Here is a 288,358-nt window from a genome sequence, read left to right as displayed (position 1 = left end):
ACACTTTTAAAGCTTTGGAGTCCCTGAGTTTTAGTTATCCTTAAGAAACAAGAGTGTAGCTATATGGGATTGGCAATAATTTGATGTCATGAGTGATGTTTATAGGCTTGTGGGTTTTTGGGGGGGGAGGTGGTGTGGTTGGTTTTAGGTACTGATCTATTAGCACTGCTCTGAGGGTCTGAAGCAGCTGGTTCTCCCATCTTATATAACAGACTTCAGGAAGAGAGTCTGTGCTCATAAATGTATGGCAGAGGTCAAGGGACACAGTGTTGTATCCCACTGAGCAAAAGCCTAAGTAAATCTTAAGACACACAGCATTTTGTTGACACCCAAACTCAAACACAGGAAAGAGTTAGGGGATGGTACTGTAGCTATATGATGAGCAACTGAGACTGTATGAAAGCTGAGGCTAGCAAGGCAAATCAACAGCAGAAGTCTGGATTTCGATAGATCCAACAGCAGGGTTTTGCACACAATTTTTCTGTGACACTTTGGTGAATTATCCATCATTTCCTATTTTTCTGTTCATTCAGAGTGTATAGATGCAGGAGTCAATGCTTTGTGCCCAGTGTGGAAAGCTGCTGGCATAAGGCCAGTTCAGTGAAACACCATAAAACTACCAGCAGCAATAATTTAGTATTTAATCTTAAATTTTGTTCTTGTTCTGGCTTAGCAGATACAGTTGCCTTGAGAAACATTTTGGTCGATAGCAGAGATCTCTCTTCCAGATTTAGAGAGGCAATCAGATTGTGCTTCTCATTTTAATCCTCAACAGACCTTCAGCCTTTCTCTTTCATCATCTGTGTTCAGTGCATGTATTAGGATCATAAAATCACACAGTGATAGAATTGTTTTAGTTGGAATAGATCTTCAAGATCATCAAGTCCAACCATTGACCCAACACTGCCAAGTCACCACTGAACTGTGTTCCTAAGCACCACATCTACCCAGCTTTTAAATGTGATGCTTTTGAATACAGATAACACTGTTTGGGCAGTGTTTGGGTAGTGATGTGTGTTTTTGTCTTTCGTGTGACACCTGTTAAACACAATTGCCGCAGATATTTCAACACAGTCCCAAAAAATTAGTTCAGTTGTGAACTCTGAGTTCCAAGAGCTAGTGGGGAACAACGGGGAAGAATGAATGTGAGGAACTGGACTGAAATTGTGCCAGGAGAGGTTTAGATTGGGTGTTAGGAAAAAAATTATTTCTTGCAGGTGTGGTCAGGCATTGGAATAGGCTGCCCAGGGAGGAGGTAGAGTCACCTTCCCTGGAGGCGTTCACGAAATGTTTGGCCATGGCACTTTGGGCCATGGTTTAATGGCCATTGTGGTGTTAGGTTGATGGTTGGACTATTCCAACTGAAACAATTCTATGAATCTATGGTATTGGAAGGGTTCAAAATGTGTGAAAGGTAATTAAAAAGGATTTTAGTTCTTTATTTGGTCTAAGATACCATTTCAACATTTAGCAGGTTCATTTAGTGTGGATCTGTGGTACTGCTGCAGCACCTTTGCAGATCCCTTGGTCTGTCTTTGGTGCTTTTCACTTTCATTTCTACCATGCCACAACAGTCTTCACCTAATGGATAACAGGCTCTAAGATTTAGGTTTGCATGTGTTCAAATGGAGATAAACTCCTTTCACTCCTCATGCAAATCAACATTATGGCAGGGAAGATGTCATTCTGTGGCTGTCAGAACTCTGTATTCTGTATAGTACTGATATAGTAATTCTTTTGCTGTCTTGTTTCAAGTATAGTATGACACATAAAAACCCCAGGATGGAGATCTGTGAATCTCCATCCCACACATGTCACACATGCACAGATGACAGGATTCACAACCTCTGATGGCAGAATTAATTTTATTAACCTTCTCTGCAGAGGAAGTAGAAAATATGCAGGTGGTGAATAAATAGTATGCAGAGATAATAGAATTACTCAGCCTCATTAAATGGCTACACATTGTGCTATTTAGCAATGTGCTCAATAGCCAGGTGTCTTGAAGAGCAGGTACAATAGATTATTAACTGTGGGGGGAATGCACACATAAAGACATAAATGTTAAGGGGATTCAATGCATTCTGCTCAGCACCATATGCATAGAGACATAAAACAGTTATTATTACAACATTATCTCAGCTTGTCTAACACAGCTATCCCCGTCCTTTCACTCAGTTCTTTTTTTCTCTGCTTCCCTCTTTTCTTTTTCTTTTCACAGGCTCTAAATCTAAAGGAACATAACAAAATCTTTCCATTTGAAATCTCACACCTCTCCACCTTCCTGAAGAAAGGAAGGCATGTTATCAACAATACACATTAATCAGTTATAAATGAAAGTAATAATAATCTGCCATGATCTTCTGCCTATTATCATAAGTAGCATGAAATGATAATTTAATAGTATGCAGTACTTCGCTTCATCAATAAAAGTATCCAAGCAGCAAAGCACAAACACTAACAAGTGTGCAGCACAGTCAATTCTCATTGCATCCCTAGGACCCTATTCATTTTTCATCAGCTGTAATGCCAGCTTGCCAAGTCACAGAAGGGAGGAACAGAAGTTACTACTTCAGCCTTACTAACATTGTAAGAGGGTAGAGGGCTGCCACTCCCTTAGTACTCCCTGCCTGGAAAGCTGTAATGACCCCATAGTGTCACCAGCAGGGACCCTGCTATCATCTGCTGCTGCTACTGTTGTGCTGTTCTCCAGTTTTATACAGCTGCTGAGAGAAGCCAGCTCTTCCTTTTCTCATCATCTCATTTCACCTTGGAAATGAATATTGTCTCCTGTTTGGCTCTTGAAATGGAAAGTATGGCAGCTGCATGGAGGTGCCATAGTCAGGGGCTGGCTGTCACACAAGCTCTGCTTTATTGGGATCTCATTTAAAATAGAATCATAGAATCTTTTTGGTTTTGAAACCCTCCAGGGATGGGGACTCCACCACTGCCCTGGGCAGCCTGTTCTAGGGCTTGACAACCCTTTCCTTACCTAAACCTTCCTTTGGGCAATTTGAGGCCATTTCCTCTTGTTCTTTCCCTTAAGAGAACAGACCAACCCCAACCTCATTACAACTTCTTTTTCAGGGAGTTGTAGAGTGTGAGGTGGTCTCCTATTTCCTCCAGGCTAAGCCACCCCAGTTCTCTCAGCTGCTCCTCACAACACTTGTGCTCTAGTCCCTTCACCAGCTTTGTCGCCTTTCTTTAGGCACAAAGACACATTTGCAGCTTGGCTATCCCTTTGTCAGGTATCATCACGACTCCCACTTACACAGGCCTTCATCCTTATGTAGACTGGTTCACCAGGTGAAAACTTTCATCCCAAAGAAGCTGATTGGAAATTCTCTATCAAAATGTAGTTTCCATAAGATATATATGTTTGCCATGGTAAAAGATCTCTTTTGCCAGACATAGTTCTTTTTCCCTCAAAGGAAGGATTTTTATTTCTTCGAGTTTAGGTGGAACTTCCTGTGCTCCAATTTGTGCACCATTGAAAAGAGTCTGGCCCCATCCTCTTGACCTCCACCCTTTAGATACTGATGAGCATTGAGGACATCCCCTTGGTCTGCTCTTCTCTAGGCTAAACAATCCACACGATCTGGCAGCTTTCTTAAGCTGTCAGTGGAAGTTTTATAATGCTACCTTGAAAAACATCCTGTCATGTTTGGCTAGACAACAGTTTTCAGTAGAGATGATCCCTCTGTGACTTTCTGGGTTACTTAGACTACTTTGATTTTCTGCTTCTTCCCTGGTTTTCCTGGAGCACCATCAGGGGATGACAGTGATAAATGCAGTGTCTGCTTCTTTTGTGACATTAATACCATTAAAAGTAAGTTCTCATGAGCAGCTCATTGCTTTCTCCAGGGAGCCAAGTAAGTTGTGCCACGAAATGGATTCTCTCAGCTTGTGGAACCACAATTTTTTCAGTCTGTGCAGAAAGTAGAACCAATAGAAAAAGAAATCAGCAACAAAATAAAAATTTCAGAGAAATATTGGGGGCAAATAAAAAAAAAAAACAACAGAACAGTTCTATAAATAAGTGGAGGAAATAAATGGAGGGGAGTGCTCTGCATGGTAGTGCTTTTTTGCCACTCCCAGTTATCCTTCTTGCACCAAAAAATAAAGATAAAAATATCCAAAGCATGAAGATTTGCCAAGTTTGTGTCGATGGTAAAAGTAGGATCAGTGATAAGGTCACAGCTTCTGCCCTGCCCTATTCTAGTTGACAGAGCAGCAATAGAAAAAAAACCAGCCACCTCTGTTCTAGCCTAATGGGAAGAGTGATGGTGTTAAAAATCTGAGCCCAAGTATAAGAAGAAAAATAGCTTATAGCTGCTAGTTTCATAAAATAAAGTCTGCTCTTCGTTATTTCTTTCATCGGTCTTGCTTTTGACAGAGCTCCTGTCAATAAAACACTGTGAGCACTGAACAAAAGATGTTTCTTGAAGAATGCTGGCCAAAGTTTTTGGTTTTTTTTTTTTTTTTTAAGGAAAATATTATATCTCCAAAGAATAAAAGAAACAGTTTAAATAGTACAATGGCAGGCTAGCAAAGACTGTAAGGCTCATCATTCCCAAACAACTCTGTCCTGTTGCTTTTTAGCTTTGATGCCACATTTCTGCTTCTTCATTACAAAGACTCTGTTCTATCACATGTGGATGTGCTGAATAGTAGGGTAGTATAAAGATGTTCAAAATGTTTTTCACCAAGGGCTAGTGCTGCCTTTCATTTTTAAATCTTGTGCTGAAAGCTAGTTGCAGACCACCTGGCTAGCCCAAGCCATCAGCACCTTTTCTAAGGAGCATTGTCTCCAAAGGAGTTCAATCTACTTTGCTGTGTACCTCTTCTTGCATTTACACAGGTGTGTCTGGGGACCTGGTTTTCAGCTCCTTATGTAGAGATGCTCAAATATTTAAATCCATAAATTCACTGCTGCAAAGCTGTTCTCCTACCATGAGAAGCACAGAAAAGCTTTTCACACCAGCACATAAGTTTTTGGTGTTTTTTTTTTCATATCACAGTCAGGAATAGATTGTGGTTCAACCATGTGACAACAGCTTAAAACAACTCTAACCACCTGTAGCATTTCCTCTGTGTATGTAAAATGGGTCTGAACTGGAAATCCTATTCAATTTGGATTAACTGAGTTGTTATGGATTCACACTTCAAGCACAGCTAGCTTTTCATTTGCTGCCTTGCATAAGGGTGGCAGGTTAGCCACCAGCTGACCACTTGGAACGTGGTAACATGCGCAAAATCTTTCCAAGAGTTAAATACTTTGAAAAGCTGCCTCTGCTGACCACTGGCTACCTCAGCTAGAGTGGATCAAGCATGTTAATTAGCTCTAAAGCTGGAGTGAATATACTTCTATATTGCATTTCAATCACTCTGACTTCTGCAGAAAGTGCCTTGAGTCTCACACCAGCACTTGCACAGTGTTATAAGGGGTATAGACACAATGTAAGGTCTTTAACTTCTAGAACAAGAAGCCCTTGGGTTGAGCAGAGTGTGTATAGTCAGCAATCAGTCAGAATCAGTTCACTTGGAACTACAGTTGTCAAATATGTGCTCCATTCAATACAATTCCCAAATCCTTATTTACATTAAAAATAAACAATAGAAGGAAAGAAGGAAGGACAGACATAAAAAGAAAGAAGTAATTACCTGGAAGTGCTTATTCACACATATTCCTAAATATTTTGGCTTTTAAAATTTTCCTGCAACTTCACAGATAAAAGAAACAAAAATAATCTGCATCTACTTCTGCAGCAGTCAGTTTTGAAGCAGTGACTTTGATGGTATATTTCAGTGATTCTCTGACTCTTTGAACTATCTTGTGCTCACCATCACACTTTGCATTCAAAACTCTACAAAGGTGTCATTGTTCTGCAACCCACTGAAGGCCATTTTGGCTACAGAACACAGTTTGGGAACTGCTGGTTTATTCTCCTGGAAATAACTTTGTTGTACTAATGTTGTCTGCTGGGATATGGAACTGATGGCTTTGTTAATGGATGTTGCCAGATGTTTAGCCGCTGTATTTTCTTACATTCCAGTTTGGAGGTAATTGCCTACAAGATAGTTCAGTTTTACAAGATTGCTGCCAACCCTCAAGGAAGAGATGGTGTGGCAATAGATGCTCTGCTGACTGCAGCTCAAGACCAGGTTTTTAATGACTGGAGCACCTGGACTCTTGGAGCACTAGCCCAACATAACAGCTCATTTCCAGGTCTTTCCTCTTCAGTTCAATATAAGCTTCTCCTCAAAAATTAAATTTCCAGCTAAATCCATGTTCTGTTCTAGAAAATAATTTTCTGGAGACAAATAACAGAGCAATTCCTGAGCGAGAATTGGGAAACATGTTTTTGGTTAGCAAATTTTGCACTTGGGAACCCAGGTTTTGGTTAAGAGTAGAAGAAAACGAACTCTCTTATTTATTGCCTGACTGGTCAAAATGAAATGTAGAGATAGTTGCACCTTTGATGTGTAACTTTTGTATTTATTCCATGTCTTAAAAGGATCCAAACTAAAGGCCTCCACATTAATTTCTTTCATCTTCATTATTTATTTTTGTAAGCTGCTGAAGCCGTGCTTTATTTATTGCAAGTCACCCATACATAATTCTCTGTAGTTTAGAAAACTGCATCTAACATTTTCACCCCAACTTTATAAATTGCATTGATTTATTTCTGTCTCTGAGGCCTACAACCATTTATTACAACAACAAAACATCCTCCAATTCTGGTGATCAAGGAACAAAGTCTACTCGTTTACTGTGTAGTGAGAATTGACAGATGGCCAAACGGGGTGATAGATTTGATTTTAATGTGTCTTAAGAGAGTAAATGAACCAAAGGCAATCTTCATCTCATGTGAAAAGTTGGATTTTTGTGTGGCTTTTCTGCAACAGTGAGGTGCAATTCTCACAGCACTTCATTGATTTTCCAATCAACCATGACCACTCAGATGGCAAAAAAACAGGGTCAAAGAATTTTTATAAAGGATTTATTTTTATTTTTCTTTTTACTGTTTGTCTAGAACTGCACAAACAAACCTGAGTGTATAGGACATAAAATACTCCTCAGTCGTTTGTGCTTATTTTTCTTCCTGAAAGAACTTTACAGGTTTTGCAGGTTATGCATTTTTAATTTTGCATCACATTAAGTGGTTTTGTCAAGAGAATCATTTACATCATAAAGATAATGAGGATAAAATCTCCTCACATCTCCCCACCTGTTATTTTAGCATATATCATTGATAACAAAGCACTTGCTTTGTTATTTCTTGCTTTAAACTAGGACTAGGGATAGATTCCCTGTTTCAGGACATGAAATAACACATGGAGCAATGCAATGAAGCCAAAACGCTGCAGGTCACAGTAGTTTTCCCATGCAATATATTTGTAGGTCCTCACACATCACCAGAAACACAAAAAGTAATTGTACAGTGTGTGTAAAAATGTTAGTGTGTGTTAGACCTCAGTGTGCTGGTGACAAATCTCTAAGGCAGCCTTGGAGCTTATCCTAGGGGTGCATAAACACTTCCAAGCACAGGCAGGAATATCTCAGTGGATGTTACAGCAATTTAGGATGTCAGTATTTAGTAGAAGTGAAAATATTTACAAACTGCTGCTGAACTCGTGGGTCTTTGTGTAAGATGGTTGCAGGTTCAGTGGCATGTGGATGCTGTGCTGTAAGAGGCAATACTTATCAGTTAGATGATGTATCACATCCTCTTGAAGAGGATAGTGCCACCCCAAATGGTGAACCATGAGCAGGTGGGCATGTGCCTGCCCTAAACTCTGCCTGAAAACTGAAAACTTCTCTCTTTTCTGTTTTGGACCCAGAGCATTTCAAAGTGTCTGTGTATCATCTGTCAAGGATCAGGGCTGGGCTGGCCACTAGATGAGTGACAGAGCCTGTCTGTGAACCCTTTTGTTTTCCCAGAGGGAAGAGAAAGGGAATAAAGGAGAGAGACTGATGGGTTGTAAGAGAAAACTGAAACAACCTTAGTGAAAATAATAACATTTAAAAACAAATACAAACAGATACAAATGTATACACGTAACCCATGAAACGTCAATATTTTTGCTATGTCTGCTTAGCTGTGTCAGATTCATCTCCCACTTTAAAGACTCTGCTGCAATCACAGTTTGTTCTCATTTGGGATTGGAGGAGGAATGATCTAGCATGATGGAGGAAATGCTTCATTCTGCCCAACTTGTATCCAAAATCATGACACTTATCTCTGAGGACTCTTATTTTACTCTTATTGACATAAAACTGTGCAGCCGGTTTCCAGTTAAGGTCCACAAGGTTCTTTTTTCTGTCCTCCTTGAAAAATTTCTGAGAAGCTACTCATTCTTCAGGCACTGCCATGGTGATGACAACAGACTGTTTTGTTCTGTGCTCTGCTGTAGAGTTACCTGCTCCTGCCTTTCAATTTGTCTTGGAGCAAGGTTTTGTGACTCGTTTGGCACAATTCATGTCTTGTTTGGAACGATGCACACTAATGCCATGACATTCAGACTAAACAAATGGCAATAATTTTCAGCCTCACTAGTTATTTGGATATATCCAATTATTTGCATGGGCAAATGTGTCTGTGTGTATGTGTAATAGTGACTAATAATCCCTATCCTGTTATTGACCCATCAAATATACCCTGATTGAACTCGGTGGGAAATGCTCATGCAGAATAGTTGTGGAATCAGACTAAGCATATAATTAAAAGAAGATAATCTGCAAAAATTGGGAATTTGAATAGAGAAAAATATATTTTCTGGAATATCTAGGCTGCTGACAGGAAGAGGAATGATGGTTCCAGCTTCTTGACATTGAAAACTCTCCTATGTGCCCAGCCTCTTCAGTTCTGTGTTGTTGTCTGTTGCTGCTCAGTGCCCTGAGTCATATCAAAATAATTTTCAGGCCATATTCTAAGCAATACTGTTCCTCCTAAGAACATATTTCATGTTGCAATGCATTTGGATCCCAGATAAACTTTTCCCAAATACCATTTTGGAGACGTTGACATGGTTGCTGTTGATGTTTATTTACTCAACAATAATCTTTGCAAATCCTTAACAAGCTGGATGTTGCCAGTGTGTAATTTCTCATTTGTTAGTTAATCATCCTGATAAAACGCCTAGCCCGGAGAAGCTCCAATAAATCAGTTATTAGCCATAGCAAACAGTGCCTTAGAAGGAAACATCCTGATAATAAATGGAAAATAACACCATGCTGATAAACTGTGAACAACAAAACTGTTACTGTTTTGTAAAAAGGGAAAGGAAAAAAGAAAAGAAGCAGCCTCGTGGATCTGTGATGCTTGAGTGTTGCATTTGGTGATCTTCCTGGTACAAGTTTCAAGAGAGAAGAGCCTATAAAGGGGAAACCAACCCAGTCTTACAAAATCATTTTAGGCTGGTGGGATGCCTCCATCCCTCCCTTGGTGGATTACAGCCTATAGAGTCATATAAAAGGGTTTGATTTTGCCCAACCCACATCCTCACTAACTCTGTCTCTCTTCAAAGACAAAAAGCTGTTGAAGAGTTTGCTGCTGTGGAAGCTGGAGGAATTTGATGAGCTTTGCATAGAAAAGAGAAAATTCAAGAGATGGGGATCACAGACCTTAAACAACAATGAGATAATGTTATGAACAAAGGAAACAGATTACTCAAGTAACGAGCCAAAGGACTGGCAGTAGGGAGGAAAACTATTGAATAGGAATTGAGAAAATGCTCTGATGCTAAAGTCAGGAATGGGACACATACGCTGAAGGTTTGCAGCCCTGCTTGGGTATCTTTAGTGGCCTGACAATAATGAGACAGTCCTGCAAAAGGCAGAGAAGGCATCAAAGCCATGTATATGCAAAAGGTCTTTTCTTATATGCCTCTTTAAGCTGATGATAATAATTCCTTGATATTTTACAGAAAAAGGAACAGAAAACAGTAGTGGAAATTCTACTTCCTCCTCCTTTGTAAAGTGGCAGTTACCAAAGCTTTTCAGCACAAGCCAGTTTAAATGAAGGCTACCCACCCAAAAAATTCCCTGGGATGAATAAACTGATGAGAGGACCACATTAAAATACTGGACTTATTATTCTACTTTGCATGAGCAGGTGATGTTATACATTGCTTAAACTGCAAGGGTTTGAAAAAAGCGAATTCACTGTAGGCTTAAGTCATAAAGTAACTTCATCTGCACTTCTTTCATTCACAATATCAACTTTGCTGGGATCCATAAATACACCAAGAAGGAAAGAAAATATGTTTAGTAGCTAAATCAAATTAAAAAAACTTCTGAAAAATATAGGGATGCATCAGGAAGAGAGAAGCTTTTCCATAATCTCTCCCACAAACCCCAAAGATATCATGCAGGATGCATAAATTTGTGAGGACAGTTTTAAATTTGCATGTTATTTACTCAGCATAACCACTCCTTTGGAATCGTTAAGATTCCTCTCATATGTAAGCATTTACATCATTGAAAAAATGTGTATTATTTACCCAACAGACCATAAAGGCTCCATGCAGAGCAGTTACAGAGATCCAGAACATAATAATGTCTTGGATAAATCTAGTTGGGAGTCATCAGAGTGCATTAGATGATTAAAGGATTATGTACATGTGCATATTGGTTTGTTTTTTAAACACTAATAGGGGAACCATTTTCCTTGCCCTTCAGAGCTACCTCAAAACAACAGAACAGACTTAGTCCTATATTATCCCACCTGCATGTAGTGAGGGGGAAACGTTCTTCATTTACACTGCAGATTTATGCCCTGAAAATTAAAGATCATTGAACAGTTTGGGCTGGAAAGGACCTTAAAGATCATCTAGTTCCAACCCCCTGCCATGGGCAGGGACACCTCCCATTCGCCCAGGTTGCTCAAGGCCTTATCCAACCTGGCCTTGAACACTTCCATGGAGGGACCATTTTCAGTTACAGAGACAAAAAGGCTCTAGTACCCCTACTCTTCTGGCTCTTGTTATCGCTCACTAGCCCTAAGCAGGAATTTCTGCACAGTGTGCAGTGACTGTTGAAGACCTGATGATTCACTAGGTACTGTTCCAAGCTTTCACAACATGCAGGGCTACCTGTGCCTGAGTCACTTGGGGGTTAAAAGTTCCTGCAGATGACTGTTAAGAAAGCTGAATTAATGTATTTCAGTGATTAAATATTCAGAACAAGCTACTCTGAAAATTACAAGAATTAGGAACTGGCTGCAAAAGGTTGGTAAATAATATACAGTTAAATGTCAGAAAATTGCAGTTGACTCATGTTTTATCCAAAAGGAAATACGAAATAAAATTGCAAAACCCAAGTCCAAATATGCAAATAAACCATCAAGATTAATTTCCTCAGTTCTGATTAAAGTCACTGAGGTACAAAAAAGCTCATCAATAACTGCACCCAATGCAAGTTATCTTAAATGCAGAAAATTACTAAATGCATTGTAGTCCCACAAAGTGACATCTTCCACCCATTTCTCACATACTGAATTCTTATGATGACTGCACATTGGCTTTGGGATTTAAATACCTTCTCTTCTTAAGTCAGGAGGTTCAAACAACCTTTTTCTTCAATATTCTGTTAGTCATTATCTCAAAAAGTTGCTTGCCTGCAAAAAACAAATGCTGGCAACACACAGAAGTGAGAAGAGTTTCCCTCTTTCACAATAAAGAAGAACAGTTCAGAGCATCTTTGTTAACACAGAGCTCAGATATGAACGCCTTGTTCAGTAATCTCAGTCACAGCACATGCAGGTCAACACTGAAAATAATATAGTGGTCTATGTCCACTGGTGGAAAGAGCTGGGGAGGGACTTTTTACAAGGGATTGTAGTGGCAGGAAAAGGGGCAATGGCTTTGAGCTGGAAAAGGAGAGATTTAGACTGGAGATTAGGAAGAAATTCTTTACAATGAGGGTGGTGAGACACTGGAACAAGTTGCCGAAGGAGCTTGTGGATACTCCCTCCTTGGAGGTGTTCAAGGCCAGGTTGAGCAACCTGGGCTAATGGAAGTGGTCCTCTGCCCATGGCAGGGGGGTTGGAACTAGATGATCTTCAAGATCCTTTCTAACCTAAACCAATCTATGAATCTCCTCAGCAAATCAGAACAGACCTCATCATGCCTCAAAAAACCCCACAATCAAACCAGAGAAAAAACAGGAAAACATCAGAAGCGTAGTGTTTTGGCAGCATAGCCAGAGAAATATGAGATTAGCCCTTAAGGGAATTCTTACTCTCAAGTGGATGTAAATGTATTCATCAATGCAAAGAAATGCATAGTGTGTTATATACACAATACATTAATAAATAGCCATGCATTAAAAAATAATGAGATTTTCTGCAGAACAACATCCTGTGGTGTTTAGGGTCATAAAAAAAAGACAGTAAAAGAAAGGGGGGGAGGGGGAGGAAGGAAGGAAGATTATGTGGAAAATCTGATTAAAATACTGAAACCCCATCTTACATGTAAGATACAATAAATATTTCATCGGTTAACTGTAAACAAAAGAACAAGTGCGGTGAAATGTAATTAAAAATGTAAAAGTGTGGGGAGTGATTTATTTTGCCACAGTGATATTAATATTGGAAATCACATGTAAATAGATATCAGGGTTCTGCTGCAGAAAGAGTGGAAAATGGCTGTTCATTTTCTGTAATGAGCTTTCATCTTTTTGACTTTCACTGTAAGTACTTCTAATGATTTATGACTAATGATGCTCCCAGTCATTGGAAAGCTCTAGAAAAGCTTTAAATCCTGGGACTTCCTAACAGATATTTCTTGCAGTTTTGGGGGTTTGGTGGTTTTTTTTTGTTTGTTTGTTTGATTGCTTGTTTTCTGATTTTTAGTTTGTTTTTTTTGGGGGGTCAATGGGTCTAACACAGAGCATTTTGGTAGAAATAGAGATGGTTTCACACTTCTGGCTTGTCATGTAAAGAACACGAGTAACCTTTGTGGTCTGTGAGTCACAGGCCATGATATGAGGAGGTAGAGATGAGCTCTGGCTCAGCAGCAGCTGGACCTCCACAGGTACAGCAACAAAGATTAGTGAATCTTCACACTAGTGAAACTGGTGGACAGCCTCAAGCACAAGTCTCATGAGGAGTGGCTGAAGGAGCTGAGGTTGTTTAATCTGAAGCAGAGGAGGTTGAGGGGGAGACCTCATCACTTTCTACAACTATCTAAAAGGAAGGTGGAGCCAGGCAGGGGGTTGGACTCTTCTCATGTGCACCAAGTGACAGAAAAGAGGAAATGGTCTCAAGTTGCACCAGGGGAGGTTAAGGTCGAATACTTTCCAGATAGCCTTCACCTTTGAACTCTAATGGTAGTACTCATAACTTCAAGCCTGGGTTTTGCATCTGGACTGGCATTTCGGCTACGAAGTACCCCAAGAAGCTGACTTAATAAGTTAGAGAATATCATAGGAAATTGTGGCTTATGGTAAAATGACTGCAAAAGGGTGCAGAAATTCAGCACTTGACCCCTCTTTTTTGAGATGGTGCAATATGGATTTAGAAGTTGGGATGTGATGGCAGCCACCTGGTTTCTGTTTGTTTTGATGTTATAGTTGCACAAATATGAAAAAGGCTTCATGATTCCTATGACTGTGCACATTAGATTGAAGTTAAAAACATATCACACAGAAAGCCTTAAGTATAGAAATGCAATTTCAGTATAACCACCACTGCTGATAACAGAGGCAATTTAATAAATCAAATTTCTTCCTTTTCCAACAACTTCTTATCCTTTCAGTTCCAACTCATTTTCAAACACCCAAGGGAAAAAAAAGACTACACAGCATGACCTGGAAGGGTACAAATCTGGGCTATTTTAGAACAAAGTAAGGTGAGAAGAGCAGTACATTTTCTATGAAAATGTAGTTTCATTGAAATCAAAGTGCTGCAAGGGAAAAATTTCAATTGGAAACTGCTGAGCTAAATAATTTAGGCTTTCTCACTTCATTATCTAATTCTTTGACATTACTGAAATAAAATAGTTCAACATGACAAATACACTCTCTATTGATTCCTGATTGTTTTAAATTTTGTATTCCACAAGAGGGAACATAATTCTTTTTCTTCCAAATCATCTTATTTTGCTGGTTTAAATCTCTTCTAGCTACTCCTTCCTTCTTTCAAAACATTAGTGAAATGTCTGTCCTACCTTCTTTTTCCACACCAAGCACAAGTTAGTTGGATATTGCTTTTACCTCCTCAGTCTCATGACAAGAAGAGCCAACCATGATGATAAGATGGTTCAGGCTGTCGTTAGAAAGGAATGCAGAGTTTGGCTGTCAGATGGGAAGGAAGGAATTTGGAAGGCAGGAAAGAAGGGAGGAAGGGAGGAATGGAGGGAGGGAGAGAGCGAGCATAACATCCAGTAAAGTTTACTAGCTTGTTCCAGTTACATCACCTAAGGTGGTGATCCACTGCATGATTGCTACAATGAAAAACTCAGTGAAATCATTTTCCTCCATCTGTGTTTTAATATTAGATATTTTATCACTTTCCACTAGGTGCATTCCAGGGCTCTGAGCTCAGCACTGTCTGTGAGGGTCACCCTACTTCTCCTTCTCCTGCCATGACAAAGTAATGTGTTCAGTATGGTATTTTGGTTTGGCAGGGTTCTTGTTCTTCTTGTTTTATTTGCAATATGTACTTACTGCTCTGTGTTTATATTAGAAAAAGTAAGATCTGACACAAGTGCCTGGCCCTTGTTGAGACTGATGATAATTCTCAGCTTTGTGGGCTGCAAACCCAATGTCAGGGGTCAGCCCCCAAGATAGTTCTAAGGTGTCAGCCATTGTATTGCCCCCAAGCTCTGGGTTACTTCTTTCAGATTTGTCAAGCTGAGGCAACTGAATGTCTTTGCACAAAAAGCCACAATCACAAATGCTGTTTTTTAGTTATTATTATTTGTTTTTTAAATAGAAGCAATGAAAACTTGGGTTCAATGATCAAAATTGCAGAAGACAACATTTTAAATACAGCTATTTAACTCCTCTGCAATTTTTTAATTGTATCCTCCTAGAAAACCACACTTAAAAAAAAATTAACTCCTATTTTCCCCAAACTTACCTACGTGCAGGAAGGGAATGTTATCCTAAGTGCCTGGACTAACAAACAATTCCAGCTGAGGGAAGGCTTTTTATGAGGAAAGATTATACTTAGTTAATTCAATGTAGTTGCAAAAATAAATAGACAGCAGTTAAAAAGAGTTCATTTACAATTGCATTTTGAGTTTCTTACTGCTGCATTTCACTCCCACCAAGACCAAGGGAAATCTGTTGGATGTCAGCAGTGATGCTCTGTTGTTGTGCTAACACGAGAAGAATTGGTTAATACTTGGAGATTTCATTACGTAACAAAGAGCTCCCTAGAGCAGAAAGCCAACATTAAAAATGCTATGGTGTAAAGCAGAGGTTTTGATATTATATTTCAGAGAAAACATTTCAGTTCTGCTATTACTTTAACTCTGCAACCTTTGCCTCAGCAGGCTGGAAATGTGAAAAGTCCTATACTTGCAGCAAAAGACTGCAATATATTTCACTACCTTTGCCCTTTACTGTGCTTTGCCTCTTGATTATCTGGCATTCTTCAACTCCCCTATACAGGTCCCACAACTTTGGGGAAGGAGGAGGAATGACTACCAGAATGCCTCATCAGTCACAATACTGAGTCTATTAAAGGTTAAAGAAGAGCAGCATTCAAGTGTCTTCCATAGGCAAGGGTAGCTATTCAAACTTTAATGCTTTGTTCTTGTGACAGAGTCTGCAAGGAGAACATAAAATGCCACAACAACATGATTCCATTCTCATGACAGCAGTTGTACAAAAATAGAAAACAATACTAACAACCCATTCAAGACTTGCAATTTTTAGATGTTAATCACTTCACCTGCTTTGGATTCTTGTAGGCAAGAGCTGTCTGGCTTGCCCTCTTAGAATTTAGAAAGTCCATCTTCATACACCCATAAAAAATGGACCAAATCCATCTTATGTTGTATTATACAGACAGTGATGCCTGCACATACTCTGTGTGCCATGACTGACTGTACAAAGTGCATAGCAATTGACAGCTACACTACTGGCAGCCCACTCATAGGGGTACACTGACTTAGTGAGCATAGGAGGCAAGCAGGATCATACTTTCAAGACTTCTTGAATGTCCATTAGGGTGATATGATAAAGAGAGAAGTTTTAAAAAAAGAGAAAATGGAACAGAGTGATGTCTAGATCAGATAAATTAGAGCAATATTTGTCAGGTTTGGTTGGATAACAGTAATAAGATGTAGCCTTGAGAAAAGAACTTTTAAAGTTGCAGTAAACAAAAGGACTGTAAATGAAGGAGCTTATGGCCTGAAGCGATCTTCTCAGTATTATTTACAAGTCATTATTTGTCTTAATAGACCAAATTTTTGCCTGTATGGAATGCAGGCAGGCAAATACAAGCGCATATTTTCTCTTATTAGTAGAAAAGGAAGAAAGGGAAAACAGTTGGAGGTATCAAATGAGAAAGCATTGTTGAGATTTATATTATGCAGAAGAGTCTGATTCATCTGCCTGTAGGACATAAATGAAGGCACTTTACAGACACATTGAGGGACACTGACTGACCTCACTGACAGGATACAGCATGCTTTTTGAGATCTGCTGATGACAAACAAAATCTATTTGTGATCCCTTTACTAAAGCATTTTCTACCCTTCGTATTTCAGAAGTGCTGGAGAAAAACTTTGCTATGGTTAACAAAATTTATTATGTATATTTGAAACCAGTCTTCATGGATATAGGTAGAGTTCAGTCCTGGAAAGAAGTCTGCACATGAGTACAGCCAGGATGACCTGCCATCAGAGCAGCCATACAGTTACAAACATTAGGTTAAATGCTTTGCTCAAACTGGATTCTTCTGTTGAAATAATGAGCTTTAAAGTATAGCTGAAGAAATAGAATCATAGAATGGTCTGGGTTGGAAGGGACCTCTGAAGGTCATCTAATCCAACCCCCTCTGCAGTCAGCAGGGACATCCTCAACTACATCAGGCTGCCCAGCCCCCTGTTGAGCCTCACTTTGAATATCTCCAGGGATGGGGCTCCAACCACATCCCAGGGCAAGAGTGCTTTTGAAGTTAAAGCTTTCATTAATTTCCAACATTCAAAAATCAAAGTCTTAAACTTCATTGCTTTTTACCAAAAACGGACATGATTTGGTTAGTAGTTTTATTCCTAACATGCTTGGTTCATGACAGAAGAAAGCATCTACAGAAAGACATATACTGCCCATGTTCTTACTGATACAGCAACATATTTTCAGAAAGCAGTGCAATATGTAGGAAGAGGGGAAATGGTTATGACACAAAACGTTGGCAAATGTACAAAATAAGCAAAGATGTGTAGTTAAATTATTCATGGATACACAGACTTTAAGGCCAGAATGTCAATTGTACCAATAGCTTGACCTCATGTGTAGCACGAGCAATCAGATTTCATACCTACACCAAAGTGAGCTCAAAAGCTTCTGTTTGCTAAAGCATTCCCTCCAGAGGGAAAAAAAAAAAAAAAAACAACCAACACCTAGTTTTGATTTATAAAGACTTCAGAAGTGGAAGAAGCTGAAATTTTCCTTGGTAGTTTGTTCCAATATTTAGTTATCACTGCTAAAAATGAGCAGCGAATTTTTTATTTGAATTTTAATATCTTGAAGAACTACCAATTGGTTCTTGCTATGCTATTCTTTTCTGTCCCAGACTGAAGGGTCTTTAGTACCAGTTATGCTTCTTCATATAGGTACTTACACACCATAAGCAAATCACTTCTTGATCTTCTTTCTGGTAATCTAAGCAAGATGAACTTCATAAATATTATATTGCAAGACATCGTTTTCAACTCACAGTCATTTCAGAATATCTTCCTGGCAGTTACAGGACCCTTATGTATCACTGAGTAAAAATTTCTGAGCTATTTTCCTTCAAATAGGAGAAATAGGATTTGGACAATTCAATCTGTTGACTTAGGACAATTTGGACTATGCAATCTAAAACAGGATAAGAAGGTGTCATGTTGAATACATTGACCCAGAATTAGATGCCAATTCTGAAAAATATTCTCAATGTGTGTTAGTACAGTGTCAAATTTCACAAGTTAAACAGGTATGTCAGAAAATGAAATACCACCCAGGCCTTTCAAGAGAATAAATTCACAGTGTGACAAAGGAAGAGGCAAGAGCTGACTGCAGAAGATAATGGGTGCCCAATAAATGCTGGCTCTTTCGTGTTGTTTAAGTCCATGATGAATTTTCAGACAATGCAATGGCTCCAAACACATCTAAGTCAGGACCATTTCCATATAGAATCACAGAATTATAGAATCATTTTGGTTGGAAGAGACCTTTCAGATCATCAAGTCCAACCATTAACCCAGCACTGCCAGGGCACCACTAAACCGTGTCCCTTGGCACCACATCTACACAGCTTTGAAACTGCTCCAGTGATAGCGACTCTACAACCTCCCTGGGCAGCCTATTCCCAGGCCCTGACAACCCTTTAGGGGAAGGAATTTTTCTTAATGTCCAGCCTAAACTTCCTGCACAAATACCAGTAGATGTTCCTCAAAATGACTGGGAGAGGAAAACCTAGAAAATGTACTACTTATATATTTTCTGTACACATAACCACATAAAAACAAAGTATGTAAAGCAAGAAGCAGCATTCTAAGTTTAACTTAATTTTAATTTGATTGTACATCCTGGGAGAAACAGATTGCCCACGGGTGGGTTTTTTTTCCCTAAAAGGTCAAGTGCTCTTTGCATGGAATCAGTGAAGAAACAGTTTCATATGACTTTCAAGAAGCTTTGCTAAGTATTTTTTTCCCTGTTGATCTAAACAAGCTATGGCACCAGCATAAGGTATGTTTTTCCCAGGAAGCTTTCAATTAGCTTTTCAGAGCAGGGCTGTGCAGAGCATGAAATGAAACATTAGCAGTGCAAAAAGCCTCTGTTAAGTCAGTAGACTTCTTTTCTCTGATGTATTTGTTCTTCTCAGAGAAAATAACTCATTCACCATTTTTTCTGTACTTCAGTTGTCTTTCTTGCTATAGATTCAGCTGCTTGCAGCCTCCACTTGCCGAATCTCTCTCAAGATGTTTGTCACAGCTTGCTTTCTGTTTGAAATCAATGGCATCATTACTGCTACACAAAATAAAACACCCCCAAATGGTAACATCACTTTCAGGAAATGTCCCCTCTGGATGCTTTTCCCTTCTCTGCTTTACATTTGCAGATACCTCTTTGCTCATGTCTGCCCAAGTCACATATTACCTCTTTCTCAGCTCAGCAGCATTTTCCTCACCTTCCCTCATTCAAACATCATTGGCTGGTTTGCCTTCCACACATGCATGTTTCCAACAGCTAAATTCCTATGCTACCAGCTGAGAAACCTGCTGATTTGATTTGTCAAGAGCACACAGCACACACTCATTTGTATTGAATGCAAATTAAATATATTCTTACACACACTGGCAAGATTTCAGTTTTAATTCAAACCCACTGTGACTATTAGAGTAGGACTGTGGCTTTAGCTATAAATATGTCTCTATAAAATACACTGCATTTGGCCTTAGTGTATTAACAATTATCCAATTAAGTGTATTGATGTCTGTACACAAATGTGTCTTTTAAGTATTCCCAATTTAGACTTCCAAATGTCAGTTCCTTTTATTGGCACAATTTAAATGAAAAAAAATAATCCAAATGCAGGTCACAGAATCCCAGAATCTCACGGTGGTGGGATTTGGAAGGGACCTCTGGAGGATCATCCAGTGCAAGCCCCCTGCTAAATCAGGTCACCCACAGCATCTTGCCCAGGATCACAATGGGCAGGGGGGTTTGGAATCTCTCCAGAGAAGACGACTCCACAGCTTTTCTGGGCAGCCTGCTCTAGGGCTCTAGCACCCTCACACCAAAGAAGTTTTTTCTTCTGTTCAGACGGAACCTCCTGTGTTCCAGTTTGTGCCTGTTTCTCCTTAACTGCTCTGAACCATTCACTCACCTAATAAATTACCTCAGAGTTGGGGTGGAGGTAACCAGTCCGATCAGCTGCACCTTGTCTATGAAATATCATTTCAGAATGAATCTGATTGGGAACCTCAGCAGCATTTATTTAGGCTTTCTGTACTGTGAGGTATGAATTTTGTACTCCTATTTTTTGGATTGAGGAGATAAATGCTCAAAAAGAGACAAGGGTGCTACCATGTAGGACAGTACCTCTATTTCCATTATATTAAAACATGAAGAAGCATAAACCTGACATTGGAGTGCATCAGATTTGTTTCTTTTTTTAGTATGGTAGAGATGCATAGGGATCAAAGGATGGCGTAAGAAAAAATTAACAAGTCTTTTCTCCCACCTCTGTGAAGATATTTAAGACACAAGTCTTCAGACATTCCCTGATCCTTCTGAAAATCAGCTTGATGCACACACACTTTATGAGATCATCTGCTAGAGTTATAGCTCAAAATGTTTCCTTCTAAATCTTTAGTGGCACACCTGATGTGGAAATCTTAAAACAAAGCAGACCATGTACACATTACAGTGTCACACACAGCAGAAGGACTAGGAATTACTCATTCCTCTTTAAAGAGGAAAGAGCAGTCAGACTTTGGTGTCTATCTCCACAGCTGCAAGCAGCTTTGCAGTGCTTTGTTTCACTTTCACTGGGTAAGAGCGTTGAGTTATTTCCATTTCTTGAGACTTTCCTTCTTTGTACCTAGGCTAGAATTTACTGCTGCACATCCAGCCAAACTGTTTCTCATTAGGCATGTTAGATGGATTCTCCTCAAGTGGAAGCTTTCATCATTCTCTTTGAAAAACTGGGTCTAAGCCTTCCGCATAGGTCGCCATTTGTGTTAGTCACACGAGCTAAAGCTCAGGCTCACAGAATCACTCCTTTATCTTTCTTCCTGAGAGTTCTTTATTGGCAAGTCACAACAAACTGTAAAATTTGCTACATTTAACCACGAACATGTCAACTTTCTCTATAATTTTCACAGGGCTTTAATTATGAACCAATGTGATGTTATGAATAGGGTTATTCATAGCTAATGCTTTCAACATGCAGTAAGCAATATTTCTATTACTTAAACATTGCTCATATCCACAGGCACTTCATTCTGGATTACTTCTTTTGTGAATGCCCAGGCATATGCATTTTACTCAGCCTAATGGTCAAGTTAAAAAGGAAATGATGCATTTTCGAAGGAATTTTTACATTGCAAATCAGGATGAATTTTCTAACTGGAGAGCTGCAGTCCTCCTGGGACTGTTTGTGACTGACACTATATTTTATCTGCACATTGAAAACAACACACTTATCAAATGGGAAAAGAAGAAGAAAAATTACAAGAGATTTGATCTTCTTTACAGCTTCTAATAGTAAAATACACTGTGTGATTAATGAACCTGTCAGCTGTAATGGGAAGAATATGTAACGAGTAACTGTGCATTACTTGTTTGTGATTTTTATCTTTTCGAAATGCAGCCATGTGGAGGATGATAAGATTAACTCTTTGTGCTTTTAAGTGAACATTACATGTGAGAATAATGCAAACTCCTCGGCTCCTTGTCCTTCCATCACTTCTCACTCTTAAAAGCTGGGATTTTCCCTAATTCCAAAATTTCTATATTATTATTCCATTTGGTGTATCTACACATCTACTCTTGGATAAATTATTCAGGGCTAGATGGAAGACAAAAAAGCTCACATGGCTCACTTGTCTTTTTCTATTTAGTTCCTTATGCTTTGTACCCTGCAGCTTTTCTCTGTCAAACAAAAGGGTTTTTCATCATTTCTTCAGGATTTTTATAAGGCCTCCAGAGGAGAGCCCCAGGCACACGCTGGTACCTGCCTGGCATTGAGGCAGCATGGCATGAGGGATCTATGTCCTAGAGATCTATATTATCTTTGAGATGCCCTCTGTGTCATTTTGTATCCTTGAGTGCCATACTCTAGGAATAACATGGGGAAAAGCATCTTTCTTGTCCTGCTGACTTAAAATATAAGGAATCCCATTGTGGTTGAAACTTCATTGGAGTGATAGGGCCTTGGCATGGGAGACAGATCAGGACTATCTGGCAGTTTTCTCACCAGCTATTGGGACTGAATAGAAAAGGCAGAGTTTGTTCATCTAAAACCCAGAAATTTCATCATATGATAGTAGCCAGGCATGAAAAGGAACTGCTTATGAATTTTCCCTGTCCTCAGAACATTGGCATTAAATGTCCAGTGGGATTAAAATAGGAGGAAATTATTTATTGCCTTTAATTCTATATTTATTTCTCTCCATTCCACTATCTCATTGCCTTTAATTGCCTTGGGTAACTTATGCCACTGGAGATAATACACATATGTTCTAACAGCAATTCTGGTTTAGCAGTGTGGGAAGTGTTTGCAATTGGAATCAAATCTCAGCCTGTCACTTTGTTACTCACTAACCAAAATTTTCTATCTGATTATAAGGAACAAATTTAATAAGACATTAATGCACTTGAAAATGGGCACAAAATGTGTGAAAATAGTTCATTTCCCTTTAGCATTTGAGAACTTTAAGTTTTAAAATGAAGTTCTAAAGTGTGTGGTGAAGTCAGATGTGGAGATGGGGGAAAGCATTTGGTGTGGTGTGGAAACTGGAAAATTTGCTTGTGATTAAATGAAAATTTGTCACAAAACATAGCAGTTTTGGCAAGGTGTTATTTATTGTCAAGTCCTTTCATCAAGTTGGTAACATTACAGTTCAGTGACTATTTAAAATATTCTTTAATGTCAGTCACTGTTGGTCACTCTCTTTACTTTTTTAGTGGAGCCATAAAGAAGTCTTATAAACCGAACAACATGTGCCAGGTACAGTAATACTTCTACAGAGAAAAGGTGAAATTTATCTGCTCCATTGGTACCATTATACCTCCATATCTCTTTCATAAACCTTTAGCAGTGCAGGTTAAATGTGCTGGGTTTTTTGTGCAGCTATCCATGTTTCTGAATTCAGGTAAAAATGTTAAACAGAAGTGAATCACCAACTCTGATTTCTACCAAATCTTGTTTCCCCAAAGTATTGCATATACAAGAACATTTTATAGTTCTTTAGAAGTCAGAGAAAAATACAGGCAAATTAGGTCCATTACTTAACAGAAAATTAACCACATGATGTAGTGTAGATTGAATTTTCCAATGTAATTTTGTCCAAACAAGAGGTTAAATGTAAAAGGATGCTTAATAAAGTTAAGTTTCAACAACAATGAAAAATGTATGAAAAGGAAATTAGATTTAAAACAAAAAAAGAAACCAAAAAACACCAAAACAAACAGACAAACATAATTCCACAAAAGTTTAGCTTAAAAAAAAAAAAAAAAGATTAAATAAAACCAAAAAAAATAGGTTAAATAAAAAAGAAAGGTTTAGGTTAAATAGATAATAAAAAAGGCTAAATAAATGTACTTAAGTTCTAGACTTAGAATATTAGAGAGAGACAAGAAATTTTTTTAAACTATTAGAGATGCAGGAAGAATCCACAGGGGACAGAGAAATAAATTACTCATCTTGAAAAGGGAATCAAAGCAGGTTTAGGGTGTTGCACACCAGATAAGCTAATGTCTACCATCATTAGAGCATACTACACCAATTGCTGCTGTCTTTATTCTTAAATGATCCATCTTTGAGGACTGAAAAGATAGGTTGACAAGAAACAATCAACACAGATTTTGAGGACATACCTTGTAAAGCCTGTACGATTTTATCCTGGGAGAGAAAAATTGTTCTTTTGGTTGCTGGAAAGTAATAGATCTAAATTACTTTGACATTAGTAAAGCTTTTAAACCTGTCTAAACAACACATTAATAAACAAACTGGAGAACAGATAGCCCAGATAAAGAGACTACAAGAGACAGAAAGTAAAAATATTGGACTCAACAAATTAAACTGGGAGGACAGACCAAGGATGATTCAGTAATTACATCAGCCTTTTAGAGAAGATAATTAATAAAATATGAACACAGCAACAAAGAATTAGAAGGGATTTAGAAAGCATCACTATAGAAAGGTTGGGGGAAAAAATTATGGCTGCTTAGCCTGAAAAGTAACTTTTCTTGTCATACACAGCAAAAAGACAGTGATCAATATTCTCTGGGTCCAAGTGAGAATAGGAGAAGTAATTATCTCAATTTGTAACAGGAGACATTTATGCTAGCTATTAGGGAAATAAAGAAGTTCCAACTAGTGTTAAATTAGTTCACCAGTCTTTAGCAGTGAAACACAGTGATTTGAAGAGACCTCTCATTCAAAGTTGCTTTATAAATAGTAAAAGTAAACATCTGTCAGGGAGGGTTTAGGTTTGAGTCTTCAGCCCGCTAGCAGGAGAAGGAAATAGATGATTTCCTCAAGGCAACTTCCATGCACAGTTTTTTATGTTCTCTGTAACCTCAGATCTAGCTTTTAGCTGGCTTTAGATGGCTTCAAAAGAGAGGAAGCTGATCAGAGATACTGTGAGTCCACATATCCAAAGAGAGAGTGTATACCCTCTCTTGATATTGTCTCTTATGAAGCAGCAATTGGAGAATTAGGAGAGTCTTGGAGACCCTTACACAATGTCCCAAAGAGGACAAAGTAGCATCATTCTTCCCCCCACACTTTAATGTTAATTGATGCTTACCAGTCTACCTTTATGCTCACTTCTTAATTCAAAGCAAGTTCTCAGGTGCTCACCTAGCTCACAGTTTTAGTGCAGTTACATTTTTACACCATTCCATGCTGACACAGTGGTACTAACTGCAGGCTGCAGTAAAGGAATTATGTGTACCAGTGCTACTAAAATCAGACCCCATAGCCCCATAGCAAGATAGGAATAACTGAAACTCTGCCCCATGGTTTAGGTCAATAGGCAGCAGCTCCAGAGGCTGATCTTACAGCTGTCCTCTTCTTTCAGCAGATCATACTGAGGCTGGTTGCCTTCACAGGATGTTAAACTTGACAAGGTATCACTGACATGATTTGTCTGCTGTAAATGTCCTGTAGCCAAACCATCTCCTTCTGTGCAAATGCTTACTGAACGAAATGTCTCAAACTCTAGACTCTGTGTTGATGTAGCACTTCAAAGGCTGGAGAAACCAGACATTTACCAAGTTGTCTGAGTTAGTAAGTAGCAGTTTATTTTTAGTGCCTTCAGAACTGGCGTGAAATGCCTTCCCTGGCTAGCAGTGCTGCTGTGACTATAGGAGCAGTCAGTTAATATGTTAACATATTATACTTGCCAAAATACAGCTCCTAAACCGCACCCACTGACATTAATGATAGGCTGTGGAAAGGTTATTAATAATCTGAGTTCAAGTTTTGCTACCAACTGTCAAATAAAGTGTTATGCTACTGAATTCATAACACAACCCTGGAGTGAGGGAATTCTCTGCATTTAAAAGATTTATTGGTGTAACTATATTCTTTTTCCATTGTGTATTTTATGTCAAACAGTATAAAGTTTTATTCTCGTTTGTACCATTATTGGTTGTTCTATCTATTATCCCTGGAGGATAAAAAACCAAAAGGACTATGAACAACATCTAGTGATTTTTCCAGAGTTTGCACTTCAATATGTAAATTATTTTTTTTCCCAAGGTCCTCAGTTTACATCACCATTTTTCAAACAATAGCCTGTAGAGAGCTGTTGGGGGGTTTTGTGCTTGTTCCTAATGGTTTGGGTTGGAAGAGACCTCCAAAGGTCATCCAGTCCAACACCCCCTGCGGTCAGCAGGGACATCCTCCACTAGAGCAGGCTGCTCAGAGGCTTGTTCATTCTGACCTTGAATATCTCCAGGGATGGGACCTCAACTACCTCCCTGGGCAACCTGTTGCAGTGCTCCACCAGCCTCAGGGTAAAGAACTTGTTCCTAACATCCAATCTAGGTCTACTGTTCTCTAACAAAGTATACCCCTTTATTTCCAAGCAATGCTGTCTGGGTGAATGATATTTAGCTAGAAAACGCACTTTTATGAAAAATGAAGAATTGGTGCAGAAATGTACCAGTTACCAAGCATTTAATCAGGAAATTCTGCAGTGGAATGCTTGACTTCTTAGCTTGGTCACTGACTGATGAATCTGAATTCTCTCCATGTGCACCACCAATTCTCAGACACTAGTTCCAAAGCTGATAATTCATTTCCAACTCTCCTCTCCTCCACTCTAGACACTATGGACCAAAGTGATTGTCATTATTATTCAGGGGTAATATGGCACTGAACGTTTGTCTTCATAGCTTGGTTTCCTACGCACCAACTCTTCCACCTTTGGGACTAAGCATGCAACCACAACCCTTTTGGGAACTGGTTATCTTCTTGACCATCTGACGGTGTCAGTAAAGGGGTTTGTTTCTAGTTAGTAAAAGGCTTCAGCATTCCTGTGATGACTTCATATATTCCTCTGAGAAGAAGCATAGTGCTTAAAGAAACAGCAAACCACTTTGCAAGTTAGAGGAAGGTTACATCAAATATTTAAGCATTCTTGGATTCTATTGGTTCATTCTTCTGTTGTAACAGAAAGTTTGTCGTTGTATGTTTGTTGTTTGACAGGAGATGTAGGAAAATTAATTGAGTAAAGGCATATTTATACAAGAAGCTCATTTGCAGAAGTGACAGCAGGCCTCTGTTGCAATTCTAGATACTGTTCCAACTCATTTTTTCTTATAAACACCCTTGGAAAACTCACCACTGCATGTCAGAGAGCTGAAGAGCACCAGTTCCAACAATGTCTTGCATTTGTTTCTTACATGAAGCAAAACTGAGCAGCCTATCTCATCTCCACAGTACCTGGAGACCTGCCAGCTAAAAGAAATCTGTGAAGACTTTTGTAGACCAGAATAAAATTAACAGAACATTATCTAGAATGAGAACTCAAAACACCACAACTTGTCACAATTTGTCACTCCTAAATCAATTGCAGGCCAGACACAATAATAGGTGAAGGAGAAACCACTGCAGGGGAATGTCAGGCTTGCTAGTTGGGAATGAACCACTGCTGCAGAAGATCAGCATCATTTTAAAGTCTGCCCCAGCATTTTTCACCTACTGCACTACAGACACTGTCAGTGCTTGTGGATATTGGCAATTGCTAGATGCAATTACTCATATTACTTTATAAAGTGCTCTGTAACTGCACTCCAGTGATTCTGACAGTGTTTCTGTGTCCCTTGGCTGTTTGAGTGTCTCATTGTATAACCTCATGATGTTGTTTTTGGAGCAAAGCTGTAAGGCTGCAAAATCCACCAGAAATGTTCATGTACTTTGGGTGTCTCTGATGAATTTGCGTAACTTTCAACAAATGCAAAACTCAGGTCCCTGCCCCAAACGCTCACCTACAGGTGTTAGAAATTTATTTGTGCTCCTAATGATGGTCAAGGCTACAAATTAAAGTTCAGAAAAGAAAAATATTTAATCATTTTCTTAGGCTACTTTTAACCTCTCACAGAATCACAGACTGGTGGTGGAAGTTGAAAGGGACCTCTGGGGATTGTCTAGACCACAGCAGGTTGCCCAGAATCACAATATTCAGGTGAGTTTGGAATTTCTCCAGAGAAGGAGACTCCACAACCTATCTGGGCATCCTGCTCCAGGGCAGGATAACACACAAGAAAGAAGCTTTTCTCGATGCTTCAGTAGAGCTTTCTGGGTTCCAGTTTTGGCCTGTTGCTCCTTGTCCTGTCACTGGGCACCACTGAGAAGAGTCTGGCCCCATCCTCTTGCCCCCCACCCTTTTAGATATTGATCAGCACTGAGAAGATCCCCTCTCAGTTTTCTCTTTTCAAGGCTAAGCAGCCTCAGGTCTTTCAGCCTTTCCTCATCAGAGAGATGCTCCAGTCCCTAAATGTCATCTTCTTTTCATATTTCTAAATCCATGGAATAGAGTGGATGTAACTTCATTCAAGAGCAGAACGCTGACGTTTGAAGGTCAACCTCCTACCACTGGAAATGAATAAATGTATTGTTAATATAGAACAAGTATTGCTTTCACACCTTTGGAGGGATAAAAAACATAAAATGTGAACTTGAACAAATGGGCAATAAAACACTTCTGAAAAACATGTGTGTATAGGCCATATATTGCACACAATGACAAGATGAGAGCGTTCTGGTGGATGAAAATCTCCAGGTGTTTCCTAAATCTTTAAGTGGGCATTTTTGGAGCTTAAGAATTTCACACTTGACAGATGCAACTTCCTGAACCTTCTGGTAAGAGTGTAGATACATTAGAGTATCCCAAGAGGAAAGTGTGGCTTTCATTTTTATTCCTTGCCCTTCAGAAAGGGCCAATGAGGTCAGCTGCCCTTTAGGAGCCTTTTCCAGACAGCCGACCAAAGGGATATTCCAGACCACATGACGTCATGCTCACATGGAGGAGGAAGAAGAAAGGAGAGGATGTTTGGAGTGATGGTGTTTGGTCTTCCCAAGTCACCATTATGCATGACAGAGCCCTGTTTTCCTGCAGCTGGATGAACAGCCTGCTGATGGGAAGTGGTGAAGGAATTCCTTGTTTTGTTTTGTTGATGTGCACAGCTTTTGCCTTACCTATTAAGCTGTCTCAGCTTAGGAGTTTTCCCACTTTTATTCTTCCGATTCTCTCCCTCATCCCATGGGCAGGACTGAGTGAGCAGCTGTGTGGTGCTTAGCTGTCAGCTGGGGTTAAATCATGACAGCCTCTGTGCTTGGCATTTCTTCTCTCTTTCCAACAACTTTTTACTGAATAAGTGAGGAGTTTGCACTCTTTGGAACTCTTTATGCACTTGAGAAAGTGCATCTGAGAAGCACAGTTTGGCCGTATCAGAATTATTTCACTGGCTATTACAAGGGAGTAACCACCCACTGTGGGTGGAACTGCTTCTTCTTTAGCAGCATGTCTCCAATTCAGGTTTAACTTTACTTTGTCTTCTGTTTGTTCATCCACATTTCTAAAGATTTAAATAAATGTGCAGTCACATTTCTTCATGGAAAGTAGCAAATGAATAAAACTGCACTGGGCACATTTGAGTTTCACAATGTATGCTAAACCAGATGTCTTCTTTTGAATGACTCTGTAAAGAATTATTAATATGGACCTTCCTTGGTTATGAAAGAGACAATTAGGAGCTTTAATCCAATATCTAATATTTCAAAAATGTTATTTTTTTAAATCAGATTTCAGCAGCAAAGAATACCATTAGATAGATCAGTAGAGTAATAAGCAACATGACAATGCTGGGTTCCACCCTATCCGTGATGTTTTAAAATACAGTCTTCTAGAGCCAACCTCCAGATTTCCCATGGGGGACATTTATAAGAATACAAAGCTCCATAGGCAAGACTGGTGCTGTACTAAGGAATTGTGTCATTTTCACTGCAGAATAAACATGTGCATGCAGGCTTTTATTTGTAGAGAACTGAAGTTTGGCTCATGTGAAGGATATAAGGTCCCAAGGCAGAGAAGTGGCAAAGATTTAAATCTTTTGTTAAAGAAGCAACATTTAACCCATGGAGAAACAGCTTTAAATATGGTTTATAATCTGTTCAGTGAACTGATAGTTTGAGTTTGGTCCCTACTGGATAGTTTTTCATATTCCAAAAAGCACTCTGCTTCCCAAATTTGGCACAGCTAGCAATTTTTGGTGATACAAAGCCAAGAACTGAAATTGTAGGGTGTTGGGGACTGGGTTTACGGACTATTGGAGAAGCTGTGAAGAGGAGAATATACAAGGTCTGTCACAGCCATCTGTCCCCACCCAAACAATTTAAGGAACAGAAATGTTAAGTGATTTGCTCAGAAGGAGCAGGTCTGTGGAGGCTGTCATGTAGGGATGCCACAGCTAATCCTGACCCAAGAATGTGCACGCAGTTAATTCAGTGTAGGACCATACCAGAGCTGAAGTTTTCAGGAGGCCAGAGACTAAAGAACTGAGTCTACTGTTAGGCTTTAAAAGACTGAAATCTGGAATCCAGGCTAGAACCACCAGACAAAATGGCTTATTGATGGGTGATTTGCAAGGTGTGGATGACTTGAGCTTGTAAGTAAATTGAGTGAGGGTGTGTAGCAAGATGGATTGAAGAGCTGGGTTTGTAGCTGGTGAGGAAAATCTGTTTGTACACCAGGAAGGATTTTCTAGATCAAGAAGGGATTTGATTTGGATGTAAAAAATAAAAAGGGGCTGACAACCCTGGGGGATGGTATACTACCTTTTCACTCTACTGCCTTTCTGTTGGCCCACTAGATAGGTGTGCAAGGTTTGAACTCTAGAAGGACAGGACACCCTTCCAAGTGAGAGACAAGGATAAATGAACAGCAACATGCCCCCTTATACAGCAAGGGCTGGAACCACAAAGCGGCTGTATAAAAGGTGGTCACCACCACCACCAATTCTGGTGCAAATCTGCCTTGTCAAAAGAGATAGTGACAAAGTGACAGGGGTTAGGAAATCAAAAGGCACACAAAAGCATCTACCTCTGAGCTGCAGGAAATTATGTATTCCAGTTAGCAGCTTACCTGCTCTCTTTATGTAAGAGTCCAGGAAAACACAATTAGGTGGGTGAATTCTCCAGTGATTTGGATCTTGTGCAGTCTCCCTGACCCAGTGGCTTCCTTTAAAGCACAAACCTTTCACACAACTTTTAGATGATATTAGCATTATAACAACAGTGAAAAAGAAACCTCTTTAGGCTACACACAACTGCTAGGAAAAACATACAAATATTTGATAATTAATGATTTGTGATGAAGCCAATCTAATGAATGTAAGGGTGTATGCAGAATGAGCTGGGACACTAGCATAAAGGCTCTGGTAGACAACTTAAGATGAAAGACATAGTCCCAAATGTAGGAGGTCACTGAAGACCATCCAAGATCGATAAAACTGCTGCTGTCAAAAAAGCAGGAGTCAGGCACAGCTGGTGGAAACATACAGTAAAATTCCTTGTGGATAATTTTTAATTATATTATGATGGTCACAGGAGAAAGGATGAACTCATGTCCTGATGGAAATTGATTATCCTCCACAAGATGTCCCTAGGAGAGCCTCCAAACTGAGCCAATGTTTCCAGAAGACAGTCTGGCTGAGAGTCATAGCAGGTTAGCACTCTCCTGTCCTCGTAGCAGAGTAAAAGCCACTCTAATCAGGTGTGAAGCATTTGATATATGGAAAAATTAACCAGCATCTAGAGAGAAAACCTGGCACAAGATGGAGAAACCTGGCAGCTGAAACAATAGACCTGGCAAAATTTACAAGAGTTTTGTTCCAGCTTTGTTGAAAGTAATTCTTTTCTGCTTTCTCTTCTACATAGCTTTTCTTTTATTTTCATTCTAGGCTGTAAACCCAAATAAGTAAGCAAGCTGCTCTACTGTGTGCCGTGACGCCAAGCTGCAGGAAGGCACAAAAAGTACTTTCCATTTATTTCCCTTGAAACTATTTATTTTAAAACACGCTCCTAAAACTAATTTTACAAGCATAACTTTATGGAACACAAATAATAGGAGTTAAAATATCTGAGAGTATATGAATTACAAAGTAAAGGCGAAATAAAGTCTTGCTATAATCAGTAAGTGATCTCACAAACCAATGGAAAATAGTATTATTTTTTAATCAAGCACTTAGCTAAAATGGTGCCTTGCAGAATGGAGAATTGCTGGTGGAGCCTGGCAGCTTTTCCATAGAATTATTTGTCTAGACAAAGAATGTGCATGTTTTGTTTCAAAACAAAACCAAATATCCACACTCATGATTTATCTACCACAGTGTTTTACCCCAAGACATGCTCTCTCTGCTCTGTCTCAAGACCACCCTTTCCTAGCTTCCCTTGGATGTTTCTTCCTTCTTCATTGAAATGGCTGTTGCTTTTTTTTAATATTTTTTCCTGCCTTTTCCTCCACATCTTCTAGGATTTACAGCCAACAGGACTAGGCCTTACTAGGCCTTATTAGTCTTTACTGGGCATTGGTATTAGTCCTTACTAAGCCTTACTAGGTGTTATTGGACCTTACTAGGCTCTGTGCTCAGCACTGGTGAGGCTGCGCTTCCAATGCTGGGTTCAGTTTTGAGTCCCTCACTAAAAGAAGGTCACTGAGGTGCTGGAGCATGTCCAGAGAAGTCCAATGAAGATGGTTAAAGATCTGAAGAACAAGTCTTATGAGGAATGGCTGAGGGGTTGTTTAGCCTGGAGAAAAGGAGGCTGAAGAAAGGGGAGACCTTCTTGCTCTACACAACTCCCTGACAGGAGGTTGTAGCGAGGTGGGCATCAGTCTCTTCTACCTCTTGTTAATCTTTCAGCTGGATTGCTTGGAGCTGAAGGTGTCCTCTGTGCACATTATGTGCTTGATCATTTTGTCAGACAGCCACAGTTCTTTCAGACGCTTGCAGAGCCTCAGAAGAGACAGGGAGCATCTCAGAGCCCCTGTCCTTGCCACACTCCTACAACAAGGCTACACCAGGGTGGGCCAAACAGGGGCACGCAGCCCTGCAGAGCTGAGGAATTATGTGTAAGGAAGCCTGGGCTTACACTGGGTTTATGCTCTTCAGTCTCCCGCTGTGTGAGCTCCAGTGATTTTTAAGGGCTGCTTCATGAGAATTGTGTTGTCATGGCTGGAGTCAAGGTATGCAGCACTCATCTGTTTGAAGAAACAACGGGGGAGAAATCTCTAGTAGATGAAACCATTGAGAGAGTTTCTTTTGACTCGTCCTAGGTGTTTTAGTACTGAGAAATCAAGCTTAATTGGAATTTTAAGACATTATATGGTAGGAGTGACTGATGACACTTGATAGTTGAATCTGTATCAAAGGGACAACACAAGGCATTTGACAGGAAATATTTCAGAATTTAAATGTCTAAACATTTTCTGCCAAATCCCTCTGCTCTTTCGATCATTATTTAGGATTCATAAATAATAGTGCAATGCCAATTCAAAAGATATGATAAAGAGTTTTTTTCCATGGAATTGCAAAACCCAATGCACTTTCACATCCAAAAAAACATTCCCAGTGTTAATCAAATATTGTGAAATGCCCTTTAGTTTAATTGTATGTACAAAAACACAGACAAAAGGAGAAAACAACTGAGTTTATTCATTATCTTTTCTTCGTTATCTTCATCATGACATCTGAGGACAAAAAGATTATATGAGCCTAAAGGGAGTCTGACCTCCTTGGTCTTTACTATTTTCACTACCTATATATAAACTATTTTTTTAACTATAAACAAGTAACTTAATAACACTTTATTTAGTTATTTAAAGCCAGCTAGGCAATTTCTGGTAAGTAGCCTAGGCACAGGAAACTGTTCTGCAAACTCAGAAATAACCTCACTGATAAAGTGCAGTCATGGTCTACACCTTACCTCAGACTGACAAAACTCACTTTCAGAAGGCTTGATCATTACAAGCTCGATGAGGTACTGACAAAAAGATAAATAAACAATAAAGGAAGGCATCTTCACTGTGGATTATTTCATAAATTCTGTCAGCCCACTATGTATTGTATGTTCTCTGCAGATTATGACTGATCCATGACAGTCCCGAGACAGGCCACGGCCGCTGCAGTGTTATGGCTTTAAATGTACTATCGGACATCACCATGAGAAAAGAATAACCCCAGGAGTCGAGGACAGAAGGTAATACAGTGGCTCTTTCAGTGGTGTGGGAGACATGGCAAACTGCTGCATAGCTGAACAGTTCCCCTTTGTTCTCTCTTCAGCTATGGATCTGATTTCTCTGAATTGGGCTTATTACAATAAATATAGATGCACAACATGATTATTTATGGGAAGAAAACAGACAAAAGAGGTTGAGTTGCTGGTACCTAAAACCTCATTTTCTGAGCTTCTCCCCTTGAGGCCCTTTTCATTTGTTGCACCATTGTATTCTCATTGTTGCTCAATGATACAAGCCTAAGCTGTTCATCAATTTACCCACTCCTCCAATCTCTTTCTCTCTCATGTGCGCTTCCTCTCTCTTCCCATGTTAATAGTTCCCCTGAAATCCTATCACTTTGCTGGAGGATTGATGTAAGTCTCCAGCAATTAACATAATTACAAGCCTGATTATCTTCTAATTGCATTATGAGTATTTGGTTATTCACTACACAAATTAGAGAAAATTAAAGAGGAGCAAGATCCTGTGGTGTGGGCGGTATGCTTTCTAAACTGTTATGAGCATCTGAATGCTGCGAGATAACAAGAAGGTGAAGATGTTTTACCTTCCTATTGGCTCACACTTCTTCCTGTCACTGCAGCTTTTTTTTCCTTCTTCTTCTTTCAAAGGTATTTCATGTCCTTGAAAGATGTGGTATTATTTCCTTTGTGCAAGTTGACCAGCAAAGTGCAGCAAACTAAAATAAATGCCTTATTTTTCTATCTAGATTTGGTAGAGTAAAATGATAGTTAGAAATTTGAACAAAAGGCACCCAGAGGACAGGCTTCTGTCCTACTGAGAAACGTCAATAATTCAAGTATATAATTAAGGGATACTGTGGGTGGCGACAGGGGAACATAACAGTAAACAAACTTCAAGAATTAAAAGTTGTTGCCTGTTTCTTTCTAGCATTTTTGAGGTTATTGCATTACTACTTAAATAGTAATTACTACAGGGCAATTTTAAACCTGGATAGTGCTTTGATGGGCTGTAAGCATTTTGTCACAAGAGTCACTTTCCTGGCAGCAACACCAGCAATGAAAATGTGCACTTGAAATGTAGAGAACGGAAATTCGTGAAGAGAAAATTAAATAACTGTATGCATTTGAAAATCATATTTTTAAAAGGCAATGTATGGAGTTTGTCCAAAATTTATTGAGAGACAAATCTGACAGGGAAAGGGAACAAAGACTTACAGAAAGGGTTGTAGCTTCTGCTGGTCTTGGAGGTGAAGGCTATGAACGCTGCTGGGAAAACAGCCATCTCATGCCTCATGCAGGACCCTGCTACGTACACTAGACATCTGAGTAGGTAGGAGGCAGGAAGATCTGTGCAAGGCAAACCAGCTGAACTCCCCTCAGCCGTGCTGTGAGCACCCTTTGCTCTCTTCCACATGAAGTAACAAGAGGAAATTACCTCAATTGTTCCAGGGGAAGTTTAGGTTGGACATTAAGAAAAATTTCTTCCCCTAAAGAGCTGTCAAGCCCTGTGTCAGGCTGTCCAGGCAGTGGTGGAGTCTCCATCCCTAGAGGGGTTTAAAAGCTGTATAGATGTGATGCTGAAGGACAAGGTTTAGTGGTGACCTGGCAGTGCTGGGTTGATGGTTGGACTTGATGATCTGAAAGATCTCTTCCAACCAAAAGGATTCTATCATTCTGTAAAAGTATGTTCTGCTCAGTAGAGCTGCCAAGGTCCATAACTCCTGGACATTTACTGATGAAAGAATTTGGCCATCATAAAAAAAAAAAAATCAATTTAATTACAAATTTGAAGAGGAAAGTTGAGAACAATCTCAATTATGTATCATTCTAGGATAGCCATAAAAGAAATCCCTCATCAACAGAAACATTTTCTTAAATAAAAATGAAGCATGTGTACATATTTTGATTTGCTTCTGCCAAGTGTGTGTGTAAAAGTATCTGGGAACACATCACCATGTGCTTCAACTGAGCCATCTAGATACAATTTAAAGAGAGAAGCCACACATCATATGACTCCTTAACAGATAATTCAGAACTATTTTTCTAGTGGTTTTAAAATAGATTCAACATGAAATCGAATTTTTGCAAGTAGGTAAAATTTCATGTAACTTTTTAAAGCTGTGTAACATTAATAGCTGCCGACAGTGGGCCAAAGGCAGCTTTAATGTAAACCACTCTGAATTTAATAAAAAGCTTCATTGAATTTACTGGCAATTTGCCCAGTTGCCACAGGATTCAGTTTTGCAGTCTTTCACTTTCCTCCCATTGCTTCTCAAAGCTGTCAGATGTATGTATTTCAGAAGTTTTCAGAAGTCCAGGACTGTGTAGTGCAAGTGAGTTTAACAGTCAAATACTGAAGAGCTGGTGGAGAAATCCCACCCTGCAATTCTGTCAGGGGAAGTAAACAAATCTCCATTTTCATTGCTGCATTTGGAAAAGGCCATTCTTTGAATTCCACAAATATTTTGTTCCAAATGGCACTCCTGGAATTTAACCTGAAGTCTGGACTCCCAAACGAGAGGAGGAATTAGAAGCAAATAAATGTGGATTTTTTTTCTTTTGCCCTAGCACTTCACAGCCTCACTTTGCTAGTAGATAAGAATTATGAGCATCTGATTATCAATAGAAGGCACATATACCTCCTTTGAAGCACTCCTGTGCAGTACCTAGATAAAATTTCCACAGCACAGTGTCTCTCAGATCCAAATATGTTGCCCATGTGTGTTTTTCCCAAGTTATGCTGACAATTTCCAGCAGGCAATATTCACAACAGGATAGTCTAGAGCCATCTCAAATTGGTTTAAACCAGAAAACAGAACATGACTTACCAGGCAGGCTATAATACTATGCCACAGCTATCCTTAAATTTGAAATGTTATCTTCCTTTTTGATATGAATCTCCTCCACCACAGTGAAAAGCAAACAAAATATTGTTTCCCTGCTTCATTACTTTAGTAAGAAGGATTGACGACATGCTTAGCTGGCAGGAAAAAATAATTTATTTCACTGTCACCTTATTTGTTCACCTGCTGCAAGGTAAATAGAAGCAGAGTCACTTTTTATTTATTTAGCTTTTGCAGGACACCCATACTGACATAGCTGGCATTATCTATTATCTACAACCACTCTATTACGCTGATCACGAAAACAAAAATAGTGCGAGACCACCTATAACCAACTCCACTCTTAATAGTTACTCTTTGTCAAAAACAACACTTCATCTTCTACATTTCTAAACACAATGCCTTAATTTTTCTTCATTCACCACTGTCCCAACCTAAAATGTGTCTTAAAAATCACAGTAATTTAACTTACCTCATGTTCAAAACGCACAGAGGCCACACGTGGGAGTTTCCAGTGCCTGAGTTTTACCTGTTATCAAAGATCAATTGCTATTATTACTAAAATCTCTTTGTCATAACAATACCAAAAGAGGGGGAAAAAATGAACTGATTAATAGATTTGCAAATGCAGCTAAGACCCAATTCCTGTGTTAATTTCTCAGAGAAATTTCCCGCTCGGGCGTGGCTGAGAGCAGAGAAAGTGAGGAGGGATTGTACAGAGATTACTGTGTGTTAGCGGAAAGCACCTCTTTTCCTGCAAAGTGAAGAATGGGGTAAGCTCCACACTCAAAATGAGAGTATAAATTTGACTCAACAAAGCAGCCTGCCTGCAGGAGCTTGCTCCATCCTCTCATTTCACAGTACAAATAAAATGCTTTTTTTATCCTGCCTTTGCAAATAGAGTCCAACATTCTAAGTAAAGGAAAATGTTATATGGAGGAGACAAGCAAAGGATTGATGTTTCAGGAGATTGCCTGGTAGTGAAATGGGATTGCAGGGTAAGAAGTTGTTATGGAAAACAGACACACAGAAGTGAATGGAGAGACAGTTTGGGTTAATTTTTTTCCGTTGCATCTTGGCTTCAGCACATGAAGTACTGAGCATTTCATGGTCACTTTGGTGGATTAGCATTTGGCTCTGAGACTCAACTGGCCTCTCCATGGGTGAATCTGAGGCAGCCTAATCCCTCCTGCCTTAGTAGGGTGGGCTTTTCCAGATGTCTTTGAGAAGGCTTGAATTTCTGCCTTTCTTAGCCATAACTACAAGCTGTCACTGTCTCCACAGGTTACAAATACAGCATTTTTCTCCCTGCCACGTGAACTCTGGTCCGCACCGTGACTACTCTTACAGTAAGTAAAGAGGTTGCTTACTGCTCCAGTGTTTACCTGTTGAAATATCAAGTATAGATTAATACCTTTGAAATTTTGTCCTTTTGGATACTTCCAAATTTGTCAGAACTCTGTTTTCTAACGACAGTTTCAGAAATATGCAACAGTTTTCTGAGAACAGAAACATCTTTTACTCCCCTTGCGTTCTTGGGTCTCTCTGCTAGAGCAATCTGAGGCTCTATCTTCAAAATGGTCATTCAGGTCACTGTGCTATTGGTGGTCTAAAGCTCCATCTTCCAAATGCTCACTTACTCAGGTCACTGTGCTATAGCCAACCAAGCTCAGGCTCCATCTTCCAAATGGTCACTTACTCAGACATGTAAACCAACAGGAGCACACTCAGTGAGGGGGAAACTGAAACTACCAGCAAGAGGGAGGGCATTCAGCTAAGTGGAAAATCCAGGTTCAAGCATCTCATGTAAACAGAAGAACCAAACTGACCTTCATGATCTCTTGGTTCACATCCATCCAATGACTGGTTGGGATGCTAAGTTTTACTTAGTTTTAACCAGAAAATCCTTCTTGAAACTGATGTTTTGAAGTTGAAATTGGTACATTTCTGGGGAAAAAAAAAAAAAAAAAAATCTTTCCCTTTCAGCTAGCCAGCATTTTCACTGAGAGATTCTGACATAGTTCTCCTGGTAAATAGATATTTTTAAAATTTTTATTATGATTCAGTAGTGCTATATTTATGAAGAGTACATTATGTTCTGTGTTTACTTAATCTCAGAAGATATAACAGTAATATATGGAACAGTTATGTACAGTGGGAAGCCTTTATGTATACATTTGATATATTAACCTGCTATTGTTGTGTGCAGTGCAAAAAATATAAAATATTATAACACTTGATCTTCAATGACAACATTATGCTAATACATCATACTTTATGTATTCTGCAGAGAGTTATCCTTTCCACTGTAAAAAATCATCACCTCCCAGTATATATTCAAGACTGTCTTACACTCATCTGCCAATAGGAGATACTTCATTTTCCTCATGATTGTGGTACCAGAAAGGCAAGATCTGTTCTGCGATATACTTCACATCACACTAGGTCACATTTACATGTCTGTTGTGCAGACATCTCAGCATCCTCAGCTTTTACCAGCCATGTTTGAATGCTGGCCTTGATGTCATTTTGCAGCACCTGACCAACAGCCATGACTTTGGCCCCCACTTTGAAGATAAGCCAAAAATGGAGAGAGCTGTATCCACTGCTGATAAGTAAATAAACTCATTTTCAACTCTTTTGAAGGCACTTTGGATTTTAATATAATAAAGTTCTGGATCTGCTGTGCTATTTGTGGGTAATAGCAGAGGACAAAAGTAGAGAAAGTAAAGATCTAGTCTGACATACTCTGGCAAGAGGTCCTTGCATGAATCACCAGGGATATGAAGTGAGAATTTGATGTCTTCCTTGCACTCATATCTTATTTTCTTGCCAGCAGCTGAAGATCTGGCTAGCAATCTCTGGAGGAGTTCACTTGGAGAACATTTACAGTGAGCCACCAATGAGCTAATAACGGCCAGGAAATAATATCCTGGCACCCACATTTTATTTCAGGATTGCAGCAGGTGGCAGTCACTGTTGTGCCATAATTTTCTCTATTTGCTGGAGAGGGTTTCTCCAGCAATCTGGGAAGAATTCAACTTTAGCATCAGTAGTACTGAGTTGAAATTTATTTCCTCTGTTCACTGCATGCTGCTATTACCAAGCAATTTCCTACAGACTCAGCCATGCATCTTGCATTAATGTAAGTTCTAAACCTCTTCAGGCATCTTATTTTTCCACATTTTCCTCATCTCCAGCATCTGTCTGGCCTGCAAGTGAAAGCCTGGGCAAAGAACAACTGCCCCCTTTACACTGTTTTCTAAATTTATGAGTTATTTTAACATAAAGGATAGCTGCAAGTCTTCACAGGTTTGAATTTTCTTTCTTTTGTTTGTTTTTACAGCCTTATTTGGGTGCTTTAGTTGATTTTTGTCACCTTAGCTGAGGATGTTTAGAGCTGCCAAAACCCTGCAGAAAAGTCTTACATAATCATGGCTGGGTTTTCACAGTGTGGTAAAGAAAGCATAGAAAGGTCTCACTTGTAGAATCTGTTTTTTCCATTTCACCACTTCAGTGGACAAACTTTCTGGCTATGACACACTTGAGATATTGAATGAGATTAAATGAACTCATGGAGGTTTAGGGCTACCAGAAGCTACTGCTCTGCCTACATGGGCATACCAAGTAAAAGACCACACCATATTTGCACTCTTTGCTGGAACCTACTCATACCCTTCCTGGGTTATTTTCAGAGATAAGAAGTTCGTCCTACTATAGTAATTCTTGTAAACTATATTTAAGCTCTAGAAATTTCTTGTCTGTATTTTGAAATGAACCAGTATACTTTCTGTCTGAGTAATCAGGCCAACATTCTTTTAAAGACCATCAGTTTGCTTCATTTTCAAATTTACTTATGGAGTATTATCTAATGCAACCACTCCAGTACATTTAGGTGCCTGTTCCCCATCATTTCTTTCAAGTTATTCTGATAAATGGATGTCCTGATGTTTGCTAACTACAGAATGTGATTTTAGAGAACATCTTTGAGACACAGACCAGGAGTTTTCCACATATGCTGCAATTAAACTGCAAAACACTGAATGGAATTCATTCACCCTCTGGAGAAAGCAACCCACAGGGTCACTGGGCTACAAAAATATGACATTATGTGGACACAAAAATCACTAGCCCACCTTCTACCTGCCCCATTCTAGGGAAACATCCTTCTAACAAGAAAGGATTCTGCTTTTACTGACACAAGTTTACTGACAGCAGTCAGTGATAGTCATTTTCATGTATTTTTTCATCCTCTAAAATTCAAGGCAATTTTAAAGCTGTGTTGCTGCTTTCTTCTAGATACTGTATACCTAAGGGAAACATTAGTATTGTCATTTAAAAGTAAGTAAATAAATAGAAAGATGCAATGTACCCTCTACCATCCTACACTCATCCTTTTGCCTTCTCTCCCCCTTCAATCTTTCACAAGGCTCACTAAATTCACCGGAGTTCATTTTACTCATAGATTCGTAGAATCGTAGCATGGTTCGGGTTGGAAGGGATCTTAAAGATCATTTAGTTCCAACCCCCCTGCCATGGGCAGGGACACCTTCTACTAGACCAGTGTCTTCTCTTCCAGTAACTTAGTTTTGTCATAGAAATGTTTGCCTCATTTATCATAGCAATATGACTAACAGTAATCATGCCAATATTTTAATAATAATGAATTAAATATTTTACCATGCCTGCTGATCATCCACTTTAACTTGTCTGACAAAGAACTGCTGCAATAAAACATATGAACATAGTGGCTAAGAATGAGGCATGAGGATATGATGTAGCTACTTATTTGTCTAGATGAAATGGCATTGGAGGCCATCCTGTGTCTTTCCCATTTCATTTGGCATAAGGATGATGGTTTTGTTAACGTGGAACCTTAGGCTCCCGGAATGGCTGCTGGTCCATTACATTTGGAAACACTGCCTAAATAGGGGATGAAATCACATATTCATTTTTCACAGAGACACTAATGAGGGCAAAAACTGAAAGCTGAACTTAACCCTGCCCAACAGTTAAATTTAGTAGTGGACTTTCCATCCTAAATACAGGAAGCACCATCTTAAAGACAAGTACTGAAATATGTTGAAAATGTGTATTATACATGAAGTATTTTATTATTAACCTTGCCTGACAGCTAGTACACACATCAGGAAAGCTCTTTGGGGCTCTACTTCATTGATTTTAATGGAAACCAAAGGACTATTCTATAAAGTACATATAGAAGGCCATATACCACAATGCAAGTAATTTGGCATACATCCATAAGTCTTGAAAGGAAAGGCACTTAGAAGTGTGAATGTGAATTGCTTTGCAATCTGCAGTGTGGTAATATAGCTGTCAACCATATTTCATGTTGTGCAGGACTATGGATAGAAAACATTTCTGGAAAGACATGCTTTGCAATCAGCAGAGACTGCATGACTGACAGCCAAAGACTCTTCTTTCTGTTGTGGTCTAAAAAGTCCTATTAAGAAGTGCAACAGAGAACACAACCTTTCACAGAGCATGGGAAACCTACCTAAAATGTGGTTGAAAAAAAAAATCCTTCTACAGTATGCATGTAATATTACCTCTCCATGGCAGGGAGACTGGAAATAGATGACCTTTAAGGTCCCTTCCAACCCAAACCATTCTCTAATTCTGTGATTAAAGACAGAGTTGGAAAATTCATGTACTTGCATACAGCCAGAAATGTGAAAGTTGGTGGTTTTGGTTTGGAGGGTCTATGAATCCTTACAAGGTTTCAATTCCTTCTGAGTTTGTACCCTTTGGTTTATGGGGTGAAAAAAAATAAATAGTCAAAACAATAGCCATCAAGTTACCAAGATGCTCCTTTCTTCAAGATGAAGTCATTAAAAACCACAAAGCCTTGGCAGCACTTCTGCTTGAAATTATCTGTTTTCTAATACTCTCTGGCTATTGAGCTTTGCTGAGAAGTTTAAAAATTTTGGCAAACCTCATCTGAGTTCTGGTTTGTAGCCGAGCATGAAGACACAAAAGTCTCTACTTGCTTCTGCTTTCATTATGAAACCTACCCCATTTATACGTGGTCACCTAAATCAGACAGAAGTGGTTGAACTCATGCATTAGAGTCACTTGGGATCTAAAAAAAGATGAATTTAACTTCTGTAGCCTAACATGATTTATGCTTAAACCTTTAGTTTCTTGCTCAGTTTGGTATCTTACTTTCAATTACTCTTTGATGTGTTCTGGGTTCTCAGCAAGCCACCAGATTTCTCTATGGTGCAGTTTTTCCCTATTCTGTAATATCAGGGTAACATAAACTCAGCTTTGTAAAGGTGCTTGGACAATTTAGGATGAATGACTAAAAGCAATTATTACTATTATGTTCTTGTGTACTATTGTGTTCAATATGAGCCATATGCAGAAGAAATGAAACAGCATTCACAGAGCAGGCATCTTAAAATGGAACAAGTTTAAAGCACTGAGATTCTGAGCTGAAGGGAGGGTTAGAGTTAGGGTCAGGATTAGGGTATGTGTTAGGGGTCATGGTTAGGATTAATGTTAGGGTTAGGCTTAGAGTTCAATACAATATCGCTGCTTAGATGGAATAAATATTTTAAACACCTGTTCACTTCCATAATGAAACTTAGAATTTAATCACCAGTTCACGTCGGTCCAATTAGGGCTGCAATCCAAATAACTTTTCTGTCCTGTAACCTCTACACATGCAGAATGTGTTTCACTTTAATATCTCCTGGCTTTTCAGAAACTGACTATAATTTAAAAACAAAACAAAAGCAAAGTTTAAAATTGCTGAGAAGGAAACCAAAGCATTTGAGAAGAGATAAAAGCAGGGTCGGTGTCTGATTCACTGGCACTTTCCCAGGCACGAGACATGCTTTCCCCAGGGGTCATCAGGTCCAGGCAAGCTGCATTCTTTCTGCCAGGCACTTTGTAATGTGCAATGAACAGTGTCATTTATTTTCATTTCCTCATACTTAATTGCATGCTTCTTGCTTCCAATATTAAGCCAGAAGGCAGGTGGTAGAAGCAGTAAACTAAACTACTACTAGCTGTCTGAATTACGGACCATGCGACTCTCCTCTTGAAACAACCCAATTGTTTACAATTCAGCAGAAACTGCTGAACTGGAAAAACACTTGCTTTTACTCTGGGAAAAAAAAAAAAAGGAAACCTAGAAATGATACTCTATGCTACTTAAATTTATCAACTTTTTATCACAGTAATAGGAAGCAATATAGGAAGTTATCGTTTTGGTACACGTAGCAAGAATATTTTTAAGGCACAGTGGGATGGCTGATTTAGCCAAGGAACATGTCAGTGATGCTTCTTCTGGAATTAATGAATCCAGCACTGAGCTATTTAAAAAGTTAATGATCATGTCTGAATACAGAAATAAGGCGTTTATCAGGTATGCAAAATTTAAGCTTATCATATTTGGAATTCAATGATTTCATTCACTGTGGAAGTTAGCACTTCGTTAATTTCCCCTTATTGTAATAAAGTATAGCTTTATCAAAGACCTCTTCAAGAACCTCATCTTCATGGTGCACCCAGGATTTTTTTCTGGTGTGTTAGAATGGGTTGGGTTGGAAGGGACCTTAAAGATTTTTTTTTTTTCCCCACAAATATGTCACTTTTAGAAACAAATCAGGATTTATTGGTGTATTTATATGTAACGCAAAGCTCTGCCACTGTTGCCTTCCTGGATAGCACTTTATAATGCATAAGAATGTTTTCAATAATAACACTGGTGTGCCACAGATTTGTGTCACTGATGAAATATCTTGCTGAAACAGATCCTGAAAATCATACCATAGCGCTGTTAAAAAAAAAATTACAAAGGGGAAAAGAACAGACTAACACTAATTATATTCATGATCATTTCAAAAACATCAGTTCTCACTCCAGTGACTTCTAACTCCACCCAACTGTTTTTAGAGAAAAAGGTGCCAGTTGTTGCTGCTCAAATTATCTAACAGTGATAAGGAATAAACACAGGTTTTCTACAAATATTATTTATTTGCATAATAATACAGGTGCTACCAACATACCTCATAAAAAAATCAGTGTCAGAATGTGCTCTCCATTTTAGTTCATAAATTCTCCATGTGCATGTTCTAATATGTTAATTAATAACCATAATAGTATGCAATTTCCTCTATATAACAAACATATTGCAGTTCACTTTCTGTAATGCCCTATTAAAAGATTAGTGATGCTGTTATTGCAGGATAAATAGCAAGAAAGACAAATAGATGCAAGTTCAGGCTGAATCCTGCAAATGACTCTGTGGAAGCCTTTACACCTTGGCACTGCACCCTCTTGATATCAGTGGAGCTCTAAGCAAGGGGGGATCACTTTATTCCACAATGAAATGATATTGCATGATGGAAGCATCCAGAGGTTTTAGAGGGCTGCTAGAAGTACAAGAATCTCAAACTTAAAAAGAGCCATCTAATATTTATATAGAGAAGTGCCTTTTATGTTGCCATTTGAAGCACATTTGGTGCATAATCTTGCTGATCACTCATTCACAGGCCATGACTACGTATCTACAAATTCCCAAACTGCACTGTTTGTTTTTCATCTATCCAGATGAATACCCAAAAAAATATCACTTACCCTTTGACATGATAAATGACTCTGCAGGGATTTTGTTGTTGAGATGCAATACTCTGGAGAGTCATGCAGTGGTGCAATCCAATTAGTGGTTGAGATGCAACATCATTCAGGGAGTGAATGGGTAGAGAGACTTTACAAATAATTTTGTCAGGGTTGTCCTTTCCTCTCCACAGACATAGATATACACATACACTGATGCACACTATGCAAATGACTGTCCTGCATAAGAATATTTCCGTTTGGAGAGACCATTGTTTATGTAAAATTTCATTTACAAAGGCTTTTTACAGTCTCACAGTATATCAGAGGTTGGAAGGGACCTCAAGAGATCATCAGGTCCAACCCCCCTGCCAGAGCAGGATCACTTAGGGTAGTCCACACAGGAATGCATCCAGGTGGATTTTGGAAAGTCTCCAGAGAAGGAGACTCCACAACCCCCCTGGGCAACCTGTTCCAGTGTTCTCTCACCCTCACTGTAAAGAAGTTTCTCCTCATATTGAGGTGAGATCTTCTGTGTTCTAGTTTGAACCCATTGTTCCTTGTCTTATCACTGTGAACCACCAAAAAGAGCCTGGCCCCCTCCACTTGACACCCACCCCTCAGCTATTGATAGACATTGATCAGATCCCCTCTCAGTCTTCTCAAGACTAAATTGTAGACAAAGACTCTGCATAGAGTACATGCTGATGAACATGTGTTGAAAATGAAGAGAAAAATATTTTTAAGCTGTGTCAGTCCCTATTCTCTGTTGCAATTTCATTTTTTTGTGAAGGCATCTGAAATTGGGGGAGAATCTAGTTTGAACTCTTATTTTTATTTCAGTTTTGTCATGTTCAAATTATAAAAGACAGATCCCAATTCTTTGGGTACTGCAATTTAATTTACCTCCAAAGATGTATTTATTTTTTTCTGCTTTTTGCTATATAGTTGCTCACAGTTGAAATTGCTCAGTCATAATGAAAACACACTTACTGCATTCCAAATGCCTGCATAAGTATGCATTGGGGGGATAGTTTCCTTTTATTTCAAGTTATCTGCAAGGAAAAATATTGGCAAAACATACCATTCTGGAGAGAGTTTTCAGTAAAAGTTTAGCAAAATAAAAATAAAAATGCAGGTGTCTATTCCATTGAGCCCTAATTTGAGTAACTCCAGCGTAATCCTGATGTCTGTTTGCTATCAATTCTGCTCAAGGTTTTCCCCACACCTCCTAGGGAAACTTACAAGAGTACCAGGCAGTTTCATAAGAGGGATGGGTATGTTAATTTGTCCTTAAATTTCATATCCTTGCCTGCAGTAAATGGACTTAAAGTTGGATAAAGTAACTAGTCTTGCCATACTCTGATGCAGAATTCCACTTTTCAAGCCATTCACCTGTCAGAACAGTGTGACTTCCTCCATTATCAGTGTCATATGTTTTATAAATTACAAACCAGTACATTTATTCTGTTTGCAGTACTTCATTCCTAAATTTTCTCATTTGTTCGTCTAACAGAAACAAAACAAAACAAAACAAAACAAAAAAAAAAAAAAACAAAAAAAAAAAAAAAAAAAACAACACATCACCAAAACAGATTCTTGCCCCCTCAGTCAGGAGTACCAATTCAGAGACAATTACACTGTAGCAAAGGCACAACATTGTGATGCATCTTCCAAAAACTTAGCATGAAGTGGTCCATTTTCTTCTTTCTTTATCCCCCCTAAAACCTTTTTTCAGTATTGCAAGCTCATTTAAGTAAAATATGACTGAATGGAAGCAAGCACTTTTTTTTTTCCTCAGTACCTTTGCAGCTGAATTATGCAGAGGGAAATGTTTCTTACTAAAACAACAAAAATTGGGTGAAGTATTTCTCTGTAATCTTTCAGGTTATACAACTACAAAAGATAATCTCAGTAAATGAAACATATACTTGGCTAATTAATTCCCCCAATTAAAACAAGGCACATAATTCTTTCTTTATTCCCATGTAGGCCCCTATTCAAAAAAGCACTTAAGAATATCTTGCTCTTTAATGTGCCTACTGTACTCCTTTAGGCATATGCCCAACAAAATGTTTGAGGATGCACTTAGACATGTGTTTAAGTGGTCTGCTGAAACCAGATGTTAGTCTAGAAGAGCATGCAGACAAAGCATTCATCACCCTTGGTTTGAAGAATCTATTAACAAATGCTTTTGACTCAAAAAGAAACTCAGTAAAACAGGATAAATGCTCCTCCCAACCAAAAGGGAAAGCAGAAGGTGCTCTCAGAGGCAGATGAAACCTGCTCTATCACCAAGACCCAAGCAGTAAGATGAAAGTAAAGCTTATTCATTGGAGTAAATAGAGGAATTCACAGCACTTGCTGCACAATCCTCTTCAGAGCTTCCTGAAATCAATAGTTAAAAATCTGCTTTCCAAGCTCAGAGGACAGGAAAGGTTGTCATTACCCTGGCTGGTATCACATCTAACCTCTGCATAATTAAGGCATTTTTTCTTATTGACTTCGCTACTCAGAAAACACTGGTTAGTAAACTCATGATGCAGCTTAGACTAGTTGGTCATAGTTTTGTTGGGTTTTGCTTTGGTTTTTTTTTCGCTACCAAAAAACCCTAGCAACCTAACCACCAAATATTTATATTCCTTCTCAAACACTGCAAGTTATTTTATGAAAATCTGTATGCAAATCAGGCAATGGGTTGACTCATTCTATTTGTCTCTCTTCTGTTTATCTCTAAGGCATCTGTCACCATGGTGCCTAAATGCTGTGGTATCTTAGTATTTGCCAGCTGTGTGTATTCTAAGAGAGGCATCATCATTTCTGTCCACTTTTACACAGCCTTTTCATATAAAGGAAGTATTAGCTGGGACAGAAGAGTCATAGATTAAATGCAGAGAGATGTTTTCTATACCAATATATAAAAATCGGTAGTAAAATTCAAAGTCCTTACTGTTTCCTTTGGTTCTTCATTTACTCTGAAAATGTAGTAGAAGATGCTCCATTGATGAAGGCTTCTCTGATTCCCAAAATCTTGAACTCTACTGAAAAATTATTTGCATTCTGCCTCCTAACCATCTCAGATAACCACGTCTACCCACCCAACACCATGTTGTCCTAATGATTTTTTTTTTTGGTAGTACTTAATTCATTTTACTTCCCTCCTTAGAACTCGTTCAGATCACATCTTCCCTTAAGAGCTACTCATTACACTATTTTAGATCCAGACCAATGTCATCCCACAGAGCTGAGCTGTCATGAGACCCACGCTGTGTGAGCAAGCCTGCAGAGATTCCAAGCTGCTGCAAACTAGATGGGGGATGAGTAACTGTGACAGTTGTAAAAAATACACCTGCTGCTGATGGTAAAAGTTAATACTTCTTTTCTTCCCTCCTTCTGCTTCTTTAATAACAGTCAAATGGAAAGCACAGGAAACTGTAAGCAAACTTTGTATTTGAAAACACTAACTTGGGCCAAAACATCGTGATGGTGTATTTGGCTTACCTTTAAATAGAATGATTTCTCTCCCCAAATATTAAATGGAGAAAAGTATAACAAGAAAGAAGTGAAATGGAAAATTGCTAAAGCTGAAGCACATCACACACAAAAAGGCAGTATTTTTTTTTCTAGCAGCTCTGAGATGATATGAGAAAGAGAGAAAGGGTGTGGAGGAGGGGGAGAGGAAGGGAGAGGCGAGACAAGGGAACATGGAGCAGACTGAAAATAAAATGTGAAATGATATTGTTATGGAGAGACTGAAAAAAAAATCAGGAAAGGGGGCAAAATCTACAGAGGTGCTTTTAATATCATAAACATCATCCTGCAGAGTAGATTTTCCACCAAATGTTTAAAAGTAATTGGGCTGGATGAAATTTGAAGTCATACTTTTGATTGTTCATCTTGCCATGGGGCAACCCCCCCCACCCGAAAGCATGTTTTACTCTGTCTCTCTGCAATGCTGTCCTAGTTAAAATATAATTCCTAGTCAATGCTTCCATTTGAAACTTGTTTTGTAAACCATTTATAAGATAGGATGATTACTGGAAGGTAGGGCCCTCCAAACACAGGAAAAGGGGAAAATGTCTCATTTTGCAGCCCTTACAAAGGATGGCAACAAAGTTTGACAGCTGACGTTTGGGGAAGTGAAAGAGCCTAAAATATTACATGAATAAAGTATATTTCGTCCTTCTTAATGGAACATTTTTAGCAAAATACTCTTCTCTGAATTTAATATTCAGACTCTCCATTGATCAAGCCCAAGTTGTACCATCAATGAGATGCAATGCATTTTTAGCACATCCAAAGCCCTCTAAAAGTGATGGTTTCTATATATACAGCACTTACATCTTCAAAGAGTTTGTAAATAGCAACACCTTCTCTCTCATCCTATTTCTCTACTGCAAAACCCAAGGCTCCTGACATCAGAAATATGTAGAACAGGAGAATTTAGATTTTTTTCAAAGTTCAACTGATACTAGAATGATCTAAAATTTCCACTTGCTGCACAGGAAACTTTGCCTAGATCAAAACTAGGTCCCTGTGAATTTCCACTCTGTGAAGGTGGGCACAGGCATGAAACTTCTCCCTCTGCAGAAAATAGATGAATATTGTCCTTTTTTTTTTCAGGATTACAAGATTCTTTGTTGACTGAAGCGTTCACAACCTCTGTCCCCCAAGATATGAAAGAATAACATTGATCAGCTGTAAAGGAACTATCCAAATCTGCCCAACTCATAACATTTTAGATGTTTTAAAGGACTCAGCAAGAAACTGGTGGTTGTATTCCTGTATAGTCATTGTTATGGCACAGTTTAAAATCTTGCCATGGCACAGAAGTCCACATGATTGTATACATCATATATCAACACATTTCTGAAATTACTTTATTTGATGATCTGAAACCTCTTCAAACCTCTTTTTTAAAAGCCACATAACAGATCTTTGCTCCTTACATTATTGTTCCACATTTTGTTCCTTGTCTTAAAGGAATTTTCATCCTTCTAGTTCTCATGGGAAATTGTGTTAAAATTCAAGAAGCTGACCTCAGGTTGCATTGAATATTCCCATTGACTTGAGGCCATAAAAAAGGAAAAGTGTGGAGAAGAGTTATATTCTGTCAGAAAGAATATGGCTCCAAATGCTGGAATCATCCTGACAGCTCTATTTCAGAAGTTAGCCAAGGAGAAAAAAGGGGCCAGGCATCTTGAAAATCACATACACGTACCTCACACACGTGTGTATGCACACAAAGCATGAAGGAGAATAAAGAACATGAAAAGAACCCCCACCATTTTATCAAGGGGCAGATAAATTATCCCCAAGAGTTTCACAGAAGAAGCAGCCACCCCATTTTCAGGTGAAATTTTATTCCAATCTCAGCTGCAGCCTAATCTGGGATTCATCTGTTTCCCACATTCCCCTTCCCTTCCCTTCCCTTCCCACCTCATGTGTCAACACAACTCAGAGCAACCAATTCTAGTACCATAGGTTCCATGGGTCCTACTTGGTAGGTGGGAATTGCAGGAACAGAGATGGGATCAATTTGGAAAAAAAAAAAAAGGGAAAGAACAGATTTATTTCTATGAGTCTTCATCCCAATCAAAGCTTAGAAACTGCACACCTTTTGGATAATTTTTGTTATGTTTAAGAGTATTTTCAATATTCTCCCTGTTGATAATGTTTTTGGGGAAACTAGTGACACTGGCTGGATCTCTGTGAGCTGTCTAGCTCTTACCATTGTTACCACTCTCTATCCACTCCTATTTATTTCTTCTATATGATGGCTCTGCTTCAAGTCCTCAGGATATTACACTACACAGAAAAGAAAAAAGCATTGGAATTTTCCAGTGTTTGGTCTTCCTTAATATCAGAAGCACATTCCAATTCTGAGTTTAGCAAGAGGACTCCAAGTTGTAGTTTCATTATTGGCTTAAACTAACCTAAGTGTGGAGTGTGCCAAGTGGCAAACCCACTCTTTCCACTCTCCCTCCTTGCCTCAGACCTAGGTAAATACTCTTCTCATGTTTCATCATCAGCTCTCATGCTGCCAGATCAAAAGAAAAAAAAAACACCAAACAACACCAGAATGTTCCACCTGAGCTCTGAGCCACACACTAATTTTCAGGCTGACCATGCAGCCTGCCACAGCTGACCATGCAGTCCTGAGCATCCTCATCCTCCCCAGGGAGGCAGCAGAATGATGCAGCTGGAGAAGGGAGGAAAGGAGAGCAGTAGCATCATTTTCAGCAGCAGATTGGATTTAAATTTGCTGAAGCTGATTGCAAAACCACAGCTTTGTTATGCTAGGAACACAACCTCCTAAATGAATCCAACTGTACAAAAGAAGAAAAGCAGAACTGGACTCTTGGTTTTGAGTGTTCAAGGAAGACAGACAGATAGATTGTTCTGAATCAGAAACATCAGATGGCACAGAAACAGAGTTGTGTATGTTTCCAAAGCAGGACCACATAGATGCAATGCTGTCCAGAGAATGAAAATGCTGCAGAATCATAGAATCATGGAATGGTTTAGGTTGGAAGAGACCTCACAGATCATCTCCTCCAACCTCCCTGCCATGGGCAGGGACACCTCTCAACTAGACTTGGCTGCTCAAGGCCTCATCCAACCTGGTCTTGAACAACCCCAGGGAGGAGGTATCCACAACCTCCCTTGGGCAACCTGTTCCAGAGTCTCATCATCGTACTGAAGAACTTCTTCCTAAGATCAAGTCTGAACCTACTCTTCATTTTCAATAGTTGACAACATCAACATTAAATACTCAATTTATATTTCTACCATGATACTTCAGAAAAATCTTATCCTAGGCTGCTTGTGTCTGCTGACTAATGACATGAGTATTGCTCATTTTGTGCCCTTTTGTGCCCTGGAGTGCTGGTGGGCAGCAAGTTCTCCACGGAACAACAATGTGCTCTTGTGGCCAAGAGAGCCAATGGGATCCTGGGATGGATCAAGAAAGGTGTCCAGCAGAGCTAGGGAAGTTCTACCTCTCTACTCTGCCCTGCTGAGACCACCCCTGCAACGCTGTGTCCAGTTTTGGGCTCCCCAGTTCAAGAGAGACAGAGACCTCCTGGAGAGAATCCAACAGAGAGCCATGAGGATGATTAGGGGACTTGAGCATCTCTGTGAAGAAAGACTGAGAGCCCTGGGGCTGTTTAGTCTGGAGAAGAGAAGACTGAGAGGGATCTGATCAATGTCTATCAATAGCTGAGGGGTGGGTGTCAAGTGGAGGGGGCCAGGCTCTTTTGGGTGGTTCACAGTGATAAGACAAGGAACAATGGGTTCAAACTAGAACATAGAAGATCTCACCTCAACATGAGGAGAAACTTCTTTACAATGAGGGTGACAGAGCCCTGGAACAGGTTGCCCAGGGGGGTTGTGGAGTCTCCTTCTCTGGAGACTTTCCAAACCCACCTGGATGCATTCCTGTGCAGACTACCCTAAGTGATCCTGCTCTGGCAGGGGGGTTGGACCTGGTGATCTCTTGAGGTCCCTTCCAACCTCTGATATACTGTGAGACTGTGATACCCAAAGACTGAGTTCACAAAGTTAGGCCTTTATCTGTGGTGCCCATCTGAAAACCAAGAAAGCACAGAAGCCTGGGGATTTGATTAGTTTCTTCCAAGATATTTAATTGCTATTACAGCCAGGAAGAAGCAATACATGAGAATATCATTTTCACTTGGGTTAAACACTATTACAAATTCCATGTGGTAGCAAGCAGTCGCAGGAGTTTTAAAAAGCAGAAAATGGCAAGCTAGGCTTTCCTTGGTTATTTGTAGTTCCTTTTATGAATTTTGGGCACAGAATCAAACTTCAACATTCCACATAAAAAGACAGAATCTTCCTGAAAGATCTTTTACAAATCAGCAAGACTGGAAATAATTTGATAGAAGACTTACCGTATATGCTCTTTCAGCCATTTCACTAGAAACTCATTTTGGCTTTCTCTGAGGTAGAGATAAACCACAGCTAAGAGACAGTTATTAAATCTTCTTTATGCATTCTGTATGAAATGTATTAAACTATAAAAACACTATATTCAAATAAGGTTAAGGGTCTGACTTCAAGTTACAAAGACATGGAAATTCAGAAATATTGTGTCTCCCTACCCTTTACACTCCTCAGTGTGACTAGGCATTGTAGCACAAATGGCTTGTGCTCATATTCCTTAAACCCCCTCCTGAGGGTACATTTCTCCTTAAAGGCACTTTCTACTTCAAGGTCATTTAGTTAGCATCCTCTCTGTAGGGCCAGGTTAAATTCTGCCTTGGACAGTTTTGACATTTTATAATTATTTTTTTTAAATGCTCATAGAAACATAAAAGTGAGAAAAGCAAACATAGCAAAACTAAACAAAGATAATTGTTAGTCTCAACGACTGGCTATTGTTTGTATTTTTCACACACAGCTGACAAACCCCATGTTAATGAGAGACAAGCAGGGAGATGTAGGACATGCGTGACACTCAGCATGACTCCAGACCTTTTCCTCTTCATACAGGTCTCCTCATACATATGTAAATATTCATTGCATATTTCTAAAGAAACCTTGGAGTTGAGACTGAACTGAGATTTTGTCCCACAAATGGGACCTTATTCTATGAAGGATTTGCTCTTTTCCCTGACCACAACAGCAACCATTGGAGGTCACACTTTATTCAAAAGAAAGTTGCAGATCATTCCTCTGGAGGGGCTCTCAGCTTTGAAACCACCTCCTATGCCATGGTGCAGCAGCTTGGGCCTGCAGACCTCTTGGGCAAATTGCAAATTTTGTCTTCTCAAGGTAAGTTCAAAGCAGGGAAATTCCACTGCAGGATGGGGAAGAGTATCATCTGATGAGGATGGGTATTTTCTGTGTTCTACAGCTGTGAACAGGGCTAAGTTTGTTCTTATTCTCTTCTATTTCTACTTATTCTTTGGTTTTAGTTAGTTATTGCCAAGGTATCACACAGCCAGGCAACTGCTCCATGCAGCTCTCATAAATCTATGCATTCAACAAATAGAACCATGATCATTTCCCCCCTCAGCAGCTGATTAACATGCACGTTCAACTCTGCTGTACTTACACATGCTGCTGAAGTGCCTGTTTCTAAAGATGACCAATCAATGCTGGCCATACAACCCCTTCAACTGGTACTCCTGTAAACTGCTGAAAAACCAGAGCAAGGGTCATTCCAATAAGAAAACAGTGATGATTGCACTCTGGTAGGCAGAATCAAGGCAGATGATTTGTTGGAGGACAGCCACAAACATTAATTGCTGCAGTTTGACTGTGATAAAAAGTAAAACGTAAAAACCCCTCAAGCAAATAACCCTCAGCAAAACAGTATAAGAATTTGAATTAGCACCACTGATGTATTTTTATCTTAAGATATCATAGAACAAGGCACAGGATTTCAGGAATTTATAGAAATGATGATATTCCTTAAATAGATAATATTAAACATGTCCCTGTAATAGACAATCTCTGTTAAAGAATAGGAGAAGCAGAAAGTGGCAGCCTTGACCCCAAAAAAAGGTATTTCTACCTTATACAGCAGACATTCAGGAATAGCTCATCCACGAGAAGTGGTGATCTCCTGTTGCTCCTAAGGTCAGTCAGACCTGTTGTGCTATGCTCTGTAAATGCTGGCTCCATCACTTACAGTTTTCCAAGGACTTCTTCAGCACCTAGAGATCTTTTATTTTTAATCGTGGAACAAAGGTATGACATGAAGCTCTCAAAATAGAAAGTCCAAAAAAGGATTTGATTAGATTTGAGGGTGACAGCTCCATCAAGAAAAGAACCATGTAGTTAGAAGAAAAGGAAATATTTTTCTCAAGCTGGTAGTCCAACAATTTATCCAACCCCTTAAAAACTGCTGGTGGATGACAAGTGGATGATGTATTTGTATCAGCCTATCAAGTGTGAATGGGACTGGACTTACTTGCTACAACAGGAAGCTGTCATGGAAACTCCCAACTAGTTTTCCTGTGCCTCAGTCCTGACCTTCTGCACCTCAAATGCCAACTGTACCCCCTTGTGTCATACCTTTCTCATGATAACCACAAGTCCTTAGGGAAGCAGATTAAACCTGAGTAAGTTGTGAACTCTCTGCTATATTTATATGTACTTAGGGAGAAGAGAATTTTGATCTCTTTCTCTATTAGCATCTGTAATTCTGGGCTTGAAGTACTAATTAAAAGCACATAAAAGAAGGTACAGAGACTACTTTTTTACATAATGGAGTAGGAGTCTCCTGTTGAAAGTCCCACCTTGCTTGGAGTTTTAAGAAAGATCCAGGGATCTTCACAATATGTGAATACAAAGGACAATAAAAACTGTTCTCTAGCAAAAGACATCTGAGCCAGATGAGACAGCACAGCATAAAAAGAAGAAAAAAAAAAAGGAAAGAAAAAGATTTTATGTAAGCCTATAAAAGATCTCCTCAAGCCAACAGAGCTCATGCAGGGGCAATTCATCTCTATTTGGGAGTTGAGCAAAAAGCAGAATGATGACATCATTGTTATGAACTAAAAACCCTGTCCTGGAGATGAGAATTCCCTTTTCAATGCTATGAAAGAACTGGTGATACAGACTAGTCCTCATGTTGTCACCTGTCTCTGCTTGTGACCAGTCCTCTGTTCCATCTGTCCTTTGTCCTGACTACTCAGCTGACACGTTCAGCTGATGATGGCGTTTGTAAAATATCTGCAAATACAGATGGGCATTTTTAATGGTGTCAAACATTTGTACAGGTTTGTCCTGAAGATACTTGATATGATGCAATCCCCAGATAACATTTCTATGCCTTCTACAAATCCTCACTTTTCAGAAGAAAAACCAAAATGCCTTTTTAAATTGTAAAATAAATGGTTGAAACCACATCTCTCCTTCAAAAAAGGCAGGGTTTCTGAAACCCTGCCTCAGTCCTCCAGTACACTTCAGGAAAAAAAAAATAAATAGCATGAAATCAAAAATTCTTGATCCTTTATACTTCTAGATGTTTCATGATTGATTTAACAAGATAAGTGGAAGAGTGGGAAATTGGCAACCTTAGCACTTGGGTATATCTTGCAATTGAGAACTAGCATACACCATACTGTGATGTATTTTTGAGCCTTCCTGAATACCATGTGGACAGTGTATCTTATACATAATCACTTGATAAGATAGGGAATCTTGGGGGGGGGAGAGGGAACTTCATGTTTCCCTTTGTTTCGCTGACCATGACAAATAATTTGTTTCTAAGGCCTGGTGAAGTGTTTCGTTTCAAGACTGACCTACCTTTTGTGTGTCTGCAAGGCCACATTAAATTTGGTAACTTGAATGGAACCAGCTGGCAGTGCCTTTGAAGCATATGGGAATGGATCGAAGCTGCAAATATGCAAGGTGAATTTTACATTTTTATATTTCTCTCACTGCTTATTTAAGCTCTTGACTCTGTGAGATGTTGTGTGCTTAATTCCTACTGTAGGCAATGGCAGATGAGTGTGTGAGGAGTTTTTGTGAGATGTCAAACATGGGTTTGGGCTCAGCCCATGTGTCTACTGCTCCTCTATCTGTAAAACTGGCTGCATATCGTTTGTTTGGAATGAGAAAATATGGCAAGACTCAGGTTTTCTTTCTGCTTTGCAGAAAAGGGAAGTCAGGGGGGTTTCCTTAACTTTTTTGGAAGTGATCTTTACTTCCTTACAGAGATGAGAGCAATTTAATTCCATGCAAGTGTGATAATTTGGGGCTGGTCATTTTCACTGCCAACAAATTAAACAAGACAGAGACAGTGGCTAAAATAAATGAAGATGCCTCTTTCATTACATGTTTGACAACACTTGATTTGAGACACTACTAGGTAGGTTTAAATCCTGTTTAAATTCTCTGAAGCATATATCACCACTATTAAGTTTTGATCCCACATTGCAAATGTTTCTGTTTAAATACACTGATATATGCTCACTTAGGAGTGCATGCCCACAATGTCAACAACACTTAAAATGAATCAAGTTCTTAAAGGATTTGAGTTCATTCTGATGGAAAACCAAAACAGATTAATTACTTTGTTTTAAATATTCTGTAATCTTAATATCATTATCTTCTGCATCCTCCCAGATCCAAGTGTCATACCCAGTTTAAGGACATGAAACAGGACATCCACACAAAAGGGGTAGACCCTTCATCCTATTATTGTTTAATTAACTACTCTCTAGAAATTGATGAGCACTGAGCTTTGTTCTGTAAGGTAAATGGTCTTGGGATCAGCGAGTAAAGCAAAAATTTGAGGAGGGATTTTCTCAGCAAAATCTCATGGCTACCCTTTTAGCTTAGATGGCCCTCCTGGCTCCCAAAGTGTAGCCCACAAAACAAGAAACAACATGATTTTCCATATCCAGCTGTTCTTAAATATGTAGGGGAAAGCATTTCTTTAAAGAAACAGCCTCATGAAAAAGGGTCTTGTGACACCTGTGTATAATAAATAAAAGCCATAAAAGTCTCACATTTCCTTCTTCCCAGGAAAATCAGTAAATCTTCTCTTCATAATAGATGATCAGACATATTTGTCTGGAGATTCCAAATAAAACTGAGTATAGATGTGGGAGACTAAAACAAAAAGATGTTGGGCTAGATTCTTTTCTAAACTAAGCTACTTCCATTTCTCTTTGGCTAAGAACATGATTCATGCCTACTGGTGCCCCCCTGGTCCTAGAGGGAGCAGCTGGGCAAGACATTAGGGCACACAAGAAAATGACCTGTTATCTTAGGATATACTTACATGTTCCTTGTAATTCTGATGGGCTGACCATTGCAGAGCCTCCAAGAAAACATGTGAAGGGCTGGACTGGTTCAGACTGAAGATTTGCCCTGCCAGTACTCCGCCTCCAACGATGGCTCTAGGCATGTCAGCCCAAACTGAGGGTGAGTGTGTACAATACTTCCCCTCATCTTCTACACCCATGTCTCTACCCTCAGTTATATTCAGCTAAAAGGAGCTGCTGATCCATTTGTGGCTTGCCTGTCTAATGACCTTTTTTAGGTCTCCAGTCTGCTCTGTAAAGTTCTTTCATCCACAGTGCTGTTTGGCAAGGAATGCCCCATGAGTTCTCCATTGCATGGAGAATATTCACACCACGTAGTCTCACTCCAGCAGACAGCATTTAAAAGAATAACAACTTTTTTGGTATCAGCAGATACAGATCATGTTTCTCAAGGCATTTGTTCCTATTTATATGGGAAAAGCAATGACATTCTTCTCACAGGCTGGTAGAGGAACCTCTTTCAAGACCATTTTGGAGACATTCACTTGAATGTTGAATGGCTTTAAAAACTCAGTGTCCTTCTGAACAAATGTTCCTTCCTTTCAAACTTCTAAAAATTGATTCATTCTTTTTAATCTGCTGCAACTTTTTTTTTTCCCCTTCTTCTAGAAAATCCATTTCCATGAGCTAAAGTGGCCAAGTCTGATATAGCACCAAATTACCCTGGAGAGGGCCTTGCTTTCTCAGTCCAGAGAGGCAAAACCTCTAACAGCATTAACATTTTCTGTTCCAGTCTCCACATATGCATTATTCTGAAAACCCCAGAGAAAATGTCCCCTACAAAACAAAAGAACACTCAATAGATTAGTACACGTAGCTTTTTAATTTTTACAAACGGTACAGATAACTGCCACAAATCTCAGGTGTTTTTGCCATCCTGATGATTAAATCATCTCTGTAAGTAGCAGGAAAATTTTATAACCTCTCAGGGCCTGCATCATTAAGTACTGAAAATAACTTGAAGTGCTGTGTAAAGCAAATGGTATAGTTGTAAAGTCCTACAGACTCCCAGGAAGTCGAAGCCTCTCTTAAGGCAATAGTCAGTGATATTTCCTATAAATAAAGAGCCAGTTCTCTACTTTTTGTCATTGGATGTTCTAGTCTTGCTGGTACTGACACCTCTACCTCTGCACTAGGGCTGCTGTACCAGCACACATCGGTATGCACCTGCATCCACTGGTTGCCTAGATCATGGAATCACAGAATTACAGAATGGTGGAGGCTGGAAGGGACCCCTTGAGATAATCCAGTCCAATTCCTCTGCCAAAGCAGGGTCGTCCACAGCAGCTTGCCCAGGATCACAACGGCCAGGTGGGTTTGGAATCTCTCTGGAGAAGGAGAATCCACAACCTCTCTGTGCAGCCTGCTCCAGGGCTCCAGCACCCTCATAGTAAAGATTTTCCTCCTGGGTTCCAGTTTGTGTCCATTGCTTCTATCCTATCACTGGAAAGAGACTGGCTCCTTCTTCTTGACACCCACCCTTCAGATATTTGTTAATATTAATAAGATCTCTTCTGTTTTCTTTTCTCCAGACTAAACAGCCCTGGGTCTCTCAGCCTTGCCTCATCAGAAGAGATGTTCCAGTCCCTTAATAATCTTCATTGGACTCCCTCCAGTAGTTCCCTGTCCCTCTTGAACTGGGGAGCCCAGAACTGGACACAATACTCCAGACGTGGTCTCTCTAGGGCAGAGTAGAGGGGGAAGACAGCTCTTCTAGCATCAGAGTATCTCCACCAACATTCTCCATCCACAGGCTGAAAACTAAATCTGTGGTCCATGAATAACAAGTTTCTCAACAGCAGCTTTTCAATACAGAGCTCACAATCTGTCTCCCATTCACTTTGTCAAATCACGGTCCACATATCAGCCACTCTCAGCAGTGATATATCTGTCAGGCGTCAAGCACACTTCTTGCAAAGGAAAGTCTTTTTTAGGATTTTTTTTAACTTTTGAAATGTCTAATCCCAAACATGCAAAATAATGAGTCAGATGCCAAAAAATCATGAGATTTAAAAAAAGTGTTAATGCCTTTCCCTTTGCTTTCTGAAGCTTTTTTCTGGGTCATGTTTCCAAGCTTTTCTCCAAGGCCATGGGGCTTTTAAATATTATCAAAAAGAAAGCAACAGAGATCCTTTTGTAATTGCATGTTTAAGGAAAACATCTATTGCCATCAGATTTAAAACTGTGTTGAACTGACAACCATGAATCTTCTGAGATATTTTGGATCAAATAATCCTGGAAAAGGCATATTGCTTCAAACCTGTTTTCTCTAGAGTTTTAGGGGTTTTTTTACATGACTTAGGGATTATTATTAATTTTTTTTCAGACAATTAAGCAGGTTGTTAGCCATAGAGGAAACTCAAGAGTTAAGACTGTCTTGAAGAATTTGTTTACAATATCAAAATATCTGAGTACAAATTACAGATCTTCACAGTGTTTTCTTCACCTGAAATTTGTGAATTGCTCCTTCTCACTACTGAGTCCCCTTGAAATCTTTACGTTGATTTTTTTTTCAAGTGATAAGTCAGTTTTGTCTGACAATGTGCATTACATATCTTCTTAAAAATTCTTCAGATCCCTACTGTTTCATGACATAAACGTTCACGAGCATTTGATAAATGTAACTTTTCCTGTTAATTATCATCATCTCAGCTTATTTGTGTGGCATTCACTAATTTGTTATTATTTAAAGGAAAGGCATTCCTTTCTTTTTGCAATACAATTCCTCTGTAGGGCATCATCTAAGCTCAGTATAGTGTCTTTCCTCTATCCTTTCTGTTCCATCCTTTCTGTCCTGATTAAAACTACCAGAGTCTCAGCAGGAAATCCAGTGGGATTGTTCATGGTGTCTTAAAGTCACCCCTTCTTTCATTGTTTTTGCCTGTTAAACCTTGTTTTGCTCCGCAATCCTTTTCCCGCATTCCACTTGTTTGCAGCTAATTGTGCTTCTGTCCATTGTCCCCTCGCAATGTTCTTCTCCATCCTTCCTGCCTTCTCATTTCGCCCATCTCCTCAAGCATCTCTCCTCCACCCATCCTGGTGTCAGTACTGCCCACGGCACCATCAAGCCCACCTGACGTATTGCGTGAGTGGTTTTTTACTTTCCACTTGTTTCCTGGTTTCTGAGGTATGCACATGGAGCACAGTTTATTTTTGCCACCACGAATTCTGGATGATGTCTTCGCTGCTGGGACAGAAAACGAAGGACTCACCTAACTCACCGGACCCTGCTTACAGCTCCACTTTGCTCAACCAGCGGGAGGCAGGGCACGGGGCGCCTGACCCGACCTTTGCATAACGGACTCGGGAGCAGTGGGCATGGACGTGAGACCATGGAGATGGGCTGGGGGCCGTGGAGATGAGCCGGGGCGCTCCCATAAGGCCACCCCAAGAGACCTGCCCTTGGCCGACCCATGGCGGACCCAACGCCCGGGCCGAACCTCTCCCTCCCCTGCCGCCGCTGCCGCCCTGCCCTCCCGTCTCCCCTCGGTGCTGCGGACAGGCCGGACTGGTCTGAAAGCGCAGCGGCGGCAGGCCGCGGAGGGGATTCCATCGTACCCGGCGGGGGGCCGGGCGGCGCCGGGGGGCCGGGCACGGAGGGCGGGGCCGGCGGCGGGCTGGCGGGCGCGGCAGCGCCCCCTCTCCGCGGCTCCCAGCCACGTCCCCGCCGGCCGCAAATGGCTCTTCACTTGCCGGCCCCTTTGTGTGAAGCACGCTCGGAGCAGCCGCTCCGCGCCGAGTCCCCTGCCGCCGCCCGCCGAGCCGAGCCCAGCCGTGCCGTTTCGTGCCTTGCCGAGCTGTGCTGAGGCAGGAGAACCGGCCGGCGTGGGGCGGCCATTCCAGCGCGGCCAGATTGCCTCGCCGCTCCTCCCCGGGGGTGCGCGGGGGCCCCAGCTGCTGCCTCCCCCGACACCCCCCCCAAGCCCCGCTACGCAGGGTGGAGAGCAAGCAAAATACACCGCCACCAAACCCCAACAAATAAATAACAACAATAACAATAACACTTAAAAAAAAAAAAAAAGGGAAAAAAAGAAGGAAAAAAAAAAGGAAAGGGAGGAAAAAAAAAAAAAAAAAAAAAGACCGGGAAGAGAACGGAGGGAGCGAGCGAGAGGGAGGGAGGGAGAAACGAACCAACTCCGAGACTCCCATAAAGAGCCGCACACACGGAGCGAGCGCCCCGGTGCCGAGGCGTGGGGGAAACAATAAGTACTCGAAGTTACCTGCCCTGCCGTAGAAGAAGGAGGGTTTGTTGATTCTCTCGCAGTCATCCGCAGACCGGTGCTTTTTTGGAAGAGATTTTTTTTTTTTCTCTCCTCTCTCTCTTTCTTTACAAACCACAAACGGATGTGAGGCAGGGAAGGTGTTTCTTTGACTACTGAAGTCAGGCACCTCTTTTTTATTCTTCTCAGTCTTGTTGTGTTCCCCCCCTCCCCTCCCCTCACACGCACACACACTCTCACATACACACACACACACCCCTTTTTGCACCAACATTAACGACAAAAAGACAAGGAAAGGAGTTTGCTTGATGTTTTAGTGAAATGGACGTAAGATTTTATTCGCCACCTCCTCAGCCTGCAGCCGCTCCTGATACGCCTTGTTTGGGACCTTCCCCCTGCCTGGACCCCTACTATTGCAACAAGGTGACTTGTGTTTTGTGTCGTCCGAGGTGTTGTTTGTATCTGTGCTGTCGTTGTGCTCGTTGTCGCGGCGCGGTTGCATGAGCGGGCGCTGCGCTGTGAGCCGCGCACCAACTTGGGCAGAGGCAGCGGCACCGGGCAGCGGCACTTCGCCGGGATTTGGGGAGCACAAGTGCCGCTCGTATCTGAGAGGGATTGCCGGGACACACGCACCGGCTCCCCTGCAGGCACCCCAAATTAAAACCCCGGAGTAGTTTAGGGGCGGGCGGCTGGAGCAAGGGGGGGGGGGTGGGGGGTGTGGGGGTGTGGGGGTGGGGGAGGCATTTTCCATAACATCTTCCCTGTCGGGGAAACAGCGTGGCCAAGGATGTTGATGGTGAATTTCCAGGGCTGCTGTTAAAGATCGCGTCCGCCACAGACCGGCTGAAACTCTGCCCCGCCGCAGTCCATGTGTCAAAGTGGTACTTGGCGTTGCCGGGAGCACGTTAGGGTGTGTGTGTGCCATACGGATGTGCATACGTACATATATATGACATATATGTATGCACACACACCCCTCTCTATGCACAATAAAGATGTATAGGGCTGACAAGTTGATTCGGAACAGGGGCTCGACTTTGTCCCGGCTATGCAGCTGCCCTACCAATTTCTCTGTAACTCGATTAAACCACTGCAAATAAGATCAGTTCAGTTAAAACTTAGCTCTTTAGATCCCCGAGCCCCGGAAAAGAGGGAGCTGCGGAGGAGACTCATCTAAGCCCAAATCCCTGGGCTTGGTTACGAGAGTTTGGTGCTGCCATCCCGGAGCACTTGGCGTTACTTTTGATGCCGAGGAAGGGGGCTGGGGGGCTCCCGCATTGTTACAGACTCCGAAGCCTCAGCCAGCTGGTGCTTTCTGCAGGAGCTGCACTTTCTCTGCTCTTAGGGAATGGGCTTTGCACAGGAATAAAACGCTTGGCCATAGGAAATAATAAGGAAGCCCTCCTTGAGTACACCCCCTCCGGTGGGAGAAACCTTCTCCAAAGATGTCTTTAAACCTTCGTTTGGGTAGAAAAGAAAGGCTATGGCGAGGCTCTAGCAGATGTTTGGGGGTTGTGGGTTTGCTGTTGTGTTGTTTTGGTATTTTTTTTTCCCCACAGCGTAAAGTCAGCGGTGCGCAGGTCCGACCGCTGGTGCGGCGCGGGGCTGCGCGGAGGGGCGCGGAGGGTTGCGCGGGGCGATGCGCCCCGGCCCGCCGCGACCAGCCCAGTTCGTTGTCGTGCCGGTTCTCACATGTTAGGGCGATGTTCCGGGGAGTCTCTTTCATCGCGGGCAGCTCTCTCGCTACAGAGAGAAAGAGCGAAAACACCGAGTGTCGGCGCCGGGGTGAAGCCCTCTCAGCTTTCAGGGAAGATTTCCCACATGGTCTCATCTACCAATCACAACAGGAAGGACCAAATTCATCCTGACTGCCTTTCACAGGCGCTCGATGGAGTTCTAGGATTCAGAGATAAATCTGGCCCTTTGTGGTGGCTGCCTGAGGATATTTCAGGAAGGGATCCCAGAGGTATGGCTGTTAGCGGCGATGGAGGGAAGCTGTGCTCTGCAGCATCTGGCAAAGCTGCCGTGTAGATGGGAAGTTTGTGCCAGGAGTGAACTTTGTTCAGCAGGAAGAGTCCAGATGTATAGGAGCCTGTTCCGTGTGCTTTCTTTTCTTTTTTCTTTTCTTTTCTTTTCTTTTCTTTTCTTTTCTTTGTAAGTGCTCTGAGTAGTAATGAAGCTGCTGTTACCTTTGATCTGTGGCTTGCCCTGAGTCTTTCTATTGTCTACTTTTTCAAATCGTAACCATAAACTGTTGCCAAAGTGAGAAGCTCGGGCTGATATTAATGACACACGCACCAAAGTGTCTGAAGAGCCATTTGGCAACGTAAATGGACAAACGTTATTAAACCTATCAGTGATTTAAAGCTTCAAAAAGAAGGTAATGACTTGAATACACATTTCGCTCATCATTCCTGAGATAGCAGGCCAGATTTAATTTAAAAGTTAAATGCTTTGGAAAATCAGGAATTACTTTAATATATTAAATCAGTTTCCAATTAAGGTCCTTAAATCATTTTTGGTGGGTTGCACTGCAAATCGAATAAATTAATTTGGAAAGTCATTTTCAGACTTTCTTTACTAGCTGGTTAAAGCTTCTTTTAAGTCATACCATGTATGAGGGAGCAAACTGTTCTTTTTAAATGCAAATGAGACTCTCATTCTGTAGACAAGTTGCAACTCTTCTATTTCACTTTGCCTGAACTGATAATGTGATTAAAAGTGCGCAGTCATAAGACATATGTTTTATGCTTGGAAAAGACTTCGCAGGAATGTTTCAATCTAAGATGCCAAGCATGGGACCAATGTCTTTTTCAGATGTGTTTGCCACTGACCATTGATTACATTAAGTGGACAGAGGTTTGTCAGGCCCCTCAGAGGCACGCATTTACCCAACATCTCATTTTTCACCCCCTTCACTCTCCCTCAGTATGATTAACACCGCTGTGAAAACTTATCTGACTTGTTCTAAACATGTCATCAAGTTACAGTATTGCTCTGTCACTCATTTTCCTGTTGTGTGTATTTAGAGAGTTTGAAGGGCAGGAGGCCTGCAGGATTTTGTGTTCAGGATGTTTGGTTGAGCGTTTGCTCTTCATCTCTCCCAGGAAAGAAGGTGATGGCTGGGGTGTGATGGATCCGCCTTCTGGGTTGGACTTTGAATGGGTCTCTACCTGCAAAACTCATTCAGAACTGGGTCTTGTTTCTTGTAAATGTAGTTAAAACTCACTTTGAGCACTGACTGATGGATTTGGCCCTTGTTTTCATAACTGGATTTGGGTGTTTTTTGAGAAATATAGCAGTTTCTGATTCTTTCCATCTTAAGTCTGCTTGAGCTGCTGGTCATTTAGAAAGTGCTCCACAGAGAATTACACTTTAAACTTCTCTAATTGTTCTGTGAGCATGGGTTTTCTCCTGATCAGATGATTGTTGGCAGCGTAGGAGTGAGTTCCCAGGCACATGCATGGGAGGTACTGACAGTGCATTTTTCTGTAGCCAAAAGGGGGGGGGAGGAGGAAAGCAATAATGTAGATTCAAAGAATTGCCTCTTATCTTACAATTTCCAGTTGGCAGGCTTTGTTTCAGAAGGCTGCTTAGATCTTTATTTCATAAGACCTCAAATAGCCTTCTAAGCATCTTAGTTCAATATTTCTCTCTCTGCTGTGCAAGCTCATTATTCTCTGCATATATTGTCGTGCTGGCTTTTCCTTGTTGCTCTCACAATGCCCATGGAGAGAGGAAAGTGAAAGAACAATGCAAACAATGTTGGTTATGACAACTGTGTGAGGTATCTCTTATACAAACAGACAGAAGGGATGGTATGCTGTGGTATATAGGTCAGCCTTTGAAATAGCATCATGGAGCTCTTACCCTGGACAGAGAGATTTAGAGTTGAGATTGGGCTGTTCGCCTCTTGAAACTTGAAGCACAATTGCATCTCAGACATGTAAAGGCTAATATGAGTAGTCGGTTCAGCTGGCAGTTTATTTTAAGAAGCATCATGACCCTTAATTGAGTTGGGTGCTACAAAAGCAATAACTCTAATGAATTCATGTGTTTTAATTTGGTAGAAGATTTTTTAATTTTGTTTAATTTAGTCAAGGATTTTAGACTGCTTGAAGAAGTGGGAAGATAAGTTTAAATGTTTACATAGAGAGCAATAAACATCCTTGTGGTTTTCCTCCTTGTGTCACAGTGTCACAGTACATTAGAGGTTGGTAGGGACCTTCAGAGATCACAGGTTCCAACCCCCCAGCCAAAGCAGGATCACCCAGGGTAGTCTGCACAGGAATGCATCCTGGTGGGTTTTGAATGTGTCCAGAGAAGGAGACTCCACAACCTCTCTGGGCCACTTGCTCCAGTGCTCCAGAGACCACTTGGATCAGTACTGTGAGAGGAACTGGTATATTTTCATACCTTTACAGTGTTTTCAGATATCTGCTCACATAAAGTGAAGTTATATAATTATATTTTGACACAGCTAATGGCAGGGCTGCTGACCCCTGCCAAGAATAGGGAGGAAATAATAGTCTTTCCTGCTCCCAGTGGTTAGCCTTGCAGAATTATGCACTAGATTCTTCTGTGATTTGCTACCTGGTTCAAAAATACTGGAGCCTACAACTCATCTTTCTTGTATTCACTGGTAGTTGTCAGTACAGTGGAAAAATACATCCAGACAGCAGATGTAGAGTGATAGACTGTAGTTGTTTTTTAAAAGGGGAATAAAGTGGGAGAGGGAAGCAAAACCCTTCAAAATGAGAAAAGCAGAATGATGTTGGGTAGAAGTGGATAAAGAGATACAATGCAGAGCTTTACAAACAGGTAACAATCCTGCTTGCAATCAGAATTCCACAGAGCAAAAGTGCACATATTTATACCCAGCATTCAGAATAATTTGTTGTGTAAACTCAACCCTACCGTAGAGACTACTCTGAGTAAAATGTTCCATGGCTGTTTACAAAGTGTACATTATTTCCAGTGGCTTGCTTCTCTCCAGTCTCCACCTGAAACCCAGGATTGTGGCAAGCCAGTGCTCTGAAGGACAGCTCTGCAGCTGATATGCTGTGTTAGTGTTTTGACAGCATGTAAAACTGTTCATCTAATTTGTTTGTTCTGAGCATATAGTTGGGTTTTTTTACTTCAGATAACTACCTTGTCCCCTACTGCATTAAGACTCATGCTTGAAATTTGTTGTTGCCTGGTAAGGGGAAGATGAAACAGTTGCATTAGTGCTGACTGTTGATTTTTAAGTGTTTCATTTAGTTTCCAAAAAGTCCCACATAGGAAGAAGGGAAATGTATTTTTCTTTCCTGGGTTGTTGGAGCTTAGAATATAGTCTCAGAGTTGTGGGCAAGACTCAAGTGTGCCTCCTTAAATTCCAGTGTTTCAGAAAGAAGTGGTCCCAGTTTTAGTGGAATTCCAGAAAGTGATTTATGTATGTGCTTTTGAGAAATCTTTCTCAAAGATGTCCATAAACCAAAGCATTCACAGTCATTCATTTTTTTTTCTTTATTTATTTCTGCCAAACATCAGTATCTTGAGAGAAATTATGCTGTGTTCTCTTACCAGAATGACGTGTTTCAGCTCTAGGGCATTTCCCTCCACCAGCCTATTGTAAGGTCTTCTGGAAAAAAAAAAAAAAAAAAAACAAAGTGAAAACTGTAAGCTATTAAGAATGCTGAATTAGCTAAACACCACAGAGCTTGCAGCAGTACCTTTGGTGCTCACATCAAACCAAAGAGCAGCTGGAGCTGTGTTTAAGGGCTTAGGGAGCTGAAGGTCCTAATTTCCACTCTGTTGGGTGTATGTTTGGGATGATCACACTTTAGCAGGAAGAACTGAACTCTTCCAGGACAAGAACTGAACTCCTGTCCTGATTCCCATCATAGTAGGACTTTCTCATCTGGCTAACATTGTACAGAGGCATTGGAAAACTCTGTTTAAAACATGTCTTTATCTTCAGCAATGTCCTAATCAGAATGGGATTAAGATCAAAAGTTTTGGCTATTTAAATCCTGTGTTGATAGCAGATATAAAAAATCATACAGTGGAAGTAAAATGCTGCCTTTTACTGCTCTCTCATCACAGCTCAAGAGTGACCTGAAAGCATCACTTCTCGTGGTGAGAGGGTAGTCCCTGGATCAACACAGACCTTGGCTCCTGGAACTGACAGCAGTGGCAATTAGTGGCAGCTTTGTTTATCTTTTTGAAGTGGACACATGCTCTGTGGATGTCTAGCATGGGCTGCCTACACAAAAATATTTATTTTCAATATAGACTAGACAAACTGAAATGTTTTGCTGCTGCAGTTGGACTAGATGATTGTTGTAGGTCTCTTCCAACTGAAATGATTAGATCTAGTCTATTCTGTTGTTTTAGGTGCACAACTAGGTATCAATTTTCTGCCCAAGGAGTCATTTCTCATTAAAAACAAGTTATCAACTGCTCCAAAACATAGTTGCTAGCAGAAGTGCCAAGTGACTGACAGTTATAGCAGCACTTCCAAAATGCTTTCAGATACGGAATTTGCATCATCCTGAATGAGATTTTCTTGGTCATAACATTTTTTTTTTCCTTACAGCATTCATTTGGGAAATGGTAACATTGCATTATTCCATGGCTAGACACAGGTTATGTAGCGTTAACAGCAGCAGCAAACATGGAAGGGAGCTTCCACAGCAGCAAACCCGAAAATCTCATCTCCTTTTCCGCTGGAGTATCTCCATTTTATGTTCATTGGATGTGATCAGTTTTAGGTTAGTACATCAGGGCATCAGATAATGTGTTTAACTCTTGACTTAAAGCCTCAAAGTCCAAATTCTTTTTCAGCAGAGATCTTGGTGCAACCGACATTTGTCATGTCTGTGGTTTGCTTCTTCTGTTTGCAGTGAGTAGTTTATTTTTAACGTTTGAATTTCATATGGCTCCACTAATGTTTGTATCTTATCTTTCAGCTGCACATATGCTAACACTGTGCCTGAACAGTTCATTTAATATTTCTCACTGGGCTGCTCTTTGATTTCCTCTAGACCCTTGTAGTATGGTTTCGTCCCAAGAAACACACTGCTTTCTAAGCTGCAAAACATACTTGAATTACATGAGCATCTGACAAATCCAGGTTAGTGGAAATGTCAGAATGTTTTAGCATTCACATTCTTGACTGTTAAACCACTCTCTACCAATCAAAAGTGGCACAAGTGGCTTTTTTCAAAGGTACTGCTGGCTAAGCATGGAAATTGAGCTGCTGTGGTAGTACTTTTGTCTCCTGCTATTGTTGTTGATGATTACATGGTCTTAAAGGTTAAATGGAAGTTACTGTAGCTGGTATGTGGTTTTGTTATATTAAGGAAATCTCCACTGAACTCCAGGTATTTATTCTATAAGCAAGAAGAAATTGGAACTCCAAAATCAGACAGTGATAGCCTGTACTTAAGGAAATGGGTCAGTAAAGGAAGTATGAAATCTGCAACATGAAGCAAAAGATTTATCCAGACAGCTCCTGCCGCAAGAGTGAGAAGATTATGGATATGTATAAGTTCCTATCGTATCAATACTACTCTGGATGTGTATACATATGTCTGCTTCTGCTTCTGCTTCATTATATATTGCTCACTTTGAAGAAAGTGAACATCCTCTGAGAATCTGCTGTTTCTATCCTGTGTCATAAGTAGCTGGCTGCAAAGTCATTTTCTGGTCGCAGCTGCCAGAAGTATATAGGTTTGTGTTCATGAGCAGGAGAAAACATTTGTTTCTTGCACAGTCATCTTGTTTGCATCAATCTGAAATAATGACAAATACTAAAAGGAAAAACAGTAGTGAAAAGAGACAATAACCTTTCCAAAAGTAAAAAAAAAAAAAATACAATTTATCATTTGGCAGACACAGTTGTGACCATTAGTCCTAGAAACCTGCAGATAGTAGAGGCTTAATATCAAAGCTAATGATTTATTTTACGTTAATGACTTTCTGCTAGGGCATAAAAGACTGCTCATAATGGACTCTCAGTGCTGTGTTCAGTTGCAAAGGCTAATGGGATAATCCTACCCAAAATTAAGCTTTTTGAAGTAAATCATGATTTTTTTTTTCAAGCTGACTCTAGAAAATGCATTGGCAAATGGATAATTTTGAGCACTGCTTGTAGTCTTTACAGGAAAATATAAGGCAAGGGCTTTTTTCTTCATTAGCACTTTTCTTAATGACATTGGAAATCTCTGCTTATGGTTATTTTTTACAGTTCTGAAGAGTAATATTAATGATGTGGAAGCCATTGACTTCAGTATTTTTATCCGAGTGCAGTAAGTTTTGCTGAGGCTCAGTTGTTTTTGCAGGCTGAACAAAGGAAAATAATTATTTTATTTGACTTTATTTTTTCCTAATTCACTAAATGGCAGTAAAGCTCTTGCTTTGCATTGAGAAGTTTTTAAAATCCTGTTTACCATTAGTTATAACCAACATTATATTTCAATAAGAGATAATTTCCCTACTAAAGTTCACATAATGTGCTAATCATGTCTAGTGGTTAATAAAGGCCTCCTATCTCACTCCCCTGATGGCTATAAAAGGCTATTATGTTCATGGCAGCAGTTCAGGTACAGCTGCTGTGTGTTAATAATGCATCATTGTCCCACTAATAAACACAGCAAAGGTCAGCAACCCCGAGCACCTAAAACACCTATTCTCTTTCCAAAATATTTATTAACACCTTAATGGCCTATCTATTCATTTGGGTTTGGATTATATCAGTTAATGACCCTCATGGAGTCCCATGCGTTTCAGGTTTTGCAACCTATATGCTGCTGTGGGCTGCTGCACTCATTTTACCTCCTAAACCTTTTTTTTTTTTCTTCACAACTCTGTGCTGTTTCTTTGATTTGTGATTAGCACTCCATGGTCGCTTCATGATTAACTTTGTTACTTAGTTGGGTGATTTTCCTTCATTTTTTCTTTTCTTCCCTCCCCCCCTCAGCCTATTTAAGATTATATTTAGAGGTTGAATTTTCATTAGTAAAGACACTTCATAGAAATTGTAACTAAAAACCTAAGTGATTGTGTAGCACACATTCACAGATGGGTGCACAGAGAGGTGCAAGTGTGTATATATCTGCACCTCCTTCTCTCAGTTCCATGCAGAATTTGATTCTAGTGACTTACATTTTCCTTTTTAGTATAGATTGCTCTATTCATAAAGGCTTTTTTTTTAATGCATTTTCCACAGACAAAGAACATACTCACATGGGATTTCCATTTTGCCAGGGAAACATGCAAATCAATAGGCCAGCACTTATCTGCATTAAAATTAGGTATACTGTAATTTATGGGCACAGTGATATTGTATTTGTCTTGCATAGGCTGAGATATTCTTTAAGGTAGCCTGGCTATGTGTCCTTAGAGAAAAGCAAAAGTGTTAATTGAACAAAATCTCATATTCTCATCTTGTACTATTGCCTTTTGTTTTCTGTTACTCATTTTGAAAACCTGATGCTTTGCTTTGTGTTTTGTTTTGTTTTGTTTCTTTTCTGTGCTGTGTGGTGTACAAACAAATGTTCAGAGGGCAGAAAAACACCACTGCACTTCCATCAAGAGAAATGAGAAAAGCTTAACTAGCTGCAGCATGTAGCTTCAATGACACATTTGTCATGCTTTAAATATATAATACATAGAATAAAATATGTACAGGCACAGTTGTGATATATGTAGTGTCTGGCTCCACTGCTATTGTTTGTAGTCTCTACGGTTGTCATACGCTGTTCCCTGCACATCATACCCTTGCAGCAGAATTTGACACAATTTCTAGCTTTCAGCCCTGCACCATTTTCGTTGCACAATATACAAGAGTTTGACAGGGTGTGTTGAGGACAACTCTGGCAAGCAATTGATATTTTGAAGTGGCAAGCGTTTCAGCAGCTGCCTGCTTGTGAAAAAGGAATGATAAGATATACTGTATTGTTAGTTTCAGGCAAAGCATTAAGGTTTAAGCTCTGTAAAAATGTACACATTATTCATCAGTGGTGGAGCAAGCCTTTTATGTCTTTTAGAGCTTAGCTCTCTGGCTGATGTGAACTAGAATGACATTGGTTTAATGGTCAGCAAATGAATAGGAGTACTTCGAATTTGAACCGCTGCCAATTTTGCACCGACAAAGAGACTGACAAAAGAAAGATTTTATGTGAAAGCAAAGCACAAGCAATGTTTAGGGAGGTGGGGAGAGGGGTAGAGGAGCCCAGCAGAAATATTCTCCAACGCAGCCTTGTAATGATAGTGAAATTGTTAAAACACATCCATTTTGCATGGCTCATCGGCTACAAACCTAAGCTGTTTCATCTAATGTTCTTTAAAACCTGTTGTATACACAGAGTCTTTTAGAATATATTCATATGGAATGTACAGTGTGTTTTTCTAAATACCACACTGTGCCCTGAAGGCCTGTTGGCAGAACATCAGAGTTGTCCACTGCTGGAGTTCCCAAGTCTCTCTCTATCTGGTAGTGGGAAACTGTGGTTTAATCAGTTATGGCACTTTCAGTGTGTAACATTCATTAGTAAGGCAATTTGTCATGACTGTTAATAGTCAGGATGCATCTGCTCTCTCTTCAGTTATGGAGCATGATAGGCAAGAGGGCAAATATTTCAAGATTTAATAATATTAGCACCTTTGAAAAGTGTAGTTCAAGGTTAGTGCTCCAAACACAAACAGCGGATTAATAACCACCTCTTTATTTTTACTGGTTTTACCTTTACAGATTTGATTTTATAGTGCTCTAATGCTCTTATGAGTTGTGCATTATGTAACTGGGTATTAGAAAGCAAATGGCAGCATCTTCAGTGTTTATCAAAGACTTTTCCTCTGTTGCCCTGAATTCAGAGTTAGGATATGGGCAAAGATTTGCAAGTACTCATAACTGACCCACATCATTTCCCAGTGTGTCAGTACTGCATCCTTCACAGGATCTTTTATCTATCTATCTATCTATCTATCTATCTATCTATCTATCTATCTATCTATCTATCATCTATCTATCTATCTATTTATGTATTTATATTTGGCAGTAGCAGACCTTTTACTATGTTAGTTTTGTGGCTGGGCAGCTTGTAATGTTATAGAAGATACTGAGTGCCCACCAAAGAGACAACATGCAATTAGGATAATGTTCTCACTAAAAACTGGCTTGGAATCATGGGTCATTGTTCTAAATATGAAAGGTTAAATTGTTTCCTCCAGTCAAGGAAGGTTAGAGGGTTTGTTGGGTTTTTTTTCACCTATATCTGATAACCCTCATGTATTACATAATATGATAGCTTCACACACAATAGCTTTGTGACACATTTTAATTTTTAATGAAAAGCCCCCCCCAATTTTAACATAATGATTTCTTTAGAAGCTGAAGCCAATCTTGGTAAAATCCATCCTTGCCAGTAACAAAAGCTGTTACTGTTTAAGTTCCTGTTCAGCAGTTAGTTGGTACGCTTCACTGGGTGTTGTCAAAAAGGCTTTGCTCTTGATTGACAACCCCTCAGGAATGTGAATGGAGATTTTAATTGCATATCATGTGTGCATATCAGAGTGAGTAAATTCACTGACTCTGCTTAGCTCCCTATCTCTACAGGTCAGCCATGCCAAAACACTTCTTTTTTTTTTAATAAGAAATTGATATATTTTCCAAAGAGAGAGAGAAAAAAACCCAACACCAGCATGCAAGTGAAGAACGGCTTGCAAAGCAAAAAGTTCCTGTGAATTTCAGAGGAAAAAAATCTGTGCAGTAACATGCAGTAAGTTTTCTAGCTTGTTTTAACACAATAAAGAGGTATTTTGAGGATGTAAATTCATCTGAAGTGCAAGGTGCCAATGAGTGCTAGGATATATTTTTCTCCTTGCAGAAGTGTGTTCAGCTTCTTACTCCTCTTTTTTTTTTTTTTTGTTTTTTCAAAAGTACTGTGAACAAAATCAGTTAAACAAAAAGGTAAAGGAGTGGAAAAATTTACTGAGGCAGATTGCCCTTGTGTCTTGCACCTCTACAGAAGACATGGGGAAGTGGTGGGGGTTTGTGGGTACGTGCGAGAGATAGTTGGCATTCTGCTTATTACTGGATTTGATCCACACTCTGGACAGCACTGTTACTTTAGGGGGAGATTTACCTAGATAAGGACCAGGGGAGATCTCAGGTTTGAGTCTGATGATAAAAGGAGGCTTTGGTATGTCCTAGTTTTGCTTGGTCTTCTTCTGACCCTGCTCTTCTTCCTTCTCCTGGGAGCTGCCTTCCTGCTTAGTGTGACCACTGTACCTTTGCTTGGTGAAGTTAACTTTGTATACTGGCTTTGGCATTTGGCTGTTTCATGAAATCTGTTTTTATTTCAACCCATGAGTCTTCTCTCCTTTTCCTGATCCCCATTTGCTGAGGAGGGGTCATCAGATGACAGAGTAACTGCTAAAATTTAGCCCCAGGTGTGGGCTAAATGTGGACACGGCATCAGTTGTAATGCAACTTAATTTTTTTTTTTTGGTGAGAACAGTGAATGAAATATCAGTGGAAAATGACACTGATAAATAGACCTCAACATTTCCCATAGCCAAGAGCATCACAGGTGAAAACGACAAAGCCAAAGATCTGTTATTATAAATAACAATTAGACTTTGATGCCTCAAATTAGATTCCAGGTTTCATTTTACACTAGAAACCACAACACTGGTTGCATTTATTTATTTATTTAGTTAGTTAGTTTGTTTTATTTAGGTTTGTTTATTTATTTATTTATCTATTTCAAAGTTCATAAAGCATTGAAAACTGAAAGCACCAATATGGCTGCTTTTAGCTGAGGTAGTGTTTTGTGCCTGTGCAGGCACATTGAAAGCTGAAGGGCCATGACAGTTGCATTTTTCTCAGAGGACCCCTGGGAAGAAATTAGTCACAAAGTTTCTTTCCTATACTGTCAGTGCTCTGGGATGAGAAGTAAATTGACTGCTTCTTGCCCTTTTTCCCTTTCTGTAGATCCAGTTTGCACTTAGGTTGTATTTGTGTCTGGGGATGGAGGGTGCCAACTCCTTGTTGAATCTGAAGGCTGCAGCAGCAAGGCACAGCACCTTGTCTGGCAGCTTGCCCAATTCTCTCTATAAGGAAGACAGGGATGGTCTTTTGAGCAGGGCCTGTTGTAACAGGACAAGAGGTGATGGTTCTCAGCTGTAAGAGGGGAGATTTAGATGATATAGAAGAGATTTTTTTTTTACACTGAGGCTGGTGAAACCCTGTCCCAGATTGCCCAGAGAGGTGGTAGATGCCCCATCCTTGGAACCACTCTAGGTCAGTTTGTTTGGGGCTTTGAGCAACCTACTCTGTTTGAAGATGTCCCTTCTCACTGTAGGATGGTTGGACTAGATGACCTTGAAATATTCCTTCCAACCCAAACTGTTATATGATTGTAATGAAGCAAACTCCTTCTGACTTAATATATGACATCAGTGGATGGTTGGATCTATTAGGAACTGACACTTTCAGGGATTTTCAGGATTGATGAAGAGAAAATAGAAGGAATGGGAAATGACACAGAATTATGTGAACATACAAGTCCCTCTGTACAGAGCACATTGAAATTCTGTGAGCAAATGCATCAATGAGGAGCTGTAGCTTTAGCTTGTGTTTAGACTTGTCTGGGTTCACACCTGTGCAAGTTTCAGACTTTTGATTGAAAGTCTTTATCACTCCTGAGAAAGCTTTTTTTTTGGAGAAAATTTCCAAAATTATTCCTGCTTTTGGGAGCTTTGAGAAGGTGACAAGGTCACTGTCATGATGACTTCATCTATTCAGGACTTTGTTAGGTTATGAAGTTGGACATTGCAAGGCTGGGATTGCCAGATTTAAGGCTGTCTGGATTTTGCTCTTTATTATATTAGCATGGGCAGGTATTGAATTGAAGCAGCAGATGTGGAACAAATGATCAACTTTATCTTCCTCAGCAGCAGATTTTATTTCAACCCTTATCTGGTGGTTCTTAAAAAAAAAAAAAAATGTTGACAAGCTTAGAGTACGAGGAGCTGGCAGCACGAGGAGCTGGCAGCACAGTTGTGTGAGTTTTTTCTCCAGGGCCAGTCTACAATATGCTCTAAAGATCATTTTACTATTTGGTTTTTGGGGTTTTCCCCTTTGTCTTTACAAAACACTTGGCAAATGAAATCTGCTGCACAGGAATAGTGAAAAGAAATTACCTTAAGATCATTAACCACACCAGTGCTGGAGTAATGAAAGGATTTGCTTTTACTCTCAAAAAGCAGGGAAGAGAAGGGTCAGAATAAAAGCTGGAATTCCATACTTAGCCTTGAAATTTCTAGTTATGGCAGCATGTTTTGTATATAAGATTATTACTCTTTGGCAAGCCCTGCTGTGTCTAAACACTTGTGGGTGGGCTAAGGATGAGGTTTCAGTTTACCTCTGAATTTTCCTGCTTTGTGGCTTTAGACTTTAGATTATAATAACATTTCGTGAGCATCAATTTTTATGGTACAGTTCATTTGTAGAAGATGCTATTTTTACACAGCTCTAGTGCTAATAGATGTCTGCTGCATTAGGTTTTTGAAAGGTGAACTTCATTATGTTTTTCCTGACAAAGAAGTGTATCATCTAGGATACAGAACTGTGACAAGCTGTTTGTGAAATAACTCAACAAATCCTGTCTTTTCTTACCATTTTTTTTTTGCTGTTATCCTAAAAAGGAATGCAGCCATGTGCAGAACTTTACCCTCTTGGTGCTTTAGCACAAGGAGCTGAAATACACTCCTGGGTATCTTGTTACATTCTGTATGCACCACTTGTGTTGGACTGCCAGTGTCTGTCACCAGGCCTGCCTTTAATACAGCCTCCTGTTCTTAGTATCTTGTTTAGGCTCAGTTCAGCACAGGTACAAAGCCACTGTCTTTATAACCCTGAATTTTTAATAAGTTTCAGCATTTGTAATAATTTCATTACAGTACTGAACACAATTGGACTTTATTTCTTGCAGATGTCACTGTATTTGAAATGGGAACCATTTTTTCCTCTCCAGGAATTGTGTACAGTACATTGTGTACTCTGTTCTGTATGTAGCTGTCTTCAAATTAGTTTGCATCAGCTCTGTTATAACTCCTTTTCTTCCACCACTACTCTGAAATTGCCTTTCATACTCCGTGTAACCTATGAATTGGTCCTGTGAGTGAGTCATTCCAAGGTTGTTGTTCTTCCCTTAACTACATTTAATATAAAATACTGTGCTCTATGTTATGTCCATCTTGTTCAGATGGAAGTGTCTGCTGAGATGGAAAAGCAGAATGCAATATCAGAATACATTTAAATGTAATAACTTCTCAGGAATCTTTATGGTACACAAATAACAACTCTCCTGCCCTTATCACTGCTTTGACTTTTAGAGCCTTGTGGTACCAGAGTATTTCAATCACAGGCTTGGCTTTGCAGCTCTTACCTTAGGAAAAATGCCAATGACATCCTTTGGAGTTTTGCTTTCTTCAAGGACTGATTTGTCCTCAGGTCAACTACCTAACTCTATCTTGGGTGCCTGTTTTTCTTAGGTAAAGATTTATTGCTTTTGTTCTAGACATCCTGCTCATTTCTTGCATTAACAAAATTACATACCTGGGGTGAATTCTCTGGACTATTGAGTTTTTTATACATACTGCCCCTAAGAAGCCTTACTGAGGACATTACATTCATTTTCTATTGAGCATTGTTTTTCTTATCAGTGTGTGTGATTTCCAAGGTCTACCAAAGACAAAGGCTTTTGAAGTGTTAAACCAGTTTTAGCTACTACAGTTACAACATCACTTTTTATCCATCCCTCCTGCAGCTGCAAAACTGGTTGAGGATCATGTTGAGTTGTGTGCTCCTCAAAATAATGGTTTAGTTTTCCCCACGCAGTGGATCAATCCAAAAGGTATTTCATTAGCAAGACACAGGCGCACGCATGCTGTGAATCCAGGAGAAGAGACAAACCCACTGATACCTTGTCTCTCTGCAGTACTCCCTGCAAGATTCCCTGCAGGAAGTAGGATAAGAAGTACTGATAGTTGGAGGGGAGCTTCAGTGAGAGAAACTCCTTTTTTTTGTAAACCAATTGTGTGCCTTTCCATCCCCATGCTCGCACTCAGGTTTTCAGAAACGTGATTTGTAGAACCATAGAATCATTTCAGTTGGAAAAAACCTTTAAGATCAAGTCCAGTTGTTAATCCAGCACGGCCAGGTCACCACCAAACCATCTCCTTCAGCACCACATCTACATGTCTTAAATCCCTCCAAGGATGGTGACTCCACCACTTCCCTGGGCAGCCTTCCCTGGGCTTGATGACTCATAACTCAATGTGATGCTGTGATGCTCTCAGTGTGATTCAGGCTGCTGCCTGCCTGGGACATATCCTGTGTTCCTTGAAGACCAACTGTTATTACTTGTAAACATTTCAAAATCCTTGCATGAGGACATACATGTAACTAAAGAACTAGTCTATTTTCCTGAGACAGGGAGACTCTCCACTGTTCCTTTTGAGCTTTCTTGACCCAATTTTACATTACAGCTTTGCTATGATCTGCAACAGGCTGTGTGTGTGGCTGAGTGCTGTGAGCTCGGGTGATGTGAATTTATGACCTGCTGTACAGTAGTGTCCTTGCAGACACTTCCATGCCTTTGTGTAAAGCCATTTCTTTGAAAGCAGATGGATATTGCTGCTTCTAAGTCCCTCATCTAAGTTTTCATTGGTTGGTGAGCTGGTCTGGCTTGCCATGTGTCTATAGGTCTACCAAGAAAAGAGGGGGCAATCTTTACCTTTCAGTTAGAAATTTTAAGTGAGTTTTGGCCAGCTCTGAAACTGTGCCCTAAAATTACCTGGGAATCTTGCAAAACAGTGAATATACTTCAAAAAGCTGTGGGCACTAATCTGCCTATGCACACCCCACTTACACATCTGCCTCAGGTGTGTTTGGGAAACAGCTTACAGAGGCAATGTTAGTGCTGGTAATTCAAGAATTAAATGTCCTAAAACTCAGCAGTGGATACAATTCCAGGGGCAAACAGCTCTACTTCAAAAGAGGCTGAATACATTTTGGTGATGGCAGCCCTGCCTAACTGAAGCCTGCAACAACCGTTCTGGTTTTGCAGCAATTTTAAGTCTATCTTTGCAAGTGTTTCAGGAATTGTTTTGAAGTAGAAATCTAAGAAAGAGACCCACAGAAAGAAATGTTTCTGTCTGTTGAAAAAAATCTGTATCCAGGGGCTGCAGTGACTGTGAAGAAGAATGATCATATCTCAGCTATGCAGTGTGGGGTTTTTTGACTGTCAAAATTTGCATGTATTTAATGCATTGAACTGGTTTAAAACCCACTGTTCTCAGGATAGTTGTCAAAATATTGTCTATAATGGATACATTTGAATGCAATTAACATATTCATGTCTTAAATTTATGGACTTTTTTTTAACAAAGAAGTGTCTAATTTTTATTCGTATATAAATATCTGATATGTACTATCTTCAGATATAGTATGTAGCTTCGTTTTAAATTGAACCAGATATACATTGTAGCTTAGTTTTAGATTGAACTTGGATGATGTTCAGTCATAACACATCTTGCCCATCAATACAGCTTTAGGTAGTTAATTAATATTCTCTTAAAGGAGTAGGTAAATGTTTTATACCCATACCTATCTCTTATAGCTGGTGTTTTTTAATGGTGGTATAAACTGGAGATAAAGCTACATCAAGATCCTGTTTTGTGCAAAACTTCATCTGAGTAATGCTTATAAATAAAGGTGCAAGAGCAAATAGCCTGGATGTCAGGTAAGATGACATCTCTATAAGCTCTCTGCTGAGTTCTGAGTAATCTTTTTGTTAGTTTCCCCAATAACTCAGTCTAATCAAATACAGGGACGTAAGTGATATCATGTAATAGCTTTTTGGAATCAATAAATATGCCATGGCTTTGAATTACTAGCAGTGTAGATGTGGCTGATAAGCTCAATTCTTGGAAAACTGATCCCATAAAAGTGAGAAGTGAGATCTTAAGGGAAAAAAAATCAGGTGAAAGCCAAATCTTTTATGAAACTGAAGCAGTGTGCCCAAGTTCTACGTTGCACAAATTTGGACATATTAATATAAGAGAAGGGAATATGGAAGCTTAGCAGTGGTTGCTTTCAGGATCTGGGTTGTTAACTAGGGATGAACCAGGCCTGTGGGTTGAAGAGATGGGATATCAGCCTTCTCAAGCCTCAGAACATCTTCAGAAAACTGCCTTGGCATCTGCATTTAAAATAGGACCTTAGGTGTGATTGTGACAGGTCTCTCTACTGGTTGCTTTCTAAAGCTTAAAGACAGGTAAAGCATGGCCAGCTTAGAAGTAGAGATGGCTAATAGATGATTCCTCACATTATCCTTTTCTTCATCTGGCTTGCCAAGTGTGCCTCAGTTTGTGACTCCCAAGCATCTAAAATTAATGTAACATCTTATTAAAGCTGGTGAAGCCTATGCATGGCATGCTATGCTTGCACATAAAATTCATGTTGAAGGCATCCCTAGGTAGGGAAGAGTTGTTTGATGATGAGCAGCAATTGCTGCTAGTGTGCTGCTGGTCTTCCTGGAATGGGGTTCCTCCCCTCAGTGTCATAAATCCCATTTTTCACAAGGTATGGGTTGAACTGGGATTTCTCTGCCCCACTCTTCACTGATAAGGTTCAGGCTTCTTAACTGAGTTTGGCATGGGAAACTTTGCTCAATTTGTATGGCCAAAGTACACTGAATTTTTATAGAAGATACATGGCCTATTTCAGATGGTATGTGAGTTTACTGAGCAAGTTTTGTGGTAGCTGTTACCTGAGATGTTTGTGGAACTGAGACGTAGCCACCTGAGACCCACCTATATGGGTGCTGATATTTGTGTTGGTGACATGTACCAGTGCACAGTGTGGAAGCCAACTGGAAGGGGAGATGTTGAGATGAATAATAGAATCATAGAGTGGCTTAGGTTGGAAAGGATCTCAGAGATATCTACTCCAACCTCCCCATCATGGGCAGGGGCAGGTCTCAGCTAGACTCAGCTGCCCAAAGGCCTCATCCCACCTGGCCTTGGACACCTTCAGGAAGGAGGCATCCACAACCTCCCTGGGCAGCCTATTCTAGCATCTCACCACCCTTGTACTGAAGAACTTCTTCCTAAGATCCAGTCTAACCTTACTGTCCCTCAGCTTCAAACCATTCCCCTCTGTCCTGTGTCCAGACACCCTCATGAAAAGTCCATCTCCAGCCTTCCTGCAGGTTCCCTTCAAGTATTGGAAGGCAGCTCTAAGGTCCTCTTGGAGTCTTCTCTAAGGCTGAACAACCCCAGCTCCCTCAGCCCATCCTCATTGCAAAGGTGCTTCAGCCCTTGAATCATCCTTTTGGCCCTCACCTGGACTCACTCCAGCAGCTCTATGTCCTTCTTATGATGGGGACACCAGAACTGGATGTGGTATTCAAGGTGGAGACTCACACGAGCAGATGTGTTGGTGCAGATGTGTTGGTGCAGTTTTTATGGTGAATGGCTAACAGTTTGAGGCTTCCTTCCCCACAGTATATATTTTAATGGTAGCCTTATGGATAGCAACATTTGCAGAGATGAGTTCCATCTAATGAAGATAATACATTTTGTAACTCAGGCTGTTTTGGTTCAGTACTCCTCATTTATTTGTATGCTGGCAGCATCCACGTTTAGTGCCGGCTAAATTAATAACACTGTATTTAGTAAATATGAACTATAATCATTGTGCTCTTTAATTTGGGTCTAATAAGTACTTGCCAGACTAATGTGTAGTCATGTAGTTGGGCAGATGTACAAAAATGTCATTAAGTTGTTTTGATTTGCAGACACTGATGTATGTGGCAACGTCTGTGAGCACTCCTGCTTTCCTTACACCACAGCTACCTCATTTGCCAAATATGGCTATGATCCTTTGTCCATCTTAATTGGGAATGGCATCCTTATTCATCATCTGCAGGCTGCGGTTTTTTGGTGGGTTGGGTGGTTTTTTTTTTTGGTTTTTCTTTTCCAGCCATTAAATTGCTGTCCAAAGACTACTCAACTGAGGCAAACTACAGAATAATACAGAGTGCTTGTTTATCTGTTGTTGTAAGCCTTCTGTTTTATCTCATTGTAATGAATGGGAAAAGGAACTCTCACATCTGAGTGTGGTGCTGTGGCTAAAGAGCAGTAATTCCTTTTGGATTGGGACTTGCTTGAGATATTTTTCATCAGCAATGTCTCTGTTCAGTGTTTCTTCTTCTTTTCTTTTGACCTTCTGGGGGGAAGAAAAAAATATAAAATGAAAAATGCATTAGGATAATTTACATCGGTTGTCAAAAACTGTGTTTATTTCTTTGATAATAAAGGTTTCCATTACTTGATTAAATTTATGTTTATATTTGACATTTTCCAGGGCTGCATAAATTTGTGTGACAGTTAAAGTCTACATACTCCTGGTACCTAGTGCCAGGTTGAGTTGAATTTGGACACGTCACATAAATAAAAGTGGTTTTATGTTTCACCTTCATCTGGTAGGTGAGCACTCCACCTTTTCTTGTGAAACATAATCGGTTTTGACATGGCAAAATTAGATCCTGGCTATTTATTATCTTCTGAAATCAAAAACCATAACTGGGAAAGCATGTGGTAAGTCCATTGGAGCAGCTTGCATGCAGAGAAGAAAAGGGGAGGCATTCCAATTTTATAAGCTCAAGGTGATTTTCTCTAACACCTAGACCGTTTTAATTAATTACCCTGAAAGATTGAGTAAATTATTATTTGAATACTTTATGGCATTCCATGTTAACATTTCAAGGACAAAGTGCTGTACTTAGCTTTTCAACAATGCTTCATCTGTCAGAATATATCTTGTGAATTTATGTAGTACACCGCAGTGTAAAGGGTAGTCAGAGCTGGAGTACTGTGAATTATTACAAGGGACCTGAGTCAAATATGATCTAGTGGAATGAGAGCCCTGATATTTATGGACACCTGGGAGGGAGACCTGCAAATTAAGAAAAACACAGATCTTGCTTCTTGAGAATTAAGATTTTTTTTTCTTTAAATCATTTTCTTACATGATTTTTTTTCTCTGTTTTTTTTTTTTATGTTGAAGTATTAACTGAATGTCATTAATGCTGGTTGTAATCTGCTTAATAGGCTTTGCTGCTGATGGCATCTCTGGAGTACAGCTCTGCATATTTGCAGGGTGAGCTGCTGCTTCAGTTGCACTGCTGGCACAATATGCAGAGCATCTCTGTTTCCCTCATCTCTGTTTTGACACCATAGCTTTGGGAAGAAGTCTGAGGAACCTGCTTGGTGGTCATACCTGTGTGTTTCATAGAGCTTATTTAAATCAGTGAGGTATGTGACATGTGGTAGGCTGTTTAGATGGTGTCTGTAACCAAAGCATCAGCTGTACTCCAGCTTTACTGGAGCTGTACTCCACAGATATAATCTTTCTTCCACTGGAGGAGCATACAACCTTTTAGTAACTTCATGCTACCAGCAGTAGATTAGATTAAATCCCCATTTACTGCATTATATTAATATTTTGAATGGCACACTAATCCAAGAAATAAATGTGTCAGTTTCTATGGCTACCCAGTAATGGGCACAGCCATAAGACAGTGCCTTAAGGCCACATAAAAGACTTAATGTACAGATTGAATAGAAGCACCACATTATTTATTACTACGCTATCAAGCTGAGGAAATTTAGTGGTCTCATTTTTTAGATTTGCTCATTTGACCTGGGCCAATTTGCTTAGCTGATAAAATGGAGTATTTAATACCACAATGTTTTCTCAGTTTTAAGGATAAAGTGATTCACCCTAATTTCTTTGAGAACAGGTTTGTGGAGTGAATGATTTTTATGCTCCTGTGATACTTACTGATAGTTCTTTACATTTTATGTGGCTTGAAAATTAAGACTTTCAGGCTTTGAATTCAAGTGTACTGCTATACAGAGTGAGAAGGACACTCCTTTCTTCATCATCTTGCTTCTTCTCCCCCAAGACTCAGGGTGTGTTTAGGCATTCTCAGCTGTAAATAACTTTCCATGAAGTAAAATGGGGTAACCACCATGAGTCTGAGGCACTTCTCTGACTCTGGACAGTCCTTGGGGTTGATGTCAGTAGGTCATTCAATGACAGAGCTCATCAGCCTTGTCTGTGATGGGTTGCTGCTGGTAGAACACTGGAGCTACCTGGGGGCCCCCACAGCTGCAGCTTATCTCTCTCAGGTGTGATGCATACTTTTTTATTGCTCATAGGGTAACAAAATCAGCCACCTGTGATGTAGATTAATCCCCACTACAACTTGGCTTCCAGCAGCAGTGATGGTGTTTGCAAGTGACAAGCTAGTTCAGTCGGGGGCATTTCTGTGCTCATTCATGCTAAAAGAAGAATCAGTGTCCCTAGAAATGAACTACAGGAGTGAAACACTCAGGAGAGCTGCTGCACTGCAAGCTAACAGAAAATGACCAGAGAGCCTGTTGATTACAGAAGGTCTGGGGTGTGGCAGCTACAGCTACCCCATCCTCAGCTTGGGACAGAGCTCCAAGTGAGGCTTGTGAGCAGCTGATCTTTATCAGCTTTTTGTCACAGGTGCTCCTCGTCTAGAGCTCATCTAGGTTTGGAGAAACCAGCTCTCCAACTAATTGAGCACCTGACCACAATCAAACCCACGGGAGTATAAATAGAGGTCTGCTAAAGAGAAGAGCCCTTTTGCTCTTGGGAAGCAGCCTTTACAGCTTGGAACTTCTCCCCTTTCAAATGGAACCTAAGGATTCTCCCCTTCCACCTGACCTGAGTGAGTCTAGATGCACCTATATGCTTGGGTATCCATGGGAGATTTTCCTTTTCTGAGTGGGATGGTGTGCATGTTTTGGTTCATCTCTCTGAACAGTTTAATTAGTTGTGCAACAGTATTTTTCCAACTGGCCTTCAGACCTGTAATCTTATTGTGATCAGATCTAATAGCAATAAATCAGTGGCTGTTACCTGCCTGTTCTGTGTGTTCCCTTCATGATTTAATTACCAGATGAGAGATGATGGGAGCCATGGGGCAGCATACTGTGAGAACAGGTTTCTTCTCACAGTGGCTCTCATTTTTGAGAACCTAGCAGTACTTTGGGAAGTGATGGTGACATCATGAGTTGCATGCAGACTGGTGAGTCACCAAATAATGTAACTTTGCTGAAAATTTGCTTCTTGAATATGGTTTGAGGAACCTGCAGGTTATTTTCTTGCCTGTGCAGAACCTGTGGTTATCACATCATCTTTAAAAGGTTTGTTGAAAGACAAAATTTTTTCTCACAAAATATTCTATTGCGCTTCCTAAGAGAACTACTAATAACACTTTTAGACTGCAGCACTTGCCAGGAGCTGACACTTTCAGAATTTCAAATGTCAATAAAACTGTTTAAAACATTTTAAGGAGGCTGGGTGAAGACAAGAGAGACTTAGCAGAACATATTAGTGGCTTTAACACAAGTCTGCTTAAACCTTACAATTTATGTTCTGGAAAAGCCCATTTCTAGTAAGTGAAAATAACCTTCATGACAAGTTTTATCAACATAAATGCTGAAGACAAGTGACAGATATGTAGTGTATAGCTCACATAGAATGTGAACACAAAGCTTTAACCCATGAGCTGGTGATCAAAGAAGTCTGAAGTAACAGACCTTGAAAACAGACGGTAACATCTTTGTCACCTCAATGACAAGCATTTACATGGGCTCTTGGATTGTGTTTCCCATTAACAACATTGCATTTGCTCTTAAGTATGCTTGTCCATCCAGCATAACTAACAAATGGTTATTACACAGTCCCTCTTGAGGTCAGAACAGCTGATAGGAAAATATCTGCGCCTATTTACACTGTAAATGTTAGAGGGAAAATAAGTTTGAAACTTCTGGGACTGTACATATTAAGCAAAAGAAAAAAAAAAAAAAACAAACCCAACACAGGTAACAGATTGTATTAAACTGCCCCTGCACTGTGTGAGATGTAGTGTTTCCAAGAACTAGATTTACTAGAGATAAAGGTGCTGCACACATAGGACAAAACCTTAATGCAGTGTGTTCTGGCACATGGAAAGTACCTGATGTACTCAGCACCTTAGGTCAGGGACAAAGGTATATGAAGCAATGGGGTTAAACTGCTGTGGCTTCTCAAATTTTGGTTGCTGTTCAAAGATGGGGGGGGGGGAAATCGAGATTTCATCAGCTGCCTGTAGAGAACAAGTCTTTGCATTCAGTCCCAGTGAAGTGCTGTTATCAGGACAGCTGCTCTGAGAGTTCAGGGGACTGTACAAGTCGTGCAGTCACAGCCCTTCTGGCAGAGCTGCTCACCATCAGTTCAGATGCAGTCCTGTGTTTTCTGGTTAAGTAATGCTGGTAGGGGAATGAATGGCAAAGAAAACATCCTACTTTAAGCCTTTTGTTTGAAAGAACTCTAACACTGCTAGCAACAAAGTTATTTTCCACGTGGACTAAGACATCTTGTCGTGTTTATTGTATTCTGCAAAATAGTGTGCATAGCATTATTACAAGCAAATGACTTTCCAAGGAACAAGTGCCCTCTGTTTAAACAAATAATTTTCTATGCAAAGGTTAAACACTTGAAGATTTTTCTTGTTGGAGTCATGCTCATGACTTTGGAAAGTCACCAAGCAAGTATGCTTTAAAAAAAAAAAAAAAAAGAGAGAATGTGAATGGAAAATTCTGAAGCATTTTGCCCTTTTGGTTCCTAAGAGTGAGCTATCGTTTCTCTCCACTGTGGTCATTAATAATGACAGATGTATGTGGTGCAGAGTTCACCTACATTATTGTCAGTAACAGGGATAGAGAGAGAATATTTATTACAGCAGGAGGAGGGAGGGGTAAGACATGATGTTGAACCAGAGGACAAGAGCAGAGTTCAGTGTTTTTACGTTTGGGTGGGGAGGAGGAGGGTGAGCCGGGAGCATGCATTAAGGATTCCCAGCCTGATGCAGCTCTCGTTGAAATCAGTTAGGGTACTGCAACAGGCAGAGGTGGATTGATTGGATCTTTAATATGTTGTGCTTTACAGTACTTCAGTAATGCAGATTCATTTCACCTCAGCAAAGGCTCTTATTGGTTAGGGTTTGCAAACAGGCATGGTAACAATCTCATTTTATTTATTTCTGTGAACTGGTGAAGCATTAACTCGTGTTCACCTATTCTGAAATTATATCAAATATGACTTTAGGTTGTGCTCCTGTCTTGTAGCACAACTTGCCAATTTTTCAGATTATTACATTGTCTTGTTGAAAAAAACAAAACAGAACATTTTTTTCCTCTCATTTTAGTGCATGGTAAATAAATGCAGAGCAGCAGGGAAGACTGGTGCACTGGCAGTGGTTGGCATCACTAGCAATTGTGCCTGTTGGCCCATGTTTCATCCCACCTATCTTTAGTGCATTGAACTGCATCATCAAAAAAGCCCTGAAGTCAAGGAAGAGACACAGCATATCCAAAGGGGTTATTTAATATTGGAATCCTGAGTCAGTGACTGAGCTTGAAAGAATTCAGGCCTTCAGGTCATCATTCTGTTTAAAAATGCATTTGAGGAAATGGGCAATAAGTCCAAAATTCCATTGGGTAGTGAATGATGTCTGGATAGGTTTGGGAATATGAAAACATGGTTTAATTTATCACCTGAAAAAAATTGTCCTGCTAAAATTATTCCCAGATTAACTTAGACTTTTTGTACAAGATTGGGTCATTGTACTTCTGCCTCCACCCTTTAACCAGTGCCAAGTGATTTATAAATTGTCAAATATAGCCTTCAATTAGTCACTTTGTCATAGCTTTGTTACAGTAATTGCAATATTAAGTTATTTTTGGTCTGGTATTTTTTCCATTTACTGACATAGATTTTTTTTTTTTTTTTTTTTTGGATCTATGAAGTATCCCAGTGAGTTCCAAGAGGCCTGTGAGGTAGCGTTGAAGTAAGAGCAAGTAGGATAATGCCAAAACTGGGACCATTACTTACAAAATATACCTGGATAAACAAGTTCTCACCTGTACACCTGGGTTTCTGCACTAAGCTACAAAAGTCTATTATTGGAGTGTATCATGCTGAAAATGATCACTACATATGTTTAAACATTATGGTAATTAGCAGCTGCTCTGGAGGGAGAAAGTATTAATGCACCAAACCATCTCATTCCAGTTGATGCTTACAGTAAAGGTTATATGATAAAGAAGGCTTCATAAAATGCCTTGAAGTTAGTAAATCCAGGTCTTAAAGGGGAAGAGGCTTAGTTACTAAGGGGAAAACATCATTAGGAGTAGTTTGTGCTACCTCTGCTTTCCATCAGAATTCAAGCAGTGAGGCACAGTCACTTGGTGACAAGGGCTTGACTTTGGCCATGAGGGTAGCTGACACCTAAGATGTTCATGCCAGATGCCCTTTGCATAACAGCCTGCTCAGCAGGCCCAAAAGTTGAGTTCTCTGCTAGCTTTGTCCAAAGGCACAGTCCCAGTGATACTGGAGGAGGGCTCTTTTGAGAACCTGATGGTAGAAGCAAGAGCCACTGTGTAAAGGGAAACTCCTCTTGCTAATGGAAGGAAAATACCAACGTAAGTTCAGTGCTAGGTGGTGTTGAGCTGTGCCATACAAGCTTTAAAGCTCCATTGGCCAAAGCAAGGCTGGTGGGACTCAAAGTTTTCAAGATCCCATTTCAGCAGGTTTCTATTAGCCTTATTGGGTTTTAGGGGGTGTTTCCAGAATAACTATAATCAAGAAAAGAAATAACTAAACACCAGCAAGCTTATTAGTTATATGACTTACATTTTGTAATGAAATGATAGTGCTCATCCTCTTAGTGCTTTTTGTGTGCAAGGTAACCTGCAGGGCAGTTTATCTGCATCCTATTTGGGGGCTTTAGCTTGGCTTTCATAGAAGCACACCATTTAAACTTCTTAAGCAGGAGTCTAAGACCTAGTTCAGATTTCTTGTTTTTTCTTTCTCTCTTGGAAAATATCTTATCTTAACTATTCTTTCCCATGTGGGATTGTCAGGTGAGGTGAATTTTAGGTAGCATCTGTCACTTTAATACAGTACTTCAGCTGGAGTATTTTTGCAAACTGGAGTAATACAGAATTTCTGCCACACTGAATGAGTTCAGAATTTTTCTAGTGACTGTTTAACAGAGAATAATGTAAGAAAATGAAATAATTATAGTTCTTCATCCTTTATTAATGACAGTGTAAACAACATTCTAATTGAAAGAATAAATATTAGAAGGGGGCAGTGCAGGAGAAATAAGTAGGTCTGTTATGTAAGAGTTTTGTGGAAACTTTTGGGCAATCATGAAATGTTGCTTCTACTTCATGGTATTTGAAAGAAATGAGTCATGCTGCAAGTGGAAGAGGAGCAGAGAAATGAGGTGTGCACTGCCAAGATTGGATTGTCCTCTGGTATTCAAGGAAGCAGTAAGGGTACATCTTGCCTGTGGAACAGGTGAGCATAGTTGGAGGTCTTGAGTACTTCACAGTAGATGGACACATCCTAAACCCTGTCACTGCTGCTAAACCACCTCCTTGAGAACAGTCACTGAAGTGCTGGTGTGGGCTGGCAGATGGATTTCTCTTTCCATACCCAGCAGGGATTCCATTGAGTCTGAGTAGCTGATATTAATTTGCTGCTCCTCATGCAACTCAAGAAAGGACTTTGGCATTCAGTTCTGTAACTTAGTGCCCAGTCAGCTCTATCCTCAGGTACCAGGGCAGCAATCAATCTGTCTTGTGCCTTTTAGCCTGGGTTCAGTGTGTGGTGAGCCCACTGCTTTTCATCTATCTCAATCGTGTTTTACAATTTGAAATGTTTGCTTTTCTCTGCTGCTTGACAATCAAAAGGTTATTTCCGAAGCTAAGTGAATAATAAAATACTGAGTTGAGAGTTATGGTGGTGATGGGAGGGAAGTTAGCAGAAGATATACAGTCATTACAGAATCAGCTTTGATATACTGAGTTTTGTCATTTGCATAGTCCTGATAATTCTGGAAACACATGAATCATAATTTCTTTTATTTTTGGAGAAAGATTTAAAGTGCAGATAACTTATCCTCTTTACATTAAAGAGGCACTACAGAGGCCAAGCAATTTTTCATCAGCATGAAGAGCATGCATGTGCTCATGTTTGCCTGAACTGGAGTCATTTTCTTTCAGTACTGAGTTAAAACCTGCTCTGAGCTGTGCCAACTTGGGTTGTAAAAGACTATCACAGCACAGGCAGAGTAGACATAGGACAAGTTGGAAGTACGAGCAGATCTTAGTCTTCAAGAATTTACATCTCAAAACAGATACAGAAGAGGAAGGTTGTTTGACTTTTTTGTTTACTTGGTTAAATTTGTGTACTGACCTACATTTACATATCATCTCCACAGTAATTAAATATATAGAAACATACCTAAACTGTAACCAAGCATTGTGTTACATTATGTCTCCAAGGGAAAGGTAGTGAGCTCCAATTCTGCAGGAGTCACCTTCCATTAGGGTTTCTTTCTATCCTTGTTCTGTATGTCAGATGGATCACTACATTTAATTAAGCAGTAACAATTGAGGTGCAGATTATTTCCTGGGGATTAATGACCAGCTGGACAGAGTTGATAGCCCAAGGTATTGGATAGATTATGCTGCATAGCCTCATGGATTAAGTATGAGCCCTATATTGTAGAGGTAGGCACTTTGAATTGTTTAAGAGAAAGCATCCCAATGAAAATAAAATCTATTTTTTGTTCTTTCAGCACCAAGTAGATCTGTGCATATCTGGTTCTCCATCATCCTTTTTTTTTTTTTCCCTGCTGCAGTAACCTGCATTTAAAAAGAATTTTTGTTCAGTAAAAGAGGCCACTCCTTGCTTTAGCTCCACATTCTCCTGTTGTAGCTGGAATGGACTAAAGAAATAACACAGAGGTTTGTGGGCCAGTGCTGGGATCTGGTGAGACCATCTGAAGTACTGTGTCCAGCTCTGGAGTCCACAGCACAAGAAGGATATGAATCTGTTTGAGCAAGTCCAGAGGAGGCCATGAAAAATGATCAGAGAGATGGAACACCTCTGCTGTGAAGAAAGGCTGAGAGTTGGGTTGCCTGCTGGGAGAAGAGAAGGCTCTGGGGAGACCTTATTAGGGCCTTTCAGTACTTAAAGGCACTGACAAGAAGGATGGGGACAGACTTTTTAGCAGGGCCCATTGCAACAGGGCAAGGGGTGATGGTTTAAACTAAGAGGGAGGTTTAGACTTAGTTCACTGAGGGTGGTGAGATGATGCCCCAGGTTGCTCAGAGGTGGTAGATAACCCACTCCCTGGAAACACTCAAATTCAGTTTGGAAGAGGGTTGGACAAGACCTTGAAAGGTTCCTTCAACCCCAAAACAGTCTATGATTCTATGATAGTTGATTTTATTGCATTTCTTCTCTCCACAGAGAGCTAGCTGAGGTCTAAGGTTCATGCATATCATAGCACACATAATTTCATGTCTACTTTCCTGACACAATTAACAGAAATGGGAATATAACAAAATGTCAGAATGTTAATAAATACAATTTTTCCATGAGTGCTTCACACTCTTTCCTTTCCTATTGCAGGTGTGCTGTCAGCACAATGTCTAGGCTCAGAATGCAATATGTAGGAGAAGCACATCAGTCTCTGTCTGTAAATTAATGATTTTCTTCGCCTGTTCCTTGATAGAAAATGAAAAATTAATCATGTCCTAAATATGCTATGAAATATTTGCAGCATTTTTCTGACTTGAAAGAAGGGATTTCTATGCAGTAGTCCTTGTGGGCTGGGGTTTGTCCTGGCCTTAATGCATTGATGTTCCTGTGGAGCAATGGTTTTCATGGCCCAAGCTGAGATCAGCTGTGATTCTGGCTCTTCCTGCGACTTCACATGCAAGGAGCTCTGGAGCTACTTCCATAGCCAGGACCCTTAGGTCACACTTCTTTCCTGACTTACTGCCAACCACACTGCCATGAAATGGGGAGCTCCTTGTGCCTTGTGAGTCACGGTCTGAGTGCCCAAGAGCAGCTGAGAACATCCATTCTCAGCTGGTCTTTTGTTGTGCTGTCTGTAGGAAGCTCACTTCAGACTATGGTACCTTTGAGTAATTGGCTGCAAAGTGCAGGCTTCTCAATGGTGCAAACATGAGAGCCTCCATCTTGCCAAGCAGTAGGGCTTGAATTGCAGGCTGCCAGAGCTGAAAACAAAATACAGCTGGAGCGGATCCACCAGGATCCTATGCTGTGCACAGCCTGATGTTCAGGAGAAAATTTCATTGAGGAAAAACTTTTCAGAAAGGAATGGGAGAGGCTTTATGTGGCTGTAGCTTTAATGATTTTCTTTATTCGTTGTGCTTTTTTCCATGCAATAGATTGAGAACCTTTCTTTTCTTTAATAGATGGCAATTTCATTAGCTACAATCTAAGTGCATACCTGTTGGAAAATTTTGGAGATCAGAGTATTTTTGCTTTCTATAATAAGTAAGTATGGGGCCTTGCATTATTTACTTCATTATAGTAATAATTCAAATCAAAGAAGGAACTGAGCACGTTATTTCTCTGGCTAGAGAAATTCTGTACAGAGAATCTGAAGTACGCTCATTCAGGCATTGAGAGACCTTATGCAATCATGCAATTTTCTATGGGAATCAGTGTAACTCTTTGTAATTTATACTATACATTTCAACATCTGAAACACATTAGATGAATATAAGGTGAATGTAGTGACTAATTAAAACATTTCTGTGTGAACGGTTTTAGGTTCAGGGATGTCTTATTTTAAGGATGAATAAATTAAGCAAGGTTCCAAGGGAATGTCAACTCCTTTGTAAAACCCAGGGAAGAAAAGAGCTGAGGAATGGCACTTGGTGGCATGGTTTAGCTGATGTTGTGATGCTGGGTCATAGGCTGGACTTGATGATCTCGGAGGTCTTTTCTAGCCTCAATAATTCTGTGATTCTGTAATGGAAGAGTGTGCCTGAGTGGCATGGCACTTTGGATGAGGATGTAAAGGTGTGATGGAGGGAAAAGGGAGAGAGTAAGTTGTGTGGGCATCTCCATATGCCTAATGGGCAGAAGTTTCTGAAGGGACCAGATTTTCCTGGCTACAGAGTGACCCACTAGCAAAGCAGAGGAAGGAATCTAATAATTGGGAAGAAATAAAACTCAAGATAGACATGGTACACGGAAAATAGAGAAATGCAGAGTCAGAAGATATCTGGTCTGCAGCAATTTTTTGATGTACTATCTCACAAAGCAAGAGATAATAGAGGGGCCAGCAGCCAGAAACAGCTAGAAATCACAGGAGAGAGGAAACTAAAGATACAGGCAGCTGGATGATCTGTACCAGCATCTGACAAAGGCATGATGTGCATTTGGATGGTCCCTGTTCAAAAGAATCAATGCCCTTGGCCCCTGAGGAGCTAAAAGCAATTTATGGACTAGGGTTCATTTTGGGACAGGTGATGCTGTTGTCTGCCACAGATCACCAGCAGGGTCTGGGGGAAAAACTCAGAAGAGGAGGACATTTTGAGTAGGACAGCAGTCTTGACTGAGTGGTCATAAATTGAGTCAGTTTAAATTTGAGATCAGCAACAGACAGGTTGGGATTGCTTTGTGTTGGGTGGTTTGTGAGTTTCGTTTTTGTTTGGGGGAGTTTGTGTGGGTTTTTTATCTAAGGAAATGTCAAAAGAAAATCCCAGCAAACTAATGAAATTTCACTGAAGAATGAGATGGAGCTGCAGATATTGCATACACAGTCATGTGTACAGCTCTGTACACTTATTTTCAAATCTTATTCTTGCACTTAATTCTTGCAGTTTGGAAATGGGAAGATCAATGAAAGAAATCAAACCATGGTTAGAGAACAGTTACAGCCAGCACCAATAAGAAAAACCCAGAGAAGCTGAAAGCTGAGCAGTTTGTTGAGCTGTTATAAGGTGGTAAATTGAATTGCTTGGCTTTTTTCTCAAGTAAGAAAAATATTGTTGCTACAAGTAAGCATATATTTGAATAAGAAGTGTGTGTGTGTGGACAAGAATTCTCATTTCCAGTTTGAATAAGAGGAGGAAGGCCTTTTGCAGTCTTTTTAAAAGACTTCAGAATGAAGACCTGTGGATTGAATAATTAAATATAAGAGATATTGGGAAATTTTTTAAGTCAGAGGTACAAAAATAGAAGGTTTTTTAGCTGCTGCTTTAGAAATAAAGTTTGGATTTTTTTTTTTTGAAGTCCTGAGAGATGAACCAACTGAAGGAGAGCATTGAGACTAAGTGGAGAAGATATAAGGATTAGAATCTTATCAGAGAGGTGAAAATTGCCAGGAATTGAAGCATATTAGACTTTGCAAATGATAGTAAGAAAAACAGTTAAGAGTTTTCAACTGTATAAATGGAAAACAGAAAAAGGAAAGAAGTAGTAAGCAGCTGTGCAGTGCAGATGGGTCCAGACTGCAAATTGTCTACTAGCATCTCAGTACTGGAACTGAAGATATATTCACTCAAGAAAATGATGTTGAGTAGTGGAAGATGATGAGTATGGATATGGAAATGACAGACACTGATGTGCAAAATCACCTTCAGAGCTAAGGTACAGCAGTTGAGGGAGAGGGGAGCAACTGGATTAAGTATGAACTGCCCAGGTGAATAAATTTAGGTCCATCAGAACAAGGATTTTCCGGCATGCCCAACCAGCAGGAATAATGGTAAGCAAACAGGCTAGGCTTTGACAGGTGAAATTGAGGACATTTGCTTCTGTGTTTTCTCCCTAAGCTTTGCCATGCCTCCTCCTCTCTGCAAGCAGTGAAGTAGTTAAATTGCTGAGTAACTCTAGAAACAGTGCAAACAAGCAGCAGCTGCACTATTGTTTCCAAATAAATGTATATTTAAATGACCTGGTGAAGGATAAGATTGAAGTGATAAAGCAGTTGGATAGTGAATGTGTACAATAGAAAGTGTTACTGTAGACTGTGTCATTTTTTCCATTCCAAAAGTGTTCTTAAGTCTTAAAACTAATCAATGACACATGCCTAAAAACTGATCTGATTTATTTTATTCCCATGATGAGGACCGCAGGAATGTAGGCATCGAGTTTTAAACTAAGGTAGCTTGCCAGCACGTGGATTGAATGATCATAACTGTTTCATGGAGGGATAATTAGCTTTTTGTTCTTTTGTTTTTAGCTGCTTCTGTTATTTTCAGTATGTCCTCACCCTTGTGCTCACAGTAAAGCCATGCCCTTGTCTCCAACCTCAAGGCTGTGGAAAGTGTGTAGTGAAAACCTTCACAGCCACCCTTTGAATTCTAGGATGCAGTGGTGCTGTGGCAGTGTTGTCTCCTTTCCTTTGATCACTTTGAACAGCAGAATCAGAGAAAGGAAATTTTCAGTTCTAAGAACGATCCAGCACTTTCTGTGCTAGGTGGACACAAATTAAAAATAATGCATGGTGACAGCAGGTAGCTTTATTCAGAAGGAAGAAAAAATGCATCACACACAACCATGTTTTTAAATTGGGTACTGCTTGCAGTGAGCTCCAAACAGAAGTTAATTTCTTTGGATTACTGTGGCTACATTGCATAGGCTTGGCCAGTACAAAACACAGACTTCCCCCCCCCCCGCCCCAACTCATGTCCCAAATTATTCAGACAGATTTATTCTCACAATTACATGTTTTCTCCCTATATTTTAAGTTGCTGTGACTTTCATAGGCCTTTTAAAAGGAATTGGTTATTTTTTCTTAATTATCAAAATGTTATTTCAGTAAATGCAACTTAATTAAAATGAGACTTTCTGCCAAAGCATTTAAATAAATACAGTATTCTTTTACAAGTATGAAAGGAGTTACTATTTGCTGTTTCATTTCCTCACTAATATGCTGGCATGTTTGGTTTGAACCTGAGCTTGTGGAAGTTTATTCTTAACCAAAGCAGTTCCTTTTTCATGTAAGTAGGTTAAATGTGAGTTGTAGAGCCCTAGGGCTCTTTTTGTTCAGTTTTAAAGCCCCCTCAAGTGGGCCTCTCTTAGAAACCTGGAATCATATGTTTGTAAGGTTGATCCAAATTACCATTAGAATAGCTCTTTTCAACTTTTTATTTATTCAAAGAATCGTAAAAAAAAAAAAAAAAAAGCACCAAACTGACAAGGTATTAAATCAAACTGAATAAAGACAGTTCATTTTCTTTTTGCTCAACTACTTTTTTTTTTCCCCTTTTAAGGGAAACTCAAATTGGAAAAAAAAATTGTGGAGTATGTTAAGGTGCCATGCAGGATAATAAAATGTTATTACTGTCAAAAAGGCACATGATGAAGTGCATTTGCACAAAAGGCACATATTAATGTCAATCATTTTCAAGTGATTTATATACTAACTGCAGTGTTTTAAGAAGATCAATATTCTTTGTTTGGACAACATTTCAGGGCCTTGTACTTTCCTGACAGTATTAATCTTTCTGCTGCAGCATGATCAAATAATTTTAGTAATTAGTTGAGTGGTCAGCTTCAAGGGATAGGCATTTGTGGTCAAAGTGCATTTAAATATTACCTGGTGGGGAAAAAAATATTGGGTCTTTGAGTAAGACTTTTAAAAAGTGATTCTAAATGTAGTGAAATAGTGTTATGTAATTAAGTTCCAAATCCAGTGATGTTTTCCCCATCTCCCTAAAATGCATTTTCTATCTCTGTACAATTACTCCTATCAGTGTCCCCTAAGACCTTATAGTGGACAGGACTCAAATAGTTTGACACAATTTTCTGGTCCACCTCTTGGGCAGCATCAAAAATAACATTTTCCTGAATTTCCCCTTCTTCCTCTTCAATTTTATACATTTTTCCTTTAGCTGTGTTTAACCTTCTTGTCATCCTTTTGTTTTCCTTAAAGGTCATATATTTAAGTTTTATTTTATTAGTGGTGGAGTGGCTAAGCAAAATTGTCTGCTCTTTCTTGTCTCCTCTTGTGAAGAATTATTAGCTTTTCCTTCCACATGTAAAAAGCTATCTCTTGTTCTTACTTGCTTAAGAAGTTCCACAGCTCTGAGAAAGTTGCCTTCAGAAAAGAAATCCTGGAGGTATTTTTGGAGACCTTCTGCAGGAGTACTGAAGATTTTTGCTTTTACTAGTCTGATTTCTTTACTATGTAAGGTCTCAGCTCTCTTTTACATCCTATACTTCTTGTTTCTGTAGGATGCTCAACATCTGTGCCACTAGAGCCATGACATAACAGAAGAGCAACTTTCAAGGCTTTTCATGACTTTTAGTCTGTTTTTCAAGTAACTTAAGCCTACTTGGAAAGCATCTCCAGCACTACAGTTGCTTCCTTATCTAAATAACTGAAGTATAGTGTAGGAGGTAGCTGCTGTCCAATGATTATGTGCTCATGGTAATAGCTGGAAGAGCTTTGCAAGGGCCAGGTCTGTAATCTGTATGGCATAACTTCCACTATCAGCATCCTGGGTATCTTATACATTTTCACTTCAAGAAAACTCATGAACTCTATAGTAAGAGCTATAGATTTAATCACAGTGAGCAGTTACACATTTCTCCCTCACACATTTTTCCCTTATTAAAACTTTGCAAAGCAGAGACTAGAAATACCAAAATATTCATCCACAGGCTTTCATCAGAGCTCTGGTGGCCAGGCTCAGATTGCCTGCCTGCAGTGTCCTGCTGCCAGAACACCCTGACTCTTTTGTGATTTGCAGTTGGATGGCTGCACATAAACAGGGAAACAAGGCTGGATTTTTAGGTCTTACCTTCTGCATGGGCTGGGGAGGGTTCCCATTTTAGGGACCTATACTATCAGCTCCCTGCCTTAGGCTGGGTCACAGTAGGTCTCTCTGGGTTTTGTATCAACTGAGCTGTGATGCAGAAGAGGAGAGGGACCAGAGAGAGCAAAGGTATTCTGTGTTCTGGGGAGAAATGGGCTCTTGTTAGCAGGGCCTAAGTCCGTGTTCAGCAGCAATTTGTCTTTGGTTAGTGACTTGTGAATGTCACTTCTGCCCATGATGGAAAATTCATAGGTGGAAAACTCAGATGAGAGTAACCACTGTATGTACTAAATGTGAGTGAAGTGTTGCTTTCACAGCCCTGAGAACACAGCCCAGCTTTTGTGAAGCTGTGATGGATACTATAAATGTCTACCATGAGCCACTGGCTCAGGACAAGGACAACAGAAGTAGCAGAGCTTGTCTGTAGCATGGTGTTGCTCAGGAGTACTCATGGGCTGTGCAGCTCATACTTGGATTGCTTGTGGCTGTACTTAGTCTGACCTATCAACCCTATCAAACTTTTTCTCCTTAGGTGGTGTTTTTATTCCCTCAGTCTGGAGGAAGAAAAGTTGTAGGATGATGTGCTTAGTCAGAGTTTGAGTGTTCCTTGTGTTATGATGAGCTGGTGGTGGAAAATTAACTGGAGGGGGAAAAAGGCAAACATAAACACCTTGTAAGTGACCATTAATCAATGCCATGTCTTTTGTTTCTTGAAATTCTGCTCATCAACTTTCACATGCCTGTGAACAAATGAATATTGAGGGGATTGCTTAGCTGATTAGCCTGGCTAATACCCTTTTTAAACACCTGGTCTGATAAAAATTCACTATGTGGTAAAAGTCAATCACTGAATATGTCTGGATAGGGTTAAAATCTCTACCTTGCATTTAGTTTATTTAGCTGAAGAAGATTAAAGGTTAAGTTTTAGACATTTTTATGACTGTGTTCATGGAAGTTTTTTTTTTTTCTTCTGTTTGCCATTCTGGCAAGCAAATGCACTTCCCTAAGAGCACTTTCACAGCCCTGCACCTGTTCATTTGTATTGTTAGGCAACAGTGGATAAATTAGCATTGAGCTCCTTGGGGAGAGGGGCTTATTTCAAATGTGAGATTGTCCTGTGGATAGCTGCCTTAGTACTTAAATTTTCATATCAATTATAGCTGGCAAATTCTCAAGGTTATCAGCTAACTTTTAGTATTGCTTATGCTGACTTATTCAGTACTTCCAGAAAGGGCTGTGATTTTTATTGGGTTTCATATAAAAAGCTTCCTGCTCTCATGATTCCTTGGAGCTACAGAAGATCTCTTTCTAGTTAGGTTTGCATCTTCTGTGCTTCAAAAGTTCTGGTTCAGTCCTTTGCAGGAAATAGACATTAAATTCTTTTCTTTTAGAGAGGTATAAACATGGTGCCTTAATTTTACCAGGGTTGCAATTGTTGGCTCTCTGCCTTTAAGGTTGCTACTGATTTTTATCTACATTAAAGCCAGTGCTGATGGTGAGCAAGTGATTCATTAGGTTGACTTTGGCTGATAATATCAGCAGGATTGTAGACAAAAGTCCTTGTGTTCTAGGCTCAGTACATTCTAAAAGAACATTTGAACTTCAGCCTCCTGATGTGGGAAGAAAAACAGTGCTGGAAATAAGCTGTAGGAATTGTTGCACTGCTACTGAGCTGCAGCCACATCTTGTGCCATGTTGGTACTGTCTAACAACCTCACCTAAAGTCACACAACCCCTCCTATGTGGTTTCTGAAGCCAACAGTTTTTGGTACTAAAGCTGAAATTTGTCTGCAGTAATATGGATTGTTTGCTTTAGTTGAAATTATTCACATGGAGGAATCTGCCTTAGCCCCTGGATTATGAGCTTTGTTAAGCCATACTTTGACAATATCAATTTAGCAGTGCTTAAGTAAATAATAAGTACAGGAGGTGATGTCTCAGTGGTTTTCCTTGAGCAGGAAATTAAGTCACAATGTTCTGGTGAACTGAAAAAAAAAATCATTCTGCTTTTCTATATTTCAATGTGTCTTCAAGTGGTGATGAAATTCTGCATTCAGATACATGAATTCCATATTCATATGCATTCACATTAGTCAAGCTTGACAAAGCACACACGAGTCCAAGGATCTGCTGTGAGACTTGCAAAGGAGCTGCCCAGATACTATCAAGGCCCTGTCCCCCTCATATCTGCTGTTCACTTCATTTACAGAAACACAAGTTAGTTGTCAGGGCTTAAGGCTGGGGCTGGCTGTGAGTGACAGATCTCTGTGAACCCTCTCACTTCCTGAAGGGAAGAGAAAGGGAATAAGGGACAGAGACCAAGGGGTTGGGAAAGAAACCAAGCCAGCTGGGATGGAAATAGGACAAATCCTATGAAACAGAGACAAATAGACACAAACCAACACAGAAACCCACCCCTGCTGGCAATGATGGCACTGTCATCGCCGATGCTGTGACAGGTACTGGGGAAGCCTCAGCCTGGACTCAGCAGCAGACATTAAACAGTCAGGAGCTGGATTCAGGAATATGCAGCCTGGGATCAAAGGCAGTATGGACAGAGTCCTCCTTGGACACCAGCCTTTGAAGAAGCTTGACCCTGGTGATCCCTCAGCTTTACACAGGATATGATGTCCATGGAACGGAATTCCTCAGTGGTCAAATTAGGGTTACCTGAACTGCCCACCTCATGAGGATTTGGCCTTTTAGTTCCTGCACCCTCAATGTGGTACACAGGGTTTTAGGAGTGACTTGGATTTGCACACCAATTCTTGGTACTAACTAGAAACACTGAGGTTATCACTGGTAGTAGCAGCCACTGTCTGCAGAAATGTTAATGCAGCTACCTAAAAGAGACTGAGCTGAAAAGTAAAATCACTGAACAGAATTAATTCTGTTCTAACTCAAACCAGGACATTGTGTAGTATTGAAACCTGCTTGAAGGAGCAGAGATTAAGATTTGAGGCTTCAAACACATCACCTTCAACTTTTAAAAGTTGTCACCAAATCAGGCAGCAGAGCCTTCTTAATCTACTACCCTGCCACTGGGGCAACCTTCAATGAAGGGCAAAATATTGAACAAAAGGGAAGAATGTCACCATCTGAGTCTAGTTGATGGAGCTCTGGCGTTTTCCAGATGTTGCAAATTACAAAGGCTTGATTAGTTTGCTTTGGAAGTTAATGTAGGGAAAGGTAAATGTATTTAGCTTGGTTTCATATTACTTGTTGGTATTGGGCTATTATTTTTTAGGGTAAACCTTATCAGAAATTAGCTGCCTGAAGAGATATGCAGGCACAGAAGAAATTAGTCACCAAAGACAAATGCCAGCCTGAAGCAGACCAGACCAGAGTCTCCATTATCAGTTTTAAATGGGGCAGCAGACAAGTAGAGGAAGAAGTCCTTTGCTATGGGGCCCAGGTTCAGCCCATAAGGGACCACATTTAGATTTCCTGCATTTTCTTAAGCATTTTAATTTGATGTACTCTTAAAGATGGCATGAGGGTGTGATTATGTGTAATTCAGCTCCTGGTTCCTTCCTCTGCTTAAGTTTCCAAGAATTTCTCACACTAATTCAATTTTGTATCTTAAATACATCCTCACATTCATAGGTAATTCACAGTGACTAGTTCTTCAATTTAATTTGAGGCATTCTGTTTACCTTTGTTGGGTTTTCCCTTACTTTTTGTTCACATGATACTCCACTTAAGGTTATTTTATAGCATGAAGAAGGATGTCTTTTCCTTGGGAGCAATTTAGGATTGCATGCAAGAAGGAGGACGCAGTGTAGTCCCTCCCCTTTCATGGCATGATTAAAGCAGGGCATGTATGGGTGCTTATCCATGGCACAAGGGTGTATGTGAGAGCCTTTGAAGTATGAGACCAAGCTTAAAGCAGCCATTGTTTGCCCCTGTCCTGCTGGAAGGAACCAGACCTGCCCTGTTGTAGGGAAGAAGGGCATAAAAACTTTGCTTCTCACTCTTTTGTGCATATTTTGAAAGGACTCACAGTTTTTTTTTTTTCATTAAATACAAGCTGCTAAGTTAAGGTGCAAGATCTTTTGCATATGGTAGCACTAATTCTGGAAGACAGGAGAAGACAGTTAAGTAGGTGAAGTATCAGCAGGGTTTTGAAAGGAGTGTAAAGACTCCATCTGAGTTCAGAAACCTGCACTCAGGGTGTAAAAGGGCATTTTACCAGCTTTCTGTGAGGGCAAGCTGCTTGCTGCCAGGGGTAATCAGCAGATAGAGATGGCTTGCTTGGTTTTGGGTTATTTTTTTTTTAGATGTCATAACCAGTAACAACAAAATTCTCATGCTTATACTTAATTCAGTTGTTAATTCAATTGCACTTACTAATTGTTGTAAGTAGCTTTTGCCTTGAAAAGCAATGCCAGGGGTGCTACTTGTTTCCAAAACTTAATGCTGTTCATAGATCCATAGAATGGTTTAGGTTGGAAGGGACCTTGAAGATCATCTAGTTCCAACCCCTCTGCCTTGGAGAAGAGCACCTTCAACCAGACCAGGTTGCTTGTGGCCTTGTCATCACTAAAAGGCTGGAGGTGTGAACTGTTTGTGAGTGAAGCTTTCATTCTGCCCTTCATTTGCTGTGCACAGTCTGACATTGCTCTTTCTTGTGCTGAAGCTTGGGGTTTTGGGGGTTTTGTGGTCAGCATGATTCTCTTATTTCTTTCTTAGAAATGATTCCCTGTCTTCTCCTGAAAATATCACTGAGGTCTTTTACTGGAACAATATGTCTTGTGGTGTCCTCTACTTAGCATAAAGAACTTAATTAACTTTAGTTTTAGGTGATAAAACTGTAATAAATGTGTTGATCTTCCACTTGCCTGAGCTGTACTACATAAAGCAGAGAAACTTTGAAGGCAACAGAAATATTATCTGAGATAGTGGCAGCTGGGCTTTTTGAGATAACTTGAGAGTGAAAATAGCTCATGGTATATCAAAGCAGGAATTATGAGTTGGAATGATAAGATTTGCTAGCTGGGAAGGAAGGCCACGTGGAACTGAAGGAATCTCCTGATATCATTGTATTACCTTTCATGAATTTTGGATGGTATTGTGCATTTCTTGGTTTCAGCAGTTAAAAGTCTCGTTGGAGTGTATTTATAGCCCACAACTTGTAATGGTTTTTATATGCTAATGAATTTCAGCCTTTTATGTATTCATAAGGAATGTTTATAATTGAGTTAATTACATCTTAAATCATTTATTGCTGTTATAATACAGCTATTGGATTAATTATTAAAATAAGCTTGCTTTAAAATAACACTGGCACCTCTCTGCAAACCTTTGCGTTTTAGGTCTTTTTTTTCTTTACATTCTTTTCCCTACTTTGATCTGTAGTCATGATGAATATGCTATTACACAATATTCTCATGATCCATAGTCTATGGAAGTAGAGTTTTTATTTGGGATGCTCCTGTTTCAAAGGAGGATAAAGAAATGAGGTGTGAAGTATAAAATGCAGGATTGAAAATGCTGAGCTTGTTCTTCCAGGGCCCTCTGTATAAGACTCAGTAGCCCTCAGAAAGCAAAGCAGTGGTTGGTGGCTTGTAGCACTTCTTGGAGCAGAGTCCAGGAATATTTGCTGTTCTAAACTTTGGGCACATTTAGAACTTCAGACATGGAGAAATGCTTCTAAATGCATGAGTGAAGATTATTCTTGGGACCTACAGCATGCTGTTAAAGCTGTATTAGAGAGGTCTCAGAGCAAACTCAATAAGGTGATGTGGTGTTACATGTTTTTATCCTTCATATAAGCCATTATGCTGAGGTTTTCTTTCACTTGGTGGTGGCTGAGTTCTATATCTGAAAACTCCAAAGGTTAATCCCCAAATACAAACCATCATGTTCCTTCCCTTATTGCTACCTCCAGATTGATCCATGTGCTTCATATCATCCCGAGGAAGTGCTTGTTGGAACACAGTAATTCATTCTGCAAAGCTGGTTGAGATACATGATGCTTGAAGAAAAACGATCTAAAAATGCCAGTACAAAGCAAACCATCTGAGAAGGGTTGCTTTGCCAGACATAAGGAAAGTGAGTTATTGGCCAGTATAAAAGGAATGGAAACAACAGCCAAAATTATGGTTTATATTTTTTTCTAGTCAGGACAGGCCAATATATTTCCTAGACAAACCTGCTGAGGTTCTGCTGGCAGTGCAGGCTGAGAGAATGGTTAGGTGAAAGTGTGTGTGGGAGAAAAAAATACACAACAAAAACAAACCCCCCCAAAAGCTACACCTGGGCTCCATCAGTTTCTGTCCTGTTTGTTAGCCTAGTGGAAGGAGCTTTCAGACAAAAGATGCCTTGTTACCTCTATTAATCAAACATATTAAGGAATGAGGAGGAACAGGAGATTGCTCCAGTTTATATGGAGAGTAGGTGATTGAATATTATTGTCTAAATTTCAGCAGAATTAATACTACTCAGCATCAGAGTATTATGTGCTTTAATTTAAACACTGGATAAATCCTCTTCAGTCTGCATAGCATTTTTCTTCAAGGCTTTTCTATGTTGGATTTCCCCCCCCACCCCCATCAGTAGCAGTTATGTGCATGCAGCAAGAGCAAAACTTGTGTCATTACAATCCTGTTTACCCTTTACTCAGGAAAATATTGGTCTTGGTATGAAAATAGTGGATTTGTGCATATAAATTGATTCAAACAATTGTCCTGTGCAGAAGCATCTTGCATCATACTCAGTGGAAGAAGCACTGATAAAATATTCAGGCAGATACTTGAAAAGGAAAAATGTTGCTTGTTGCAGTGTGGTTTTACTATATCATGGGATTTTCTATATCATGGGATATAGAAGGTAGAATTCAGGTAACTTAGCAAAGGTAGTGAGGAAACAACTCCTAGAGGTTTCTCTGGCACTGTTGCTAAAGCTTTCCTCCTCTGTCTGCATTTTCCATGCAAATGTGAAAAGAATTTTCTTTTTCTGTGATAAAATAAAAAACAAACCAAGACAGAATCTGTTATGTGCTTTATATCATTCAATTTTAGATTTAAACAGCTGATAGAGGTTTATTTGGAAAGGCTGACATCCTTCTTGGAACAGCTCTTGGAATGTTACATCATAGGAAAGTATAACCTTCAGATTCACTGAGGGCTCCCTTAAACCTAAATACTGTTTTTTTGTTATGACTGTATCCATTAAGATGGGAAAGTCAAATGAAGTATCACTGTTAGCATAGGAAATTCTGAATACCTCTTTGGGTTTTGTAAATATTTTGACAGAATTTAATAGTGAAGCAAGGGAATTATTGCAGAGCAATTGTAACATACTTAGAAATAAGAGCGAGGTTGAAAGATTATAACAACTTTCCTCATTTAATGAGCTACATCTCATTTTATAGTCAGTTTAGTGCACTTCTGTGTTTTCACACATGGAAATGTGTGTCCAAGCCTGTAGAGCTGAGGCAGTACTGCACATTGTCATGAGTAGGCAGAGCAGTTCCAGGCATGTCATGAGTCTGAACAAGAATCATATTAACAATAATGAAGTTTTTTAAACTGTCATGTGAAGTATATCAGAAATGCTTTGTCTGATCCCTGCAGTCATGGACTGATAACAACACAGCATACTCTATTGCCTTTTTCCACTCTGCACCAGGATTGCTTGGATACCAGTCAGCTGTGGTCACTGTAGTCTGATTTTTATCTATGATGTCTAATAGAAATTTTTGTTCTTAAATCTAAACATTGCACACTGGCAATGTCATGGAGTCCTCTGCTTCATATCAAAAGGGGGAACACCACATCTTTGAGCATTACACTGAAAAGGGTTTTCAGTGAAGAAAACTGACTTTCAGTGGGAAGTTTTGTCTCTTCCCTGTTTAGTGTTAGGAGCTGGACTGGTATTTTGGAGCTTTGTAGACACTGAAAAGGTGCCTGCATTGATCAGCTACTTAATTACCATTGATTCTCAGCATGAATACATAATCTCATGGCACAGCCTGAGTAACAGTTGTTAACATTTGACTAATCAATTAACTGTTTTGGTATTCATGAAGGCAGCAGAAAAGAGTGATTCTTGTTTGAAAGTTAGCACTGCAGAAGAAATATCAATTTTTCTTAATGTAACAGGAAACATTTAATTTTCTTGAAGTGAAATATGAGACATTTTGGGTTTTCTATGGCCTGTACATAGAATATATTCAAGTCCTCACAGGAAGACTGGCTCAGAGGGAATGTTCAACAGCAGCCTGTGCTTGCTATGGTCTTTCCGTGTGTGCATTACCTTCATTATTTGACCCTTGGTTATAAATCTTGCATCAGTTCAGCATTTCTGAAGTAGATGTAGGACTTAGAAAAAATGCCAGCTTGACAGAAATTTGGTCTTCCTGCTTATCTGCTAAATGCATGAGCATGGGTAGAAAGAGAGCATCACTATGTTCTTTGCAGAGTTCCTACAGAGCCACTGGAATAGACCATGTCAGGTCCTTGGCCAGCTTCTTGATGTGTTTAGGGCAGATGAAAACTGCTGTTCAGGAGAAGTGTTTCTGCAGCTTTGTCTCTGCAAAGAGCTTTTCTGGACATCATTTTCACACATCCTTCTGTGATGTAGAATGGGCAAAGAACTATGGCTGAGATCTAGCTTGGGATGCTACAGTGATGCTGCTGAGTGGCCTGCTGGTGCTTTTATGGTGAGAGCTACATAGTTGTGCAATGCTGGCTTTGATATGAGAGCTCATGCTGGCAGGTGCTAATGGGGGCAAAAGCCTCTTACTTCCCCTGCCAATTCCCAGGAAAACTTCCCTTTCATCTATTAACCTTCAGGACTGGTGACCTAGAGATGGGAATGGCTGTAGCTGTTACCAGTTTCTTTGTTCATTTAGTGTTTCCCATTAAGTTCTGCAGTCATGCATTGTGCAAATACTACTGCACTACAATAACATTTCCCATCTTGAAAGAGTTGCTGGGAAATAATATTTCAGTGAATTACTGACAAATATTTTTCTGTTTAACATAACAATACCTGTGCTTTGTAGCAAAGTGGAGATACTGGGGAATTATCAGGACATACAATTTTATCAGTGCATACAGCTTGTTTTCCTGAGTATGTTTTAAGAAGCTTTGCACTTCTGAAGTTAAAACTATTATTGTTGTTTAGATTGCCTTGTATCCCCCAGAGTCACCTTCTTTTTAATCAGTTCACGTTTAAGGGGCAAGGACTTTTCAGGAGAACTCCACCCAACCAACAAAACTTCTATAGAGGAACTGAAGTCAGATTGGTTTTTTGAGCAGAATAAAATGTATTTTGTTTTTACTGGTTAACAGTTCTTCAGTTTTCTTGGGAAATACTGCACCTAATGTGCTCATCTTCAATTTAGTATTTCAATATGCTAAAGTTTGTGATCAGACTGATGTTTTTCTCTCATCTGGTCCCTGTGTGACTGAGGCTGCTGAAAACAAAGGTCTGGATCCCCTTCAGTTTTGTAAGTGGGGGCAATACTATTCAAGACTATCAATGAAATTTGCATGGGGTGACAGTGAAGTCCAGGCATATGAATTGTGATTTTTCTTTTAACCTGAATATAGGCTGCAGAACTGGATGTGAGGGCAGAAGTGATGCTCTGAGTAGGCTGAGTGATGCTCAGAAATCTCATGCAAATGAGGGATGGATTCTTCAAACTTTAACATTTAATAACCAGTCCATACTTGATGTCAGTGGATGAAGCAGAATGTGTTGAAATGGCAGATGTAGCCAGCTGTTCCACAGCCATGCTGTACTTTGCCCACTAGATCTATGTTCTCATTCACTGGCATGTCTTCATTCAGCTTCTCCAAATGAGACACATTGCTCCTGCCCTTTCTGGCTTTCTCTTCCTCCAAAGATGAACTTCTGCAAATGCACAAATCCTTTCAAAAGTGAACCTACAGCAAAGTACTAAGTTGTGAAAGTTGTTATCCAAGAAAGTCTAAGTATGGTGCTAAGTTTTGCCCTCCTCAGTTTCTAATCCTAATTGATTTAAATACAATCATAGGATGGTTTTGGTTTGGTTCTTCTCATCCTATCACCTGACTAACATTGGAAGTTTTGAAATGTAACATCTGCAGTGCTTGACTCTTCCTCCCTAAATAAGGTTCTTTTCTAAGTCCTGAAATAATAATTTAGCACAGACTTGAAGATTTTTTGTAAGGTGAAAGATAACATGAAACAATCAGCCATGGAAAAACACCACCATGTAGATAGATAGATATAGGTAGCACCATATATAGATATATATACACCACCATATATATACACACACTTTTTCTCCCCAAGAACAATAAACTTGATCTTGCCCACCCTTTTGTGTTCTAATTCAAAGATCAGCTTCCCAGGGATGCTGGAAAAATGGCCATTTCCTTTTTGTTCTCCCCATAGTGGCTTTATGAAGGAAACTTGAACAAAATTTTAGGCTTCCATCTGAAACTCTATAGATTAAAGTGATTAAGTTTAACCTTGTCTACTTCTTAAATGATTAGCAAAGATGATTGGAATCCTTCTATCAGACTGAAAAATGACTCAGATTTCTGCAGTAGGATTTTGAGTTACTGTAACACTCTAGAGTGAACATGATTTTGAATTTGCTTTAGACCTTAACCTGTTGGCAATTTCTGAACTGGGCAAGAGAGAAGTGTCATCTGTAAGATATTTATGTTCTTCATTGAAAGTATTGCTGCAAGCACGCACATTTGTTTTCTCCATGCTGTCAAGCTGTGATTTCTTTTTGCAATGGCACTTTTATCTGTTTATTTTGGAATGCTCAGACTTGAAGTGACTAGTTCTTTGAAAACCTCAGGTTTACATTTTAAAATAATTTCAGTATCAGTGGAGCTGCAGATGTGGAGCAAGTGGTTTCTTTTTCCTTCAGATTATGGTTCTGAATCTCCAGTAATGCTTTCTAGACATTTCCTGTTGTCCAGCTGTGCAATGTGTGTAAACATGAAGCAGAAAAAGGGTGTTGGGGAGTGATTGACTCACTGTAAATGGAAATATGAGTACAAGGGAAGAACATGCAGCAGTACTTTCTACTGCTTGTGGAATGAGTGCCCTTTGAGGAGCAGGACATGGATGCAAAAATGCTGCAAACAGCTTCAACCGTGAGCTGTTCAGGTCTCATTCCCAGGGATCTGACCATGGCTCTTTCAGGCTTCTTCACTAGACCACATCACCTCTGTGCATCAGGCTGGCAAGTCCAGGACCAGGCAGCATGTCCCAGGATCACAAGAGGACAGCTTCTTTCAAACTCCATGGCTACATTGCTCTCCCAAATGAAGCTGGGCTTTATAGATTCGTCCCCCCCCTTCCTCTCTCCCTGGGGGATGGAGTATGTTATTTTCTGTCTGCTTTTATAGTTTTGCTCCTGGAGGTGGAGTAATTCTTTTCTGATTGAACTTCTGTAATTCAGAAATGAAACTGCAGGCTCAAAATAATAGAACTTGGTAGTTACCTTCAATTCATGTTGTTCTTGGAGCTTTTGCCTTGTATTTCAGAGATGGCACACATTTCTTTCAGACATTTTCAATCTGAAGCAATGTCTAAATAGAGAGTAGGCCACTCTGAAGATTAATGAAATATTGGTTAGTCTTCATTTATGGAGAAGCAGCAGTGAAATTCTAAAATACTTAAGGAAATTGTCTATCTTCTTCCCCAAAAGGGAATGTTCTTTTGTGGTCTACCTGCCCTCCAATGTAGTGACAGCAAGATCAGTGTAATTGAGGGGGAAGGAAAGAAGGTGGTGTGAGGAGTCCTCTGAAACCTTTGACAGGGATGTATGTTGTCCATCTGGATGCTCTCACCTGCTCTTTGTCCATGGTATTAGCAGAATTCCAAGCTGCCTTTTCTGACCAAAGTGCAGCTCTGAGTGAGGACACAGCAGCCAGGTAACACAGGAGACTGCCAAATGTGTGGCTGCCACCTATGCCAAATGTGTGTGATGGGCACAAGCTACTTATTTCCAACTCTGTTAATTATTGACAGTTCTGGCAGTGTTGATGGCTGCAGTCCATCTTTTTTGATGAGCTTTATGTAAAAATAATGAATTTCTTTGCTTTCTGTAGCTTAAGACTCTGCCATGATATTTTGAACACATTCAACTCACTTTTTAATAATCCTTTTGAAATGTGCACTGAAATAATGGAATCAGATTTATTTTCCCAACATGCTACTTACATATTTCCTGATGGTGTGAATTATTTGTTAGTGCTGCACCATGAGCAACTGAGTCATGGAAAAGAGGAGGAAAAAAAATGGAAGAGAGAGGAAGAGTCTGTGTTAAGAAAAATTATGCAGACTCTAGAAATGGAAGATGAAGAAGTATAATTGTCACAAAACGAAGCAGTGTTGTGTAAACTCTGAGGTGTCCTAGATCCCAACAAAAGTTTGCCCAGGAGAGTAGTAGTAGGAGTATAGAAATACAGGCTGGAAGGTAACCTTTTGGAATAGCCACACAGTATCCAGCATGTGCATTGTGATAAATGTATGTTTGGGTAAAGAGAGGGATTTTTAAAATGTAAAACTCTTGTGACAGTTGATTAGAACAAGATCTATTTGTTCCTGTTGTCAATTTTGTTCTAGGGTTTGCAGTGGGTGTTCTGCTGTTTATAAGATATTTGTTATCCCATTTTAAATGTGGTAGTACACAGGTAAACAGCAATGCATACTTGGCAATAGAAATCCAAGTCCAACATTCCACTTTTCACTGGCTCTGCACTTACAGATGGCTTATTAGGAGCCTAAAATAAATGCAAACCTTTCTGTGCATCAGTTATATTATTCCTTGAGAGGTCTCAGCCAATAAGTGGAAGTGGAGTCAGGTCAGCTGTAGGAAGTCCATCCTGTTACTGAAAAAGTTCCAGATGGAGCTCGTGGAACAGCTGTTAAGTCTGGAGCTGGAGATGCAACAGCCACCAGAATAAAAGATTTTTAAATTATCTGGATAATAAATCTGTTAAATGGCATCTACTCAAAGGATACTAAGGCTGCTGCTTGATCTACCTCAGTCAGTTATTCAGTCATTCAGCTGAATGCATTCACCTTAGCTGTATCATTCAAGGGTGCAACTCATTGATCTGCTTTTATGGTTTCTTTACAAAGTGAGAATTTTGTCATTATTCTGTCTGCAAAAATAGATCTATGAGGATGAAGTTTCATGGACCCAGCAAGATTCGTCAGTGTCCAGTGTTAGCAATGAATCTTGCCCAAGCACAGACTCACCCCATGGACTACTGGATTAAACACTCCAGTCCCCATTCTGCACAGCAGTGGCTGCCTGTCACCTCCTTTTTCTGAATACTTCTATAGATAGGGATGAGTTGTGCCAGATGAAGCATGAAGGCAGAAAACAGCCAACTGAATGACACAAGGCACACTTGGATGTCAACTATCAGCAGCACAAGAAACTCTTTTATGAGTCTGTTACATCAAAGATGTAACCCAGAGAGTAGTCCCAGAATAGTGACAATATATCTTAAACATATTCATAAGGGGTGATGCCAAAACAGAGCATTGCAATCAGAGCTGACATGCATTCATAGATGCAGTGCAATCACTTCTAATTATTAAATGAGACAATTTAGGAAACTAGGTTTTTTGCATAGTCCAGAGAAAGCTGTGTGTGAATAACAGCTCTCAGTAAGCAAGAACAGTGTGTAACCAGGAGGTTTTGTCCTTGGCCATAGACCCTAGAAAAGCATATTGTGAAGGGCTTTAGTCCTTGTTCTCAGTGGTTTGCTCAATATCAGAGGCTGAATCTCTGGAAGCTTGCAGGAATGATCCTGGTGGTCCTGTGAGGGAGACTCAAATCCCCCATGTATGCTCATATCATTACTGCCAAAATCCCTCACATATCTTGTAAGTGGGGAAGAGGAATCTTGGAAGACCCCCTGGGCAAGCAAAAATAGCACAAATGGGACATTACTTGAAAGGATACTTAAACATTCCAAACCTTAATAGTCTTCTCATCTCCAGTACTTATAGGCTGCATCCAGGATCATTTTTATTTGAAAATGTGATGATTTAGAATCCTTAACATTGGACTAATTCTGGTTAGGCCTAGGAAAACCCTAGCTATACTGAGTAGGAGCTTCTTCATATTCAAGAACTGATAATCATCCTCCTTACAGACCTTTCAGCTCAGAAATGAGAGGGCAATGTATTATTTATTGTCTGTCTACCTCCTATGGTTGGTGTGGGCAACAAACTGACTCACCTACATACTCCCAGATGTTAAGTCATGTGGGTTTCACAACTAAGTTTTTCTACTATGGTTTCTGATTCTTTGAGTGAAGGAAACAAAATGTAATGGTCTGGTATATCCAGTAATATAGATAATGAGACCTGCAAGAGTGTCTTATCCTTTGGGATCAGATATTCTTCTTAAGAGGGCACTATATTATTAAAACCATCACAATTTTCTGGGTTTCAGTTACCTTAAAGGAATAAAAACTGATTTGAAAAGAAGCTTGTCAAAGTTCAGCTAGATCAAGGTAGTGGTGGATGAAAAGTTAATTTTCAAGAACCTGAGTGATTCTTGGTTACTGGGAAATGGATCACAAGCTGAAGGGCTTCTGTCAATTAATTGAAGTCCTGAAATCCACATGTCTAATAGGAGCAAGTGTTGATATGGAGTACTCAAAACTTGCTAAAATTAACTCTCCAAGATGGGCAACTGAGAATGGAAACCAGTGTCTCAGGATTTTTGCTGATGCTTGAACATAGTGTTTACTTTTGCATTTAAGTCAAGATTATATTCTGCATACTCCCAGATTTCTACCTGTACTTGTCTGTATCACTTCTATCAGCAGCACATCTTAAGTCTTCAATATATTTGTGGAGTTTTTACAAAAAGACAGGAAGAAACCAATGTAGCAGAGAAAGACCTGTGCTGTAGTATAGCTTCCACAAAGTAGAAGTCTGAGAAATAGGCACATGACAGTTGCTTAAAATTTTTCTATGTATCCATATCAGTTATCTGGGTTAAGCCCAGTCCCCAGGGATGGTTGTGGTTCAATTTACACACAATGTGTGTGTTCTGGCTCAAATGAGCCTCTAGACATGGCTCTACAGGACAAAGATTGCTAGAAAGCTGAGAGTTCTTCCTTTGTTCCTTTGGACTTGTAGTTGTCTCCTCCCAGATGTCCTCTCCAGGCTTGGGTGGGTAGAAAACCCCCAGCAACACCACAGTCCATGTTTCTTGTTTAGGCAGATTCTAGCAATGCTACTCTAGTTTTTGTAGGTCTAGTGATCAGCAATGAGGTCTTGCTCCATGTTTTGAAGACCAGATTGTCTGCCTAACTGCCAGTGTCTACCACTTGGACTTGGCTTGTTTTGGATGTAATAAGGTTTTCAGAATCATGAAACCACTGCAAAGTTTCACCAAAGCCCACAAGGCGTTTGGGAAGAGGTTGATGTAGTCCCGCTGACAGATGTGCTGCTGGGGGTGCAAGCAGACCACTAAGTACACAAGAATCCACATGGAGCTGAGCTGCAGAAAGCATTTCACAAGTTCAGAATTGCTGTGACTTCATTTTTGGGGGTCTGCACCATGTTCTTTTATAGTAAATTGTTGACATTTAGCAGAGTGGTGACATTTCCTTTTTACAGTCACATATTCAGGAGAGCATATTTAGACAAGAAAAAGCAAAATACTGAATCTGTACCAGGTTGTGTGTACTAATAGCTTTGACTTCAACCCCTCCCAAGTTTTATGGCTCAGTCAATACTTAAATTATGAACTTTTAAAATTTACAGGAGACTGGAAAATGAAGCAAGTGTTCTGATCTTCGTGTTTCACTGCTGGTTTGTGTTTTGTGGCTTGGCTTTTTTTTTTTTTTTTCACACTAAGGACTTTTCTTTAATAATGAAGTCAAGATCTGATATCTCAGTCACATGGGGTTTGGCTACAGGTTACCTAGGAACAGTAGAGCAATTCTAAACATAAGAAAGATGAACTTCGACCTTCTTTGTAGCAGATGGAACATTTTGTGAGCAACTGGTCATGTGTAAATGTTAACTTGTTTGCCTTTCTTAGTAACCAACAAATGAACAACATATGCCTTTATTTTTCATTTTGCAAAGATGGCACCTTCTTTTTTGGGGGGGAGGGGATAGGGGGGATGTAAGGACTCTTTGCAGGAGTGTGTTCAAATGCTCTGCACAAAACATTCAGCTCATTAGAACAATCAGATGTGTGTTGCCTCTATCAAATGCACAGCATGGCTGGAAAATATGCATTAACAAACATTACTTATGGCTGAGGCTGTCACCATTTAATTAAGAGGGCCCTCTACCTTTTGGGAGGACGCTGTTTGCATATATGGAATAAAAGGTTCACATTTAAATGCTGTACAATTAGTTTCCACTGGAAAAAAAAAAGATGACTTTTGCAGACCCCTACAACAGACAGTTTAAAGAAATAACTATTCTGTGTTTAAATTGTGCTCCTTAGTATTTTAAACAGATGGCAATGGCTTTCCTCTTGATTATAACTTTGAGGCATGCTTTACTAAATGGAATCAGCGGGGTTCATTAAGGTCCCATTTGATGTATCAGTATTATAAAAATACCATGTTAATTATCCTCAAACGTTGCAAGTTACCTCCATTTTCCTGCAATCAGAAGATGAGAGAAACCCTGTGAAGCAAATTAGTCCTAATTGAAAGAGGACTGATTAATATTTAAATAAGGCATTGTGTGAGGGATTCTGCCATGAGAAAAATAGGCTGAACATCTGAATTAATTGCATAGCAGGTTAAATTAAATTTCATATAATGGGTTGGAAGATGAGTTGGCACAGTGCTTTAGCAGGGAGCACAATGGCTGAAATACCAGGCTTTTCTTTCACTCTTGGCTGGATTCCACTGAGGTCCTTGTAGCCCTTACCTCTTTGTTGTCTTTCTTTCAATACAAACAAAGGTACTAACAGAAAATTGCTACCATGTTTTAAAAAATGTTAATCCTTTTTTTTTTTTTTTGTGGAGGCAGCACCTGTCTACATTTTCTGTTTCTCTTCCACCTTGGCTGCAAATTTGGGAAACATTAGTATTTTTTTTTTTTTCCCCTTCCTTGCCAGGTTTAATGAGGATTGATGTCATAAAATGCTAATGGCTGGAATATAGTTAGAACTGTGCTATTAGTGGGTTATCACTGTCTGACATTTTCACTGCACAGGAGCATACATGTGGAGCCTGTTTAAAGTGATTGGGTTACTTAAGGGTCCCTGTTAGGGATATTTAATCCAACATAAATTACTTATGCACTTTGTTAGTGTTCAAAGGGAGAGTGTCACGTTGTACATGTTGGCAGTTTTCCAGTCAAGAGCTGTTAATTACTGTACAGCTAGTGAATACATTTTGTGGCAATGGAAGCCAAAGGGAGGGAAAAAAAAATCCTATATCTATATGCGATCTAACTAAAAATGAGTAGATGACAGTGCAGGGGGAAAAGTAGACTGAAGTCATTTTCACCCTTAGGAGTTACAATGCCATTTGTTTTCATTTTGAAAATAAAAACAAATGACAGTATGATTCCCTGAGGGGGAAGTACTTTAGCTATAAAGAATCCCTGCCAAAACCAAGCTATTATCTATTTGTATGCTGATAAGAGGGGAAAAAAAGGCATGTTCTCCAAAGCTCTAATTCATCTACATCGCTGCAGAGTTCAAGGTTCACCAAGATACTCTTTGCTTATCATATTAAATGCACATGATAACCAGGAAAATGGCTGATAACTGGAGCATGCATTTCTTCTTTGACATGCAGTTTAGTATAGTCAAATTACTCTGTATTGCCACTCTTCTATTTCCCTTGCCATGGCTTGTGGAGTTCTAATGGTGGAGAAGCCCAGTAAATAGCAATTATTTTTCTTTTTGATATTATCCTGTGGTTCAACTTTGGGAGTTATCCATAAGAAATAACTTTGAAGAGCTAAGCACTTTTTTTTTGTATGGAAGCTCATGGATCATGTAACTCTGCTAGGGGAAAAATGCATAGTTCTGTTAGTAAAGTTACTCTATGGTCTACAAATAAAGAGTCTGTTATACCCTTGATCTCTACAAAATGGAAATAAGGTTTGAATATGGCCTAAAGAGATATCTTTATTTCATTTTATTATCCAACCACAGTGCTACTTATGAAGTTGTGGGTATGAAGTTCATAAGGAAGATAACTCCATTTTCTGTCTGTTATGGAAATGGCTAAAGGCACAATATATGCATGGTCGTGGTTATGTAAACACTCCAGTTCTCAAATGCATCATTTATGAAGCTACGGGGGGGGAAAGATGGAATAGCTTGCCTTTGCATAATAGTACATCCTACTCAACTTTTGTTTCTGAGCTAAACTCAAAAGTTTTCTTTTCAAGTGTTCTGCTAAGACTATCACTACAGTTATGCATTTGATTACATTTTCTTTCCCCTGTGGACATTATCAGGCTCTGAGTTTGATCTCTACATATGTAATGAAACACCCAACTGTTCTTGGGTCTCACCTTTTCCTGGTGAGGGCTGATGCTCAGGGTCATAGAATGCACTGGGTAGGAGGGGACCTAAAAAAGTCATCTAGTCCAACCTGGAGATCTAGAGACTGAAGTGGTGTTGTGGGTTTGAGAAAATGGTGGAAGTTGGTGTTGCTTTTCACTTGGAAACTCTAGGTGGCTTGCTTTGCTTTGGTGCAGACCTTTCAATCCTAGACATGGCTAAATAAGAACACATGCATTATGTATGCAACTACTTTGTGATCAGTGGTTCTCACTAGTGCCTTTTGCTCTCATCCTTCTGGATAATTTACAACCAAGGTTGTAGTTGGTCTTCGTATACACTGTAGCTCTCCAGGCCCAGGATTTTCTTCAGTGTTTGTGCCACACTTGAAATGGCCACATTGATTTGGCTTTTGGTAGGAGTTACTAGAGTAAAAATGCTCAATATTTTGCACAGTGCTTATTTATGGCTGCATAGAAATTCAAGTGACTACATTTTTTCCATGAAGAATTCCTGAAGTGCCACCCAACCACCTTGCATCTTAGCATCTGAAAATACCCACACAGGGAGATGCTCAGTTCTTGCACTGCTTGTAGCCATAAGAACAACAAAAATCTCCAATTCTCCCTACTTAAGGCTGGTCAGGGTTTACAAACTTAGGCATATTTTAGCTATTAATACCTCTTTAGGCAGAACAAATATATACTTCCTGAGCAGGGCTCAGAGCCCAAGAGATTTCTAGTTAAAGACTGTAACCATTAAGGAAGGGAACAAACTTATGTGATGATCATTTTGGGTGTCATGACCACTTTTCTTTCTTTGCCATGAGGGCAGTGAGACAGTGGAACAGGTTGCCCAGGGAGGTAGTGGAAGCCAGGGAACCCAGGCTTCATGTGGCTCTGGGCAACCTGATCTAATAGAAGATGTCTGTGCCCATGGCAGGAGGGGTTGGAACTAGACGATCCCTGGGGTCCCTTCCAAGCCTGACAATTCCATGACAATTCCATGACAATTCATGACTTCTGTTTTAGACAGCTCTACAGTAAGGTGTGATACAAAAAGCTGGTACAACCACACTGCAAGCTTAAATGTACCCAGCCAGAAAAGTTGGATGTCTGTCCATCCCTACAGGCAGGAGTTCAAGAGGGATTAATTCTGGTTCCATCAATATTAGTCTTTCAGAATTTCATTCTTGGGTTTCTGTCTTTTGTCTCTTATGAGACTGAGTAGGGTAACTCTGGTTTGGGGGTTTCACTTTGGGACCTGTGTGCTCATCTTTTTTAATGCTCAGTTACATTTCCTAAGCATAAACCCTAGGATAAGTACCTTTAAAAATTAATTAGATGATTTATTTTTATTGAAAGCAGACTTTTTCATTATATAGTTCTAATTTCCTTATTAAAAAATCAATCTTTATAAACAATATAAAGTAATCTAATGAAATAAAGATGACAGTGTTCAATATTTTTACTAATTAAAGAAATGCTATGAATATGAGTCACTGTTCCAAACCATTGACACAGATTATTTGCCTGGCTATGAAAATTGAATGATGTTAGATGTTTGTGCTGTTAGTGAATTTGATTATCTGAATATTTCCCCAAACAAAGAATTGTAACATTAGTCTTGTTGCTTTGAACACAAAATGAAGTCGTCATTCTCTCCAGATCAAATCCCTATTTTACAGTGTTCATTGATGTGTTCCTCAAATCAATGGGTACACAGAAGCAGATGATCTACTTTTGGGTTTAGAAGTCTTACCAAAAATCTTTCCCTATAAAGCAAAAGATCATTTGAATGGTGAAATATTAATTGAGCAGCAGTGTTCCATTAAAGCCTGTCTTGCCAACAAATGTTTTTTGCTTGTAACCCTGTGCTTAATAACTTTCAGTTTAAGGCAATTTGTTAAGCCGGGCTTCATATTTTAGATTTTATTTTCCAGGGCTGCCTCTTCCATTTTCTTGTGGCTCTTAGGGCTTACTGGCAAGGAGGAAACACTCTAAGTGTGGTGGTAGCCTGCTTCTATTTGGATCTTGGGTATAAATGAGCTGTTTGAAAATTAGACAATGCCCAGCTGAACCTGAAAGGATGAAGGGTCTTGCAGGTTTCTTCCCCTACTCTACTGTCCATGCAACAGGTACTAAATTAGGCAGAATCTGCCATATCTAGGAAGGGCTTTTTCTATTTAGGCTATGTCTAATCACAATGTGATAACAAGGACTACCTCCTGTTGGAGTTCAAGACAGGATATTTTTAGTTCTCTAACTGCCTGGTATAGTGAGCTCACATCTCCTGCCAAATACAGAGGGTCATGAATGATGCTATGCTAAGAGAGGAACAAGGAACAACAACTTAGGAGTTTTTTCCTATTGCAAAAATTGTTTGGCTTAATCTGGGGGGGGGGGGGGGGGAGAGGGGGAAGTGAAATATGTAAAGCAAAAAGGCTGCTGATTTAATTCTTCTTGGAGCTACACATGAGTTATTAGACAAACTGTTCTGCTTTATGAAACTGAAGATCCTCTGGGTGTGTTCAGAAATGAAGCACTGCACTCCTAGACACTGAGCAGGCATTTTCATATTTTGATCTGCATTCCAAAATCTGTGCAAGTACCTTTTTAGACCCTTTAGTCCTAAGATTCCAGCTCCCAGAGCAAGTTTTCTGTTTTTTAAGCAACAGGCTAAAGACCTAGCACAGAAAGGGTATTTGGTATCAAAGATGAGTGAGGCTCTACCTATGTGCTTCGGTATTCTGAAAAAGCATCTTTAGAAAGACATGGAGCTGTTACCACGAGCAGGTGGACTGAGTTTGTGTGGACTTAAGCACTGCTTTTTAAATCACCCCAAAATTCAGATTGGTATTTCAGGTTCAAAGCTAAAACTCCAAGCAAAGCTTTTCTATTAAGCTTAAACGAACTGCATAATCCCTGACATACATTTCCTGCCAACAAAATAAACCCTTGGGGTGTTGCCATAAGTTTAAACCAGGGCTGTGTAGCATGCTCCTTAACCAGGATCAAGCAATTTAGCCTCAAAAAAAAAAAAAAAAAGAATCTCATTTCTCATTATATTTTTTTTCCCCCAGTGGGTAATTACATTATTAAACCATTCTCTTGAGTTGATTTAAGGCTAGCATTTCACTTGGACAATGCCATGTAAATATCTCATATTCAAAAACACATGTGGAAAAAGTGGGGTTTTTTTTGCCAAGCATGCTTGAATCTCCTGATGCCATTCTGGTTTGGGTTTCTTTTTTCATGGATGATAACAGCTCCATAGAGAAAGACCTTGGAGTGCTGGTGGGCAGCAAGTTCTCCATGGAACAACAATGTGCTCTTGTGGCCAAGAGAGCCAATGGGATCCTGGGATGGATCAAGAAAGGTGTCCAGCAGGGCTAGGGAAGTTCTTCTACCTCTCTACTCTGCCCTGCTGAGACCACCCCTGCAATCCTGTGTCCAGTTTTGGGCTCCCCAGTTCAAGAGAGACAGAGACCTGCTGGAGAGAATCCAACAGAGAGCCACAAGGACGATTAGGGGACTTCAGCATCTCCCCTGTGAAGAGAGACTGAGAGCCCTGGGGCTGTTTAGTCTGGAGAAGAGAAGACTGAGAGGGATCTGATCAATGTCTATCAATAGCTGAGGGGTGGGTGTCAAGTGGAGGGGGCCAGGCTCTTTTTGGTGGTTCACAGTGATAAGACAAGGAACAATGGGTTCAAACTAGAACATAGAAGATCTCACCTCAACATGAGGAGAAACTTCTTTACAGTGAGGGTGACAGAGCACTGGAACAGGCTGCCCAGGGAGGTTGTGGAGCCTCCTTTTCTGGAGACTTTCACAATTCACCTGGATGCATTCCTGTGCAGACTACCCTAATTGATCCTGCTCTGGCAGGGGGGTTGGACCTGATGATCTCTTGAGGTCCTTTCCAACCTCTGATATACTGTGATATTGTGATAGCACATCAGATTACTAAAAACAAACAAAAAAACCCCCAAACTTTTGATATCTGCGTTTTTAATCCCAGAAAACATGAAATCAGCTAAATATGTATGTCACACCAGTCTTAAAGAGTATTTACACTGTTGTGATTAATGTATTTTAGAAGTGTTACTATGCGGTTTAAAATAAATTAACAATCTGCTCAGAATCTTTTGCTATGTAGATCAGATGTTCCAATCTGTCATTCATCTTGCATCTACACATATCTACTCACATTTATTTACATAGAGGCTTTCATACCTTCAGCAACTTTTTTTTTTCCCTTCTTCTTTCAGGATTTGAGCTGTAATTTGTCAAACAATATTTCTGCAATTTTAGATTCCATATTATCTTTTTATAGCGTTTTTAATACTGGCACTCTCTTTTCAGCCTTCAGTTTTGAAAGCACTTCTACCAAATGTGTGAATCTCTCTATCTGCAGGATGTCCATGTTTTGTTTCTGAGAAGCTCCAAATTGGTAGCAATCAACTCAAAAGTGTGTAGTAGCTGTCAGAGCTCAGAATAGGCTGTGGACAATCTTATGACTGATTTAGCACGTGCTGGGAGCCAAAGTAATACAAAATAATTGGTTGTTTTTCGCTTCCCTGGTTGATGGCTAGGAACCTGAGCCTCAAAAATGGTGTCTCAACTGCAGTGGTCTGTAAACACATCCAAACTCCCAGAACTGCTCACTTCCAAACTCCTGGAACTGTGTATGTGCTGGGGCTGGTTCCAACTCTGTCTCAGGTCAAGTTTGGGGAGCTCATCCTTTTGTCTTGCACCTTGCAATCATACAGGAAGGAGTTCAGTGCACACTCTGGCCAGGTCTCTGCTCTGAAGAGTTTGGTAATCAAGACTACAGCCTCGGGTAGGGTGAATATCTGGGTGTCATTTGCTGATTCTTGTCCTGACCTGTCCTACCCTAAAAACAGTGGGGCACATGAGGTCTCTAGGATTAAGATTCAGCCCTTGACTCTACCACACAACCATTGTGGTTTTTCTGGTTCAGCAAGTGAGGGAGAGAAAGTGTAAGGCACAGGAAGTACCAAAGTGCTCTTGAAGACCCCTGGGTGCCCAGGCAGCAGAAGAGGCAGCTGCTGCAGGCATGCTTGTGTGCTGTCTGAATGAAGGGAAACTGAGCTGGAACCTGTCATCTTGGTGACCTCCAGCTAGGTTTTGTGGCATGTAGCAGCTCTCCAGCCTGATTCTGGAGTAGCTCTGCTAAAATCAGAGGAGTTACAGGTGGAGGTTCAGGCTTCACCTACACTTTCCATGGTGAGTGTCTTGTCTTTATTGTGCTTGCTCTTGCAAACCATGTTAAAAGACCAAGTGAAACTAGTCAGGCCATGGACAAATGAGGAAAACTTTAAGAGGATAACAGTCTCTGCACTGAGTTTTCCTTGCTTTGTTAGTCTTGGGTGGTGGCTTTATGAGTTTTTTTGAGGGGTTTTACTACAAGGGGAGTTTCATGAAGGTCATCATACAGCTCTTCTGCAGAGATTGTCTAACCTAGCAATATCTCAAGTTTTGACCCAATCAAAAATTATCTCTGGTGGGCCCCAGTCTCTGTTGGGACAAAATAATTTATAGCTATTCATTTTGGCTGATGATGCTGCTGAGGCTCTTCTATCTAAAGAAACCTATCTAAAGATTTTGATGTGTGGGAGATTGCCTAACAAACTTAGTAAACTCTGCATGGTTCATCATGGAATGATTTGATTTGGAAGGGACCTTGAGGATCTTCTAGTTCCACCCTCCCTGCCATGGGCAGGGACACATTCCACTAGCCCAGATTGCTCAAAGCAACCTGGCTTTGAGCACATCCAGGGACAGGACATGCACAACTTCTCTGGACAGCCTGTTCCAGTTCTTCACCACCCTCACAGCAAAGAATTTCTTCCTTTGATCTAAATCTATTCTCTTTAAAACTGTTACCTCTTGTCCTGTCACTACATTCCATGTTAACTGTGTGTGACTTTGGGGCACACTGGGTTCTACATCCTGCAAGTGCAGGGCATCTGATGGAAGGTAGGAAAGGGTAGAAATAGCCGATGACCCAGAAGTCCATCCTTGCTGGTGTGTCTTAAGATGGATGGTGCAGCTTGCAGAGTGAGCAGTTGGGTCTGGAAAGGGAGTGTAGGACAGTAACCAGGTGTGGGAGCTTCTGTGGAGCATTCCCTGTCATTTAAAAGTCCTCTTTCCAGGCAGATGGTTGTCCCCCTCCAGGTTTGAACAGAACCTCTCTGACTGGAGCAAGCTAAGCCTGTAACAACATGTAAATATTTGCCTTGTTTTTAGTGCTTATCTGGAGACTGGACTGTCTTCCAAATAGAAACAAATCCTTAGTTTTTGATGAAGGAGCAGAGCAGAAATTCTGCTTCCCTTTATGCAGCACAGAGGAATGCCTGAAACAGTCAGGAAAGCTTTTTCTTTGTTAAATCAAAGTGCACAGTGTTGACCCTCTCTAAGAACACTGTTATGCATTTTTAATAAGAGCATTGTGAGCAGTTGGGAAGCTGCATAATGAATTTCAAGCATTTCACTGTGTTTGTTCTCTTTTGTGCCCTCCCAGTCAAAAGAGGGGAATAATATACCTTGAAAATCATTTTAGGAAGGAGTAAAAAACTTTAGAATGCATGAAGTGCCTGTGTCTTTAGAGCAAATACATACTATATTCTAATTATAGCCTATAATATTAGCATTTAATTTTTCCTAAAGGGCTCTGAATGTACCACAGAATTTTATAGTGAAAACTTGTTGTAATCACTAGCATAAATTTAAAGACATCTAGAGAGAATGTTGAGGTTTGCAATATCACCATAAATAAAGGAAAGTTAATTTTAAGATGTCATGTAGCTAGCTTAAATATAATTTCCATTTCCATTCAGCATTTTCATATCTCCAAATAAGTAACTCACAGCTACTTTGGCATTTTGCAATAAATAGCAAAAACCTCTTTCCCCTCCTATTCTTTTTTTTTTTTTTTTTTTTTTTTGTTTTTCCCCTGCCAAGGTGTAGTTTGACTTCGTTACTTCATTCCTTTCCTGCAGGGAAGGGCAGTTTATACCCTGAAGAGGCAAAGTTGGATGTATATCTTCCTTGGAATGCTGCCATACTGCTAGAGCAGGGTAGAAGAACCACGATAAAAATGACAGCCTGGGCAGCAGGTACATGAGGATGAGAAGTGTTCATGGCTCTGGTAGCTCACAGGAGATTTGGTAGTTCCTGGAAGAGGAGGGGCTGAGCCTCTAGAACACTAGCCTTGACCATAAGAATCTTAAACCCCTCTTTTTAGTATGAAGTAGCAGTTCTTAATCTCTAGACGATAGTTCAGTGTTGTTATTGAAACTCACAATACACAGAGGGAGTTGAAATGATTTTGAAAAGTACTTTGAAAAAACCCAGCATATTCTAAGTCTAAATGGTTAAAAGAATGAAAGTAGGCAGGGCTGGGAATGTGGAACTGGTGTGTGGCAGGGCTGGGAATGTGGAACTGGTGTGTGGCATAGGTAGACATCTCCTTAAAGAGTTGCAGCTTTACTTACTGTGCAGAGAAACAACTGAAAAGCATCTCTAGGATGTTTACCTACGCCTGGCAGAATTAGGAGAGCATAATGAAGCCCTCTCCTCTGCAAACTCATGTCACAAAGAACATTTCTCTGTTCCCACTATGACAAGAATGTGACTTATTTCCTTTCCCCCTGGGGAAAACTAAAGGCAAAGGCAGCTGTCCTGCAAAGATTTCTTGGTCAGCTTTTGTGTGAGAGGATTGTATTTGCTCCCAACTGGGAGGGAAAAGGAGAGGGAATGGACAGCACTTTGCATGAAATGGGGAAGATGTAAATCAACGGTTGTAGTGGTTCTGAAGTGGTTTTACAATTGAATTATGCTGTGAAGCATTCCATCTGTTTTAGCCTTTCTCTCACAACAGTAATTGCTCTCCTTATCTGTTGGGAAGATATTTCTGTTATGATGCCATCTAGGAATATGAATTCTGTCAACTGGGAATTGCTTTCAGTAGATACCCCCAGTGAGCTCTGAAGTTAGAACCAGAACTAACCTTTTTCCTATCCACTTTAGAACACACTTTACTTCCTTGTGTGGGTGAAGACTCAGCCTGAGCTTAATGTCAAAGCATTGTTGAGGTTAGCTGATAAGAGGAAAATCAAGAAGCTAATTTTAGCATGTGGAGGGGAAGACAGGAAGGGGGAAATAACTGTATTTTAGTATTGTATAGTGTCTTTGTTTTTCCTGGAAGGACAAGGAAGGTGGCTTCCTGTTCTTTAAACCAAAGGCTCAGTGTGGGTATTTTGCAGCTTGTACAAAGCTTCTACACCGCCTCCTTGTTCAGGTTAAAGAGAGGGGCAAGAAGAGGCTGAGACTGTGGCTCTGTCTTCCAGAGAAGCAGTTGCTGTCTGTTCCCAGAACAGTTACATATTACTGGGGACACAGGAATCATAGAAACACAGAATGGTTGGAAAGGATCTTTAATGCTCATCTAGTTCAGCCCCCCGCAGTGAACAGGGACATCTTCAACTGGAACAGATTGCTCAGAGCCCCATCCAACCTGACCTGGAATGCTTCCAGGGATGAGACATCTACCACCTCGCTGGGTAACCTGAGCCACTGTCTAACCCCACCACCAGTGTACAAAAAAAAGTCTTCCTCATAACCAGTCCAAAGCCACCCTCTATTTAAAACTATTTCTCTTTGTCCTAAGGGACAGGACAAGAGGAAACAGGCTCTGGTAAAAGGTTTCTCTCTGTCTGTAATTCCCCTGTATAGATGGAAAGGCTGCAAAAGGTTCTCCCCAGGGCGTTTTCTGCAGGTTGAGCAACCCCAACTCTGTCCACATCAAGGGGAGAAGGTGGAAGGGTTGCTTTTCAGTCACTGTGCTTCCTTGGAACAGACCCGGTGCTCCTTGCTTTAGCTTGGGACAAAGCCCCTCTGTGCCATGAAGTTTTGTAGCCAAAGCCAAATATATTTGAAAGAAAATGCCAGAGGGATTGCCAGCTTAGCCATATTGTTCTGCCTACTGCAGCTAGCCAGATCATCTGATCTGTTGCTTTTGGTGTGAGATCTGAATATATCTGTGTGTTTTCATCTGAATAAATTTTGCAAACTATTCAAGTATATTTTAAATCTGTACTGGATAAAACATGGACAACATACAGAGCAGTTAAATGGTGAGATTCTTCTCATTTTAAGTGAGTGCTCTTCAAACAGATTGAACGTTGACTTTGCAATGTTAAACAGACTTTAAAAGTGCCAATTATAGATGCAGATAAATGGGGGAGGAAACAAATATATTTGCTTGTCAGGAATGTGAGTTTTGATTTCTGTTTCATCCCATGGATTCCTAAAATGTAATAGTACAAAAGAAAATTTGAGTGGTGGTGGTTTTTTTTTTTTTTTTTTTGGTCAGTAATCATTTTAGTGTTGTCTTATACTTTTGACAGTCATTTGTAAGCACTAAGTAAAAGGTAGGATGAATGGCCTATTTCTGTCTGTTTTCATTACTGTGCTCTTTCTGTGTGCTCCATCTTATTCTCTGTATATGCCTACTGGGACATTAAAGATTCTGTAATTATTTCAATAAGATCAGGGTTTATAGATTTTTTTGTTCCACTTAGTTGTTGGCTAATAAACCTGCCTCTGTGCTGAAGGCTAACAAATCTCTTGTTTAATACTGCACATTTTTTTTTCTTTTAAATGTGATATATTAGAGAACATTTTAAAAGGTCAAGATTGTGCAACTTACTCTTTTCCCTTGCTGTTGTAATAGTCTCAAGGTAGCTCCTTAACTGCAAACTCCAAAGTCATCATCATCCTTTGGAAAACATAAATATTAAAGATGTTTTGTTTCTTATTTAAGAATTTGAAGGAAATTGGAACAGTTTGAAATAGTGCAGTGCTTAAAGCCTAGAATGGTTTTTAGCTCTAGTAGGAAGTGTGATTGTGGTCTCACAAAAAAAATAAAATATATGCTCAAGGGGCAACAAATTGGCTGAACTGGAGCAGGGTGATGATGTTGGAACTAAATGATCCTTGTGGTCCCTTCCAACCCTGACTGATTCTATGTTGTTTACCAGTGTGGGCAGGGTTTTCCCTAATATCAGGTTAATAGAATCATAGAATGGCCTGGGTTGGAAGGGATCTCAAAAGGTCATCTAGTCCAACCCTGTCTGCAGTAAGCAGGGAGCATCTTAAACCAGATCAGGTCACCCAGAGCCCTGTTGAGCCTGACCCTAAATATATCCAGGGATGGGACCTAACTACCTTCCTGGGCAACCTGTTTTACTACCCTCATACTAAAGAACTTGTTCCTCTATCTGTGGTGTAGACCAAGAGTATTTTAAAACCATTTTCACCACGCTGTTTCAGCCCAGGTTAAGATGAAGGGTGGATGGATGTTTTGTCCTGTCCCTTACAGACCCATGCCCAAAGCTGGGACCCAGCTCAACACTGCTGCCATTTTCAAGGCAGTGAAATTGTTTCCTTTGGAAGTGATCTTTAAGATCTTTGTGTCCAGCTGTTAACCCAGCACTGCCAGATCACCACTAAACCATGTCCCCCTGCACCACATCTTTTTTAATTCCCTCCAAGGATGGGGACTCCACCACTTTGCTGTCCCAGGGCTTGACAACCCTTTCAACACACTTGACAACATAGGTTCCCTGGGACTTAAAATTACACTTACTCTTGCATTCAGAAGTGGTCACTTTCCACTGGAGCTGAGTAAATCATTGTCTTAGGTCCAAGTGCTGTGAAATTGTTCTCAGAAGAGGCTGCTTTTTCCTGATGTATGTTGAAGAGAGATCCCAGGTATCAAATCCAGGTCTGGGTTGTGCAGGGTCACTGATTTTCATGTCTTGTGGGTTTTTTTTAATGTTGTTGTGCAGAGTTTATCTTAGGAGGCAATTGACAGTTAAGCCCACACAAGACTTCAATTTATTATTTATTATGAAGCAGAACAATTAACATTAGATCTGTCAGTTGTGCAGGGTTAAACCCTTTGTTTCTCAAGATCATTAATGACTTTTTTTGCCTGCTCACAGTGGAAACATGGCAACTCCAATCTTGACCGTTTTATGTACCTATGTAGAAGGAGATTGTTCCCAATATTGTCCTGTGTGTATTTGCACTTCATGTTTGAATGACCAGAGGACCTTGTGACCTGGCCTTGTCTAAACCTTTGGGAGGTTTGGTGAGTTTAGCATGCATGGTCTGCTTTATAGTGTAAGCTGCTAGTAGCTCTACTCAGCAGCTGAAGCAATTTAGCCAACTGCTGTACAGATAAATTGCATCTTTGTGCTCTGGTCTTTCCTGAGACCAGATGGAGTTCTGAGACCTGACCTCAAAAGGAATATTTTCTTTTTAACTACTTCTTGAGGCCCATATTCATATACTCTTGATCTTCAAATGACTTAGGTGTTCAGTGCCAGCAGACTTCAGAAACTGTTGTTTCTCTTGTGTTCAAGAGTTGATGTGTTTCTAAAACTCTTAAGAAATCACCCATTAAAAACTCTGCAACTCTCTAGCATACAGAGCTTCCTTCTGAGGAGGATGAAGACAAACTGGATGTAATCCAGGAAAAAGGAGCAAGAGTGGAAGATCTAGAATAGCAGGTCCTGAAGATGAGAGATAATAACCATTCTGAGCTTCTGAAAGGCATGAAGGTGAAATGCTGGGACAGGATACATTGACATATTCTGTTGACTGGGGAGGGTTTTGTGAGAGAGTAGATTTGGTGGTAATCACTTGGGAACTGTCTACATGTACTTAGCCTCAGTGGAGGAGGTTGGAGAATGTTTGAGACTTGTATTGCATTACTTATGAGCAAACAGTTACAGGAGTGGTCATGTCTCCTCTGTGATAACTGAAGAGTTTAAATCAGAGTTCCTAGGCTTACCAAATCCTCCCTTTCACATTCTTGCAGGGAGAGGCAGAAGTTAGAGCTTTTTAGGATGACCTACCTTTAGGAGCAGGCTCCAAGGATGCAGCCTGCAACTTTTAACACAGCTTTCAAAACCCTGGCTAAGATTTTGTCTACCTGACAAGACTCCTGTCATCTTGACTCTGTACCACAGTACAGATAATCTGCTGCATGTCATCCTGCATAATAGATCAGCTTTTTCTGGTAGCTAATAAAAACCTGTGGCTTGGACAGGTTTTTAGAATTAGAAGGTTCTGTTCTCATACATAGCCTAAACTCATGTGCACAGAGGCCAAGAAATCAATCACACTGAGAAACTTCTGCAGCAAAGCTTCTGTTTTATCCATATAGCCTCAGTTTAAAGTTTGGGGTTTTTTTCTTATGGAAAATACTTTGTTCCTATGCAAGTTGATTCCAAGGGATATTATTTCCAATCCAAGCTGTATGCTTTGTTTGGCATGATTTACCTGTTCTAAATGTTAAAGCTTTGCTCTTTCTGTTGTGTTTGTTGATAAAGAACTCCTCAGCATCACAGATATCTTCCCTTGAGTTAATATTTGCATGATGTGTTGAAAGTATCTCATGATCTTATTCTCAGTAAATCATTGCAAAACTGGGATTTCTGTAGTCTGACACTGAATCACTCCTTTCCTTGATCATCTTAATATTACTTGAAGTATAGATATGTCCAAACTGAATATTCCAGTGATGGTCTTTCTGGTGACTTGTTACAGAGCTTCTAGCATTCCCTACTTCCTCGATTGTAGTAGAGTACTCTCTTGCTCTTGTCTAGGTGGCTCTTAGCAGCATTACCCTGGCAGTTCTTGTGCAGATAACTTCACATCATGCCTGTTTTCCAGCTTGCCATAATTCACTCAAAACAATATGTACAAAACTTCATTCAAATGCAATCCAGATGAGTGCGCTTCCCAGATGCTTTTCTAGAGCTCATCTTCCTCATTTGTTATTTCCAACTTCGTCAGCTCTTCACATTTCCCCCAAAGTTTTACTGGTGGAGTGACAGAGAAACTCCATAGAATTGGGTTGAGAACATCACATCTCAGAGTTCTTCTGGATGATTTCCCCTTGCAGTTTTCTTAGTGGTCTTTCAGTTAGAGTTCTGCTGTGTAGTATGGGTTGTGTTGGGTTTGTGCACCCAGTTGTCGGGGTCGCGTTGGGTTTGTGCACCCAGTTGTCGGGGTCGCGTTGGGTTTGTGCACCCAGTTGTCGGGGTCGCGTTGGGTTTGTGCACCCAGTTGTCGGGGTCGCGTTGGGTTTGTGCACCCAGTTGTCGGGGTCGCGTTGGGTTTGTGCACCCAGTTGTCGGGGTCGTGTTGGGTTTGTGCACCCAGTTGTCGGGGTTGCGTTGGGTTTGTGCACCCAGTTGTCGGGGTCGTGTTGGGTTTGTGCACCCAGTTGTCGGGGTTGCGTTGGGTTTGTGCACCCAGTTGTCGGGGTCGCGTTGGGTTTGTGCACCCAGTTGTCGGGGTCGCGTTGGGTTTGTGCACCCAGTTGTCGGGGTCGCGTTGGGTTTGTGCACCCAGTTGTCGGGGTCGCGTTGGGTTTGTGCACCCAGTTGTCGGGGTCGCGTTGGGTTTGTGCACCCAGTTGTCGGGGTCGCGTTGGGTTTGTGCACCCAGTTGTCGGGGTCGCGTTGGGTTTGTGCACCCAGTTGTCGGGGTCGCGTTGGGTTTGTGCACCCAGTTGTCGGGGTCGCGTTGGGTTTGTGCACCCAGTTGTCGGGGTCGCGTTGGGTTTGTGCACCCACCCTTTTAGTATTTTTTTCATCATTCAAAAAGTTTCCATGATTTCAGATTCAGGCTGAAGTGAGTCTTGTCTGATCTTATCCCATTTATCTTTTTGAAATATTGATATGCCACCAGTTTTGTCTTCAGTCCACTGGAACTTCTCCAGTGTTTCAACGTTTAGTTAAAAAAAAAAAAAGATAAATCAAGGGGAGGGCTGCAGGATCTAAGCCAATCTTTTCTTCACGCTTGGGTATAAACTCTCTGGTTTAGTGAATTTCATGTGTTTTACTTCACCTTAGCTGTTCAGTAATCTATATAGTTACAAAGGAAATCACAAGTGTTTGGTTGTCACAGCAAATGCTGATTACATCACTTTCAGAAATATGTATTAGATTCATTTCTTCTATGTCACAACTGATAATATCATTAGCAACTTCTGGGACCAAAACTGTGAGATTTTACTGGAGCATGACTTTCTTTAACCATATGAGAAATCATTTTGTTGTTGTTCAGACATAATCAGTGTTCTTAATTTCTAAACTAGTTATTTACATTTATTTCTATAATCTTCCACATTTTCACTTTTGCCATACATGAAATTATAAATTGCTCCAACTACTTTTCCTCTGAGCTCGGGTGGGGTTTTCACCATGACCTGCAGAATTGTGTGGGCTTTTATAGTCTGATTTCTAGTATTCTTTTGCATTAAAAATATCCACTTTGCTCACTTATTTCAAAGTGTCCTTAAAATTATTTGAGGACACTGACTTTTTACAGAAGGAAAAAAAAAAAACAACAGACAGCAGACTTCTTGCATATTGTAATTGGCATTCACTTGTGACTGCTCTAACATAGGCAGTCACCACTTTTAGGTGGTGATTGAGTTATTTTTATCTATCACACTGAGATCCAGTACAGAAGGATTTTTAAGTTGCTTGGTTTACTTTTTGTGTTGGGAATAGATCAGTAATTTTTAGACATTTCAAATATAATTTATCAGAAGTCTGCCAGCTTGTGACTTCATAAACTTGTATGATTTTTTTTCTACATGTTTACACGTGCTTTGAAGTAATTTTTAGAGGTCTGCTCCTTCTATTTTCTCATCTGTGTTGGCAGCTCTAAAAGACTTGATACTGTTGTCAATCAGATAGAAGGATCCTGAATTAGCCTCTAAGTCTTAAGTATGTAAATGATACCTTTACTGCAGAGTCCCACATTCTTGCTCCTCCTGGCTGTCTTTCCCATTTAGGTTTTACTGACAAGTTTGAGTCATGTGAATTGTCATGCCAGGTTTCAGTCCTACCAAATCATGTCAAGCTTTCCTTCACCAGACACAGAAGTGTAGTTTTATAATTTCCCTTTATTGCTTCTTGAATTATTTATAGCTCCTCCTTAGTTTTGTTTGTTTACAGTGATTTTTTTTTTCTACTTTAGGTCTACACTTTATGGCTCTTGGGGAAAATTCAGAATTGTAGAAGGTTGATCATGAGAACAAAACAGTATTTTAGCAGGGTTTGGTTTGGGTGTTTTTTGGTCTAAGTTGTGGTTGTTATGTAATGAAGAAAGTACACAGTCTCTCTTCTCTTTGCTTAAAACAGATCAAGGTAAACAGTTGAGCAGAAGGAAACCAAATGTTTTTTTCCATTCACCTTATTATTGAGCTGTGGTTAAAAGAACTTCCTTTTTGGTACTATCAAAAGATCTCAACTAAAACTTCAGTTGAACACACAGAAGAAATATATTCTTTCAAGGGTGGGAAAATACACAGACACACTTGTCTTTGCCTTAATGGAAGTTAAAAATACCATGTTAATCATATTTCTAAGTTACTCTTTGTAGCATGCATAGCAGAAAATAGAGAAGTTTATTTTTGTTCCTCAGCTTGTGATTTAATGCTGAAATTTTGGTCTTATGAAATCCTTTGCATCATTGCTTATCAGTTTGTAATTTTAGCAAGAGGGGAATGTAAAATAGAAATACTAAAGGAACTGAAAGCAGGGAGTATTTTAGAAATGTGAAGTTTGAAGCCCTGCCCTGCTGCAGTTGAGAGCAAAACTGCTGCTGACTTCAGAGGCCAAAATTTCACACACGGATTGTAACCAAATCAGAAAGCACAGCCAGCAGAGTATTTCTGGGTGATGGTTACATGCCTCAGGAAGTATTACAAGGCATGAAACTAAAGGATGCATGAATTTAACCACCCAAGAAATGTAATAATCACCTGGGGGTAGGAGGTGGGGGAGGCTGAGTTCAGTTACCAAATAGATATTTCGTTAGTTTATCTTGCCTTTCTTTTTTACCCTCCCCTAAAACAAACATCTATTTGCTTGCAAATGAATATCACAGAAATCACACATTTCTGGTGCTCTGAGTTCCTGAGTCCTAGGATGTATGAAGCAGTGGATGAATAAATTAAGAGGTGGATGAGTGAGAGCTGGGGCCCAGGTCCTCTGTTTCTAGGTGTAGAATCACCCTTTTGGGGCAGTCCATCTTTGGTCTAGCTTTAGGGATTCTTTTTTCCTTCTGCACACAACCTAAGCAGGGTGGTGGGGACGAAAGTCCTGTGTCCTTTCACCTTCTGCCTACCATCCCTGGGAACTAAATAATAATTTCAGAGGTCAGTTGGAAATTATTTCTTGCTATCAATGTTGCTCAGTTTTACACATTTATGCAGACAGTGAAATTAGGAGCTGAAGTGTCCTGATTCCCTATTTTCATGGTGGAGAAAGCTGTACATGAAAGGACAAACTGCAGTGGGGCAGGGCTGCAAGGGAGGCCGGGTTATCTAATGGTATTTGTGACAAAAATAGGTTTAAGCCACCCACTTTGGCAGTCAAATTGGAAGTCCATCTGTGTAGATAGTTGCCAGTATTAACAGGCATTGGTGTACATGGAGAGCACGTGGCTCATCAGAGTTGGTGCATCCAAATGTAGTCTTGGCTGCATAATTTTCTTGTCAGGTTCAAGTGTTACATTTGTAGAACATCTCCTGCATTATACTTTAAAATGTGCATAATCCTTTCATTATTAAGAAAAAAAAGCCCACAGCCACATTGGCTCTGAAATAGAGGAAAGCAGATGCTTAATTTTGAGATGTGCTTGATTCATCATTATGCAGAAAAGCCTTAAATAATACACATAATATGCAGAATTTAATATCCATAAGTGTCTTCTTGAACAGAGGTGTTTTGAGCACTTGCTTAACAATAAGCATCTGCTTAGGTGCTTAGAAGCATTTTTATATATATATAAATATATATAAAATATATATATATATATAAAAATATATATACATATATTATGTATATATATATACACTTAATTTTTGTTCTATGAGCAGCCCTGGGGAGGGCATACAACTGTTTATAGATTTAAAGTTGAACACGTGCATGAGGGATTTTAGGTTTAGGGTTTAATTTGAAATGCAGAAGTGTAAGCCTAAATTAAATTACAGAACTGCATTCACACCATTCTAAGTGATCCGTGGTGTCTTCATTACTAAAAATGCATCTGGTGCTGCAATTAGAGCATCTTAAACAAGCATTTACCAACAAGGATGCTAATGTGTTCATTTGCCACTTGGTGGCCTTTGGTCAAAAGTATGCTGCAAAAAAAATATGATTAAAATAAAAAACAATGCATGATTTAAAAAAAATCTGTACAAAATATTTTTTTAGCATAGAAAGAGCTTTGCTAACCAAAGAGCAGCCCAAACCCAGCGTGTTTGACTGTTATGGCTATACTACATCAACTAAAACTAGTCTCAGAACTGACTCTATTTCCATACAGATTCCCTCAGATTTCTACTTTCCCTCTCAAACAGTCATTTTGCAGAAATTATCTCCAAATGTGTTTGCCTGGAGTACTTGGGCACAATGGTTGGGAAGTCCCGAGATGAAGTGACAGGGATTTGTCAACAACTTCCACAAACCCCAGCATGATTGTTTTATGGCTATGGATGTAATTAATGACTAGGTCACCAGAATGAAATGATTCAGAAAAGACCATTGTAATTTATTAAAAAAAAGAAGCTGTCACCAAGCTGAGAAACAGCAACCTCAGCTGTGATCAGCAATGTTGGTATTGTTCTTAGTAGCAGCTTTGAGAGTGTGGGGGCTGGTTGGAAGCTCAGTGACTAAAACCTTTAGCCTCAGCCTAGTTTTGGTTGTGGTTCTGTGTGCTGTTCTTGTCTGAAGTCACACCATTGTTGCTCAGGGTAGATTTTTTTTTTTTCAAATTGTAGCCATTTGTCTCCCCAGTTTTCACATTTCAACACATTTTCTGCAATGCAAAGGTGGTTTGTCTGGTTTTATTTAAGAGTTAGTTGGCTATTTGCTTCGTTAGCACAGGGCAAGTGAAAGCAGTAGGTAAGGAGCTGCCTTTTCTTTTTCCATGAGTGCCTTTCCTTGTCTTCTTTTTTTTTTTTCTTGAAAGCAATACATTTACATTTTATAATCATAAACACGAAATTGAAGATGAAATCAGTTCTCAAAAGATTAATTCAGTCCTGCTCACAGCTGTGAAGACTGGGGAAATAAATATCATTTTGCAGCAACGTATTCCTGACAAAGGGCATAACAAAAGGCTGATTTCTATTCAGAGATAGTGGGTATATTTATTTTGCATGTCGGGGGAGGGAGGGGGAGGGGCTGTGGTCGACTGCTTGGCGACCCTGACCTAGTTTTGGAGCTGCTTATTATTCAGCTATATGTTTGAGAAATTTCTGTAATTTAATTTGGCAACCTCTTCTGCATGTCTGCACCTAGCAGTAGGTGCTCTTTAATATTAGTCATGTCCCGTGCTGAATCATATTTAGTTAGGAAAAGGAAAATCCTAATGCACTCATAACTCAGAGAGAAACTGTTTAATTGTTAGCAGAGAGCTGCCTGATTACAGACTGGATGTCTCGTCCAGGGCCCTGCCATAATTAGTAACCACTGTTGACATTTAGATTTAAATTGAATTTTCTTCTAATTAAACCCAGAGGGGGTTGATCCTCTCAGATGTACAGGTTAATAAAATTAGTCAGAAACTGTTAAACAGTAAACTGAATTCTCCAAGAGAGCTTTCCCAGTGTATTGTTAGCAATCCTGTAATTAATATTCAAAGGATTCGTTAGATTCGGAGTTGTCCCTTCTTTGTTTTGGGTTGCATCTGGGTGTGTTGCAGTTATTTCTTTAATTAGGTCTCTTTGCTTTTGATATCTACAGTAGCACTGATTTCCATCATGCTTGTGCATGTATAAGTGCTGTAGCACCATTCAGCCAGACTGTGCAGCTCTTATATGTAGCAAGCTGTTGTGTGTTGCCTTTTTTTTTTTCCTCCTGAGCATATTCAGTGATCCTAAAAGCAAATGTGAAATGAATTTTAGGAATACAGCCTAGACAAACTGCTGTCTCTTTGTCAAGCTGCCACAGGGTTGTTTACCTTTTTACTCATCATTGTTTTTTTGCTGATCCTTCCCAAGCTTTTTTTTAATTTAAATAGGATTATTTTCCTAGTGAAATCTAGATGTTTGTATTTTCCCTGTTGCTTTCTTTCTTTTTTTTTTTTTTTCAAGTGCCATCAATTGGATTTGAGATCTTAGCCTACATGAAATTAATCTGTGGTTTTGCTTTCTTGCCCTGCTCACAGATTAAGAAATTAAGAGTATAAAAACTGTTAAGCATGTATGCCAGGAAATGCCAAGAGTGATGTGAGGGGGAAAATAGTCAGAAGTGCTGTAATGAGATATTTGGACATTAAACTTTAGAGTCATAGAATCAATCAGTCAGGGTTGGAAGGGACCATAAGGATCATGTAGTTCCAACCTCCCTGCCATGGGCAGGGTCACCTCACACTAGATCAGGCTGGCCAGAGCCTCAACTTTGGGAATATCAGTATTTTTGCAAAGCTGCTCTGTGGAAGTAAAGTTTCTCCAACAGGCCCCATAAATGAACTCACTTGTGGTTTTTCAGAGCTCATGTACAGAGGAAATCCAGTAAAATACTACTGGGCCTGAGAACAACTTAGTCCCAGTACTAAGAACTCAACATCAGCTTACAAACAGAGAGAAGAATGCATTATACCATTTAATGAGCCTCATGAAAAGTCATAGGCTCGGTTTAAATCACTCACTGAGCTACTGTAAGCTAAAAATAGAGGATTTAAAGAAACACAAGATGATAAATGAAAATGTAAGAAATGCTTTCCCAAAAGATATTTTGAAATTCATAGTTGTTGTTCAATACTATTGAATTGAATTTATTCCCAAAAGGAGTATCACTTCTGATACAAACAAAACAAAAAATCTAGATGACTTCATTTTTCTTGCTTAGTCTGACTAAATAAATTGGATTAGGTAAAGAATGCTTCTCACTCAGAATTGGCTTCAGATGGTACAAACCCACTGGAAATGTATGGAACAATTTCACTGCCCTGGTGTACAGCCCTGGGTAAATTCCTCTTTGCTGCTGGCCTGTTGTGTGGAAACCACAACACAGATCAAACCAAAAATGGCTGAAACTCAGGTCCAGAACTGCAGTTTTTAAGCCATTTAAAAGTGTTGTTGATCTAAATGAGGCTTTAATAGGAACAGTCTGTAGGGATAACAGCTTCTGGATTCAGGTGCAGCTCTCAAGGAAACATCCAGCTGAGAAAACCTAAGAACAATGAAAGAACACAAAGCTCTTTAACCCAGTCTAGTCAGAGTCTTTACACCAAAACCAAACTTAATATTGCTATTGATTTTTCACAAAAGGTGTCTACTATGGTGATGGGCAGCAGTTCAGCAGAGATCAATAGGTAATTAAACCCCCTATGAGAACACACTCTTAAAGTGAATTAAACTAAACTTTTTTTTTTTTGCAGTGACCAAATCACATTATCATGAAAATATACCCTGAAGTCTCAGAAAATATCTGTAATCATCTCTAAGCAGCCATAAACCCAGTCCTAAATTTGACAGCATGGTTGCTTTATGAAATGGAAGCAGAACTTCTGTGCCTGGATGAGGCTATGCCAACCATGGTCCTTTTAGGACATGGAGTGTCATGGGTAGTACCTCGAAGTGATCTTAGACTTCACTTCTGAGTCAAGTACAAAAGTAACTGCTGGTGGCAATACACATGTGAAAGTAAGGTTTTCCTGGGTAATTTTTAGCTAATGAAGTAGGAATAAGAGGCTTTGAGTACCCTGGCAGCTAGGCAGAGCTGTTAAGGCAGGCAAAAGCAGACACCATGCTTTCATTAAACTCTCTGCATCTCATTGGTGCCAGCAGAACACCAACAGAGACAGGAAGGAAAAGAGCAGTTGCTGGAGAAGCCAACAGCATGCCCATCAAGTTTGGCATGAGATACTTCAGGTCAAGCAACCATAGTCAGGAAATGTGAAAGTGTCCATGTTTCACAGAATCCCAGCATGGTGAGGGATGGAAGAGACCTCAGGAGATCATCCAGTCCAACCCCCCTCTTAAAGCACGATCACCCAGAGTAGGTTGCCCAGGATCACAATACCAAGATGGGCTTGGAATCTCTCCAGAGAAGGAGGTTCCACAACTCCTCTGTGCAGCCTGTTTATTTCTTTGCAGAGCAATCTTCCTTTTCAGCTAAATGCAGGCTTAATAAAGAGCCTTGCACTGGGTTGAAATCTGTCCTGTGAATAAGGAAGGTCATTGTCTGCAGAGACAGCAGCCTGGAACCGGTGTCCAGTACTTGAGATGTGTCCTCACCAGTGCTGAGTGCAGGGGCATGGACACTTCCTTACTGCTGGCCACACTGTTCCTTCTACAGGGTGCCAAGTTCTCCTCAGGAAGGTGGTGAGTAGGTTTTCCGGAATGATTTGGCTCCAGAGTTCACACCAGAGAAAGCAGCCAGTCTGTTCATCCAGTTTTTCTCTGGCACACTTGTGCCCCCTCTTCCTAAATAAGTTCTTGTTTGAAACTGGCTGCAAGTGGAGCAATGTATGGAAGAGTTTCCTCTTCCACTTGATGGACAGGAGGATTTGCCACAGAAAAGTTTGCAGGCAGTGAAGGACTCAATAATGCAGAGCACCTTTGCTTTATGAATGCAGAGCTAATTTTCAGCATTGCACATTGGGAAGGAACCATGGAAGCTAGTGCCATGACAGGATTTATTTTTGTAGCTCAAGCAGGTGAATTCCTAAATGCTTTTGCATTTTCACAGATCCAGTGCTAGATGGAGACTTCCAGAATCACTGGAGTGTGTCAAAGATTGATGTTTCTAAATTCATTCAGCTTCCACCAAAGATGTTTACCAGCCTGTTACAGATTGAAGGATCTCAATGTTGGGAATTTCTGGCTATTTGTGGAAATTGGAGCAGACCTATAAAATCTTCTGAAACTCATCCATCTAGGAAAACTTTCTGCAACTATGAAAGGCAGGGGGAGTGGAAAGTAGGTATTTTATTTTTATAAGCACCACTGGGGCTGTTCCCCATGAAAGGTGAAGATTAATGCATGTTAGTGCCAACTAGTTCAAATATAGGAACAAATATCCAGATATGTGGTAATTTTATTTTGTTGACAGTAAAAGAAGCTTTAGTTCTGACAACAGTGAAGTTAGTTCTGCTGATACATAGTAAAATTAGTTCTGATGATCATAGAATGGCTTAGGTTGGAAGGACCTCAGAGATCATCTACTCCAACCCCCTGCCACAGGAGAGATACCTCTGAACTAGACTCAAAACAATTCTCTTTACCTCTAAATCTGAGCTCAAAAGAGGTCAGTAACAGTTTTGCCATTACTTCCAGGGAATCAGGACTTCATCCTTTCCCTGACACCCAGCTATTACAGCAGAATACAAAACAAACCAGCTGGATCAACAGGACATTATCTTTGGAAACAATGACCACTTGCACTGCACCGGAGCCTCAAATATTTTTCTGTAACTGAGTTTAAAGAAGAAGAAAACACTGGTGAGCCACTTAGAGTGGTTGTGCTTATCCTGAAGCCATGGAACCTGGCAGGCAAGCATGACCTGCATTTCTACATGTATGCAACAAAACCAACTCAATGCTTCAAGAGTTTGGAACATCAGGCAGCAGCAGCAGCTTAACATTCTGTCATTAGTTTCATGCAAGAGCACAGGAAGCTGGAGCACAGGAAGCTGCTGCTGCAGTCAAACCTGATTTTAATTTCCCTGCCTAAACACAGAGTACTGTTGGGCAGAAGACTTCACATCTCCATTTAAACAACTTTGTTTTACAAACACCAAAGTAATTTTGGTGTGGAACAGACCTCCAGTTGCATGAAGTGATAATCACATCATTACATGATAATGGTAAAGTTAGTATCTGAATGTTTTTAAAATACCCAATTACAACAGATAAGTCATCTCAGAATCAAACAGTTTGGAAGAGACCTCCAAGATCACCCAGCCCTAACTAATCAACTAGACCATGGCACTAAGTGCCTCATCCAGTCTTTTCTTAAACACCTGCATGGACATTGACCCCACCACCTCCCTGGGCAGCCCATTCCAATGGGCAATCTCTCTTTCTGTGAAGAACTTCTTTCTAAGATCAAGCCTAAACTTCCCCTTGCACAGCTTAAGACTGTGTCCTCTTGTTCTGTTACTCTTAGGTGTATAATGAGGGCTAATATGTTGGACTGCATTCTATCATTAAATTTGTTTTCATAAAAACAGGCTATTAAGTAGGTTAATAAATATTTTCAGGGACAGTCCTGTCCTCTTGCACAGTCATAAAAGTGCTTTCTGCTCTTCTGGGTGTCTGTCACATATTTTGAACCTGTTGATTGTTGCCCTGTTGTTTTTTGTTTTTTTTTTTTTTTTTTTTTTTTTTTAACTGAGTTTCAGTGAGAGCTGAGAACATTTTGCATGTTCTCAGGAAGCATTCAGCAGAGGAAAAGTTGGGAAGATACTTTAGTGGCAAGAGATAAGATCTGCTTATCCACTTGGATGTGTGTGTGCACACACTTGTGCCTTCATTTCCTTCGTGGTGATGTCTGTGCGCATGCATAGGACAAAGCAAGATTTTATGTGGAAACGTGTGAAAAAATGTTGCCTTTCTAATCTTGCTATGAGCTAGACCATATGACTATGTTAGAGAGTTGGAAAGAAGCTCTGGTGCAAATGTCTAAGATCAGATTTAGCTTTCTAGGCTTCTTGGCTGACAGTACAGTGTCTTTTGGGAGCGCACAAGAAGTAGTTAGGAAGAAAGTTATGCTAAATGGGATAAATTCTGGACACTGCTCAGCTGAATCCCTGAGGTGTTTCCAAAACCTGGGACTGATAAAAAGCAGAGTGCAATGGTTGCATCATGCAGAGACTGTGGAAGTTACATGGGTAGGGAGGTGAAGTCAGTGGGCAGTGTATGTGGTGGTGCACATAGCAATACTGTGCGTGCAGCCTTGCTGTCTGATACTGATCTCTGATGCAACAGAAAATGTCCTGTGGCCACTAGAGTATGGTTTGCAGCATAGATAACACACAAACCAGTGACTGTCCCTGGGGTGACAGGTAGAGTGACCCAAATGGGGTGTTTCTGACAGCAGGTCGGGGTGGGTGGTACTGCTCACACTGGCTTTTGGGAGCGATTCCAGGAGCACTCCTGAAGTGAACTGTTAAAGGCTGTTTCTGCAAGTTCACAGATGTACATCTGACATGGAACTATAGGAGTTGGGGTTGTTCAGCCTGGAGATGAGAAGGCTCCAGGGAGAACTTACTGCAGCTTTCTCATACTTAGAGGGGCCCATAAGAAAGATGGGGACAGACTTTTTAGCAGGGCTTGTGTAGCACTGTGAGGGGAATTAGCTCAAATGGTAGAGCGCTCGCTTAGCATGCGAGAGGGAGCAGGATCGATGCCTGCATTCTCCAGTGCTTTGGAACTCTGGCTGCCCACAGAGGTGGGAGATACCCCACCCCTGGAACTACTCCAGGTCAGAATTTTTGGGGCTCTGAGCAATCTGCTCTAGTTGAAGTCCCTGCTCATTGCTGTGGGAGAGTTGGATTAGATGACCTTCAAAGGTCCCTTCAAACCCAAACTGTTCTATGACTCTGTTCAGTTTACAGCTCAGTGATTTCCCCAGCTCACTAGGTCTGACCACCTGACAGATGTTGACACTCAGAAAATGGCTTAAGGAATTAAAATTCAAGAAACAGTCAATTAGTGGAGAAGGGAGGATGACAAAACCTCTCGTAATGTTCATTCTAAACTCACAGTGGGGCCAATGGGTTTGGACTGCTTTGTGAACTAGTAATCATCAGAACTCTGACTAATTCACTGGTGAAACTTTTTTTTTGGCATTAGTATCACTGTTTGAATGAAATTCTGCTGCTTTGATACTTTTGGTGAGTGCATACTTATGACATGGGTTCTAGGCTAATGAACAGTGAGACCTTGGACAATGATCTTCCAAGTACAAAGCTCTTGTCCTTCCCAGCAAACGGTGCCAGCTCAGAACTTCATATGACTCACAGTGAAGTAACTCAAAATTGAAGGGAATGTGATTTTGGCTTCCTGTACTTCATGCAACCTGGAACTGGGAAAAACTCTTTCCTGCTCATCCTGGGCTTTGGCTCTTTAACATTGATCTGATGTTGCTTTCTGCTTGCTAGCAGGTACCTAAGTGTGGTACATTGGGAGATCATTACACCAGTTGTCATGGTGGTGTGTCTACTCAGCTTTTCATTAGTCATTTAAATGTTATTTTTACTGCAAAAGCGAATACTAAATACCTGTAGTTAAGATAATTCACCTCCTTGGGTTTTCTCATCTGAAAAAAAAAAAAAAGAAAACTTTAAATCCTAATGCATGTTGTGATCTCTCAGGTGCTAATAATAACAAAATATCCCACTTGTGATAGTCATGTTCTCACTTCATAATTAAATGAAATAAATCACTGAAGATTTGAAGAAACTCTTGTAGTACTTTATGCAAATTGGCTATTGGTTTGAGTACTAATTAAGATGACAAAATATCTATAGGAGGCAGTTTTGCATTCCTTCCAAGGTGGGATCAAGCTGCTTGGTACTCTTTGAGGGATGATGCAAGGAAGGAATATCTCATAGAGTGATCCCGGATACACGTTCTTTGTGTGGTGTGAGTGAAATATAGCGAGGCTCAAGAAGGATTTCACATTAAATAGAAGTTATGCCTTTCCCTTGTGTTTTCACAATTTTAAAATGACAAACTTAAGTCCTCAGTCTCCACAAAACACTGCAGGGAGAAAGGGTGGGCTTGAGAGAGAGCACTTAAAGTCAGTGCAGCGAGGGGAGGAAAAAGATAAAGCTGGAGAAAATTGCTGTTGACTGGAATCAAACTACACGAGTTGCTTACAATTGATTGTGTGTTGTTCAACCACAAAGATAAATTAGAACATAGAGTACTGCAATAGAAAAGTGGTTTAGATGTCATAGAGACAGTATGACTATTTTTATCTCAGTTGTAGACCATAGCTTACCGTGGCTGAAATGACATTGAACTGTTTTTGCCGTTGATGATTTACAGCCTGTGCAGTGTGTTTGTAGGAGCAGATGTCACGTTTTATGTATCTGAAAGTGTCAACACTGATGACTTATGTCTGAAGATTGTGTGCATGAATCAATAGAATGCAGTGATTTCCATTTCTTAAAAGACTTTTTTTTCCACCATAATAAAAAACATAGAGTGAATTTTGGTCATTATAATGCTACTCTTGAACTCTCTTTTTTTTCCCACTGTATTTTACACTACCAGGAGAGGATTACTTTGCAGCATCCACTTCCCTTCTCATGGATAAGCACAAACAGCAATGATCAAACTCCCTTTACTTAACTTGTTTTACTTAAAAGGTATACAATACACTTCATTTTCTTTTCAAAAAATAAGTGATAAAAAAAAGATAAGAGTAAATGGACCAAGATTATTTTATGAAGAATTATACCAAACAAACCTAAACAGATCTCACTCACTTCCCCCAAGCTTCTCCCATATTTCAGAATCATACTGCCTGAAAATTTGGGGGGGGGGAAGTACTTGTCATCCCGGTAAAACAGAAAGATAAATTTGCATTTAAATGGAAAATGTATCAGTCATTGAGCATCTGCAAACCTGGAAGTTTTATTTTACTCTTAAAAAAGAATAAAAAAGTCTTTAGTTTGCATATGTGCAATATTCTGGGTATGGAATGGTTTCTCTATGTAGTCATGCACTTACAAATATATAGAAGTGTAAGTACTAGTTTGAATTAACATTTTTAATTCTGTATGTGGAAAGCTTACTGGTACAAATAGGAATTTGTGTGCAAATGAAGTGCAGAAAAAAAAAAGTTGCTTTGAAGAATTTTGTTAATACTTCTGTATTAAAACCAATGAGGCAAATTTGGTCAGTGCAGATGTTGGGACATTAGTTGTGATTGGGAAATGTCCTTAAAGAAACAGGACTTCTTTTAGATCTTCCTAATCCCTAAAATCACAGAATGGTTTGAGTTGAAAAGGACCTTTTAAAGGTCAGCTAGTCCAACACCTCTGCACTCAGCAAGGTCATCTCAACCCCCATTCAACCTGATGTGGAATGGTGCTGGGGATGGGGCATTTCCCACCTCTCTGGGCAACTTGGGCCAGTGTTCCATCACCCTCACTGTAAATTGTTTTTTATCTAGTCCTCTTTCAGTGTAAACCCATCACCCCTTGTCCTGTCACCACAAACCTTGCTAAAAAGTCTGTCCCAAGCTTTTGTTATTGACCCTTTTAAGTACTTGAGTTCCTGCAGCAGGATTCCTTTCCCTTACTTGCACCTCGGGTGCTTCCATCTGAGCACTGTCTTCACAGTGCAAGTTTATTTCATACATGTGAGAAGGGCTATTGGAACCTTTGGTTTGGCTCCATCTGCTCAGCCAGTGCACTCCACAGCCACAGGCAGGTTTGCAGACTGCAGAGAGCACTAAGAGATGCTTTTGGAGGGGCTGTGTGCTGCTTCACTTTGTATACACAGAGTGGAGGTCTGAGTCTAAAGATGATTTCATGTCTAGATCTCAAATGGTGACTCCTGCCTATATTAGGTCATCAAAGAGTTGCCTTCCTCAAGGGAGAGATGGCATATGGAATTGCTATTTCAATTTGAACTGGAAGTGGATAAATTGCATGAGAAAAGATCTGATGCTTTTAATGTTGGGAGGAGATTTGTTTGCTTTTCAGTCATTGTAGCAAGTATGGAAGCTGAAATTTCCTGATGGATGATTAGCGTGTGATGTCACATTTTAACTGCATGAACGGAGTTTCTCATTCTCAGCAGCAGTGTGGCCATGGATTATCTGTGTCAAAAGTGCTGCCTGGCACTGCAGGAGATGAGGAAAACCGACAGAGCATTCCCTCACACTTCCCCAAACCTCTCTCTTGCAGTGCAGTAAAACATTATTATACTGACATCCTTACAGAAATACCAGTTACAGAGGCTACTGGAACAGCTATGCCACAGTGCATTTAATAGCAGTGGTAATTATTACCATGGAGCTCCTGTGTTGTGCTAAGTGTTTAACAGGTTTCTGCCCTGAGGAACTTGTAGCCTTCATGGTGCTTGTGACAGACGGGCACAAATGTGATGCAGCTTTACACAGAAAGTGTCAAATCCCTACAAGCAGAACATATAAATTGTTTCCTCAGCTATGCCAGGCATTCCCCAGTCTGCCTAAGGTGTCTGTCATTAGCTGGGGCTTGATCCTGGCCAAGCTGAGGGTGCAGAGTAGCAAGTCTTGAAATAAGACCTAGCTGTAGAAATATCCTTCTGATTCTAGAGCTCTGTTTCCCCCCTTCAATGCCATAACACAGATTCTCTTCCTGGTTTGTATCTTAACCTTTCTATCTAACTGTGGATTTGCATGTTTTCCTTCAACAAAAGCTGATCCTTTTTCATCAAAAGTGTCTGCAAAACTTTGAAGGCCTGAAAATCTGATTGTGGTGCTCCCAGGGGTATTTGGAAGTTAAAATGTACTTTGCATCCTCTTCACTTGTGCATTAGTCCCAGATCTCTGAAGTCCAAAGTTGTTGTCATACACTTTCTGTTGTCACTAACTTTGGCTCACACTGCAAAGTGTCATCCAGGAATTGTGAAGCAGCATTTCCAGCAATCCCTGTAGTGACTTTTCTAGTTTGCAATACTTGTTGGTGTTTTTTTTGTTTGTTTGGGGTTTTTGTTTTTTATTGTTGGTGGTTTTTTTTTTTTTTTTGCATGGTTTTTGTTGTTGTTTACTTTGTGGATTGTCTTTTGTTGGTGGTTTGTGTTTTGGTTTTCTTTTTTGATAGAGGTTGAAGTTTTTCTAAAGGGAGAGCTCATGGCACCAGACCTCCTGACAAGAGAGTAAGTCCATCTGTCTCAAAGGGTGGAAAGGATTCTTGCATGGGAGTTAGCAGGATTTATTGAAAGAGCTTTAAACTGCATTTTAATGGGGAAAGGGACAACACCAAGCTAGAGGTAAAGCCTTTGGCACAGTTTCCCACAGCCTTATCCTGGAGAAGTATGTCCAGAGAAGGGCGAGAAAGCTGAGGAAGGGTTTGGAAAACCCTGGTGAGGAGCAGCTAAGGGAACTGGGCTTTTGCAGCCTGGAGAAAAGGAGGCTGAGGGGAGACCTTCTGGCTCTCTACAACTGCCTGAAAAGAGGTTGGAGACAGGTCAGGGTCAGTCTCTTCTCCCTAGTGACAAGTGAATAGACAAGGAGAAATGACCTTGAGTGGTCCTAGGGAAGGCTTATTGTGGATATTAGGAGCAATTTCTTCCCCAAATGGGTTGCCAAGCCCTGGAACAAGCTGTAGTGGTTGTGTTCCCATGCCTGTAGGGATTCAAAAGTCATGCAGATTTGGTGCTTGACAGCAGCAAGTCTGTGTTAAACCTGGGAAGTGCAGAGCTCCTTCTACTTTAACTAGAATGCAACTGTGTGGCACTGGCACAAGTACAAAGGTCTTGCTGTAAACAGGTTGACTGAATCAGCATGTTGAATTTAGCCAGACTGTAATTTAGTCATCATGGTCCATTATGTTTTGGGTCCAGTTTCCACTTGCAGTAAGAAGTTGGGGTGGTGGTGGTGTTGTTTTCTTGGAAAGAAAGCACAATCTTTTCACCACTCTGCTTGTATATTCTTGGCATTCTGTAGAAGAGTTATTAAAAATATATATCCTGTACTACTCTTTCGGAATAATAGAGCTGCAAACCCAAAATGTGGTATTTTTTATAGCCCATGATCAGTTAATTTTAATTTCAATTAAAAATGTATTAAAGCTGGTGACAAAATGCATGCTTAAATACATTTTCTTTTCTGTGTAGAGGAGAAAAAAAATGGAACTGAAAATGCTGTGATACTTAATGCAGATTCAGAAAGCCACAAGATTTTTTGAAGTGTATGCTCATAAGGAGGTTTTTCTTAAGGAGGCAAATACTTCCTGAATTTTCATTGGCATATCTATGCAAGAAGTTTAAAACTGCTCTTTGGGATTGAATGTATAGTGTCAAATCCAAGAGTTATTTTGCACTATTGAGTCCCAACATCTCAAATTCATGAAATCTTGGGGATGTGAAATGAGCAGATTTACAGGGGTTCTGTATCTTATTAGATTTATGCCTACTACTCTGCTTTTCAGCATGTTTTATTTATACAGGAGAGACCCACTGCCACACTGCTGTTTCAAAAACTTAACATGAAAGCCTGCATTTCATCAGTCAAACAGAAAAGGTGTGTAATGTTTGCAAATAATTAAGTAATATTTGCAGCCCTGGAAGTATTGTTTCTGAACAATCAAGTTGTCCATTTTCACTGCCCAAAATGGAATTTAGCAGAGAATATTAGTGGGAAGCAGACTGGGGGGGGGGGGGGGGGGGGGGGAGGAGGAGGGCGAGGGGAAGGGGAGGGTTAGACATCAGAAAACCTGCTTCAAGAGCTTGATGTTAAAACTTTCATAATTATATAATAATACACTATGAGGTGTGTTTCCAGGGTGCACTCTTGAATGGGGAGCTGATGTGAGGAGGAGATCCATATTTCTGTGATGGCTTGCAGCATTGCAAAGCCAACCAGGCTGGCTGAAAGGAGGGTGCCGTAACTCCACTGCTTAGCCCAGAATGTTAGGGGGGGTTGGAAGGGACCTTGAAAGATCTCTAGTCCAACCCCCCTGCCAGAGCAGGATCACCTAGAGTAGATCACACCTAGAAGAGCAGACGAAACTAGCTTAGTCTTAAGAGACAAGAGGCAATGGGCACTAAGTGGAACATGAGGAGAAACTTCTTTCCTGTGAAGATGACAGAGCGCTACAGCAGGCTGCCCAGAAAGGTGGTGGATTCTTCTCTGCTGGAGAGATTCCAAACCTGTCTGGACATGATCCTTCGTAACTTGGACCCTGTTTTAGGTGATCTCCAGAGGTCCGTTCCAACTCTCATTATGCTGGGATTCTGTGAAAATGTTTGGGAAGAGCTGCTGATGCTTCCGCTGGAATTGCTGCAGATTACCTTACTTTGTACCTGTTTTGTAACACCAAGTCTTGACTCGTGCTCTCTCCAGCTAGACCCTGCACCACTGACCACACCCTCTGCTCTGTCATTCAGCCAGTTCTCCATCCATCTCACTGTCCATTCATCCAACCCATGCTTCCTGAGCTGAGCTATGAGGATGTTGTGGGAGACTGCCTTGCTGAAGTCGAGGTAGACAACACCTACTGCTCTCCTCTCATCCACCCAACTGGTCACCACAGCATCATCAAAGGCAATCAGATTGGTCTCTTACTCCAATTGGAGTAGACCAGGAGCTGCAGTGATGTTGAACTGGATGCTGTAGGCCTGTTTGCTTTGCTGCAGAAGTTTGTTTGATATTACCCAGTGTTCTGGCAGACACAAGAAAGCTTGACTAGTACAAGCTTTCAGCTCTCCATATTAGTTCTCATTCTGTTTTGAACATTATTTTTCTTTTGAAAAAAAATGATATGGAATGATTGTCATCAGTGGTGATGCAGGGAGACAAAAGCCTGTTCTGTATTCATTGAGTCTATTAACCCCACAGGCTGAGAATAATGGGAGTGTTGTTTTGATTGGTAAATGGAATATATTTGACACAGGGCTGAGAACAGAAAAGTGTCTGCAAGCAGCTTTTTTAGTGGATTTGTACACACAGAGTAGGCAGCTTATATGTATTAGTTCTTTGTGGACTGAATGCTCAAGTGTAGGGAAGGGGTTGATTTATGGCCAATTGTTTGCTTAAAGTCTGTAAGGTGTTGAGAATTAATTGTACAGATCAGGGTGGTAAGATGCATGATCCTGCCTGAACCTGACAATGCTGAAACCTGTTATTTGAAGCCAACTGTGATAAGCAGAACTCACTGGAAGAGGAAATCTATCTTGATTTCATGCTGCTTAGGAGTTAGCAGTTACATCACAAATATTTTCCCTTTGCATACTTGTCAGGAGAATTTCCTAGTGAATTTAACTTTTCCCCTGCTCTTTAGTGCTTAACTATAAATTCTCACAGAGTCAGTTTGAGTTTAGTTTCTGGCACTGTCCTTTTCCTCTGAACCTATTGCAGACAATTCTCCATGGGCATTACTTTAATTTTCTTCTCCTGGAAATCTGCTTAATCTCTTTTCCACTCAAGGCACTGTCTGAAGTCCATAGAAGCAAATGTGGGAGTCTTTCCAATCATTTAGCACATGCACAAGATGCAGAGATATTTTCTTCACACTTGCTGTAGCATTGAACAGACTCATGATCTAAGAGTACCCTGGTAGCATTTGGCAGCAGGTTTGAACACTTCTTGCTTAAAAAAAAAAAAGTTAAAATATTTTTGTAGATTGGTTGATCCAGATCCTAAGGGGCCTTGTCTTGCAATCATGCCAACAAAGTTAGGTTTGACAAAGCTGGAAATAGCTGAAATTGAAAAAAAGTTAAGGTTACATCTTCAAACACAAGAGGCAAAGGAGCACTTCTAGCTATGATCTGTAGAATAAATCATTGGCAAGTGAAGTCAAGCAGAAAGGCTCAGGGGCCGTTTTGGAATCAGCTGTCACAGGGCATGATGCCAGCTGCTTTTCAGGAGCCATTATTATTCCTTTGTTCAGAGACAATCCTTGACATTGTCAAGTCTCTCCAGTCTTTGCTCTGGCTTTAGTCTCCAAAAAAAAGAACATTATGTTCTAGCTGCCTGTGTTCAATTTAAATGATTCTAGCCTTACTAACCCAAAGTGAGACTGACTGAAATCTAAGTGTTATAGAATCATAGAATCAGTCAGGGCTGGAAGGGACCACAAGGATCATCTAGTTCCAACCCCACTGCCATGGGCAAGGACACCTCACATTAGATCAGGCTGGCCAGAGCCTCATCTAGTGTTGTGTGAGGACACATGAGGTGATGAGGACCTCTCTCTTTTTCTGCATGGAATGGTCAACTAACTTCACAGACTCTGTGCTACACTCATGACTGACCCTTACTTGAGTGACTCCATTGCTTGCTTGCCCACTCTGTAGAGGGAAGACAGAGACAAAAGGCCCAGGTTTCACTTTTGAGTGACTTGCTCCAGTGTGGCTATTAGTGGTTTTCTTTTTGGCTGTTGTAGTTTTACTGCCCTGTCTTTTAGATTGCATGTTCCAGCCTCTTGTCTTTTTGGCTCACCATTTAAAGAGGAGTTTACCCAGTTTTAATCAACCTGCCTTAGCTGTAGCATGCTCACCTGCCACGCTTTACAGATGTTCCTAAATATTAGCAGAATAGATAAATACACCTGGTTTAGACACTGATAACACCAAAGTTAAAGTATTAGTAAGGTATTTCTGCATCTCTTTGGCTTCTTTCTGACAGCTTGGCACCACAGATGAAGGAGTTTTCAAAAGATGTAAAAATAAGTTCTTCCCCAAAACACTCAAAGTAGGGATTGATGTTACATCTTTAGATTATTTTCCTGACACTGGCATAAAGAAATATTTAACCTACTTCTGCTAAGGGAAATCAAAACCAGAACCAAGAATGGATTTCCCAAAAGTCTTAGTGACTCTTCAGTGACAATATTTCTCTCTTTAGGAAGAAAGAGCTGAGGTGCTTTTAAAGCAACCCAGAACTAGGCTCCTGCTGAAATATTGAAAATCCTGAGATGTACAGATTTCTGTCAAATATTTAACAGCTTGTAATGTATTTTTAAATTTCAAGTGCCCTTGCATTTTATTGCAGAAAAATAATATTGCAGAATAATAACCTGCATTGGAGGTGATCCATGGCAAGGGTCCAAACCAAAACTGACCAGCTCAAACTATGGCTTTTGTGTAATCCCTCAGTGAACAGCAACAACCAAAAAGAATATTTCCTCAGTGTTTAATTCTGAAAGAGATTTTTTCATAGTTCTTGTTTCCTACCAGAACTTTGGCTCTTTTGATGTATTTTTCAAATTCATTCAAGTAGATCACAAAACCTTTACTGACTGCTGCTGTATTGTGAGCAATAAGAGATCTTCTTTAGTATTAATAACTACCTATTATACATGTGTTGTGTAAATACAGACTGTAGCATCCACTTTATATTTTATTATGTATTCTAGGTATGACACAGATCATTTGTCTCTCTTGGATACTTTTTTGGCTGTTTTTCCTCAAAAAAAAAAAAAAGTTTTAAAGGAAATTCAAAGCTAATGATCTGTTGTTGTGGGGAACTCTACTACCACACTGGAAATCTGCTCTCATGAATTCCACCATATGGTAACATTGCACCATATGTTGATTTTCTTTTTTTTAAATATATTTAGTAAATGCATAAATATGAAATAACCTTTTTAAATTTCATTTTCTTTATTTTGACTGATAGGGCCTCATTATTCAAATAGAGCTAAATGTGCCTCTTCCAAAATGTGTCACATTGTTGCATTTCCTGGAAAAATCAATGGAAGTTATTAGTGCAGTGTGAAAAATATTTCCTGTAATTTGTGTGTGTGTGTACACACCGAGCAGGCTTAGGCTGAGAGGCAGAGGAACTGCAGCAGATACTACAGCTGCTGAAATCTGTACCTATAGTACAGATTTCTGCTTCTAGCTGTAGAATCTTAATGACTGCATGGCAGAGATTTACATGAGAAGTATGCTGTGTGAAAGCTCAATTTGAATGTCTCACCTCCTTTCTTCTATATTTTTGTTTGAACTTCTGACCCCATTAAATCATGGTAGCATTTGCCTTACTCTTACCCCATTAACCTTCCCCCTACCTGTGAGCTTGCTTTGGTTGGGGTTTTTCTCCTTCCTCTATGGAACTTATGGAGACACTTTGGCCATCTCATACTAGTCCATTTTCAGTGCTAAGACTTGGAGAGCCAAATACAACTCACTAGATATCAGTTTTAACTCCATCTTTGCATGCATTCTTGTGGGTATTACTTTTCCAAGGAAATGCAGAGTTGCACACCTTCTATTGAAGAATGAGGCATCAAGGCAAGCTTGAAGACAAATTGATTAAAAACAAGGGCTTAGACACTTCAAGCAAAAGAATTCTCATGCCTCATCATCAAACCACACAGTGATTCCTTACTCATTTACTTGTGTGAGGGTTTGCACAAGGATAGATGCTGTAAGCAGATAAAACAACTCCTATTATGCAGGTTCCAGATGTCAGCTCTCCCTGTGGCTTCCTTCAGAACATGTTAAGCAGATTAGAAGAGGAAAAACTTCATCTCCTCTCTAACAAGCCCTTATCCCATCCTTTGGAATATTTGGCCTTTTTCAGTAACTATCTTTGGCAACGTTTTTCTAACCTTTGAACTTTCTTCTGCCTTCAGTGCACTTGTTGCTTGACTTCTGTTTCAATCTAAACACTGAAGCAAATATAGGGAACACAGGAATATATTGCTGGAGAACACAAAGGATTTGGTGTAGTGAGGAACGACCAAAAAGGCATGTGTCAGTGTGAGCTGAAATTCCCCACACACCAGTTTCAAACCATCACAAGGCACAATGCAACGTTCTGGGCAGCCTTTAGGTCTGGTTAAAGAGATAACAGATAAACAGTTAAAGATAAGTATAGAGCATTCTTATAGTTAGGCTGAAAAGTCTATAATCATTTAGATTATAATAATACTCACTGACTGTGAAGTCATTAAGAGCTGTTTATCTGATCAATATGAAACAATGGAATTTCCAAGTGGATTTTCCTTCTTTCAACATCTTGCAAGCTTTTCCAACATTATTATTTTCTTCTATAAATAATTTTGCATGGTGTGGGGCAACAGGGGTTCAGTTATTTGGCCTCACATGATTTTCTGAGGATGTACCTTCTGTTTGCGTGGCTTTCATTGTGCTTTTAAGGACTCAATGTAAGCTGGCACAAGCAGAAGGTATGAATGGTGTGTTAGCTTCAGGTAAGCCAGAAAGGATGCAAATGTGTATCTGCTTCACACATGCAATTTGTGCAAGCAGTTGTTAGTGCTTGAGGAAGGTTGGTGTGGTGTTTTTTATTTTTGCCTTGTAAAGATGTGAAATGGATGAAAGCAGTGAAATACTTTTGATTCTTTACAAACATTTTGAAACCAGGAAACCCAGTCACTGAATGCACCATGCCTACTGTAGTATCCTTGTCTATAGATACAGAGTGCCAACAGGCAAGAAATAGTCAATCAGCTGAAATTGGCATTAATGGCAGAGATCTGAGAGACTGGGAAATCTTTTTTTATTATTATTTCTTGGACTTGTGTAGCATCGTGAGGGGAATTAGCTCAAATGGTAGAGCGCTCGCTTAGCATGCGAGAGGTAGCAGGATCGATGCCTGCATTCTCCAGTGCTTTGAAACCCTGGCCCAGGTTGGCAGAGAGGTGGGACCCATTCCAGGTCAGGATTTTTGGGTCTCTGCACAACCTGCTCTACTTGATGTCCCTGTTGACTGCAGGAGATTGGACCGGATGACCTTGAAATGTCCCTTTCCTACCCAAACCATTCAGTGAGTCCATGATATTTCTGTTGTAACCTGTGCTTGCCAAATTCTGCTTTACTTTCATTTTGCTTCTGCAAACAACTCTGCCTGCATACCTTCACTGAGCCCCATCCACTGGCTCAAGCAGCAGAGATGGATAGCCTGAGGTTGTCCAGTGAGTTTTCGTTCTTATCATTGCACAGGCACAACGCAGCCTGCCAGGTACAGCCAGAGTGAGGAGGATTCCAGCATCTCCATCATGCAGTAAGCTCCTGTCAGTGAAAAGATCTTATGCAGTGATACCCTGGTTAAATTTGACAAAGACCCCAGATTGTGTAAATCATGCTGTTTTCATTGATTATACTCTGAGAGCCTTCCTTAAGGCTCCAGAAATCACTTTCACAGATGCAAGCAGTACAAGGAACTGTTTAGTGAAGCTTTTCATGGATTGGCTCTTTGGTAGAGGATAAATCTTTCACATATACAGATATTAAAACAATTGCTCTACTGGAAGAGGGTTGGGTTTTTTTTGTCTTGTTTTGTTTGGTTTGTGTTGTTTTTTTTTCTCCACTGAGCATTTGTTTATTATAAACCATCCAAGGTTAATTTTCACTTAGGTTTTTACAGGGGCATACCGATGAGAAGCTTTGAAACACATCTTGTGTTATGCCAACTGTATTAATTAAAGCAGTGCTCTGGCTGGGGTGAGTTTAATGTGTAGGAAAGAGAAGTCAAAGTTTAGAATGGGAAAGTGATTCTCACAATTGCTTCAGGCTTATCAGTGCAAAAGTTGGTTATAATTTAGGAGGTTTTGAAACGGGTTCTGTTCACTTCTAATCTGTGTCTTCTGATGAAGTAGTTAGTTTTGTGTTTTAACATTAGTGTGAGGTTTTTTCTCCCTGAAAAATGAGCCTCCTTCTGCTTGAGGAAATGTGTGATTTACTCTGTTTTTGAGCTTCAGGGCCAGTGCCTAATTTTCTTTTTATCGCAATCTTAGTTCCATAGTAAGCAATTTCCTTTGGCTTCAGTGAACAGAAATTCTTTGGATATCATAATTATAAACTGCACATTATGATTTCCTACATTTATTTTTAAAGAGAGAGATTATAGCATGTTCTTTTAGACTGCTTTTATTTTATTGTCTGTGAGTTTATTAATGCTTGTGTACATGGAGACTTTAGTTGATAGCCTATCAACTATAAAAAAACCCAAACATTATACACACTGGAGTTCAAAAGCACAGCATAAAGTTGCCAAAATAAAATTGCTAGCACACCTTAATCACATTTTTATCACCTCATACTTCACTCTCAGAAACATATTTTCAAACAAGTTTTATATGAAAGCGATCAGAACATTGCCTGGCTCTGCAAAAACTCATAAATTGGGTGCAAATTATCCTGTAGCAATCTAGAAATCTATTTTGCTGCTTAGACATTGTGCTAAATTGTTTCTTTTTTCACTAATAGTCTTCACTAATAAATGATGGCCTGGATTTGTGAGCAGGGGTGCAATAACTTCATGCTGCAGTGCCATCAGCCTGTCCTTAGATTGCCTGAAACCAAGGGAATTCTTTACTTAGGAGGACCTTTCATGACTGTTTTTGCCAGCTAGGTTTTGTAGGTAATGCTTCTTGAAGTGCCTACATCCATACCCTTCAATCCAATAGACTCATTTCCTGCTGTTGGCAAAAGTGTCACAGGCACAAAACTGTTTTCCTTGGGCAATGGAACCCTTGAATGTAACAGGAAAAGCCATCTTTGGGCTCCTTAATCATCCTTATCACTGATCTTCAGGAGAAGCAGAGAATGGGGATTCAGTTACAGCTTCCTGATGCCTTAGTGGTGCAGTTTCAGCTCCTCAGGGATGGAGATCAGAGAGGACACCTGGTCCTGTAGAGAGGTCTTGCAGACTTTACACCCTCCTATTCACTTCATGGTGTGCAATGGTTAGGATTTGTTTCAACTCTGGTTCTAGAGTCCTGTTACAGCCAGTGGGGAAAAAAATATATCATACAGACAGTTCCGCTGGTCTGTCTTGGAAACCTGCTTCCAGAGTTGGAAGTTCAGCTTTGGTGCCTGTCTCCCCTGTTTCAGTCTCTTGTTTTGTTTCCCAGGCAAGATGCAGTCTTTCCCACCTAGGTCTGCCTCCTCCTCTAATCCAGATTGTGCCTTAGCCCTTGTGCAGATGCTGTGCCTGCCTTAGTCATCATCTCTCTACTTTGGGAAGGCCCAGGTGGAGTGGTTCAAGAAGCCATAATGGTGAATTTCTGGGTCTGAGAAGTTGTTTTCCCCATTAAATGGCAGGAGAACATTACTCTCTAGGCTAATGGTATAGGCTAAAAATTACATTTTCAGAGGTACTCAGATGCAAAGTGGAAGGGCTGCTCACTAAAATGAGACTAAAGTAAACCAGCAGCAAATAGTCTCAAAGTTGTTTAGTTGTGGATTCCACCATGCAGTGGAATCACTGCAGAGCTCCAGTTCACCCACATTACTTGTCCATCTGGCAAGGATGTTGATGCACTCCTGAATTTGAGGCTGCACTGGCCCCTTCTCACTACAGACCTCCCTGTGTTTTGCTGGTCATTTAAATTCCCATTTGCAAAGCATGTGAGGCCTGAAGTCTTTCTGTATCCCCCTCAAAATGACTACTAGAGTCAAGGGAAGCTGAACACAGATTAAGGGCAGAATTTAGTCACTATTTGCAAAACACTTTGGAGTACTTGGGCATGAAAGGCATCATATTAGGTAAATATTTTCATTCTGAGTTAAAACCTGGAATCTGTAATTCAAATGTTTGTAATTTCTGAGCTGAGGCTGATGCATGCATATGAAAAGATTTTATTTGGACTCAGCTTGCTTGCCTACTTGTTGATCCTAAATTAAATGAAGATGTTTTTTGTTTTGCCTGGCTGAGGGGAAAAAAACAGCAACAGACATTCCTACTTCTGGTCTTGTTTTCTGTCTGAAAAGTGCAGGCCAGCAAGGGGAAAAAAAAATCAAACATGAATTTGTTGATAGTTAGCAGAGAAGGACCAAATGTCTCCTATTTTGACATTTACTAACATAGATTTGCCTTTTAAGACATAGTGTGTAAACCAGATGTAAGCCTGACTGCTTCATCTACCCTTTCCTCTGGGATGACACAGTGGGGATGACTGTTTGTGTAAAACATCTTTATTAAGTTGGTGCTCTAGTACTTGTCTACTGGAGAAGTGGAATATATTCTCCCTGAGGCCACTGGTATTAAAGACCAAAGGCATAAATTTGTGTTCAGCTATCAAAAAAGAAAAGCCAAGGGGATTCTTACTAGAGAAGTGCTGAACCACCTTTGTCTAGACATCATGGCTCTCAGTTTGGGCTAGAGAGATGGAGAGAGTTGCCAAGTCCACAAACACTGAAGAGCACAGCACCTTCCTCTGTCTTTCCAGGTTGTCTTTTCCTATCTTTAGATACCTCTCCTCTTCACACTGTCCACAGTGAGTGTATCCTTTATCAGGTAATAAGTTGTCTGACAAGATAGCCACTTTGTACCTAATTGTGCAGTTTGTTTATGTATTATTGATGAGGCTAGACTTGAACTCTGCTTTCCTTAGAGGCTGCTTGATAAATCTGTTGGCTAATCCTATCTAAGATGCTGAATTACCTGCTGGAGCATAACACATGACACTGCTTTTGCTTTGTGTTCTTTAAAGGAGTTGCTTACACAGTTCCAAGGAGCTGTGTTTAACAGTAAGAAATAAAATCAAATCCATAATTCACATTGCTCTGTGTTAACAAAAGATCTTTAGGGATGCTCTGTAAAGCATAAAATACTTCCTCAGCTTTTAAATCAATGCTCTGTTTTAGCTTGTAAGGGCTCATGTAGCTAAGGGAACTTTCTGAACTGCAAAAATCTTGCTGATGAGTAAGACTATTACACATGTCAAAACACTTATGTTGTGTATCACTAATATGAGCTGAAAATATTGGAAAATTAATCACCTTATGCTTTCCAAGGCAGTAGTTACTATTTCAAGTGAATGAATAAAACACCAAATTAATTTTCTATCAAAGCATGAATCTAATGATGGCACATTCTTGTACTCTGTTATTATTTCTGAACTTTTGACTTGTAGGAGCTGACAGAAGGGAAAGTTGAGAGTATTGCAAGAACTGTAGAGCACAGGAAGAAGCAGTGATACTCTGAGTAGCTATTTATGAATTCAGCTAGGAAGATTCCGAAGCTTCTGTAAAATCTTGGAACCTCTTAGTACTTCTCTTAGAAGAATATCAGAAAACAGATTGTTCCTGACACCCCTGGATTGTGCTGGATGCATGAGTCCATTTAATGGTTTACCTAAAAATGAGGGTGGAAAGGCAAACTGCACCTCAAGTAGAGCTTTAATTTTTTGGGCTTGATCAATAGATGTTCTACTCAGTGTTAGGCTTGAAATCAACAGAATTATACTGGCATAGACCTAGACCAGTGCCCTGGTGCAGGCACTGCCTGTGAGAAGCTGCTTCATTCTGAATTGCCTCCAAATCAAGGATGTTTTGCTCCATCAGCGGGCATCATTATTCCAACTGGTGCTTTTTGTGTGCCTTTGAAGCAGCCAAATGTGGTTTTGGCAATGTTTATGCAGCTGTTGTTTCTGCTGGGCTTGTATATCTGCAAATCAGAGCATGATTTGTCCACTTGAATTTTTCTCTGTTCCCTCTTTACCTTTTTGTGACATAACAAACACAGAGCTAAGGTATTTTAGATTGGAAGTGTTTGGTTTGGAAATGAGTTTGATCATGTGAAGAAAGTTCATTTTGAGTCTGTACAGAAGAGAGACAATCTTTTAGGCATGAACTTTGAAGCTGTAGTTTTCAGTGGGCTGTTCCTTCACTTTCGAAGCTAATATTGAAAGTAGCATTTCAGACTTCCAAACACAAAGAGAATTTTAAGCCAAAAATGACTCAAGCCATTTATTTCAAGTTTAATGTGCACTCATTTAATGGTCTTTAGGCATAGAAGATTATGCTAATTTTCATCACAGATTTTATCAAATGTGGAGGAGGGTGCATTAATAATTCAGTAGCTTATAGAGAGAGGTGAGAGAATATAATATGGGGCACTTAAAGGATAAGGCATATTTGCCATGACATTACTGTTTTAGAGTACTTTCGTTGATTAATAAAAGAGCTAAGGAGCCTGACTAGGCTGTGAGTTTGCTGAAGTTAAACAGCAATTATTGTACAACTGGGTAAAACCAGAAGCAACTATTGTGATGCTGTGGGGAAAAAGAAACATCAAAAGCTAATAAGCAGCCATTTTTTTTGTATCATAAGTAGAAGAACAGCTCCATCAAGCTTTAATCACATTGTTACACATTTATTTAAAAATTATGTTAGCTCATTAACAGTGGTTATAACATAGATTGTTATAATTATGGGGGAGATTAGCAAACATGAAGTTTTGCTTCTATTTCAGTGCACTGAAGCACAGGCTGCACTGCATGAACCAGAAGTGCTGCTTTTTAAACAGATAATGCTGTGGTTTGAGGGGGCTTCTTGTTGCGTGGGTGTCATGGTCCTGTTCAAAGCACTGAAAAACCCACAGCTGCCAGGGTTTTTTCTCAGTTTCCTTCAGGATTTCATAGGGCCAGGATGTGATTTCTGTTCAAAAGTGGAATGGATGCTACCAGCAAATCATGTCCTGTGAGGGAGAGCACTCAAGATGCAAGAGAGATTCATTCAAGCCTACATCATAGAATGGTTTGAGCTGGAAGTGACCTTTAAAGTGTTGTGTTGGTGTGAGCTGAAATTCCCCCCCCACCAACAATAACCAGGCTAGCTCAGTCTGGAAGCAAATGAAAAGCTGTATTTACAAGCAGAGTCTAAAATCTACAATGAAATGCAATGAATATGTACAAATATACAAAATTCACAACATTCACAAATATATACAATCAACAGAAAAAGCACAATCGATCTCCCTTTGCTTCCCCCCAGGGGGACCCTCCCAAAGGGGCCTCTCTCTCTCCCAAGAGCTTCCCCCCCAGACCCCCCTGGACAGAGAAGCAGAGTTAGTTAAGCAGAAAGTTGTTAACTTAGCTGCCAAGGTCAGTACGTGTTATCTTCAGCCAGAAGAGAAGAAGAAACAGCAACCAGACAGCTCAGCAACTGCCCCCACTGCCGAACGCAGAATGTGCAGAGTGCCTACTTTGTTTTGGGTAATAGTTCTTAAACATTTCTATCTATCCAATGGAAGTGTTTAGAACAATCGTTATTTTGCTTTCTTACACCCAATAGTGACTTATTTACATTCTTTCACTTTCTCTGTTCTGAACTTTGCAAGGAAAAATTAAAAAGACAGTTTCAAACCACCACAAGTGTTTTTAGGAAGTTAACAGCCACAAGAAGTGATGTGGGAGGATGATTCCCTGGTTTGTGGTTCTGGTGTGCAACACACCTCAGGGCTTGGGGAAGGCAGCAGGGCTGAGGGCTGCCAGGGGGCAAGGCTGCCATCCAGGCTGGGCTGGGGGTAAGAGCCTCATGCTGCATGGAGGAGGTGTGTGGTGGTGTCCCCATCATGGGCCAGTGGCAACTTTCTAAACTACTGTATAGGTCAGGAGAAGCCTTCAGAGGTTTCATCTTTTCAGGACTGGGAAAAAAAGCCTCTAAATAAACTGTGGAGGGAGGAAGAGGCAGATGCATACCCACAGCCTGGATGAACCCTGGGAATGGAGAACCTGTTCAGATTTGTCCCTGCCTAGCTAGACCACTACATTCCTTCTGGACAGCGCATGAGATGGTGAAAAGGGACATCAGTAAAGGGAAGAAGTTGATTGATTACAGATGCAAAACTCTTTGGAAAAACCCCATGTTGTTAGAGACTGTGAAAGGAATTTACAATATGCTTCCTGAAGGACAGAGTATCTGTCCTTAAGTGTGTTCACGAGTGTTATTAAAAGGTGGGAGTCATTAGTTTCAGCAGACTGGAAGGATGGGAAAAGGTCTTAAGATGAACCAGTAAAACTGCTGAAGAGTTGGAATAGAAAGGGGGAAATTCATTTCTGGAGTTGTATCCAAGGCAGGACTTGACAATAAGCTTTCACAGATGCTTCATGAAACCTATGCTGCTATTATTCAGGGGATGGATTTGCCTGCTCAGGGAGCTTCCTCCCAGCACTAACATGACTGCCTCATGCTGATATGCATGGCCTCTTGGAAAGACAACAGCCATGGTGCTGATAATGCCAAGTATGAGTAACTTTTGCTATGTGATTTGCTGTGAGGAATGTACAGCAGTAACAGATTCAGAGTCTATTGATGGGAAAATCAGCAGCCAGCTCTGAGCACTCTTTCTTCAAACAGGAAGGAGGAGGAGGTGGAACATTTTTCATCTCTAAAGGGTTTTGGTAAGCCAGTGTCAGGTTCAACCATAACTTTGTATTTTAGCTCTTTACCTTCAAAAGTAAGGGGAAAAAATTGCAATATATCTGCACAGACTTGGCTTTTTCTTTTTTTTCCTGTTAAAACAAAATATATCAACTGTATAAAGGAAATGCTCTTGCAGGCTCTAACAACAACAAAAAGAAGCTCTTAGGAGTGCTCTTGACAAAATAGAAACAAAAGATGAAAACAGTGGTGGAATAATTTAGTCATAAAATGAACTAAGCTTGAAGGTTACATTTTATCTTAAAAGGTATAGAGAACACTTAGAGTTTTTCGAGAACTGATAAGTGATTTCATTACATCAAGGATGTCTTCACTGAAGGTGATAAGGGGAAAAAAAATTAAACCAACTTTTCCTCTTCTGCTTTTCAGTAACGTTTTGTACGTTTTTAACCACATCTGTTCTTGAATGACCTATTTTGGGGAGAGAACACTGCAGACTTCTCTGTTGCTCTGTCAGTGTATCAGCTTGATACTCCATCAGGTCCATGTCCTTCTGTTGAGAGCTCCAGAGCTGGAGGCAGTGCTGTAGATGAGGCAGAGCAGTACTCAGGCAAGATGTTCCAGTGACCTGGCAGTTGTTACCTTTGTCTTATTGATCCAGACTCTGTCATAGAAGTTTTGAGAGAAGTGGTGGAGGCTTCCTTGTGTTTTTGGTGGTGGTGTTTCTCTGGCCCATTTTATTTAAGACTTTGCTGTGCAGAAGCAGACAAACTTTCCCCCAAGAGCTAAATATACCTCATGCACTCTGTAAATAACATAAAGGGTCAAAATCTGTCCATGGGTCCCTGCACATGACTCTTGCTATAGTCGTTCCAGGGAATGGTTTTGTCCAAGTTGTGCAAAGTTCATTCACCAAGGTCCATGGAGTCTCTTTTCTCCTGTACTGCAACGCAGGAGGCTCTGCATGTGGATATATAACAAATGTGGTTTAGTCATCTCTTGGCTCTGCCTATCATCTTTAAGCTTTCCTTGTTTTATTGCATAATCTACCATTTGAAACATTGAGGCAAGAGGATGGGGCTAGGCTCCTTTCACTGGTGGAAAGGAGGTTCCTAAATATAAGGAAAAACTTCTCCTGTGAGGGTGAGAGAATGCTGAAGCAGGCTGCCTAGAGAGGTGGTGGAGTCTCCTTCCCTGGAGAGATTCCAAACCTGCCTGGATGTGATCCTGGACAATTGCTGTGGGTGATGCTGCTTTGGCAGGGGTGTTGGACTAGATGATCTCTAGAGGTCTGTCCCTCCACCATGCTGGGATTCTGTGGTTGTGTAATATTGACAAAAATTACCCTGAAACTCAAAGTAAGATGATTCCTATTCCCTTACCACCTGATCCCATTCCTGCCCAAATGGCAATGGCACAGTTCCGTTCACCTACTCTGATGCAGGGAGCAGAAATCATCATGACACTGGCCAGGTGTGTTGGGGTTGGAAAAATACTGCCAGGTTAAACAAGTTTCCTTGACTGCTGGGTAGAAAAAGAAAGGTTTAGTCTTAGTTGTTCAAACCTTTCCACCTTATCACCCAATTTTCTCAGTGGGTGGCTATATCCATAATTTAGTGTGGATTGAGTAAAATAATAACACCAGCACTTGCCACTTTGATCTGGGTATGTTTATTTAAAGTGTTCAATATGCAAGGGAGTGTTTAGCATAGAAGTCCAGACCTCAGTGTGCTGAGTTTTTGGGTTGTTTTATCATTTATTTTATTTCATTTTATTTTATTTAACACCCAAGGTTACAAGGAGCAGGAGCCCAGCTGGGAGAGTTCAGAGTTCATCTCTGCGTGCTCACTGTCTTCCATTCAAAGGCACACAAAGGACTAATACAGTCCCTGCTCTCCCATGGGCTGTCTTTGATACACTCTGCTGTGCCTGGACTCTGCCACTCCTATCAGTCTGATCCTACTTCTCTGAGCCTGCTGTGCTCAGCACTGTAACCTCATTCAGCTGGCGCTCTGCATGCAGCAGAACAACTTCAAGGCTCTGTCAGGCATTGACACATGCAGGCTCCAAGCAGGGAGCTAAACACTCCCCTTCACCTCCTCTCTGGTTCCACATTAACCTCTATTAAGTGCAGGAAAAACACAAATGCTGTAGTGCCATCATTCAGGTTTTAACTACCAGTGTATATTTAGATATTCAGCCCGCTCGCCACCTTTGAGAACATACTCAGCAAGCTCTCTGGTTCCTCCTTTCTCATAATGAGAGTGATAGAGTGAGTTAGCTTGAGGAACACAATGCTAGAAGGTCTGGCTTGGATAAGTCCCAGGTCCTGCACTTGGGGCACAAAATCCCCCAGTGCCACAATACAGGCTGTGGGCAGAGCAGCTGGAAAGATGCCCAGTGGAAAAAGACCTGAGAGTGTTGGTTAATAGCTGGCTAAATATGAGCCAGTGTGTGTGCCCAGGTGGCCAAGAAGGCCACCAGTATCCTGCCTTGGATCAGGACTGCAGGCCAGCAGGACTGGGGCAGGGATTGTACTTGACACTGATAAAGCCACTCCTTAAATACTGGGTTCAGTTTTGGGCCCCTCACTCCAAGAAGGACATTGAGGGGCTGGAACATGTCCAGAGAAGAGCAGCAAAGCTGGTAGAGAGGACCAGGGCAGATTCCTTCCCAACTCTGAGTATGCTTCGCCCATGCATCACTCTACTTGGATTAATTAAAGTCTACTTGGATTAATTAAACACACCATGCCTGGTATTCTTGGTTTAGACTCTATGGAGTCAACTTGTGAGAAAAGGAGATCACAGCAAACAGAGGATTTTCCTAATGCTTTACACCTAAAAAATGAGTTGCAAAATTAATAGTTATCATCTTGAGACATGCCATCTCCTCTCTAATGCTTGGCACATCAAACTTCCTGTGACCTGGAGGGCTCTTAGTGTTCCAGGTGGGACAGAACTTGTGTTTCCAGCCAGTCTGCAGCAATCACCTTCCTTTGACCACACACAGATATCCAACTCTCCAAAGGAACTTGACCTTTGTGCCATGATGTCCATTCAGGATTTTTCACCAGTCTCATTGTCTTCCAGCACAGTCCTCTTCTGAAAAACATTCCTGGAGGGAGGTAGAAAGGTGGTAGAACACATAATCCATGGGACTAGATTATTTTCTGACCATTTTCCTGTGATAGCCCTTGAAGGAGGTATCAAGCCCCATTCCCAGGAGGGACAGCTGTCTGGAATTCATTATTGCAGCTCATCTTGGGTGAATTTAAATGTGTTCAGCACACAAAATGGAGCTCAGGAGACAAAATGGAGTTTCAACTTGGTGCAGACGTGCTGCTCTGCCAAGCTCTGGCAAGTAAGGGATTTCCATCATGTAATGGTGTTTACAGAGCACCTCTGTTTTTAATGGTTGCTTTAACAAGATCAACTGTTTCTTTAGCATAGCCATTTGATCATTTCTCTCATATCCCATTATCATTTCAGCAGCTCTGAGTAAAATAATACCACTGTTTGTCATCAGGCAGCCTGAGTCCACTCTTGGCATTTGGTTTGAAACAATTACCTGGTTTTAAAGCTTTTTCAGAATTATCTTTTTACCCTCATGTAAGTTATAAATGATATTTATCAGCTGTAAGCACTGAAATCCCTAAATCACTGGAAAGGAACAATCTTTTTACACAGTTATTGCAACATTTTCTTAAAATGAAACACAGAGTTCTGTTGGGGCACTGTAAGAGCAAGGTGAACCATGGTGAAAAGGTATGGCTGAAGTCTGCATTGAAATCCAGCTTCCAGCTCACATCTGAGGTGGGAGAAACTTGTGTTTAGACTGTGATCAACAGTACAGGCTTTAAACATCTGTTAAGTCCAAGTGGCTTTGCCCAGAGGTGAGTTTATTAAGTTCAGCAACTTCCCCCAGCCTGGTCATCTCTCTCCTTGCTGCTTTGAGTCTCTGCATTTCAGGATATCATTGTTGAGATACATTTGTGATCAAAACAGTGTCCAAAGTTGGTCACCCTCCACACACCAACCCCAAGCTTATTTTGGTGGCAAAAGCCATGTGGGCTTTGTGCTTCCCTGCTTGCAGTTGGGCAAGATGTATAGAACCAGAATCCTTTGAGTTGGAAGGGACCTTCAAAGAAGAAATGAATAAAAAATTCCTTTCTTGCAAGCTTTGCTGCTGCAGAATCATTATGATAAATGCTGGTGGAGTTGCCTGCAACCTAAGAGAGAAGATGAACTTAGGCTTCCTGGCCATCACTTCATGGTATGGTTCTGATGTGATCCCGTGCTCATGGCAGACAAAAGCCAGCTTTGGATGCCTGGGGAAGTCCTTGCCTGATGAAAACAGCCTTCCCACTCTGGACATGTGCTGAGCTTTTGCATCAGTAGCAGTCAGCCAATGTTTATGTAATTATACTCCCCACTTAACCTGAGTAAATTGCATTTAATAGCAGCACTTGGGTATCTCATGCATGCTGGTTGCTGAAAGTTGTCTTGCAAAGGGTTATTCTGAAGAAGATTCTCAGTGGCTATGCTATAGTGTTGCCTGTATGTTTTATTTATGGTAATCATTTAAATCAAGGATATGATGCAATTCTGCACATGTATTCAAACCAGCTCCCAGTTCTATATCCTCTTGTATTACAGTGCACTCATGTTCTCAGTTTGCTCTCACCCAAACTTCTCATGCAGTTACACTTTAAGAGAAGAAATGTTGTCAGGAGCAGTTATTATCACACATCAGAATATTGTATTAGCATTCACTTTTAATAGACTAAATGGAAGGATTTTGAAGTCTGCCCTTAATGATACCAGAGGATCTTGGAGACACATTGGGAAAGCTTTAGCTGAGATGTCATCTGATATATACACATCATCCATAGGTTCATAAAAGACAGTTCACTTAACTGCCTGCCTTTGTATTCCCTCTGTTCTGTTTGGATGAATCATCCCCAGGTTAAGTGATGCTTGTGCAGCTTCTTTGCTTGAAATCAAGCACAATGAGTGGCAGGGAAGTTTAGGGAACACAAGGTTCTTATAGACCTGGGGATGATGAGTAAGATAAGGCAACTTTGAAAGCATGGAGTATAATCTGGGTGGAAAATCTGGTTGTTAGAGGCATCTTTGGGTCATATCTGATGTTTTAACTCAGTCTGATCTGGATAGGTTACATAAATCTCAGATTTCAAGGTGGACCTAAGCTATTGAGGAGGAGAGTTGTTGACAGATGCTGTGCTGCAGAGCTGGTGTGTTACAAAGCATGTAGAGAAAAAAAAAGTATAATTATTCAAAATGCATATATAAGATTTAAGGCTTGTTTTAGAAGCTTGGGAAAACCAAGAGTAGGATCTTGCAGCTGATGAAATTGCTGGCAATTTTTTCCCCCCTCTCAGCTTATTGTTTTGCTGTTGGATAGTCACATTGGGCAAGCTGGGCACAGATACAATGTGCTGCTGCATCAGTGTCATTGAACTTCTTGTTGTGTGCTTTTTTGGCTGGGGTGAGATGTGTAGCTCATCTGTACTCCGCACTTCTTTTGGTAGTTGGGGAAGGGAAGATGAATAAACAGTTTGGCACTGAAGTAAATGTTTAGTTTTATTTTGGTATCATAACTTCACTCTTTTATAAACATTTTAATAAACATTGCGAACTTGAAGGAGGCATCTCCTGGTAACTCTTGCTGTAGGAAGTGCATGTGTGCCTGCTTCATCATTTCAGCTGATAGGTGTTTTTCAGGCACACATCTGAAGCCCTAGGACCTGCCAAGGAGCCATGCACCAGACTGCAGTAGGCTGAGAGCTGATGATAATTTGTATAGCTGTAAATGTAGTGCGAAGACGGATGTGGCCACAGCGTTAGAATCAGCTAATACACTGCAGTCCACATCCTGCTGCAAATACAAATGTTACCAAAAAACCTCAGTTTTAATCAAATCTACTTGAATTCTGCAACCTATTACCCAGCATACTTCTATCAAGCAGATGCCAAACATTGCAGAGCCTGAACTCTGTGTTTAAATATTGAAGAAATTAAGCAATAAATCAAAGAGCTGCTGAGTGGTTTTTAGATGTTAACAGGTCACTCAGATTTTATAGACATTATGCATCAATATATATTTTTTTTCTGAGAATTTATCCTAACAAATCAAGCCAAAGCCTTGCAGAAGGTAATTTCTCATTTAAAGCCAAGCCAGAAGGCCAGGAAGTTTAACTTCAGCTGTACTTTGGTTTTCAGTTTTGTCAATATGTTCTCATATTAAGCCCACAAACCATGGTAGCATTTCAGAGATGAATAGAAAGCAATGAACAGGAAAGGCTGAGATCCAAGCTCCTGTCAATGCTAGAGGCACCATGAGCAGCAAGGCACTGATCAGGTAGACAGAGGATCTGAGAACAGCAAACAGAATGATCAAAATTTCCAGGTGTTATGGAAAAATACTTTAGGGAAACTTTTTTGTGAATGCAGATTTGGTGATGATAAGCTTGGGAGCAACAAGAGCTGACCAGAGATCTAGAAAATGGGATTATTTGGAAGACTGGTATGCTTCATAAAGTAGTTCTTAAATCACAAGCTCAGGTATTATGAAAGGCAAAATAAATTGAAATAACCCTTGGCTGGATCTAACCAGTATGCAGAAAAGGAAAGAAATTTCTTTGTATTCATTGCATATGCAACAGCCTTTGAACTATGTTGGTGCTTGCAATGTAGTGCAGCAGAAATATGAAGATAATGAAGGGAATTCAAAAGAGGAGACTTCAGGAATTGTGGCTTGCAGGGCAGATAGAGCTACCACAGCCAGCCAGTGTAGCTCCTCCTGTCCATAGGATTTTGTACAAATGTGTTCTGGGATGCATCTTCTCTGAGAAAGATATCTAACTGCATTTAAAAGTGTCCAAGAAATGACGAGTTTGCTGTTGACAGAATGCTTAATTACTTTCTAAAGCCAGAACTTGTATCTTATTTGAGGAGTGAATTTCTATAAATCCTATTTCTCCACACTGGATCTCATTATACCACTGTCAGGAAGGCTGACATCTTGCTATCAGACATCTTTCCAGGGTGTAAGTACCAATCCTAGTGATCAAGGCACCTTTCAGCCTTTTGTCTTGACAAGCTGAATACGTTGAGCTCCTGCAGGACTGGCACTGACTGCTTGGTTTCCAACTGCAGGCTGTGAAAGCTCTCTTCAGAATTTCACCTGTCCATCTGAGTAGAAGAAACAACATGTTTTTGCCAGGGCTCAAAACCATCCAGATGCTAAAAATTTGTCTCTCAAACTCTGAATGCTAATATCTGAGGGCATTCTTGAATGAGGAAGCTGAAAGGGCAAGTGTAAACATGAAACAATAAAGGAACAACCATCAATCCCTGTTTTTATGATCTAATCCAAGTCTTTCTATTCCATCAAACTTTGGAAATGCTCTATTCCTTATGGCAGATCTGTGCTATCCTTTCCCTCCCATGAAACTAGGACTTCTGATAGACAGGCTGTGACTATCTATTAAACAGTTCTGGCCAGGAAGGGCAAACTATCAGCTGCTGTGCCAGGAGCTGGCACTTGTTCATTTCTCTTGTTGCTGTTACAAGTCTCTGGAAGAGAAAGAGGATCAGCTGGAAGCTGAAAGCCTTTCAGCCACCTCAGCAAAAACTGGTGGAGCTATCTGCCAAAGCTATGGTTTGGCACATTGGTCTAGTTGAGTGTGCTTCACCTTGCAGGTAAAGTAGCCCAAGAAGCTCAGTGTGGGTTGAGAAATGTCCATGGGCTAGTTCACTCCACCTTCTGTTGGAGCAGAGCAAGCTCAGCAGTTGGGGACCTTGTCAAGAAGCCACTGTGTCATCAAATATTATGGCTCACATCCAGAATGTGTCACTCCAAGCATTCACAGGAGGGGTCAGGTGAAAGTTATTTCAAACAGACCTTGTAACAGCTGGAAATTTGTGGCTGATGATTGGGGATGGGGAGTCCTGCTGTTGCTCATTTCTACTTACAAAGATTTTCCCCACCTTCTGAGTGGGTGCTGGGTCTACAGTTGCCCTCTTGGCACTGCCACTTGAGCAGGCATTACAAGAGTTCTGAGGGGGACTTTTTCCAGGTAAAGTAAGAAATCTGCAGGTTTATTCTTCTTTGTGTTGGTGCAGGATGAGGCTTCAGCTCTGACAGTTTTTCCCCCCCCCCCCCCCCTCTAGACCTTCAGATTTTAATCAACTCCATTCTATCACATTTCTGTTACTTTCTAACTGCAGCTGAGGGGAGAAAAAGAACAGCAAAACCCCTTTGTGTAGACTTCCAAGGGTGGTATTTATCATTTCTGGAAGGATATTTTTGCAGATCTGATTATGAGTGTTTACTTTATTCACGCATAGAGCAAACTATCTTCTTGCACCATATGGTCAGGAGGTATACTGTTTCCTACATTAGGATGTCTGAAAGCTGTCTGGGAATGTATTCCCTACTTTCTGATATGGGAACGTTTGGATTGGAGGGGGTTTAATTTGTTTTGAAAATTTCAACTCTTGCTCTGCTCCGAAGCTAAAGTTGGAATCCATTAAATGTCGCTTTAGTGCCGTTTTCTGTTCTCATCTTCCTTTCCCCAGCAAGTGTGCAATTCACTTAGTGCTTCATTACAACCAACAGCAATGTGTATACATGGTGCACAAAATGAGCCATTTTGTTTTAAAACAGATTGCAGATGAAAGGAAACCATTCATTTCTTGCTTGCTAGCTGTAATTACTAGAGCGCTAATTACTCCAAATCACTGACATCCAGGGTCAATAAGGATGACAACAGGAACATCAAAGACAAGATGCACACAGGCAATTACAAGTCTCTAAAACCAGGCTGTAATATTATTTTATGGCTCCTGTGCCTTTTTGCAGTTGATGCTGAGGAATATTCAAGTTTGCTGAACGTTTGCTAAATGTTTACTCTGATTTTCCTTTGCAGTTTGACGGTGAGAACATGTACATGAGTATGACAGAGCCGAGCCAGGACTATGTGCCAGCCAGCCAGGTGGGTTAATTAATCTTCTCTGCCTTGTTTCAAATTGTAATTAAACAAATTCAAAGAGTTGCATGGCAAATGAGTGGCACTATCAGGAACTGCTGCAATCAGGAATAATCATAATTTATAAACAAAGCATTTAAGCCTTGTTTCTAGCTAATGAGATAGAGCTGATAAAACACCAGAGCTGGTGTTTGTTGGAAGATACTACCTTGTTTCCTCTCCAGAATGCAAGCAGCTGTTTTGCCAGCATGATCTTTCCTAAACAGTTGTTTTACCTTCAGGAAATAAAGTCTTTACAGGTGCAGGTTATTTGTTTATCTGACTGCAGACAAGTTAATCATTATAAGCTACTCATGTCACAAATAGCCTTGATTATCACTCCTAGGCCAGTTGTGGTTGAAGAATTGCTTTTTTGTCTCTGTGGTGCTGAGGAATGCTGTCAGTGTTACATGGTTAGCAGATGGGTTCAGGCAATGACTTCATGCTCTAACTTGCAGCCCAAAGAGTTTAATGTAATGTGGATACCTTACAGGTAATCTCGAGCCCTCTCCCTTTTTGGGGAACCACACATGCTAAATTATGACATCAGATGTACTGTCAAAAATCTTCCACCTTTCCTCTTGAACCCTAAGGTTTTGAAGAATGAAGGGGTTTAAATGCTTCTTTAAAAAGCAAAAATAGTTTTGGATTTTGGGGTTCTTCTTCCTGTAGCTACATCTGTGTACAGGGGAGAAACTTTCATGTGCTTCCATTTTTCAGTCAGTTTAATTTCATGTTAATAAGTGATGGTGGTGTGGGTCAGTTAGACTGTATCAGAAATTGCCCTGAATAATCAGGTTTGTGGTCTAGGTCATGCAGCATCTCAGGCTCAGCAGTGGCTTTTCTGATATACTTTTTCCTGGCAGGACCAGTAGGATGAAGTGAAAAGCTCTGATGGGGAGGGAAATAAGTTTGCATGCACAGTAAATGTGTGTGGATGAGCAGGGTGTAATTTAGGAATTGACAGTTTTGGAAAGCATCAGACCATTCAGAGCTGAATGTCTTCATGAAGCAGGGCTCTTCAGGTCCACAGGTTCATTGGAGGTTGTGTGACACACTCTTTGAAATGTTCCACCATGCTCCTTCCCAGCCTTCTGCTGAAGTTATTCTGAAATACCTTCAGAGAGCAACTGTACTTTGTGCTTAAGATTTGTGTGTGATTGAACTTACCCAGCCAAGAACCCTCCAAGATTCAGAGGTAGTTTAGAATGGAACTGTTTGATTAAAAAATGAAAAATTACATTATTAATTTTTCTCCAACCATTAATCCAAAAACTGTACTGACAAGTTTTAGTATTGCTATTAGATTAAAGCAGCCTAGTATCATCTCATTTATGCCTTAAGGGTTTTGAAGTGCAAGGGCTAATTGAATTTGTTGGAAACAGTAGAAGTACAAACTCTGTGAATGATTGCTGTTATAAGGCAGCTGCTACCTTTCAGAGAATCATTATGTCTGTCTTAAATAGTTTTGAATAAAGAATTGCAAACCCACATTATGCATCAGAATTATTTTTCTTCTGTTGATATTTTTGTACTCTGTGTGTGCATGTAGCTTAAATAATTTACATGGCATATTGAAAAATTAAGAGTAGAAGTTTTAATCTTTCATGGGGTTTCTACATGTGCTAACAAGGCCCAGATTCTGAAAGACATTTATGCAGCTAACACTGGTTTCAGTGGAAGTAATGTACTCACAGTACTTCTAAAGATCCAAGCCTAGATATTTTAAGTGCAAATGATTGAAAATTGAAAAAAAAAAAATCCATCAAATGTGACATTTCCAAATTCAAAGATGGGAGAAACCCATGAATGTTATAGATGTGGTGCTGAGTGATGTGGTTTAGTGGTGACCTGGCAGTGCTGGGTTAACAGCTGGACTTGATGATCTGAAAGGTCTCTCCCAACTGAAATGATTCTGTGATTATATGAATGCTTATTAAAGGCTGGAATCAGGAAAGGTCTTACGAACTTAAAATCTCACTATGGCAAAGCTGAGCTCTTGGGTTTCTGGCTCCCCAGAGTTCAAAACTCTGTCAAAACTCTGTCCTTTGGTGTGGGATCCACATGACAAGAGGTAAACTCAACTCAGGCACAGTGTTAGCAAATGCATGCTGGTCAGACAGACTCCTGTGCCTCTTTGAAAGAAGCCATCAGCCTTGGGCTGCTGCATGCTCCTTTACTCTCTTGCTTTACATCATTTCAGTGGTTTCTTAAGTGATTATATGTGAAAGCCTGTGATAATGACAATTAATTTTGTAAAGGGGGATAAAAATCACAGAATCATAGAATTTTTTTTGGTTGGAAGAGACCTTTAAGATCAAGTCTAATTGTTAACCCAGCACTGCCTGGTCACCACTAAACCATGACCCCCAGCATCACATCTACACAGCTCTGAAACTTTTCCCAGGGATGGGGATTCCTCCATTTTCCTGGGCATCCCGTTCCAGGATTTGACAACCCTTTCAGTGAAGAAATTAGGATTATTCAGGAGCATCTGACTGTAGAGGCAGGATTCCTGGGGTCCTGATGCATGCTGACATGCACTTCAGTTCTTTGTTTACTGCAAAATGTTCAAATCCATAAAACAAAACAAACCCCAAAACTCCAAACCATCACCTTGTGTTATTTTAAGTGTTTTAATCAATTTATACCCTTTAGGCTAACATAAATAAAAGCTCAGCCATTGGACAGGAAAAATATAGTTTTGTTCCTTTTGCTATATAACATCAAACATCTGCATAGCTTGGTAATCCAAGATGAGTTGCCTCACAGCATCCCTCAACAATTATCATTTCTGTTCAATTTTCAAATCAGTACATGCTCTGGGACTTACAGACTAAGTTGCTAAGTAGCAACATATGGCTCACTACTGTTCCTGTGATGTTGCTGCAAGCAAATAGCATAATTCTATACTTGAAATGATTTTTACAGAAAGCCAGTGCTGGAAGTGAGCCAGAAGTGTAAGTATACAGTAAAAATTAATGATATTCTTTTAAACTGTCCCAAAAGGCTGTTTGGCAATGTTGTCTCTGTGTACATTTTATATATAGGTGTAAGTACTGTATTTTGGGTTGTGATGTATGTAGTACAGGAGCCTGCACTGCAGGCATCTCTTAAATGAGCTCTGCCAGCCTCATTAACAACCAGACCTAGGAAACCTACTTGACATTTTCACTACTAATTGTACTTTGATCTGAAAATATTTATCATGGTAAAATACAACCATGCCATGGCTGCTCTGCATTTCAAATTCTCCCAAATACATTGGGTTTTTGTTTGGGTTTTGTTTGTTTGCTTTTGTTTGGATTGTTTGCTTGGGTTTTTTGTTTGGCTTTTGTTTATTTTGTTTGTTTGGGGTTTTTTTTGTTTGTTTTTTTGTTTGGGTTTTTTGTTTGGTTTTGGGGTTTTTTGGGGAGGTTGTTTGGGTTTGTTTTTTTTTTTTTTGGGGGGGGGGTTCGTTTGGTTTTGTTTGGTTGGGGTTTTTTGCTTCCCCCTCCCCCCTATAATTGGGACCTGGGAGATGAATTGTTCTTCCTGCAGTTCCTCCTCCTGGAATTTGTGGGCCAAGCTCAGCACATTATATTGTTTATTTGACATTTCTTCCCAGTCATGTTGCTGAATTGTCATTCAGGACTCTGTTGCACAAAATCTTGCTCTTCTGTAGTCTTCCTAATGTTAAGGGTGATGAATCCTGATGCCAAATCCCCTACATGATCCAAATGGAAGGGAGGTGGATGGCCTGGAGGTAATGGTTTGGAGCAGTACCCCCGTTGCCTCAGTGGAACAAAAAGAGCTTCCTGAGGGGCTTCTGTTTGCACAGAGGTGGTGTTTTCCTTCCTTCCACAGCTATGCTGGGAAGATCTGTATGAGAGATGTGGTCTTTGATACAGTATGCACTGTGGGTATCAAAAGTGTTTTGTCCTGTCAAGCTCCAGGGTGGAACAGGATAGGATGAGATCCAACAGAGATTTTTTTTCATGTTAGCAGGAAACCAGAAGGTTCCCCCTGCCTGTTGTTGTTATATGTACATGGCATGGGTGAATAAATGACACAGAATAGAAGCCCTCTCTTGCTTTATATTGGTCCTTCCTTGCAGGTAGCCTAGAGTTTTGGGGTAGTGCCTCTCCTTCCTGCTTTTCTTTATCTTCTAGTGCCACAGTCAGCTGAGCAAGGCAGGAGCTGGCTGTCTTGGGAAGGGGTTCAGGAAAAGCAGCATTCTTACATGCAGAATCACTACGTGGTCCAGTGTAGTCCTTTGGGTACACACTCCCCTAAAGTCCAGGCCAGTGCTGCCCAAAGGTTGGAAAGCTTTTGCTCATTAGTTGGAAATGCTTCTCCACAGTGAGAAAGCAATGCCACCTGGTCAATCTGTTGGCTGGCTGCAGGTTAGGGCAGTTTAAAACTATTTTGCCTTGTCCTCTCTCTACAGGTCTTGGTAAAAAGTCTTTTCATCTTTCTCATAAGCCCCCTTTAAGTACTGAAAGGCCACCAGATGGTCATCCCAGAGCCTTCTCTTCTCCAGGCTGAACAATCCCAACTCTCAGCCAGTCTTCACAGCCCAGGGCTTTGAGCCCCCCCATTCTTGCCATGGTCTCCTCTGGCCCTGCTTCAACAGGTCCCTGTCTCTGCTGTGCTGAGGACTCCAGAGTTTGCCCCAGCACTGCAGGAGGGGTCTCAGCAGGGTGGAGCAGAGGGGCAGAATCCCCTCTCTCCACCTGCCCACACTGCTGGGGATCAGCCCAGGACAGGGTTTAATCTGATGTGCAAGTGAATGATGCTGGCTCATGTCCAGATTCTCACCCACCACCACCCCCCAAGTCCTTCTCTACAGGGATGTGTTCTGTAAGTACCTGTGAATGTCTGCATGCACATGCACTCTGTGTGTATTGAAGGATATTTTAATTCTTTTTTTGGTAATCAAATGCCTCAACTTTTATTTTAAAAAGTCTAAATTATAGCCAACTGTCTGCAAGAGCTCTCTCAAATTTCACAGCCAAGGCATAACTCAGGTGAATTAACTTTATTCAAATTCATTTCAGTTGAGTTATGTTCAGTGAGTATTGAACTTATACTCTGACCAGAAGAAGAAATATATATGACATATTTATCTCTGAAAAATGAGTTACTTAAACATGTCTTTACTTAATGCTTTGTTCATTTAATGCTTATTCTCTAGCACATGCTGTAAAAACACTAAAGAGGGCAAAATCTTTTCCCTAAGGATCCTAAGCAAACGTATCCATAATTACAGTTGTGTAAACAAAAGTGTCCCTCTCCAGCCTTCAAAAATCATTAGTGTGGATCTGCAACATTGAGATCATATCAGAAACCTCAGCCAGCAGAACATTTTTCATCCTTCTATTTGTCTTCTGGCTGCAGAAAACTCACACTTGTATTTTCTTTACAGCCGTGCGGGCTAAAAACTTTTAAATGAAAGCAGGCTTGGAGGGTAATTGCCTTACTCCAGAAGTTTGGGGCTTTAGAAGTAAATGTCAGATCCTGCTAGAGTAATGCTAAAATGGTGAACTTGGCCCTGCTGTATACACAGTGATCCTGTGCATCAATTAAAAGTATTTTTCTCAGGGGTTGCCAATGGGAGGGAAGTCGTGGGAGCAAACACTGCATCTTCTCCGAGCTGTGGCATCAGGACGAGAGCGACTTCAGCGCCAGCCCCGCCAGAAATCAATACAGTAAAAATAACAAAAGCTATTATTTTACCATGAAAAAGGTAAACAGAAAATCAATCATCAGATGATGAATTCTCTGTCCAAAAGCCAGAGGTATTTTTGCCCTGTATCAGAAGAGAAAAGTCATTGCTCTTTGCCGTGCATGACATGAGAGAACTTTCTGTTTAATGAGCAACTGGTGTAAAGTATCGTTCAAAATGCTTCCCTCTGCTCCTTCGTGTACAACTTTTTCAGCATGTGAAAACAGATTATAGACTTCATATATTTCAGCTTATGTAGTTTCCTTTCCAGGAAACTCTACAGGTCAGCAGTGTGGGTGAATTATGGGATGTAACCATGGGAAATGTTAAAGGCAGTATTTGTCAACCTAGCTTCATGTAAAATGAACTTTTTATTTACATATTTTTTTTGGTCCATAAAATGTCTGGAAGAATTACATGAATTTGAACTACAAATTAGACCAATTACTGTTCTTCTGTCCCTTTTGGCAAAGGCTGCTGCAGTCCAGTCAGTTTGACCTGCTGACCTCCTGCTGAACAAACTGATAAGACGCCAGGCTTTGATTAATCTAGTTAGTTTTACAAAGTCTGGCATCTCAACAAGCCCAAACTAGTTACTCAAACCAGTCTTCAATGTAACATTCAAATGATCACTTCGTGGAGTCCCAGAGGTATTCATTACAGACAAAATTGCTCTTGTTGCCTTGCATACAAGCTGAGTTTTCAATGGGAAATGAAAGGCTGCCTGGAAAAATAGGCCACCTAATTAAGTTAAACTACTCTAGCATTTGGCTTGACATCTTCATTACTCAAAATTAAAAAGATGCTTCACTTGAGCACACAAGTTACTATTGTTTATGTTGTTTTCCACTTAAATTGGCTTCTTCCATAGAAGTCTGCCTTTTCAGAATTATATCTGGTAATAGCTGGCATATTTCTTGCACTTTATAAAAATGTCTTACGAGGTACTACGCTGCTGATGGTTGGGGAGATGTTGGGACGAGTGAGCTTATTACTGAGTGCTCACAGCAGTCCTACTGCTTACATGACACTTTATTAAGAGAGGGCCAGATTCTGCCAGCTTTACTTGCTTGAGTGATCTTTACTCATTTGTATACTGAGCATTCCTTGCCCTTGTTACTCTAAAGTCCAAAATCTAGGCTGTGAAGTCACTGGGATCACCGATAGGATTTAGGAGCTCTCATATCCCTCAGCTTTCAGCTTTTCTTGCCAATGACACAGGGCTGTTAAACAAGAGTAAAATCAGAAGAATAGCAAAGTGTAGCCATGCTTCTCTTTTGATCTTCCTGTTCTCAAATGGTGACATTTTACAATAAATCAGGCCTTTGGGAGAGGTCTAACATGGATGGGACCTACTGTCCATCTGAATACTGAAAAGCAACCCATCCTTCCTGATGAGTTTTTCTAAGAGGAGGGAAAAAAATATGAGAACAACAACAAAAATCAACCAAACAACTAAAGCCCAAACAATCAACCACAAAACAAAAGCCAGCCAACCAAAAAAAAGCCAAACCCAACCAAAAAGCAGCAATGAAACCCACAAAGAACCCAACAAAAACAAACACACCAAACTCCCCAAAACATAAAAAAGGATCTTTTTTTTGTCCTTAATCATGGTATGCTGGGGTGGGGGGAGGGCAGGTACAAGGTTATTTAATCATTCACTGTCTTTCACAGAAGGGATCTGGAAACTGAGACAGAGTATTTGCCCCCCAAACAAATACTTAAATGTAAATCTATACCACTGCTATTTTAAGAGCATTTAAGAATGTAAACATGTGAAGAGCACACTGTCTTGATTGCTGGTTTAGAGTCTGTGATGCTAATGAGGCTTCTGACAGGTTAAATGTGGTGTATCATCTCTGTTTTCAAGCAGCAGCATTTGTGAAGATGTCACTTATTTTTTTTAACTTCAATTCTCTGTATTGAATATGGATATTGCTGGGTTTATCACCCAGTGCTTTGCAGTGAGCATAATATAGCTATGGTTTGGAGAGAAGGGGGTCTCTAAAAGTGTTTTATTTGTAATATGCTCTTTATCTCTAGTTAGAAAGAAGTATCTAGTAACTGTAGTGACTAATTTATAGAAGTGTATCTTGTAGAGTTAATGACTATAGCAAAGTTGACACAGTGTGAGGTACAATATGGACAAAAATCTGTCAAATAAGATCCAAAATTGCCTTTGTCTTAGCTGTCATTAAAATAGTAACAATAACAATTTGCTTTCATTGTTGCTAAGAAAATCTTGTGATTACTCTGTGTCTCCTGACACAGAAGCAGCTGTGAGGTGATGGTGCTACTCTACTTGTTTAGGAGAAACCTGTTCTGCTGAAAGCCTCTCCTTCCTTTCAGTGTCCCCCAAACACTGGACAATCACAGAATCACAGAATGGTTTGGGCTGGAAATACCTTTAAAGCTCATCTAATCCAACCATCCAGCAGTGAGCAGGGACCCTTTCACCTGAGAGCCCCAAACAACCTGACCTGAAATGTTTCCAGAGATGGAGCATCTTCCACCTCTCTGTGTTTCATCAGCCTCACCGGAAAAAAAAATATTTACTACTTTTTTCTTCATCATCCTTTGTCCTGTTGTGACAGACCCTGCTGAAATGTTGCTTCACAACAGGCCCTGATAAAATGTATGTCCCCGTCTTTCTTGTTGGCGTCTTGAAGTCCTGAAAGGCCACAGAAGATCTCCCTGGAGCCTTCTCTTCTCCAGGCTGAACATATCCAATGCTCTCAGCCTTTCCTCACAAGTGATGATGGTGCAGGTGAAACTTCAAGAGGAGGTGGCTCCAGATTGGAGATCTAAGGATGCCCTGCGTGTGTCTAAAGCCCTTTGGTATTCCTAAGGAATTGCTTGGGCGGGGGGGGGGAATGATCAGGAATTCCCAAGATTTGCACTTCTCTTAGAGGTTTATTCAGACTTTCTAAATAGGAAAGGTGCACAGCTGGGGCTGCAGGGAAGTTTGAATTCTTCAGTGAGAGGATTGCTGTTTGCAGAGCCCAAATCTTGTAATCTTTTATAACATTTGTACTTCTACTTATTGTCATCTTTAAAATGTATTTCAATTTAAAACCTGCAGATAGTATATGTATAAAATCAATGTAATTAACAAAAACTTTCAAGACTGGAATCTTTTAAAAATAATAATCTTCTGTCTAATTCTGTTAACTTTTAACTTATGATTGTCTAAAATCAATAATATCATTGTCAGCACATTCTCTTTCTTGAAACCAGAATTCAGCTGGTACTGGAAAATTAATGTTTTGCTTGAGGCTTTGCCCTTTACCTAATGTAAATTAGAGGCATTGATTAACACAATATGAAAAAAAAATTATACTTTTCCCTGTAATATATTTTTGATAGCTGCTGCTTGATAAGTTAGTATATTGTGTGTTTGAAAATGAATGTGATTTATTGCTGTTGTCTACCATATGAAGAAACACACACACAAAACATTTGTTTGCAGGATCATTGACTTGAACATATCAATGGCACTGTTGGACAATTCTTGGTGAGTGTTAAGATGATTTATGCAACAGACCAGAGGTTTCCACAGCAATGCATTATAGTCTCAAGCACTATCAAGCCTTGTTCATGCAGAGACAAAAGAAGCTAGGGAAAAGAAAAAAAAAAAACACCACTTGCTTCTGAAGGTCTTCTATTTAGAAATTAGAGATAAGGTTGATCCTATTAAAACTCCTGGAAATACCTGCTTTCAGGTACATTATCCCAACTTTCCAGCCTGTGGAATCCATTGCTGATTTCCCTCTTCTAGTGAGCTCATTGTTTTTTGCATTACTCTCGATTCAGAAGGATTTCAGTTATGTAACAATGTGCTCAATAATAGAAGAGGAGACAGCCTGAAGCATCTATCTTTTAGAAACTGGCATCTTTCCACGGTTCAGATGCAGAAGCCTTGGTGCAAATGAAAAATTAAGACATGCTCTACATAGTTGGCAGTGCCACTCCTTTCATTTGAATTAAATATCTGTAGGCAGCTGCCCAGTTTTTAAGGGGCTGTTGCTAGTACCAGATTCTGTTGAGTATGTGCATGGTGTGCACAGGAATTAGGCATAAGGTGTGCTGTCACACAGTAACAGCTCTGCTCTTTCCAGAGGGATTTACAGTGGGTGTTTGAATACTTGCTGCCTCTTGTGGTCAGTCTGTTTGAGGTAGCTCCTTTGATTTCCCTTCTCTGATTACTTTTTTGAAGTTTTACTCAAATTCTTTTAAAACCTAAGTACGTCATCACTGTAGGGATTTTAAGCAAAAGGGTTTTGTTTTAATTTCCTTCTTTCTCTGTATTTCCCTTTTCCTCAGTTTTTATGCAGCAGGCTGTGCAAGCATTTCACAGAATCATAAAATGGTTTGGGTTAGAAGGGATCTTAAAGATCATCCAGTTCCAACCCCCCTGCCATGGGCAGGGACACCTTCCACTTGAGCCCAGGGTGCTCAAGGTCTTATCCAATCTAGCCTTGAACACCTCCAGGGAGGGGACATCCACAGCCTCCCCCGGCAACCTGTTCCACCATCTCCCCACCCTCACTGTCAAGAATTTCTTCCTAATATCCAGTCAATCTACCCTCTTTCAGCTTATTTCCTTTAGTTTTCTAACAACAATGAGTATCTGGGTTTCTCAAATAAATACTAAAATTGTATGTGTGTTATAAGGACAGTAGGATGCTTAGCCCTAGCCTTGGGTTATGTCTTGCTAAAATTAAGACCTGACTTTTGATATACATCTCAGCCTCCCAGCTTTGTCCCATTTTCACAGCTTGTTTCTAGATTTGGCCAGGCTAAGTGGTATAAAAGATAAATTGAAGGAGATCAGCAAGGAACAAAAGCTGGGACATGGGTTGGACAGCGAATGAGAGTGAAGTGTTCAGAGAGTTTCATTCTGGTAAGCTTTCCTCATAAAATTAGAGGCTAAGGTGTCAAAGATAATGAGATCTCTTGATCTCAGAGAGGACATCTCAATGATCATCCACTTTATAAAGCTGCCATCATTTGAGGCAGAAATGTCACAAGTATTTAACCAGAAACAGAATATTGCCTTTTAGATTTGGGAAGGCATCCTTGATTCACAAAGCTTTGCCATAGATTTGTCTGTAAATAGTCCAAATTAAAGGCTGCTCAGTTCTGAGCACTGTGTAGCTCCCATCTGAAACACACTGAAATCTGTTTATAATAAATAGAGGTGTCAGGAGAATCCTCTTTATAATAGAGCAAAATTAAAGTCTGTTTGCTCTGTGCTGTGCAGTGGGTTTAATGGTGTTACTTGGCAGAGGGCTTTTGCACTGCAAGGTATTAAAGGTCCAAGAAGTTCCCCTAAACTAAAGAGCTGATAAACACCTCACCCACTCCCATGGTCATGAGAGGAAACCACTGGCACAGTTCCTACCAGCTCTGTTTTAAAGTAAATAAAGCATTTATTGCTAGTCTTTTTTGATTCAGAAGTGAAAAATGAGCTCACTGCTCTTTCTGTGACCAGTGGGATGAAAAGGAGCTGTTCCATTTCTTTCTGAGGAGTCCTGCTGATAGTAAAGACAGCCATGTAAGAAAAGTACTCTTGGAATGGGCAGAAAGACCCAAATATCTCTCCCCACCCCCACAAGAAAAAAAAACCCTCAACCCATAGAGCTACAGGCCTCTATTTATTATTAATAGGTATGAGCTGTACTTAAGAATTGTAATTGGATACAGGGAGTGTAGCCTTCTCTAATGCTTTTGATGGTGGATAACTGCTTTCCTTAGAAATTCCAGATAAATGGCTTGGAAGAATAGGTGATGTAAGAAAGCCCAAGGGTCAGGACAGGGTGCTGACTGGCCTGGGAGTGGGAGGAAAACCTCAGCTCTGGCCTTGTGCTGGAGTTCCCTAGAATGTCATTTGGAGGAAGAAGGTAGCAGTATGATGTTACAGAGGAGCCCACAGCCAGCACTGGATCAGGTACATCAAGAGGAATCCAGAGAGTCTTTCCCAGTGGCAAGGGGAGATGTGGCAGGTAAGTAGAATTGGATGGTGGAAGCTTGCAGCTGCTGTTAGGACAAGTGTATGTCCTGTTCCTCACTCTTTCCTTCCAAGTGCAGCTGCAGCAGCCTTGTTTCTGGGCTGTGCTGGGTTTGCTGCAAACATACACAGGACAGTGGTGTGGGATCTAATGCACTCCAGCTGCTTGGCAAGCAAAAGCCATGGTTTTTTGGTTGTGTTTAGAATGGTTAGCTCATACAGCACATGTAACACTATGAAACAGTTACACAGGGTGTAACTTGGGCTGTGGACTTCGGTGCTTTACTTCCTTCTTACTAAGTGAAGCTCATGTTCTAATGCCTGTTCAATTGATTGCACCAGTTTTGAAGTGTTTGCTCTCTAAGCAACCTGGGCCAGTGTTTCACCACCCTCACAAAATTCCTTCCTTATATCTGGTCTACATCTCCCCTCTTTTATTTAAAAATCCTTTTCTATTTCACACCAAAGTATTTGGTAGCTGAGGTGTAAACCTTGTTGGGAAACAAGCAAAGCAACCCAAACCATGGTGGTGTGCACTGGAGTATGGTGTTCTGTATTCAGCAGCTCGTTGAAAACATGAAACTATTTGTTGTTGGTCTGATTTAAGTTTTGTATCCATGCTCCTGCAGAAGAGAGTAACCTCAGGCAGCAGGAGGACAGTATTGCTATGATGACTGATGAAACACCCCCTTGTTTATAACTGGCCATTGATTCTTCCCTTCTTCTGCATGAATTCATGCACCCTACTGTCCTCCATTTGCAAACTTGCAATGGGGAAAATATTTTCTTCAAGTAGCTGCTCTTGGAAATTGTCCTCTCGTTTTTATCTTTCCTGAAGATACTTTGTGGGAGCAGAATGTATTTAAATCCTTGACAAAAGCACCTCTCAGAGCAGGGCTGTGTGGTTGCAGAGGAAGAGGAAGAGGAAGGCTGGAAGTTGTCTCAGTGCTATTAATCTCGTGGCTATGAGTGTCACTGTGCAAAGAGTCATCACTTGTGAAGGAGAGCAGAAGTGTTCCTGCTCTTGGGAAAGCAGAGCAGGCTTTGGGGCTGAACCACTGTAACTGATCCCTGTATCTCTTCGTTAGATCATAGAATATTTAAGGTTGGAAAAGGCCTCCAAAATCATCAAGTCTGACTGTCCACCCAACACCCCCATGACCACTAAACCATGTCCCAGAGTTTGTAGAACACCTTCTATGGTGACTCCACCACCAACCTGTGCAGTCTGTTTCAATGTCTGACCACTCTTTCAGTAAAGAATTTTCCTCTAGCATCCAACCTAAACCTCCTTTGGCACAACTTCCTTTTCTATCACACATGGGAAAAGAGACCAATGTTCCCCCACCCTCCAACCTCCCTCCAGGTAGTTGTAGAGAGCTGGAAGGTCTCTCCTCAGCTTCCTTTTCTCTGGGCTGAACAACCCCAGTTCCCTCAGCTGCTCCTCTTAAGACTCCTTCTCTAGACCCTTCACCCTGCTCACCCTTTTCCTTTAGGCAACAAGTAATCCACTCCTATCCCCCCATGAGCCCACCTGCTGTACAAACCATGTAGATAAATAATAGTGAAGACTGTAGATAAAGAATAGCAATTATCCACCTTGCTGCATTACTCTGGCTCTGCCTTCTTGAATCAGATTGAGTTGGATGACTTAATGATAGCAGATAACAACAGACTAAACAGTTGCTTTGGGGATTCCTGGACTACAAAAGGAACAAAACACTGCTTTTGAGACAGCATAAGTGTATTTTTATAGACACAAAGTATACTCATGCAAACTGGGCATTATTTTTGTGTTTATTTGTCTGTCTCTGTAGCAGAAGAAGGCTAAAAGCAGGACCTTTCCTCTTCACTATGTAATTCTTGATCTGAGAAGCAGGGAGCCTTATGAACCATTTACCAATGTTAGTTTTATAAATTGCATTCCCTTTTCCACAATTTTCATGAAAAAGGTATTCAACTAGATGAACACTCTTGGAAAATTTTAATAGGACCATTGAAATCTCTTTGAATTTAGCTCCCTTAAAAATATATCCTCTTTCTCATTGAAGTTGTGAAAGTGTCAGAGATTCTTATGCCTTAGAGGTAATTTTTCTTCCATACATAGTGGTGAAAGTCCACTGTTACAATACATGGGTGTTTAAAACATTCTCTTTGTTAAACTGAAGCTCCTGCTTAGAAGCATGTGAGTTGGGCTCTTTGTGTTTGCTTGTGTGCCTTTTATTATTAATCACATGATTTTCATAGTACTTTCCCTTTGTTTTATTTTCCAGTCCTTTCCTGGCCCAAGTCTTGAAAGCGAAGATTTCAACATACCTCCTATAACTCCTCCATCATTGCCTGACCACTCCCTGGTGCACTTGAATGAGATAGAGTCTGGGTACCACTCTCTGTGTCATCCCATGAACCACAATGGCCTCCTTCCATTCCACCCACAAAATATGGATCTACCTGAAATTACAGTTTCCAACATGCTTGGCCAGGATGGGACACTGCTTTCCAATTCACTCTCTCTGGTAAGTGGCTTTAATTTTTCACTGCTGCTCTGCTTTAAGTTGTGAAATAGCAGAAATATAAATCTGTTTGATATCATACAACCACAGACTGGTTTGGATTGGAAAAGACTTTTCAAGGTCGTTTATTCTAATCCTCCTGCAGTGAGCTGGGACATCTTCAACTGGATCAAGTTGCTCAGAGCCCTGTTAAACCTTCACAGGGCCACACAGAAATCCTTCAAGGGGCCACCACTCAGGTCATGGGGTGAGCTGGCCTGACTCTGGGTGTTACATCACCCTCCCCATCTCAAATCCTACCCCCAGTGAAGCTTTTACAGCAGACTCCCTGAAAACCAGACTCCATGAAAAACATGCCTTGAGTAAAATTACTCCCTCTTTCCACAGATGTAACTGATGACAAAAGGAGGCTCAGGGCTTTGACTTCTGCTGGAGCAGGGTTTGGTTCCAGATGGCCGTTGTTCTGTGTTTGTCTGACGAGGCTCTTCCCATTCTCATTTGCATGTGCTGAGAGATGTACAGAAATTTAATATCTCCTTTCTTGTTTACCGCACGTTTGGAAAACAGCAAATGTTATTTCTGATTCCAGGCCAAATCTTACAGCCTTTTTACAGTTCCCAGTCCTTAGCCAGCCAGAATCCAATTGAAATGAGTGGACGATTTGCTTATAAAGTCTGTCAGATAGTCATTATGGTCGTAATCTCGGGAAGCCTGATATTATAAATCACTTCTTTGAATGTTAAATTGCTTGCAACAACTACAGAACTACTCTACATGTTACATTTTCAAGTGGGCTCTACAAATAATTAGTATACTGCTTGCATAGCAGCTCCAGACAAGATTATTTCGTGCTGATTGTACAATTTTAAGACAAAGAGTTTAAAAAAAAAAAAATCCCATGGTAAAGGATGGGACCTGGCACTGCGTGGGGCCTACAGGACTCCAGGCACTTTGCTAGATGGGCTGCCCAGAAACTGCAGATCCAGGCAGCTGAAGTTCAGAATATGCCAGTCCTAGAGATCCAAGGGTTCTGTGTCCTAGCTGGGAGGCTCTGTGCTTATGCAGACTGAAGCTGTTTCAGCTTCCAACTCTCTAGCTTCCTATACATTACCTCCTAAAAAATAGATTGCTCCTGGGAGCATGGTTGCTGAGGCAGAATATGGAGGGCTGGGGGATCCAGGTTTAGCTCCCCATCAGTCCTTTGGAGCCAGGGGCTAGGAAGCAATTAGTTTATAACAAAAATCTGCCTTGTCACAGTTGCAACTTAATTAAAATAAAGCTGCCTTGATTTTGAGGAGCTCTCTGTTCCCTCTGAGGATGTCCAACAAGCTCTACTGCAGGGGCACTGGTCTTGGCTCCTTATGTGCTGCTTAGTTGTTATTGATTTACTGGGATGCTGCATGCTTTGTGTTTGAGGTCAGAATCTGACCCTGGGGTCATGTTCAATAATGGAAGGGAGGGAGGAAGGGCAGATTTTCATAGATGTAAATATTTTCTCATCTGTTTGTTTTTTCATATCTATAAATTGATTTATTTTCACATCTGTAAATGCACTTCATGGAAACGTTTTGAATTTCACTTGTGTTGCTATAAAGCTGCTGGTGTGCATTAAAGAGCAGGAGCTAAACCTTGTGTGGGGCTCTGAGAATCAAAAACTATGAAATGACTTTAAGAATTAAGAGAAACACTTGGCTCTCCAGTCAAGACAAGCAGTATTTCATTGAACTGACCCCTTCTGAGCCATGGCTGTGGCTCAGCACCATGCATTCTTTTAAGCCCTGATGTTCCACATTAACCTCTTGCAGCAAGCTCTGAACAAAGGGCCTTGAGAGTTTGTAGATCATCACAATGAGTTATTGCATTAAGGACAAACACACAGATCAAAAACAAACAAACAAAAAAAAAAAGCTGGATAACATAAGGAGGAAATTTTGCTATTGGGACTTAGTGAAGATCAGGAGAAAAAATGAGAATCAGAGATGGAGAAAATCTGTTAAATTTGAACAGTCATTTCTAAGGATTTGTTCAACAAAGCATGATCCTTGAGGCATCGTGGGTTAAGTCAACTGTTATCCCTAACTCACATGCCCTTTGCACACAAGAGGGGCTCTTAACTAGCAATAGTTTTAACTCAAGCTGGCTTGTCTGTCAAGGAGATTAGGCTACATCTCACGTTAGTACAACTGGTAGGATGTTAACACCATGATTCTGTACAGTTCAAATGCTGTTTGGCACTAGAGCTCCTCTGATTTGAATTTGATAGCTTGAGAGAAATTAGCTTGAGGGAGATAATGTAAATAAATTCTTCGGTGAATTCAGTGGAAAGAATGGTCCCATTGTCCTCTTGGCTTTGCATTGATTGAGGGACAGAGGATTTTGTAGAGTTAGCATTCTTAGCTTTGAAGCTCCTCTTTATAATCCAGAACCTTTCACATTTTTGTCTTCAATATGACTTTTTTTCCCCCCCTTGCTATTACTCATCTCTAAGTTTCCTTTTTTACTATCTCGTCAAGCTCCGATCCATTTAACAAGTACTTGGCTAAATCACTTTTCTATTGCCTCACACAAAATAATGTCTCTGTTCCTCCAATCTATCTAAACCCTCAGTGCCATAAAATTTCTGGTATATCAACTACCACTTAGTGTATTTGGAAACTGTATCTCACTTCATTTTTCAGGGCACTAATGAGTACTTTTAGAAAAATTCTTCTTAGAAATGAATCTTTTGGCAGCTCTCTAGCCATAATTAATTTCTCATGTCCAGCAAATTTTACTTGTGTTGGGACAAATTCAGCTGCAATGCAATAGCCTCTGAATTTGGTCTATTTTAGCCACTTTGGGGCTGGTGTTGGTGTTTCAGCAACAATTCCTTAGTTTTTGTCTGTTAAAACTAGTGAGTGTTGTCAGTCGGTGTTTTAATAGACCAATCATTAATTAATGCTAGCTGAAAGAGAGAAAAGAAACAATGAGCTCAGAAATAAAGTAGGAAGAGTTTGTACTCTTGAGTTTTCCTTTCTTCTCAAGTAGCAGATGTTTTCAGGTAAGGATTTCTGTGATTTTTGGACAGAACCCCTTCAAAACTCCCCCCGTGAGAAGTCCTGGTCTCTTCCTGTGCAGCACTCCCTGCAAGCTGCAGATGAAATCCTTTTGAACGAGGATTGCAGGATTTGCCCCAAGCTCTGTAAGAATTCTCTTCTGTGGAAGTGTTTAAACACACACAATAAGAGCCCACTACCAGTTCAGTGAATTCTTATTAGGGATCAGCTTCTTACAGATTTTTTTTTTACACTGTGGGAATTCTTTCTGAAATTTTCCTATTGCCATTTACTGCGCCTGAGACTTAAATTTGGAATTAGTCTTCTTTGAAGTTGTTTTGATTGATTGGACCTCCTGTTGCACCCCTGCTATTTTAAAAGAAAAAAAATAGAGACATGTGAGTGATTTCTTAACTTTTCTCATTTATTCTGCTGTCAGTTCATGTACTGGCTTCTGTGTTTGTGTGTTTCTGTTTTCTGCCTAGGTGACATAGAGATACACACACGCTAATTTATACTGTGCTGGCACAGGCACATGTCTTTAGGTGCTCATTTTGGCTGGATATTGAGGATTCACAAGTCTAGAGAATTTATGCAGAATGTGACATGTCATGGTAGGAACACATGGTCCAGCCCCAGCGTGGTCAGCCACATGTGGGAGTTGGGTCCCTTTAGCTTGAAGAAGAGGATGCTGAGGGGTGACCTCTGATGTTTATAAATGTGAAGAGTGAGTGTCAGGAGGACAGAGCCAGGCTCTTCTCAGTGATGTCCAATGATAGGACAAGGTGCAATGGGTGCAAGCTGGAGCAAAGGAGGTTCCATGTGAACATGAGGAAAAACTTTTTCACTGTGAGTGTGACAGAGCCCTGGAGCAGACTGCCCAGAGAGGGTGTGGAGTCTCCTGCTCTGGAGACATTCAAAATCCACCTGGATGTGTTCCTGTGACCTACTCAAGGTGATCCTGCTCTGGCAGGGGGGTTGGACTGGATGATCTCTGGAGGTCACTTCCAACTCCTACCATTCTGTGATTCTGTGAGCTCTCTAAAGTCCTGCTTCAAAGTGGGCATGACTTCCATTCCTGTTCCTTAAGTGATCCCAATTAAATATAAATCAAGCTATTTAATGGAGGTGGGCTGATGGTCCTGTAGGCATGTTTGTTTCTATATGATGAAATAAGGATCCCTTCCTGATTTACTACAGCTGAAGGTATCTCTGTGTAGATTTGGTTCAGTGTTAGTTGGAGCTTGACCTGCCAGTACTTCTATTTGCATTAACTGCCTTGAAATATTCCAAGGACTGGATGAAATACCCTTCTAACATTTGCAAACAAATGCATGTATTTACCAGCCCTGGGAGAGGGTATTTAGCTCTAGAAATGCTTTTGGATATATTCTCTAAAATGACTTTCCCTCTGTTCATTTTATCAACAGAATTATGAACATTTCAGCTTCTTTACTATATCCTGTAGATGATTGCTTTTTTTTTCCCCCTCAAGAAACCAAGTTAAAAATCACAGTGCTGGTTTTGCATAGAGAAAAACAAGGAGGGGAAGGGGGGAAAGACAACACCTATTTCTGGAATGATTTCATTGATAATCTTATGCTGATCTTTGTAAAAACATGGCTCATGATGATATACTATAGAAAATTGACCTGAAAGAGAGAAGAGATTTTTTTTTTTCACTTCTTGAAATGCTGCAAATTTCAGGGTTTGAAGTTTAAAATGGAAAGGATGCTAAAAGGCAATAAAATCAAGGGATTTGTTTCCCCAAATGCTTTACTTGTGCTGGCAACAAAAGGCAGCATAATGTATAGAGTTGGGCTTATTGTCCTTTTTCGTATCCAGTCAAGGCATGCTTTGAATTCAAAGGCTACTGTACCACTGTTTTGACAACCACCACATCAGTAGGTAATGTGCAGGACATATGAAACTGAAGCAAGAATGTTTCTTTAGGTCTACAGGGAGTGCAGTACGTCAATGAATTCAGATATATTAGAGCAGCATGAATTTCTAATGTGTTGCTCTTATGGAAAAGAGACCACTGGCATATTGAATAATGCTGCTTTCAAAGGCGAGCAGAAAATGTGATTACAGACAATTTCATTGCTGGTTTTTAAAATAAATATTTTCAGAATCTTGAGGTATTTTATTTCATGTAGTGCATGCAATGTGTAGCAGTGGACTCAGAGCTAAAGCTCTTGGAGGACACGGAAGAGTAGATGATGTCAGCTATAATTATTCAGATGTGGAATAATAGAAGCATTAGTTTAAAATAAAATGCATGCCACAAAGGCCCATGTCCTTATAAAAAAAAAAAAAGGCAATAAAAAGCTTTCTTTTTTTCTCCTTCCTTCTGCACACTTTGACAGAAGAATAAAGGCAATGAATAATTATTTAGCATTATGCCCCAATTCATCAAAGCCTGAACAATTGCATTATATTTTTTCATGAATTATATTTTTTAGATACGCAGCCCACAAGAGAGCAATATCTTAACCAAAATGTGGCTATGTGGCTCTGCATAACAGGGAAGAAAGTTCCTTTTCCTTTCCTTTCCTTTTTTTTTCCTTTTCTTTCTTTTCCTTTCCTGCCCTTTTCCTTCTTCCCCTCTCCTTTCCTGCCCTTTTCCTTCTTCCCCCCTCCTTTCCCGCCCTTTTCCTTCTTCCCCCCTCCTTTCCCATCCTTTCCCCTTTTTTCCCCTCCTTTCCTGTCCTTTCCCCTTTTTTCCTTTTCCCCTCCTTTTGTGTCCTTTTTCCCCTCCTTTCCCATTCTTTTTCCTCTCCTTTCCTGTCCTTTTTCCTCTCCTTTCCCATCTTCTTCCCCCCTCCTTTCCCGTCCTTTCCCCCCTCCTTTCCCGTCCTTTTTTCTGTTTTGTTTAATTTTTCATCTCAGGTAGAATGAGGCTAGTATGTCTTACTCACAGTAGAGTGGCTAATAAATCCAGCACAGAATGATGTTGTTGTAGCTGGGCTGTATTTAAGAGATTTTGTTACACACACATTAGTTTCAACTCAGTATTCATGACTCATCTTGAGGCTGATTTTATATGGTTGATTTTTTTCTTTTTTTTTTTTTTGACACGTTTAAGTGTTAGTGAACAGTACTGAGTCAAACAGAAACTTTTATTTCTGACAAGAGGAATAATTTTCAGAACAAAATGAAAGCTTTACCCCTTCTTAGCTAAGTGGTGAGGTTTGACTCAAGTTTGGACACATCTTTTTTTCTACCTTGTATTGCATGGCAGTGGTAGGAGATAGTTTCAGTCTCTGGTGAATACTTCACATTTGTGCCTCATTACCAGGCTCAGGTCTTCAGTTTACATCAAAATTTACTGTTCTGCTACACAGACTTGCTGCTAACCCAGATTTTATTGCTATGAGTTACTGCCATCAGAACCACCAGATCATAAAGCTAAGGTCAAGAAACATCTTGTGTTAAAGGATGGGTTGTGGGTTTGGTTTTTTTTTTCTCTTTTTAAGCAACTTGGTATCCTTGCATGTAGTCGTTCTTTTCCTTCTACAAAAGCTCCAAACCAGCACATCTGACAAGCTGGATTTTCTCACTGCAATAAGCCTTGTGTGGCAAAGTGTTACAGGAGCGAGTGGGACTCTTGCCAAAGAGCCCAACCAGAGGCATGCACGGCCACATCTTCAGCTGATGTCAGCTGGCATCGCTTTATGGTCTTCAGTAGAATGATGATGACTTATTCCATCAAGACCTCTGAGACATCATGTTTATCTTTCCTTACTTCTGATGTCTCCTTCACTCTTTTGTCATCAGAAAAACATCATAAAGGATATGCAGAGGAGCTGATTAAGACGGAACCTGATCAAGGCTTTATAAATACTTGCCTACTGCACATTTGCTACTAGAATGCTCTTCACCATGCTATGAAAAAACCCTCAACCATCTGATGTCTAGAAAGTACAGCAGTAGAAAAGCAGAGTGGCAGCAAAGAGTTCATTTGCAGCAGTGCTAGGGCTTTACCATTTAGATAATGGACTCTGGAAGATGGTTGGTTCTCTGTGCTTAAGGGTTGAAATCAAGACAGGGCGTCTCTCAAGATCTTCATCTGGGACTGGTCCAATGACTATTCCACTACAATGCAGGGGACTAGAACTTTCTCATAGGTCACGTTGTCCCTCAGGGATTCTTGGCAGTAAACATCCTTCCATGGTAGGAGGAGCATCATAGCAATTCACCTGGTGGCACCTCCACAGTTTTTCCCTCCCAAAAGAAAAATCAGTGAAGTGGAAGGATAGTGCAGGCTATTGATGGACCCCACCTTCTTGAGGTCAACTGGGACTAGAACTGCTGTGAAAATATTTGTGGTTGGTGTTTTTCATGAAATGAGCTTTTTTTTCCCCTGGTCTTAAATTATCTGGTAAAGTTGTACTTGCTGTTTGCAAGTGCTAAGAACTCACATTAAAGACAGAGCAAGTAAATATTTGCTCACTGGTGTAGGAAAATATTTGTACACAAATGACCAGAGCTCTTTTTAGAATAATTCCAGGCCTCATTTGTAAAAATACAAATGAAGCTGTTGATTTACTGTCCACTGGGGGAATGCAGCATTCTGCTTATTTGAGTGTGGTTGCTGAGGCTCCATGTGGCTCATGTATTCCCCAAATACAGCAGAAAAACAACTTCAGTCTCACTTTAGGAAGAAATAACAGGGTGGCACGTTTGGCACGTTTTGGTTTTTGAAAACAGCTTTCTGTGGAAAATGCTTTGGTGATCTTTATTTTTTTTTTCACCGTTGTCTTTAGTGCCTGCTAGGAACCTGTTTGCTACATTAAAAAAAAAAAGGGGGGGGGGGGGGAGGCAGGAAAATAATTGTAATGATATTAATTATTGTTTCTTAGACTTTACCCAGATGGGCACAGGTTAAGATGTGATGAATGTGGTGAGGAGAGAAAGCCTTTGGTTGCGGGCGGTGGATTATACAGCACCTCGCACGTGAAGTACTCACAGGAGTGATTAATGCATAAGGAGCATCATAGCTGCAAGTGTCAAACAAAACAGATAATAGAGTATGCAAATAGAGAAAACAGAGCTCTCAGAAAATGTCAGAAATTCAGGGGTTTCAGCAGCAGAGATTGACTTTAATCTGCTGCTTTTAACGTCGTCGTGTGTAGTTGTCGAGAGCAGCAAGATAATGAAATGTTTCTGAAGACTCTGTCTTTGGAAAAAAACCCAAACCTTCAGTGATCTTGAGGCCTGTAGATGGAATAAAAGTGCAATACCTTTCTCTAAAACTGTGAAGATGCTTTTGTGATGACAAAAAGGAAGGAGATGCCCAGAGTGCAGATGAAAGGGAGAGTTTTGTGCATCAGGTGGAGCAGCCTCTGCTTCCACCTGTTTCTGTGTTTCAGTGCAGGGATTTGCATTCCTTGGAACTCCAAAGCAGTTGAGAAGTCTGCACACCCTTCATAGATCTGTACTGCATCCATCATCCCATCTCATCTTGCTCAGGGAATAGAAAGATCTCTTGTGTGGATGAAACCAGTCCTACTGTGGCATGCACTGCCTTAACTCAAGACACATTTTGTGTGCTTGGAAGTTCAGATGTGCTGCATGACTCTGCTGAAGGCTGGACACCTGCAACCCAGAGCTTCACACTGGTGTCACCTGCTAGGATGGAGTATGAATTGCCTCACCTGGTCCTGCCTATGCAGAGTCATAGATGTTTAGAAAAATTTTTAATTCACTTTGAGAGAAAAACCACATTCTTGGCTTTCTCAGCTTTTCTGAGCTGAAGGAACTTTAAGCATCCTTGTTTGAGTTTTCCACTGTGTTTGCAGCAGGAAGGGGAAAAATCCTGCTCGGTGGTGGTTTGAGGTTTGAAGAAATAGACATCAGTAGAAAATAATTCATGTCTTGTTTTATCCCTTCTTCTTGTTCTTTCATGGCAATTATAAAATGCTTATAGCATAAAGATGGCTCCTCCTTCCCATGTCTTCTCAATGGCATGAAGACTCATTTTAGATTGATGGCTGCCTCTGGCTTTTCCCTTCCTCATTTATATAAAGTCTGTACAGGTGCACTCTGTAAATGACCTTTCTCATGTTTGGATTCCTTGGGGACAGTGTAAATCCTTGACCTCCCCTGCTAGTTTAATGCTGTGCATCACTCATGTATGCAACTTAGGGTCTCTGGAACCTCACTCACCTCGAACTGCATTTAATTGCCTGTGTTTTACATGCTGCTGCCTCTCTATTTGGACACTAACGATGTAAAAAGGAATGTTCTTCGTTCATTTTTGGTGCCTATCATAGGTGGATACAGTTATAGAAAAGGAGTTAAAGTATGTAGAGACATCAAGAAGTGTTGTGGAGTGAGGAACACCTCTGAGGCACGTTCATGTGTATCCTTCAGTCACAAACCCCACAAAAATGAACCCTTTCCACCTGAAGTCAGCTGAACAAAATCATCACAGCTTATCTTGCATATCAGCGTGTACAACATTGCTATTTCAGCTACCCACAGGGAGTGAAAAGAGACAAAGGGGAGGTTACAGGTAGTGATGACCTGCAGATGATGCAGACTGCAGTGCTCAGGGTACCTGAATGCACACAGATGGATACACGTCTGGATGGATGCGTAGCTCTAATGGACGTATGTAGCACACACTGTTAACCGCTGAAGCCCTCTGCTGGAAAGGGAATGTAAAAAGTCAGGATGCAGCAGCTGCGACGTCCCCTTGCTTCCCGCATTGGATATTCAACAGAGACTGAAGCCAGTCAACAGCTTTAACCAATGTCCTGCACATGGGTGCATCACAGCCCTTTCTTACCAGATCCCTGGGTTCTGAGGGATGCTACAGTGCCTAGCAGTTGGTAACTGTAATAACAGAGACCTTTGCTATTTGAGCTGATAAAGGAGGTAGCCTGGCAGCTAAGGGCTTTCAAGACTTGTCTGGATGTGTTCCTGTGTGCTCTGCCCTAGGTGATCCTGCTTTGGTAGGGGGTTTGGACTCGCTGATCTCCAGAGGTCCCTTCCAATCCTTGCCTTTCTCTCTTTGATGCTGTGTGAGTCATGGCATGGCTAATGGGTGACAAGATGAGGTCTCTCAAATTCCACTTCCTCACAGTGATGATATTGGGCTACAGGTGCTTTCACTTCACCCTTATAGAAGTGATCTAAACTGAAAAAGAACCCAAACAAGCAGGCCAAAAATGGAAATTAGATGCTCTGGTCCTTCAGTAAAGGAGGATTTACAGGATCAGGCCCCTGATGAGATTGCAACCCTTTTTCATTCAGAGATGGGACTTCCTTCTCTAATACACTTTCAGATTACCTTCATTCACACACAAAGAACTTCAGAGATTAACTCAGTAACTAAGATTCAGTTTTCTCCATCTGGCCTAATACTCACGTGTGGGATCTCAGTTTAATGAATTTTATTACACTCCCCTTTCTTATGAAGTAGCATAAAGTGTTTAGTGCAATAGGCTTAGTGCTGATCTGGATATTAAGTGCAGCTTAAGTTGCTGGGCAAAGTGTACAGTGTGAAATCACCGCTGGAAAAACTTCTGGAAGTTTGTTTTTCCAGAAGAAAATAAACCACAGCATTTGAAAACTCGTCATAGTGGTGCTCTGTGCTTCTGCAGCACCTTTCTTCTGTCTTGAAGTGCTTTGTAGTCAATAATTAGCTAAGGAGGTAATGTACTAATAACAGTACAAGGAGGTATCTGCAATATCAGCTCCTCATATCTGCCAAGTACTATGTTGTAGAATACAAAGACATTTACTTTATTAAAAACCCAATAAAATGTAATTCACAAAATACAAACAGATGAGTCCCAAGCTGGAGAAGGCTGTTGGAGGCAGATCTTGAAGGGAGAGCAAGAAGATGATTCTACATTCTGGGACCCATAATAAGGAAAGTATTGTCAGGAGCTGGATTAGTGCCTGATGATCAGTAACAGAAAGGTGGGCAGCAGTGGGGGGAGAGACAACTTTTGATATTAGAACTCACAGAAGTCCTCAAATGCAATAAAAGCAGGAATTAGCTGGCACATGTTACACATCCACTGTGAAGTGATTATGGTGATTGTGTGTAATGGTAGCTGAGACTCTTAAGCAGTCGTGCAACCAGGAACAGCAACCTTCCTTAAGAGCCATGGGAAGGATATGAGGGTTGTTTTACCTGCCTTTGAAATGCAGTTAACTCTGGGGAGAAGAATCTGTTTAGCCACAGAGTTTGATGCTCCACTGCCCCAGACTCCCAGGCCTTAGGGGCAGGTTACACAACTGTAGAATTCTTTTTGTTGGAAGAGACCTTTATGGTCATCAAGTCCAACCTTTAACCCAAAACTCCCAAGTCTGCTGCTAAACCATGTTCCTCAGCACTACATCTGCACTTCTTTTAAACCACTGAAGGGATGGAGACTTCACCACTTCTCTGGACAGCCTGTTCCAGGGATTGGCAACCCTTGCAGTGAAGAAACTGTACCTACTTTGCAACCCAAACCACCCCTGGCACAACATGAGGCATTTCCTCTTGTGCTATTGCTTGCTGCTTGGGAGATCATAGCACTGTGTCTCTCCTCATCAGCCAAAGCCATCAGCTTTTGTGAATGCAGGGAGGAGAAAACACACAAAGGGGAAGTTCTCTGCCCCAGATCTGGTCTGTCTAATTGTGGCTGTTCTTGTTACACCAACTTGATTGTTCATGGCCTCTGCCCCTGAACTGCATGTTAGGAGCAATGTGACTGGATGAAAACCTCAGAAAGCTTCTGGTCTGATGTTGATCCTGTCTTACTCTAGCAGAGGTTGCCCTATGGCAGATGCCTTAATTTGTTCATAAAGTGAACATTTAGATTTTTGGTTCCTATCAGATAAAGGGTGTATCAACAGAAGTGTTTGTCAGTGCTGATCTGGGCTCTGCTGTCATATCCTGAAATGGTTTTTTTGGTAGCCTTTGAGAAAGTAATGCAAGCTGTAACCAGATTGAAGAGATTTCATGTTTTGAAATTATTTTTATCATTGTGATTGCAATATAATTAAAGAGAGTATAGAAAAGGTGTGCTACAGAATAACATTATGTGAGTAACCTGACCTCTTGGATCCTGGCTCAGGTCAGCCTTAACATTGTGCTGCTTAGCAAACTGGTCCAGGAGGAGCTAGCTAAGGTTCTAGCACAAGGAAGGACCTAAAAAGGTCACCTCCTTGAAAACAGCCTGCTCCATACCTTATCATTTCTGGCAGATATTTGTCTAATATTTTGCAGAGAATTCCTGCAACAGCAGCTGCATAGATTCCTCTGACAAGCTCTGGGTACAGGTCCCCAAACTTAAAAATTCACCTACTTCACTACATACATAAATCCCAGCAGCCAGTGGGGATTAATGCAGAGCATTTAATCTTTTCAGTTGGGCTTTATTTATTTATTTTAAGATGTACTTAGATGTGTGTATATTTGTATTTATAATATGTATATTTAGCTAAGAATGAATGATAAGTAATTGATGTTGAGGGAGCAGCTAGGAAATAAATAATCAAGAGGATGTATATTGACTCAGACTGTTTTGGTTCACAGCTGACTTGACCATTTAAGAAACAGTAGAAAAATAATCAGCTTTTCCTAAATCTTATTAGCATGTAATCATGATCCAGATTGTATTAGCCCATAACCTGCAGAGAACAAAATAACTCTTCTTGAAGGTTCAGCTGTAGTGTGTTACTCTATCAAATTGTTTATGTGCATATTTTCAACATTCTATTTATTTATCATCATCCATTACTTGGAAAGTTAGTCTGGAGGAGTAGATGCTTGTGATACTCAAGGAATGGCACAGCAAATAATGGGATAAAAATAAAGAATGGGTGAAGGATGGGGGGAAAAAAAGAAAAAAAAAAACAAACACAAAAACCCCCACAAAAAACCAAACCCTGTAATGTCATCCCAATAGTCTGCCAGGTAGTGTTAAAGCACTAGAACAGGAATGTGCAGGAGAAGCCTGTGCTGGCTGGGAGATGGGCTGGATGATTTAATAGACTTCTCTTTGAGATGTAATTTCTGTAACTGGTTGATACATGCACTGGTGTTCAGACATTTGGACTCATTTCTTGTTTGTCTGGCAAATTGTTTCTTGTGAAAGGTTATAAATTACAATAAATAGACTTTGTGGAAGATGAGCTAGATGATATACTTGGAAAGAGTTTCTCAGCTGATATTCCAGACATTAATGCCAAAGCAGAAAAAAAAAAAAAACCAATAGAGTCCTAATCCCATGGCTTTGCTTGAGTGCAGTGCTAGGAAGGTGCACTGCCATAAATAACATTTACATTGAGTAGTGTCTTCTGTGTTCCAGCAATAACTTGGGACAGAAGAGATAAAATAAACCATGTTGCTTACTTAGAAGAAGTTTTTCCCCCTGAGTTTGCAACAAAGACTTCCCTGATGAGGGAGGGAAGGAGGTGGGGGAAGAAGAGAAAGCAAGAGCATTTCTGAAAATGTTGGTGTAGTTATAATTAGATCCATTTGAGACCCAAAAGTTCTATGCAGAAAGTGACAGAAGGATACACAATAATTATAGTTTGCTGACAAGCTGAATAGAGTTTCCTTTTTTTATCTTGTGGTTGGAGGAAACCAAACTGTAAATAAATATGCAGTGTGACAGATTGTAATTGCGATCGGCAAGGCGTCTTCTCGTTTAATCAGATGGTGTTATTAACATGGGGTTACAATTAAACATTTTATAATCTGACGTAGAGCTCTATTAAAATTTCCCCAGCAAACAGTAATTTGCATCTGATACTTCTGCAGCCCCATTTCTATTTGCAGAAATGTTATTGGCTGTGACCTTCCAGCGGTTAGGTCTCGGCTTTGCTGTTCTCATCCCGCTTTGATAAATGATATTAAGTATCGTCTTTCTTTGCCTCACAGGGGAGCTGCAAATATTCATTTTGCATTCGTTGATTGTATTCATTTTGACCCTTGTTAGAACTGCAAGGTGCTGTCCAAAGCAGGTTTGCACCAGAGATAATATAAAACTACCCAGGTATAAATTTTCTTAACTTGAGGAACTAGAGGTCTGTACAGGACTATAGGAACTATAGGTCCAACTGTATCACAGAATGTTAAGGGCTGGAAGGGACCTTGAAAGGTCATCTAGTCCAACCCCCAGCTGTAAGGAGATGTGAATCACATCTCAATCTTTCAGGAGAAAGTAATTTTTAATTTTTTTTAATGATATAAGCAGCATTCACCATATTGCTGCACCTAAGACATGGAGGTGTTTAGAAGAGAGAGGGATGTGGTGCTGAGGGCCATGGTTTAGCACCAAACTTGGTAGAGTTAGAGACTTGGTGGTCTTAAAGGTCTTTTCCAACCAAAATGATTCTGTGAGTCTATGATTCCAGATGTTGCTAGTAGGAGACAAAAGAAAGAATAAGGAGGGAAGGAGAAGAGAGGGAGAAAGAAACTTGAGGCTTTTTCCTCTTGTCCTATTGACTGTTTCTTGTGAGAAGAGACCGACCCCCATCTGGCTCCAACTGCCTTTAGGGGAGTAGTAGAGTGTGAAGAAGTCTTCCCTCAGGCTCCTTTTCCTCCAGGTTAACAACCCCAAGTTCCCTCAGCTGCTCCTTATAACACTTGTGCTCTAGACCTCTTACCAGCTTTGTTTGCCTGGTGGTCCTCCCTGTGCAACACAGGATTGCTGCCCATGCAGCTTCAAGATGAGTTTGAGGTTGCCAGCTTCTTGTGGGGATGTGCTGTAAATGGCTGAGGAAGAGAACTGCAAATATTGCTGTCACTTAGAATTTCCAGTGACAAGCCTGGGCATGTAAAGAGGAAAGTGAAGTTAAAAGGTACTTAGGAAAAAATGTATCAAGTTTCTTTCCAAGGGTAATTGTATTCTTTCAAACATAAGTAAGATGCAAACCTGAATCTAAGGTTTAAAACAAGGGAAAACTCATTGCTGTCTTATCTGAGCATAGCTTCTCTTTAAAGAGCACATCAGCTGATACAAGTGTGACAAAGACAATCAGGATCAGAAATGAAGGCTGAACCCGTAAACCAGATCCATCTTAGGGTTTTGTAGTGCCATCCATCACTGGAAGTATCAGAGTGCTCTGTTTTACTTTATAATATCCTTACTATTTATTTGCACAATGCAAACCTAATTGTGAAGTTGCCTTCATGCTGGTACCCCCTTGGCTGCTGTAAGGAAATATTTCTCCAGAGGAGAAAAGGCCCTAAACAACGAGGTGGGAAATACACATCATCGTATTCATCATTTACATTCAGCTGAAACCTGAGGTTTAGTTCAATAACAGAGATGTGCCTGATCTGGCACACGTGGACCTGTCTTTGGCTGTCATGCCTTGTAAGAAAAGATGCAAGTTGCAGAGGATATATGGCTGCTTTATTGTGCTTTTTGCATTTCCAATTGCATGCCATCCATCCACACACCACTGTGCATTGCAATCAAGCCTGTTGGATTGCTTTCAATTTATACCACAGGATTCACAGGATTTTGTCACTCTTGCTGAAAAATTTCAAGATATTTTACTCCAGACTCTTTTTTTTTTTTTTTTTTTTTTTACTTTCCCCCCTTTCCCTCAGATTTATTTACTACCTTTAGAAGTAGAGAAGTCCAATTTCAATCATGTTAGGAATAGCTCATTTTAGACAAGTACGTGCTGCTCTGCTTACAAAACATATATGAGTGGAATATGCAATTACCGCAACTCAGCTTCATGCCACAGAAACATTTCAGCATTATAGCATTACAGAAATAGAATGACATGCATAATGAAAGATTTCAAGATTCACCCAAGGCATTTATTCTCTTCACCTTAATGTTCTCAGCAGTAGCAGAGTATCCATTAAAAGGTAGGATGAATTATGGTTGCTTAGCAACCGCGAGGAGCTTGTAACAGCACCAAAGAATGAAATGGCTGGTTGATAAAATGAATTTTCTCTGAGCATTAGCCTGTTGAAACTGCCTTTTCTTGTGGAACATAAAGTGCATTTATTTGTCTCATGCATTTTTTATTAGAAAATTATTTGAGTTCCAGGGACTTGAATCGTTTTTGCTACAGGAGATATTTGATTTTAATGTGTTGTACTAAAATAAGTAATAAAAGACGTTTTCTTCAAAGTAAAGGCAGCAAACAAACCTAGGGAGCTCCTTTTGAAGTTGGGAATAAAATCTTATGTAAGGTATGCTGTTACTCATTTCTAATTAAGAGTGACATTAGCTGGGACATAAACTTAATTTTACCTTTGGAGGAAAGTTTGAGCCAATCTGCAGTGAGTAAAAGGAGAGGTTTTGGAGTTGGTCTCGTGGATTTATCAGTAGCACCTTGCCTTCTGGCTTCCCACAGTGTGGTAGCTGTGTCTGAGAAGGTCAGAAGTGGTTGCACATTCATACCTAGCATCCACTGTTTGCTTCTGTGCTAAAGCTACGTTCATCGTAGGCTCCCATCCAAGAGTGAGGAGAGGTTTAATTTTCCACTGAGACTCTCCAGGCATTCAGCAGCAGCCAGAGCTGGATGAGCGTTTTTGGCAGAGAAGGTTTTTAATGGAAAATGCCAAACCAAAGCTGAGGCAAGGAGAGTACATCAAGTTGTGATTAATCTTTTATTGGCAGTATTTTCTGAGAATTGGGACTGTCTGGTTAGAACATGAGACAAAGGGAGACTAAAAGAGAGGGACTGAGAGACCTGTCCATTCCAGAACATCCATCTGGATGTATGAGATCAAACCTTGGGCTTTCACAGAGCATTATTTAGAGCAAGAACTTAACTTTTTGGTTTTGTAGTCCATAAGAATGCCCAAATGCTTGGTTACTGTTAGTCCACCTTCTCTTAGTCTTTCTTGTGGTGCTTAAGACAGTGACATAAGTGTTCTTATACACTGTAATAATGATCTTCTAAAAGGCTTCTAGACCTTACTTTTAGAGACAAAAATAGTTCCATTCCTAGGTGAACACCTGGGTGAGGACCAATGGTCCCCTGCAGCTGCATGGTCCATCAGTCAGTCATGATCTACTGAGTGTCCTGGGATCTGTGTGAGTGCAGAGCCCTTGGTGCAACCTGTAGCTTTCTGTCAAAGCAAACAAGGATGTGTGTGTGTCTTGCAAGGTGAGTCTGAGTGGCAGCTGAGTCTGTGGAGCCAGGAGGATGGAGAAGTCCTTGGCTTAGAAGTGTCTCTCAAGTTCTGGACTGGAACAAGAGTAAGAAAGCAAATTTACAAATCAGAATGAGGTAAATTACTTATTTATGTGCTACCTGTGTGGCAGGAAATAATCAAAGTGAGACAGTATTAAAAAATATTGGGAAGGGTCTTGCAGTGAGCTGCCTTGTTGTGAGAGTTTTAGACCTGTATTTCTGTACCCAGCCTGATTCTGGTGATGCTGCTGAGAGCACCACTATTGACTTATTGGTAAAGCATGGGGCTGTTGCAGGGAACATGACAGCAAACATTGGCAGCCTCACAGAAATTAGATTTTAGTTGAGTTGACAACATGGCAGCATTTTTACAGAGGGTTTTTCACTGCAAGTGAAACGCCCTGGCAGATACATAACTAAAGGCAATAATAACCTTTGGGGACTAAAATATAATTCTGCTTGAGTGAAAATGAAAGAAAACTCGTATGAAGTGGTAAGATCTTACCTCTTTCAAGTACATGCTGATAATCAAACATTAAAAGTGAAACACTGCACATCTACAAAGGTGCAAATTAAAATTCCAGAGAGAGAGCTTGACTGATTTGTTTAACAAAGAGTTTAATACAGCAGAATCCCACTTGAACATAAAACTATTACACTCACAATAATCCTGTCTAGCTGTTGGGAGATCCAAATTAAAACTCTCACTGATATTTGCTTAAATCTCATAAATTGCACAGAATTAGAGCATATTGAAGTTGTGTATTTACTGTGATCTCACTGTCTAATAGGTTTTTAACAATTGAAAATGATGACTGAAAATATGAATTTTCCCCTCAGATGATTCAAGCAGTGTGTTCCTGTAGTTTAATTTAATACCCACTTGTTTATTAACTTACTAGTGTCAACATGACAAGGCTGCATTGAATGCAGGCTAAATGTTCCATTTAAACAGATAATTTATTTTGTTATTAGTATTAAGGTGTTAGGAGGAGATTATTCAGTTGAAGCTGGTGGATTAATAATACTACTTCTCAAGGAGATATTTCCATGCTCATTTACTACATCCCATTGTTTCCATTCATACCTATAGAGGAACAGATGTTTGTTTCTTTCCACTTGTGATTCTGATGATTTATTAGCAGTATTACTTGCTGTGTTCTGTTCCACTCTTCAGTACCCTCTGGAGGGTTTAATTTATGGAATCTTTGTAGGAAAATCTCAAAATTGTGCCGACACTTGACATTCATAGCAGTTTAGAAAAGGAACTGCACTCCTACAGAACATCTCAAATGACTGGGAAGGATTTCCAGCTCAGGGTTTGTCACATCTTTTCCCCAGACCAGGTGCAGTGGCATATTCAAGTCTTTTAGGTTGGGTACTGTCCTGCTTTGAGTTAGACAAGAACTAATTCTGTTCAGTGATGTCACTTCCCAGCTCAGTCTCTGCTCACTGAGGCACTTTCTGCAGTTCAGGACAGGTTTGCTCAGCCAGGGGCTGTTCCTAAGAAGGAGAAGCTGATGGGAGAGTTCCTGCCAAGGACTGGGCTGAAGACAGGCTCTGCCTGAGACTTGCTCCTGTGGAGACCAAGGGCACTGCCACTGCTTGTGCCTCACCTTGGGGTGCAAGAAGTCAGAGGTGGCACCTGTAGGGATAAGGAGACAGGACAGATGGCCCTCAACCGACCAGCAAGAGGATCCCATCACACATAACCAGGGTCAAGCCTCTTCTTCAATGGCTGGTGTCCCAGGAGGGCTGCATCCATTCTGCCTTTCATCCCCAGTCATGACTTCCTGAATTTGATTTCAGAATCCAGCTCCCAAATTCAGTTCTCATCTGCTGCTGAGTCTTCGAAGCCTGGGTCTTCCCCGGTGCCTGCCCACTGGTGACATCCTTGCCATCACGAGTTGGGTTCCACATTGATTCATGTGTGTTGGCATCTGTTTCACTTGATTGTTACTGCTTCACAAAAGCTGTTTCAGTTTTCTTTTCCAGTCCATCAGTCTCTCTCCCATTACCTTTTTCTTCCCCTTTGGGAAGGCAGAAGGGTTCATAGAGAACCTCTGTCACTTGTCTAGTGGCCAGACCAGCCCTGACCCTCAAGAGCTGGGCAAGTAGAGGCTTTAAATTTGACTTATCAGTAAGATTCCTTGTATTTTAGTTAAGATATTTCACAGATGTTGCCTTAAAAATAAGTAACTAAATAAATCTGGGGTGATAAAAATTAGGTTAAAAATATGACAAATTAGTAACCCCAGATAGCCAGTAGTTTTGCCAGGCTTTGATGGATAATTGTGGCATCATAGTTCAATCTTTCTTTTGTGAGACTGATCTAATAAAACAAGAATGTGCACACACCTACCTGAGAACTAATCATTATTCAGGCTTTGTAGGAAAAGGTAGAGTTCCAGCTCTGCAGTTCTTGCTCACAGCTACATTATATAAGGAATTAGATTAATTTAATTTATGAAAATGTACAATTGTGCCAGCTGGAGAACACAGAGTCGATCCTGTCCGCTGGTGCACATCACCAAGAATTATTGAATGAGAAAACTAACCACTGTTGCAAAGCCCCAGTTGCTCTAAAGCAATGAGTAAAAATAAAGCAGTAGAGAAGGCTTATATTTCATGAAATACCCAGACACTCATAGCACCAAAGAAAAAAAAGGACTGAAAGCACACATTTTGTGTGTGAACCTAGCAATAACCACGGAATCGCTGCAGTGCTACAGTTGGGGCCCTCTGCCAGAAGAACTTGTCGTGGCAGAGCAAACGTGTCTGATGCATTTTTTGCATGAGTCTAATAAAAACAGGGTGTGATTTGGCCAAGTTGCACTGCCATAATAACCACTGCATACTTTTATGTGTCTGTCAAATGTGGAGCATGTTGCATAAGAGCAATTCTGTTCCTTACAGCTACCTGAATAAATAATGTGCATAAGCCTCCTCAGAAACAAAGTCAATAACAAGCTGTCTGCTGATATGTTCTTTTGTATGACTTCTGGTTAACTCAAAACCCCCAAATATGATATACAGAGCTCTGGAATATGGTGTGGCTTTGAGATGTTCTCCGGGGAACCTTTATCTGCATATAGGGTCTTTTTTTTTTTAACATGTGACACTTTGATATCATGGATAATGATCTTCCTATATAAAAAAGTAATCTAAATACAGTCAAACTCATCCTGGGCAAACCTGGTTTATTTTGTTGAGCTGTTTCATAGATCAAAATTCATAAATCTTTTTAGAAGTCACATTAAAAAAAAAAGGATATTTTTGCTGTTTTCTGGCATGTGATGTATCTGTCGATGAAAGTGGAAGGCACGTCACTCTGGGAGGTTTTTTTTTTTTGTTTTGTTTTGTTTTTTGTTGTTTTTTTTTTTTTTCTGACACATGCTGCAGTCTGTTGGGAATGTCATAGCCAAGAAAACCACCTTGTGGTATTCTGTTCGCTTTGCACAGACATGCCAAGAAATGCTGCATTGCTAACCAGGAAAGGGTGGCAGATTCTAGGGAGTGATCAGAAAGGCAGCAAGTGATGTTTGGTAGCTAACACATTTTAACTACTCTCACATTTTAACTACTCTCACTAATAAATGAAGAATTCTTGGGCAATTGTGTTCAGTGCAATTCTTGCCAATGTAGATGTTGATTAAGGGCCTTTAATATCTCCAGTTTTAATCAAAGAGAACTTTTTTCCTGCCATCTTTTCAGTTGCTGTTCAGGTTTATGCCAAGTCCTTTAAAATGTTGGCTATGAAAACTAGTTGTAATTTAGCCATCAGAAGGAGGCATATGGTAGGTAAAAATGTGTAAACAAAATCTCAAGCTTGGTGGAGGATATGGGTTAAAAACTGACATAAGGGCCAGAGGCAGAGAGAGAGAAAAATCTGCCCATGGCAAGTTTTGAAAAGCAACTCTCCCAAACCCCAAAGTAGCTGTGTATGGCATAAGCTTAATGTGCTTTTACCTACTGAAGTGTTTAATTGTCTTTTCAAATAGGATTTGAGTCTCACATTTCAGCTTAGTTTGTCTGCAAATAATAGAGTCACAGAATGGTTTGGTTTGGAAGTGACTTCCCAAGCTCATCTAGACCAACTGTCCTGCAGTCAGCAGGGACATCCTCCATTAGATCAGCTTGCCCAGAGCCCTCTTGAGCCTCACCTTGAATATCTCCAGGGATTGGTTCTCAACCACCTCCCTGGGCAACCTGTTGCAGCGTTCCACCACCCTCGTGGTAAAGAACCTGTTCCTCACACCCAATCTGAATCTCCTTTCATTTCAAACCATTGTCTTGTCCCTGCAGGCTTTTGCAAACAGTCCCTGTGCAGTCTTCTTGTAGCCCCTTCAGGTACTGGAAGGCTGCTCTAAGGTCTCCCTGGAGCCTTCTCTTCTCCAGATTGAACCCCTAGCTCCCTCAGCCTGTCCTTGTAGCAGAGGTGTTTTTCATGGCCCTCCTCTGGACCTGCTCCATCAGGTCCATGTCCTTCCTGTGTTGAGGGCTCCAGAGCTGGATGCAAATCTCGTGTGTTTATTTTGTGGATGCAATAACATTTGCTTGTGTAAGTTCCTAAGCTGTCCAAACAGTGACAAGTGACATTTTAGGCAGTTGGATAGACACAGAGCTACTAAGAAATGCAAGTCACAGTATTCATCATGCTTGCTCCTGGCCATGCAGAGTTGGAGACTATCACAGTCAAAAGTGAACGCATAAGTTGAATGCTAGAACTGAATTCTGCCTTCATATTAGCATTTCAATCAACAATAACATAGATCTGAAATGTGATGTGGTTCCTTGGGTGCTAATGGAGAAGATCACTTGAAAATCTTTCCTTTCTATTTACAGTTGAAAAAAAAATAATGAAGAGCATTTAGTGATAATGTGAATGGGGAATATGAGGTCTTTCATGCTTGATTTCCCACCCATGAAATGTCAGGTTTTCAAGTGTGTGCAATCTGCAAAGCTACTTTCAGTTGAAAAATCATGTTAAGTTGTTTTCAGAAGAGGTGTACATCTCTGACTTCAACCTTACTGCCTGCTGCACTAAGCACAGAATGGGAACCTGATGTCTCTGGTGAACTGCTGAAAGATCCTCCAAAGAAGTCATCATGTTTCTAGAGCCTTTCCATGAAATCCATGTAGTTCCTCTGAGAGGGTCACAGTCTGAGATACAGACAGGTTGAAGTGATTGATGAAGGAAGCAATCAGATTAAGGGCTTAATGACTGACAGTTGAAGCTTCTCTTAGAGCTCCTAGGTCGTGAATCCCTTTTAAATATTTGGGAAGGCTTGCAGTGCTTCTAATGGGCTTTGAGCAGAAGCTCTGTGTGTGCACAGAAGTGCTTTTCAGCTTTACATTCACTGGAGACATTTCTGTCTGTGCCTCAGTTTCTCTGTCTGAACTGAGGACAAAGATGTTTATCTGCAATTACCAGGGCTTAGTAAGTGTTTGGCAGGTGCAGTAAAATAGATTGGTGGGGTTGAAAATACAGTATGTACAAAGCCTTTTGTATTTAAAAATCCTGTATTATGGATCCCTTGTACAAATAAATTAACTAGTTTACCTCTCTCATTGTGCAAGTTAATGCATTTTCTTCACCTTATACTTGTTTTGTCTCAGAAAGCAGAAGTTACTCTGCTGCTGCATTCTTCTCACTGCAGAGTTGGAGTTGAATGATTATTTCTATTATATCTATTTGAGTAGGGGAGGGGGGGGAAATTACCCAAACACAGTACCAAACAATACAGATATTATAAAAAAGCTCATAAATTTGTGTCAGTCTCTGCTTCCCATGTCTTAATCGAAGATTTTTCCTCTTCATTCATTGTCAGTTTTTCCAGAGCAGATTGAGATAAATGTCTTTTATCACCCAACCATTGCAGGTGCATATTCCACTTGGAGGACGTGGTGTTAAGCATCACTGTTAGAGTACAAAGAGCTTTTCTTTTCCTTTTAAATAGGATTTTTTTTTCCCCTTCTGTAGAGTACTGGCTATAAAAACATGCAAGTCTTGGTGGATCTGCACTATGCTCTGTCCTGGTGTATATCTGCACACCTCTGCTCATGGACCACCCCTTCTTTCCCCAGACTGTAGGTGGCACCAAGGGAGTCACGGAATCACAGGATAGTAAGGTTTGGAAGGGACCTCTGAAGATCATTGAGTCCAACCCTCCTGCCAGAGCAGCATCTCCTAAAGCAGATCCTATAGGAACACATCCAGGTGGACCTTAAAAGTCTCCAGAGAGGGGAAACTCCACCAAGAGGTTGTCTAGCTTAGGGCATAGTAACCAAAATCCTCCTGGTTGCTGCTGTGGTTTGAGAAGAGGGGCTAGAGGTTTATAGCAACAGGAGAAAAGAGTTGTGGACACAAGCAGAGTGATAGAGGAAAGTTTGTTTTGCTGAAGTTGTATCTGGATGCAGCAAAGTTAGACAAATTTCAGCTGATGCTCCTGCCAGGTACAGATTGGTGTGATTTGCACTGTGCTAAAGGAAACTCTTTCCCTGGCTTGCATGTTGTGTGCCATGGCTTGAATGAGTGAAAATTCCCATCATCAGCTACTGAGCTTGTGTTGGCCACTGGAAGTTTATTCTTTCTGTGCTAATTTATGCTGGGGGTTTGTTCCAAAACATACACATCAGCTAGAACCAACTAGAAGGAGATAAACATTTTCTCCTCGAATTTCTAATAAAAGATGATTTCATTTTTAAAAGGTTTTAAAACATATTTCCATGGCTTTTTGAAGATTTCTGAGCTGGTTACTCAGTTGGTGATTTCTTTGTTAACACATGTTGAGGATTCATTTATTCTTTTGGCATCCTTATTTTCACCATTTGCCTCTGTGGAGGAAAAGCTTTTTAAAATGCACCACAGAAATGTTAACTAAGAGTAAGATGATCATATTTTAAGGTTATATTTTCTGGTTCTCCCTGAAAGCTTACTTGGGATTAAATTGTCAGTGGGATGTTTTAATTCTACCCATCCATGCTGGCTGGCCTTAGAGCTCTGTTTTATGTAAAATGGCATTTTTAATTTGCAATTAAAAAAAAAATCCCCCAACCTTCTGTAAGTTTGACTACATGTCCACCCCTCTCTTTCTGCTTTCAGAGGAACCTGTCATCCTTCTGTGGGGGATTTCTTCCAAATTAAAGAAAGGAGAGTTGGCCTATAGAGATTCCACGGGGAAATTAGCTTTATAACATCAGTGATGTTAACTATGTTATTCAAAGCTATGCAGAGTTTGCAGGCATTCGTATTTCCAAAGTACTTCTACCTCTCAAGATACCTTACCAAGGCCAGATTAGTTAGATAGAGGCACAGCTCCTCCCATTTCAGACTGCAAACACAAAATTGAGCTTGTAGATACACAAACTTGGCCTTTTGAATATCTGGCCCTAAATGTTTCATGGCCCTTACACAATGCCCACTTCTAATTGAATTACACTGAGAGGATAACCTGGTATTGTGTCGTCTTCTGGAGGGTTCCTAATAATTCTTATCATGCATTTCCAGAAGACATTATTTTATTTTATTCCTGGCATTACTGACAAGCCTTTAATGTACTTAATCTTGAAGGGCTCCTTGTGTGAGAGCTACTTGCTCAAGTAAGGACTGTTTCAGATGGACAAAGACAAATCATCCAGGGCTTATTTCTGACATTTAGGCATGATACTGTGCAAGGAGAAGGAGGAAAGGGAAATGGTTGTTTGGTGGCACTGGTCCCAGCAGCTCTCAGAGCACTTCCTAGAGTCTTTTTATGGGAACACAGAACCATGGTGATGCCAGAGCCTATAGCATTTGTGGCTGTCCAAGTGTTGGCTTTACTAGCAGAATGAAGGTAGAAGGAGCAGCATGACCACCTCTGCTTCTTCCAACCCATCTTTGTCATCCTTTACACAGCCCCATAGGGAAAGAGGGCAGGACCAGGATCCTGCCATGCCCTGTGTGGGTGTGGATCTTTACATCACCCTCCCATGCTGCATGGCTGTGTGATGCTCAGGGCAGGCAGGAACCAAGAAGGGCAGATTGGAGATACCAGACTTGTGCAGCCCCTTGTGAGTGGGGCTGTGCGTGAGCCAGGGAGGGGGCTGGCTAGGACACCCAGTCTAACACAGTGAGAGTTCAGTACTGCTGCAGTGACATTGCAGGGGAATGTGTGAGACTGGGCATTGGACTTAATGTAAAGTTTGCTCAGTGTCATGAATAACCTGTCCTCTGTGCCCTGGCTGTTAATTAAAAGCCCAGAGGAAAGTAAAAACATGGTGTAGTTGTGTATCAACAGGACTGAGCTGCAGTTAAGCTACTTAAGTAGTAACTAGCAGTGTACAATACAGCTACAGATTTGCATAGCATAAACATTCCCATACACTTCTAGTGATATTATCATTACTAATCTTGTGGCTTAGCACTGCATGCTTGACAGGCTGCTTCTACATGATAATAAACTGTTATTACACAGGCACCCTTGCAGAGTAACCATAGCTACACACAGAGTACACTTCTTTTGGTTAAAGTAAACACAAATATAATCATTGGGGTCAGCACTGGAGCTTTGGAGGTTAAGAGTTTGCTGCCAGCATTGAATAAAAGGAATGCATCTAGCAGCTCAAAGTGAAATTCACTGAGCCTTTTATAAAGATTGAAACATGCTATTAAAGTAAATTATTGCAGTGATTTGTTTTATTTTTGTCTTTGTGATATGATTACTTTGAGTCATCACCGTTTTGGTTAGAGAACCTGGGGGGGAAAAAAAAAATCCTCTTTAGTACCAGTCTCATTTTCTCAGTAGAGTAGCTTGACAGTCCATTCTAATGCATTTTAACCAACTTATAAATCATTTTCTGGAGGCTAATGATTTATTACTGCAGTAATGAACTTCAGAGGCATCAATACATTAGTATCCACTTTGAAAAAAAGCCATTGTCAAATCCTATTGGAATGATGATCAGTTTACTATTGTTATTAATGACCCAGATCAACTCTCTGAATCTATGAATAACCCTGTTAGCTGACAGAGGTCTTCCATTTGGGCAAAAATCAATGCATATGTAAAAGAAAATTGTGTGGCTCTCTGGACCTTTTATCAGTGCTTACGTTCCTGTTGTCTGCAAAGATCCAGAAAGACTTGTAAGTTCACCACCAAAGCTGGGGTGATTTGGGAAGAGGAATCCCTGGGAATATTTTAAGTTCAAAATGGGGCAATGTCTCTGTTTTAGGAGAGGCTGTTTGTTGTGTTCCTTTCTTTCCTAAACACTTTCCAGATGTGGATATATGCTGGCTGCTTAATAGACACCTGAGGTCTCAAATGGGATCCTTAATGCTGTACCCTTTAGTTTCCCTCTGTGGTGGAAGGAGGCTGTAATACAGGGAAGTATTTGGCTGCACCAAGTGCTGGTTCTTAAGTTATCAAATTATGGTTTTTTTTTCCCTTTCTTTTTGAAATAAAAAATAGACCTCAGTGACTTGACCAAAATTATAATTACCATGTTAGGTTTTTTTCAGTGTTCAGAGATGTCAAAAATGTGACCTTTGAGGCTTTTAAATCTGACCTTGTTGCTTCTTTCCATTCATTAAGCTGCAACCTTTGCTCTCTTGTCATAAAAGATAAATGAAGATTCACACAATCTTTATTTAAGAGAAGATTTATTGTTTACATTAATGTAGATTAAGCAGAAGCAAACCAATTATTTATTGTGCCAATCATGTCTTCTTGAACTTTAAGTTAGTTTTCACAGTTCTATAATTACCATTTCCAAATGTTCAAACTCAAAGTGTGAATAGATTTTGCTTTTTAAATGTCTTTGAAGTTGTTATTATTTTATATGAATAAGTGGGGAAATAGAGTTTTCTAGAGTTCCATGTAATGGTCTAGAGAAGGAAATTTCACCTTTCCAAATGTTCAAACTCAAAGTGTGAATAGATTTTGCTTTTTAAATGTCTTTGGAGTTGTTATTATTTTATGTGAATAAGTGGGGAAATAGAGTTTTCCAGAGTTCCATGTAATGGTCTAGAGAAGGAAATTTCCTTCTAAAAATTAAATGGCCAAAATATGACCTTCATGCATGTAACTTTGTATTTAAATGATCCTTCTGATCAGGTTTTTTCTACTCTGGAAGCAAGTGGTAGAATTTTTTTCTGCCACAGAGGGACATTTGTTAACACACAAATTAAAAACTAAATCCGTTTTAACAAACAAACCTGGAAGTTGGTCAAATCCATCCCTTTGCTCATATATCCTCTGAAGAAAAGGATAGGCAAGACCATGCTGGTAGTGCAAGAATTTGTAGGCTGAGGTGGAAACCTTGGGCGTTGGGTTTGTTTTCAGTTTTGTTAATGTATCCATCCGAAAGGCACTTGTTTGAAATTGCTTGTTTAGTGCTGGGTTAGAGCCACCACTGTATGGATTCACAAAGTGACAGGAAAGAGGCAATACCCTCCAGCATCTGCACTACCATGTCCCTCGAGGTCTGCCTGAAACCAGCATAAGTGTTTTCCTAGATGTCTCAAGGAGAGGGTATATTGCACCCCCAGTAGCACCCCCACCTCTCTCCCTGCTTCAGGCATGACAGTGCCAGAGGCAGACATGGTCCTACTGAAGATGTGTGAAACCTCTTGCTTTTATTTGGAGCACGAGCTGTAGCTGGTTACTTTGTTAGGAAGCTTGGTGATAACTAGAATGTGGCTTTGCTTTTGGTGTCTAAAGTGTGCTGCTGCTGTGCTAGTGGGAAATATATGCAGAACACAATCTTCCAAAGAGGCAGGAAAAGCAGCTTTGGACTTGTCAGACAGTGAGAACAGTCCTGCTTGAAAACAATAGTCTGAAGATGGACACCAGTGGCAGCAGCTTGGAGTCAAAAACATGAAGCCTCATTCTGCAGAATGTTTCATACTAATATTAGGTCTAAGTAAAACCACTTCCAACACTGGAAATCAATGTGTATGTTTAAATGTGAGTTAGGTTGGGGGATCATCTTGATGTGTTGTAGCAGTTCATCCCTTTCTGATCCTGATTTTTTGAGGCCTTGGAAGCCAGAGCACAGCTTAGCTCCTTGATTCATACATGCAGTTCAGAGAGGCTTTCCTTCTGAAGTGTGTCAGATGAGATCAGGCTTTGCAAATGCTCAGGTGAACTGCCCAGCCCTGCCATCTCAGAGCCACACTGGCAAAACAACCCAAAGCCATGTGTCATGGACCCACCCCTCTGAGAAGCACACCTGAGTAGATGGTTGAGGTCAGCCTAGGCACTGTGATTTGGGAGGAACAAAGGAGGTGCCAGTGGGGTGGCAATTAGGTATCCTTTCCTCAATCAGCAGTTTTTACAAGGCTGAGTAGTGTGGCACTTAGGGAACATCTGCTGCAGAAATTAAATAGTTCTCAGGAGTTATCACAGGTATTGAAAGCTGTGCTCTAATTCCACATAATGTATTTTACTGTTATTCCTAGAGTAAGTGACATCAACAACATACACCAAGAGAACAAAATTCCCTCTTTAAAATGAACACTTTTATCATACCTGCTGAATTCCCCATTAGAATTAGGATTTCATTTATTTATTAAACAAGCTACAACACAGGAGGTTCAATTCTTTACAGTGAGGGTGACAGAACACTGGAATGGGCTGCCCAGAGAGGTTGTGAAGTTTCCTTCTCTGGAGACTTTCCAAACCCTCCCAGATGCATTCCTGTGTGACCTGCCCTAAGTGATCCTGCAGGGGCATTGGACTCGATCTCTGCAGGTCCCTTCCAACCCCTAACAGTCTGTGATCTGTTTTCCCCTTACTGAATCATCTTTCATCTCTCCATCAATATGTATTATTCTATGCATAATTTAGTTTTTAATATTCTCATGTATTAATGATCTTAAGGAGACAGACTGAGAGAGTTGGGGCTATTAGGTCTGAAGAAGAGAAGGCTCCAAGGAGACCTTATTGTAGCCTTCCAGTGTCTGAAGGGGGCTACAAGAAAGCTGAGGAGGGACTTTTTAGGGTGTCAGGGAGTGATAGGACTGGGGGGAATGGAGCAAAACTAGAAATGGGTAGATTCAGATTGGATATTAGGAAGTTTTTCCCCATGAGGGTGGTGAGACACTGGCACAGGTTGCCCAGGGAGGTGGTAGAAGCCTCATCCCTGGAGGTTTTTAAGGCCAGGCTGGATGTGGCTGTGAGCAACCTGCTCTAGTGTGAGGTGTCCCTGCCCATGGCAGGGGGGCTGAAACTAGGTGATCCTTGAGGTCCCTTCCAACCCTAACAATTCTATGATTCTAAGTAAAGGAACATTTTTATTTCTGCTACAGGAAAACACTTCCTTTGTTGTTACAAGAACTGAAATCTTGGCCTGTAGGTTCAAAGTTCTTTGGTTTTGGTTCTTTGAAAAGAGCATTTATTATTCTGTGTGGGAGAGGTAAGTGCTTTGCATGGTTATGAAAATGAGATCTCCACATGCTATGCAAATAAATCATTAAGATCAATATTTCAATATATATAGGGAAACTATAACCCTGGTTTGGATCCTGTCAGTGCCAAAACAATGGGGAAAAATGTTGGGGTTTTCTGTCCCTGAATTGGAATCTCTGTGCTAAAACTTATCATGGGCTAAGGAACCCACCTGAATTCATCTTTTTGCAGATTCTAATAGTTTCTGTCAGGGGAGGGAGAGAGTCTCCTGTCGTACTTTCTGCAATATTAATTATAGCATTTGGATTTGCTAGGGAACAGTAACAGGAAGATGCCTCTTGCTAAATTGCTGTCAGTAAATACAGAACATTTTCTTTAATGTCAGGAAAAATTTTCACAGTAGTTGTCAGTCACAGTGGCCCAGCCAGGCTTTTAAGATTATCAGAGCTGACAACCACTGAGTAAGTGTAGGAATTCCACATAATTCTGCAATCAAGTGATGCTCTGATGATTCCAAATTTTAATCCACATATTCCAAATTTTCATTCCTTAGAATACTGCCATAATAAGTCATGTTATTCAATTGTATGGAATGAGGAAGATGAGATGAATCTGAAAAGCATGGCTGGTACTTCTGTGTTGCCACAACTACTAACCTACATTTCAACTAGAGAAGGGAGAGAGTAGCCAATGGATTTTAACACCTTGTAGTGATCATCACCTTGGGAGTGTGTTTGGTTTTGCTTGTCTCGAAATTACAGGATGAATTGAAAGCTGAAAAGCTTGAGCATCACATTAAAAAACAGCTTTATCATTCAAAAGTACTTCCAGTGTGTTCACTTGTATGCAAATATATTAAGACTAATTGGATGCAAGTCTTCTGTTAGCTTTTTCTTAAATTAAGGAAAGCATTTTGGAAGCTATGACAACTTGCCAAGCTCCAGGTAGAGGCAGACAGAGGATGTTAGGTCTCAGTGTAGAAGGGAGAAGTTTTTGCTTCCTATCATACTCCCTAAATAGTAGTGGTAGCTGCATGCAAAATATTTTTCATTCAAACATAAGACTGAACATTTGTAAGTTTAAATACTGCAAACTGCAGTTATTTTTCAGACCATTATAATACCACTGATACAGGATGCTCAGTGATGTCCAACAAGAGGACAAGGGGCAATGCGTGCAAGCTGCAGCAGAAGAAGTTCCACATGAACATAAGGAAAAACTTTTCACTGTGTGAGTGACAGAGCCCTGGAACAGGCTGCCCAGGGAGGTTGTGGAGTCTCCTGCTCTGCAGACATTCAAAACCCACCTGGATGCATTCCTGTGTGACCTACTCCAGGTCCCTTCCAACCCCATCTACAGCTTCTTGAACACCTTCAGGGATGGTGACTCCACTACCTCCCTGGGCAGCCTGTTCCAATGCTTCACCACTCTTGCAGTAAAGAAATTTTTCCTCATGTCCAATCTAAACCTTCCCTGGCACAACTTAAATCCATAAAGGTCAACCATAGCATTACACATACACCCCAGCTCAGAATTTTTAAAAAAATCTTTGAATTTACATATATTGAAGTTAATGTTCTTTTTTTTTTTTTAAAGTTCTTCATATTTAATTATTATTTTATAATTAAGTAATACAGACATTGGCATTACAACTCTTTAATTCTTTCAAATTAACTTTGTAAATGCATGAAAGTAACTGTGTGGGCTTGACTTTAGAGTTTCTATAATGGGAAGTGATTTTCACACAGTATCATAGTAGGCACTTTAGGAATCCTTCCTTTTTTTCTAACACATCCATATTTTTAATGTATTTTGGTGCAATTCTCCTTAAAAACTAGAATGTGAATGTGATGCCAATGACTTTTTGTAGCAAATGATGGTTAGCAGAAGTAGCTAGGTTTGTTTTGCTTGTTCATTCAAAACCACTTTTATTCTTTTCTCTTCATAAAAGGCAGAACAAACAAGCCAAGATGACTTTTTGTTTGTTTGTAATGTTTTAAGTCTAGCAGCAGAAGTATAATTTGTTGCAATGCCCCTGTCAGTGGCACTCAGCATGTTTTCTTTATCCCTCAGAGAAAGAGGACACTTGTAAACTCATTCAGTTGCTTATCTGTAAACACCACTGGGGCTCTGCTCTGGCTTTACAATCACGAGGAACTCCTCTGTTTTTCTCAGATGAAGAGTTAGGCACTTAAACCAACCACCTCACTGACTGTAAATTACACTATACATATGCAGCTTGTCTGGTTGAAAATCACACTGCTGCTTGACTACCAGAAAGGCCTCCTTGCATGTTGAAAACAGGAGAAGGAAAGATAATTGAAGGAACTCAACCTATCCAGTGCATTATTATTCACATCCTCCTCTTTCAAAATGTGATGTAAACAAAGGGCAATGCAGAAGCTGAAGTTCACTTTGTAGATTTATGTTCTTTCCATATATTTCTAATTTCCTTACTCCACTAGCTGCTTGTACATCCTTTATCAGTCCTTCATTAGTCATTCAGTCAGATTTTGTGTAAACTGCATCCTGAGATCTATGTACTAAACCTAGCGAGGTAATTATGACAATTGCCCATGCAAATTGGGTAAAGGCACACATAAATTACCAGTTAGAGGCTTAGCTAGTAGTTTGCTTGCATATTTACCTGAATTGCATTTGTAATTGCTGTAATTATGTGAACAGTCATGAATGCACTTCTGCACACACAGTGACTGCACTAAAATACCTTCCTGAAGACACTGACCCCCATCTCACTACAACCTAGTTGCAGAGAGCAAGAATGTCTCCCCTTCAGCCTCCTTTTCTCCAGGTTTAACAACCCCAGTATCCTCATAAGACTTGTCCTCTAGACCCTTCACCAGCTTCGTTGCCCTTCTCTGGATGTGTTCCACCTCAATGTCTTTCTTGTAATGAGGGATCCAAAACTGAACACAGTATTCAAGGCACAACCTCAAATATGACCAGACCCTCATCCAGGAAGAAAAGGAAGGGCAAAACATCCTAGAAAACTTCAGATTTTCTTTAAAATGATGCGACTTTTCATCTAGACCAAAGCATTTCAACACTTTGATGAACTCATGAGGCTATGCTGAGAAACCCCCAGAGACCTCTTCTTGCCATGTTGTTGTCTCTCCAGACAACATCACTCTTAGCATACAGTGGTTGTGGCCTTCTCTAACTTGAAAATTCTCTCTAGAGCCCAGCTTTGTGGTCTGTCATTAATTTGCTGTGTTACCTATGTATCCTTCTCTTTCTTTCCCATGAAGAAGTCATCCAAAGCTTGAAAGATCTTGTATTTCAGTTGGGTTTTTAATGTCCCAAGCTCATGTCTTCTAAATTTCTTCTTTTGCTCCTTTTTTTCCTTTGCAAATAGCATTTGGTTCCTCCCTAAATTTCACTATTAAACTTTTTTGCATTGTAGTGGGTTCCATAGAAAACAGGTGATATACCTCAGTTTTTTGCTGCTGTCTGAGTCAGGACCTGCAAAACAAGTCTTCTATGACAACATATTCTTGCCACAGACTCCAACATGCTTCCCTGGCATTCAGGAGTAAAGTGAAATCACTGAATACATGGTCACAAAAAATTCACTTCCCCAGCTGTTGGTTGCTTCTTGGCAATGTTGGAAGTACAAGCTTGTAAGATAAAAGACAAAGGAAACTTCCTCAGCCAAACCAAGGTTGCTGCTTTCTTCTAAAGATAAACGGGACAATAAGAAGCTTCATGATCAAAAGGCATAGACTGAATAATGAGTTTAAAACCAAATCACAAGTTGTGATTGCCCAAAGTATTCTTTTTCAAGAAGTTATGGCTTTCACTTTTTTTTCTTTTTTCCTCTCTTGAATTGTTTTGGTAGGTTGATCGGGCTTTATTAAGGAAGATATCCAACATGTGGAAATATCAAAGCAGGAAAGTACAGATATATTCTTAAATTAAAGAGAAGATTCCTAGGAAGGTCCTTCTGTTGCGTGCCAACGTAATGGACACTAAGCAAAACAGATTTGCTAATTTTAATCTTTGGAGACTGCTGGGTATCTGTTCATCTTCTACACAGCTGAAAATAATTGAGATTTTTCTTGTTTCAGAATTATGATATTGCACTTGGCAAGCTGCAGATGGATAATTACACTGGAGATGTTAAATAGGTTTTAGAGACAAAATTGTAAATAATACAATACAGAAGAGTGATGGACTTATTAACATATCATTAAATCCCTTTTTTTTCCCCTGCAAGCCAAGAGAATTTTTCATAACCTACAAAAAGTGGCTTGCCTAGCAGTGACAACCTGCTTAACATTTACACACACCCTCCCCAATATTTGATTATTGCATCAGGTTTGTATTGCAGGGGAAAATGACAACAATATAGTTACAAATATTGGTAAGTTTATCACTCCATAACAAGATCCTAAGTATGAAAAACAATCTCTTCCCAGTTAAATGTTCTGCAGACCTCTTGTTTCAACTTCCATTAGTGCTGTCACTCACTCTGAGAATTTACAGGGCTGCAACACAGCAACAGGAAGGTTTGCTAAAGGACTCTTTCACTAACTGAATTTATACAGCCTGACTCATTCTTCTTAGTTTAAATTATGGTTTTTGTTATGATTTTGTACTTAATAAAAAGTAGAACTGTGTGGGTAATGAGGGGTTTTACAGGGCTGTTGGCATTGGCCAGGGAAAATAAAAGACTCTGGGGGGACCTTACAGCTGCCTTCTAATACCTGAAGGGAACCTACAGGAAGGCTGCAGAGGGACTTTTCATAAGGATGTCTAAAGACAGGACAAGGGGGAATGGTTTGAAGCTGAAGGAGAGCAGGGTTAGACTGGATCTTAGGCAGAAGTTCTTCAGTGTGATGGTGATGAGACACTGCAACAGGTTGCCCAGGGAGGTTGTGGATGCCTCCTCCCTGGAGGTCCTCAAGGCTGTGTTGGATGAGCAACCAAATCTAGTTGAGAGGTGTCCCTGCCTAACCTCCAACCTAAACCTCTCCTGGTGCAACTTGAGGCTGTTTCCTCTCATCCTGTCACTTGTTACTTGGGAGAAGAGACCAACTCCTCCCTCCCCGGCCCCAGCTTCAACATCCTTTCAGGGAGTTATAGACAGCCTGAAGGTCTCCCCTCAGCCTCCTTTTCTTCAGGCTGAACACTCACAGTTCTTTCAGCTGCTCCTCACAAGACCTGTGCTGTAGACCATATAAATTCAATGTATCCCTTCACTTTGTGGTAGGGAGAGATGGATGGTGTGGTCAGGGTACCTTTGTCTGTTAAAGCAGACAGATGGAACCACATGTGACAGATAATAGTCACATTGCCCAAGTCACTGCAGGAAGATCATTTAATAGTGTTGTGGTGAACATCACAGACAGAAACAGAACAGAACATAATGGAGTAGAATGGAATAGAAGAGAACAGTGAGTCAGTAAGGGTTACAGCAATCTCCTACTGGCTACTGTTGGTCAGTCACAGGAGAAAAGCACTGCCAAGATTCCAGTAGCTTCCTTCATGCCCTTTTCCCTCCTGCCCTCCAGCAAGGTTAGCTTCACACCATTCACAGGATTGCCAGGAATCGACTTTGCATCCCTAGGCTTAATCTTTTCATGTCCTTTGCATTTTGTTTTTTTTATTGTCTAAAAGAAGGGGAGACAATAGCCTCTCTCAAGCATCCTTCTGACTTCAATTCTTTTGATGAAAGGCTATTGACTGAGGTGTGTTTGAGGGAAGCTCTGCATGTCCTGCTGGCTCAGGAGCTCTGTAGCATCACTACAATGAATGTGAACTGCAGGACTGTTTTCCTTATGTAAATAATGGTGAAATAGAAAATGGCTCTGTTGTTATTTGCCAAAACACAGCAAAGAGATAATGCTGTTATCAGGAGGCATGTGCTAGAATAGTTGGCTTGTACCTCCTAGATTCCATTTGTGTGCTGTCAACCTATACCTGCTGTTAAGCATTAGACACTTAAAAAAAATAAAAAAAGGAGAAAATGATAACATAAATTATTCACCATTAATTCTTTAAAATGAGTCACTATTAAAAGCTTAATTGTTTGCTGAGAGGGTCCAAATTAGTGGACTTTGTAAGATCAAACAAAATTGGAGATATTTGTCCAAATTAAAATGGAAACATGCATCCAGAATACACCAAATGAACATGTATGCTTCTGTAATAATAATTTTATTATCTTCAGCTTCCAGGCCAGATTTTTAATTATGACCCTTTATATCAGGGAAAACCATGTATTCAGGATTAAAAACCTATTTCTTTAACTAGTCTAGTTAAAGGTTGTGGTTTGATATATTCTATGCTACAACTTTTATAAAAACCAGAGAACACTTCTAATAACACTTTTCTAATTTCATGGTTCAATGCACACTCAGTAAAGATTTAAATAATTCAGAAAGAAAGCCTATTCTGTTTCTTTATTAGAAGTTGGAGTCAGGCAAATTCTTTGACATTTAATAGGTTTTTAACCCTTTTAATAACTCCTTATAATGAAATTTATTGGAGGTTGTTTTAAATAAAGGGTTATTATATTAGAGTGAATAGTAGTCGGGAGGGTTTTTTACCATTAGTTTTGAGACCTTGGCCCTGTGTGACTCAAAGGATATTAAAACATAAAGTAGAAAAGAATGTTAATAGTCACCAAATTAACTGTGCACCCAGAAATATAGAAACTGTATATTGCTGCCTTCTTGTCACCATGTGATCGGGTTATAAAATTTTGCAGTTGAATTTGGGGCATGGAGTTGTTTTAAAGGAGTTTAAGATCGCTTACAGAACCAGTACTACATAAAACAACCTCAAGTGATTTAGTTTTTAGCAGAATGATTTTGAAAATATTAGAGCAGTAAATTTAATAGAGTTTGGGGGGGAAGGTTGTTTGGTTTTGTTGTTTTTTTTTTTACTTTAGAGTTCTTTTCACTTGTGAGGTTTCTGCTGTTTAATTTTCAGCCTGCTTTCCTAATCCACAGAAATTTTGAATGAGCCTTTCATTTTATCCTGGAAATACATTGGGCATAGTATATAAAATATATTTGTGCATAGCACTAAAATATTCCCCTAATGCCTGCTTACTTTCAAACTTAGTCTGTGAGACCAGTGCTGGCCTCTTCTCACAAGTAACTGGTGACAGGATAAGAGGAAATGGCCTCAAGCTGTTCCAGGAAAGGTTTAGGTTGGATATTAGGAAGAATTCCTTTACTGAAGGAGCCATAAGGCATTGGAACAGGCTGCCCAGGGAGATGGTGGAGTCACTATCCCTGGAGGCATTCAAGAAAATGAGTAGGTGTGGGACTATGGGACATGGTCTAGTGGTCATGGAGGAGTGGGTTAGAAGGCTGGACTTGCTGATCTCAGAGGTCTTTTCCAGCCTTAATGATTCTATCTATGGTTATGGAGTTAGCCAATACAGAAGAGAATTACAGAAATGAGATGATAAAAGCACACATCACTTCCTCTGCTGGGTGGAGCTTTGAGTTTCTCCTTTTACTTTGGAATATTTTTTGTGCGTTTGGAATATTTTTGTGTGTGTGTGTGGTCATTTTACAGCAACCTTCACTCTCATGACAAATCTTTCTTTGCTACTAAGGCTGCTAAGAAGGCAGGGTTGCAGGTATGATTTCTCCTTTAACGGAATGGGAAAAGTTACCTGATGAGATGGGGGTCTTTGGGGTTGATCAGCATTCATTTGTGATAGGATATGGAATGATAGAATCATCATGGAAAAGACCCTTGAGATTAGGCTATTGGTATGAACTGAGTGAAAGGTGTCAGAAATGGACATTTCTGTGTTTCCAGGTACTCTTATAAGTTTAAACTTAGCCCTGTCTGTATGGTTTGAGGTCTTTCAGTTTTACAGTTGTTTTGATCATAAACAGTGGGCTTGGCCTCCCAAACATAATTTTTTCTCTGTGTGCCAGCTCTCACAAACCTCTCTGGCAACTTAATGTTATCTTCTCTTCTCTTTTGAAACCTTGACTCAGAGAGTCAAGTGATTGTGCAGGAATTCAATTATTTTTCTCTCTTTTATAATGAGCATCCCTGTGTCACTCAAAAACATCTTGCAGATGCACATTGCCTTATGGTAGAAGGCAATTAAAACACCTAAAACAAAATCAGTCAAATTTCTAAGCAAATCTGGCTTTTCAGGAGGTTGGCACAACTGGGGCTGGTGCCACATTTTAATGTAGTATTATTGGGGAACAGACAAGCTTCCAGATTTCACATGCCACAGGCTCTGCTGGGAATATAAATGAGAATATGACTAATGACAGAAACCTCTTCTTGCTACCAAAGACTGTCTGTGATGCCAGCATGGTGACTCAGATGGGTGACACCAGTGAAGAAGGAAGCACACTGTGGCTGTCTTCATAAATAACACTTTGGATCCCCTTGGGATTTTTTTTCCCTTTAAAAAAATAATTAATTGAAACATAGCTTTTTACAGCATGAAAATTTGTTACTCTCTGACTTACCCTGACCACTTAGACAAGAAAAAAAAGAACTGTCAACCACTTCCATAGTGTCATCAGAAAAGTTGAGTTCTTGGGTAGTAGAGCTCTTAGCTGATAGAGAACTAAGCAAAAATCATTTTAAAACCTGGTGGTGGCAATAGAAATGACTCCTGCTGTGCCTCGGTCTGAATTTGCCCAAGGTGGTGAGATACATGACCTCCAGTTGCTGCCCAGTGAGTAAGTCCTTTGTATTTCTCCTTAGGTTTTAATGTTCTCATCTCCAGTGTTTTAATTTTTCTTGCATATATTTAGATATCTGTTGTGTTTCCTTTGACCTCTTAAGGCAACCTGCCTTTCTTCTTTCATTTAGTGGTAACATTTATTCTAAATGAATTTAACTAGGGCAGGACAATTTGGACTTTCACAGGCCTTAATTATAACATGAAAATTAACATGGGAATTATTTTGCTAACAGGACACTCCTTTTGAAACTGCCTGCTTAATGCTTCTAAGAAAAAAGAATATTTACTTCCTACAGCCATTTCTGAGATGTTAGTTAAGATTCCTGCAGTTTCTGCACCTTGCATGGCTTAACCAGATGGCATCAAAAAAACAAATAATTAGGGATTTTTTTTTTTTAATACTCTATGCTATTTCCTGCAAGAAATTAGAGATTCTATGTGAATGCAGTGTCAGATATCTAAGAATATTTGTATTTTGTGGACTTTGGGGTACAATAATTCAGGAAAGATGAGGGCTGTTGGCCATAGTCCAGAAGACAGCAGGAAGAATGATCAGAGGTGTAGAAAACACAGCATGTGAAAAAAAGTCTTTCAATCTTCAGGTTTAGTTGTTTAGTCTAAAGAAGAAAAGAAAAAAACTGAAAGGAAATTCAGTGTGTACAGCTTTTCTGTGAAAAAGGAGAAAAACATTCCTCATGTCCACTGGGAGCAGAGGAAAAAGTAGTAGGTTTAAATTACAACAAAAGAGATTTAGGTGAGACATTACAGGGGAAAAAAAGGAAAAAAAAAGCCCTTTCCACTGTAAGGATAGTTAAGCACAAGAATTGCCTAGGGAGGTTATGAAGAGGTTAGACAAACATCTGTCAGAAATGATTTAGGTATAGCTAATCCTGCTGTGAGATAAAGTGTTGGACTAAATAACCTTTTCAGGTCCCTTCTAGCAGTATTTTCTGTGATTCTGTGATTAGGATGCTGTACTCACACTGTCCTGCAGGAAGGTGTCTCTGTGCAGGGATGATATCATTGTGTTCTGCATCGTGAGCTTGGCTTTGGTTTTGAGGTGCTGGGGAGAACAGAGCTCTGATGTTTAAAACACTTTAGCTTTATTCTTAATAATTTAGGAGCTTCAAGCAGGGCATTAGGAGCTTGGGTTTGCACTAAGGGTTATGGGTACCTACCTCAGAATTAGTGGCTTTTACTATGGCTTTGAACTTGCAGTGAAAGACTTCTATGGGTGAATGCTCAGTTTCTGCTTATAAGTATAATATGGGGGTGGGGAATAGCAATGAAAAGTATCATAGCTTTCCATGAGTAAAACCAAAATAAAACCATGTTCTAAAGCTGAATATAACCCAAGATGTGAAACATCCTGGAACTGACAGATGGAGAATGATATTAAAGTGACAGATATTGTCATTATTACCTCATCAAAGAGAGCATTGAAGGCATCAGTTTAAGACTGTCCTTATCCTCTCTAACTTTGTTCTTCTCTTTGGTGTTCTGCCACCCCACAGGCTTTGCATTCAGCACTGCATTTGGCAGCAGTGTGTTTGCAATATTGCTTCTGCAGCCTGAATGTGGCACCAGCACAGCTACACATCAGTGGGCTTTGTAAAACTCCATCTGGAGGAGCAGGAAATAAGAAGCTTCTGATTTTGCAGCAGTTTAAAAGTCATACTCTGCATGTAATGTTGACATTGTCTGCTCAGTGCCACTGTTCCTGCAGAGATGAGGTCATGGTGGTGTTTGACACAGGCATGTGCAGTCACACCAGAGCAGTGACTCAAGGGTTTGTTTTTCATGAGGGGGGCTGGTTTTGAACCCACTAAGGAACATGGGACAGTTCTTGATTTGTTGATCCTGTTTGATGAACTTAAAGATTCCTCATCACATTTTCCATGGCATAGTGTCATAGCTTTTTGCAATTAGGTGGTTAGCTGCTCGTTTTTCCTCCAGGAACAAGCAGTTTCTGTATTCTTAGACAATCCCAGATTTTCACTAGGAAGAGTTGGGACGGGAGAAGGCACAGCATGTGGCAGAGAGGTGAGCCAGTAAACTCATCCCCTGAGAGGACCCAGGTCAGCCCACACCCCTACTCCCCAGTCTCCAAAAGCTGAATCCAGAACAAACTGTACAGGGAGCAGTAACAGCTTCGTGGGTGCAACTGTTTTGATACAGGTTGTCTGCTGGAGGCAGAGATAAGGATAGCTTTCAAGGCTAATATGTTTGGTGAGGATCACAGGAGGTTAGGGGTTGGAAGGGACCTCCAAAGGGCATCGAGTTCAACCCCCCTGCCAGAGCAGGACCATAGAATCCAGCACAGGTCGCACAGGAACACATCCAGACAGGTCTTGAAAGTCTCCAGAGAAGGAGGGGAGAGCAGATCATGGAGGAAAGGGAAGTCAGTAACAATCTTTAACAATCTAAATGTCAGCCAGGATTCAAATTTCAGCCTTCAATTGATTTCATACACCGTGCTGGCTCTGCTCCTCTCTCTCCTTAGCAGTCATTAACTGAACCTGAACGTGCTTGTATCGATAAACCTTTTTTTAACCACAAGCTATTAATTTCTAGAGCAATATAAATACAGGTGTAATTGTGATGTCATGTTGTCAGAAGCCATTTCAAATACTTTTCAGAGCCACAGGTACATGTAAAGTGGTAAGTATGCCATAACTAATGGTATTATTAGCTTGATTTACTGCCAGCCAGTCAGCTTTGCAAAAATCAATCCCCAGGCTTATAAAATATCTCCCTAAAATTGACAAATTTTTACACTATCAATAACAAGAGAAAAAAGAGAAGTTACAGGATTATCTTTTCCTTTCTTGTGCATTACTTGGTTGGAAGGTACCTTACAGATTGCTGTGATAGATAAGAAGTGTGAGTATGAGAGAAAGAGAGAGAGAGGTTAGAGAAGCCACAAGCTGTAAAAAGTTTAGGAAAAAAAATAAATCTGTGTGATGTTGAGACAATTCAGATGCCATGTCCAACAAAGATTGTCAGTAGAACAAATGTGGGTATGTTAATATATTGAACCATTAACACATGTCCTTATCATAATGGAACTTTACACAGTGGTAGCTCCTGTCAGATCCCACTCGATACCCACAGCATGTTTGTCTGATGCACAGAGAGACAACTGTATCTATTTCATTCCAGCTCTGAACTGACACTTCAATTTTAAATCACCCACAGAACACCTCAGCCTGCATTTGAGCTTCTCCCTGATACTCTTTGCTATTTGTCATATTTCTGTATGAGTATGCTGAAAAGATGTAACAAGCAATCTGCTGCAGTCTGTGTGTGTGTGGTGCATTTGACCTCTGGACAAGAAAAGAGTTTCATCCTCCAGTGCTTTTAATTCTTATCCTTGCAGAGAGTGAATTTGTTGCTTGCATTAAAATAGTATGTCTCGTTAATGCTGAGAAGCAGTGACCCACATAGCACAATGGGTTCATCCTGCTATTTCCCAGCTTTCTGTTCATGTATGTCTTAGCAGCAAATCAACTCAGAAATCATTTAATCAGTCTGTCAATGCATCCTTCTTGTCAGTTGTTCTGAATCCTGAACATTGCATTGTGATGGTTTTAAGACTGTGTCTTTAATTTTTCCTCCGGTGTGGTGGGATTTCAACCCACCACTCTGTAACATCCAGTATCCCATCGGGCAGCACTGGGCAAAACAGGTTTGGAACCTAATACTAGATATTCAAACTCTGAAAAAAAAATAGAGCTCCCAGATTGACAGCTTGCACACAGAAAAATCCTAACAGGACAAGTAAAGTAGGATCTGGAAATCGTCTTGAATTTTGAGGCAGGTTGTGGTCTGGAGCCATCCCTGCTTGGTAGCGCTGCTGAAACGCTCTGCACACACTTCCAGGAAGCAGTGACCTTATGTTCCCCCTGGAGAGAAACAAGCTCTCATTGCTTTTCTGTTATCCCCAGGGGCTGAGGCTGGAGCCTGGATAGTTTGTAACAGTCAGTGCTATGCAAATGTCAATCATACCCTTGCTGTGTTTATTTCCAGTATTTACGTGTTGGTTTAAGTGCTTGCCAGTTCTTTTAAACCTTACAGAGCCGACCAGGCCAACCGAGGTCTAAAGGAACAGAACACTGTATTAGTGATATGCTTAATACAGTTTTTTTCCTCTTGTAGATGCAAGATTTACGGAATACAGAAGGAGCCCAGTATAGTTCCCATCCTCAGATGGCAACCATGAGGCCAAGGGTTCAACCTGCAGATATTAGGCAGCCAGGAATGATGCAGCACGGGCAGCTGACTACTATTAACCAGTCCCAGCTCAGTGCACAGCTTGGTTTGAATATGGGTGGAAACAGTGTTCCTCACAACTCGCCCTCTCCACCTGGAAGCAAATCTGCAACTCCTTCACCATCCAGTTCAGTCCATGAAGATGAAGGAGAAGATAGCTCTAAGGTAGGCTTAGATGCTAGGATTTCTGTGTAAATGGTGGATATTTTTAGGACCTGCTAACTGAATCATATGGCCACAGTTATTAAGGTGATACTTTATGCGTTGGTGGTGGTTGACTGAAGTGAATAAAGGGTTACAAATACAGAGTTTCCAGTCAATTCTTCAGGCAGCTTGAGTAAAGGACATCATTCCTCTTCCTGAGAGCAAACTGGAATCCTGTAACACTCTCAATTGCACGGAGGAGATGTTTGTTCCCAGTTACAGAAAGATCAAGTTACCACCATAAAAGGTATGAGCAGTCTGTACAAGATCTGCTAGTCTTTGCTACTTGGTCACAGGGTGAGGAAACAGAACATCACAGCCACCAGCACAGTAAGAGCCTCTGTGAACTTTGAAAATCTCACCACGGAAATCTTGAAGACCCTCTATGCATTTGTGCTTTGGGAGGTGCCAACACTCCCTCAGCACATTTTAAAGCTGTGTTCTAGTGTCAGCACAGGCATGAAGTAATATTAGTGAGTACATAATACATTTCTTCAAAGGATAAAAGTCAATTTCTCCAGCAGGTTTTGTATGTAAAAGCCTCCCCAGGTCCTGAAAGCCTCACCCCCTCCCCCCAAAAAATACACAAGTGTATTATCTTAATTTTGCAGACACAAAAGCTGAGACACAGAAAGATTGAGACTTAGCACAAAGCCACCCCATAGAGCAGGAACAGAGCACAGTGAAGTTGAGAACCTCTCTAGCTCTGTTTTATGCTCACTGCAAAAGAGCAGTCCTGTTACAGTGTGTACCATGGCCATGTCTTGTGGGGAAAAGCTGCAGACTTGAAAGGAATGTGAAGAAAACATGTTGTGAGTCACTGAGGAGGTATAATCCAGTCAAGAAATGTAAGTCTGATGTGTTTTCAAATTATATTGTTTTTCATGCCTCAAGCTATAAAATAATCATGTAATTGGAGACGTATGCTTTACCATGTTGTGAATAAATTCTATTTCAGAAGTTTTATTTCAAGACTTTCCCCTGATTTTACAAACTTCAGGGTTTCAAAATTACTGAATAATTCATACATTTTAAATGAGCACTTCCTTACTGAGGGAGACTTTAGCATACAGCTATGTAAAAATAATTCCGAGCAGCCTTTACTTTGTCAGAATAATTTCTTTGCTACTCCTGTTGCTTGGCTAATATTTTTACATATTTTGGTGGGAGTGTGCAAGATGCTTCAAACTTCTGGAGAAAACATCCACTCAAATAATTAAGACACCTTTTCTGCTCCTGTAAATTATTTCAGTTATTGAATTCATATTTTTCATGTACTTATTCACTCCAGCACTTGGGGCTAGCAAAAGTGTAGGGTTGTGGTTTGGGGCAACCAGGACTCATCTGAAGCTAATTACTTCAATAAAGAAATACTAAGCACTGCAGAACAAATAAAATTTGGTCCTTTTTTTTTAAATGTGGGAGCCAGTTAAGCCAGTTTATCCAGTGTGCAACTTTTTAACAAGTCATGTTGTTTTGGAAAACTCTCTTTAAAATTCTCTTGTGCTCAGTGTAAGGAGCAAAAGGTGGGAAAAGGCACAAGGCACAGCACAGAATTAAATTCACTTTGCTGAAGCTGATGTGTTGCCTTTAAAATTCCATAATTCTAATTTCTCTGCTAAGAGGAAAGTTTTAAGGGATTTTAAATTTGGTTAATAATAACAGGGGGATTAAATTAATCTCCAGTTATTAAACTGGAAGTTTGATGTGGGGTAGGGTATGCCATAGCTGTCTTCTGGGGCATTTCTTAGGTCTTCATGGAAAAACCCTGCTGTTGGCCACCATTGGAGATGGGCAAGGGGATGGCACACCTGACCTGATGCAATGGTTCTGCAGTAGATCCCTCCATAAAAGACAAGAGGTTTTGAATAATCAGCCTAAAAGTTAATGTATTGCTGTAGTTTATGATTTAAACCCCTCTGTGTATCTTTCTGTCCCATTGCTCTGGAAGCCACAAGAGGATAGTTATGGATGGTTGGAATAGCCCAGCTTTCCATGGAAATCTCTTTCCCCAGTTACTACACTACTACATTTTCTCAGAGCAGCTTTGAAGGGCCCTGTAAGGCTGCTTCTCACACCAGAAATCCCCTTCCCAGTGAAAGAAGACACAGGATGGGGACAACAAGAGCGTGAACAGCCATTGTGTGGCTGAACACCCAGCCTGGTGTGTGAAAGAGGAGCCACTGGTCCTTCGCTGGCAGGTTTGGTAGGGAAATCTCTGACAGCTACACTTCTGGTTCAACCTGGAGAAATAAAATACAGACATTCTGGTGTCCTCTTCATGTGTGCATAAGTGTATAGAAAGAGGATGACAGAAGGTCTGGGCAAATATGTGTCTTGTATGCATTTGGACTAGAAATGCAATTGTGTCCCTGGCGAGCCACTGTTTGCCATGCATGGAGAAAATAACCATTTCAGCTTAATGCACATATTCCAAGTGCCAGTAATAAGGAAACTTCCCAAACTGATGCAGTCGTTCGTGTACTGAACTTCTTGGATGTTCACTCTGTGATAAATATTCAAATTGGTTTAAGCTGTATCCAACACACACAGAACTAATGGCAGCAGCTGCTAAATACCTTTTGGCAATACTCGTTCTCATAAAGGCTCTTTCATATAGACTCTTTTTTACTTTAAATATCATATATTCCCCTACATATGAATTAAAAAGGGGAAGGGGTTGCATTATAGAGGGCTCAGCTGCCCTACACGCTGCTGCTCTCAAAGCAAGACAGATGAGGTTGCTTGGCCATAAGATCAGTGACCACAGTAGTGTTTTTATAAGGCCATCAGAAAGCTTCGAAGTCCATGGAACTATGAAATGTAGGTTCAGATCAATGATTAAAATGGTGCACAGCCCTGTGTGTCCTTAATTCTTCTGAATTTAGTATGTGGTGTTATGGTTAGATGAATTTAAAAAGGGAGAAATTAAAAATCAGTAGTTGTAAGTCACTAGAAAAACATTCTAGACCAAGTGGCCACTTTCCACATGCTTTATTCTGACTACCTCAACAGTGGAGTATTGCATTTCTGTAATTCTTGCCATAATTCATGCTGTTGGATCATTAACCATGTAGCCAGTTATTGCCAAGGATAATTGTGAGCTGCTGGAAGCATTGCTGGTTTGCAAGCATGTATTTGTTCATAGATGGGTAGCAGGGCTTCTTCCACGCTCATTTGAATCTCACTTATGAGAGAATTTCAGATAATGTATTTTAGAGGGAAGTGGGAAGAATTAACTAGCAGAAATCAGGATGACTGGAGAACTGCTGCAGCATATTCTCTTTATGTGGTGGAGGGTTTACAATATTTACTTTATATGATAAGAGTTATAAGTAGGATTCTATGTTGTCTGTTCAGCCTATTATGCAGATGGTGCTTGATTAAAATCTATTTTAAACTACAGCGATTACTGCAAGATAGTGTGCATAAAACAGCTCTCCTAGCTCCATTAAAGGCTTTGGTACTATTGCAGTTTATTTTAAATATGCTTATAGACATTTTCCAGCTTCTCAAGGGACACTTAGATATCAACGATGTGCCTTACTTGATAGTTTTAAATCCTGCTCTAGATATTCTTGTGATCTATTATGTGTGCAACATGGTTAATGCACACTTTTTTAAAGTGAAAGATTATTGCTTTCTTGTGATAAATAAGTTAAATACATCACCATAATTAAGCAATAAGCCATGACAGGAGGTGGATTACCATGAGCTAACTATACCTCCAGGGATTTTGAGGCACCAGTCTATGCCTAGCAGAATATATATGGTTTTTATTTTATTTCCCATCTGTCTCTGCTTTGGTGGTTAGGAGTGGAGACTATGAAGCTGATAGAGTGATGGGAGCATAAGGTAGGCCATCATCTCAGCCATTTGCAAGGTTATTAGTAGTGGAATTCTGGTATTCTTTTTATTTCGTTATTTTCATATAAGACAAACAGAATTTCCCCTGTGAGTACTCACTTTTTAACAGTGGGGGTTTGAAGTCTCTTGATCATTCAGTTTGGAGAGTAAGATGTTAGATTTGTTCTCCCAACAGCTGGCCAGAAGTCTCCTTGCACAAGTTCCTTCAGCATGGTTTAAAGATGTGGTGTGTGGTTTAAAGGTGATGTGGTGTCCTAATATACAGAGAACTTTTAAATCTCATTGGTCCAAAATTACACTGAACGAGGAAAACTTTTAGAAAATAATATTGCGTTTACATGAGTGAAGGGAAAAGCTGCACAGCTAAACCCAGATAGATCAGAACAGATAGTCCAGAGGGGTCTAAACCATCTGTACTGGTAAAGCTTTGATTCTTCAGATTTTAATTAAAAGGTGTGTGGTGAAATGTCTCTAGCCTGAATAATTTTATTCACCATCAGGTCTTCTTCAAAGTCCCTAGAAGGTGTCCCACCAGTTGCAGTAGACATTGGTTTGAACAGTAGTCTGGGAAAGGGTGAGGATGAGGGAAAGGCAGAAACGACAGCATTCCTGCTGTCTGCAGGTCGTTCACATGGCTGAACTGGTGGTCAGGCTACAATGAAACTAATTTCATTTCAATTTATTCATGGTATGCATGTTATAGCCATTAGCAATAAAACTTAGAAGAGGTGAAAAGATGACCAGGTGAACTATAAATGAGATTATAACAGTTATATGAAAGCAAAGTGTAAAGCACTTTGAGGGGGAAAGGTTACCTAATCTGGAATACTTATGAATTTTTATATGTGGCTAAGTCAGATGGTGTCAATATTTGGACTTAAATGATGACAACTAAAACTCCCTTTTTGTATGCAATATCCAAAATCTCTGTGTATCACAGAAGCAGTGACAATGGATGAACTGAATTAAATTAGCCCTTTTTTTTTTAATAGCACTATTCTGATTTTATGTTGCAGGTCAATGGTGGAGAGAAGAGACCCGCTTCAGATATGGGAAAGAAACCCAAAACTCCCAAAAAGAAGAAGAAGAAGGACCCAAATGAGCCACAGAAGCCTGTGTCTGCCTATGCATTATTCTTTCGAGACACTCAAGCAGCCATCAAGGGCCAAAACCCCAATGCTACTTTTGGTGAAGTCTCTAAAATTGTAGCCTCAATGTGGGACGGCTTAGGAGAAGAACAAAAACAGGTACAACATGTGCTGTAGCTCAGAGGCTTTGCTTCAGGGAAGTGCTGTCAGGGTCAGCTAAGCACTGTGGGCAGCTTCTTTTGTTTGCTGGGATGAAACTTGAATATGTGCCATCTCAGGCATGTGATTGAAAGAAGCTGAGATAAGCAGAGTATTGCTTCATTTCTTCTGTATGCAACCAATGAAGAGGAGTTCTTTTAGTTCTGGGGTGTGACACACATTTTTGGGTTGTATTTGGGATTGTTTTATGCCAAAATTGTGGTGGGCTTAAGATTTTATGGTGGCATTGCCCTGTCTATGACTGTGTGGTGTGAGAGGACCTTGCTGCCAAAAACTCTGCCTGTGCAGTGGGACCTGACATATGTCTGAGCTCCTAGATGCATATAGGTCCCTGCCCCATGATGCCAGAAAGGGACCTGTGCTCACATCTTCTCCTGACCCACTGGGCTTTTATGAGAGGAATCAGAGATGTGTTGACCCAAAAGGATCTAGGATGGACCCTGACAGTATTCTGGGATATTCCCAGCATACAAGTGGGCTGTGATAGTTGTTTCTATCTTCCATTGAAAGGCTTTGGTTCTGCAGTGAGGTTGGCAGAGATGGATCCAAAACTTTGACTGACTGAAAACTCAGACTTATTCTGTCTGGTATCCATGGTTCAATAAAGTCAGCATTTGGAAGGTTTAACTGGAGGAAAGATAACTTTCTGAATAAGGGATCAAAGAAGTGGCATGTTAGGGTTGTTTTGTTGTGTTGTCTTTTTCTTCTCCTTTTTTTCAATACATCCAGCAAAAACCAAAGTTATGTCATAGAACCATAGAATAATTGCTGTTGAAAAAGAGCTCTAGGATCAAGTCCAACTGTTGAATAGTAGTTCAAGACTACATCATGGAGATAAACCTAAAAGACTATAAAATGCACATTTCCTTTGAGCTTGTCAGGCTGCTAGCAATGCCAGCAGAAAACTGAAGTCTTTCCACAGAATCCTGTTTAAGTGCAGTGTGAGAAAACCTACATTCCCAGCTTTAACTTGGATTTTTTTATTTGTGGTTGAAAGCAATAACTGAATAAGCCCTGCACTGGAATGGCAGAAAAATATTTATTTTCCTTATCTCTGTTGTCCTTAATTTAAGCTGGAACACAGCAGAATGCTGTGTGATGTAATTCACATGACATATCCATGAAAAAAAAAAATGGCTACAACTAGATTTGCAATCCAATTATTCCAAGAGTTTGAGTTAGCATATCTTTGTTGCTCTTTGACTCGTTTTGCCTATTCATTATCATCTATTAAGCAGATTGTTGAAACTCCAGGCCCAGGCCCTTTCTAATCTAGCACTGTAGAAAAAGAATAAAAGTCCCTATTTAAAAAAAAAAAGGGAAAAAAAAAAGAAAAAAATTAGCAATCCTATTTTCTAGAATAAACTTAAACTCCTTCTTTATTCCATTAGGGATCTAATAGTACAAAGTAATGATTACAAGACATCTTAACTGACTGTAATCTGTGTTTTAAAGTCCTAATTTTTCAGATCCAGAGCATTAGTAACTGTTATGAAACCTATGCCTCTGCTAAGGAAATTGGACTCTAAAAATACAAATGATTAATGTAGCATTTGGAATTTGGCATTGAAGAAGCTTCAGGAACTCAAAAATAGTTAAATAAAGAAACAATAACATCATTAGAGGAGTGCTTTATTGATGAATTATGCTTGCTGAAAAAGGATTCAATTATCATAAAGCTTCTGGCTTTTATGTTTTGGAAGCTAATGCATATTCTGGAATTTAAATAGAATCATGTTTCCTGAATTGGAACTCTTTTTACTATTTAAATAGTAAATATAAACGAATCAGAAAGTAGAACATAATGTAGCTATTCAAAAAGAAGAATAACTTCATGTTTTCAGGCCAAAAATGAAATCTTCTTTGTTCTTATGACCTGAGCCAGTTGTTGTTTTTTTTTTTTTCTGAAATGCATAGAATCCTTCTTGTTTATTCCTGGAGATTGACCACAGAATAAATAAAGGTATTGAAGCTCAGTACAGTTAAGACCTGAGGGCAGCATATTTATGTCCAAGCCTTTGCAACAAAATGTTGATAACCTGACATATCAGACCACAGCTCAGAAGGGTTTGGGCAAGAAGCTCATATGTTTTACAAACTGCCAGGAAACCAGGGAAATGTTGGTTGAAAAAGTAGGATTTGAATGACAAAAAAAGGGAAATGTTAGCATGGACTAGGTGATGGTAGGTGTCTTAAGTCAGGGGGGAATTATACTTCAAATAGATCAGACTTTGATACTCCAACTGTGAGAGTATTGCAAGTTCCTAAAGCAGGTATCAGTGTACTCTCATTTTACTATATGAAGACATTTGCATTTTGGGGTCATATGCTTAAACTGTTCCCATTAGTTTCAGAGTGTACAGAGTGTGCTTGTGCTTTATTTGTCCAAAACTTTCTGCACAGAGCAGTTTAGCAATGAAAAGGTCTTCAGTGGTCGTGGTGGACTTTGTCACGGCTTCTTCTCAAATTCTGAATTGAGTGCAGTGATCAGAAGCAGGGACTGGGCATTTGCTCTCATTTTTTAACATTTTTAAATGTTTTCTGAGCCTGTTCTGATTACCAAACCTGTGAATGAAAAGCAGCTGTAGCAACAGTTTGTTGAGGTACATTCCCCTTAGTGCTGTAGCCACAGTGCAGGGATATTTTCCGTGGCTTTTCTAGTTCCTCTCTATGATCACAACCCTGGTTTCTCCATAGCCAGTACTATACTTCTGTGCATCCCATTTTTATAGCTTATTGATATACACCTTTGCCCTTTGCACACATTTTTACTGCAAAGGGGAGGAAAATAGCCCCCAGGAAAGAGAGTTCAGCTTGCTAAATGGTTGAGTCTCTGGCTTTCAGACAGATCACTGGTTCAAACTGGGTAAAAAGGCTACTTAGGTCATTTTCTGTCTTTAGATGAAAAAGGAAATTTTGTAATCAGTACCAGATGTGTGTGTACTAAATGAACCTTAAGTTTCTAATTGGAGTCCTGGTAAAGCTGTAATAGATGTGGCAAATTACAAACAAAATGTTCTTGTTTACGTTAGTGTAAGAGTAAAACTTCAGCCAAAGACTGTAATAAATGAGCTATTATTGTAAGGATTGGCTTGAATGTCTGCTCAGCATCCAACAGAATTAATCTCTGGTGTAGCTTCAGTGACTTAACTGGAAATCTAGCAAGAATTAATCTGGCCTCCTATCAACAGCTTAGTAGTGTACATACCCAGGTGTGTATGTGTGCTTACTTAAATGCTAGACTTGCCTTGCATGAAGGAGGATGGATTCACCTAAAGAACCCCAAATGCAATGATCAGAAGAAGCAACTGTTTGAGTGCTTGTAACATATGCCTTCTTTCAGGCTGCATAATTCATAGACAGTAGTATTAGCTGCAAGAGTTCAGCTCAATAGCAACACCTCATTATTTTATCCCTCAGTATTTATTCCTATGTTTGACGCCTCATGAAATTACTACTAATGTGTTTGTATAAGGGCAGATCTGACACAAGTGGGAAGAATTTAATTTCCCACTCATTCTTTCCTGCTGATGTGTCCTCTTCCCCTGGTAGAAGTGGCAAGTGTAAATAGTTAATTTGCTTCAATTATGAGCCTGTCCTGCTAAATTAGAAGCAGCAGGAACATGAAGAGGCAGAATTATACTTACGAGGCAGCTGACAAATCCTCGGCGCTCACAAAATCGAGTCGTTTGCTCCTCATTGGTGCTCCAAGACCCACTAGATAAAAGCTGCAGCTTATTCTTTAACATCTGATGGAACTTGGATTGTATGCCACCATTGCTCAAGTGTGTTGAAGTCCCCCTGCATTAGTGTTAACGTTTGTGATGCTGTTACCATTTTTGTTATAACCGACAAGCTTCCAAGGCTTCCTCTTCTGGGCACTAAAAATAACCCAGACTGATCTGAGCATGAGAAATAGCAAACCATGTTTTATAAGTTTCTCTTTTGATCATGGGGAAGTTTTAGATGTAGCAGCAGATTCTTCAGTACCAAGATGAATCAGGTAGATCGGGAGGGGGTTTACAAGTAGTGCTGGACACTTCATGCCTCCAAAGCTTCTCTTGTGATGTGAGATACCACAAGTCAGATCAAAATGCACCCAAGATCAGCATTTCAAGAGACCTTGGCTCTGCCTGGTCTCAGGAGACACCTAACCTATTTCCTTCTCCCTCCCAGGGTACAAGGCTGTGCTGCTGTCCAGTAAGTTTCAAACCAACACCTCTTGTGGTGTCACAACAGGCCCTGCTAAAAGTTTGTCTCCATCTTTCTTACTGGCCCCCTTAGGTACTAAAAGACCACAAGAAGGTCTCCCCAGAGGTTTCTCTTCTCCAAGCTCTACTCTCTCAGCCTGTCCTCACAGCAAAGGGGTTCCAGCCCTTGCATCATTGTTGTGGTTTTCTCTGGAATTGCTACAACAGGTCCATAGAGTTAATTTTCTACTCATTCTTCTTCCCCACCCTTTATCCATATATTTGAGCTTGATAGGAGCACAGCTTAAAGCATTTGCATGTGAAACTGGATTTAGGCCAAACCATTAACTTCCATTCAGGCTCATATACTTATTTTTAAGAAAAATAATACCAGCAAGAGCAAATAATCACTACAGAAACCATATGTTTGATGTCATTTGTTTTCCACCCAACTTTCATCTAGCAGGTTTCAGAAAAAATGTGCAGTCCTGCTCCTGTAAGCTGCAAGCATCAAGCCTGTGAGGTTAGATTGGCTCAAATGGCTGCAATTCTCAATGATCTCCATCCAGTCTCACTGTTTGTGCTAGAGCTGAATTTGGCCTGTGATCTTTCCCCTGCATGCCAGAAAGACAGATTTCTTTCCCCTAAGCCTCTAATATGTCATCAGTGTCTTTTTCATGCTCTACAGTCAAAGAGACTGCTGAGCCATACAGCTAGCCCTGGGCCTCTTTCTGTTACTCTGTGTACCTAGATTAAAAATCAAATGGGAACATATTTCAGTATCCATTAAGCAATTCTGAGGATGGGTTTTTTTTCCTGGCTGCTGTGGGAATATCTCTCTTCATATTTTAGACGAGTGTGTGCAGCTCTAAGGTGCCTTTGCTGCAAAACCAGGAGATTAAAAGTAGAGATATGTCTCCCTCTTGGAAAAAAAAAAAAATGTAAGTTTTCTGTATGAGCTGAGGTATGTAGAGCCAGGAAGGACAGTCTGAATGTGGAATTTAACTCTGGATCGCAGCCTACTGTATTTTATCAGATGCCATTCCTGTAACCATAGCCTGTGAAAATGACACTCCCATGGGTAGTGACACTGTGGAGACCAAAGGGACAGAATCAGTCATTTTGCTTTCTGATTTGCTAATTTTGCATAGGCTGCTTTGGGGAAGGTTTGGAACACTTCCCAGCAGAACAAATGTGGGCACCTTTACATCATTTTAGAAGACAAATGTAATTTGCTTGCAAGTGTCAGCTCTGAAGAGACATCCATGAGATAAACTGGAAACTTCCCCTTCTTTGTCATCCCTCTAGCAGCTGTTTAGGCAAATCCAGGGGAGCAGCATGGTTCTTCAGAATGTACTTTGTCAGATAGGAGATTTTTTTAGACTACCTGAGGCACACATTCTGAAAGTCTCTTTTTCTCTAAGAGCATCAGGCAGTTAGCTCACCCTCTCCAAGTCTCCAATATCAAAGGGGGCTGCAGCCAGTGGTGCCTTCTTCCATTTGCACCTGATACTCAAAACTGAAGATAAGTTTGCAGAGGTTTGAGGGCCTCTTGTGATGATGATTAGTGGCAAGGAGGTCTGTTTCCCTAAGGAAACATGGGTGCAAGCCACTTGGGACAGGGTCCTACTGTGAGTGTGGTGTGATGTGTTGCTTATTTTCCACAAGCAAGTTGAGAGGAAGTTCAGTGGGAAAAGATGACTAACCAGAAGAAAATCTTGGCTCCAGGCATTGCAGGTGTATTTCAGTTTTATATATCAGTGATGAGTTTCATGTTATCCAGTGTGGGGAAGAGTCACTAAGCCTGCTGCAAGGAATTTATGATCCAGGAAGACAAGACCTAAGCAGCAGTTGAAATATATAAACCAAAGTATGGCCTGAAGTTGGCATCATAAAACAGAAGTGCAGATAGTCTACTGTGGTTTTAACTTGGTAAATCTGGTATTTCTGAGTGCTTGTGGCCAACCATATAGCCCAACCCCCTTCTATCTCCAAAGGAAACTTTTGGGCAGTCAGTTTAAAGATATATCTCTCTATTAATACAAAGAGTTCAGCCCTCAGTGTAGGCTGCTACAGTACTGGTAGTCCACAAGTGTGGTCAGCCCAGGGCACATGAGCTAAAGGGTCTGGGGGCTGGTCCCAGGCCCTTATCTTAACAATGAGGGAGCCCAGGGTGTTCATTTTCCCCAGTGGCCTAATTGAGATGCTATCTTACATATTTATGTGCACAAGGTAGAGCTTCATGCTTACTCCTTTTGGAAAGTATCTCCTCCATTGCTTCACACTTTCCTAAGCAGCGTAAGGGAACTTGGAGCTCCCATACTGGGTGTATTTTGGAAATGCAATTAAATAATAAGCTAAGAATCTGAGTGCTGCCCTGTGTAAATTTGCATTCATGGAGCACAGTAGGAAAACAATGTAGGCAGCTTCCATTTGTAGACAAATGAATGCAATCTTGCTGGTTTAGTCTACAGCAAACTGAAGAGAATAGGCATAAATTAAGCTGACCCACCCTGCACAGACAAATTATGTGATTTCTGCCAACATTCAATTTCCACAACTGGGACAATATAGAAAAATAAAATATTGTGCAAGGAAACAAATCTGCTGCTGAATCAGAGTGGGCCTTTATGGACTGAATGACAGCCAGCTGACATTCAATGATCATGTTAATTGAATTAAAGCAAGCAAGAAATGACTTAATTCCATAAGTATATGTTCCTGTCAAGTTACTTATTTAATAATTGTTGCTTGCTCGACAGAGGAGGGGAAAATGACCTTCTAAAAGAGTTCTGAGATGTTAAAAATAAAACTAAATATTGCCACTATCCACTATAGTTAAGCAACAGAACAGAAACCTGCTTCTGGTTACAGGAAAAATGTTAAATGTATTATTGGAAATTATGTGCCTCATCTTTTGGCACTGTCTTAAGCATGAAACTGAAAAGAGCTTCATCCATTTTCTAGAGCTTGCTTGAAGGCGCAAGCCTTTTTCCTCCCCAAAAGTACTGTAAGGATGCAGTTTTGTTATACTTACTACAACACAAAACTATGGAAACCTGAGGGCTAAAACTTCTAACAGCTGAAAAGAAAAATAAAAAATTAGGTTGGGAGGGCCATCTGATTTGCTCAGACTTGTTAGAGGTGCTGCTAGAAGTACTGAGGATGCTCCTCACTTGCCCTGCCTTCATGAACCCCCAGCACAAGTCCAGTCCAGCACAAATCCAGTGAACTGGTACCCACTGCCACAGCCACAGTCACTTGCCTTCAGAGAAAAATATTGACAGCCTGACCTTGTTGCTACTCATGAAAATTAGCAGCTCCCAAGATGGGCAGAACCTACCCTGATTTTTAGTATAAGCCAGGACTAACCAGAATTTCTCAGAACCCTAGAATGGTGAGGGTTGGAAGTGACCTCTCAGGATCATCTAGTCTAATCCTGCTGAAGTAGAGTTGCAAAGCCCAGGATCACATCCAGGCAGGTTTTGAATGTCTCCAGAGAAGAGAATTCACAAGCTCTCTGGGCAGCCTTCTCCAGTGGTCTGCCACCCTCAAAGAAAAGAAATTTTTCTGTTCTGTTATGTTCCAAAACTAACATGAGGGTCATGCTGACCTAAACAGTGGGTATCTTCAAAAGGACAACAGCATGCAGACAGTGAGATCTCAAGCTGTTACCCTTAGAGGACATGCCAATACCCTTAGAAGGTTGAGTCTAGGTGATCTGACCACCCTCTAGATAAGCCTGACTGCAGGGACTGTTCTGGCCAGTACAAAGCAGGTCACCAATAACCTTTCCCCACCCAGTAAGGACAGTTTTACTATAATGACCTTCTATTACATGGTTCATATTACCACGGTAGAGATGGTGTTCACTTGACTGTTACTGACCCTCAACGTGAGGAGAAGCTTCTTTACAGGTAACGTGACGGAGCACTGGAACAGGCTGCCCAGGGAGGTTGTGGAGTCTCCTTCTCTGAACACAATCAAAACCCACCTGGATACATTCCTGTGTGGACTATCCTAAGTGATCCTGCTTTGGCAGGGGGATTGGAATCCATGATCTCTTGAGGCCCCTTCCAACCTCTAATGTACTGTGATGCTGTGTGACTTACCAGAATACTCAATGAAAGAGGACAAGACAAGGCACAAAGTGAACTTGGTAGATGTTGAGGTAGGAAATAATTAAATGTTTGCATGATGAAGTTCCTGTGAAGCAGTGAAGTTTCAGATGGAGATTTGCAGAACTGTTGCTAGCTTCATATTGTGAAGTTAGCCTTGTAAAATACGACTGTTTGAGGGAAAAGTCAGGTCCCGGAGGGCTCTTTCAATATGCCCTGACTGGAGGAGCACAGCAGGAGTGTATATTTTTTATATTTGTGTAATGCAAAACCAAACCCCACACGGAAGCAGCAGGTATGTGATCTTTTGAAGATCATTATTCTGTGTAAATTTCTTTGTTCAGCCCTGGTTTTCAAGCTGGCTGTGGGAAGGAGGCAGAGGCATTGCGATGCACGAAGCGGTGCGACTTAAGTCTTTGTGCTGTAGGTCAAGCTAAAATTCATTTCAGCAGCTGGGAGCAGATTGTTGACTGATTTTTCTTTTTCTTTTCTCTTTTTTTTTTTTCCTTAATTCATTTTCAAAACAAACAGTGCATTTCCCTAATAATCACAAGCGATTACGACTTAAAAAGCAAATTGCTACCAGGTTGTTGTTTTGCTAGGGGTTTTTTTGCAAAGCAGTAGGAGATCAGCCAACACTATATATTTATCTTAATCTGGAGAAATTACAAGGGTGTTGCACAGCTAAAACCAATCTTCCCCCCCTCCCTGCTCTGTCTTTATATTTACAATTTTAGAAACCTAAGACTTCTCTGTTTCCATTATGATCTTTTGCTTCCCTGGGAAGCGAAATCTTTAATCCTTTTAGGCAGCCTCTGAGTTTTGCCAGCTTGTATCTGAGGTTTGTTCTGTCTCTGAAAGCAAAGGCTCAGTGAAACAAAAAAATGTTTCATGAGCACATTCTTTATAAAAATTGTGTTGTACTGGATCCTTCCAGCCTGACACATATTGTCCTCTGTGTGTGCTGCCAGGCCCTCTTCATTCCGGGTTCCGCTGGTTTGAGTGCATTGGAAGATCAAAAGAGACCACTTTGGAGCTTGATAAAGTTTATCCTTCTGGGGAGGGGATGTTCCTGCGTGTTTCTCAGCCATGGAATTCAGGAAAAGACCCTAAATTTGTAACAAATAGCTTTGCCCATCTTTTGCCTTTGAGTCAATCAGTTAAGTAGGGAGTGTGGAGTAGGAGGGGAAAGGTGTGGATAGTTTTTAGTCTCTTTATGGAGGCTCTCTGCAGGTGTCCAGGTTGTGCACCTGGCTGGAGAAGTGCACAGCAGAGACTCAAAACTGCAGTTCCATTTTATGTTGTATTGTGAATCCCAAATGCCCATGGACACATGAATTAACCTCTGGCATGTGACCTAAAAATGGTGAAATATAACAGGAATAAAAAAGTGAATCTTCTTTCCCTTTGTCTCCCTTACTTTTAAACCTTCCATCTGGATATCTTTTAAGCTTCCCCCTGCAATAAGAAAGACTGAGAGTCAGTCCTGAATAGCTACATAAAGAAGCTTGCATGACTTCTAAGTCTAGCTTTTCAGAAAAGAAAACAAACAAAACCCCCCAAAACCTGAAGACTGAGTAATTCATGATAATATTTGCAAAGAGAAATGCTAACTTGTTCCTCAATCTGTGACTGCCATGGCTAACACCAAAGCATTAGCTGGGGTCAGAAACTGGTTTTCCTCCTGAGAACTTTCAGCCCCAAATATCTATGTATGCTTTTCTGGCATCACACTACTGTAGTGCTATGAGGTCCTGCTTAACCCTGCAGATAATCTTTGATCTTGAAATCTGGGCAAAATGGAAGTGATTCTCCAAGCTTTTTATTAGGAGATTGTGCACATGCTGCATTTAAAATAACTTGGTGAGTTGAGAGAAATGTACAGAAATAGCTCCATGCTCCTGAGAAGTTAATTAGACCGATATGGGATCAAGACTGGAATAATGACTAACATTTATTATCCTTAGCAGCTCCATGAGACTTCTGTGACTGCCCCCAACAGTTTATCCAGGGAAGACAACCTCTTAGCTGATCTGTGTGGGGCCATCATCTCCTCCTTCATTTAGCTGGAATGTCTTTTTGCATATTCTCTTCTTCCCCAGAGGGTTTTAACTCATCTCACAAGTGGAAGCCAGTGGAGAGGCCCACACCTGCCTCTCCTCATCCCTAAAGGTCCCATTTGAAAGCACACCCCGCGCTGCACTTGAAAATGAAACCTGAGATGCTATGAGGGATATTGTTTCCTGAGTCCTGCCGGGTGGTTAAAGGGTGTTTCAAAGTTGGAACAGTATTTTCTTTAAAATATTTGATGTTTATTATTTCACCTCTTTAAGCAACAGGAGGAGGGAAGGCTGTTTACCTAGCAAGACTTTATGAAGATGTGATAGGGAAAACCAGAACCAGATTAATTTACCAATGTAACACTCTTTGTTTTTAGGTGTACAAAAAGAAAACTGAAGCTGCCAAGAAGGAATATCTGAAGCAGTTAGCTGCCTACAGAGCAAGCCTTGTATCCAAGGTAACACATAATGTGTATCCATACACACATATATAGAGTGACATATTGCAAAGCGTTTTCAATCCCATAGTATTTAGTGCAAATAGCCTTGGTTTTTATCACCTTAAATTTAGGTTTAAGGTGCAAATGCTCAATAAAAAGTCATCTGTCCATGAAAAGATATCCTTTTGCTTCTGGTCATAGAGACAGCACTGCTCCAGACTGGGAGCATCATCACAGCCCAACAGAGGAACAGGTTGCTCAGAGAGGTGGTAGATGCTCCACCCCTGGAAATACTCAAGGCCAGGTTGGACAGGGCTCTGAGCAACCTGATCTAGTTAAAGATGTACAGTCAGAAGAGATTTTAGGATGTCAGGAAGTGATAGGACTGGGAGGGAATGGATCCAAGCTAGAGGAGAGGAGATTTAGATTAGATGTTAGGAAGGAGTTCTTCCCCATGAGGGTGCTGAGACACTGGCACAGGTTGCCCAGGGAGGTGGTGGAAGCCTCATCCCTGGATGTTTTTGCAGCCAGGCTGGATGTGGCTCTGAGCAACCTGCTGTAGTGTGAGGTGTCCCTGCCCATGGCAGGGGAGTTGGAACTAAATGATCCTTGAAGTCCCTTCCAACTCTATTAATTCTATGATTCTACCACATGCACACAAACAGGTTTTTTTTTTTTTAAATATTCTTCTTGTTGGCTAAAGATTGATCTAAAAAGTTCAAGGTATTCCAATAGGTTTTGAAGAAATGCATAAAGCCAACTTTTCCCTTGTGAAAATAGCTTGTGTGTCATTACTCTGCACAACATGGACACTGTTCACATTAACACTCTGTGTGGAATCATAGAATTGTTTCAGTTGGAAAAGACCTGTAACTTAACATTAAAGTGGCATATTTATAGAAAAGAAAAGAGAAGAGAAGAAAAGAAAGAAAAAGAAAAGAGAAGAGAAGAAAAAAGAAAAGAGAAGAAAAAAAGAGAAGAAAAGAAAGGAAAAGAAGAAAAGAAAATAAAAGAAAATAAAAGAAAAAGAAAAGGCTATTTTTATTCTGGTTTTATTTTATCTGAAAGAAAAAAAAAAGTCCATTATGGCATTTTCTGAGGTTTGCTTTCAGAAACAAAAATTGAAAAGATTGTTTATCAGTTGAGTGCATCAATCCATTTGTGCAAATATTTAAATTTCTTGTTAGTCAGAAAAGCACTGAAGCATTTTCTTAACTTTTAAGCAATTATTTAAATTCTGCCCATAATGTAATGGTTTCCTCTAGTGTGGAAAGTATCAGAATATAAACTTAACGAAGCTGAGTACTAATTGCTTGCTCATGAACACACTCAATGAATCCAACAGAGCTGGCATGTAACTAAAGCAAGTCCATTTTGGAATAAGGATGTGAAACCCCCAGATGTAATATTAGATCAGTATATTTTAAATTATCATTATTAAATATTTATATGGCACCAGAGGAGTTGTAGTGCTTTGGACAAGCATGTAAGCATGAAGAAATATATCTCTCTCTGTATATATATAAAATACATTATTAAGATTGGAGTCCATCTGGTCTTTTATGTCCTTGTGTTAAATTATCTTCCATAAAAGCTACTTTGGGAGAATGTTATTAAGATTTCAAGGGCTCATTCTCCAAAGTTAATAGATGCCAAAAGTAACATACCTTTTTCAAAAATGCTGTCATGCAATATTAATGAGCTGCTCCCATGGTCTGGTTTACACTTTACACCACACTCTGTGTGAGTCTCATCTCATATGCTTAGCATCAGGTGTTCACCCTGGGAGCTCCTGGGTTGTCTTTACTGCATCTCGTTTAACCTTGCTTCTTTACAGGATTTTCTGTGCTGCTCATCCCAGCAGTGCTCTGGTATAAAGACAAGCTGAAAGAATTAAGCCTGTTCAGCCTGGAGAAGAGAAGGCTCCAGGGAGACATTTATAGTTACATTTCAGTATCTGAAGGGGACCTACAGGAAGGCTGGGGAGGAATTGTTTGGGAGGGCTTGGAGTGACAGGACGAGGGGCAATGGTTTGAAACTGGTGCTGAACAGTTCTGGTTGAAGTTTGTCACACAGACACCCAGAAGTCACTCAGACACCCAGTATGTATACTTCCAGACTGTTCTTTGAGAAAATCACAACTGAAAAGAGTGGAAGTGTCACCAAAGCCTTCAGTAACAGGATTGCCAGTCTCCAGTCCAATTTTAAATGCTTTAGTGATGCCTGTACCCAGTAAATAAGGTAGACATATGATTGTGTAAATATGTCAGTTATGCATTAATTCCCATTTAATCTAGCAGTTTATTTCCTGCAATTTCTCCTTTTTAAATTTTTATTTTCATAATTATTGAAACTAATGGGGCTGTTGTTGAGTTTGTTCATAGGTGTAGCAATTGCTATGTGAAGTCAAAATCCCATAACAAAGCATTATCTCCTCTGCTATGCAGATTGCCATATTGCTTATAGTACTGACTAAGCCTTTGCTTTGTAAACAAGTGTCTTTAGATTTGCCCTTAGTTGCAACTTTTACTACTATTCAGGTCCAGAAATGCAGTCTCTGGTATCTGGTAATTTGTACAGCATTACATAAAATGCTGTGAATTGCAATTTTACTTTTTTTTTCATAAAACAAGCACTTTTTTTTTTTAATTCTAGCTTATCCAGCCTTTTTTTTTTTTTTTTCTGGCTGACATCAGAGTTTTGCTGCATCTTTCAAATACATATGTATGCTTAATACAGATGTATAGGGGTAAACATGAAATGTTTTCATATATTATATATCATGGACTCACAGAATGGGTTGGAAGGGACCTTTAGAGGTCATCTGATCTCACCCATAGATGGATAGAAGTGCATCTATGTGTATTTATATACCAATACATTCATATTCTGTGTTTAATAGGCATAATGTATATGTGCATATAAGCAATACCTATAGGTGTTCACCACAGAAAAACAACTTTAGCTGTTTGAGTAGTTCAAAGACCTTCTCTTCCCTGTTTTGTTCTCTCTGGCTCAATGATTCTTTAATTCTCTCCATGTAGTGACACAACTCCAGGTTTCATGCAGACATCTTTTAGCAGCTATGGCTGAAACTAAAACCTCTCAGCAAGGAGAATATTATTCAAATTCCAACTGCTCGAGCATATTTCAAAACTCTGATGTTGCTCTATCAGTGGTGTCCTCATTTGACATTGCTGCATTGGAGATTTTGCTGTTCTGTGGACAGGGCAAATCCTTCGGACATGTGAAATTGCTTCTTGAAGTATATGGCAGAGGCAACCTTCCCAGCCCATCACCTTGCAATTATGCTTCATAAAAAAACTAAAGGTCATGTCTAGTAAGGCTGACATTGCCTTAGTGCCATTAGCAGAGCAATTTGTAACCAGAGAGTTTTCAGGCACACAAAATCTCTCTTACAGTCCCTGTCTTGTAATACAATTGAACAGCTGAAGGAATTTAAGTCGTTTAAGACTGCAGTGAATAGACATGGAAAAGTTTCAGCTACTTGGTACTTCATGCTTTTGTGATACCTCATGTCTTATGTTCTTTCTGAAATTATTGTGAGGTAGTCAGAAATTTTCCAGGGATCAGAACAAGTTCTGCACCATGAGGGTGGTGGAACACTGCAACAGGGAGGTAGTTGAGGCCCCATCCCTGGGGACATTAAAGGTCAGGCTGGACAAAGCTCTGAGCAACGTGATCTAGTGAAGCATGTCCCTGCTGACTGCAGTGGGTTTGGACTAAATGACCTTTGGAGGTCTCTTCTAACCCAAACCATTCTATGATTTGTTAAATAAACACATATATTTGTAAAACAATTGTCTAATCTGATGATAACACCAAGCAGGCCATCATCTTTTCTAGCAAGGAAACCAACTATCTACTGCAGCTGAAAATGTAGAGCAAACTCTATTTAAGTTAATGCCATGAATTCAATTTGAGGCTAAATCTAGCTTTACATTCAGCAGTGCAAAAAAACAAGAGATGCTCTCACAGAATTACTGCCAAAAATGACAGAAATGTCTTGAGCTTGAGAGAAGCCAGATTTTGATTTGGAGAGGAACTGTGTTTGTGTTTGAAGTGAGTTAATAAAACCAGATTTCACTATTAGCCTAGTGCTTCCATTTGGGGAATTAAAACACTTGTATCAAATTAAAGTTGCATATCCTCTATCACAGGTACCCAGGTTACATTCATAAAATATCCATTTTTACTTACAGACCCTGAATGAATCCATGACAATCCCCTATAGATGATGGCAAAATGTATATTTAGATTTGAAGATGTTCTTCTGAGCCACCTCAGCTAATTATAGATGACAACCCATGGCTTACTCCTTTGTTCTGAAACGTCAAGAACGTGTCAAAAAGCTTTCTGAACTCTCCAGAGTCCCAGATGTTGTTATTGCAATAGGTGACTGGAATTAACAAACTATGAAACGTCATTTGCTAAGAGCCTCCTGTGACTTAGGTAGGAAGGCAGCTGTACTGCAGATATTCAGATAAGTTCTCTGCCAGAGTGGAGAGAGTTAAGTCAAAGGAATCTCTAAAGGAGTTGAAGAGCTAAGCAGCAAAGAGAAAATGCTGCTGGAGAGAAGTTATTTTCTCATAAACAGCTTTGCAGGACTATTAATAAAATGGCCAAGCCCATGTAGACAAGAAGAAGAGACTCTTCTCAAGGACAGGCTTGGTGTTGGAAGTGACCTAAAATGTCAAAAACGTTAAAACCAGAAAGGATTATGTGAACACAGAAAAGCTGAGAGAAGGAATAAACAATTCAAGATGTTCCTTCCACCAAAGAGACAGCACAGACAGCAGATGCGAACTTAAGCTTAGGTAAGCTTTGTAGGAGCAGCATAAATATTCAGCCAATTTCCTTCTATCTGCCTCTTTAATGTCACACTACTGAAGAGAGCTCATTTAAAGCTGAGTCAGGCCTGCTTAAGTTTGACCACAGCCTGGACTTTCCTGGTCCCAGCTGACATAGTCACTGCTGTTACCCCAATGTAACCTTCACTCTAGGCAGAGAGTCTGAGAATGGTTGAATTCCTGAGCGTGGCTCAAGGATGGACGCTGGTGTCTAGATGTGCACATGGCACCATCACCAAAAGGGATTGGGAGGCAACTATGTCAGTTTCTGACACACAGTCAGGTGAAACCTGAGTTGAACTCAAACTCTTTTCTAGGCTTTGAAAGGCTCACATTAGACCTGTTCCTTGGCTGGGCAGGGAGGATGCCAGAGCTCTGTATCTGGCTTAAAGAGAAGCACCTGTTTCTCATTTGAAATCAAGCTACATTTTAACCCTTTTGCCTGTGTGAAAAAGAAAATCTTCTGTGTGTGGAATAGGTTGAGTTTGTTTACCCACAAGTAAAGTTGTTTGCACTGACAGAAAAGTTTCTGCTGACTGTATTAGCCACAAGGCTCATCTCCTAGCTCTTGAGGAGGTTTCTCAGCATGCATTTAAAGGACATATAGGCATCCAACAGGACCAAGAACATTTACTGAGTGTTCTGAGCCTACTGAATGTATTTACTGAATATTTGATTCGAAAGGAGAGCTTAATTGTTGATGTTAATAAAATATTTTGAGAATGGTTGCTCTGTAGTGACTGAAATTACATTGCTCCAGCTGAAAGGCTTTGAACTTTCATGTAGTTTGATAAACCAGTAGAATAAAAAATAGAAAATAATAAGGAAAAGATAGCTTTTTTCTCTGTAATTAGAAGGTTTATGGTTTCTTTGAGACAACACTGAGTTTTTTATTTTATATTCCAAACAGCAACATTAGATAAGTGCTGCTTACCAGAATGAAATTATTGCAAAATATTTCTTTAATTTCCATATGTTCTGGTGTCATGTGCTACAGCAGATAAAGCTGAACACAAAGCATGTATGCTGATATTCATGGGTGTATGTATATCTGCATGGGCTACTTGCTGGCAACAAGGCTCTGGGAGTTTCTAGGTGTGCTTCTGAAGAAGTGCAAGCCAAGAGCAGTGCTCACGAATTGGCAATGATTCCCTGCCTCTGCTGCCCAGGTCCTACCTGGATTTCATAAGTAATGAAATGGACATCCAGACATTAACACTGAAGTAGCAGTGTTGGGCTGTGATCCAAACTCCAGTTAATTTCATAGGAGGCATTCCTACCCTTGTGGTCCAAGAGTGTATTGGCTGATGTAGGTGTACAATGACACCTCCCACCATGAACCAAATGTGATATTCTTTCACCCTCTAGTGGTAGGTCTACACTTCTGAGAGAAATGATCCAAGATTTTCTCTCTCTATGTCCAGCAGAAGACCTTGCAGTGGGCAGGAGATAGTAACCTTCAGTGCTCAGTGGCCTGCATGTACAGATTGATAGCTTTGGTTTCCACTCTGTGTATCTGTGAATGAATTGTATCCTATAGCTTCATGCCAAGACTTAGAGATTTATATTGTTTATGCTGGTTTGGGCAGATTAATTAACTCAGAAGGGGTTTTGTTCAATTATTTGTCTGCTCTTCTCTTTGAATAAGGCAAGAGAAAATTGAGTGGATTCCAATCTTCAAGGCTAGGGACATGACTGTGCATTTGAAGCCTATATTGGCTAATCAAATCCCTTCTTTCTTAACTCCTAGTTCTACTGACAGTAAAAGTCCTTCTCTAAGACTGTCTGGTGCTGTGCTGGACATCTGCAGTGCTCATTCAAATCTGTGAAATCAATAATTGTCCCTGAAATCATAGCGTGACTTATGCATCATTTGGTATATTTCACAGTAAAGCAACATAACAAGGCCAAGATATCTGACATCATCCATTGGTTTCTGCAGCACCTGCAAAATCTGTGCTTCTGACCCAGCTGCAGGAAAAGCTGAAAGTGCAGCATGCTGGAGAATAGCTTTTCATGGGTTCATTTATCAAGATTCCCAGGACCTGATAATGTTGCTGTGTTTTACACTGGCATTGGGCAATTTGGCCTTGGATCACATAGGATTTAAAGCATCCTAAGTAATGGCAAAATAGTCTGAAAGTGAAGATTTGTGATTTTTCACTGGATCAGGAGGTAGTGAAAGATGCAGCAGGTTCATCGATAGCTTGAGACAACTGGAACAGTCCCTTTGGATCACTTGGAAGATGTCCTTCTCAGAGGCAGAGCAAGGGTTATTCATCTCTGGCCCAAGGCTGTACTATTCCTCTTAAAATAATCTGGTATTTGAAGTATTGAATGATACTATCTCATCTCTCTGTAATTTTACCAGCGTGGGCCCTGCACCCACCACTTACACATGGACTCAGGATCATCCAGTAATTAAAGTGCTTCACTGTACCTTTGTTACAGAGGTGTATGGCAACATCATCATAGTCACAGATGAAATATAAGTATCTATCAGTATGTCAAATAGTGCTGCAAAGGCTTTTTGATACCTCCTCACCAGGAGGAACTCTTAAACCCATTAGCCCTTCAACACTTCAGGAGCAATTATCCCAGCTTGGACCAGCTACATCATGGAAAGGTGAGCTGTCCTCATAAAGGGATGAGGAGAACTTCAGGTTCCTCAAGAAGAACACAGTACACAGTTCCTGAAATATGTAAAGAGCCCCTTCACTAAAGAGGAGTGTTCTGATCATGCTGCTATTTAGCAAACTCTCTAAATCTCTGAAATTTAGGCAAACCTGCCAGACTTTGTTCCCACGCTCACAAGTGTCCTAAAAACACAACTGAAGAGAGAAGGGGAAAGTATTTCTCCTGTTGTCATGTGTTCAGACTTTTAAAAATAATAGCAATAAACTGGCAGATGTGGCACCTATTTCAGGCTTTATCATTTACTCTCTGTGGGTTTACCATTTACTCTCTGTGGGGTTTGATGCCTGTACTGGAACCCTGCAGATGTGTGCAATACCTGCTGCACAGGCGTGCACCCACGTGAGAGCACAGCCAAGCAGATCCATACAGAGAGAGATCTGCATCCATTTTATCATCTTCACCTAACTGTCCTCAGTGTACTGAAGAAAAGAAGGGGATTTGCCACTGGAACTGCAGCTGCAATTAGGGAAAACAAAGTTACCTTTCTCATCAGATGATAGCTCATCCTTCAGAAAGAATAGAAAGAGACTTCACTGACCCTGGAGTGCTGAGAGGAACAGGAAACTTACTGTGACTTGTAAACTGAGCAAACATGACATGGAGGTCACAGAATAAGGGCATAGATGCATCTTTCAGCCCTCATTTTGACAAAGTGACTGCTTTCTCCAGAGGAACACTTCTGCCATATTTTTTTTCCCAGCGTATTTCACCTCTCACTGGCTGTTAATCCTAGGCTGATTTAGCTGCAAATTACGATTCCCACCTATGAGCTCATGGGAGTTAATTCCTAAATTATTTTCATCATTTACTTGAGCACACAAAGTTAGAAACTCAGAAGGGGGAAGAAAACAAGGGTATGGAAACCAACTGAATGGAGTTTAAACCAGGTGAAACAAGTTGTAAATGTTAAAAGAAAGGATACTCAGAAGGTGGAAGAAAACAAGGGTATGGAAACCAACTGAAATGGAGTTTAAGCCAGGTGAAACAAGTTGTAAATATCAGAGCAAAGAATATTATTAAAATGAACATTCATTAATGGAAGGTTTCTAATGCTAGCAGCTTTAGGAAATCCTGGCAGGCCACAGCATTTTTGAAAGTCTGTGCATTTTCTAATGTCCTCTGCAGTATTCTTCCAGCTTTAGTAAGATGGGTTTTGATTTACCTAGGCATTAGTTTTAAAGTGAATGTTCAGAACTTTCTGAGTGGGATTAATAAATGAAGTTTTGCTAAAAGTGAAAACATTCAGAATATTCTTCTTTTTTCTAAATGTGTGGCTCATGAAACATGTTTGACACGGGTGTGGATAGCATCCCAGCACTGAATGCCTCAAAAAAGAAAGGTATTGGCACAGCAACTGCTGTATTTGTTCAATGCAGCAGAACAGCTGTGGATGGGCTTTAGCCTCTCCATCATGTTAGCTGATAAAGCCCTGTGAGCAGTTATCAATGTGTGTGGTAAAGGACACTGCAACTCTTCTGCCTGGTTTGCAGATGGGAAAATGAGACAATGTCAAAGATCACTGCAGACTTGTGCTGGAACTCACCCTCCTGAATCTCTTTTCAACCAGACCATCAAATCTGAGGACAATAGAAGTGGCTGCTTATGTGAATAAATGTGACAGGCTTGGTTGTCTTTGTTGTGTAGGTTATTAGGTCAGTGATGCCAGTTCCAAGTTTGGAAAGAGCAAAATGTCAGGCTAGACCAGGAGACAGAAGAGCTAACTTGTTTTGTTTTGCTTTGCTTTGCTTTTGTTTTTGTTTGGTTTTGTTGTTTGTTTTTTTTACAGAAAAGTGTACTTTTTTTCAACAAAAGTGTAAGGCAAAAAGGATTAATTCTTCTTCTGGTATAATAACTAAGCTCCATGTTAAGGACAATTTGATGGTCCAGATTTGTGTTTTCCCATGATATGACTCTTAAACAGACTCCAGGGGGTGGAACAGCAGCATTTTGTAGCTTCTAATTATTATCATCTGCTTTTTGTTTCTCTTAACAGAGCTACAGTGAACCTGTGGATGTGAAAGCCTCCCCACAACCTCAGATGATGAATTCAAAGCAGTCAGTGTTCCATGGCCCCACCCAGGCTCACTCTGCACTGTACCTCGGTTCCCACTACCACCAACAACCAGGGATGAATCCTCACATTACTGCCATGCATGCCAATATCCCCAGGAACATAGCACCCAAGCCCAACAACCAAATGCCAGTGACTGTTTCCATAGCAAACATGGCTGTGTCCCCACCACCTCCTCTTCAGATCAGCCCCCCTCTGCACCAGCATCTCAACATCCAGCAGCACCAACCCATCTCAATGCAGCAGTCCCTTGGGAACCAGCTACCCATGCAGGTCCAGTCTGCTTTACATTCACCTACGATGCAGCAAGTAAGTTTGAGCTTCTCAGTGGTCTGGGGAATTATATTTTGAGGGAGAGGGGGAGGGGAAGAAGTCATTCAGAAGTCAGCATAGTGAGCAATGGTGTCCAGCAGGTCTAGGGAGGTTCTGCTCCCCCTCTGCTCTGCCCTGGTGAGACCACACCTGGAACGCTGTGTCCAGTTTTGGGCTCCCCAGTTCAAGAGAGACAGAGACCTGCTGAAGAGAGTCCAAGGGAGAGCCAGGAGGATGTTTAGGGGACTTGAGCATCTCCCTTGTGAAGAGAGACTGAGAGCCCTGGGGCTGTTTAATCTGGAGAAGAGAAGACTGAGAGGGGATCTGATCAATGTCTATCAATAGCTGAGGGGCGGGTGTCAAGTGGAAGGGGCCAGGCTCTTTTTGGTGATGCACAATAATAAGACAAGGGACAACAGGTACAAGCTTGAACATAGAAGATTTCACCTCAACATGAGGAGAAACTTCTGTACAGTGAGGGTGACAGGCTGCCCAGAGAGGTTGTGGAGTCTCCTTCTCTGGACACACTCAAAACCCACCTGGATGCATTCCTGTGTGGACTACCCTGGGTGATCCTGCTTTGGCAAGGGGTTGGACTAGGTGATCACTGAAGGTCCATTCCAACCTCTACTGTACTGTGAGACTGTGAGAGATGTTTAGAGCCGTGGGTTAGCTTTGATTCTGCACAGTTCCAAAACTGTAGTAGTGTGGTCTGAGGGCTTAGTCTTTCAACAGCAAGAATAAATGACTGAGTTTATCCAGATGATGGGGAACTTCAGTAGAACTGTTTGTGCTAACCATGATGATCATAACATTCTTCAGAAGACCATCCCTGTCTCCCCTGCCAAATTCAGGAGGCATCTTTCAAACAGAGGTGTCCAGAGATCTATCTGAAATAAGTTAAATGTTACATCTTGGGGAAGCACATTTTACAAACAAAAAGAAGGCATGTCTGAAAAAAATGTGCTGTTATCCTTGTGCTGACTGTGACATGGACCAGTTGGAAGGAACATGAAGAAAAGCAGGTTGTGTTAGGCACGCTTAAGTGAACATGAGGATGTTAGTTTATGCTGCAGTCATAACTTCCTTTGGCTAGACAGTCCTTTTTTTTTAACTGGAAATAAGTGTCTGTCCCCACTATCCCTATAGGGTGGCTTTTGTTTTTTTCCTTGTCAATATTTTCAGAGAATGATAGAATCACAGAATGGTTTGCACTGGAAGGGACCTTTAGAGGTCATCTGGGCCAACTGCCCTGCAGTCAATAGGGATGACTAGATCAGGTTGCTCAGAGCCCCAGACAACCTGACCAGGGATGGGGATTCTACCACCTCTCTTGGCACCCTCAGCCAGTGTTTCACCACCCTCAGTGTAAAAAAATTCTTTGTTCTCTATTGTCTAAACCTCCCTCTTTTAGTTTAAAACTATGGGTTAGTTTTACTTAGTTGATTCTCAGTGCAGTTCTAGGAGTGCTGAATGAATGCAGGACAACAACAGCATTGTGACTTTTGGAGGGTTAGAGAAGATAAACTCTGCTGATTTCATAAGAGAAAATCTCCTTTCGGATTGGATGAGATCTGAGTATCAATAATAAGATCTTGCATTGCTAAGAGGCATTAGAATGATTTTTTTTTTTTCTGATGGAGTTGCAAGAATCCACAAAATTTATACACAGCAAACTTGTCAGTTCTGGTTGATAATCCATAGTCATGAACTTGCTGCATGTTCTGATTATCTCTATGAAATCACCATTGCTAACAAGGCATTTACGTTTGGTTTCCAAGCCAGAAACATTTCATCTCAAGACTGGTCTTTAGAGATGGAAATACCTGAAAACAAAACATAACTTCTAGCTGAGAGAACAATTTAACAGGGAAAGAAATTTTCTGAGGCATGCCAAAAAAATAGAGAGTTGAAAGCAACCTGGACTGATAAATTTAGTTGTTCAGAAGGTAAACCAAAGTGTGCTCAGATCATCTGACCTTTTTCAGAGACTTCGAGCTTAATCACAAGAGTTTTTCTGAGTAATCAGACAGGAAGCAAAATTTGAAAAGTGTTTTTACAAATTTTTGTTAGTCTAGTTTATTTTTCACAACCAGCGTAAACAGACTCAGCAGACCTGTGACCACACCAATGTGGACTCTTCTACTGGTGTGTGCTCCTGAAAGCTTTCCTGTTGGTTAGAAACTCATTACCCTGGTTTGAGTGTTCTGGGAAAGCTCCTGCTCAAGTCTCAAACAAACTGAGATATTACCCCAAGCCTGGGCAGCTAGAATTAGCTAAAAGAAGTTCTAGGCCAGTGGGCCAGCAGGGTCTGTCAGGAGAGCCTTAGTCCTGATTGAACCTGAAGGTTCAGCGCAGTGAGAGACAAAACAGTGGGCAGGGACTCAAGGCAATTAAATAAATGTTCATTTACCACACATGAAAACCAAGGTTTGTGACAGCAAGCAAGCAGCTTTCAGCTTTGAAATAATTTGTGGCTCACTATTGTGATGCTCAGTGGTATTAGGGAGTCCCTGCTCTCTACTGATCCCCTGCTGTAGCACTGTGACTCTAGATTTGATCATTCATTTTCTCCAGGAGAGAGAGGGTAGCTTCTTATTAAAGATCATTTTGTAGTACGTCTGAAGGACTGCCAGCCCTGAGAAAAGTCACATCAAGATCCAAATTTCAGTCCTGGCAGGCAGGAACACAGCACTCCAAAACCACTGTGCATGAAATCTACGAAATTCTGTGCCTAACTTTAAGGAGGGACTGATAAGAAGCGCTGACCAGAGGAGAAAGTTCTGCCAAGACAATAAGCTGATGATCTTCATCAGCTCCTTGGAGAACATCATGTCCTCCTCCTCTTCCAGCAGTCCTTGCCTGCATGTGTGCAGCTGCCAAACCAAGAGGGGCTGCCAGATGCAGAAGGATGGTCTCCTCTAGGACTCCCCAAAAGCTACAGAATGTCAGGGTTGGAAGGGACCTCAAGGATCATCCAGTTCCAACCCCACTGCCATGGGCAGGGACACCTCACACTGGATCAGGTTGCCCAGACCCACATCCAGCCTGGCCTTAAAAACCTCCAGAGATGAGGCTTCTACCTCCTGAGCAACCTGTTCCAGTGTCTCAGCACCCTCATGGGGAAGAATTTCTTCCCAACATCCAAAGCAGAAGCAGAAGATGAATGCATGTCACATTTTATTTTATTTTTAAATAATAACTCCTTTAGTCTGCTTTTAGGTGTTTCTTTTCCTTTAGAAAATAAATGCATATAGCAAAATGATTGCATAGCCTGCCAAAAATAATAGCCTCTTTTTTTTTTTTCCTGGTATATTTTCTATACAGTAAACTCAGGGACCTGCTGTATTTGTCCAGATTTCTCCCTCTCTTTTTTATGTTAAGCTTTGTCTTCGAATGAGGTCAAGAGAAAAAAAAAAGAAAAATCATTAATATCTGTCAACTTCCTTTATAACCTTAAGGAAAAATCTTTGTATGATATCACACAGACAGATTTTCAATTTCCTTGTGTAATAAACAGATGCTTTAGGATTTGGATGTAATTTAAAGGTTTAAAATATCACATTGAGATTGATGAATAAATCAGTTGTGAAGACAAAAACATTGATGCCTGTTGAAAATACCTCTCCAGACAGGCAGGAAATGAAATTAGTTCCCAGTAAAGTGTGGAGATGAGGATCACTGTTCAGTGCTGCTGCAGGCTTTTTAGGACTTGCTACAGTGGCACAACGAAACTGCTAGGGCTACAGAAATCTAATTAAAGAGCAAATGTCCCTCCTGACATCGAATTAATCTTTATCAAGTTCCCTATTTTTATTTCAATCTGGAACAAGAAAATGAAATTTAAAATTCCAGGCAGGTTGTAAAACAGTTGGTGATTTTTCTCTTGAGCATTACGATGCAAAAACATTCAGCATTGTTTAATTAGACCTCAGAGCACTCATTTTCTGAGCCCTTTTTGTTTCACCATTGTTTGTTAAGGGCTTGCATAAATAATACACAAATATTTACTACAGTACAAGACTGTCTCCATCCTCTGCTCAGATCTGTATTTCCAGAGGTTTCTCTGCTGATGAAAAAGCTGAGTTATTGTTTACATCTTAAACCTCACCATCAGTCCTTCAGATTGAATCTAGGTTTCCAAAATTGGCCTTATCAAGCATGGTCAGGAAAGTGGAGGGAGGTGACAGGGAACAGAGGAGGCACCAGCAGGACAAGAGCCAGAGTATAATGCACCAAGGAAGAGATGTGAAGAAGCAAGTGGAGTGTTGTATTTGAAGGAAGCTCCTTTCTGCTGATGCAGGGGGCAATGCAAAACCTCTCTTGATTAAAGGAAGCATGGCTGACTTCTTAAACCTGCAGAGAAAATCAGCTCTCTGCAACATCCCTGTCCTAAGGAAGTCTGCCTGCAAAAGAAAGTGATCATGAAGCAGTGGATTTTAAAACTAAAAGTGCTGAGCTCTTAATTCTATCTTGGGCCAGAAGGAGAGGGTTTGCAAACTAGATGTCTGGGTTCAAGTTCAGTTTCTGACAGAGCAGCTACACTTTGGGAGGGAATTGTATACCCTTGCCCCTGGCAGGAATTTGCTCTGGGTTTTCCAGCAGCCACTGATTGTTTTCCTACACCATTCCCATACTTTTCCCCACTGTAGTTCTAGCTTTACAGGAAGATGTGCATTTGCAGAACCAGATACACCAGCCCTGACATTTCAGTTGTTCTCCTGGTTTTGAAACACAACATTTGAAACATCCCCTTACATCAAAAGAGCTACAAATTATTATGACTTTTCATCCAGCAGATATTTCAGGGAGCAGGTTAGATGTCTCTTTGTAACTTCAACTTCTTTTTTTCTTCCCCCTCGTCTCCTTGGTTTCAAAAAGCAAGTTATTCTGTGCTACTTTCACTACATTAGTCCCACAACTATTAAAAAGCTTTGGTTGAATTTCTGTTTAGTTGAGAGAAAAGTACAAATAAAAGAAGCAGCAGATGGTCCCTTTGTGACTGAATGAAGAAAAAGGGGGTTGAGAACAATATGTGAATAGGTGTAGTCTAATAAAACAGTCAGCCACCTGCTGCCTGCATCCTTCAAAAAGATTCTGTTGCATATTCTGGGAATTAACAACTTGTGTGTGTCCTTACATTTAATCTAAATGGAAGCCCAAAGGAGCAAACAGACCTTTTGGCCCCAGTGCTGATTGAGTTGTTCTCTCAGTTTTGAATTGTTTCTTCTCTGTCCCTTTCAGTTCCATCCTGTGACTGTGTAATAGCCAGCAAGGATTTGGCAGCGTTTCATTTCTCAAAGCAAAGAAAGACTTTCAGACTTAGAAAGCATTGAAATATTTTTTCCTATTTCAAGTTTGATAACCCAGCACACACCTGGAAAAAGAAAAAAAAAAAGGAAAAAAAGAAGTGTTCCACCATTTTCCAGCACACCACTCGTCTGATTTTAATGCACCCAACCTGTTGCTTGCTCTCCATACATTGTAATGTATTTGCTGTCTCCTCTAGGGATTTACTCTTCAGCCTGATTATCAGAATATCATCAACCCAACATCAACAGCTGCACAAGTTGTTACCCAAGCAATGGAGTATGTTCGTTCAGGGTGCAGAAATCCTCCAGCACAGACTGTGGACTGGAATAATGATTACTGCAGTAATGGGTAAGCAGCCAGTGAATGCCACCTTGTGTTGAGCAACATTCATGACACAAGTGTCTGATGGAGAACTGGGGAGCAGTTTTGTTGCCTCTTTCCCTGCAGTATTTCAGAAGCGCATCTGTGGTGGCCCTGTATTTATTCAGCAGATGTGGGAGAGCAAGTTTTCAATATGTGCACTTGCTAGACATTGTTCACAGGGCACTGTCATTTAGAACTCAGAAGATACCTCCTGTTCAGAACCTTAGATGTTTCCAGTCAGCTCCTGGGACAGTAACACGGCTCCACAAAAACCATGCTGCAGAGGAGTCGAGGGTTTGAAGGGGCTACCAAGCTTGTGGTAGGGGCCTGGAGCTCCTACAGGTCTGGTGTTTTGTTTGTGGTTACAGCCATGTGATATTTGTGCCATTCCCTTCCACATACCTGGTAGCCCATGCCCCACCCTTGCATCTCACTGATGGGAGCTTTTATAACCCTAAGTATCTGTCTTCCCTGGCAGCAAGCTCTCCTCAGCAGCAGAGCATTTGGAGAAAATAGTTCATGCCATTTGCCTCTCAAGTAGGAGCTAGCACTCTTGAACTTAGTTTCCTACACCTTCTCCCTATGATGAGATTTCCCAAGGGATGGAAGCTCTCTAAGACAAAGTCTATGTGCTCCAGGTTGCTGCATGCCACTGTGGTCCTGGGGATTTTCTTGTTATTACCATGGTGATGTGGTACCTCAGTGGTAAGCTTGGAATTAATGACGTGCAGTAGGGTCATGGGGATTTGGGGGGAAGAATAGCACTAAAAATTAGACACATTTGAAAAGAAACCTCAACATTTGTTCTTTTTTATTCCTCTTTGAACAGGGGCATGCAGAGGGACAAAGCACTCTACCTTACCTGAAAATCTGAAACACCTCTCCTTTCCACTGAGGAATGCAGGGAAGTCTTTTCATCATGGATTGCTTTATGCAGTCGAGGCAGTTCTGCATTTTATTAGGAAATACAAGTTGCTAAGCACTTAGGACTATTTGAGCTTGTGGGTCACCCACTCTGGGGGGAAAAAAATTAAAAAATAGTCTTGCTTCTTTCTTTTCCTTTCTTCCACCCCAAATCCAATTTTTAATTTTTCTAATTTTTTTTTTAATGTTTTCTCTTTCTTTCTCCTTCCCCACACCCCTTACCCTGAGATCTTGTAACGGACATTGCTTTTCTTCTGCCCTGAAGGAAACTTGGACCATTCAGATTTTATGTTGGGTTTTGCTGTGAAGTGCTGCGCTAGTAACTGCCTTAGCAACTCTAGATGTCTCGGAGAAAAGTCCTGGATTTTTCCATTGGTTTTTCATAATGGGTGTTTATATGAAACTACTAAAGACTTTTTAAATGGCTTGATGTAGCAGTCATAGCAAGTTTGTAAATAGCATCTATGTTACACTCTCCTAGAGTATAAAATGTGAATGTTTTTGGGGGGGTTTTCTTGGGTTGGTTGTTTATTTTTTTTGTTGTTTGTTTGGTTTGGTTTGGGGTTTGTAGCTAATTGTAATTGAAACTGGCTCATTCCAGTTGATTGGTTTCACAAGAAGGGTTAAATTGGCAAGCATTCATATTTTTACTTCATTTTTAAACAACTAATAGTTCTATATTTTCAAAGTATTTGGAAGGGGGTGGGGGAGGGAGTATTGGGAGAAATAAAAAGCAAACTATGCCCAAATTATATTAATTAAAAATATTTGGCTTTGTCTCCTGAAATAAACACAGAAAAGTGTGTGTGTGTGTAGGGGGTGGGGGAAAATAAATAACCCCTAATGTTGATAAAGAGCAAACACATTAATTTTGTACTGCCTAAAAAAAAAAAAAAAAACAGAAGGAAAGAAAGACAAGAAAAAGCTTTGTTTTTTTTAAAAGAGAAATCACTTTATGTGTGCTGGTTAGTAAATGTCCTCTCAGTCTCTTTATGTACAAACCTGCCAAATGCTTACCTGATATTTTATTAGATGCAGAAACAGATTGGAGTCAGCTAAATTATAACCTTGACATATGGCTATGTATTATTGTTTCTTCATACTGTGTCTGTATTTAATCTTTTTTTTTTTTTTTTTGGAGGGGGTTAGGTTTTGTTTTGGTTTTCTTTTTTTTTTCCCTTTTTTAATGGAATCTGTTGCGCCTATTTATGAAATAATAAATATAGGTGTTTGTAAGTAAAATTTGTTAGCATTTTAAAGAGGTTTCTTTTGATGCTTTAACTTTTGCTGGCACAAATTGTTCACAACTTGATGTGAATACTTTATTTCGTTTTTACAGTGACTTATGTAACACCAAACCTGCTTTACTGGCAGAAAATGAAGGTAACCAATACTTATTTCTGTATTTTTTGGTGGTAAAAGGAGGGGAGGGAGGAAAAAAAAAAAGGCATTTTAAGTAATTCCCTTTTTAAAGCATTGTAGGAGGAAGTTGCCTGAAAACTAAGACTTGAACCAACAGGGCTAGCTGGATAAAGGTGCGTAGTGCTGCTTCTTGAAGCTTCAGGAGTCTGGGTTAATTAGTCAAAAGGAATTAACAATTTTGCCAGTGGAATTAAAATTTTACCAACAGAATTAAAAATGTTACCAGGGGAATTAAAATTTTACCACTGCAATTAAAAATTTTGCCAGGGCAATTAAAATTTTTCTAGTGGAATTCAAATTTTTAGCAGTGGAATTCAAAATTTCACCAGAGGAATTCAAAATTTCACCAGGGGAATTCAAAATTTTATCAGGGGGAATTAAGGAATTTACCAGAGGAATCAAAATTTTACCAGAGGAATTAAAATATTACCAGTGGAATTAAAATTGTAGCAACAGAATTCAAAAATATTACTAGGGGAATTAAAATATTACCAGGGGGATTAAAACTTTTACCAGTGGAATTACAAGTGTTGCCATTGGAATTAAAAGTTTACCAAGAGAATTCAAAGCATTACTAGTGGAATTAAAAATGTTGCCAGTGGAATTAAAAATGTTGCCAGTGGAATTAAAAATTTTGCCGGTGGAATTAAAAATTTTACCAGTGGAATTAAAAATTTTACCAGTAGAATTAAAATATTGCCCCACAGAATTATCACCAAATATGCTTCAGCCAATTTATTGCACATGCACAAAGTCCTAGAATTTCAAGGAGTGTATCTGAAACATATCCTAAATTAAAAAGTAAGTTCAACAGCCACATGGAAAGGGATTAAAAAAGGGGAAAAATTCCTCTAAAAAAAAAAAAAAAGGGCATTTTTGTCAATATCTTGGGACAGGGATAGCTCTGAAAATCTCTTTTGGAGGCTTTCACCGCAGCTGCCTGCCCAGTTAATAGAGAGCTGCCACTGATTTGTGTTTTCTGTGTGAAACAAAGCAAGCAAGCCAGATAAAAATGCACATTCTGCATTGCCATTGATTTTTATTTTATAAAACACAACAGAAACAAAGGCATGCTTGCTCTGGAAGGGTTTCAGGCAGTGTACAAGCAGAATCACTTGGCATGTAATAACTAATAAATAATGCAGATCAGATGTGATTACTCAAATGACGGTAGCTGAGAGCTCTAATTTTCCTGTCTTGAAACTGGATGAGAACTCGTGATTAAATTCACAGTTTATTGTTTGTTTAGTACTTTAGAAATGTACCAGCACTACTAATTACCCAATGTCTTCTATTTATTATATTATAGTAAACTACATTTTCCACTCATATTAATTCTAAAGTGAGAAGATAATTACTGGGGATGAGAGAAATCAGCTTTGGTTTTGACAGGCAGTTTTCCTTTCACAGAAAAGAGCTGTGTTATCTTCATTTCTTTTGGGGGCAGGTGTGCAGTCACATAAAGTTGTTAATTTCAGTATCCAAGCAGAGTTCAAAATACAAGAAAACTTTAATGTAAATAATAATAATAATAATAAAAAAATACATCATGAATAAAATACTTATTCTGTATGAACCTCTGGTGTCTCTATCAGTCTTTAAGAAGGGAAAACTGTGGTGTGTTTATTGGCCAGCATCATGAAATCATGAAATTGTTAGGGTTGGAAGGGACCTCAGGGATTCATCTAGTTCCATCTCCCCTGCCATGGGCAGGGACACCTCTCACTAGATCAGATTGCTCAGAGACAAATGCAGTGCTTTAAGTGTGGTTCTGTGTCTGGGCTCCATTTGGATGGGACAGCCCTGCTGGAAGAGCAGCAGGATTTTGCTGAAGCCACTTTGTTCCAAAGGAAAGGTCCAACTTCAGTTCACAAAGGTCAGTTCTTCATACCTGGCTTTGGGTAAAAGCTATGGTTGCCCTCCAAGGATAATCTGCTATTTGTTTCCAGCTCTTTGTTGACAGGTACAAGTTGGAGCCTAGAAGGTTTGGAGCCTTTTCTAAGCAGGTGAAACTCCTCCAGTGTTCATGAAGATGTGCCCCATCCTTAGGTGGCTTAGGCACCATATAATGATCTAAGAAAGAAGTTCTTCACAGGAAGAGAGATTGGCCATTGGAATGGGCTGCCCAGGGAGGTGGTGGGGTCGGCGTCCCTGGAGGTGTTTAAGAAAAGCCTGGATGAGGCACTTAGTGCCATGGTCTAGTTGATTAGTTAGTGTTGGGTGATGGGTTGGACTTGATGATCTTGGAGGATTCTGTGACATACCCAAGTCACTGGTTGTAATTCACCATCTGTCATAACAATGCTAATGAGAAAGCACACAGGGACAAAGCAAACTGCACACGGAAGCAGCACAGCAACAGCAAGTGAGTGTGATAAAGACATCTGTCAAAATGAGGGAAACCAAGGGAAATTATGTCTTCCATTGATTGAAATTAATAGTTTTTCATTATTATTTTTAAAAAGTGGTAGGCAAGATGCAAGAGTAGAAACATCTGTGCTCTGCAAGGTGTATATCCCATTTGCTTGCACCATGGTAAGCAGAGGTTTTGAGAAGGAATGGCTCTTCAAATTTCCTGCTGCTCTCAGGGTGCCCTGTTCTGGTGACACAAGTCCCAGTCTCTCCATCACCAAACTCCCAGAAGTGGGAGCAGAAATCCCATCCAGCTGCTGCCTGTGACACAAGGAAGCTCTTCACAGGGACCTGCTGTAGGACTTCCACCCCCACGTCATTGACACACAGTAAGTAATGCATTCATGCAGGGCCCCAGCCATGCACAAGGAAAGGTAAAGTGTTCTCTCCCTCACCAAACATCAGTTCCTCATTCCAGTGGTGTCTCTGCCCAATATTCCTTGCGAAGCTCCTTCATAAAGAGGAAAGCCAACAATGAAAAGCTCATTACTGGAAGGTAAAACATGCTCTTACCACCTTGCTCAACCCCCTGAGACTTCATCTCAACTTGGAGTACTCCCTAAAAGACTCTATCTGCTTATTTCTTACGCTGTAAACATGGCAGATCCACAGAGATCTCCTGCTGTGCTCTGGGGAAACGGAGTAGGTAAATAAATCCTTATTTTACACTCACTGTGAGAAGTAGATAAAGAGCTGTATGTAACCTACACAGGAGTTACTCCCTAGAACTCACATTGATAGGGAGATAGAAAAACAGATATAGATGGTATAGAGAGAGATGATAAGAGATTATAGATTAGATATAGGATCTAGATACAGATGAATAGATTATAGGATATAGATGCTACAGGTATAGGATGTCAGGTAGGGATAGGACTAGGAGGAATGGAGCAAAAATAGAAACGGGCAGATTCAGATTGGATGTTAGGAAAAAATTCTGCCCCGTGAGGGTGGTGAGACACTGGAACAGATTGCCCAGGGAGGTGGTGGAAGCCTCATCCCTGGAGGTTTTTAAGGCCAGGCTGGATTTGGCTCTGAGCAACCTGCTGTAGTGTGAGGTGTCCCTGCCCATGGCAGGGGGGTTGGAACTGCATGATCCTTGAGGGCCCTTCCAATCCTGACAATTCTGTGATTCTATGATTATAGATATAGAAATATGGATAGGGATAGAGATGATAGAGATACAGAGATGCAGATCAATGTATAGATATAGACATAGGTCCAAAGATAGATGATCTAAAGATAGGCAGATATGCAGCCATTGCCCTGTTCATTATTTATCTGGGGTCTTCAAGCCCTTTTGCATTTAAATAAAATATTATGTAGTGGGTAGAGTGCTGCAGGAGGTGCTGAGCACCTCAGAGAACACAAAGTGCTGCATGTCAGGTCTCAGAGGCAGCGTTTGCTCTCCTTTGCAAAGTCATGTATTTTATTATGAGCCAGCAGCACATTAAATCACCACTCAAATGGAGTTCTTATTCCACCAACAAGAGGACAAGTGAGAACAATGACTTGTAACATTTCAGAGTCTGTCACAGTTACTGCCTAATTAGAGGAACCCACTAGCAAATGTGCATCTGCATGGATCCTGCCACTGTCATCATTTCACATTCTATTAAGGGCTTGCTGTGATAGACACTTTATAAAGAAATTTTGTTCAGGCTAATACCGAGCTGGCAAACATCTAATTGGCCAGAAAATAAAATAGAAGAGGGAACAGGAAAAAAAATTAAAAAAAAAAAAAAAGGGAAAAAAGAAAAGGAAAACCTTCCTATTCGGAAAACAAGCTGTGTGCAGAACTCCACAGTCTGCTGCAGAGAAGATCCTTACCCACTGACAATTGTGTGTTTACAACGAGTCAGAGCATAATTGCTCTGATGGGCTGTCAAGGAAAAGATTAATTTGGCAAAGATTAGTATTGACTTGCTGTTTATTAAGGCTTTTAAACAGCTGTATCTGGCAACATTCCTGTAAGTGCCTGTCATGTCTGAAAATCAGGCTCACACCCGGGTGCTTGCCAGCTGTTGCTAAACAATCTTACCACTCGTAGTATCTTTCTCCAGGCCAAACAGCAAGAGCAAAGTGTTGCCAAATGAGTCTCTCTCGTCCTGTCACTTGTCAGGGGATCTGAGAGCTCAAATGTCAGTTGATGGCTCGATGGCTGAGCTGATAACAGCTGGGTGGATAGAGAGGTGCAACACCAACCTGTTCCCCGTGCCACGCCGAGGGGAGGGTGCTGCTGTGAGTCATCTCCACGCAGAAGACCATAGCTTGCAACTGTCCTAATGCAAGGGGGTTAAAACCCTTTAGCCCCTGCCATGGAAGGTTGGCAGGAGGCAGAACTCCAGAGCGAGTGGTTCATCCCCCCAGGCTGTGATGGATAAAACCAGCAGGCAAGGAGGGGGTGTGAAAGTCCAGCAGACACCATTAATCTCTATAAACTGAGCCAACGGCTTCTTCTGTGATTTTATTCCCCCCCCCCAGACCTCTGATAAACAAAAATCATAAAAGCCAGGCAGACAAAATACCTGAGGTCAGGGGAAACCTGCAAAAGGAAAGATGTCAGCTGTTATTTTTGTTACTTTACTTCAACCATTTCAGCTGGAATTGCAGGCTTTAGCAGCGAGCTCAGAAACAAATAATACCACTGGAAAGAAGGATAAATGGCTGCAGCTAAACGCCAATACAAATAGCCATGTGTTACAATTAAAGTTGATTTGGCCTTTCCAATAGAAGTCTGATTTTTCTGGGATTAATCTCGACCTTTTCAAGTTGCATCAGGCTGAAATAAGTTGTCAGAACAGATGTGAATTTTGTTTGCAGAGAACAGTTGTAATCCAGCAGCCTTTAGACCGGCAGCCAGCTGAGCAGCCAGGATGCGGGCGGAGGGTACCCAGCGCACACAGCAGGCAGGACCAGAGGAGCCACAGCCATGTCCACAGGCTGGAAGTTTAGGTCAGAAAAGTCCAAACTGGAAACAAAATATTTCTTCTTTTAACTCTGAATTTACCAAGCAGCATGGTAGATGAACAGCCACTTGAAAAAAAAAAAAAAATGTGAGATCAAGGATGGATGCCTTTGTTAAACTAGGGTAAGAACATCTGAGGAGGTGTTAATCCATGCACCACTGCTTCACAGAAGCTTGAGCACACGTTGGGTAATACAGAAGTCTCTGAGGGCTCAAAGAATCACACATTTCTGATGCTGCTCTAAACTAGCTTTCTGAGAAGGTTTGCCTTACAATCTCCATGGCTCCAGTACAGGGGAAAGGAAGCGAAGGGAAGGGAAAGGAAGTGGGGGGAAAGAGAGAAAAAGAAAGAAAATAAAATTAAAAAAAAAAAGGAAACCTATAGAGAATATTGAGGCTTCTCATGCATAGAGTTAAACACTACCCAGCTCTATCCACAGCAGATCTGCTGATCTTGGTGAACCCAAAGAACAAAGTCTCACTGGAAGCAAAATAGTCAAAAGTCTTTCCAGTATGAGCTGGGGCTGGGGGACTAGGGCAGCAGCCATAGCAATCTTCTCAGTGCTGATCAATATCTAAAGGATGGGGGTCAAGAGGATAGGGACAGACTCTTTTCAGTGATAGGACAAAGAACAGTGGGCACTAAGTGGAACACAGAAGGCTCTATCTGAACATGAGCTTTGAGGGTGCTGGAGCCCTGGAGCAGGCTGCCCAGAGAGGTTGTGGAGTCTCCTTCTCTGGAGAGATTCCAAATCCCCCTGGACATTGTGATCCTGGGCAAGCTGCTGTGGGTGCCCCTGTTTTATCTGGGGTGTCGGACTGAATGATCTCCAGAGGTCCCTTCAAATCCTTATCACTCTGATTCTGCGATGTAAGATCTCTGGAGACACAAAGCCTGCAGGTCCCTTTTGCAATCCTGGCTTTCTTCACAATGAAACACCTGGATCCATGTTTATGCTATCAGCACAGCTGGATTGCTAAACACTGAAGATGCAAGAGAGTTGTTTCCTGCTGTCTGTGTGGCACAGCTTCTATAGCAACATGAAGTTCCAAAGTTCATTCAAAAACATCTCATCAGCTGAATAGAAAAGGCTGTCTGATGCCCTAATTAGTAGAGGAAGCCTTCATGTTTTGATAGCTACTTCTGTTCAGAGTTTGGAAATAATGAGCTGAGCCCCTCCACTCCTCTGGCACAGAAGCAGGTGCTACAGGGTTTTGTAAAGGAGATGAATATGAAAGAAGGTAAGGGATGTGCCCAGAGACACAGAGTAATTTAGAGGAGGAGTAGCTGAGATCTGAGAGTTTCTAACCCCAGTCTTCTGCTTTAGTCATAACTAAAGTCCAGCAGCTGTGAGGCAGTGCTCAGATCCCTGAGGACAGCTTTAACTCAGGTGAGGTTTTGCAAATTGCAGATAGCAGGAGGTCTTCAAGTTTTATTTGTCTTTGGTATTATCTTTTAAGTCATATAGCTGAGTGCTGTTTTCAAACTTAACTGTGAGCTATGTGACAAAGATTAATGAGAGATGTCTGAGTCCCACATTGCTGGAAATTTAGATTAAAATTTCAAAGCTTTTATGAGACTGGAATGTTGAATCTGCTATTCATATCCCTCAAACATCTTTATTTCTCTTCTCCCTGGAAGCCAGAAAGTCCTTTATGTGTTGGACTTTATCAGCTTTACCATAGCACCATACCCATACAACTATCTGCACACAGGGGAGACTTGTAGGACCTACAAGGAGAGAGTCCTGACAGCTGAATGGGATTGTCCTGCATTTGAGGCCCCAGCAGAAGCTGCCTTCTGCAAAGAGGTTGGAAGCAGTCACAGAAGGAGGTCTTGCTTCTGCAGCACATGGGTGGTGGAACCTGAACCCAGAAAGTGCAAAAGTGATCCTAGTACAAGGAAAACATTGATATACTGGAATGGATCCAGGAGAGTCATAAACCCAAACCCACTGATTGCCAAGGAAGGCTCCCAGGAGACCTTAGAGCAGCCTTCCAGTACCTGAAGTGGGCTACAAAAAAGTGGTGGAAGGACTTTTTACAAGGGCTTGTAGTGTTATGACCATTGATTGAAGCTTGAGGAGGGCAGATTTAGATTGGCGATTAGGAAGAAATTCTTTCCAGTCAGGGTGGGGAGACCCTGGAGGTTGCCCAGGAAGGTCAAGAATGTCCCCTTGGAGGTATTCAAGGCCAGGCTGGATGAGGCTTTGAGCAACCCAGGCTAGTGGGAGGTGTCTCTGCCCATTGGCAAGGGTTTGGAACTGGCTTACCTTTAAGATCCATTCCAACCTAAACCATTCTATGAATCTATGAAATGAATTGAGTGTGCATTGTTGGGAGCACAGCTTTCACACAAAGACAAGCAGGAGTGTGTTGGTTGCCAAAGTGAATCCTGCTGGTTCAAGCTTGGACCCTGAGGAGCAAGATCTCAGATAAATGAAGGAAAAGATGCAGTTTTCCATTTTTTTTCTAAATTATTTTTCAACATATAGCTCTCAGAGGAATTCTCTGGGGGGCTTCAGTACATGGCTTTATATTTTAATGTTTTTTCCTCCACCAGATGGTTTAGATACAAACCTATTAGTTTCATTCATGCAAATGGTTTCATACCAGAAACAAAAAGAAAAAAAAGTGAGAGAGAAAAAAAGTCTATTTTTAACATTTTTGCCTCAAGGCTTGGATTTAACAATAATTTTTGCAGAAGTGGAGAAGTTTTCACTCATGTCTAATACTTTAATCATCATCACTCTTACTATCAAATAAGATTCCTGCCAGGATGTGGTTGATGAACCCTCTAAAAAGATTTATGTCCCAAAAAGTGCATTAAATTTACTTCATAAATCTGATTTAGGCATCTTTTCATACAGCCTTGATGGCATTTGCAGTTTTCCATGATTGTTTCAATCCCTGCAAAAGTTAGTGCATATGTTCTGCCAAACTCAGTGATGCAGATCCTTGATCTTCCTTTGGGGTTTTTTCGGTCTTGATGTCATTCCTTTGGAGAACACATTCAGAGTATGAAAACTGGAGAGGCTTCACTACTGGAAGCCCTAATTGCTATTATAGGCACATCCACTCCCATTTCTGGAGGTAGGGAATTCCCGCTAGCAATGAAATTCATGTGGCTCTGCTATGCACATGCTGAGGGGATGGTAGGAGGGCATACATGAGTAATTCTAGTCCTGTGTGGTCTTTATCATTCAAAGAGCTCATTTGTAACCAAGTGGAGCAGGACATGGGAAATGCCAGCATCTCTTCATTAACACGGTCATCACAGCTGATTCAGAACAGACATCACCTGCTATTTTCTCTCATTTCAGCAGAGCTCTCCAAGTGCTCAGGAGTGTCCAGCACCCAGACCATCAGTTGTACAGAGCTGTAGGACCTAATTTTGGCACTCAGTGGAAGAACATTGTTAGTAACTCCATTCTCTGTGCAGTCAGAGAAGGATCAGCACCTCCAAAACCCACATTATATAGGAAAAAACTCTTCTCTCCTTTGCCTGCTTCTCTCACTTGGTGAGCCTAAAAGCCTGTCTGCAGCACACCAGAAAGTAATTCTGCCTATTAGCAGTTGATCACCTGGTTGAAAGAGTGCAGGGAACCAAAGCTCCTCCAGGTGCACTGCATGAAGTTGAGGAGTTTCACTTAAGACTACATTTACTGTCTTCTCCTGCACTGCTCTTCGTCACCAATAACTCAGCAATTCACACACAAAAGGCTATTTGGCTGAACTGATATTTAGACCCTGGCAGGTCTTTAGCAAGTTAAATGCATTACCTGTTAGAACAGAGGTTTAAGATAAATAAACCTTCTATGGTTTGGGCACATCAGTTTCTTTGCCAGAAAAAAAAAATATTGGCAAACATCTATGGGAAGAAAGAAGGTAAGGGAGTCAAAAGCAAGGAAAGAAAGGGGGAAAGAAAGGAAAACAACATCCCCACATGTCTTCAAGATGCAGTATTGCAATCTGCTGGACATTCAGTGTATGGAAATAGAAACCACTCTAAAGAACAAAGCTCTCCCTGCAAGAAGCAGCTTTCCAGTCCTGGGTATATTGCTTGCAGGGTTTACACCACAGGGGCAATACATTGACAGCCCGTGACTCCATCTATACATCACTATGTTATTATAGCTGTTAGGATGTTCAGGAGGTTGTAATTAGTGAGCATCAGGGTGTGCAAGCCCCCTGCGTGGGGCTGCCAAGGCTAATCCATGTCAGTGTCTGCAGGCAATGGTGGAAAATAGAACATTTCAACAAACAGCACTGGGAAAAACCTAAGCCAGGCCAAGACAGCCACAAGCCCCTCGTGCTATGAAACAAAAGCAAACCTAATCCATGGGTCACAAATAACTGCTGATCCAAGGCTTGTTTGTACTGCACCTCCTGCATCAAGAGAAAAAAATGGGAAAGGCAATGGCAAATGGGAGTGGTGTCATGTTAGGGGTTTTTTTTGCCTCTCAAAATAATTCCAACAGACATCAGCACATCGCTTACAACCAAAGACTACAGCCAGGGGCAGAGGTGTTTACATCTGTGGCCACTGAGGGATGGATGTCCAACACGATGTGGCTAACTGTCCTCTTTGATGCTCCTTGCTGGACTGTGAGAAGTAGATCCCTTGGCCCAGGTGAGCAGCTAGTGAACTGGTTTTGTAACTGATGACACCTTCAGCTTTCCATCTGACAGCAGCTAAAAGTTGCACTTTATTGCCTTTTAGGTCAAGGCTGGTCCCTTCCTCAGTGCCTCTGCTCCAGCAAAACACCTTGGAGCTGCTCCCTGCCCTCCCAGAGACAAGTCTCAGGAACATGGGAAGCATCTGTTCTATGGGAGATACATCTTGCAGGCTGGTAAGGAATCTAATAATTGCCTTTTGGGGGAATTTGCACAGCCAGCAATGCTGCATCCACATGCCAACACAGCAGCAGGTGGGCAGGCAAAGGTACCAACCTACCTCTTCAGTTATCCATCTCCTCCAGGATTTTTCTGCTCTTCACTCCTCTCTCTGAAGTTAACTGAAGCTGGGCCATCAGCCATTGCCAACTATTCAAATCACACCTGAAAAGCTGACCATTTTATGACGTGTCTGAGATGGAGTAAGAGCCATCTCCACAGCTGTCATTGTATGGAATTGTATTCCAATCACATGGAATTTTTTCAGCACATTGCTTGGGGGGTGGGAGGGGCAAGAAAAGGAACTCTCATCACAGCAGCAGATAACTATGACTGTGATTTTTGTTGTCATGAATATTTGTACCAGATTCTAAAAGAATAATGTGCATCCAGTCAGGGAAAATGGACCCAAAGCATGACCTGCATGCCCTCAAGAGAGCTATGACTTGAATTACAAGGAACCATTCCTGAACAAGCTGCATAGCAAGAAACAGCTAATTCATCTCTCTAAACATCAGGCTCGTGGTGCATATTTGCAAACAGGGAAAAAAAATTGAATTCATCATATGAATAATTTGTTGTAATCAATTTGCCTGCGTTGGTGACTTTCCAAATGGTTCATTACATCTCATGTGGGAGGAGAAATTTATCTCAAGTTTTTCATGCCTTTCCCAAAATGAATCAGAAAATTTGCTCTGTAGAGACCCAAGCAAGTCAAAAAGCCTAAGGAGGTATTTCTCCAGAAAGACCTGGTTGGGACTAAAAGGACTTTTGACATTGTTTGGAATACAACTGAATTAAAAAGCAGAAAACCAATTTCGACTGTAGAGACATCTGAGTGAAGCCAAGCACAGAATGGTGCTGAAGGAATGTCTTCATTCCATCCTGTGGGCTTTTTCTAGAGAAAATAGATTAATAGGTAGCAGCAGAGAAGCAAACACTTCAAATGAATGAAGCTGTGTTTCAAGAGAGGGTTGAAATTCCCCTTTTGTCCTTAAAACAGGGTCTTCCTTCCTTGTCCTCAGACATTGAATTTGCCTCACACAAAGGAAGTGCTCCCCAGAGGAATCAGGCATCCAGTTTGCAATATGGCATGTGGATGTCCCACCTGCTTTGGGCCATGCAGAGAAGCCACCTTTCTCCTGAGGATGCTCCTCCAGTAAGGTCTCTGTGAGGATTAAAAAGATTATTGCCTGGGATGACTTTTGGCTATGAGCAAGTTTGGCCTGATCAGTGATAAAAGCCCCACAGGTAAATAAACTCTCTTCCCCTTCAGCACATCTTTGGGATCTAAAGGATGTGTCAGCACTGCCAAATAATTTAGCTCACCAGATCACCCCTGGGCCCTGTGGCTTAAGTGGTAGCTCTCTCATGGAGTGAAGTTCCTCTTCAGCCCATTTCCTGATAGAAACCCCTTAGTTCTGTCCTTGAGGATGGACAAGATGGCTCCAAGCCTACAGCATCATCCAGCATCATCTCCATATGCCCTTCATCCCTAAGCAGCCTGTTTCCATGCCCACACAGAGCCTGCCTTTCTTGCCATCAAATCCCAAACCCACACTTCATCTTATAATATGAAAAAGGCCACATTTGAAACCTCTGACCAACATGAATGATGCAGCTGATAAATCATTTCTAACATATGCTTCTGGCTCATTTTGTGAGTCACAGCCACAGTGGCACCTCGATCCCAGAGCTCTGAAGAGCCTGCTGTATGCCAACCAGGAACTCAGGGGAGTGAGGAGGGCAAGATGGACACTCCAGCACCCTGTTGTGCTGGCCCACCTCATGGGAGCAGGACTGGAGCTGAGTGGGAGGTGAGGAGTTATGTTCACAAGTCATAACCCTGTAATTACCCATAGATGTTTGAATGTGTGAGTTCATGCTCTTTGGGGATGGAGCATCCTATCTGGACAGGCATGGATGGAAGGATCTGAGAAGATGATTGTCTGGGAGCAGAGATAGTTGCTCACTTTTGGGGTGAAAACAGTGGCTTAGTTGTTGTTCACAGCTGAGCATCACAGCACACAACCCTGAGGGCTGTTCTCATAGAGGGTTTCTTTCAAGCCTCTATACCTAGAGCAGGTGGCATTACCACAGACCTTTTCTATCTATCTTCAAGCCACAGAGACTTAAGTAGCCCAAAGCTGAAGAGTAGTCTTTTCCAATAGAGAATGAGCCAGAGAAGCAGCTGCACAGTGACCTACTGTCCCAGAGCAAGCCATTAACATAATAGCAGCCAGATGGTCAGGCTTTGCCTTTATTATTGGACTTATTATTCACAGCACAGGAGTGCTGAGATTCCCCAGCCAAGATTGGCACTCACTAGACACATGATAAAATGCATCCTTCACCTAGAGAGGTTCCTGTCCAGAACATCAGGACAGGCAAAAAGGCAGGAGGAGACAGGTACACAGAGAAGTTAATGGTTGGCTGGTGGCTCTAAAGCAGAGCAATGGCAGAGCTGGAGAGCAGGCAGCTCTAGGCTTCTGCACAAGTCCCAGTGTAGAAGGTCTCCATCTCTACCCAGGCACTCCTGTGGCACAATAATAAATACTGGTGTGGTGATACCAGGGGGAAAATGAAGTTACAACGTATTCATGTTGGATCATTGCTGGAAACCATCCTATCCTGGCTGTCCCTGCATCAAATTGGGTGACAAACTCATTTTGCCAGCATCTGCTTGTCAGGTTACTGAGACAAACTGGTTGGTTTTATCTTTGCCCACTGCGATGGGAGGAAATATCTCAGCAGTTAGTAAGAGTGTAAAGAAAGATCCTCCACCAGATAGCCTGTGTGCACTAGCTTTGTTTGTTGCAAACCCACAAGCAGCCACATGCCTGTTTCATTTTCAGTTTTGCCAAGATGAGAAAAATCAGTTTAACAGAAACAACCAGAACTCACCCACAAAGGTAACAGCCCTGGGGCAAGAGAGAACCATATGGGATGTTATCAAGGTAAGTCACATTTTTCTCTAAAGTTGAGTAAACTCCTAGAATTGATAAAATCTTGCAGCCAGGCTTCGTTTGAGACGAGAAAGCATTTGTGGGAGGGAAGCATCTGTTCATTATCACTCGTGGGCTTAATTGTATGTTTCTTATCACCCAGTGGTGTTTGCATACTTACCACATGCACTGCCTTATGGCCAAGCTGAGAGAGGGAGAAAGATATTGCAGTGCTGAGTGACTTGTTTCAAAAAGGAAGGTAGCCTCAGATCACCTGCTTTGCTTCTGAGAAAAGGGAAAGGGGCAAAATCTGGGGGAGTGCTGGCTCCTGGAGCAGTTCAACCTTGGAGATGCCTTGGAGAACAGCAGACTGTTTGGAAAGACCATACGGCTCCAAGGAGTTAGTTATCACTCTGCCTGGTGCTCACAGGAGCTAGTCTGATTCATTCTTCCCTGGAGAGGAAGACTTACCCTTTTTGCCTCACTTAAAAATAAACTAAGTAAGCAAAACAAACCAAAACAATTTGCTGTTTCTCTTGGAAAAGCATATTGCAGATCAGAAACAGAAGTCAATTAAGGGAGAGAGGCAAAAAGCAGTAGGAATGCAGACAAGAAATAAAAAGGGAGAACAAATTGGGATGAGAGGTGAGGATATTGGAGAGATTTTGCCCTCCCCTCCATGCATGTCACCTCTTGCTTCATGCTCTGCTCCCAGACTTGGGTCTGTGGTTTGAGCTCACTCAAAGCCTTCAACTTCAGAAAATGAAAAAAAAAAAAAAAAGAAAACCAAAAACCAAACAACTCACCAAATTATTTTCAAATTGCTTTTTCCTACTTTCCCATGGAAAAAAAAAAAAAAGAAATAATCATTGCAGGGCTGAAGTAGTCCTCTCAGTGTGAGTTTAATTAATTGAAGCAAGAGAGTCCCCAGGAACTCTGTCATAATTCCCATCAAAAACACTGTAGTGAGTAACCCTAGAGCTACAGACCAGGGATTTTTTTCATTACTGTTTCAATCTCAGCCCTTCAGAAATCCTTTTCTTTTTTTTGTATTTCAGCCATGACTCAGCTGATTTAGGTACTTTAATTCCTCCTTTCTTCCTCCCTGCTTTCCATATTGTTCTGTATTTCCTAACAATACAGACATGGAATTCATGCTGGGAAAGATGAGAGGTAATCTCTGATAGCTACTTGAAAGCTCAAGTTAAAAAGAAATCTTGTGGCATAAAAGGCTATTTTGCCTTGTTCTTTAGATTTTTTTACTCAGTACTGGTCACATGCCTAGGAGTTCACCAAGGTGTTTATTCCCCCACATATGGCTGTCTCAGTGTGCTAGTCAGGAGTGGCCATCCCTGCACTTCCATGGCATATCGTCTTCAAGAAATAACACATTACAGTGACATCTGAGGATTTCTTCTCCCTAATACTCTAAGAAGCTTAAGTTCCAAAAACTTTGTTTATCCAAAACCTCATTATCACAGACACTGAGAATTAGGTGGTTTAATCTCTCTCTGTTTTTTTTCTTTCTTTTCCTTTTTCTTTTCTTTCTTTTCCTTTTTCTTCTCTTCTCTTCTCTCCTCTCTTCTTCTTCTTTCCTCTCTCCTCCCCTCCCCTCCCCTCTCCCTCCCCCTCTCCCTCCCCCTCTCCCTCCCCCTCTCCCTCCCCCTCTCCCTCCCCCTCTTCCTCCCCCTCTCCCTCCCCCTCTCCCTCCCCCTCTCCCTCTCCCTCTCCCTCTCCCTCTCCCTCTCCCTCTCCCTCTCCCTCTCCCTCTCCCTCTCCCTCTCCCTCTCCCTCTCCCTCTCCCTCTCCCTCTCCCTCTCCTTCTCCCTCTCCCTCTCCTTCTCGTCAATTGGCAATCCCTAAATGTCGTTGGCTGTGGTCAAGGCAGGCAGCAAGCTGGGCAGGGTACACACAAGTTGGTCTAGGGAACTTTTTTCTCCTCTTTCCCTTCCAGGATTAGTTCACCCCATTCACCTTCTCAACCAACTTCTAAGCTACCTTGACTCAAGGTACTATAAATCCATTAGGAAGAAATTGTCTAATATCTACTGCCATTTCCACTGTACTTAACACCTCCTTCTTGAGATATTATAGAATCATGGAATCATTTTGGTTAGAAGAGACTTTCAAGATCATCAAGTCCAACCATTAACCCAGCACTGCCAGGTCACCACTAAACCATGTTGCTCAGCACCACATCTACACAACTTTTAAAGAGGTGGAGGGGACTCCACTTCTCTGGGCAGCCTGGTCCAGGCCCTGACAACCCTTGTGGGGATATTTTTTTTCCTAATATCCAACCTGAACCTCTCTTGCTGCAACTTGAGGACATTTCCTCTTGTCTTATCACTTGTTATTTGGGAGAAGAGACTGATCCCCACCTGGCTCCTCATTTTGTCCAGCTGCTCTCACAAGACTTGTGCTCTAGACTCTTCATCATTACCTTCATTTTCCTCTTTTCTCTCTCCTCTGAGAACAACAGGACAGTGTCCTGCACACACTGACACTGGCTCTAGCATACAGCCCCATGACTCCTCATCTCCCACAGCCTGCTCCCACCAACCACAATTTCTTACTGCTGGGATTATCACAGATGAGGTTAGAGCAAACCCTGCACTCATCTGGTGGCTCTGGCCCCAGTGGTACTTTTAATCTCATGGTTAAGCTAAGATCCCCAAACTAGGGTTTTATGCCAAGTTCTCCTCCACTTCTTCACATGTCCTTTGTCTTCAAACTAGACCAGCATCACTTACAGGGCTTTGTCACAACTCATTTCCTTCTGTGCCACTTCACATCTGTCTTAAACCCAAGCAGCTGTAGTAATATTTTGCTGTGTTTCCACAGTTCAAATGTAAATATATATATATATATATATATAATTTTTGAAAAAATATCAGGAAATACAAAGCTTTCAGTTGTAACTTTTCCTTGCTGCAGTATAGTTGAAGTATGTTTTCCTATAGCTGTGGGCCAGGCAAAAACAACCCAGCATTTATCCATTCAACCAGAAAAGAGATCATAGGAGAGTTTGTAACTGTCCCCTGCAGCCAAGGGAGAACTGTCCCTGTTCCTGTAGGAAATTTAATTTTAGCTTTGAATCTTTTTTTTTTTTTTTTCATATGTAGATTTTGTGGCATTTCCTTTTTTGGGTTGTTTTAGGGTTTTTATTTTTGTTTGTTTGTTTTTCAAAGTTGGAAAAAAATTATATATACAAAGGTGCAGTTATTTGATTTGAGAGTTGTTGAGTCTTTGGACATGAACTCCTATGTTAAGAGGCATTTTTCTGATGCCTATTTTCCAGAGCACTCTTTTCTTACCTCATCTAAACACTGCCCTTAGCTGTTATCAGCAAAACAAAAAATACTTTCTTCCAAGATTTTTTTTTTAATGTGTAGTCTCCCACTTTCTTTCATAACCTCAGAATTGAAACTTAGAGATCATTTTTCAGAGTGGTTTTTCTGCCTTCTACAATCGCTCACAGAGTGAGCAGTTTTTGAGGTCCATATTTATGTGGTCCCTTGCTTAGAGTTCTTGGTTCCCAAAGGAAAGAGGGTGAAGGCTTTTCATAGAATCATAGAATGGGTTGGGTTAGAAGGGACCTTAAAGATCAGCCAGTTCCAACCCCCATGCCATAAGCAGGGACATCTTCCACTAGCCCAGATTGCTCAAGGTCCTGTCCAACCTGGCCTTGAACACTTCCAGGGAGGGGGCATCCACCCCTGGTGGGGAGTTTGGAACTAGATTATCCTTAAGGTCCCTTCCAACCCAAAACATTCTATGATTCTATGAAAATTTTTTACTCTCTTTCTTTGGGAAAGGCAATTTTTCTTCTGCTTCCTATCAAAGGACAAAATCCAGTGGCCACTAACTGATGGTCATGGCAGTGATGGATCTCAGTTACTTCAGGGACTGTGCAGTCCAGCAGGCAGCATCTCCACTCCCTCTGAAGAACTCTGGCAAAATAAAGAAGCTTTTTGCTCCCCCTTGCTTGTGCTTCCACAGGGGATGAATCCCCACATCCACCACAAAAATCTGCTTCTTTCCACTTTTCCAAACCATAATTCAAGCCAGAAAGCAGGTCCCCCTGACAGCTACTCTTCAGCACTAACTGGCAGCAAAGAGAACCAGGTCCACTGACATTTAAAGCCACTTTCAGCACTGGGAAAGCACAGCAGCAGGGCAGCAGCTGACACCATTGTTATACAGTCAAGGCACCAATGCCCCCACCAAGGGTATTCATAATTGTATTTTGCTGTATTAAAATAATAGTAAAAACTCTCAAATCAAATGATGATGGTAAACATGGAGCTAATCAGGAAGGAGATTTAGGAGTTATGGTATAATTCCCCCAAAGCCCCCAGCCTAATTAGGGAAGGAGATAAACTGGTTGACAGATTGCACAGCTAGAAAAACATAAAGCAAAGAAGGTTGTAATATTTATTGTTACTGTAGAAGACAGTGAGTAGAGCCCCAGCCTAGGTACAGATCTAATCCCCATCCCCTGCAAAGGGTAACAGCCAGCCCTGGGAGTCTGGTTGGGCAACTTAATCCAAGCCTGATCCAAATGAAGAGATTTGCAGCTTTCAATGAAAAATTAGCTCCTTGGCTGTGCAGTGGGGACATCACCACATGCACTAAGGGACAGTGCTGGACCTTGCCTGTGCTCAAGGGTCTGTCAAACAGCACCTGGTTTGGTGCTGCAGCAAGGGCAAAGGATTAATGTAGAAAATTGTGTATTTGTGAAGCATGAATCTTCCCAGGACTTCAAATCTAATCCCAGGATGTAGATGGTGGTCTACAAAGGGTGGGTGGATGAAGCTGGGTGTAATCTAATCCCTGGGCTTCTTGAAGGACATCCACATATCTCAGAAAGGTTTGGGTGAGGAAATTGCTTAAAGGGAGGTAACCCACGGTGTAGAAACACTCACACAAAACAGACTTAATTACCTATTTGTACTATGGTGTGGCAGTTTGATAGCAACAGGAGAAAGCAGCATGATTAGTAGGTGAGACACTGTATGGACACCCATGTTTTGCCCATCAGGAGAAGGAGTGTAGGAGCTTAGGGAACTTGGGGAGCCTCAGAAAACTTCTTGAAGTAAAATTTGATCTGCCCAATGAAGCAGCAGTGGGGAAAGGGCAGGCCTGATTTCTTTTCCATGTAATGATTTAGGTTTGGGATTTCAATACCTTTGGTATATTTGAGACATGGCATGGACATTCTCTCCAAGGCCATGGCATCTTCTCATGGGAAATTAACAAATGCTGTCCATATCTTAGGTTTTACTAACCTCCTCAACAGAACAAAACCTACATGCTGGTATAGCAAGTGAGCATCATTTCTGCTACAGATTTAACAGTCTTAGAGGTCTTTTCCAACTTTAATGATTCTATAAATCAGGTCATGCACTCCTGTTCAACTAGTCTCAAAGATTGTGTGGAAAGGTACAACAGTGATCACTTCACTTGCTTCCCTGCCACTGTGGTACAGTCCTGTCTGATCTACACTCCAGTGCAAGTGTAGGCACAGTCCAAAGTGCTGAGCCATGAGCAGATGGCTTTGGAGAGATCAGAAGCTACTGAAATGATAGGTTTTCATCTCCTGCCAGACACTGAAATAAATATGCTGGACTGGAAGGGAGAACATTGTGCTTAGGATTCGACTCAGATCAGCGTTCAGATATTTGCCATAGGACTTCACTGTGTTGGTTCCTGCCCATAATGAAAAGCACTTTAAAGAACGTGTGAGCTTAGCTGAGCTATTTCCAGATGACTTTACCACAGCTTCTGTTAAACAATTAAAGTGTTTGACTGCCACAGAATGTACAGGTCCTCAACTTCTTGATGAAGGATTTTTTAATGCTTTTACATCCAGACCCAAGAACCTCTGTTCTGACCTATTTTCCCCTTGTAGGATGTGACCAAAGGCATCCTCGTCTCTGCTTCTTCTAGAGCTAAAAAGAGCTCTTGCTTTCCCTCTCTCTCACCAAGGTATGTTTACTTGTCCTTTTGTATCTGTCATGACTGTTCCCTGAATCCTCTCCAAATTGTAAACATTTTCCTCAGGCTGTGGAGAAAACAGTACCACAGGGTTGCAGTAACAGGCAGATTCCTGCCAAATGAAGAGGGAATACAAATTTTCAGCTCTGAAGATCACTCTGTTTACAGTCCAAGGACCACATCAGCACCACAGCTCCCTGTCACACCATAAGCACTTGTCCTGAGCTGAGCTGTTTCTCCACAGCTTGGTGACTCTCTTTGCATGATAAAGAATAATCTGAGTGGTGTCTGAAACAGAAAACTTGCTTACACAGAGCAGCTCACCCCTTCCTCTTCATCATTTGCCTGTCCTACAGTCTCCCTGTCATCTGCAAACCCACTCAGCAATGGCAGAGGCGTGAGAAGGTTCCAGATCTGCTCCCAGTAAGGAGCAACTCTGCCCAGCATAGAATCATAGAATTGTTTTGGTTGGAAAAGACCTCATGATCATCAACCTACAACCACCATGGCTACTAAACCATGTCCCAAAATGCCATGCCCACCCATTCCTTGAACACCTCCAGGGTTGGTGACTCCACCACCTCCCTGGGCAGCCTGTTCCAATGCCTGAGCACTCTTGCAGGAAAGAAATTTTTTCCTAATATCCAACTTAAACCTCCCCTGGCACAATTTCAGGCCACTCTCATTCTATAATCTGATACTAGGGAGAAGAGATCGAACCCTCACCTCACTCCAGTCTCCTTTCAGGGAGTTGTAGAGAGCAATGAGGTTTCCCCTCAGCCTCCTGTTCTCCAACTAAACAACCCCAGCTCCTCAGCCAACAGGTTCCCCACGTTGGCAAGGACTGGTTAGTAAGCTTTCAATCAGTCAGATGCGCCACACTACTTTTTCTCTTTCCAGCTTTCACTCTGAAGGTTGTGCTGACTCCTGTCAAAAACTCCTAAAAGCCTCATTATGTTTATCACCCAACTTTACTGAAACAAACCCTATCAGGTTGGTCAGACAGGACCTGCTTTCCATCTGTGCTAGTGCCATATTAGCACTTAAAAGGCACTGCAGCACAGAACTGTATCAGCAGTTAGGTTTGCTCATTCTCTGTCAGCTGTTTATTATTTGAAGAGGAAGAGGCTGATAGGCCTGTAATTGCCTAGACTTTTCCTCTTACCTCTTAAAATACAATGGTGATTTTCCAAGATGTCCAATGGAATTTCTTCAGGGCTCTCAGGCTTGACTGAATCTCAGCACTAACGTTCATTGAGTTCATTTGCCAGCTCTTTTAAAACTCCTGGGTGGGGGCTGACCAGATTGCTGAGTTAAAAATAACTTTTTTTTTTCTGCAGCTGTTTTCTAACATATTCTCCACTTAGAGCTGGAGAGTACCTGTTTGGCACTGACATATTCTACACGCTGTGCTCTCTGCATGCATGCAAATATAAATGCTTCCCCTCTTTTACAGCACTATTGGACTGACACAACTCCCCACCTGGAGCACTGCATCCTGTTCTGGTGCCCCCAGCATAAGAGGGACATGGAACTGCTGGAGTGGGTCCAGAGGAGCCCACAAAGATCATTAGAGGGCTGGAGGACCTCCCCTGTGGGGACAGACTGACAGTTGGGTCTGTTCAGCCTGGAGAAAAGAAGCCTCTGGGAAGACCTTAGAGCAGCCTTCCACTACCTGAAGGGAGTCTACAAGACAGCTGCTAAGGAACATTTTTCAAGGGCTTGTAGTGATAAGACAAGAAGGAATGGACTGAAGCTTGAGGAGGGCAGATTTAGACTGGAGATTAGGAGGAAACTCTTCACAGTGAGGGTGGGGAGATACTGGACCAGGTTGCCCAGGGAGGTTGTGGATGCCACCTCCCAGGAGGTGTTCAAGGCCAGGTTGGATGAGGCCTTGAGCAACCTGGGCTAGTGGGAGGTGTCCCTGCTCATTCTAGGAATCTATGCATTTACAATTTTTGTGCTGATAAACCTTAGAAAGAATCATGTTATTCATTAATTTGTGGTTGTTTCAAAGAATCTCAGTTGCAATTAATATTTATCACTAGCAACTCCTCTTTCTCCCAATAACCAGAGGGACAATTTTAGTCCTTCAAGCGAGTTTGAGTAAGTTAGGCTTCTCTTTTTTCACTTGGGAAATGTGGCTTCTGGGCTACTTCATACAATGTTCATGAACATTAGCAATTAATAACTCACATCAATTATTTACTACAACTTTTTTACAGACTTTTGGAAATTACTTAGGTCCTTATTTCACGCTCTCTCAAACTGCTCACTCACAGTAGTGCAAAATAATAACTAATAGGCAACCTGATGAATTATTGGGATTGGGATCAGTTTATTGATGACCTTTCAATGAGGAGAATTTGGAGGGACTTCTGAAGGTAAATAGAAGTATCTTATGTTCAACACGACCAAAAAGTAGAGGTGTGCAGCTCTGCAGCTTGAAATGAAGTTGAGATTCTCTTCAGAACTGAAAATGATCTTCCATGACAAAAATGATCTTCAAAACAACTCCCAGCTCAGCTCCCTGACTGCCCCTGGGAAGAAGTCATCTCACCATAACACAACCACACTATCAGTGCAGATGATTTGCTTGCTGTCAAGAAGGCATTATGGTTATCTCAGCACCATTTGTGGTGGTCAGCCCATAAACCACACACATTTTAAAGGGACTGCAAATTCTTTGTGCTGTAAACCTTGCTGGGTCACTGATACCTCTTCCTACAGGCCATATTCTGCCCAAAGGAAAGACAACCTGAAAGAATCCTCAGAAATATTGTGGTTTAATGAGTACACAAAATGGCAATTTTGAATCACAAAGGCCATATGTTGGCCAAGAAAAGACAACCTAAAGGAAGTTTCAGAAATACTGTGCTTTAATGAGTACTGTAAATGACAATTTTTGATCACAAAGTTTGTTAAGGTATAAAATTATGCTCTCATTTTCTCTTAGACTTAAGCACTGTTCTCTGCTTCACTCACCCAGCTTCATCAGCCATGGTAGTTGGCCAAGCTTTATGAATAACCACATCAAGAAGTGTCAAGGTGGTAGAGGAATGAACAACCAGAAGCTTATATGGAACCAAAGTAGGTTCTGCAATGGTGCAAGAGGAGATCTGTCTGGAATTGAAGCATTAAAATGAAAGGGTGAGTAAAAAATTGCTAATTAACCATCTGTGATTAGGGAGCTCTGTACCTGGTCTGGGTGCTTAGGGTTTGTGAGACCTGTGCCATGGTCTAATTGATTAGCTAGGGTTGGGTGATTTGTTGGACTTGATGATCTTGGAGGTCTCTTCCAATCTGGTTGATTCTATGAAACTCTGTATGACAGTTTCAGCCTATGCAGGACTTTTCTGTGGTGCCTTTTGAAGGATGAGATTATCATGCATTCCTAAAGTCTGGATTCATCTCTTTGGTGCTTTGACTTTGGATTGATTGCAGCCCTGATGTATTTTTTGGAGAGTAGTGCTTGCACTGTGATTTAAGGAGGTGGCTGAGTGCTCACAGAGCTTGTTATTTTCTATGATTCATTAGGTTTTTTATGTATTCTCTCATGGTTTTATCTTATAAAATGGGCACTGAAATGTAGTGATATTAATATAAAACCATGACAAGCACCCAATCTGTCTCTGCTCCAAAATCTGGGAAGAGGTTATGTGGTGTAATTAACGGCAGTTAAATGAAGAACAAATTCAAGGAAATATTATTTCATGCAAAATATGGGATTTACAGCCCCAAGAGACCTTTTGAGGGAAATAGTGAGTTGAGTGATTGGATTTTTAAAAGATCTAGATAATTATGTGACCATTAGCATTTATAATTACGCTAAGATAATTAAGTATAATGAATCCTCATGCTTCTTGGTATAAACGGATTACCTCCAGAAGTCAGGAAGAAATATGCTTTAGAAAACCAGCATTTCATGACTGGCCAGGTGTGCTTTGGGGTTTTTTTTGTCTTTTGGGGTTTTTCCCCTTTCCCAATCAGACAAGGAAGACCTCTGTAGGCAGAATGATAGATGGGATGGGGTAGCCCTCTATTTGACTCCAGCATAGCCCATCTCCTCACCAGCTGAAGATAAAAAAGTTTCAGTGTCTGGTTCTGAAACTCTAAGTGTTCAAAACTGACTATTCAAAAGTGCCACAGAGGAAATCCCATTTGGAGATATGTCAGTAACCTTATCTGCTAGATCACATCCTTGTTGCTCTGTCACAACCAGGAATTTCATTGATGGACACTGCAGTCTCAGAAACCAGAGGCATTTTCCAACAGAAATTTCATTGATCAAATAGGGGGCAGGCTTCTGGCAGAAGACAAAAAGTTGCTGTATGAATATTTTTAACCTAGGCAAGATTTAAATGGGTTTGGGGTTTCTTTGAAAATAAAAAATAAGTGTGAATCAGAGCTGTGTCACTGTTATTTACAAAGTCCAAAAATCTGTGCTAATGTACTGCACAGGCTGGTTCTTATCTATTTATTCATTTTAAATAAGACAGCTCCAACATGCTGCTGGTGGATATCTTTGCTTACAAGTTGCGTGCTTGATTTATACAACCCTACATGTTGCACAGATGTTCAGGGTAACACCAAGTGAACCTGGGTTGACTGAAATGCTATTCTGTTTTGGCTGTTTGGCATTTGATTTCATATTGGGTGGTTACAAAGAGCAAGCCTGAGACAGCTTAGGCATTGCCTGCCCTTTTTGTTCATTAGGTGATAAGCAAAACTCCTTTGCACAGGTTGAGGTACTGCCCTGGTGTGAGCTAGACCAGACCTAATTCTGCTCAGTGATGTCTCCTCTCAGCTCAGCCTCTGCTCACAGAGGCACTTTCTGAAGTTCAAGGCAGGTTTGCTCAGCCAGGGGCTGCTTCTAGCAGGGAGAAGCTGATGAGGAGAGTTCCTGCCAAGGGCTGGGCTGCAGAAAGCCTCTGCCTGAGACTTGCTCCTGGGCACACCAAGAGCACTGCCTTACCTTGGGGTACAGTAAGTCAGAGGTGGCACCTGCAGGGAGCAGTAGACAGGACAGGTGCCCTTCAACTGCCCAACAAGGGACTGCAGCCTGTGGAAGGCATCTACAGGAGAAAGCTCAGGGGTCACTAGTGGCAATCTCTTTCCTCAGTGGCCAGTATCTGAGGAGGACTCTGTCCCTTCTGCCTTTGATCCTGACCCATGCACTTCTGGATCCAGTTCCAGAATCCAGCTCCTGAATCTAGTTCCCTTCTGCTGATGAGTTCAGTTTGTGCCTACCCCCAGCATCAGTGGTGCCAGTAGTGCCATCATTGTCATCAGGGGTTGGGTTCCATATTGGCTTGTGTCTCTGTCTCTGTTTAATTTTAGTGCTCTTATTTCCACTCTAGCTGGTTTAGTTTCTTTCCCAACCCATTAGCCTCTCTCCCTTCTTCCCTTTCTCTTCCCTTTGGAAAGGGAGGTTTAACAGAGGGCATATGTCATTTGTCTAGTTGCTGGCCCAGCCCTAACCCTTGACAGGTACAAATCTACAGCCATCTGTAGCTGTTGTTCTGAAAGAGACCATATTTAAACTACTGAAGAGAAGGTTAAAAATTAGCTGGAAGTCAACAGACATGGTGTATATTCCTGGTTCAAACAAAGACTTCCATTGTTGGCAAGTTATGCAATATCTCAGTATGTTGCTTTTGTGAGCTGTGAAACAATGACAGCAGCATTTATTCAACCACTATGGAACTGCAAAGATTTTATAGAGCTCCTTGAGACCTGCCTGTCAAATGTTTAAAGGATAATGCTCAGAATGAACTGTGGATACTTGCAGCAATTATTTGAAAATATCAGACACCACCAGCAGCACATCTAATGTGCTCCAGTCACTGGCAGGCATTCAGTCCCTACCACCAGAATAGAATTAGCCCAGAGTAACACCTTCTAAAATGCATAGAGTAGGAGCGTCTGCAGATCCACTCCTATTCATCCACACATTTGCTAATATGGGCAGAGCCAAAGAGCTTTTCAGGTCAAATGACAATCCGAGTTATTTCAAAAAATAAGTAAATGCAAGAACCCTTTTTCCTCCCTTGCACAAACTAGGCACACAAAATAAACACATCATTGCCAAGGCTCACTAGCTGAAGCTTCTGCTTAGATTTTGCTCCAAGCAGAGGCTGACACAGAACATATTGCTGTATATTACATGCATAGATATGGATATGTAGGTATGGGCATAATGAGCTAAGAGCTGAGAGGAGATGCACTCCCGTGATGAAGGGCCACTGTGGTTGTTTATTCCTGCCACAGAGACAAGGTACCAGCAATTGGACAGATTTCCCACTTCCTTTGCAATGGCTGTAGATAGCCATAGCTCAGATTTCACCTCCCTTGTGCCCTTCAGAAATTGGCCTTATCAAGTGAGCTGCAGCTCTCTTAGTCAAGTCCCATCCAATCAATCCCTTACCCAGCCTGCTGCCTGAGGAGAGGTTCACCTACATCAAATTAGAATCCTATGAGTTTAATCTGTTGATTCTAAAATGTTGAGGTTGGACTTTTGAGATCATCAAGTCCAACTGTTCACCTAGAGCTCACAACCCTGCCCCTACTGCTATGCTACTACCACTGAACCACACTCACTTTTAAATGCCTCCAGAGATGGTGACTCTACCACTTCCCTGGGCAGCCTGTTCCAATGATTGACAACCCTTTCTGTGAAGGAAATTTTCCCAATATCCATCCTGCATACAGATTGCATCATCTTTTGAGGCTCTTGTTTATTTTCTGAGAGCATTCCTGTGTTTGTCTGTCCATACAGCCATCTGTCAGACTCACACAAGTCATGTCACTGTAGCACCTGTAACTCTGGAATACATGAGCAAACATTCAACCTCAGTTTCTAGGTGCTCTTGAAGGAAAGGGACTCTGCAGCCATTTTCATCAGTTCAATGACCAGCGGTGTCAGAGCAGCTGATAGGCCAGAAATTAATTAGATGGAATTCTTTTGCTCCTAAGGAAAATCTCTGTTGTCCTACAGCCACAAAATAGTGCTTTCTAGTCCTCAAAAAGTCCCTTGGAAATGTCAGAAAAGTAACACACAACTGAAATATCAACCCACAGCATCTTTAAAGACTCATTTCTTGTTAAGATGTCCCAGCTTCAGCCTGCCAATGGAGGCAGCCCAGCTTGGGTTCTGTTTCACTTGCTTTTCCAAAATCCACTGCTGCTGAGTCCTGGATTAGCCCTGTCTGAAAACGCAGTCCCCCTGTGTCTGAAGGTGAGATTTGGGTTAGCTGCAGGAAGGTGTTAACACAACCACATTGTGGAGTTTAACATTGCAGCAAATCATTAAAAGACCCAGAAATATCCAACACACTCAAGATATCTATTTTTGATTAAAGCCTCAAGAAAGTCATAAGAAAACAGAGTTTTATCATAAGTCAGTTATTAATTTTTCTTGGAACACCAACAAGAGCTTGGCAAGAAGTCTGCAGTAGAATGTCTTACTTTTTATTTTGCAAGAAGTTCCATACAGCATTTAACTTTCTGTGCTCACACTAAGTATTTATTGTTTTACCTGCTCTGAACTAGGAACTGTGATCTCACTGCTAAAAGGTTAGACCCAGGGCCTCGTTTCATCCTACTTCCCGTAAGTATCCCGGTGTTAACCTAGTGCTGATACCTAGCAGCAGCATTCCAGAGGATTCACAGCTCATGTCCCTCCCAGGTCAAGAGCTTTCTCGTTACCCAGACATGCAAACAGTGAGGAAGAGTGGAGGGACTCTTCCTTTTCTGTGCTCAGGTCCTAGCAGGAGATGCTGTCAGCAATGGTTAAACCTGAATAAAAAGTTTGTATCTGTCATCTACAGAGGGTTTCCCTCACATTAGCCACACTTAGATTCATAGAATGGCTTGGGTTGGAAGAGGCCTTAAAGATCATCCAGTTCCAACCCCTCTGCCATGGGCAGGGACACCTCCCACCAGCCCAGGTTGCTCAAGGTCTCATCCAACCTGGCCTTGAACACCTCCAGGGAGGGAGCATCTATGAGCTCTCTGGGCAGCCTGCTCCAGAGTCTCACCACCTAATTTCTTCCTAATTTCTTCCTAATCTCCAGTCTAAATCTGCCCTCATCAAGCTTTAATCCATCCCTTCTTGTCCTATCACTACAAGTCATTGCACAAAGTCCCTTTCTTGTAAGCCTCCTTCAGTTACTACAAGGCCACTATGAAGTCTCCCTGGAGCCTTCTTTTCTCCAGGCTGAAACAGCCCCTACTGTTATCTCCATATGGGAGGTTTTCCAGCCCTCTGAGCATCTTCATGGCCCTCCTCTGGACCCACTCCAGCAGTTTGATGTCCTTCTTGTGCTGGGGGCACCAGAACTAGATGCAGAAATGCACTTAGAAAAGTCTATGCTGTAGAATTAGCACTTCCCTATTTAATTTGTCAGATCTACATGAGGTAAATAGGAGGGAAAAACATCATGCATTAACTGCTGGACAGCAGCCTAAACAAATGGCTATGCAAAGTGGAGTTGCTCATCAAAGGTTTCTGACACATATTTTTGATATCTAAAGTTCATAAGTCCATGAATGCATAGTCATTTGGTTTGAAAAGTTTCCCCATCTGAGCTCAAAGGTTTCACATTAATATTTCAGTTATTATAAGAAATCAAAGCAGCAAAGGGGAAGAAAAAAAGAAACCCAACAACAACTCCCTAAAGCCTCTTGCAGAGCTATCACTGCTGCTTCAGACACAGCCACAAAACAGAGATGTGTTTGGAAGAACTGACTTCAAATCTGCAGCATGTGCAGTCGAGTATGGGTGCTAGTCATGCATGTGCATAATCATGTTAAAACTGCAAACCCATGAGCCTAAGCTCAGAATCAAATCACACTTCTCTGAAATGACTCAGACAACACAGGGAAGA

At 40.6% G+C, this 288,358-nt stretch overlaps 1 protein-coding gene and 2 non-coding genes across 3 annotated transcripts; all 3 read left to right on the top strand.

Moving 5' to 3' along the window:
- The first annotated feature begins 62,441 nt into the window (after positions 1 to 62,441).
- Positions 62,442 to 258,769, top strand: TOX (thymocyte selection associated high mobility group box). The gene is made up of 9 exons (XM_054394740.1): positions 62,442 to 62,543; positions 169,238 to 169,303; positions 183,330 to 183,572; positions 225,977 to 226,255; positions 231,178 to 231,408; positions 242,214 to 242,294; positions 251,838 to 252,224; positions 257,737 to 257,888; positions 258,733 to 258,769. Exons 1-9 carry the CDS (start codon positions 62,442 to 62,444, stop codon positions 258,767 to 258,769), a joined length of 1,578 nt encoding a protein of 525 aa, XP_054250715.1.
- TRNAA-AGC (transfer RNA alanine (anticodon AGC)) lies at positions 140,828 to 140,900 on the top strand. The gene has a single exon. It is a non-coding gene; the product is annotated as a tRNA-Ala (tRNA).
- TRNAA-AGC (transfer RNA alanine (anticodon AGC)) lies at positions 152,707 to 152,779 on the top strand. The gene has a single exon. It is a non-coding gene; the product is annotated as a tRNA-Ala (tRNA).
- Positions 258,770 to 288,358: the final 29,589 nt, after the last annotated feature.

This window comes from Indicator indicator, chromosome 31, assembly GCF_027791375.1.
Source record: "Indicator indicator isolate 239-I01 chromosome 31, UM_Iind_1.1, whole genome shotgun sequence".
Classification (NCBI taxonomy): Eukaryota; Metazoa; Chordata; class Aves; order Piciformes; family Indicatoridae; genus Indicator; species Indicator indicator.
This window is presented reverse-complemented; position numbering and strand designations above follow the sequence as displayed.

What these genes read in the sequence shown, in the direction of transcription:
- TOX (XM_054394740.1), top strand. Translation starts at nt 62,442, where the DNA reads ATGGACGTAAGATTTTATTCGCCACCTCCTCAGCCTGCAGCCGCTCCT. An exon ending in ACCCCTACTATTGCAACAAG is followed by an intron (nt 62,544 to 169,237) that starts GTGACTTGTGTT and finishes TTTCCTTTGCAG; the next exon opens with TTTGACGGTGAGAACATGTA. An exon ending in TTTCCAATTCACTCTCTCTG is followed by an intron (nt 183,573 to 225,976) that starts GTAAGTGGCTTT and finishes TTCCTCTTGTAG; the next exon opens with ATGCAAGATTTACGGAATAC.